At 39.9% G+C, this 220,224-nt stretch overlaps 4 protein-coding genes, 2 non-coding genes and 1 pseudogene across 8 annotated transcripts; 4 read left to right on the top strand and 3 right to left on the bottom strand.

The window, feature by feature from the left end:
* The first annotated feature begins 8,874 nt into the window (after positions 1-8,874).
* LOC125116828 (disintegrin and metalloproteinase domain-containing protein 1a-like) lies at positions 8,875-11,824 on the top strand. The gene has a single exon (XM_047762396.1). The coding sequence runs from the start codon at positions 9,243-9,245 to the stop codon at positions 11,715-11,717; it is 2,475 nt and encodes an 824-aa protein (XP_047618352.1). The 5' UTR covers positions 8,875-9,242; the 3' UTR covers positions 11,718-11,824.
* Positions 11,825-24,402: 12,578 nt separating this feature from the next.
* TMEM116 (transmembrane protein 116) lies at positions 24,403-130,223 on the bottom strand. Of its 2 annotated transcripts, XM_047761977.1 has the most exons (12): positions 130,101-130,223; positions 127,822-127,881; positions 114,354-114,400; positions 113,805-113,868; positions 97,547-97,678; positions 64,344-64,448; positions 48,108-48,157; positions 47,104-47,187; positions 44,537-44,675; positions 42,021-42,165; positions 25,670-25,743; positions 24,420-24,902 (listed from the first exon to the last, which is right to left on the bottom strand). In XM_047761977.1, exons 2-12 carry the CDS (start codon positions 127,828-127,830, stop codon positions 24,696-24,698), a joined length of 1,056 nt encoding a protein of 351 aa, XP_047617933.1. In that variant the 5' UTR covers positions 127,831-127,881; positions 130,101-130,223; the 3' UTR covers positions 24,420-24,695. The 2 variants fall into 2 exon arrangements, with proteins under 2 accessions (XP_047617932.1, XP_047617933.1); XM_047761976.1 differs by lacking the exons at positions 127,822-127,881; positions 130,101-130,223 and adding an exon at positions 114,957-115,083 and having other exon boundaries at positions 24,403-24,902.
* LOC125117190 (U6 spliceosomal RNA) lies at positions 63,175-63,280 on the top strand. The gene has a single exon (XR_007132544.1). It is a non-coding gene; the product is annotated as a U6 spliceosomal RNA (small nuclear RNA).
* Positions 78,521-78,985, top strand: LOC125116607 (ubiquitin-60S ribosomal protein L40-like; annotated as a pseudogene).
* LOC125117098 (U6 spliceosomal RNA) lies at positions 113,981-114,089 on the bottom strand. The gene has a single exon (XR_007132474.1). It is a non-coding gene; the product is annotated as a U6 spliceosomal RNA (small nuclear RNA).
* A 223-nt stretch (positions 130,224-130,446) lies between the features above and the next one.
* On the top strand, positions 130,447-139,199 carry ERP29 (endoplasmic reticulum protein 29). The gene is made up of 3 exons (XM_047761538.1): positions 130,447-130,752; positions 136,129-136,267; positions 138,387-139,199. The coding sequence occupies exons 1-3, from the start codon at positions 130,609-130,611 to the stop codon at positions 138,887-138,889; spliced, it is 786 nt and encodes a 261-aa protein (XP_047617494.1). The 5' UTR covers positions 130,447-130,608; the 3' UTR covers positions 138,890-139,199.
* Positions 139,200-142,337: 3,138 nt separating this feature from the next.
* NAA25 (N-alpha-acetyltransferase 25, NatB auxiliary subunit) lies at positions 142,338-219,066 on the bottom strand. Of its 2 annotated transcripts, XM_047760019.1 has the most exons (24): positions 218,959-219,066; positions 208,854-208,939; positions 208,061-208,199; positions 202,207-202,325; positions 197,249-197,323; positions 196,157-196,264; positions 195,603-195,681; positions 193,182-193,293; positions 192,461-192,550; positions 189,500-189,669; positions 186,583-186,695; positions 179,938-180,145; positions 179,028-179,117; positions 174,818-174,998; positions 173,631-173,730; positions 167,740-167,891; positions 167,077-167,202; positions 163,678-163,921; positions 162,947-163,070; positions 161,081-161,146; positions 158,242-158,339; positions 156,917-157,027; positions 150,297-150,443; positions 142,338-145,956 (listed from the first exon to the last, which is right to left on the bottom strand). In XM_047760019.1, exons 1-24 carry the CDS (start codon positions 219,014-219,016, stop codon positions 145,834-145,836), a joined length of 2,919 nt encoding a protein of 972 aa, XP_047615975.1. In that variant the 5' UTR covers positions 219,017-219,066; the 3' UTR covers positions 142,338-145,833. The 2 variants fall into 2 exon arrangements, 1 of the variants encoding a protein (XP_047615975.1); XR_007132157.1 differs by lacking the exons at positions 156,917-157,027; positions 158,242-158,339 and having other exon boundaries at positions 145,820-145,956; positions 218,959-219,048.
* Between the last annotated feature and the right edge of the window lie 1,158 nt (positions 219,067-220,224).

Genomic DNA, 220,224 nt, shown 5'->3' with positions numbered 1-220,224 from the left:
GGGTCAAATTGGAGCTACAGCTGGCAGCCTACACCACAGCCACGCCAATTCTGAGCCATATCTGCGACCTACCCCACAGCTCACGGCAACGCCGGATCCTTTAACACAGTGAACGAGGCCAAGGATCAAACCCAAGGCCTCATGGATACTAGTCAGGTTCATTACTGTTGAGTGACAATGGTAACTCCTGATTAGTTTTTCTAATTTGCCTTCTGAAGTGTATTTGTGAAAAGGAAAGGTTTGTATTTATGAAAAGAAAAGGTTTACACGAAAGAGTAAATATCTTTTTAAGATAAGGTGTTATATAGACTATATGTGGCTGGTTACCCGGATTTGCTTCAGTTTGGGCTCTCCTGGATGGACCTACATCAGATTCAGGGTGGGCTGATCATATTGGGTCTGGGTGCATGAGGGAAGGGGAACAACCTAGGCAAGAGGCCACTTTATCCAGTGAAGAGTTCAGTGGCAAGTATTACTTCTGTTTGTCTACTCCATCTATGATATCTGTTTCTCATTTCCTCCTTAAGTTAACATATTGTTGACTGATCATCCAAAAGAACAGAGCATGGAGGGTAGTTAACTCAGCAAAGACAGCACAAAGCACATAAAATAGGATATTACCCATTCTGTGCAAGATTCCGTACTAAATGCTTTATATTCATTGTCTTAATTTAATCCTCCCACCTGCTCTATGAGACTTCCATCCTGTACATGAGGAAACAGAGACCTAGGAGTTTTGCTCTAGAGCTAGTAAGGGGTGAAACCTGCATCCCGCCCCAGGTATGAGTGAATCTATATTCTCCACTGCGTCATGAGCCATTTCCTTTAGTTAAAAAAAAAAAAAAAGGGGGGGGGGGTGAGCAGGAAGACAAGACAACTAACATGTCTTTAATTGCCCAGAATGTGGTTTCCTTCTCTGTGACTCTGAGGAAACAAAAGCCTAACAAATAGATGTCGACCCCGGCATGAACGTACCACAGTGTATGGTCACCTATGGATGAAAGTGTCTTTTCCCCTATTACATCCTGACAGGTTTGCATCCTATTCAGCTTTGAGGGCCCAGACCTCTGTAGGTGCTCAGTAAATGCTGACCAAGTGAATGACTTATTTAACCAAGGCCAACCTTAAAACAGGAGGGTAACTTCTGCAGATGCCCTCGCTGGGATAGGCCTGGCACAACCGAAATCTTGCTCGGGGGCAGTGTTCCTACAGGCTGGGTGTCCTGAGTCTTGGGGAAGTTCCCGAGCATCAGTCCCTGACAGTACATTTGCTGAGTTCTTCCAACTTGTTTGTTTTTTAATATTCGAAAAGAAAACATCAGAGGTGGAATCATGACGGACCAAGTGTTTGCCGCCTCATGCCTGTTTCATGGTTGTAATCTATCTCCCTGGCCAATCTAATGTCCTTCCTAGGATTCCTGACTTTATCAGCAGTCTGGAGGCCAGGAACTTCGACTGCCCCCATCCCTCAGACCCCACCCCCAATATCTAGAGTAGAAAATGTAAAACTTGGTGTGGCACTGAAGGACTTTGATGGTTGGAGCCTCCCGTCCGCTTCTAACCGTTGTCTCTTAGGACTTTAGAAAACAAGCATTTCCTCATATCGGTCGGTATGTCTAACGGGAAGAACCTCTGTCCTCACTACCTACCACGGCCACTTCCCAGGCTGGGCTTTGGCTTGAGTCTTGTTTCCAATGAATGAATGACTTTACTCTTCCCTTCCCCTACTTAGTTCAACTCTCACAGCTCCAGTGAGCTTCTTGAAGTGCTCCAGCATACCTTCCCCTACTTTTTCTGAATCAAAACATGGGTTCTCTCTCACGGAAAGAACCTACAGGGGAGTCAGCCTGAAACAGACCATCGGGGGGTTGTTTTCTGTAGGACAAAGAGGATATGTGCACCCTTACCGTGTGGTGAAGTCTCCAAGGTACTTGGACAGTGGGAAACGGGTTCACTCATAGAGCATGTTCTCCGAATCTCAAATTCTGGAGGTACTCATGCGTTAGCAGAGAGATGGAAAGAGAACCGCTTAAGAGACCAAAGGAATACAACTCTGAAACCACAACACTTCTTCCAGTAATGCATTTCTGGTCACCCAGTAATCACGAGTTGGGTGTTAGTGCAGACAACTGCACGTGAAAAGTAGAAACAAAGACGGCACAGCGTCAGTGCCAGGGAACAGGAGAAAGGGCCCCCTCTCGTGCCTTCCACCGACCCCTTACCCACCCAAAGCCAGCCTTTATAGTTCCACAGATAAGTGAGGTCACTATAAAAATGCAGACATGCAAATAAATGCACCAAATAAAGCCGGTGCCACCAATCAACTCCCTGCTTATTAAAAATGAGAATGGACTCTGACTCGGAGGTAACTGACGTGTCATGCTCTAAGGAACTGCTCACAGGTAGGAATCTCTTTATAGGAAAACTAAAACTCTTGCAACAAAGCGACATCTGTATGTTAAACTTCCCAACCACTGAGAGGCTATGTGAAAGAAATCCTGTTCTATACAATGGACTACACAGTATTATTTATACAATAAAGTACCCGAAGAAGAACCTGTTAGTCTTATTCCCAAGGTTTTCCTGAACAGATACCATTTGAAATCATCTTTATTGCTCCCTTAGCTGTTTTTATAACCAATGTAAATATCTAAAAATGTTTTCCAAAATGACGCAAGCATAAGAGAGAAGAGGAGATTATCTTTCCTAAGCACTGCAAGAGCTCTTTTCTTCTCTGTAGAGTTTAGGCCATGAGTGCTGTGTCAGCTTTGAGTCCTGTGTTTTTTCTAGCCTAACAAATTCAACCAGGAAAAAACTTTTATGAGAGAAAAAAACAAAACAAAACAAAAATCAAGGCGCCTTTCTTCTGACTGGGGAGGCAGGGGTCGGGGCGGGGGGGGGGGGGGGTAGGGCGCCTTTCACATTCCATGTCCCCAAGTCCCAGGTGTTACTTCCTGGCTGACCGGTCTGAGACAGGGACCTGCACTACCTCAGGGCCCGGGTTTCCTCCTCAGCCAGATGGCCACACAAAGGTTCTCAACCACCCAGAGTGGTTGAGAGATTCGGGCAGATAACGTGTGTGCAGTGCCTGGCATACAGCAGGTGCTCAAACAAACGCTGAGAAGATCTAAAATCAAACTCGATGACGGATGAAAGATAGTATTGTTAACCGTAAGCTGTTCGGTGGATACGATTTGTCCACTGTCAAGTCATAATACTCAATTTCCCTTACACCGATGGCATTCTGACCCACCACGTGGCCATTTGCAAACATATCCTATTTCCCCAACTCCACTGTAAATCTCTGGAGCTGAGTCACAAGATCTGGTTAACGTGGCCATCACTGCCTTGGGCCCAGTTATGGCCAAGATGGTAGGGACTTTATTCTTGTCCTCAGAGCCCCACCCAAGGCCATGGTGGCATTCAAAGCAACCCTGTTTCTCGGATCCTAAGTCAAGGATTCTAGTTTTCTACCTAGAATGATTATCCTCAATCCTTAATGTGCAAATGGCTCAGGACAGCCTTGTTGTCCAAGCTTGATGTTTTCTACACAAGTCTAATTTTAACAAGAGACTGAGACACGTTGCCTCTCCCTCTATTCATGGACGCATGCATGCATCCAATCATTCATTCCCCTACCACTGGGTCTTTACCTACAGACTGTTCTAGTACCACAGAAACTAAAAGGAAAGAAGACGGAGTCTCTGGTCCCATGAACATTTTAAAAATTACAAACCCGAGGAGTTCCTGTGGTGGCGCAGTGGTTAACGAATCCGACTAGGAACCATAAGGTTGAGGTTTGGGTCCCTGCCCTTGCTCAGTGGGTTAACGATCCGGCGTTGCCGTGAGCTGTGGTGTAGGTTGCAGATGCGGCTTGGATCCCGTGTTGCTGTGGCTCTGGCGTAGGCCGGTGGCTACAGCTCCGATTGGACCCCTAGCCTGGGAATCTCCATATGCCTCGGGAGCAGCCCAAGAAATAGCAAAAAGACAAAAAGTAAATAAATAAATAAATAAATAAATAAATAAAAATAAAAATTACAAACCCGACACAAATAAACAGATAACTATCTAATGGGCCAGGCTGTCATGTGTGTGTGACAGAACGACACGAAGCAGTACATGGGGAAGGATAGTGACGCCATCAGGGCAGAGGGCTATTTTAGGCCAGTGGTCAGAGCAGTCTTATCTGACCAGGTGACATTTGAGGAGAGACATGCAGAAAGTGAGGGAAGAAGCTCTGCAGCTATGGGGGGGGGAGGGGCAAGTCAGGGAGGGGGAACTCTAAGTGAAAAGGTGCTGACATGGGAGCATGCCTCTGGCATGTCTGAAGAAGAGCAAGGTCAGCATAGCTGGACAGCGTGAGCATCATGGAGAGTAGTGTGAGGGCTGCGGAAGGAGACAGGTCATGTGAAGCCCTGGAAAGGACTTTTGGTTTTATTTTGGTGGCAATGGGAAGCACTGGAAGGGTTTTGGCAAAGGAGTGACCAGAGCTGGAAGCATGAGAGATCACCATCTGCTCTGGCAGTAAGGGACAGGGAAGTGGGCAACTGCAGAAGCAGAGGGCCCTTGGGGACTCCTGTGATTTGCCAGGTGGCCAATGGTGGAAGGTTTTAGGAGGGTGGCACAAGCGACTGATGGCTGTGAGGAGAGACTGGAATCTGGGTATACTGTAAGGCAGAGCCAAAAGGATTTGCTGAGGGAGCAGATGCAGAGTGTGAGAGAAAGGCAGCAAAGGAAGGATGACTCCAGTGGCTCTCCCTGAGCAACTGCAAGAACAGAGCTGCCATTTACTGAGATGAGGATGAGTGTGGACATGTTGAGTTTGAGATGCCCACTAAACACCCACGAGGGCATGTCGGCTAGGCAGCAAGATGACCGAGTCGTCTCCTGATTCAGGAGATAAGGCAGCCGGAAGTGTCTATTTGAGGATTGTCAGTGTTCAGATGATAGTCCAAGCCATGGGACCGGCTGACACTGCCTAAGGAGCGAGTACAGATGGAGAAGGGAAGAGAGCTGAGGACCTGGTGAGGACTGAGCTCCAGGGCATCCCTTGTGTAGATGCTGCTGACATGAGGAGAATTTAGGAAAGAAGAAGGAGAAAGAGTGGCCAGTGTGGTAGGGGTACCACCAGGAGAGAGGGTTGTCCTGGAAACCAAGAGAAGAACGAGGTTCTGGAAGACTTTTCCTCGGCAAACCCAGTCCATCCACACATTCTCTTGGCTCTACCCTCAACACATACCCAGAACGTGACCTGATGTGACTACCCTCAACTCTCCAGAGCACTGGAAGTCACCATCAACTCCCTCCTAGACAACGGCAGAAGGTTTTAACTGGTCTCTCTTTTCCCACCCTGGCTCCCACAAGAGCCTATTTTCCACCCAGCGGGCACAGTGATTTTTTTCAAAGGCCAGTCAGACATACCCATCATCTTTTAAACGTTGCTGGTAGGTCCACAGGGTGAAGGCCTGGTGCTGATCACTTGATTTGACGATGGGAGAGTTTATTTAGCTACTGACATCTGGAGTAGAGCAGTCTGGTTGGGTGGCTGGGGGTGAAAGCATACGCTAATGGAGTCAAAATACAAAGGGTGGGGGAGTTCCCGTCGAGGCTCAGTGGTTAACGAATCCGACTAGGTACTGTGCGGTTGCGGGTTCGATCCCTGGCCTTGCTCGGTGGGTTAAGGATCCGGCATTGCCATGAGCTGTGGTGTGGGTCGCAGACGCGGCTCGGGTCCCGAGTTGCTGGGGCTCTGGCGTAGGCTGGCGGGCGGCTACAGCTCCAATTAGACCCCTAGCCGGGGAACCTCCCTGTGTCGTGCGTGCAGCTCTAGAAAAAGACAAAACAAAACACAAAGGGTGGGTCCAAAGGCCTTTGTAAAGGTGTCCAACCTCTTTAGTATTCAGAGAAACGCAGATTACCTAGCCACAAAGAGCTATCGCTACACACCCACAAGACTGCCTACACAAGACAGAACATTCCAAGTATTAATGTGGAACAGTGGAAACTCTCAGAAACTGCTTTAGAAATGTAAACTGGCAGGCCACTCCGAAACAGCACATTTTAATTTTCTAGTTAAACTGCCATCTTGGGTGCCCCGTACCTTAGCCATCTCACCTGAGGGCACATACCCTAGACATTTCTGCTCATTTGCATCCCCTTACTAGCTAATAATGGTCACAGAAGCACTCGTCATAGTACTCCAAAAGAAAAGAACCCCACGTTCACAGATAACATGACGGGTGTTAAGCTGCGACAGACCCACACAGAGGAATCCAAGAGCAGAGCAATGGAAGGGAAGGAACTACAGCGGCCCACAATAACAGTTAGGTAAAACTGAAATACCATGTGGAACAAAAGAGGCTTTACACAAACATTGCACTCGTATGGCTTCATGTGAAGTTAAGAGGGAAAATGGGAAGCACTTCCAAAATGTCAAAACAAGGTCCTGCAGAAGACCCCTCCTCCATAAAAGCAGCTGTAACAGTGGCAAAAATAGTCAAAATCAACCTTTTCTGGAAGTGCATATCAGGTAAAGTCAAAGAACCACCTGAGGTCTGTTTATTCAAAACCAAAAGCCAAGACACAGCTGAATCTTGGCATGAGTGGCGAGTTTCGTGAACCCCCGCCCCCCCCCCTTTTTTTTTTGGTCTTTTTTGCCTTTTCTAGGGCCATGGCCTCGGTATATGGAGGTTCCAGGCTAGGGGTCTAATTGGAGCTGTAGCCACTGGCCTACGCGTATATGGAGGTTCCAGGCTAGGGGTCTAATTGGAGCTGTAGCCACTAGCCTACGCCAGAGCCACAGCAAGACTCTGTGGATCTGAGCCGCGTCTGCAACCTACACCACGGCTCACCGTAACGCCGGATCTTTAATCCACTGAGCGAGGCCAGGGATTGAACCCGTGACCTCATGGTTCCTAGTCGGATTCGTTAACCACTGAGCTGAGTCGGAACTCTGAGTTTTGTGAACTTTTAACTGCCCTACTCTCATATCCCTCTCCTCAGGTCCCCGCCCGTCATCGCAACTACAACTCAGTTGCATCATCTCAACCACCATGGCTGTGAAAACAGGCAGCCTGGCACCCAGTGGAATATGGGAAGAACTGTTCAGAGCTGCCTCAAGAGCCCCATTCCCATAGCACTGCTACTAATTTGCATGTCTGGCAGGTCCCTGGAAAAGCCCCATTCACAGGACTTGTCTTGCTATAAAACTCTCAGAAGAAAACATAAGGCAAAAGCTTCATGGCACTGGATTTGGCAAAGGTTTCTTGGGTACAACGCCAAAGGCACAGGCAACGGAAGAACAAAGAGACAAAATGGACTTTAACAGAGTGAAAAGGCAACCACAGAATGAGAAAAATATTGCAAATCATATATCTGATAAGGGATTAATATCCAGAATATATAAAGAACTCCTAAAACTCAACAACAACAGAAAAAACAAACAGCCTGATTCAAAAAAGAAGCGGGGCGGGGCGGGGCGGGGGGGGGGGGGGGGGCCGCAAAGATCGCAGTTCATGGTCTCAAAAAAAAAAAAAAAAAAAGGCAAAGGACTCAAACAGACATTTCTCCAAAGAAGGTACACGAATCACCAGGAAAATGCAAATCTAAACTGCAATGAGATACCACCTCGTATCCATTAGGATGGCCACCATAAAAACAAAACAAAACACAGCAGAAAAGAACAAGTGTTGGGGAGGACGTGGAGAAAACTGCAACACTTGTGCACTACTGGTGGGAAAATGTAAAATGGTACAGCTGCAGTTCCCTAGCCTGGGAACCTCCACATGCCGTGGATGCGGCCCTAGAAAAGACAAAAAAAAAAAAGATGTAAAAGAGAGAAGGGAGAAATGAAAAAGGGAAGTTCAGGAGAAGCTGAAAGGGAAGAACACCCCACGCACATGGAAAAGGATTGGTCTAGAATGGAGCATGGAGAATTTCCCCACCACAGAGGGGGAAACATTTAGATGCAGGCAGACTCATCCAGCATCTACGTGCGGAAGTATTCGTTCGGTTGCTTCTACTCTTCTCAGTGAGATATGAGGCAAGAAGAAATTAGGAGAGTGAACTGATCATGCCATCAGTCAGAGTGGTTTTCATGGTTTTTTCTGAAGACATTTTCAGATGTTCCGAGCAGGCATGAAGCAAGTACAAAGGCATGAGATTCAGCAGATGAGATATCACAGCACCCAAAACTGGGAGCTATTCATTCATTCAGCAAATATTTCTTGTTCATCTACTCTTGGACAAGCACTCATCCAGGCCTGGCGGGTGGCGGCATACAAGGATGAACAAACAGAAGTGGCCACTGAAAACACAGGCGCCATACACTCACACAGAGGAGATTTTTAGGACACCTAATCTTCAGCAGGCATAATCCGAAGATCCTCCTAGTCAGGACCAGCCCAAGAACGGTCATAGGCCTGGAAGGGAACAACCAGTGTGGCCATGATAACTGCACAAAGGGGAGAGTGCGCCGTTGGGATCTCCCATTCACACTTTTGGACAGTGTTGTAAACAGAACTTGAGAAACTGAATTCTGATGATGTTAAAACACAGGAGCATTGTCGCTTGTCCCGTGTGTCACCAGCACACTCGAGTTTAGCTTGAGGCACAGGGGAGCCGCCCCACTGGCCCTATCTAAAGTTATGAGCATGACTTTCCAGTCTGCGAGATGTGCACAGCACTATAATGCCTCGCTGTGGGGTAAAGAACACCCATGGGGTACAGGGCAAGAGTTTCAGAAGAGGGGAAGTGGGCAATGGAGTGTGCCCACCAAAGACCTCCAAGCCCCCTGGTCTGGAACATTTGGAGTCAGCCGAGGAACGAGCAACGGGCAACGGACGATATTGGGCGGGTGGGGGGTGGGGAGTTCCGTGTGGCACAGTTGAGGAAGGAAGGCATGGAGGTTTTGGTCCCTTGATCAAAGTACGGTCTTGCCTTTTAGAGTCTGCAGCCCCTCTTCATGATCACATCACTTCATAATTGTCTCAAGGACCTTAACCAAGGAGCGCTGAAGCTGATGCTGTGGAAGAAAGTCACAGAGAAAGGACACTATCTGAAGCGTAACAGATCGGAAAGACTAGAAGGGACACAGCCAGAGGCTGTACCTCTGAGAGGTAGGCACTAGCCACCCTTTATGCACCCAGCGCAGATCTGAAGTCAATACCTGTGTGCGTGTCAGGGAGAGCTGCTGTGGACGGACACAGGCCCTGCGTCATCAACCGATTCACTAGGGCCACATCGATGGCAGACTCTGTGAGAGACACTGCCTCTATACTCCCTTCTCCACAGAAAAACCAAGAGCTTAGGAACGAGGCTAGCAGAGTGCTTCAGACTTGGGCTCCCCAGATGAAGGGCTGGCTGCCACCCTTGCCAGGACCTTCATGTGCCAGGTTGGCGATCATGTTGGTCTTGGTACTGATTTTCCTGCCAAGCATGTACTGTGACCTGGGATCAGTATACCACTCTTCCTATGAAATAGTCATCCCCCAGAGTCTGGCGGTGGAGGGAAGGGAAGACCCAGAGGAAGAGGTGTCCTATATGCTACCTATGCAGGGCCAGAAGCAGCTGCTTCACCTGAAGGTGAAGAGAGACTATTTTGTGCATAACTTTCCAGTCTTCAGCTACCACAATGGCATCCTGGGGCAAGCGGTGCCTTTCATCTCCCGGGACTGTCACTATGAGGGCTACGTAGAAGGAGTGCCAGGCTCCTTTGTCTCTGTCAACATCTGTTCAGGCCTCAGGGGCTTCCTGGTTAAGGAAGAACAATCCTATGGCATTGAGCCCATGCACTCTTCAAAACGGTTTGAACATGTGCTGTACACCATGGCACATGAAGCTCGAGTCTCCTGTAGCGTCACTTCCAACGACAGCCAAGTGGCACCCACCAGCCAGCAACCAGACAGCAGCAAGCCTCGCAGTCTGCAGGCGCCATCCTACTTGTGGTCACACACCAAGTACGTGGAGATGTTTGTGGTGGTCAACAACCAGCGGTTCCAAATGTGGGGCAGTGACGCCAACGAGACCGTCCAGAGAGTGATGGACATCATTGCTCTGGCCAACAGCTTCACCAGGGGAATAAACACAGAGGTGGTGCTGGCTGGAATGGAGATCTGGACTGAGGGGGACCTCGCAGAGGTCCCAGTGGACCTGCGAGTTGCACTCAGGAATTTCAACAGCTGGAGACAAGAGAAGCTCGTCCATCGTGTGAAGCACGATGTCGCCCACATGATCGTTGGACACCATCCTAAAGAGGATATGGGACAGGCATTTCTCAACGGTGCCTGCTCGAGCGATTTTGCAGCAGCTGTTGAATCCTTCCACCATGAAGATGTCCTCCTGTTTGCAGCACTCATGGTCCATCAGCTTGGGCACAACTTGGGTATGCGGCACGACCACTCGGCCTGCGTTTGTAAAGACGCACACTTTTGCCTCATGCTTGAAAATATCACCAAAGAAAGTGGCTTCAGCAACTGCAGCTCCGACTTCTTCCACCAGTTCCTCTGGGAACACAAAGGAGCCTGCCTATTTAACAAGCCTGGGCACAAACGCCGCTTACGCAGGAATGGCCGGTGTGGCAATGGTGTTGTGGAAGACGATGAGCAGTGCGACTGTGGTTCTGACTGTGACATTCACCCGTGTTGCGACCAAACGTGTAGGCTGAAGCAGAATGCATTATGTAATCCCAGTCCCTGTTGTAATGTTTCATGCCAGTATGAACCTATTGGACGTAGTTGCCGTCCTGCTTCTGGAACGTGTGACCTCCCAGAATTTTGTCTTGGTAACTCTGGAGAATGTCCCCCAGACCACTACAAGCTAGATGGTACGCCATGTCAAGAGAACAACTTCTGTGTTGGGGGCCTCTGCAGGAGCTTTGACTATCAATGTTTTGACGTTTTTGGGTACCCTGCAAGATCTGCTTCAGAAGACTGTTATCGGTTACTTAACAAGAAAGCGAATAGGTTTGGAAACTGTGGTATGGCCTCGTCATCTAACCAATATGTTCAATGCGCAGATGAAAACATACTTTGTGGGAAAGTTGTATGTACAAATGTTCAAATGCTACCAAATATAAGAAACCTATCTACCATGCTGCAGGTCCCTCATAATGATGACTACTGCTGGACCATGGATATGTCTGGCACTTCTGATGTCCCTGATGATGGGCGGTCATATAATGGCAATGTTTGTGGTTCAGACAAAATTTGCATGAATTTCTCCTGCACTGCATCCTCTGTGCTTGGGTACTCATGCAATGAAAAGGAGTTGTGTAATGGGAAAGGGGTTTGCAATGATCTCAAGCACTGCCATTGTGAGATTGGTTTTGCCCCTCCTGACTGCAGCTCTCCAGGATCTGGTGGTAGTGTGGACAGTGGCCCCCCTGGTATAGAACCTCATCCATCGCCACCAGATCAAGGTGATGGTCAAAACACTAGCAGTGATTCCAGACATCAAGAAGCTTTCTTAGACTGGATGATGATACTACTTATTATACTTTTTATCATAATAGTAATAATTATAATTTTTTGCGTCACCACCATTTGTAGAGAGGCAGCAGAAAAGGCGCCTGCAGAGGCTGCTGCAGCAGGGGCTGCCGCACCAGAGGCTGCCGCACCAGAGGCTGCCCCAGAAGAGGCTGCCCCAGAAGAGGAAGCAGAGGAGGAAGAGGAGGAGGAGGAGGAGGAAGAGGAAGAGGAAGAGGAAGAATCTGAGCCTTAAGCCAAGTAGTGGGAGAAAGAAGCCTAATGTGTCAAACACCTCAAGCAATGAGTAGGAATGAGAGGCTCAGTGAAGCAAGAGTGAAGTGGGAATTGATAGCTTCAGTGGCTCTGACTAGGATTATAAAGTTTATAAAAATATACTAATGTGGGAGGATAGATTCTCTCACTTTATTATTCATTTTAGTAAGGAAGGTTTTATTTATATATTAAATATCTTACTACTTTTTGCTTTTTCACATTTCATTTGAACTCTTCACATATACCTACTGACATCAATGTCCTTGTCTAAGGCTAATTTTTCCAGTCACCAGGACCTTTTTCAGGACATGCCATCTTTCATCTAAGCTGTCTGACATACACTTCTATTGGTACCTGCATTTATTACTATCACTTGGATTTTTATTTCAAGTAACAGCTACCTGTTATGAGGACAGTAGTTTATGTGACTGTTCTAATTTGTCCTATAAATGCACTTTGATGAAATGAGTTTTTAAATAAAAATAAAACACCTTGTGGTGTAGTTATTGTGTCTGTTTTCTTCTGGGGCTCTGTGGGAGGGACTATATCCAGCAAGACAAAAGACCCTGATAGCCACAGGGTCAAGAAGGTAGTGTTTAAATCATTCACCTTTTCAAATCTGGCAGATGTTTAACATGATACATACTCAATTTATTCCTTCCCAGGATTTCCATGTCCTTCCTATGGCCATACTCCCTTTTTACCTAAAATATTCCTTTTTTATCTAGAGCAGTGTTCATATCCCTCCTCTTTACTAATCTTGCTGGGATGAATTTCAAACCTTCAGATATGTTTGATGAACATCACCCAGTCAGGAAAATGTATTTATTCTAATTTTATACAGTATAGAGTCCTCTACCACAGTGCTGAGTGCATGTATTAAACTAAAATTTTGTCTTTTCTATTTTTCTTTTATTTATTGAAATAAATAATTTGTTAACTGACATCAGAAGGAATCTCTCCAATTACAGGTTAACAGAGCTTTGGATGTAGCAGATATTTCTCTGTGAAGAGAGCACAAAGCAAGTATAATATTAACATTATTCATTCTGTGCCAGCAACTGTGTTAAACACTTTATATTAACTATCTTAATTTAATTCTCCTAGCCACCCTATGAAACCTACCTCTTTTTCATGAGGAAACAGACAAAAGAGAATTTTCTCTGGAGCTAATAAATGGTGGAACCTGCACCTCTTTCCAAGTGTGATTCAAGATACAATTTCCACTATCTCACGAGCCTTCCCCTTTAGTAAAATGTAACAGGGAAGACACAAAATATATATTTAATTGACCTCTATTATGAGTCCACAAATTGTGTAGTCATTATTGATGAAAATGTGTTTTCTCCTATTACATCCTAACATTATGGTCTTGTAGTACTGTGGGCCAGAATATTGCAGATGCCTAATAAGCGTTTACCAAGTGAATGATTTAACCACAGCTAACCTGAAAATACAGAGCCAAATTCACTCCTGGAGAAGGATGCCTCTTTCCACTCCCTAGCACAACCAAAATCTTGCTCAGATTCAATACTGCTAAATACTTACCAAGAAATAAGTCATAAAAAATTTACAAAACCTCAAACTCCAACAAATGAAGGACAGACTATGGTAGGGGAAGGAATAGTTTTAATGTGGGCAGGAGTGTGCTGGTAGATGTAACTTTGGGTGTGAAGTCTCCATGGTCAAGGATCAGAGTCTCCTATAAATGTTCTGGTAACAATAGTTCACTCTGCATTGTGTGTGACTGCCTCTAGGAAGTATACCATTTCCTTTGATTCCTGTCCTCATCATATTTGGGGGATTCTGAGGAATGCTTACATATTCTAGTAATTTGTGTTGGTAATCACTCATGACCCAGCCAGCTGGCCCCCTGAACTGTCATGGTGATTTACTGTCATCATTTACCTGTCTTCCCCAGGCAGCATATTGTCCTTTCTGTGTTGCCTCAGGTCAACAGAGACCCAGGTCCTTCCCTTAGTTTTCGGAAGCCAAGTCCAGGCTTTATTCTCTCTACTTATGAGTTCAATTTTTTTTGTTTCTTTTAGATTCTACATATAAATAAGATCATAAGGTATTTGTCTTTCTCTGTGTCTTATTTTACTTAATATAATGCCTTCAAGGTCCATCCATGTTGTCACAAACGTCAAAATTTCCTTCTATGGCTAAATAATATTCCTTGTGTGTAACATTTTCTTAATTCGTTCACCTAAGTTGCTTCTATGTCTTGGCAATTATAAATAATGCTGAAATGAACATGGGGATGCAGATATCTTGTTTTTGTTTGTTTTTGGTTGCCCCATAGAATATGTAAGTTGCTGGGCCAGGGATTGAATCTGAGCTGGAACTGTGAACTAAACCACAGCTATGCTGGATCCTTAACCCACTCTTCTGGGCCAGGAATCAAACCTGAATCCCTGCTACTGCAGAGACACTGTCTATCCCATGTGTCACAGCGGGAACTCCTAGATATCTTCTTTAGTTAGTATTTTCATTTCCTTTGGACAAATGCCCAGAAATAGATTGCTGGATATGATAGTTCTATTTTTAATTTTCAAGGAAATTTCATATTATTTTCCATAGTGGCTGTACCAATTTATATTCCAACTAACACTGCACAGAAGTTTCTTCTTTTCCATATCCTCTCCAAACCTCATTTCTTGTCTTTTTGATAACAGGTATGAGGTGATATTTCATTGTGGTTTTGATTTACATTTCCCAGATGATTAGTGATACTGAGTGCCTTTTCATGGACCTGTTGGCCATCTGTATGTCTTCTTTGGAAAAATGTCTATTCAGATCCTCTGCCCTCCCCTCTGCCTTTTTTTTTAGGGCTGCACCAGCAGCATATGGAAGTTCCCAGGCTAGGGGTCAAATCAGAGCTACAGCTGCTTGCCTAAGCCACAGCCACAGCAACGTGAGATCCGAGCCACATCTGCAACCTATACCACAGCTCATGGCAACACCAGAACCCCGACCCACTGAGCAAGGCCAGGGATCAAACCTGCATCCTCATGGATACTAGGTGGATTCATTTACGCTGCACGACAATGGGAACTCCCTCTGCTCATTTTTAAGTTGATTTTTTTTTTTTTTGCTATTGAGTTGTATAAATTCTTTTTATATTTTGGATATTCACGTCTTATCAAATATATGACCTGCAAATATCTTCTCCCATTTGATAGGTTGTTTTTTCATTTTGTTGATAACTTCCTTTGTTGTGCAGAAAGAAGCCTTTCAGTCTGATCTAGTTCCACTTGGTTTTGCTTTTGATTTGATTTTGCTTGATTTGGTTTTGATTTTGATTTGATTTGATTTTGCCTGATTTTTGGTGTCAAATCCAAAAAGTTATTACCAAGACCAATGTCAAGGAGTTGACTGCCTAAGTTTTTTCCTAGGAGTTTTATGGTTTCAGCTTTTACTTTCATGTCTTTAATCCATTTTGAGTTAATTTTTGTGTATGGTTTAAGATAGTTGGTACAGCTTCATTCTTTTTGCATGTGTTCAGTTTTCTCAACACCATTGAAGAGACTGTTCATTCTTCATTGTATATTCTTGGCTTTTTTTGTTGTAAATTAGTTGACTATATATGTGTGGGTTTATTTCTGAGCTTTCTGTTCTGTTCCATTGCTTTATATGTCTGTTTTTATCCAATATCATAGTGTTTTGATTATTACAGTTTGTAATATAGTTTGAAATCAGGAGTCATGATGCTTCCAGCTTTGTTGTTCATTCTCAAGACTGCTTTGGCTATTTTGGCTCTTTAATGGTTCCATGCAAATTTCAGGATTGTTTGTTCTATTTCTGCGGTAAATACCATCGGAATTTTGACAGTGATTACACCGAATCTACAAATAGATTTGGGTTGTACAGACGTTTTAACAATATTAATCCTTTGGAATTTCCATTGTGGCTCAGTGGGTTAAGAACCTGACATAGTGTTTATGAGGATGCGGGTTCAATCCCTGGTCTCACTGAGTGGGTTAAGAACCTGACATAGTGTTTATGAGGATGCGGGTTTAATCCCTGGTCTCACTCAGTGGGTTAAGGATCTGGCATTGCTACAAGCTGTGATGTAGGTTGCAGATGCAGCCTGGATCCTGCATTGCTGTGGCTGTGGCATATCCAGGCAACGGCAGCTCCAATTCAACCCTTAGCCTGGAAACTTTCATATGTTGCAGGTCAGCCCTAAAAAAGATAATTTAAAAAAAACAATATTAATTCTTCCAACTCATGAGCACAAAATATTTTTCCATTATTTGTGTCCTCTTCAATGTCTGTAGTTTTCAGTGTGCAGGTTTTTCACTTCCTTGGTTAAGTTCATTCCAAGTATTTTACTCTTTTTGATGCAATTGTAGATGGGATTGTTTTCTTAATTTCCATGACAGTTTGTTATTAGTGCATAGAAATACAATCAAAGTTTTTTCGTCTTTTTTTTTAAAGGCTGTACCCACACCATATGGAGGTTCCCAGGCTAGGGTTGAGTCAGAGCTGTAGCTGCTGGCCTGTGCCACAGCCACAGCCACACCAGATCTGAGCCCCACCTTCGACCTGCATCACAGCTCATGGCAACGGTTGATCCTTAACCTACTGAGCAACGCCAGAGATCAAACTTGTGACTTCATGGTTATTAGTCAGATTCATTTCTGCTGAGCCACGACAGGAACTCCAACCAATTTTTGTATACTGATTTTATATCCTACAAATCTTTAGGGTTTTAAAATATATAGTATGTCATCTGCAAGTTGTAGAGACAGTTTTACTTCTTCCTTTATGACTTGGGCGCCTTTTCTTTTTCTTGCTTAATGTCTCTGCCTATGACTTCTACTAGGTTGACTACAAGCAGCAAGAGTGGGCATCCTTGTGCTCTTATCACAAAGGTCATCTATACCCCTCAACAGTCACACCACCATCCCCTGCCCACCCCACTGGCCCAAATCCCTGGCAACTACTGACATGCTTTCCATCTCTATAAATTTTTTTTTTTGTCTTTTTGCCATTTCTTGGGCCACTCCCGCAGCATATGGAGGTTCCCAGGCTAGGGGTTGAATCAGAGCTGTAGCTGTTAGCCTATGCCAGAGCCACAGCAACACAGGATCTGAGCAGCGTCTGTGACCTACACCACAGCTCAGGGCAATGCCGGATCGTTAACCCACTGAGCAAGGGCAGGGATCGAACCTACAACCTCATGGTTCCTAGTCGGAGTCATTAACCACTGCGCCACGATGAGAACTCCACCATCTCTATAATTTTATCACTTCAAAAATGTTATATAAATGGAGTCATACAGTATGTACCTTCTCAGATTGCTTTTTTCACTCACCTTAATGCCCCTGAAATCTAGCTATGTTGTTTTGTCTATCAGTGGTTCATTCCTTTTTATTGCTAGTACATGATATGGTTGTATCATAGTTTAACCTTTCACTTATTGAGGAAAACTGGTTATTTCCAGTTTTTGGGTATTACAAAGAAAGCTGCCATGAATATTAATATACAGATTTTTATGTAGACATAAATTTTCATTTCTCTGGGATAAATAAATGTCTAGACGTGTAACTGCTGAAGCTTGTGTTTTTTAAAGAAACACCTATTTTCCACTTACATAATTTTATATCAGCAATCCCCAGCAGTAAGACAGATTAAGTTTCTCTGAATCCTTACCAATATCTGGCATCATCTTTTATTTTAAAATTTTTAGTTACTCTAATAGGTCTGTAGCGACCTTTCATGGAGTCTTGTTTTGCATTTCTCTAATGTTGATCTTTTTTTTTCATGTGCTTATTTGCCACCCATATATCCTATTCAGTGAAATGTCTCTTCATGTCTTTTGCCAATTTTCTAATTGAATTGGTTGCTTTGATATTGAATAGTGAAAGTTCTTTATATATTCTAGATATAAATTCTTTATCAGATATGTGGTTTGCAAATATCTTCTCCCAACCTAGGCTTGTCTTTTCATCCTTTTCACAGAGTCATTCATAAAGCAAGAGCTTTTTACTTTTGATGCGGTGTAAGTTATAGATTTTTTTCTTTTATTGATCATGTTTTGGTGTTGTGTTTGAGAATTCTTCACCAAGCTCTAGATTATGAAGATATTCTATGTTTTCTTCCAAAAACTTTTATAATTATATCCATGATCCATTTTGAGGTGATTTTTGTACAAAGTGTTAGATTGAGGTTGAGGTTCATCTCTTTGTCTATGTATATCCAATTTTTCAGTACCATTTGTTGAAAAGACTGCCCTTCCTCTACAGAACTTTTTCCCTTTTGTCAAAAATCAGGAGTTCCCGTCGAATCCGACTAGGAACCATGAGGTTGCGGGTTCGGTCCCTGCCCTTGCTCAGTGGGTTAACGATCCGGCGTTGCCTGTGAGCTGTGGTGTAGGTTGCAGACTGCGGCTCGGATCCCTCGTTGCTGTGGCTCTGGCGTAGGCCAGTGGCTACAGCTCCGATTCGACCCCTAGCCTGGGAACCTCCACATGCCGCGGAAGCGGCCCAAAGAAATAGCAAAAAGACAAAAAAAAAAAAAAATCAGATGGCCACACATGTACAGGTTCTCTATTTCTGAATTCTCTATTCTGTTCCATTAATCTATGTGTCTATTCTATTGCCAATACCACAAAGTCTTAAAACTTAGTCAAGGAGTTCCGTTGTGGATCAGCAGGTTAAGAACACGACTCTTATCCGTGTGGATATGGATTCAATCTTTGGCCTCGCTCAGTGAATCCAGCATTGCCACAAGCTGCAGCATAGGTCACAGCTGCAGCTTGGATCCTGAGTTGCTATGGCTGTGACATAGGCCTGCAGTTGCAGCTCTGATTAGACCCCTGGCCTGGGAACTTCCATGTGCCACAGGTGCAGCTGTAAAAAGAAAAGGAAAAAAAAAAATTCAGCCAAGTGGCTCTTCCCATGTTATTTATCCCCCAAATTATTTTAACTGTTTCAGTTCTTTTGTCCTTTAGAAAATTTATATTCACAATAAATATTTCCCAATGTATACATAGATCAGTTCATCATGTTGTACACTTTCAGTATATAAAATTTATTTGGGAATTATACCTCAATAAAGCTGAAGGAAGAAAGTTGAGAAAAAAGACCAAGAGCTTGATAGAAAAAAAGTGAAAAAACATAAAGAGACAATTATTGAAAGATACAAAATGGCCTTTAAACATATTACAATGTTTCAAATTCACCCAAAATTAGAAAAATACAAATTAAACAACACTGACATGCTACTTATCACCTATCAGTTTGGAGAAAATCAAAATGTACGGCATTGGAATATATTCATTGCTTCAACTATGGGGAAAAATGCACTCTAATACATTACTAGTGGGAATGAAAACTGGTAAATCCCTTCTGAAGGGGCACTTGGCAATATCAAACAAAGGTACATAAGCAGTTAGCATGAATATTAACTTCTCATTTCTAGAAATTTTCCACTACAAAGATATATATATATGCAATATTATTTGCTGATGACAGTGTGTTATTTCAAAATAATGTAAACAACCTAAAAGTCCACACATAGGAGAGTGACTGAGTAAATTATGTGACATTCACAAAATTGAATACTACACAGCTATAAAAAAAAGAGAATGATAGAGTTCCCTTCATGGTTCAGTGGTTAATGAACCAGACTAGGATCCATGAGATCGTGGGTTTGATTCCTGGCCTCTCTTAGTGGGTTGAGGATCCAGCATTGCTGTGAGCTGTGGTGTAGGTCGCAGACGCAGCTTGGATCTGGTGTTGCTGTGACTATGGTGTAGGCTGGCGGCTACATCTCTGATTGGACCCCTAGCCTGGGAACTTCCATACGCCGCAGGTGTGGCCCTAAAAAAACCAAAAACCAAAAACCAAAACAAAACAAAAAAAGAATGAGGATGATTTCTATAAACTAAAATGGAGTGATTTATAGGACACATCTTTAAGCTTAGAAAGGAGACTGTAAAATGTTATGCTATATGTATATAAGAAAAAAGGATATGAAGAAATACATATGTATCTGCTTATTCGTGCAGCAAGAAATACAGGAAAAATAAACCAAGTATTATTGAGATTGGTGAGCAAGAAATGGGTGGAAAGAATGAAGACACAGGAAAAGGTTAATGGCTCAAATAAGTGTACTTTGAATACACTTTAGTGTATAGTACTGATTTTTAAAGTAACATTTCATATACTCCCTAAATCATCATTATCCAAAATATGGTAGTAAAACAGAATGAAATACAAACAGTAATGTATGAACCTAACGGTATTAAAAATGAATAACTATGACTACACCAGATAGGTCCAGATAAAAAAGTACCAATCTAAATAATTTTGGAAAACATTTTGACCTCATACTAAGGCTAAAGATAAAAAGAACTGAATATAAACATTGCTCTCCAATTCATATATTTGCTTTTCACACAGGCATGGATTGGTGAGTCTAAAAATACTTTACATGTATTCTAGGATTAAATAAATAAATATGTAGATTGTAAATAATTAAAAAAGGAAAAGGATTAGAGGTTTGAAATAGGCTGTACAGTACAGAGTAAGGAATGGTACAAATGGCATTAAACAGCAGAGGCTTGTGACCTCCTAGAGATCCACAAGCCCATGTTCTGGAACCTTAGTTTCAATGATTCAAAAGAATACTGGATGATAGGAGTGGAAGGCTATTCCATGGGAACTGGGACTGAGGGAAGAGGTTATATATTTGTTTTTTCTTGGGCCTGATGTTGGATCATTGTACTGGCTGGGCTGAAAGTTTCCTCTCTTTGGTATACTCCTCTATTAAGACATCAGAAGCTCAGCTAAGGAGCACTAAAACTGCTGTCTTTGAGGGAAGCTGCAAAGTAAAGACACTCTGAAGAGAGAGAACTCAAGAGGAGTAGGAAGAGATAGTCAAAATGTGTCATCGTGTAATACTAAGAGGGTTGGAGCAGCTATCCTTCTGGCAGGTAGCATATTTTTTATCTTTGTCCAAAAAACTGTGTCACTGACAAAGATCTAGATCGCAGGGAAAGCAACTGACAGATAGTGGTCTGGGATCATTAGCTGTTTTAATTGGGCCATGACAATGACAATTCCAGTTGGTTACTTTTCCTGCCCCTGCCCTGTCTTCTATGAAATAATGTGGTCATGGGTAATGTTTGTAGTACTTCTTCCAGGAATCCTAGACAAGGCACTTGAGAATGGGCTCTCCTCACATTAAGCTGCATATCATCTTACTGATAATAGTAACTACTCTTCCATGGATAAATTATAAGCGAGAATCTCTTTATTATTAAATAGTCTTCCCTAGGAACCTGATGATGTTCAGAGGACTGGAAGAAAAAGCAGAAAAGTTGTCCAATGTTCTGCTCAAACAAAGAAAATGGAATATTTACTTGAATATTCAAAGAAAAGATTATTTGTCAAGAAGTTCCCTGTTCATACCATCAAAGTGGAAAACTAGTCTTGCTTTTATTCAGGATGACTGCCTATTCAGAGGATGACCTGAATTTTCTTGTCACAAGCAGCACTTACTCAGGGCAAAAGGGAATCCTGACCTTACATGGCACTGTCTTTGGCATCAAGCCCACATACACTTCAAATAATTTTGAGCATCTGGTTTATAGCATATCTTTATCTGTTTATTTTTGGCCATACCCATGGCATGTGGAAGTTCCTGGGCCAAGGATCAAACCCACACCACAGCAGCAAGCAGCAACCCAAGCCGCTGCAGTGACAACACCAGATCCTTAACCTGTTGCACCACGAGCAAACTCCTATAGCATATCTTAGAAATCAGGTGAGTCTTGTGGAATCCGTGGAGATAAACAGGAGGTGCTCTTAAGCACTTCACAATTTCATAGCATAATAGAACCTGCTTCAGTTCCTATGTCCTATATATGGCCACTTTCCAAGTACATATAAGTTGACAATAAGTGATTCCAAATGTGGAGTAATAATTTAAGACCACACAGATGTTAACAGATTTCCAAGCTCTGGTCAACAGGTACATGAAGGATTCAGTATGAAAATGGTACTTACGGGGTTAGAGATACAGGCAGAGAAAACTCTATTGCTAATCTCCCTGAATTTGCAGGAAGCTTCAAAATTTTAAGCATTGCAGAGAATGGCATCTTTTGGGAGGGGTGAAAAGTGATGATGCTCATGTGATTACTACTGGCCAAAGTTTTGGGAAGTACCAGGACCATGCATTTCCCAGTAGTATCTGTACGAAGAATGCAAACAATGCCGAATCCTTTTCTCATGAAAATACACCACATTTTACAGCTTTCACAGTTCATGAGCTTGGCCATGACTTGGGAATGAAGCATGACCATGAGGCCTGCAAGTTCCATGGCCAGAACCTCTATACTATGCATAAATTTACTAGTGTAGATATAGGCTTCAGCTACTGCAGCTTCCACTACTTCCACCAGCTGTTTCATAATTTTGAAGAAGGCTGCCTATTTAATAAACTTGAGATTCGAAGCTCCTTTTGAAAGCCTTATTGTGGGAATAAGATAATGGATAAAGGAGAAGAATGTGTCTGTGGTAGTGTCCTTGACTGTCAAAAGGATCGCTGTTGTCTGCCCCCATGCCAGCTGAAGAAGGATTCAGATTGTACATTTGGAGCTTGCTGCAAAAACTGCAAATTTCTAAAGGCAACCACACCCTGCTGCCTCAGTGTGGATGAATGTGACCTTCCAGAATACTACAATGGCACCCCAAGTAGTGCCACACAGATACTACAAGCAAGATGGCACCCCTTGAAAGGAACAAAGTTACTGTTACCAAAGCCAGGGCTGAGGCCTAGACAATCTCTGTGTTAAAATCTTTGGAAAGGGCACAAAGGTTGCTCAGGAAAGTTTCTAAAATTACATGAATACCAAGGGTTTGGAAACTGTGGCAGTGTATCTAATGGGATGTTTAAGGTTTTTTAGCAAGATGTAAAAACATCCAAAGGCTCCTATGCATTGGAAAATATCAAACACTTGTTCCCCATGCATGACACATGGTGCTGGGGCACTGAGATTTCTGAGGCCAAAGACAGGGATAATGAGGGGGAGGTAAAGGTCTGTATTAATCAAACCTGCTTAGATACAACTATACTCTACTATGACAGCAACCTGAACAGGTCATGGAGTCAAGGGAGGGGTGTTTGCAGAAATTTTAAGAATTGCCATTGTGTCTTTGTCTATGCCCCTCCTACATGTTGATTCAAGGGCTATGGGGGTAGTTTGAATAGTGGCCCTCTTACTTTCAGTATGACGAAGAGCTGATAATCCTAATCTTGCCTAGCCTTTTATTATTTTTCATTCCTACTATCTTTTTGTTTGACTACACCCATAGAATATCTAAGACCAGTGTAAATACCAAACAATTCATCAGAGAAGCAAGATGAAAAAAATCAGACAAACATTTGGTAATTACCTTTTTTATGGCAATAAAGTCAAATATGAAGCAATATTGACAGGACTTTTTAAGAATTAGACTCCTTAGTTCTAGTGTCCCTCAAAGTCTATAGAAATGACAATTCTTGCTTCCATCTGTCTTTCTATATGCTTAATTCTTATAAGTTTTTAAATTAAAAGAAGTTAAAGCAGCTCTCTAGGTGAAGCAATCTTTTTCTGTGCTACCCAGAAGTCAGGTCTCCAGAGCTCTGGGGCAATGAAAGGCCTCAAGATGTGTTCTTGACAGAATGAGGCCAGGTTACCATTCATACTATCTGGTTCTTAGTTCCAGATGTTTTAGTTGATTATCATTCCAGTCTTTGTCCATTTAGCTTTCCCCTTTGTTCTGGCATCACAGTATCTAAGATTCTGGTCTCACATTGGCCTTTATGACCTAACTGGAGAGACCCTAATATCACTTGTTACATGACTAAAGATGAAGAAACATGAAGCATTTCTACTCATGAATAAGCCTCTTCAGTATGAGGATTTTTTTCTTTCCCCAAAGGTTAAATTCTACTTCTTAGTCATTCACTCACCTCTTCATTAATTTATTCAATAAACAAACATTTAGCACTTACTGTTAGGTGGAACCATGTAAAACTGAAATTAGATCATTTTCACTACAAAATAGCAAGTTCATATGGTTCAGCCTAATTCTATGTCCAAGGCCTATGAAACATACCTTGGACTTTTGCTCATAAATGGAAGTTGAGAAGTTTTTTATTCAGTTTCTTTCGGTTGTGATTTCTCTTAAATGTTATTATCCACTGTAACTTCAAAAGGCTGGCCTTTATTTTCTAGAGCAGGACGGTTCCTACTGTCAAGACCTAGAACAGCATTGAATGTATAAAAGAGTAGGATGTGCTGTGTCTGAGATCCCACTACCACTTTTTTGACAGATTTTGTCCTTGCTTCTTCTGAGTTTCCAAAACTTTTCAAAGAACATAAACCTAGGACTTTCTTTACAACAACAGAGAAAGATCTGAGCAAGCTGGTGCATACCACACTACCTCCCCCACAACCATGGAGTAGAGAGCTTGGGAATACCTTGTATAAATAATAACCTGTAATTCATTCATTCATTCACTCATTCATTTATGCTACACCCACATCATGTGAAAATTCCCAGGCCAGGGATGGAACCCACGTATCGGTTGCAGCCTTTGTCACAGCTGCAGCAGTGCTGGATCCTTAACCCTCTGGGCCACGTGGGAACTTCCTGGAATTTACTTTTTTTCTAGAAGAGATTAAGACAAATCTAATATTTATTGAAGTAACATGAGCCTATCTCTCATGTGGAAAGTGTCTTCATATCCCTGAACAAATACTTTAACGATCACTGTGAATCTGAGAATAATGAATAGATCCCATCTACTTTACCTAGAGTAGCTACTAACCATGGCACTATATCCCCTTTCACTTAGTTTAAGGCATGGTTAGAAAAGATTTAAGATGTTCTTCAACACTCTTCCCACTCGTTAGTGTAGAATAATTCCAGTTCCTAGGTGTTCTAGTTTTACAGTTTCAAAAAATATTGGAGGTGCTAGTAGCAAAAGCAAGGGTAGACTCCAATGGACTTAGGCCCCTTCTATAGAATCTCTTCTGTGAGCATAATAATGGTGTCTGGGTGTCTGCATCACGCCGAGCCTTTTGCTTTAGTTGGTGGAACTTGTACTGTGTCCAGCCATATACTCCACAGTTGAGCAGACCCTGGGATGATCCTGTTAGAGCCTGGAGGAGATGAAGGGGTGATGGAGCCCATCCTTCAAGTTTTCAGAGATTTGGGGAATAATCCCCATTCTTCTTATTATTGTTATATTTCCTCTATCTCAAAAATCAAGATCTGGTGCCAGTTTTTAAAATATTTTTCTAGCTCTTCCTAAACTCAATCTTCACACTGTACTTTGTCATGAATGACTATGAGTTAGTCATATTTCTTAGTATATAAATATATAAGGACAATGAAATAGTTTCAACGTTTCTCCATATTGTCCCATTTCCCAGATTGGGCTTGAGAAAACTGTCCTAATAGCACAATCAGATAGCCCCCCCCAAACCTTCTTAAATCTGATAAAGGAGGAGAATAGAGAAGCATCTTTTCTTTGCTCCTCTCTCTCCATTCACTCAGAATTACTAATTTATCCTATACATTTCACTCTGGATGAGAGAAAATCATGTCTATCAGTGTTTCATAAGAATATTACCTGGTAGATCTTGTCATCTGTTACCCATCCCTTAAAAAAAAAACATCAATAAAATGTAGCTGGCCAGAGATATATATGCCCTGAAATGCATGGCTGCACTTTCACAAGGGTACTTACATTATCTGTGAGTAAAATTTCACTTCCGTATAGCTGGTTATAAATAATATATTTTATCTTTTACAATGTAGAAAGAAATACCCTAAGGGGAAAAATTGTGCCTACTGAATATTAGCAATGTAATAAAATAGGATAAGAGGGTGTAAGAATAGAGATGCTGGATATTGGAGGTGTTACCTGGAGAACATAGAGGGCCATGTGAAGTTTGGTGTCCTGTGGCTTCATCAGCTTTATGATCATCAGTATGGCAGCTGTGAAAACACAAAATATAAATTTTGTTGCCAGCCCTAGCTGCCTGAGCATAAATTTTCTCAGTATATATGCCTAAGCATTGTGAGAATTATAGGCATAGTGAAGACTAGCAGTGACATTAACCAGTTATACAAACCACTGGTTTCAGGTCTTCAACTGCTACTCCTCACTGATTAAACTTTGCAGATTATGAGAGTAGAAATGGTGGCAAGACACACTATAGAAAGATCCTAAGTTACAACTCTTTTTTTTTTTTTTTGGTCTTTTTAGGGCCACACCTGCAGCATGTAGAAGTTCATGGGCCACGTGTTGAATCAAATCTGCAACTTCTACAGCCACAGCAATGCAGGATCTGAGCCGCATCTGCAACCTACACCAGAGCTTGCAGCAACACTGGATCCTTAACCCACTGAGCAAGGCCAGGGATCCAATCCACATCGTCATGGATACCGGTCAGGTTCTTAACCTGCTGAGCCACAATGGGAACTCTGCTAAGTTATAATTCGTGACTTCCTTTGCCTACTAAGCCCTTTCATAAACATTATCTAATCTGATGCTCACTAAACCTTTATGCAGTAGGAAGGGCAGGTATTAATATCTCTGAGTTCTGTCAGGACATTTCTGTTCATATTAGGTTGCATCTCATGTCTCATGTCTTAATTTCTACAGTCTAAGAAAAAAAGAAGTTAAAAAGGTTGGGAAAAGCTGGAAATATGGATGGGACCAAGGTAAATTTTATATGCTGGACAAGAATTTGTAGTCATCCTTTTTTTTATATATTTTTTTTTATTTTCCCACTGTACAGCAAGGGGGTCAGGTTATCCTTACATGTATACATTACAATTACATTTTTCCCCCAGCCTTTCTTCTGTTGCAACATGAGTATCTAGACAAAGTTCTCAATGCTATTCAGCAGGATCTCCTGGTAAATCTATTCTAAGTTGTGTCTGATAAGCCCAAGCTCCCGATCCCTCCCACTCCCTCCCCCTCTCATCAGGTAGCCACAAGTCTCTTCTCCACGTCCATGATTTTCTTTTCTGAGGAGACGTTCATTTGTGCTGGATATTAGATTCCAGTTATGAGTGATATCATATGGTATTTGTCTTTGTCTTTCTGGCTCATTTCACTCAGTATGAGAGTCTCTAGTTCCATCCATGTTGCTGCAAATGGCATTATGTCATTCTTTTTTATGGCTGAGTAGTATTCCATTGTGTATATATACCACTTCTTCCGAATCCAATCCTCTGTCGATGGACATTTGGGTTGTTTCCATGTCTTGGCTATTGTGAACAGTGCTGCAATGAACATGCGGGTGCACGTGTCTCTTTTAAGGAGAGTTTTGTCCGGATAGATGCCCAAGAGTGGGATTGCGGGGTCATATGGAAGTTCTATGTATAGATTTCTAAGGTATCTCCAAACTGTTCTCCATAGTGGCTGTACCAGTTTACATTCCCACCAACAGTGTAGGAGGGTTCCCTTGTCTCCACAGCCCCTCCAGCACTTGTTATTTGTGGATTTATGAATGATGGCCATTCTGACTGGTGTGAGGTGATATCTCATGGTAGTTTTGATTTGCATTTCTCTTATAACCAGCGATGTTGAGCATTTTTTCATGTGTTTGTTGGCCATCTGCATATCTTCTTTGGAGAAATGTCTATTCAGGTCTTTTGCCCATTTTTCCATTGATTGATTGGCTTTTTTGCTGCTGGGTTGTATAAGTTGTTTATATATTCTAGAGATTAAGCCCTTGTCGGTTGCATCATTTGAAACTGTTTTCTCCCATTCTGTGTAAGTTGTCTTTTTGTTTTCTTTTGGGTTTCCTTTGCTGTGCAAAAGCTTTTCAGTTTGATGAGGTCCCATGGGTTTATTTTTGCTCTAATTTCTATTGCTTTGGGAGACTGACCTGAGAAAATATTCATGATGTTGATGTCAGAGAGTGTTTTGCCTATGTTTTCTTCTAGGAGTTTGATGGTGTCCTGTCGTATATTTAAGTCTTTCAGCCATTTGGAGTTTATTTTGGTGCATGGTGTGAGGGTGTGTTCTAGTTTCATTGCTTTGCATGCCGCTGTCCAGGTTTCCCAGCAATGCTTGCTGAAGAGACTTTCTTTTTCCCATTTGATGTTCTTACCTCCCTTGTCAAAGATTAATTGACCATAGGTGTCAGGGTTTATTTCTGGATACTCTATTCTGTTCCATTGGTCTGTCTGTCTGTTTTGATACCAGTCCCACACTGTTTTGATGGCTGTGGCTTTGTAGTATTTCTTGAAGTCTGGGAGAGTTATGCCTCCTGCTTGGTTTTTGTTTCTCAGGATTGCTTTGGCGATTCTGGGTCTTTTGTGGTTCGATATAAATGTTTGGATTGTTTGTTCTAGTTCTGTGAAAAATGTCCTGGGTAATTTGATAGGGATTGCATTGAATCTGTAGATTGCTTTGGGTAGGATGGCCATTTTTACAATATTGATTTTCCCAATCCAGGAACATGGAATATCTTTCCAGTTCTTTACATCTTCTTTGATTTCTTTGATTAAAGTTTTATAGTTCTCGGCATATAGGTCCTTTACCTCCTTGGTCAGGTGTATTCCGAGGTATTTGATTTTGTGAGGTGCAATTTTAAAAGGTATCGTGTTTTGGTATTCCTTTTCTAATATTTCATTGCTGGTATAGAGAAATGCAACTGACTTCTGAATGTTAATCTTATATCCTGCTACTTTGCTGAATTTATTAATCAGTTCAAGTAGTTTTGGGGTTGAGTCCTTAGGGTTTTCTATGTATATAGTATCATGTCATCTGCATACAGTGACAGTTTGATCTCTTCTCTTCCTATCTGGATGCCTTTGATTTCTTGTGTTTGTCTAATTGCTGTGGCTAGGACTTCCAAACGATGTTGAAGAGCAGTGGTGAGAGTGGGCATCCCCGTCTTGTTCCAGATTGGAGTGAGAAGGCTTTCAGTTTTTCCCCATTGAGGATTATATTTGCTGTGGGTTTCTCATAAATGGCTTTGATTATATTCAGGAATGTTCCCTCTATACCCACTTTGGCGAGGGTCTTGATCATGAATGGATGTTGGACTTTGTCAAATGCTTTTTCTGCGTCTATTGAGATGATCATATGATTTTTGACTTTTTTTTTGTTAATGTGGTGTATGATGCTGATGGATTTGCGTATGTTGAACCATCCTTGTGAACCTGGGATGAACCCAACCTGGTCATGGTGTATAATTTTTTTGATATGTTGTTGGATTCGGTTGGCTAAGATTTTGTTGAGAATTTTTGCATCTATATTCATCAATGATATTGGCCGATAGTTTTCTTTTTTGGTGGTATCTCTGTCTGGTTTTGGAATGAGGGTGATGGTGGCATCATAGAATGTCTTTGGGAGTATTCCTTCTTCTTCAACCTTTTGAAAGAGTTTAAGGAGGATGGGCACCAATTCCTCTTTATATGTTTGATAAAATTCACCTGTGAAGCCATCTGGTCCTGGACTTTTATTTGTAGGGAGTGATTTTATGACCTCTTCAATTTCATTTCTAGTGATGGGTCTGTTCAGTTGGTCTGTTTCTACTTGATTCAGTTTTGGCAGGCTGTAAGATTCTAGAAAATTGTCCATTTCTTCCAGATTGTCCAACTTGTTGCCGTATAGTTGTTCATAGTATTCTCTTATGGTTTTTTGTATTTCTGCTGTATCCGTTGTCATTTCTCCTTTTTCATTTATAATTTTGGTTATTTGGGTTCTTTCTCTCCTCTTTTTAGTGAGTCTGGCCAGGGGTTTGTCAATTTTGTTTACCTTTTCAAAGAACCAGCTCTTGGTTTTATTAATTTTCTCTATTGTTTTTTGAGTCTCTATTTTATTGATTTCTTCTTTGATCTTTATAATTTCCTTCCTTCTGCTGACTTTAGGACTTTTTTGTTCTTCTTTTTCTAATTCATTTAGGTGGAGGGTTAAGTTGTCAATTTGGGATTTTTCTTCTTTTTTGAGAAAGGCCTGTATTGCTATAAATTTCCCTCTGAGCACTGCTTTCGCAGCATCCCATAGATTTTGAGCGGTTGTGTCTTCATTATCATTTGTTTCAAGGTAGTTTTTAATTTCCTTCTTGATTTCCTCATTGACCCATTGGTTTTTTAGTAGCATGTTGTTTAGTCTCCATGCAGTAGGTTTTTTCTCTTTCCTTTTCCCATGGTTGGTTTCTAATTTCATGGCATTGTGGTCAGAGAAGATACTTGAGATAATTTCTATGCCCCTAAATTTATTGAGATTAGCTTTGTGTCTCAATATGTGGTCGATTCTTGAGAATGTTCCATGAGCATTTGAGAAGAATGTGTAGTCTGATTTTTTTGGATGTAGTGTCCTGAAGATATCAATTAAGTCTAACTTTTCTATTGTTTCCTTCAGGATCTCTGTTGCTTTATTGGTTTTCTGTCTAGAGGATCTGTCCATTGATGTGAGGGGGGTATTAAGGTCTCCTACTCTGATTGTATTCTCATCAATATCTCCCTTTATGTCTGTTAATATTTGTTGTATGTATCTGGGTGCTCCTGTATTTGGGGCATATATGTTGACGATAGTAACATCCTCTCCTTGGATGGATCCCTTAATCATTAAGTAGTGTCCTTCTTTGTCTTTATGTCTTTTGTTTTAAAGTCTATTTTGTCTGATATGAGCATTGCGACTCCTGCTTTTCTGTCATGTCTATTGGCGTGAAATATTTTCCCCCACCCTTTCACTTTCAATCTATACGTATCTTTTGTCCTAAGGTGAGTTTCTTGTAGGCAGCATATTGAAGGTTTTTGCCTTTTTATCCACTCAGCCACTCTGTGTCTTTTGATTGGGGCATTCAGTCCATTGACATTTAAGGTGATAATTGATAGATGATTATTTATTGCCATTTGAACCTCGTGTTCCAGTTGATTCTATGGTTCTCCATTCTTCCTTTCTTTTTTTCTTTTTTTTTTTTTTTGGTTGGATGGTCTCCTGTTATTATCTGCTTGAGTGTATTTTTTTTTTCATTTTTTGCAAATGCAATATTTGGTTTTGGCTTGTGGTTGCCCTGTTTTTTAAGTATGCTAACCCCTTCCCATAATTGTGTGTTTTAGCCTGATGGTCCTGTAAGTTCAAACACTTCATTACTACATTAAAATTAAGAAGAAAAACATACAAACACACAAAAAAAAAGGGTTATTTATTTCCTAACATCCCTTGCCCACATTTTATGGTTTTGATGACTCTTTTTTATTTTTTTCTTTTTAATTTTATTTTGTTTGAAGCATGTTCATGATTAAATCTGTATGCTGGCTTATTTGAGTGACTGCTTTCTGATTGCGGTTTCCTCAGTCCTAGTTCTTCTTCTTCTTCTTCTTTTTTTCTTTTCTTTTTTCTTCCCTTTCCTTTCTTTCTTTTTGGTTTAGAGAAGCCCTTTCAATATTTCCTTTAACCTGGGTTTTGTGTTGCTGTATTCTTTAAGTTTTTGTTTGTTGGAAAAAATTTTTATTTCCCCTTCTATTTTAAATGATATTCTTGCTGGATAGAGTATTCTAGGTTGCATATTTTTTCCTTTTGGCACTTTAAATATCTCTTGCCATTTCCCTCCTGGCCTGTAGTGTTTCTGTAGAGAAATCAGCTGATAATCTTATGGGGGTTCCCTTGTAGGTAACATTCTGCTTTTCTCTTGCTGCCTTTAGGATCCTCTCTTTATCACTAACTTTTGCCATTTTTATTATGATGTGTCTTGGTGTGGGTCTATTTGGGTTCAGTTTGTTTGGCGCCCTCTGTGCTTCTTGTATCTTGAACCCAGTATCCTTTAGATTTGGGAAGTTTCCAGCGATAATTTCTTCAAATATATTTTCCATCCCCTTATCTTTTTCTACTCCTTCTGGAATTCCTATTATGCATAGATTGGCCCGCTTTATATTATCCCATAGGTCTCTTATATTGCTTTCCAGTTTTTTGATTCGGTTTTCTGTCTGCTGACCGGATTGGGTGATTGCCATTATTCTATCTTCCACATCACTGATTCGTTCTTCTGCATTATTCATTCTGGTTTTTACTGCCCTTAGTTCAGTTTGCATCTCTGCAAATGAATGTTCTAGTTTTTCTTGGCTCCTCCTTATATTTTCTAGTTCCTTTCTGAGGGTATCTGCATTACTGTTCATATCTTCTCTTAATTCCTTCAGTATTTTCACTATTTCTCTTTTGAACTCCAGGTCTGTCAGACTGCAGAGATCTGTTTCATTGTTGACTGTTTTAGGTGAGTTCTCCTGTTGGTTTGACTGGGGGTGGTTTCTCAGCTTCTTCATCTTGCTTGTTGTTTTCTTTCTCCTGAGGGAGTTGTACTCTCCGTTATCGGGCAGTGTTTGCCTTGTCACTGCCGTGGAATATTTCCTGAGGGCTGGCGTTGTTGGTCAATCTTTTTTGAGGCAGTGTGGCGTTTCTGGAGTGTTGATGGAGCTAACAGTGTTTCTTTGAAGCAAAGGAGGACTTCCTGAGGGCAGACAGGACTGGGAGGTCCACACCACAATGGTAGCAGATTTCACTTGGTCATGCAGAGCTTGCTCTGGTGTTTTTAGGCTGTGGGGTTCTTGCAGGGGGTTGGCGGTGTTGGGCAGCTGTTCCTCAGGAGTGCAGCACCCCCTGGGGGCTTGAGAAGCTATCTGAGTCACTGAGAACCTAAGAGGCTCTTCCCTAGGGCAGCCCAACTCAGAAGGACAGCCTGAGAATGTAGGCAGATCTTTTCACAGTCTGGCCAAGCTTGTTGCAGCTTTTCTGGGCTGCAGGGGGTCCTGCCTGGAGCTGGCAGTCCTATGCAGCTGATCCACTAGGTCTCGGCACCCTCTGGGGGCTTGGGCAGGTAGCAGGGCCATTGGAAACCCAAGAGGCTCCTCCCCGGGGCAGCCTGACTCAGAAAAACCATCTGAGAACTTTTCCCGACTCGGCCAGGCTTGTTGCAGCTTTTCTGGGCTGTAGGGGGTCCTGCCTGGAGCTGGCAGTCCTATGGAGCTGATCCACTAGGTCTCGGCACCCCCTGGGGGCTTGGGTGGGTAGCAGGGTTGTTGGAAACCCAAGAGGCTCCTCCCCGGGGCAGCCTGACTCAGAAAAACCGTCTGAGATCTTCTCCCGACTCAGCCAGGCTTGTTGCAGCTTTTCTGGGCTGCAGGGGGTCCTGCCTGGAGCTGACAGTCCTATGCAGCTGATCCTCTAGAGCTTGGCACCCCCTGGGGGCTTGGGCGGGTAGCAGGGCCGCTGGAAATCCAAGAGGCTCCTCCCCGGGGCAGCCCGACTCAGAAAAACCATCCGAGAATTAGGCAGATCTATTCACAGCCTGGCTAGGCTTGTTCTAGCTTTTCTTGCCTGCAGGCCTTTTCTCGGGGGCTGGTGGTGTTTGGTGCTGCTCTGCAGAAGTGTAGACCCTCCAAAGAGCAAGCAGGCCTGTGCAGGGACAGCCCCTGCGGTGGTAGGCTTCAGGCAATTGTTGAGGCCAGCCCTCCTGGATGGCAGGCAGCCCCAGGTTCAGCGAGAGCGTAGGGGGTGGTGGGGGTGGGGGGAGGGGATGCACTGGGAAGCACAGCTTTCAGCTAGCTATCAGGCCTGTAAGCTTGCTGTGGCATGGGGGGGTATTCTACGGGGACCCACCCCTTCTCTCCCCTCCCCAGCTCGGGCGCAGACCAGGCTCTTCTCCCAGGTTCCCTCTGATGGGGCTTTCCACTTCCCCGCCCCTAGAGTATTTCTCCCTTTCTCTGCGACAGCTTTGTTTTCTAGTCTCCCAGGCAGTCTCTGCCCCATCAAATGTTTTCTAGACCTCCCAAGCAGTTTCCGCTCCGCCCCGCCCCCCCCAGCCCGTTCTTGGGGACTAACCTCTGGAGCCGAGGTCTTGGTGCCCAGCCCCCACCCAGGTGTCTCAATTTTTGGTGACTGTGCCCGTAGTTCAGATGGTCCGTTCGGTTCTTGATCGGCTTTTCCGTACTCCAACTTACTGCTACACTCTTCTCTGCATCTGGAGATTCCTCCGGTTTGTTTGATCTTTCCCCCAAGTAGGTGACTTTCCAGGGTGCGGGATCCCTTTCTCCTCCGCAGTTCCCTTTCGGGAGCGCCCGTCCCGCTCGGATTCACCTTCTCTCACACTCCTCTTTTCTCCCGTTCTGCCCAGTAATGTCACGAACTTCTTGCCGTCATTGGAGTTTAGGTTCCTCTGCCAGCGATTGGTTGCTGTTCTGTGCGAGTCATTTATTCTGTAGATGTGCTTTTTTTGTTGTTGTGTTTGTGGGAGAGGGCAAGCGTGTCCCCCTACTCCTCCGCCATCTTGTCCTCTCTCTAGTCATCCTTCTTGATGAGACTATTCTGCCTGATCACAACCCAATGGTTATCCTTTTCATTGCCTAGATCTTTCCATTAAGATACCCCCCTGAGCAAGAGTCAGAGGCAAGATGGCAAAGTAGAAGAACTCAAACTCAGTCTTTCAGGAAAACAACAAAATTATAACTAACTGCTAAATAATCATCAACAAAATAGACTGGAAACTATGAAAAAATATATCCTATACCCAAAGAGAAAAAAGCCGCCACATTAAGACATTAGGAGGAGTGCTTTCACTATATAAGCAATTCCATATCCATGAGGTAGGTGACCCACAGATTAGAAAATAACTATATTACAGAGGCTCTCCCACAGGAGTGAGAGTTTCAAACTGCACGTCAGGATCCCCAGCCTGGGCATCTGACACTGGGAGGAGGAGCCCCCAAAGCATTTGGCATTGAAGGCCAGCAGGCCACATGTTCAGGGGCCCCACAGGACTGGGGGAAACAGAGACTCCATTCTTGGAAGGCACACAGGGTATCACCTGCAATGGATCTCAGGGCAAAGCAGGGACTCTGTAAGAATCGGGGTCAGACCTACCTGTGGGTCTTGGAGGGTCTCCTGGAAAGCAAGGGGTGGTTGTGGCTTGCTGTGGGGGCAGGACATTGTGGAGGATGAGGTCTTGGGAATAATCATCAACATGAACTCCCCAGGAGGCTGCCATTTTGGAAAAATATGGCCTCACCTATCAGACCTGAAAAGCCCCAGGCTGAACAACACATAGCATGGGAACACAGCCCCACCTATCAGCAAACAGGCTGCCTAAAGTCCTCTTAGGCACACAGCTATCTCTAATCACAAACAGAGACAAAGCCCCACCCACCAGAAGGACAAGACTCAGCTCCTCCTACCAGTGGTTAGGCACCAGTCCCTCAAATCAAGAGGCCTGGCACAGCCACTGTATCAACTTCACCCACAAAAGGGTAGACACCAGAAGCAAGGGAGGTTACAAACCTGTAGCTTGGCAACAACCTTGTACCCTGCAGAAAAAAGATCACACAGAAAGCTATACAAAATGAAAAGACAAAGAAATATGACCCAGATGAATGAACAAGGCAAAACCCCAGAAAAACACCTAAGTGTACTGGAGATAAGCAACCTCCATGAAAAAGACTTTAGAGTAATGAGAGTGAGGATGATCCAAGATCTTGGGGAAAAAATGGAGGCAAAGATTGATAAATTATAAGAAATACTTAACAAATAAATATAAGATTTAAAAATTAAACAAGCAGAGGTGCAAAATACAATAACCCAAATAAAAAATTCACAAGAAGGAAACAAGAGCAGAATACAGGAGGTAAAAGAGCAAATAAGTGAGGTGGAAGACAGACTGGTGGAAATCACTGACATGGAACAGAATAAAGAAAAAAGAATGAAAAGAAATGAGGACAGTCTAGGAGAACCCTGGGACAACTTTAAATGCATCAACATTTGCATTATAGTGATGCCAGAAGGAGAAGAGGGAGAGAAAGGGTCAGAGATATTTGAAGAGCTAATAGCTGAAAACTTCCCTAACATGGGGAAGGAATCACCCACTCAAATCCAGGAAGCACAACAAACACCATATAGAATAAATCAAAGGAGGAACACCCCAAGACATATATTAATCAAATTGACCAAAATTAAAGACAAAGAGAAAATCTTGAAAGCAGCTAGGGAAAGAAACAAATAACATACCAGGGAACCCCGATAAGGTTATCAGCAGGTTTTTCAGCAGAAACTCTGCAGGTCAGAAGGGAGTGGCATGATATACTTAATGCAATGAAAGGAAAAAACCTCCAACCAAGATTACTTTACCCAGCAAGGCTCTCATTCAGATTTGAAGGAGAAATCAAAAGCTTCGCAGATAAGCAAAACCTAAGAGAATTCAGCACCACTAAACCAGCTTTACAACAAACATTAAAGGAACTTCTCTAGGTGGAAAAGAAAAGACCACCATTATAAAAAAGAAAATTACAAATAAGAAGGCTCACTGGTAAAGGCAGACAAATAGCAAAGGTAAGAAATCATCCATGCAAATATGATAGTAAAACCAGCCATCATGAGAAGAGGAGGGTACAAATGCAGGATACTGGAAATACATTTGCAATTAAGATACCAGCAACTTAAAACAATCTTGTATAGGAGTTCCTGTCGTGGCTCAGTGGTAACAAATCCAACTGGTATCCATAAGGATGCAAGTTTGATCCTTGGCCCTGCTCAGTGGGTTAAGGATCTGATATTTCTGTGAGCTGTGGTATAGGTCACAGATGGGGCTTGGATCTGGCATTGCTGTGGCTGTGGTGTAGGCCAGCAGTTGCAGCTCTGATTCAATCCCTAGTCTGGGAATTTCTATGTGCCGCAGGTGTGGCCCTAAAAGTCTTATGTATATACAATCTCCTATATCAAAACCTCATAGTAACTGCAAACCAAAAACCTATAATTGACACATGCACAAATAAGAAAAAGCAATCCAAACATGACACTAAAGATAGTCATCAAACCGCAAGAAAAGAGAATAAAAGAAGGGAAGAAAAAAGACCAACAAAAACAAATCCAAAACAATTAACAAAATGGCAATAAGAACAGTACAACAGAAAAAAAATAATGTATTAGGGAAATAAAAAACTAAATAAAAAATAAAAATAAAGTAAAATGAAAAAAAAGAATATGTATATCAATAATTACCTTACATATAAATGGACTAAATGCCCTGACCAAAAGACATAGACTGACTGAATGGATACAAAAACAAGACCCATATATATCTTGTCTACAAGAAACGTACTTCAGTTCCAGGGACCCACAAACTAAAGTGAGAAGATGAAAGAAGATATTCCATGCAAAGAGAAATCAAAAGAAAGCTGGAGTAGCAATACTCATATCAGACAAACAGACTTTAAATAAAATAAAGACTGTTATAAGACACAAAAGGACATTACATAAAGGATTAATCCAAGAAGAAGATATAACAATTGTAAATACATACACACGCAACATAGGAGCACCACAATATATAAGGCAACTGCTAAAATGCTTAAAAGGAGAAATCAACAATAACACAATAATAGTTGGGGGATTTTAACACCCCACTTACAGGCAGATTATCCAGACAGAAGATCAACAAGGAAACACAGGGCTTAAATAATGCATTAGACCACATGGACTTAATAGATGCTCATAGAATATTCCATCCCAAAGTAGCAGAATACAAATTTTGTTCAAGTGCACATGGAACATAGTCTAGGACAGATCACATTCTGGGCCACAAATCAAGCCTCAGTAAATTTAAGTAAACTGAAATCATATCAAGCATCTTTTCCAACCACAATGCTATGAGACTAGATGTCTTAAAAGATTCTAAAAAAAAAACTGCAAAAAAATCCAGACATGTGGAGACTAAATAATATGCTACTAAACAACCAATGGATCACTGAAGAAACCAAAGAGGAAATAAAAAAATACCTAAAGATACAATGATCTAAAACCTATGGGATGGGAGTTCCCATCCTGGCTCAGCGGAAACAAGTCTGACTAGGAACCATGAGGTTGCGGGTTCAATTCCTGACCTTGCTCAGTGGGTTAAGGATCTGGCATTGTCATGAGCTATGGTGGAGGTCATAGATGGTAGATGGGGCTCGGATCTGATGCGGCTGTGGCTGTGGCATAGGCTGGCAGCTACAGCTCCAATTCAACCCATAGCTCCAATTCGACCCCTGGGAACCTCCAAAAATAGAACCTATGAGATGCAGCAAAAGCAGTCCTAAGGGGAAAGTTTATAGCAATACAAGCCTACCTCAGGAAACAAGAAAAAACTCAAACAACCTAACATTATACCTAAAGGAACTAGAGAAAGAAGACTGAACAAAACCCAAAGTTAGTAGAAGGAAAGACATCATAAAGATCAGATCAGAAATAAATGAAATAGAAATGAAGAAAACAATAGGAAAGATCACTGAAATTAAAAGCTGATTCTTTGAAGATATCAACAAAATTGATAAACCCTTAGCGGGCTTATAGAGAAATAAAGGACAAGGACTCAAATCAATAAAATTAGAAATGAAAAAGGAGAAGTTACAATAGATATCACAGAAATACAACAAATCATATGCAACTACTACAAGCAACTATATGCCAATAAAATGGATAACCTAGAAGAAATGGACAAATTCTTAGGTACGATATTCTAAGACTAAACTAGGAAGAAATAGAAAAGATGAATGAATCAAACACAAGTACTGAAACTGAAACTATTATTAAAAAACTTCCAACAAACAAAAGTCCAGGACCAGATAGCTTCACAGGAGAATTCTATCATTTAGAGAAGAGTTAATACCTATTCTTCTGAAGCTCTTCCAAAAAAATTGCAGTGATAGGAACATTCCCAAACTCATTCTATGAGGCCATCATTACCCTGATACCAAAACTAGGCAAAGATACCACCAAAAAAGAAAATTACAGGCTTAGAGTTTCCACTGTGGCACAATGGGATCAGTGGCATCTTGGGAGTTCTGGGACACAGGTTCGATCCCCAGCCCAGCAAAGTTAAATATCTGGCATTGCCAAAGCTGTGTCTTAAGTAGCAACCACAGCTTAGATCTGATCCCTGGTCTAGGAACTCTATATGTCTCAGAGTGGCCAAAAAAGAAAAAGAAAATTATAGGCCAATATCACTGACGAACAGAGATGCAAAAATCCTCAAAAAATTTAAGCAAACAGGAGTTCCCGTCGTGGCGCAGTGGTTAACGAATCTGACTAGGAACCATGAGGTTGTGGGTTCGGTCCCTGCCCTTGCTCAGTGGGTTAACGATCTGGCATTGCCGTGAGCTGTGGTGTAGGTTGCAGACGCGGCTCGGATCCCTCATTGCTGTGGCCCTGGCATAGGCCGGTGGCTGCAGCTCCGATTCAACCCCTAGCCTGGGAACCTCCATATGCCACAGGAGTGGCCCAAGAAATAGCAAAAAAGACAAAAAAAAAATTTAAGCAAACAAAATCCAGCAATACACTGAAAAGATCATATACTATGATCAAATGGGACTTATCCCAGGGATGAAAGGATTTTTCAATAGCTGCAAATCAATCAGTGCAGTACACCACATTAACAAACTGAGGAATAAAAACCATATGATCATATCAATAGATGCAAAAAAGCTTTTGATAAAGTCCAATACCCATTTCTGATAAAAGCCCTCCAGAAAGTGTATATAGAGGGAATCTGCCTCAACATAATAAAGGCCATATACAACAAACCCACTGCTAACATCATTCTCAACAGCGAAAAGCAGAAAGAATTCTTGCTAAGATCAGAAACAAGACAAGGATGTACACTCTTGGCACTTTTAGTCAACATAGTTTTGGAAGTCCTAGCTGCAGCAATAAGAGAAGAAAAAGAAATAAAAGGAATCCAAATTGGAAAGGAAGAAGTAAAACTATTACTGTTTACAGATGACATGATATTATACGCAGAAAATCCTAAAGACACTACTAGAAAATTCTTAGAGGTCATCAATGAATTTGGTAAAGTTGTAGGATACGAAATTAATACACAGAAGTCTATTGCATCTCTATAAACTAATAGTGAAAAATCAGAGGAGAAACTATGGAAACAGTCCCATTTGCCATCATATCAAAATAATAAAATATGTAGGAATAAATTTACCTAAAGAGACAAAAGACCTGTACTCCAAAAACTCTATGACACTGATGAAAGAAATCAAAGATGATACAAACAGATGGAAAGATATAACATGCTCTTAGATTGGAAGAATCAATATTGTCAAAATGACTGTACTACACAAGGCAATCTACAGATTCAACATAATCCCTATTAAATTACCAATGGCATTTTTCACAGAACCAGAACAAAAAAAGTTTTAATTTGTATGGAACACAAAAGGCCCTGAAGAGCCAAAGCCATCCTGAGAAAGAAAAATGGAGCTGGAGGAATCGGTCCCCCTGACTTCAGACTATACTACAATGCTTCAGTCATCAAAATGGTATGATACTGGCACAAAAATAGAAATATAGATCAATGGAACAGGACAGAAAGCCCAGAAATAAACCCAAGTATCTATGGTCAACTAATCTAGGACAAAGGAGGCAAGAATACAGAACAGAAAAAAAAGTCTCTTCAATAAGTGGTGCTAGGAAAACTTGACAGCTACATGTAAAAGAATGAAATTAGAATACTTTCTAACACCATACACAAAAATAAATTCAAAATGGATTAAAGACCTAAATATAAGACCAGATACTATAAAACCCTTAGAGGAAAACAGAGGCCACTATCTGACATAAGTTGCAGCAGAGACCCACCTCCTAAAGAAATGAAAATAAAAACAAAAATAAACAAATGGAACCTAATTAAAATTTAAAAGCTTTTTCACAGCAAAGGAAACCATAAATGAAATTTAAAAACAACCCACAGAAAGGGAGAAAATATTTGTAAATGAAGCGACTGATGAGGGATTAATCTCTAAAATATACAAACACCTCCTGCAGCTCAATATCCAAAAAACAACTTAATCAAAAAATAAGCATAAGATCTAAATAGACATTTCTCCAAATAAGACATACAGATGGCCAAAAAAAAAAAAAAAACCCACATGAAAAGATTCTCAACATCACTAATTATTAGAGAAATGCAAATCAAAACTACTATGAGGAGAGTTCCTGATGGGATGCAATAGGATTGGCGGTGTCTTGGGAGAGCTGGGATTCAGGTTCAATCAGTGGGTTAAGTATCTGGTGTTGCCACGGCTGCAGCTCAGATCTGATCCCTGGCCTGGGAACTCCACATGCTGTGGAGTGGCCAACCCCCCCTCCCCCCCCAAAAAACCTAGGAGTTCCTGTTGTGGTGATAGCGGAAACAAATGACTAGGAACCATGAGGTTGCAGGTTTGATCCCTGGCCTCACTCAGTGGGTTAAGGATCTGGTGTTGCCATGAGCTGTGGTGTAGGTCACAGATGAGGCTTGGATCCTGCGTGGCTGTGGCTGTGGCGTAGGCCGGCAGCTGTAGCTCCAATTTGACCCCTGGCCTGGGAATCTCCATATGCTGTGGGTGTGGCCCTAAAAAGAAAAATAAATAAATAAATAAATAAATAAATAAATAAATAAAACTATGAGGTACCACCTTATACCAGCCAGAATGGCCATCATCAAAAAGTCTACGAACAATAAGTGCTGGAGAAGGTATGGAGAAAAAGGAACTCTGTTACACTGTTTGTGAGAATGTAAATTGGTGCAACCACTATGAAAAACATCATGGAAGTTCCTCAAAAAATTAAAATAGAACTACCATATGATCCAGCAATCCCACTCCTGGGCATCTACCCAGAGAAATCCGTAATTTGAAAAGATACATGCACACCAATGTTCACTGCAGCACTATTTACAATAGCCAAGACATGGAAGCAATCTAAATGTCCATAGACAGAGGAATGGATAAAGATTCCATATACACAATGGAATATTACTCAGCCATAGAAAAGAATAAATAATCCATTTGTAGCAACATGGATGTACCTAAAGATTATCACACTAAGCGAAATTAAGTCAGACTGGGAAAGACAAACATCATGATACCACTTATACATGGAATCTAAAAAAAAAGGACACAAATGAACTTATTTTCAGAATAGAAACAGACTTATAGACTTTGAAAAACTTATAATTACCACAGGGCACAGATGGGGAAAATGGGATGGACTGGGGGTTTGGGATTGGCATATGCACACTGAGGTATACAGAATGACTGGCCAACAGTGACTTGCTGTACAGCATAGAAAACTCTACCTAGTATTCTATGATAACTGTGGGAAAGAATCTGAAAGAGAATGGATGTGTGTACATATATAACTGAATCACTTTGTTGTACAGAAGAAATTATCACAACATTATAAAGCAACTATTCTTCAATAAAACTTTTTAAAATGGGGAAAAAAAGATACCCACCTGGGCCCCAGCAACAAAAGAAGGCCACCGGGTAGAAGAGCACCTGCTGCTCCACGATGTGAATTGCTGCCCACTGTTCACTCCCCAGAAAGCCAGTCGATTTCACAAACTTCTTAAAAAGTGTCTGGGCTTGGATGAGTAAGACCTGAACATGAGTACATCAGTGAGTAGTCTGCCTAAGGCTTACTTAAACTAGTCTATTATTATAGAGAGATCCTTCTCTCAGGACCTGACAGCAAGAAAGACCATCCTCCTGCCTACCATCTGAGACTAGGCTTTTTCTAAGAGAAAACTATTTCAGAGTGAACTTTTGCTTGCCCAGGAAAATTGACAGATATTAGCCAAACGCGATTACCATGTTCAATACATGAACATTACATCAACCCTCAGGCTTTTATGTTTCTCACTGAAATTAATCAATATTTATGGGGAACGAAAACTAAGATGTAACCAGACCTTTTTTTTTTTTTGTCTTTTTGCTATTTCTTGGGCCGCTCCCACGGCATATGGAGGTTCCCAGGGTTGGGGTCAAATCGGAGCTGCAGCCACCGGTCTACACCAGAGCCACAGCAACGCGGGATCCGAGCCGCGTCTGCAACCTACACCACAGCTCACGGCAAGGGCAGGGACCGAACCCGCAACCTCATGGTTCCTAGTTGGATTCGTTAACCACTGCGCCACAACGGGAACTCCTAACCAGGCCTTTTAAAACACCTTATCAGAGGTTGTGTTAGAAAGTGTTATATGCATTATATTCCCCCTTTTTTACGGCTGCGCCCATGGCATGTGGAAGTTCCTGGGCCAGGGATGGAACCTGTGCCACAGCAGCAGCCAAGCTGCTGTAGTGACAATGCCAGATCCTTAATGTTCTGAGCCATATGGAAACTCCTTAATACTCTCAAAATAAACAGTTTAGCACTGTGGGCTGAGCTTAAATTCTCAATTTCAAGCCAAAAAATGTTTTAGGATGTCTCTTCTTGCCGTTAGATGGAAAACAGTTTGTTTTTCCCTTCCATTTAGAAGCTATTTGAATACATTTTAGTTACTGAAATAAATATAAATCAGTTCAATGTCCTTTTGTGAGGAGTAAAATTAGGTAATAAACTTGGCAATAAAATCCGACCAAATTTGGAAATTTTCTTAATAATCTAGATCTACTCTTTAAGTTAATAACCCAGTTACTTAAGTTTAACCATGTAGTTTCCTTTCCCCCAAATATAGGAATCAAAGTCTTGAATTTAATTGAGACTATTTATGTCTATCAAAATAAGTTCACCATCTGCTGATTTTAAAAGAATCAGAATGCTAATTCTGAATGCTTACTAAAGCCTGCGTTATTATGAATCCCCAGCGTGCTGAAGTTTGGGGAGATTTGTCTCTCTTGTCAATCAGTTCTAAATGTAAACTATCAAGGCCACTTTAATATAAACTAGTTATTGCTCATTCTTTACAAAGTTGCTGATTTGAGCTAAGCTAAGCTATCCTTATAAATTATTTTTTAATTGCCAAAGAAAATTCTCCACCATTATATTTCATATATTTCATTCAAATGCAGCTATGCTAGGAAAAAAAAAAAAAAAAAAAGGAGTTCCCATCGTGGCTCAGTGGTTAACGAATCATGAGGTTGTGGGTTCGATCCCTGGCCTCACTCAGTGTTTTAAGGATGCCGTGAGCTGTGGTGTAGGTCTCAGGTGTGGCTCAGATCCCGAGTTGCTGTGGCTCTGATGTATGGCCGGCGACTAGACCCCTAGCCTGGGAACCTCTAAATGCTGCGGGTACGGCCCTGAAAAGACAAAGAAAAAAAAAACCAAAAACCTAAAAAACTATGGGATAAAGTTCCTCTGCAATCACAGTTTGTAATTCCTGAACTAGCATATGAAGAGAGGAGAAAATGATACTGAAATGTAGATACAGCAAACAAAAAGGCATATTTGCTTGATTACTGACTTTGTATTAGGCACTTATATATAAATAATGTATTGTCCCATGGATGATTATTTTAATTGTTCATCATTCTGATAATGTCAAATGAGTTTTTAATAACTGCCTGATCATTTTATTTTATTTTTTTTGTCTGAACATTTTAAACTCAGTTTGACACAGCATAAATGCAAAATTATAGTCAATAAAGAACTGAGAAAACTCTTTAATTATTTGGAAAATTAAATCACAGAACACGTCCTGTGTTCCAGGGTGTCATACTAAATGAAGAATATATTTGACATATAATGGTGTTCTGGTCTGGTCCTCCATGAGGATCCACAGGAATATATATTAGGTCTAGAGTGAACCTAACTCACATAATTAGTACAGGATCTTTTTCTCAGTTAACATTCGATCTTGGGAAGTACAAAAAACTGAGGTAGTAATTAAATTATCAGCATATACTACCCACTTTCTTAGTTCTAGGACTATAAGAAATACCTCTCTACCTCATCTTTCCCAGGCCTGGGAATACTGCCCCTTCTGACGCAATCCCTCCTCTTTCCATAAAGGCAGATGGGGTGGCATCATACCACAATGATGAAGAGGCTGAGTAGGAAGCTGGCCAGGAAAATGATGAGCCCATAAAAATAAAGTGTGCTGCAGACTGATGTGTTGGCAGAAGGCAGGAGTTCTGCCATGGCTGATGGTGGTGAGTACATCAGGATACACCTAGGAAGAGAATCAGTGGACAGGAGCGCTGCTAGAGGTATAAGACCAGAGAGACATACATTTGGTGCAACAAAAGTTAATGAAAATGTAATTTTCCTTATCATTTAGCTAATCCTTGCCCACAACACCTTGTTCCTTCTCATTAACACATTATCTTCCAGTTATTTTGTATTATATTTATACTTATATATTTTTAGCCTTGACTACACGCCCTGTCCATAGCCCATTTCATATACAAGCACCTTGGCCAGAATGTATGTATAAAGTCTTCCTCCATCTTTTTTTTTTTTCTGGTCGTGCCCATAGTATGTGCTAGTTCCTGGGCCAAGGATGGAACCTGTGCCACAGCAGCAACCCAAGCCACTTCAGTGACAATGCCGGATCCTTAACTTGCTGAGCTCCATCTTTATTTATAGAAAAGAACAGGTGTTTATTTTGTCAGGATATGTTCTAGTTTCATTGATTTGCATGCAGCTGTCCAGGTTTCCCAGCACCACCTGCTGAAAAGACTGTCTTTTTTCCATTTTATATTCTTGCCTCCTTTGTCAAAGATTAATTGATTGTAGGTGTCTGGGTTTATTTCTGGGCTCTCTATTCTGTTCCATTGGTCCATATGTCTGTTTTGGTACCAGTTACCACACTGTCTTGATTACTGTGGCTTTGTACTACTGCCTGAAGTCTGGGAGAGTTATGTCTCCTGCTTGGTTTTTGTTCCTCAGAATTGCTTTTGCAATTCTGGGTCTTTTTTGGTTCCATATAAATTTTTGGATTGTGTGTTCTAGTTCTGTGAAAAATGTCATGGGTAATTTGATAGGGATTGCATTGAATAAACTCAAAATGGCTTAAAGACTTAAATATAAGACAAGACACCATCCAAGTTCTGGAAGAGAACATAGGCAAAACATTCTCTGATATCAACGTTACAAATGTTTTCTCAGATCAGTCTCCTAAAGCAACAGAAATAAAAGTAAAAATAAACAAATGGGACCTAGTCAAACTGACAATCTTTTGCAGAGCAAAAGAAACCAAAAAGAAAACAAAAACACAACTTACAGAATGGGAGAAAATAGTTTCAAATGATGCAACTGACAAGGGCTTCATCTCTAAAATATACAAACAACTTATACAACTCAACAGCAAAAAAGCCAACAACCCTATGGAAAAATGGGCAAAAGACCTGAATAGACATTTCTCCAGGGAAGATATACAGATGGCCAACAAGCACATGAAAAAAAAATGCTCAACATCCCTGACTATTACAGAAATGCAAATCAAAACTACCATAAGATACCACCTCACACAAGTCAGAATGGCCATCATTAATAAGTCCACAAATAGCAAATGCTGGAGAGGGTGTGGAGAAAAGGGAACCCTCCTGCACTGTTGATGGGAATGTAAATTGGTACAACCACTATGGAGATACCTTAGAAAACTATACATAGAACTACCATATCACCCAGCAACCCCACTCTTGGGCATATACCTGGACAAAACTTTCCTTAAAAAAGACACATGCACCCGCATGTTCATTGCAGCACTTATTCACAATAGCCAAGACATGGGAACAATCCAAATGTCCATTAGGAAGATGTGGTATACATACACAATGGAATACTACTCGGCCATAAAAAAGAATAAAATAATGCCCATTTGCAGCAACATGGATGGAACTAGAGACTCTCACACTGAGTGAAGTAAGTCAGAAAGAGAAAGACAAATACCATATTATATCACTCACATCTGGGATCTAATATATGGCACAAATGAACCTTTCCACAGAAAAGAAAATCATGATCTTGGAGAAAAGACTTGTGGTTGCCAAGGGGGAAAGGGACAGAGTGGGATGGACTGGGAGCTGTGGGTTAACAGATGCGGACTATTGCCTTTGGAATGGATTAGCAATGAGATCCTGCTGTGTAGCACTGGGAACTATGTCTGGGTACTTATGATGGAATATGATAATGTGAGAAAAAAAGAATGTATGTGTGTATGTGTAACTGGGTCACCACACTGCACAGTAGAAAAAAAAACTGCACTGGGGAAATAACAATTAAAAAATAAAAATAAAGGAGTTCCTGTCGTGGCACAGTGGTTAATGAATCCAACTAGGAACCACGAGGTTGAGGGTTCGATCCCTGCCCTTGCTCAGTGGGTTAACGATCCAGCATTGCCGTGAGCTGTGGTGTAGGTTGCAGACGCGGCTCGGATTCAGCGTTGCTGTGGCTGTGGTGTAGGCTGGCGGCTACAACTCTGATTAGACCCCTAGCCTGGGAACCTCCATATACCGCAGGAGTGGCCCAAGAAATAGGAAAATGACAAAATAAATAAATAAATAAATAATAAAAAATTTAAGAAAAATAAATAAAATAAAAAAAGAAAAGAATAAGTGTAGTCTACCCTGAAAATGATAGGTTTGGTCCTTATTTACCTGTGGCTCTGGCTGAAGTTGCGGAAACATTCACTAGCATTGCCCAAATAGAATACAGGTATCATCAACAGTAGAGGTATGAGGCTGGGAAGAAAAAAAACTTATCACCCTAATATTCAAACTTTTTATGCCTTTTTTTCCTTTACAAAATATAATTCTTCTGTTCTTCTCCCAACTCTATCGCCCCACCTACTCTCCCAAAATATATACACATTTAATTTCTTCAAGAAAAACTACCTCAAAATCTTTTTAAAAAGTATACCTTTTTTCAAGTTTCTGAAGGAAGTGGGGAATGCATTTTATACCTATGTCAATAAAGCTTAACAGAGTCCTGAAGAGAGTCTCTAGGAGTTGTGTGATCAGATAAAAATCCAAGTGAGTCCAAGTAAAATGAAAAATCTACAAAGCTGCTCTGTGATAAATCTGTTTCACTTTTCATGATGACCAGGAATAACTTTATTCTGATCAACTCTGCCTGAGAGCTTTTCCAAAGTATACCTTTAAGTAAACAATTATTTATTCAGCTAAATATATCCATATCCATATGAGATAAATATCCAGGAGATAAGTTACAACCAACTCAATGTGACCACCACTTCAGGTGAGAGTCAGACCCTTTCTGAGCTTAATAATTTTAAGTTTCACCTATAAAGTTGGATAAGATCTTGAAAACCTTCTATTAGAACTTTTCATAATATGTAAAAAGGAATTAGAAGTCCAAAGACTCAAAGGGAAATATTTATTGATGGTCATATAAAGTTAATGGCAGAACTGGGTCTGTAACTTCAAATTGATTGCCTATTTTATCTGTGAAAATGGAATCAATAATCACACATATGTAGCTTCCTACTCCGTAAAGCTCTGTGAGGACCTAGGAGGGACAGACTCCATAAAAATAAGGGTATTACCCTCTTATTTGTTCCTACCTGGACCCCAGAATAAGGAGGGTCTACACTTTCCTAGGAAGGACTACACCTTCCTAGGAAGGAAAGCAAAAATCTTACCTTGACAAAATGATGGCTATTTGACCAACTTGATAGGTATGATCTATAACCTATGAAAAGAATAGATGTAATTAATGTCTTAAAATATTGTCAATTATATTACAATAAATATCAGGTCATCATTTACCACTTTATAGTACAAAAATTCCCAACAGCCGATTTTCTTCAATCAAGCAATATTTGCTATAAAATTCAATGAAATAAATAGTTCCTTAGCACTGAAGAGAATTTTATCTATATTCCTATATTCTAAAAAGTACAACAATAGGAGTTTCTATCATGGCTTAGCAGAAACGAACCTGACTAGTATCCATGAGGAGGCAGGTTCAATCCCTGGCACTGTTAAGTGATCCGGCATTGCCATGAGAGCTGTGGCATAGGTTGCAGAAGCAGCTGAGATATGGTGTTGCTGTGGCTGTGGCTTAGGCCAGCGGCTACAGCTCTGATGCGACACCTAGCCTGGGAACCTCCATATGCTGCAGGTGGAGCCCTAAAAAGACAAAAAACAAACAAACAAAAAAACAAACCAAAAACCAAACACACCAAAAAAACTAAAAAGTACAACAACAGCCACAAAGAAGACCTTCAGGAAGTAGCTTAATATAAGATTTGGATACCACAACAAATTCTCTTAAGAAGAAAGGCAAATATGAAATCACACAGTAATCATTTGTCGTCTTTATTTTATTTTTTTAAAATGATTTTTGCTTTTTCCATTATGGATGGTTTATAGCGTTCTGTCAATTTTCTACTATACAGCAGAGTGACCCAGCCACACATACATATATACATTCTTTTTCTCACATTATCCTCCATCATACTCTATCATAAATGACCAGATAAAGATGCCAGTGTTATACAGCAGGATCTCATTGGCTATCCATTCCAAAGGCAATAGTTAATAGTTCACTCCTCTCCTCTTTTAGATCTAAGGAGGTGTGGACTTCTCAGACCTTATAGGTGAAGTAAAAGTTTATGTATAAGATGACCAGCAGACAGCATATTAGGCCAGGGTTAGTATAATAGGGCAGAATAAAAAAAAAAAAGCCATTTGAATATAAGATCTATTGGACTCTAGAAGAAAGAACACTTCAAAAATCCCCAGTTATGTTAGAAATTGTAAAACAACTTACAAAAGAATGGTCCCTAATCACTAGGAGTTTGTGGTGAGACATTTTAAAAAGAACATCTTGGGAGTTCCCATCATGGCTCAGTGGTTAATGAATCTGACTAGTAGCCATGAGGTTGTGGGTTTGATCCCTGGCCTTGCTCAGTGGGTTACGGATCCAGCATTGCTGGGAGCTGTGGTGTAGGTCACAGATGCAGCTTGGATCCTGAGGGTAGGCCAGTGACTACAGCTCCGATTCCACCCCTAGCCTGGGAACCTCCATATGCCTCAAGTGCAGCCCTAAAAAGACCAAAGACAAAAACAAAAACAAAAAACAAAAAAACATCTTAAAATAACAGAAAACAAGCTTTTTTTTAAAGGCAGAGATCATATCATATTCTGGAATGCCACTGTTTGGGATCAATAAAGATTCAGGGAGCAATTAATAATCAGAGGAGTTCCTGTCATGGCTCAGCCGTAACAAACCCGACTAGTATCCATGAGGATGCGGGTTCAATCCCTGACCTCACTCAATAAGTTAAATGATCTGGCATTGTGGTGAGTTGTGCGTAGGGTGCAGATTGTGGCTTGGATTCCGAGCTACTATGGTTGTGGTATAGGCCAGTAGCTGCAACTCTGATTTGACCTCTAGCTTGGGAACTTCCATATGCTGTGGGTATGGCCCTAAAAAGACAACAACAACAAAAAATCAGAGATGGGTAACTTATTTGCCCTAAGAACTTTGGATCAGGAATAGCAAATGATTCAAAGTAGGAGAGTCAGTGTTGACTTCAGGTAAAATGGGAAATAAGTAAAATTAGTGTTTGGTAACCTCTCCCACTCACATTTCTTCTTCTTTTTGAGTCTACCCTCTATCCATCAGGTGGCCATCCTCTGTTTAATTTCTGTTCTTACTTGGTTGTCAATGAATTTCCGGTAAAAAGCTTACTGTTAATAGTTTAGGGCAGAATTCTTGCTGGAGTATTTAAAAGAGAACTCAAAACTGAAAAACAAATATTCAAGGCTCCTGATGTAAAGCTATAATGACATAATAATAGGCAGTGGGGATAAACTGGGGATAGAGTTTGATTTTTGGAACTAGCATCATAGCATGAGTTATAAAGAGAAGTACAACACATGCATTTGCATGCATAGAAAGTAATAGTATATTATATATGAAAGAATCTTATGTCTCTCCCCCTCTCCTTCAAAATTAATTTGCTCTATAAATAACAAGGTTATATTATACAGTACAGGGAAATATAGCCATTATTTTAAAATAACTTTAAATGGAGTATAATCTATAAAAATATTGAACCAGTTGTATATCTGAAACTGCTATAATATTGTACATCAACTGTATTTCAACTTAAAAAAACATCAATTCTCAGAGTTCTCTTGTGGTACAGCAGGTCAAGGATCTGGCATTGTCACTGCAGTGGCCCAGGTCACTGCTGTGGCACAGGTGCCATTCTTGGCCTGGGAACTTCCATATGCTGTGGGCACGGCCAAAAACGAAAAAAAATTTTTTTTCGTTTTTGGCCGCCCGGAGGCATATGGAGTTCCCAGGCCAGGGATCAGATCCAAGCCTCAGTTTTTGAGGTAAACCGCAGCTGTGGCAATGCCCCATCCTTAACTCACTTTGCCAGGCCGGGGATTGAACCTGCATTCCAGTATTCCCAAGAGGCCGCCAATCCTGTTGTGCCATAGTGGGAACTCCCAAAACATTAATCCTAACTCAAATGAATTTATATATGAAACAGAAACAGACTCAAAAATATTGAGGACAGACTTATGATTGCCAAGGGGAAGAGGAGGTGGGGAAGGGATGGATTGGGAGTTTGGGATTAGCAGATACAAACTATTATACACAGAATGGATAAATAACAAGGTCTTCCTGTATAGCACAGGACACTATATTGAATATCCTGTAATAAACCATATTGGAAAAGAATATGAAAAAATATAAATTCAGTTATATATATCTACGTATATAGTTTTATATATGTATATGTAACAATTCTATAGCAAGGAGCCCAAGAATCAGAAAATTTCCCCCCACGTTATCCCCATCCTTGGCTTCTGGTCTCATGACTATTTCTTTTTATTATTATTATTATTATTAATGATTTTTATTTTTTCCATTATGGCTAGGTTACAGTGCTCTATCAGTTTTCTACTGTATAGCAAGGTGACCCAGTCACAAAGACATGTGTACATTTTTTTTTCTCACATTATCATGTTCCATCATAAGTGACTATAGTTCCCAGTGCTACACAGCAGGATGTCATTGCTTATCCATTCTGAAGGCAACAGTTTGCATCTATTAACCCCAAATTCCTAGGCCATCCCACTCCCTCCTGCTCTCTCTTGGCAACCACAAGTCTGTTCTCCAAGTCCATGATTTTCTTTTCTGTGGAAAGGTTCATTTGTGCCATATAATGGATTCCATGTAATATCATATGGTATTTGTCTTTCTCTTTCTGACTTAATTCACTCAGTGTGAGAGTCTCTAGTTCCATCCATGTTACTGCAAATGGCATTATTTTGTTCTTTTTCATGGCCGAGTTGTATTCCATTATATATATATATATAAAATCCAATCATCTGTTGGTGGACATTTAGGTTGTTTCCATCTCTTGGCTATTGTGAATAGTGCTGCAATGAACATGTGGGTGCATGTGTCTTTTTCAAGGAAAGTTTTGTCTGGGTATATGCCCAAGAGTGAGGTTGCTGGTCATACGGTAGTTTTCTAAGGTACCTCCATACTGTTTTCCATAGTGGTTGTACCAATTTACATTCCTACCAACAGTGCAGGAGGGTTCCCTTTCTCCACACCCTCTCCAGCATTTATTATTTGTGGACTTAGTAAAAATCATAGCCATTCTGACTTGTGTGAGGTGGTATCTTATGGTAGTTTTGATTTGCATTTCTGTAATAGTCAGGGATGTTGAGCATTTTTTTTTCATGTGCTTGTTGGCCATCTGTATATCTTCCCTGGAGAAATGTCTATTCAGGTCTTTTGCCCATTTTTCCATAGGGTTGTTGGCTTTTTTGCTGTTGAGTTGTATAAGTTGTTTGTATATTTTAGAGATGAAGCCCTTGTCAGTTGCATCATTTGAAACTATTTTCTCCCATTCTGTAAGTTGTATTTTTTTAACTTTTTTTTTTAATTTCCCCAATACATTATTTTTTTTCTAGTTCCCAGTGCTACACAGCAGGATGTCATGGCTTATCCATTCTAAAGGCAATAGTCTGCATCTATTAACCCTAAGCTCCCAATCCTCCCTTTCCCTCTCCCTCCCCCTTGGCAAGCAGAAGTCTATTCTCCAAGTCCATGATTATCTTTTCTGTGGAAAGGTTCATTTCTGCCATATATTAGATTCCTTTTTTTTTTAATGGTTTCCTTTGCTGTGCAAAAGCTTGTCAGTTTAATTAGGTCCCATTTGTTTATTTTTGCTTTTATTTCTGTTGCCTTGGGGGATTAACCTGAGAAAACATTTGGAAGGTTGCTATCAGAGGATGTTTTGCCTACGTTCTCTTCTAGGAGTTTGATGGTGTCTTATCTTACGTTTAAGTCTTTAAGCCATTTTGAGTTTATTTTTGTGCATGGTGTGAAGGTGTGTTCTAGTTTCATTGATTTGCGTGCAGCTGTCCAGGTTTCCCAGCACCACCTGCTGAAAAGACTGTCTTTTTTCCATTTTATATTCTTGCCTCCTTTGTCAAAGATTAATTGATTGTAGGTGTCTGGGTTTATTTCTGGGCTCTCTATTCTGTTCCATTGGTCCATATGTCTGTTTTGATACCAGTACCACACTGTCTTGATTACTGTGGCTTTGTACTACTGCCTGAAGTCTGGAAGAGTTATGTCTCCTGCTTGGTTTTTGTTCCTCAGAATTGCTTTTGCAATTCTAGGTCTTTTTTGGTTCCATATAAATTTTTGGACTGTGTGTTCTAGTTGTGAAAAATGTCATGGGTAATTTGAAAGGGATTGCATTGAATCTGTAGATTGCTTTGGGTAATATGGCCATTTTTACAATATTAATTTTTCCCATCTAGGAGCATGGAATATCTTTCCATTTCTTTGAGTCCTCTTTTATTTCCTTGATTAATGTTTTATAGTTCTCAGCATCTAAGTCTTTTACTTCCTTGGTCAGATTTATTCCCAGGTATTTGATTTTTGGGGGTGTAATTTTAAAAGGTATTGTATTTTTGTGTTCTTTTTCTAATATTTCATTGTTAGTATACACAAATGCAACCGATTTCTGGATGTTAATCTTATATCCTGCTACTTTGCTGAATTTGTTCATCAGTTTGAGTTGTTTTGGGGTTGAGTCCTTAGGGTTTTCTATGTATAGTATCATGTCATCAGCATACAGTGACAATTTTACCTCTTCTCTTCCAATTTGAATACCTTTTATTTCTTTTGTTTGTCTGACTGCTGTGGCTAGGACTTTCAATACTATGTTGAATAAAAGTGGTGAGACTGGACATCCTTGTCTTGTTCCAGATTTTAGTGTGAAGTTTTTCAGCTTTTCTCCAGAGTATTATATTTGCTGTGGGTTTGTCATGAACAGCTTTTATTATGTTAAGGTATGTTCCCTCTATACCCACTTTGGTAAGAGTTTTTATCATGAGTGGATGTTGGACTTTGTCAAATGCTTTCTATGCCTCTATTGAGATGATCATGTGGTATATGATGTTGATTGATTTGCATATGTTGAACCATCCTTGTGAACGTGGGATGAATCCCACTTGGTCACGGTGTATGATCTTTTTTATATATTGTTGGACTTGGTTGGCTAAAATTTCGTTGAGAACGTTTGCATCCATACTTATCAAAGATACTGGCCTACAGTCTTCTATTATGGTGGTATCTTTGTCTGGTTTTGGTATTAGGGCGATAGTGGCATCATAGAATGTCTTTGGGAGTGTTCCTTCTTCAACCTTTTGGAAAAGTTAAAGGAGTGTGGGTATAAGTGCCTCTTTGGTAGAATTAGCCTGTGAAGCCATCTGGTCCTGGACTTTTATTTGTAGGGAGTGTTTTTATTGCATATTCAATATCATTTCTAGTGATTGTTCTCTTCACTTGTTCTATTTCTTCTTGATTCAATTTTGGCAGGTGTAAGTCTCTAGAAAGTTCTCCATTTCTTCTAGGTTGTCAAATTTGTTGGTATACAATTGTTCACAGTATTCTCTTATGGTTTTTTGTATTTCTGCAGTATCCATTGTGATTTCTCCTTTTTCATTTCTTGTTTTGATTATTTGGGTTTTTTCTCTCCTTTTTTTGGTGAGTCTGGCCAGAGGTTTGTCAATTTCATTTACCATTTCAAAGAACCAGCCCTTGGTTTTATTGATTTTTTTTCTTCTGTTTTTTGAATCTCTATTTTATTGATTTCCTCTCTGATCTTTATGCTCTCCTTCCTTCTGCTGACTTTAGGTTTTGTTTGTTCTTATTTTTCTAATTCATTTAGGTGTTGGGTTAAGTTGACAATTTGAGATTTTTCTTCTTTTTTGAGGATGGCCTGTATTGCTATGAATTTCCCTTTGAGCACTGCTTTTGTGGCATCCCATAGATTCTGAGTGGTTGTGTCTTCATTATCATTTGTCTTCAGGTTTTTTTTTTTGTCTTTTTGCCATTTCTTAGGCTGCTCCAGTGGCATATGGAGGTTCCCCAGGCTAGGGGTCTAATCGGAGCTATAGCCACTGGCCTACACCAGAGCCACAGCAACGTGAGATCCAAGCCACATCTACAAACTACACCACAGCTCATGGCAACGCTGGATTCTTAACCCACTGAGCAAGGCCAGAGATCAAACCCACAACCTCATGGTTCCTAGTTGGATTCATTAACCACTGAGCCACAACGGGAACTCCTGTCTTCAGGCATTTTTTGATTTCCTTCTTGATTTCCTCATTGACCCATTCGTTTTTTTAGTAGCATGTTGTTTAGTCTCCATGTAGTTAGTTTTTTTCCTCATTTCTTTTCCTGTGGTTGACTTCTAATTTCATGCCATTGTGGTCAGAGAAGATATTTGAAATAATTTCTATATCGTTAAATTTGTTGAGGTTGGTTTTGTAACCCAGTAAGTGGTCAATCCTTGAGAATGTTCCATGTGCACTTGAGAAGAATGTATATTCTGATTTTTTTTTGGATGTAATGTCCTGAAAATGTCGATTAAATCTAACTTCTCTATTGTGTCATTTAGGATCTCTGTTGCCTTACTGATTTTCTGTCTAGAGGATTTGTCCATGTGGAATGTTAAATTCTTCTACTATTATTGTATTCCCATCAATCTCTCCTTTCATGTCTGTTAGTATTTGTTGTAGGTATCTGGGTGCTCCTATATTACGGTTATATATATTGACAATTGTAATATCCTCTTCTTGAATAGATCCTTTTACCATTAAATAGTGTCCTTCTTTGTCTTTCTTTATGGCCTTCGTTTTAAAGTCTATTTTGTCCGATGTGAGTATTGCAACTCTTGCTCTCCTGCCTTGTCCATTGGCATGAAATATCTTTTCCCATCCTTTCACTTTCAATATATATGTGTCCTTTGCCCTAAGGTGAGTCTCTTGTAGACAGCAGATTGTAGGTTTTTGCTTTTTTATCCAATCTGCCACTCTGTCTCTTTTGATTGGAGCATTCAGTCCATTGACATTTAAGGTAATTATTGATAGATATGTATTTACTGCCTTTTTTTGTGTGGATTTTTTTTTTTTTGTCTTTTTGCCATTTCTTGGGCAGCTCCTGCGGCATATGGAGGTTCCCAGGCTAGGGGTCTAATCAGAGCTGTAGCTGCCAGTCTACACCAGAGCCACAGCAACTCAGGATCCGAGCCACATCTGTGACCTACACCACAGCTCATGGCAACGCCGGATCCTTAACCCACTGAGCAAGGGCAGGGATGGAACCCGAAACCTCATGGTTCCTAGTCGGATTCGTTAACCACTGCACCACGATGGGAACTCCTATTTATTGCCATTTTAAACCTTGCTCTCCAGTTGATTCTACGTTTCTCCTTTCTTCCTTTCTTTTTTTGGTTGGATGATTTCCATTTATTTTATGCTTTAGTACTTTTCTTTTTAGTTTTTGTAAGTGTACTATTTGGTTTTGATTTGTGGTTGCCCTGTTTTTTAAGTATGCTAATCCCTTCCTGCATCTGCTTGCTTTAGCCTTCTAGTCATATAGGCTCAAACACAGTATTAAAAAAAAAAAAAAAAAGAATCTGGAGTTCCCATTGTGGCACAGCAGAAATGAATCCGAATAGGAACCATGAGGTTGTGGGTTCGATCCCTGGCCTCGCTCAGTGGGTTAATGATCCAGCATTGCCATGAGCTTGGATCCCACATTGCTGTGGCTGGGGATAGGCTGGCAGCAACAGCTCCGATTAGTCCCCTAACCTGGGAACCTCCATATGCCAGAGGTGTGGCCCTATAAAGACAAAAAAAAAAAAAAAAAGACTGTATTTTCTTACTTTCCTTCCCCACATTCTATGATTCTGAAATTCTTTTGTAATACTTTCATGTTTGTCCTTTTGCTGTTCCTTGTGTTTATCATTGCTTTTATAGTAGGTTTTTTTCCCTCTTTTAGATCTGTATGCTGGCTTATTTAAGTGATAGCTTTCCAATTGTGGTTTCCTCCATCCTATTTCTTCTTTTTTTTTATTTTTTCTTTTATTTAGAGAAGCCCTTCCAGTATTTCTTTCAGAATGGGTTTGGTATTGCTGTACTCTTTTAGCTTTTGTTTGTTGGAGAAAGTCTTTATTTCCCCTTCCATTTTATTTTTTTTTTAATTTTTTCCTTCTATTTATAATGATTTTATTTTTTCCATTACAGCTGGTTTATAGTGTTCTGTCAATTTTCAACTGTACAGCAAGGTGACCCAGTTACACATACATGTATATGTTCTTTTTTCTCACATTATCATGCTCCATCATAAGTGACCAGACATAGTTCCCAGTGTATACAGCAGGATCTCATTGCTTATCCATTCCAAAGGCAATAGTTTATCAGAGAAATGCAAGTCAAAATTACCATGAGAACAGGAGCTCCCGTCTTGGTGCAGCAGAAATGAATCTGACTAGGAATCATTAGGTTGTGGGTTTGATGCCTGGCCTCACTCAGTGGGTTAAGGATCCAGCATTGCCATAAACTGTGGTGTAGGTGGCAGATGCAGCTTGGATCTGGCACTGCTGTGGCTCTGGCATAGGCTGGCAACAACAGCTCCAACTGGACCCCCTAGCCTAAGCACCTCCATAGCCCTGGGTGCAGCTATAAAAAACTACCTTGAGGTACCACCTCACACCAGTCAGAATGGCCATCATTAATAAGCTCACAAATAACAAATGCTGGAGAGGGTGTGGAGAAAGGGAACCCTCCTGCACTGTTGGTGGGAATGTAAGTTGGTAAAACCACTATGGAAAACAGTATACAGGTACCTTAGAAAACTATACATAGAACTACCATATGACCCAGCAATCCCACTCTTGGGCATATATCCAGACAAAACTTTCCTTGAAAAAGACACATGCACCTGCATGTTCATTGCAGCACTATTCCCCTTCCATTTTAAATGATATTCTTGCTGGATAGAGTATTATAGGCTGCAAATTTTTTTCTTTTCAGAATTTCAAATATGTCTTGCCACTCCCTTCTGGCCTGTAGTGTCTCTGTAAAGGAATCAGCTGATAGTCTTATGGGGGTTCCCTTATAATTAATGCTTTGTTTTTCTCTTGCTGCCTTTACAATCCTCTTTTTAAATTTTGCCATTTTTATTATAATATATCTTGGTGTGGGCCTATTTGGATTCAACTTGTTTGGGGCCCTCTGTGCTTCCTGTATCTTGATATCAGTTTCCTTTAGATTTGGAAAGTTTTCAGCCTTAATTTCTCAAATATATTCTCAATCCCCTTTTCGTCTCCTCCTGGAATTCCTATTATGCATAGAGTGGCCCACTTTGTATTATCCCATAGGTCTTTTATATTGCTTTTGTGGTTTTTCATTTGGTTTTCTGTCTGCAGTCCTGATTGTGTGATTTCCATTATTCTATCTTCCAAGTCACTAATTCGTTCCTCTGCATTATTCATTTTGCTACTTAGTGCCTTTAGCTCAGTTTGCATCTCCGCAAATGAATTTTCTAATTTTTCTATGTCCCTCTTTATATTTTCTAGTTCCTTTCTAAAGGAATCTGTATTACTGTTCATATCTGTTCTTAAGTCCTTGATATTCAGCCTTAATTCCTTCAGTATTTTCACTACCTCCCTTTTGAACTCAATGTCTGCCAGACTGCAGAGGTCTGTTTCATTCTTTTCTGCTTCAGGTGAATTCTCCTGTTCCTTTAACTGGGAATGGTTTCTGAGCTTTTTCACCTTGCTTATGTTTTTCTTTTTCTGTAAGTTTGAGAAAGCCAACCTGTAGTCTTGGAGGGCTACTTCTACGCAAGAGCACCCCTTTGTATTTTATGGTGGGGTTACTATTTATTTTTGGTGTGGGGGTTTGAATATTTGCTCTCTTTCTTCGGTGTGGGCAGGCTGTTATCCCCAGGGTACTGAGTGTGCTTCTAGGGAGAAGGAGGCAATGGGTAGGGCTAGTAGTCAGCACCTGGTTGCTGGGCTCTTAACAGCAGCAAGGACTTGCAAGAAGGTGGCGCAGGCTACTCCTAGTTGCAGGGCCCCAGGAAGTGGTAGTAATCCTTAGGCAGATTTACAAGGTGTCCAGAGCATTTGGCAGTGGCAGCAGCAGGGTGTATGAGTTCCCAGGGGAGTGAGAGCAATAACAGGTAGTGTTTGATTGCAATGCCCTCCTCTGAGGCGACTGGAGCTACAAGTGGTGCCTGTTCAGGGACCCCTAGTGGTAGAAGGCCATGGCCACCTCTGGAGTCAGTGATAACTGTGCCACCTGCAGACCACACAAGAAGTACCCCATCTCATTTAGCCCACACAGGAGGTGCTGCACAGGGTCCTCCTAGTTGCAAGATCCTGGGAAGTGACAGAGATCAAGTGTGTGGGCACTGCCCTGGGCATTAGGCAGTGGCAGCAGCAGGGCTGGTGTGCTCCCAGGAGTGCAAGAGCAAAAGCAGGTGGTATGGAGTTCCCGTCATGGCGCAGTGGTTAACGAATCCGACTAGGAACCATGAGGTTGCGGGTTCGGTCCTTGCCCTTGTTCAGTGGGTTAACGATCCGGCGTTGCCGTGAGCTGTGGTGTAGGTTGCAGACGCGGCTCGGATCCCGCGTTGCTGTGGCTCTGGCATAGGCCGGCAGCTATAGCTCCGATTCGACCCCTAGCCTGGGAACCTCCATATGCCGCGGAAGCGGCCCAAAGAAATAGCAAAAAATAAAAATAAAAAAAGCAGGTGGTATTCTGTCACAATGTCCTCCTTCATGGTGCCCTCTAAGGTGGCTGAGGCTGCAAGTGGTTCCTGTTCAGAGATTCCCAGTGGTGGTGGGCCACACCCACCTCTGGAGTCAGAGATAACTGCCAGTGGTTTGCCCTCACCATCCGCAGACCACACAAGAAGCACCCTGTCCCACTTAGCCCATGCAGGAGGTGCTGAACCAACTGCTCCTAGTTATAGGGTCTTGGGAAGGGACAGTGATCAAATATCTGGGTGCTGCCTAGAGTGTTTGGCAGTGGCAGCTGCAGGGTAGGTGTGCTCCCAGGGCAGTGAGAGCAACACGTGGTGCTTTGTTGCAGTGCCCTCTTTTTTTTTTTTTTTTTTTGGTTTGCTGACCCCTGAAGTGACTGGGGCCACAGGTGGAGCTGCTCAAAGGCCCCCAGTGGTAGCAGGCCACGCCTCCCTCTAGCCTCGAGACTACCGCCAAGGTCCATCCCTGCCACCTGTAGATAAGGCAAGAGGCACCACATCACACTTAGCCTCCCACTGCCCTTAGCCCACACAAGGGGTGCCCAGCCACCTGCAGGCCACACAAGAAGCTTGAGGTCTCCCGTAGACCAAGCAAGTGGCTTCTCGCCACCTGTAGCCTGCACCAGAGGGAGCCTGCCCTCTGAGCCCGTGTGTGTGCATGTGCAGGGAGATTGTTATGGCTGTCTGCCCCTCCTCCTCTTGCCCTCCCCAACAATGGCACCTTGCTTCTCCTGCAGGCCCAGACCTTCTCCCAGGTTCCCTCTGCTGTGGCGTTTCACTCCCCAGCCCGTGACACTGCTCCTTAGCCTCTCAAGTTGTCCCCAATCAGCCAACGCTAGTCTTCTCCCTGGGACTGACCTCTAGAGCCTAAGCCTCAGCACCCAGCCCCTGTCCAAGTGTTGCTGGCTGTGGTGTCCAGGGCAGTGGTGTAGATGATCTGCACAGCTCTCACTCTACTTTGCCCTCCTCATTCCAGCTGCTGTGCTTTTCTTGGGGACTTTGAGATCCCTCCAGCTTGGCTGATCTCCCCATCAATTAGGTGGCTTCCCAGGATGTGGCTTTTTTTTCTCTTTCACAGCTCCCTCTCAGGAATGCTAGTCCCATCTTGATTCCTTTTCTCCCTCTCTCTTTTTTACTTTTGTTTGACCCAGTTATTTCAAGAGTTTCTTGCCCCTTTTGGAGGTTTAAGTTCTTTGGCCAGCATTCAGTAGATGTTCCATGTGAGTTGTTTTACATGTAAATGTGTTGGGTTTTTTTGTTTGTTTGTTTGTTTTGTCTTTTTGTCTTTTCTGGAGCCATACCTGTGGCATATGGAGGTTCCCAGGCTAGGGGTCAAATCGGAGCTGTTGCTGCTGGCCTATGCCAGAGCCACAGCAACATGGGATCTGAGCCTCGTCTGCAACCTACACCATAGCTCATGGCAACGCCAGATCCTTAACCCACTGAGCAAGGGCAGGGATCGAACCCAAAACCTCATGGTTCCTGGTCAGATTCGTTAACCTCTGAGCCACAACGGGAACTGCTAAATGTGTTTTTTTGATGTGTTTGTGGGAAAAGGTGAGAGCGACATCTTACTCCTCTACCATCTTGATCCTTCTCATGAATACTTCTTTAGGGAATGATCTGTGGCTCAATAACTTCTCCCAAATGCCAGTTAGTCTCTTAGCTTATGAAGGAGTGAATAAATACAAACTTGAAATACTATAAGTTTCTTGAACTTTTTTGACATGGGTCTGCCTGAAGGGAGGGAACTGAACTAATTGTTTCTTCATAGTATCTTCTAGCTCCAGGATTCTAGGATTATGTAAACAAATATGTAAAATGGATATACAGCCATGGGTCATTACTAAGTTGCAGGGAGCCAAAAAACTATACAAATTTAAAATATAAAAGAATAAGTATAGGTTGAATCCTCAAAGGTAAACAAGAGAAAAGGGCACTAGAATACAGTCCTGGGCTATACAATACATGTACTAGCTTCATGTGGTTAAATTAAAATTAAGATTAAATGAAGTAAGAAATCAGTTCTTCAAACACATCAGCCACATTTCAAGTGCTCAATAGCCACCTATGTTTAGTGGCTATAGAACTGGATCAAAAATATTTTGATCATTGCAAAAAGTTCTATTGAGTAGTACTTGTATTAGACTGTAATATCTAGTCCAGGATGCTAATAAGGGGTCTCTTCGTGTTAATTTTTCAAGGATTCACTCACTGCACTTGCCCTTGAAGCAATAAAAAAAGAAAAAATTTAAAAGCATTCTGTACCCCTGACCTACTGAACCAATATATATCTACAGTAAGGCTACAAAAAAAGCAAGGAGTATCTTTTTTAAGTCAGTCAGGTGAGGATTTAAGAGTATTGTAGCATTTTAGAGCTGTAAGAGACATTAAAGACCACAGAAACCAAAGTTCCCGTCAGTGGCTCAGTGGGTTAAGAACCTGAAACAGGGTCTACCAGGATGTGGATTCAATCCCTGGCTTCACTCAGTGGGTTGGGATCTGGCATTGCTACAGGCTGTAACATAGGCCATAAATATGGCTCAAATCCCAGCATTGCTGTAGCTGTGGTGTGGACTGGTGGCTGCAGTTACAATTTAGACCCCTGGCCCAGGAACTTCCATGTGCCTCAGGCGTGGCCTTAAAAAAAAAAAATCACAAAAAACAATATTTCACTTTTATGATGAAAAGTGGAGGAGTTCCCATCATGGCTCAATGGTTAATGAATCCGACTGGGAACCATGAGGTTGCAGGTTCAATCCCTGACCTTGATCAGTGGGTTAGGATCCACCCGTTGCCGTGAGCTGTGGTGTAGGTTGCAGACGCAGTTCGGATCCTGCGTTGCTGCAGCTCTGGCGTAGGCCGGCAGCTACAGCTCTGATTTGACCCCTAGCCTGGGAACCTCATGTGCCACGGGAGCGGCCCCAGAAAAGGCAAAAGGCAAAAGGCAAAAAAAAAAGAAAGAAAGAAAGAAAAGAAAAGTGGAGGCCCAAGAAAGGGAGATAATGTGCCCCCAAGGTCATACAGGAGATAAATGACAGAATTAGGTTTAGAAGACAGATCTTCTGATTCACTTTCAAATGCTTTTTTCATTATGCCATAATACCATTTATTCATGCAACAGACATTTCATCATGTGCATAATAGTTTACTACTTTCCTTTGTTCCAGAACTGATCTGTGGGCTCTGGAAGCTTTCCAGATTCATTTACTTCATGGTGCTCTTGGAACAAAAATTCCCTTTCAAAAAGTTACAATGAATGGATACTACAGAAATAAGAGAACTGGAATATTCAGTAAGACATGTATAATAAGATTAAAATATATAGGGAGTTCCCATTGTGGTTCAGTAGGTTAAGAACCAGATGTCTCTGTGAGGATGCAGGTTTGATCCCTGGCCTCACTCAGTGGGTTAAGGATCTGGTGTTGCTACAAGCTGTGGCATATGTCACAGATGCGGCTTGGATCCAGTGTTGCCATGGCTGTAGTGTAGGCTGCAGCTGCAGCTCCGACTCAACCCCTAACCTGGGAACTTCCATATGACACAGGTGTGGCCATAAAAATAAAATATTAGAAAAAATATATATATATATAGTGCTCACTTAGTCAGCACATATACTAAAAGTGAAACAATACAGAGAAGATTTGCAAGGCCCTGTGCAAGAATGACATGCAGATTTGTGAAGCATTTCACATTTTTTCACAACATCGTAGATCAACTATACCATATTTTAAACATATATAAAGACATTTAAAAAGATAAAAATTGTTAACAACATAAAAAATACCTTCTGTTAAGATCACTTAGTAGTTTACTGAGAGAGTCAGAAATAAGAAACTAAGTGTACTACATAATGGAATACTATTCAGCAATAAAAAGGAATGAATTACTTATACACACTAAACTAAACTGCAAAAGCATTACGCTAAATGAAATAAACTAGACACAGAGACTACATATTGTATGATATATGAAATGTTTGTATGAAGTGTCTAGAAAAAGAAGATCTATAGAGATAGAAAGTATATTAGCGGTTTCCTAGTGCAGGGTATGGAAAAGGGATTAACAGTAAGTGTGCATGAAGGATTTTACTGGGGGTGAAGAAAATATTCTGAAACTGATTTATGATGATAATTTTACAACCTTGTAAGTTTATTTTTAAAACCACTGAATCATACATATGAAATAGGTGAATTACATGATATGTAAAATATGTATACATATTAAAGAATCCAGATATACTGACTTATTGTGAACCAAAGAAAGAAAGACAACTGCTCCCTGGATCCATCTTGTTTTCAGATTGCTATACATTAATTCCTCTGACTTTCTGCAAACTAATATCTGTCAATCACACACACCAAAGAAATACAGCAGAGTAGAACATTCTCTCTTTCCAGTACTTACAGCCCAAATCTTATGTTAGCTGACTGAGCACTTTCCCTACCCTTCCCCTAGATTAAAAAAAATGATGAACTGGCATAGAGCCAAGAAGGATTTCTCTTACTGAAAGGAACCAGGCAGGAATGGCAATACTGTAAATAATGTTTCTTATAATCATATTCTGTTGTTGATGATGATGATGGTGGAGGTGACAAGAGAGAAGAGAAAATCATGTCAAGAGAATGTAAACTCTGTGTTTTTTCTCTTATTAACTCCCACGAATTCACCTAGCCAGTGTTGAATGTTAAATTGTTTATCAAGGATATATGGGTTTGTTTTAGCATTCTGTTCTTAACTATTAGCTCTGAATAAAACTTACCGGTAGAAAAGTGCTCTGTCCACTCTGGTTGTGTTTCATCCTCAGCTCTTTGTATAGATACCAGATGTAATAAACAGTGTAGAGAAATGAAGAAACGTAGAATATCTAGGTAAAAATAAAAAGAAAACATCGTAACTGTCCCACTCTGACTTACTTAAATTTAATTCATTATTTTCTACTATGAGAATCCTACCTACTGGCCTGTTAGTAACTTACCATCTAGTTATCCATACCATGCAAAAACAGGCCAAGTATGGGACTTCTACAGGCCTATCTAAAATATGTTCCAGCTTCAATATTTTATCATTTTGACTGTTCAGAGGAACCATGTCATCTGCCTTCTCTTACCCAGTGTACTACTTCTATGAGAATATCATAAAATCTTTATTTTATTTTTTAAATTAAAAGGACATACAAATTTCTATTTCTAATAATGATAACCTAGGCTATCTGAACCAAACTTTACATTCGAAAGAACTAAACATGATGGATAGAATATTTTCAAAATCATTAAAAGCATCAAAGAACTGACAAGATAGCAAGGAACAAAATCCAAAAGAAAGAATTTCTATTTCTGTCTCTGATGAAATAACAGGAATAGTATTTGTCCTGTCCTTCAGCCTTAAAGCTAAAAATTGGACAAAATATACGAAAACACCCTATTTTAAAACACTGGCTAACAATTAGTACAGAGCAGTAATCACTGAAAGAAGAAAAACAAACAAGTTGAGCCCATCAAGTTCCCCAGCTCACTGGCTTGGGAAAAGTACAGTGATGGGTAATCCAAACAGAAAAAAGCTGTCTCGGTGAGTTGAGGAGAAAGATTTCAGTATTAGGGGAGGCCAATGCAGTCAAAATTTGTGAAGCAAATTATCAGAGAAGGGGCAGAGGCATAGTGCTCTAGAGATTTTCAGAGGTACCCTCAAGTCTTTGATTAAGTATCTCTCCCATCTATGCACATGGGAGAGTAAACCATGAAAAATAGAGAAAGAAGTAACAAAAAGAAGTAGGCAAAACAATCTCCAAAGGAATCTCTAAAGGAATAGTTTGTGTTTTTAGCTAGTGTGAAAAGACTTCCTAATCTGCAGGCTGGAATGGCAGTACTGTAGAATAATAAAGTAGAATCAAAAGAAAGGTATTGCTTTACTAATGGGCCCAAATTAGCTGTACATGAAAGACTGCCCTGACTAAAACTTTAAAATGAGCCTTCTAAAAATAAAGGATCAAAGAGATTCAGAGGAAACTATAAGACAAAATCTCCAAGTTTAAAGAAAAATATATGTATATAAATCTAACACCTAACAATGTAAAACCTATAATATCTGGCATCTACTAAAATATTGCTAAATCATGTAGATAAGCAGGAAAATATGCCCTATAACCAAGAGAAAAATTAATCAATAGAAATGGGCTCAGCAACAACATAGATGATAAAAATTAGGAGACAAAAAGGTTAAAGGAACTACTGTAATTACTGTAATTAGTTAATATGTTCAAGAGTATAGAAGGAAGCATGAGCACAACATTAAGAAATGGAAGAAATGAAAAAGATCCTGGAGTTCCCATTGAGGCTCAGCAGATTAAAAGGACCCAACATAGTCTCCATGAGGATGCCATTTCAATCCCTGGCCTCACTCAGTAGGTTAAGGATCCAGTGTTGCAGCAAGATGTGGTATAGGTCCAGATGTGACTCTGATCCGGTGTTGCCACAGCTGTAACATAGGCCTCAGCTGCAACTACGATTTGATCCATAGCCTAAGAACTTCCATATGCCACAGGTGCAGCCATAAAAAAAGAAAAAAAATCCAAGTTGAAATTCTGGAGATAAAAAATATATGAAATTTAAGATATGGAAAATTAGAAACTACAAAGGAAACTTGAAGATACAGAAACAGAACTAAAATAAAACACCTAGAGAAAAAAAAAGACTTTAAAAAAATGAACAGGAGTTCCCTAGTGGCTCACTGGGTTAAGGATCTGACATTTTCACTGCTGTGACATGATGTGGCATTTGATCCCTGCCCTTGGAACTTCCACATGCTAAGGGTATGGCCAATAAATAAATAAATTTTTAAAAATGAACAAACTCTCATTGAGCTTCAGGACAATATAAGCAGGCTAATATACATGGGATTAGAATTCCAGTAGAGAGATAGGGAGAAACAGAAAATATGTTTGAGGAAATAATAGCCAAAAATTTTTCCAAGTTTAACAAAAATATAAACCACCATGCACAAGAAGCTTAACAAAACTAACCATAAGAAACATGAAGAAAGTACACCAAGGTAGAAAATAATCATGAATATAGATGCAAAAATCCTCAACAAAATATTAGCAAACCAAATCCAACAATACATAAAAGGATCATACATCATGAACAAGCTGGATTTTTTTCTAGGCTCACAAAGATGGTTCAACATAGGTAAATCAAGCAATGTGATACACAACAAAAAGAAAGGCTAAAACCACATGATCATCTCAATAGATGCAGAAAAAGCATTGAAAAATTCAGTATCCATTCATAATAAAAACTCTCACCAAAGTGGGAATGGAGGGAACATATCTCAACATAATAAATGCTATTTATGACAAACCCACAGACAACATAATAATACTCAGTGGTGAAAAGCTGAAAGTCTTCTCACTAAATTCAGGAACAAGACAAGGATACCTACCCTCACCACATCTATTTAACACAGTATTAAAAGTCCTAGCCATAGAAATTAGACAAGAAAAAGAAGTAAAATGTATCAAATTGGAAGGGAAGAGGTAAAAGGTATCACCATTTGTAGATGACATAATATTCTATAGAGAAAACCCAAAAATCTCCACACAAAAACCATTAGAACTAATAAATGAATTTAGCAAGGTAGCAGGATACAAGATTAATATACAGGAATCTGTTGCATTTCTTTACACTAACAATGAAATGTCAGAAAAATAAAGAAAAAAATCCCATTTAAAATCGCAAAAAAAAAAAAAAAAAAAACCCTCAGGAATAAACTTAACCAAAGAGATGGTTTGGTGCTTCTTCAGATAGTTATACCAAATAGAATCACTGTATGATCCAACAATTACACTCCTAGGTATATATCCAAAATTACAAAAAATGATTGAAAAACAAGTATATGTACATGTATATTCATAGCAGCAATACGTACAATAGCCAAATGTGGAAACAACTAAATATTTATCAATGAATGAAAGATTAACAAACTGTGGTATATATGCAACAGAATAATATTCAACCCAAAAAAGAATTGATGATAAATGCTCCAATAAGCTTGAACCTCCAAAACATTATGATAAGTGAAAGAAGCCAGACACAAAAGGTTATATATTGTATTATTCCATTTATATTATCGAGAAAACATAATATTCAGAATAAACAAATCCATAGGGACAAAAGGCAGACTGGCTGTTGCCAGGGGCTGGAATTAGATAGGAACACAGAGCAACTGCAAATGGGTACAGGATTTCCTTTTTGGGTGATGAAAATGTTTTAGAACTAGATAGATGTGGTGGTTGTACAAAACTTTGAATTACTAAATGGCACTGTATTGTTCATTTAACAATTGCTAATTTTATATTGGATCAATTTCATATCAAAACAAAATTTTCCAGGGGGAAAAAAACAACGCTATTAAGCAAATGAAAATCCAAGTCACAGGTTGAAAGGAAATATTCGCAAAACATATACTTGGTAGAAGACTTGTATCCAGAATATACATTTTAAAAAATTGTTTTTTGGAGTTCCTGTTGTGGCTCAGTGGTTAACGAATCCAACTAGGAATCATGAGGTTGTGGGTTCGATCCCTGACCTTGTTCAGTGGGTTAAGGAAAAGAATCTGACTAGTGGTACAAGTACTATGGAGAACACTATGGGCATATATCTGGACAAAACTTTCCTTGAAAAAGACACATGCACCTGCATGTTCACTGCAGCACTATTCACAACAGCCAAGACATGAAAACAACCCAAATGTCCACTGACAGACGATTGGATTAAGAAGATGTGTATATATACACAATAGAATACTACTCGGCCATAAAAAGGAATAAAATAATGCCATTTGCAGCAACATGGATGGAACTAGAGACTCTCATACTGAGTGAAGTAAGTCAGAAAGAGAAAGACAAATACCATATGATATCATTTATATCTGGAATCTAATATACGGCACAAATGAACCTTTCCACAGAAAAGAAAATCATGGACTTGGAGAACAGACTTGTGGTTGCCAAGGGGGAGGGGGAGGGAGTAGGATGGTCTGGGAGTCTGGGGTTAATAGATGCAAACTCTTACCTTTGGAATGGATAGGCAATGAGATCCTGCTGTAAAGCACTAGGAACTATGTCTAATCACTTGTGATGAATCTATGCATGTATGTATAACTGGGTCACCACACTGTACAGAAGAAAAATTGACAGAACTCTGTAAACCAGCTATAATGGAAAAAATAAAAATCATTATAAAAAAATAAAATAAAATACTATTCTTTGAAAAAGAAAAATCTGACTACTATCCATGAAGATGCAGGTTCAATCCCTGGCCTTGCTCAGTAAGTTATGGATCTGGCATTTCTATGAGCTGTGGTATAGGTCACAGAATTGGCTTGGATCCGGCCTTGCTGTGGATGTGGTTCTGGCCAGCAGCTGCAGCTCTGATTTGATCCCTGGACTAGGAACCTCCATATGCCAGGGATACGGCCCTAAAAAGCAAAAAAAAAACTCCAAAATATTACATATGTATATTACATACTATAAATAAATGTTTTATATATTTAGGATATATAATATAAAATATATGTGACATATATGATATATATAGTAGTACATATGATACATAAAACATTTATAAATAGTAAAATATAACATACATAATATGAACTGCCTTTAGGAATGAATCTTTGAAAACACAGACTCTATACAAAGAAAATGATTAAAGCTTGTTGGAAGATATCAAACAACAGCTAGATATATGGAAAATCATGTTCATGAACTGAAGAGATGTTGGCTCTTTCCAAATTAATTTGTAGGTTAAGTGGAATCTATATCAAAATCTCAAGAAGTTTTATTATTGACTTTTATAAGCTGATTCCAAAATGTGCAACGAATAACAAAAGGCCAAGAGCCTGAAACTCCTGAAGAAAAGACAAGGTATGAAGATTTATTCCAATGTATATCTATTATTACATATAATTATAAAGCCATATAATTAACACTATATTCTGGAGAAGAGATAAAAGCAGGTTAATGAAACAGAATGACATGGAACAGATTCCATATATGGACCCTTGATATACAACAGAGTATATATACTCTGGCACTGGCAGAATCTGGTACTGCAGATTGGAAGAATAAATGAACTTTTTAATAAACAGCTCTGGGATAAATATGTATCCATGTGGGAAAAAAACAAAAGCAACTCCAATCTTATGCCATAGATAAATACCAATTTGAGACCCAAGTCAATGAAGCAAACATATAAAAATTTTTCAAAAACATAGAGGGAAAACATCTTCAAGCTATAGCCTTTCAATTCTAGCCCAATAGAAAGGAGTTTCTTTTAAAAAGTATAAAAAGCTCTAAAAGAAAAGACTGATATTTGACTACATTAAAATTGAGAACTTTTGGAGCTCCCCTGCACCCTAGTGGTTAAGGGCTCTGTGTTGTCACTGCTGCGGCTCAGGTTTGATCCCTGGCCCTGGGAACTTCCACATGCTGTGGGTGTGACCAAAAAAACCCACCCCTTTTGTTAATTAAAAGACGAGTCACATTTCTACATCCACCAATAGAAGAGCAACTAGTACTGGACTTGCCTTCCCACCACAAATAATGGAAAACTGAACAAAAATTTTAACTGTCTTTTATTTACTTACTTATTTTTTTGGCATGTGAAAGTTCCTGGACTGGGAATCCAACCCATGCTGCAGTGGTGACCTGCACCACAACTGTGGCAACACTGGAACCTTAATCTGTTGTGTCACAAGGGGATATCCTAAAACTGTCTTTATATATTAGATATCAGGCAACACAGAAGAAGTTCAACACAAATGAACTGAGTCCTAAGATTACCCTAGTTTTCTTCCTAGAAGGACATTTTTAGAAAAGGGCACAAGGAGGGAGCACCCAATAGAAAGAAACACAACGACCTCACTAGCTTGAGAGACAGAGATTGGAGTTAAGGGAGGCTAAGGAAGCTGAAATATTCGGCATAAAGTACGAGGACAGAGCTACACAGAGAGAGGCCTCTACAAACCTGCTAGGTCTCCCCTTGAGTCTTGCTAAAAACTGGGCTGTGTGTGTGTAAGTTGAGGTTTCATGAGGTAGAGCAAAGAACAACTGTCAGGGAGCTACAAGCCAGACAATTTCCAGAGCCCAAACAGAGCTGGAAAACGTTTGAGTTCTAACAATCCAAAGTGAAGAGATGTTATAGGCTGAATGTTTGTGTCCTCCCAAAATTTTTAAATCCTAACCAGTAATGTGATGGTGTTAGTAAGGCCTTTCAGAGGTGATTAGGTCATGAAGGGAGCCTTTGTAACTGAGCTTAGTGCTCTTGTAAATGAGATTCCAGCAAGCCCTCTTACGTTTTCTGCCATATGAGGTTCAACAAGAGAGCAGTCTACAACCTGGAAGAAGGCCTCACCAAAATCCAGCCATGCTGGTACCCTGATCTCAGATTCCCAGCCTCAAAACTGTAAGAAATATATTTCTGTTGTTTATAAGCCACCCAGTCTATGGTACTTTTTTTTTTGCTTTTTAGGGCCACACCCGCGGCATATGGAGGTTCCCAGGCTAGTGATCGAATCAGAGCTACAGCTGCCAGCCTGTGCCACAGCCACTCACCAACTTGGGATCACTGCCACGTCTGCGACCTACACCACTGCTCATAGCAACACCAGATCCTTAACCTACTGAGCGAGGCCAGGGATCGAACCCACAACCTCATGGTTCCTATTCAGATTAGTTTCCACTGTGCCACAAGGGGGAAATCCTGGTACTTTTTTATAACAGCCCAAACTGATTAAAACAAGAGATGTAGGTGAAAACTCAAGGCATGCAGTCTAGACTAGTTAAGGGTCATGCCTTAGTAGTAGAACACAACTAAGCCTAGAGAAAAGGCTACTTTAAGATTTGCACTAGTAAAGATTAATAAGCTTCAAAAGGATCAAGCTTATCCACAAGTAACTTAACTCTCACAACAGGGAAATAAGGATGGTATATAAAATAAGATGGAAAAGTAACATCTCTTTGAGTATACCTTTTTATATAGTTCTGACTTTTAGAACAATGTCAGTGTTTCACATATTGAAAAAATAATAATTAATTAAAATCAACTCAGATGGGGGAGAGGAGAATACTAGAATATAAACAGGGACAGATAAAACTAACAGCATTATTAATGAATGATGTAGCCAACTGAAGGCAATGGGGAAAAAAGAACTAACCTAAGTAACTCTGGAAAACAATGTTTGACTATATACTCTAAAGTTAAAGACAAAACAAACAGTAGGCAATTATTGTGTCCTAGTTAATACATTTGGTTTGTACAGGAGTATAGGTTAGCAATTTTCAAATCACTTCATGAGAATTCTAGGATTGAGTAAATGAATAAGGATGTGGGGCTAGCAAGGTTTCTCACCATAAAATAAAGGTTATAAATAAAGAGGAGAGTTCCTGTTGTGGCTCAGTGGGTTAAGAACCCGCGACTAGTATCTATGATGATGCAGGTTCAATCCCTGGCCACACTCAGTGGGTTAAGGATCTGGCATTGTTGCAAGATGCGACATAGGTCAAAGCAGCAGCTCAGATCCCATACTGCTGTGGCTGTGGTGTGGGCCGGCAGCTGAAGCTCTGATTCAACCCCTAGCCTGGGAACCTCCATATGCCGCAGGTGTGACCCTAAAAAGAAAAAAAAAATTAAGAAAGGAGGAATACTAGAATGAATTTCAGTGTTGGATCAGTATTAGAGGCATTACAATAAACTCATGGTTTTAAATATACAGCTGTCTCTTGAACAATATGAGGGTTAGGAGAGTCAAACCTCCATGCAGCTGAAAATCAGTGTATAACTTTGCAACTGGCCCTCTGTATCCAAGGGTGCAGCCAACCTGATGTACAATACTGAAATACATACTAATTGAAAATTACCTTCATATAAATGGACTTGCACAATTCACACCCATGTTCAAAAGTCAACTGTATGTAGTAAGACAGATATATATGTGCATATGTGTTTAAATATAGATTTATTTTCTTGCTCTGCTTGCTGAGCATCTGACAGCAATGACACTAGAATATGAATAAACACTCTAACATATAAGTCTTTGTTTCCAAAACACATTATGATATAAATAACTGGAGAAGCAAAAATTCTTCCCTACAGTAAAATAATTTATAAATGTATAAAGCAAATATCCCATAATAATTGTTTTAGACAAGAATCATCAAAGAATTCTAAAATTAGTGGGTGAAAGTATGGTGAGAAATAGAATATTTTCACCGTCTCAAAGTATCTCCCCAAGGAGACTTATTAGAATGGGAAAAATAGAGCAAGATGGCAGAATAGGAACCTTCTATAATGATCCTCACAAAAAAGCATTGGTTTTGACAACTGCACTGGATGAGAGTAACTTTGTGGAAGTTTTGGAATCCAGCAGAGAAGTTCCAGCATATTAATGGAGCACAAGATCCAAAAATAGACACATCAAAAATGATAACAGGGAGTTCCCGTCGTGGCGCAGTGGTTAACGAATCCGACTAGGAACCATGAGGTTGCGGGTTCGGTCCCTGCCCTTGCTCAGTGGGTTAACGATCCGGCGTTGCCATGAGCTGTGGTGTAGGTTGCAGATGCGGCTCGGATCCCGCGTTGCTGTGGCTCTGTCGTAGGCCGGTGGCTACAGCTCCGATTCGACCCCTAGCCCGGGAACCTCCATATGCCGTGGGAGCGGCCCAAAGAAATAGCAAAAAAAAAAGACAAAAAAAAAAAAAGATAACAGGAGGAGTTCCCATTGTGGCATAGCAGAAATGAATTTAACTATTAACCATGAGATTGTGGGTTTGATCTCTGGCCTCACACAGTGGGTTAAGGACCCACTGTTGCCCTGAGCTTCTTCTTCTTCTTTTCTTCTTCTTCTTCTTCTCCTTCTCCTTCTCCTTTTCTTCTTCTCCTTCTCCTCCTTCTTCTTTTTTTAATGGCTGCATCCTTGGCCAGGGACTGAATGACCAACACCGCAGCTGTGGCAACGCCAGATCCTTCAACCCACTCTACCTGTGTCAGGCAGGAGATCAAACACATACCTCCTGAGTGACTCAGGGTGCTGCAGTCAGATTCTTAACCCATTGAGCCACAGCAGGAACTCCAAGAGGCCCACTTCTTGTTTGCCTCACCCAGATTACTGAGGTGATCAGCATAGCTGAGTGTTTGGGAGAGGCTGAGAGCAGGGATAAGAGATCGTGGACCCTATTAACCACTCTTCAGACTCCATCAGGAAGCATGCTCATGAGCTGCTTGAAGTGCCTCACCTGTGTACCCTCTTTAACTGACCCAAGGGCACCCTAAACACTCTGCATGCTTCAGCTTTGTTTCCCCAAGAAAGCTCCTCAAGTGCACCCCTGCAGGTGGTAAATGCCAACATCTCACAGAAAGGTGGCTTAAATCTGCAGAATGGGGAAAAGGCACACAAACATGAACGTCTCAGGGCACTGCCCTAGGAAAAACAAATGGGAGGCTCTTAGCACTTGGCTGGGATTTGGGGGACTGAAAGAAGGCATATAATCCTAAGAATTTCCCATCCAAGAGGGAATAAGAGGTGTGGAGTTGGTACATTCATAGAAAAGGTCTGAGAGAGCTTCAGAATCCCTAGCCAGGCTGACCAGTGAGGGCCTTTTTCCCCCCAAGCCAGTCAGTAAAGACTAGATGAGGTTACTGTTTCTTCAATGCAAAAATGAAATGCAAGACTTCAAAGAACATGAAAAACCAAGGAAACATTCTAATACCAAAGGAACACAATAATACATCAGTAGCTGATCCCAAGTAACAGAGATCTAGATCTGCCAAGTAATTCAACATAACTATTTTAAGGATGCTCAATGAACTACAAGAAAACATAGTAGACAACTCAACAACAACAAAAAAACACAAACATAATAATGAACAAAAAAGAAAGTTCTATAAAGAGAATAGAAATAATTTTTTAAATTCTGGAGTTAAAGAATATGATTAATGAAATGAAAACTGCATCAACAACATCAGACTTGATCGCAGAAGACAAGAGCCTATAGATACAAAGACAAGTCATTTGAAACTATCCAGTCAGAGGAGAGAAAAAGAAAAGGAATGAAAATAATGAAGAAAACCTATGGCTTTTATGGGATACCATCAAGAGAGCTGGCATTTGCATTGAGACTCTCTAAATGAGAAGAGAGAGAAAGGGTCAGGAAGCTTATTTAAAGAAATAATGGCTGAAAACTTTCCAACTCCAGGGAGAAACATGGACATCTTTCTCAAAGTTCCCCAAACTGGTTCAACCAAAAGAAGACTTTACAGAGACACATTATAATCAAACTGTCAAAATCAAAGACAGAGAATTTTAAAAGCAACGAGAGAAAAGAGGTTCATCACAAATAAGGGAACTCTTGCCATGAGCTGTGGCATAGGTCTCAGATGTGGCTTGGATCCTGTGTTGAAGTGGCTGTAGCACAGGCCAGCAGCTATAGCTCCAATTTGACCCCTAGCCTGGGAACTTCCATGTGCCATGGGTACAGCCCTAAAAAAGAAAAAAAAATAATAATAAGGGAACTCACCATAAGGCCATCTGTGGATTTCTAAGTAGAAATCTTATAGGCAGGAGAAAGTAGGATGATATATCCCAAGTAATAAAAGAAAAAAAAAATCTATGAGCCAAGAATAAGTAAGGCTGTCTTTCAGAAATGAAGGAGATATAAAGATGTTCCTGATAAACAAAAGATCAGGAAGGTACATCCCACTGGATCTGCCTTACTTGAAATGCTAAAGGGAGTTCTTCAAGCAGGATGCTAATTCATAACATGAAAACATATGAAAGTATAAACTGGTAAAGTTAAATATAGAGTCAAGTACAGACCTCATCTAATACTGTAATAGTGGATTGTAAATCACTTATAACTCTGGTATAAAGGTTAAAAGACAAAATTACTAAAAATAACTACAGCTCCAATAATTTGTTAATGAATACACAATATAAACAAATGTAATACAACACTGTAAATCAACTATATTTCAATAAAAATTTTTTAAAGATGTAAATTATGACTTGAAAAACATAAAATATGTGTTGCAGAGTTGTTATATTTGATTGAAGTTAGATTGTTACCTGCTTAGAACAGATTATTCTATCTCTAAGATGTTTTATGTAAGCATCATGGTAACCACAAAGCTAAAACCTATAGCAGATATACAAAAGATAAAAGAATGGAATCAAAGCATACCATAAGAGAAAAGCATCAAATCAAAAAGAAGATGGCAAAAGAGGATGAAAGGAACAAAGGATCTAAAAAACAGAAAACAATGAACAAAATGGCAACAATAAATCCTTACCTATCAAGAATTACTTTAGGAGTTCCCGTCATGGCGCTGCAGAAACGAATCCAGCTAGGAACCATGAGGTTGCAGGTTAGATCCCTGGCCTCGATCAGTGAGTTAAGAATCCGGCATCACCATGAGCTGTAGTGTAGGTCACAGATGCAGCTCACATCTGGTGTTGCTGTGGCCATGGCGTAGGCAGCAGGAACAGTTCTGATTAGACCCCTAGCCTGGGAATCTTCACATGACCCAAGTGCGGCCCTCAAAGAGACAAAAAACAACAAAAAAATTACTTTAAATGTAAATAGATAAAATTATCCTATAAAAACACAGAGAGGCTTAATGGATAAAAACAAGATCCAACTAACACTTCCTAGAAGAGACCCACTTCAGCTTAAAAGACACGCAGAGACCAAAAGTAAAGAAATGGAAAAAAATATTCCATGCAAATGAAAACCAAAATGATCAGGCGTAGCTACATTTATATCAGACAAATAGACTTTAAGTCAAATACTATAATAATAAGATACAAAGAATGTCAGTATAGTTCTCGGGAACTTGCATATGCTGCAGGTGTGCCCATAAAAAGAAAAAAAAAGGAATATCATTATATATGATAAAAGAGTCAATTCATCAAGAGGGCATAACAATTGTAAATACAGATGTCCCACTTCTGTAATAACTAAATATATAAGGCAATTATTAACAGTTCTGAAGGAAGAAATAAAAGAGCAATACAATAATAATGGATTACTGAAGAAATCAAAGAGGAAATAAAAAGTATTTATTTCTTAAATTTTATGTCTATTTGAGATGATGGATGTTCACCGAATTCATTGTGATCATCATTTCATGCAAACCATGCTATTTATACAGCATTATAAATTTATACAGTGTTGCATTTCAATTGCATCTTAATACAACTGAAAAAAGAAAAGCTTAAAAACTCCATTAAAAACTTTCAGCAATAATAAAAGTACAAGATACAAATTCAACATATAAAAATCATTGCGTTTCTAAACAATAACAATGAACCATATGAAAAAGAAATTAAGAAAACAATCCCATTCACAACAGTATCACAAAGAATTTTTAAAACCTTAGGATTTTAGCCATGGAGGTAAAAAATCTATATGCTGAAATCTCTAAGCATTGATAAAAGAAATTGAAGAAAACACAAATAAACAGAAAGATAGCCTGTTTCCATGGATCGGAAGACTTAATACTATCAAAATGTCAGGGCTACCCAAAACAATATACAGATTCTCTATTAAAAGTCCAAGGGCATTTTTCACAAAAATAGAAAAAACAATCCTAAGATTCATATGGAACTACAAAAGAACTCAAATAGCTAAAGCAATCTTGAATAAAAAGAAAGCTGAAGGCATCACACATCCTGATTTCAAATTCAAGTACAAAACTATAGTAAGTGAAACAATACGGTACTGAAACAAAAACAGACACAGAAGACCAATGAAATAGAAGAGAGGGTCCAGAAATAAATCCAAGCATATATGGTCAACTAACCTGCAACAGAGACACCAAAAATACATGATTGGGAAAGGATAATGTTTTCAATAAGTAGGGAGGACAAAACTGGATATCCACATACTGAAAAAAAAAGAAAGAAAGAAATCAGATCTTTATCTTATACCATATTAAAAAAAACAACTCAAAATAGATTAAAGACTTAAACATATTACCTGAAATTGTAAATTCCCAGATGAAAACATAAGAAAAGCTCTATGGGATTGGTCTTGACAATGATTTTTCAGGTATGACATCAGAAGCACAGACAACAAAAGCAAAAATAAACCCACATTGGACCACATCAAATTAGAAAGTTTCTGCTCAGCAAAGTAAACCATCATCAAAGCAAAAAAGCAATCTAAAGACCTAAAGAAAATATTTTTACCCAGACAACTATGGTCAATTAATCTTTGACAAAGGAGGCAAGAATATAAAACAGGAAAAAGTCAGTCTTTTCAGCAGGTGGTGCTGGGAAAACTGGACAGCCGCATGTAAATCAATGAAACTGGAACACACCCTCAACACCATGCACAAAAATAAACTCAAAATGGCTTAAAGACTTAAAGGTAAAACAAGATACCGTCAAACTCTTGGAAGAGATCGCAGGCAAAAAATCCTCTGATATCAACCTTCCGAATGTTTTCTCAGGTCAATCTCCCAAGGCAACAGAAATAAAAGCAAAAATAAACGAATGGGACCTAATCAAACTGACAAGCTTTTGCATAGCAAAGGAAACCATAAAAAAAGAAAAAACCAAAAAGACAACTTACGGAATGGGAGAAAATACTTTCAAACAATGCAGCTGACAAGGGATTTATCTCTAAAATATACAAACAATTTATACAACTCAACAGCAAAAAAGCCAACAACCCAATTGAAAAATGGGCAAAAGACCTAAATAGATATTTCTCCAAAGAAGATACACAGATGGCCAAGAAGCACATGAAAAAACGCTCAATATCACTGATTATTAGAGAAATGCAAATCAAAACTACTGAGGTACCACCTCACACCAGCCAAAATGACCATCATTAATAAGTCCACAAATGCTCTTTCTCTTCAATGAGGCAGCTGAGCAGATGCAGAGATGCAGATCTTTGTGAAGACCCTAACAGGCAAGACCATCACCTTTGAGGTCAAGCCCAGTAATACCAAGAGAATGTCAAAGCTAAAATCCAGGACAAGGAGGGCATCCTGCCTGACCAGCAGTGTCTGATTTTTGTCAGCAAACAGCTGGAGGATGGCCATACACTCTCAGACTACAATATCCAGAAAGAGTCCACCCTTCACTTGGTGCTTTGCCTCCATCATTGAGCCCTCCCTCCGCCAGCTCGCTCAGAAATACAACTGCAACAAGATGATCTGCCACAAGTATTATGCTCGCCTGCACCCCCACACTGTGAACAGCCTCAAGAAGAAATGTGGCTGCACCAACAACCTGCACCCCAAGAAGAAGGTCGAATAAGACCTTTCCACTGGCTTCTCCCTTGTCTGCGGAGCAGCCTCCTGCCCAAGCCCCATGGCCCTGGGGCCTCAGTAAAGTTTCCCTTTTGTTAACTGGAAAAGGAAAAAAAGTCCATAAATAACAAATGCTGGAGAAGGTGTGGAGAAAAGGGAACCCCTTTTGCACTACTGGTGGGAATGTAAGTTGGTACAAGCACTATGGAAAATAGTATGAAGGTACCTTAGAACATAGAACTACCATATGACCCAGCAATCCCACTCTTGGGCATATATCCAGACAAAACTTTCCTTGAAAAAGACACATGCACCTGCATGTTCATTGCAGCACTATTCACAATAGCCAAGACATGGAAACAACCCAAATGTCCACTGACAGACGATTGGATTAAGAAGATGTGATGTATATATATACAATGGAATACTACTCAGCCATGAAAAAGAACAAAATAATGCCATTTGCAGCAACATGGACGGAACTAGAGACTCATACTGAGTGAAGTAAGTCAGAAAGAGAAAGACAAATACCATATGATATCACTTATATCTGGAATCTAATATATGGTACAAATGAATCCTTCCACAGAAATGAAAATCATGGACATGAAGAACAGACTTGTGATTGCCATGGCGGGGGAGGGGGTGGGATGGACTGGGAGTCTGGGGTTAATAGATGCAAACTCTTGCCTTTGGAATGGTTAAGCAATGAGATCCTACTGTATAGCACTGGGCACTATATCTAGTCATTTATGATGGAACATGATAATGTGAGAAAAAACAATGTACACTTTGCTGTACAGTAGAAAATTGATGGAACACTGTAAACCAGCTATAATGAAAAAAATAAAAATCATTATTAAAAAAGAAAATATTTTAAACTCTATATCCTTTAAGAGTTTAATATCCAATATAGTGGGAACTCATATAACTCAATAGCAAAAATAAAACAAAACAAAAAACCAAATAATATCACTTTAAAATGGGCAAGGATGTGCACAGCCACAGCAACTCAGGATCCGAGCCACATCTGTGACCTACACCACAGCTCAGGGCAACGCCGGATCCTTCGCCCTCTGACCAAGGCCAGGGATCAAGCCTGCATTCTCATGGATAGCTGCACCACAAAGAGAACTCCATCAATCAGTTTTTTAAAGTGACTTAAGGTCTGTTAGGTGGCAGAAAGTATTTTGCTTCTATTACTAAATTAATGAAAAACTAATGTAAAAAGTTACCTGCCAAAAATCATTGCTACACCAGCTGGAGGCAGATGTGAGAAGGTAACTCCTGAGCCCTAGTTTTTAACTAGACATTAAAAAAAAAAAAAACTGCCTGTTATCTAAATGATGTCCTAATAGCCTATTTAGTTCACTCTTTTACAAGATGAATATATCTAAACATGTAGTTTTCTACTTCTTTGTAAAATTGTCTTGGAAGGATGGCAACACAACTTTGTCACAAAAAAGAGAATAAAATCAAGTATAAAAATACTCTCAGGTGGGATTTTTTTTTAACAATTTCATTCCGCCTCTATGCAGTCAGAACCCAATTTCTGAGCAACAGAAACTAAAAGGGAGAGTTTCACTCTAAAGTAGACTCTAGATATCCCAAAACACTTAGAATGACAGCTAAAGCTATTTCTATTACATGGGCCTAGGGTCCAAGGGATTTTTGTTATATTACTAAGAACACTTACTCCTGGAATTCCTGTCATGGCATAGTGGAAATGAATTTGACTGGTATCCATGAGGACGCAGGTTCAATCCCTGGTCTTGCTCAGCGGGTTGAGGATCCAGCGTTGCTGTGAGCTGTGGTGTAGGCCAGCAGCTACAGCTCCAATTTAACCCCTAGCCTGGGAACCTCCATATGCTGTGGGTGCGGGCTTAAAAAGATAACAACAACAACAAAAAAAGAATGCTTACTCCTAACAAAGGGGATTGGTCATGATATAAATCTACTCTAGCACAGATCAGACATGGTGCCATGGCATTAATCAGATATTGACTAAAAGAGATAAAAGCTAGCTCAAGCCGGCTAGGATGAAAAATCTACCTAAGCCTAGGGGCACTAAGCCATTCTATATAGCTTTCTATTACAGAATAGCTTAGTGCCCCTACACATTGGATTAAATCCAGGGAGGTACACTATCAATCAGCAAAAATTTATTTGAACTCTTTTGATATTTAATCCATTAGAAGACCCTAAAAATCATAATAATAATGTTATATAAACCCCCATCTACTGTAAAACTTAGGCCTTGCAGTTAAACGGACTGAGTCCAAGAGATCAGAAAGGCAGTGAGAATATATGAACAAGCAAAGATCGTGAAACTTAATCCCAGATGAAAGAATATTTTAATAGACCCAGATTTTTATTGCCAGGCAGATTCAGAAGTAATGGATCAGTAACTATTCGGAGGAAACGAAAAGACTGATGGTCAATTCTGTTCTTAAAGAAGTAAGCAGAGATCCTATCTTACCTCCAAAAATAACGATATTAAAAACAACAATACTTTACACTAAGGACAAACACTTTGCATTTGTTATCTAATTTAATACAATAAAGAATTCTAGCATTATTCCTGTTATACATGGGAAAACTAAGAGAAGTTAACTTGTTTAAAAATTACACAGCTAATAGATGCCAGAACTGGGATTTGGAACAAAATTCTGTTTGACTCCAAATTCTCTGCCTTAACTCTAAGCTACAAACTTCAAGTCATTTGCAATCCAAACTGGTACTGGTACTCTAAAGCACCTGACTAGCACATTGTTGCAGGAAATGAAACTGGATTCATTCAGAAAAGATGACTGTTGACACCTCAACCTGTGACAAAATATATACCAGAACAGCCAAGAGTTAAATGGGAGGCTGACTAGGCCAGTGTCTAGCACTATCATTTTCCTCTTACCTTGTTTGTTTCTCCATGGAAGCTAGCTCTGATAAACAGGAATATTAGCACAGTAATATTTCCAGACCCTTTTGGAAAAAGCATGGAATTTGCTCCTGATCCCAAGATTGATCTGGGGGACAATCATATACAACTAAATTAATCCTCTCATTGGAGAGGGTAGTCATCTAATAAAATAAAACATGCTAGCATCTTAGACTATGGATTGGATTCAATCTTTCAGAGCCAGATGCTGTAGTCTAGACAGTCTTCAGATCCAAATGTTATTCTAGTAGTATAACATCTGCTTAACCAGTTGCCTGACCTTACAAAAGAAACAGCAGTTGGAAAACCCCATATCTCAACCTATTAATCAAAGACTAAAATTATTTCTGATGGCTTGGTTCTCAAGCTCACTTTGCTACTGAGGTAAGTTCTAGAACAAAAGACTGAGATATGTGGGGACCAGGGACCCTTTACCAGAGTGTTTGCACTTGCACCTGGACAAACACCTCCTCCAGCAACAGAATACAAAGAAACTATAAGGGACTAAAATAACTGCACAGTAAGATACAAAAAGGCCACAAGTCAACTGCCATTTCTGAGGTGCTGGAAACAAAAGCAGGTCCTGTTACCCACTAATCTACCTCTATCCTCACCCCATTTAACTAAACAGCTCATTCCACCCTCACCTGCACCCTGGGGAGCAAGCAAGGATACCTGCTACTTGATTTTGCTCCCTTGTGCTACAGCACAAGTCCCGATAAAGCCTTGACTGAATTTCTCATCTGGCCTCTTATCAATTTCTATTGGTTAAAGAGTCCAAGGACCCCTACTGGTAACAAGACTAGCTCTTGGTAAATGACTGATTTCTTCTGTTTCAGTTCATTGGAGTAACAAAAGAGTGCCTTAGCTATATTGAGCCAGTCCTCTCCCCAGTCAGTTCTGGATTTCTTATGAAACTTGTCTTTATCTGAATCAGGCAGGAACTCAATAACTTCAGGCACATAATAATGTTATGAGGTGAATAAGCCTCATTCTAATTTGCATCCCACATCTACCTCAGTAGAGAAAGAAAAGCTCAAAACAAAAATATTCATGTTTTGAAGCTTTAGCATCCTAAACCTATAAAGAACTTCGAAAGGACATTTAGTTCAATAACTTCCAGATGCTAGTTTAGAAATTAATGCTGATCTCTGACAAAATAGTAACTGGTATAAGAGATATTCAGGAAAGATACAGTCAATGTGGTAAATTTGGCTAAACCATCCTTTATTCTTAGATTATATTTTGCCTAGTTTTTAAGTATCAATTATTTTCCCCTTTATAAAACTAGGTAGTAATTATTAAGTATTCTTAATTTAGCAAACTATAAAGTTAGCAACATTATCACAATTCCAACTTTTAAAAAAAATTTTGCTCATTTGTAAAATCCTAAAGTCTAAGAACCATTGAACCACTTATCTAGTCCATCACCAGGTCTTCACATAAAAATAGCGAATCTATTTCATACAGATGAAAATTATGGACGCATTTGATCAAGAAACACCAAAGTGATCCTGGTAATTTATTCCTGCTGTAACAATCCTCAAGGCTTCTACTGAAACTAAATTACTTCCTATTACTGCTCAAGCCCATATTCTTTCATTCTGCTTCACTGGAAATAATTAATAACTGCTAACTATGTTCTAAAAATCTCAGCACCAGTTTTCAAAAATATTTTTTTTATAAATGAGTCTCCCTGTTCAAACAATGGATCTGGAACTTGAGACTCAGAAACTTGGATATCTTGTTTGTTTAGATCAGGTGGACTGGTTCTCTTTCTTTACTATGACTCTTGGAAAATCTAGGACCTCTTTATCTGCCTTTGCAAACAAGGAACACCCTACCTCCTCCCACTCCATCTCAGAAACCAACTAGAGAAGAATTTTGAAAGGTAGTTAATCTGAACCAATCATATTATGAAATTCAGGGGCAGAAAAAGGAGGCTAACTTTTACTTTTCACTTGTATACACCTCTTTACTATTTTAATTTTATCAGGAACATGTATAAGCTTTATAAATTATAAATATCAAATTTTTTAATATACAAAAAACTATATAATGAAAATGTCCCATTTTTAAGGGAAGTATAGATTCTGTCTTGGCCTTCAGGTTTCTAAAGGTTATTAAACTAGGTACCAGGATGTTCCAGTAATATGGAGAGAGGGAAAACAGTCAAGTTTGAGTTTGCTTTTGTGATATAATAAGAAATATATATTTAATCTCTGCCACTAGTTGCTGACACAGAGCTCCAAAAATCCTTGTGATTTCCTGGGTGATAGGAGTGTCTTTTATTCTAATGAGGTGAATCTTGGTAGGCTCCTGGATAACTTCAAGATCTTCACAAAAAAGATCAAGCCGTCATTAAAGACTTGGAACTTTCACCCATCACTCAGCAGAAACTAATCTGACTAGCATCCATGAAGACGCAGGCTCAATCCCTGGCCTCACTCAATGGGTTAAGGATCCAGTGTCGCTGTGAGCTGTGGTGTAAGTAGCAGAAACAGCTCAGATCCTGTGCTGCTGTGGCTGTGGTGTAGGCCAGAGGCTCCGGCTCTGATTTGACCCCTAGCCTGGGAACCTCCATATGCTGCAGGAATGGCCATAAAAAGACCAAAAATAAATAAAGACTTGGAATTTTCAGCCCTACCCCCAATCCTCGAGAAAGGGGAGAGGTGGAAACTGAGTTAATTGATCATGACCACATGATGAAGCCTCCATAAAAATCTCTGCACAGTGGAATTCTGAGAGCTTCCAGGTTGGTGAACACATCCATGTGCCAGAAGGGTGGCACACCCAACTCCATGTGGACAGAAACTCCTATTCTCAGGATGCTTTACACCTTGCCCTATCTATCACTACATTAGACTATTCATCTGTAGCCTTAATTATATCCTTTATAATAAACCGGTAAATGTAAGTATTTCTCTGAGTTCTATCAGCCATCATAATTATATTATTAATACCAAATTATCAAACCTTAGGAGGGGGTCATGGGAACCCTTATAGTTGGACAAAAGAGAGGGTAACCTAGGACCCTACTACTTGCAATTGGTGTCTGAAGTGGAGAGCAGTCTTGTAGGACTGAGCCTTAATCTGTGGAATCTGTGCTAACTCCAGGTAATTAGTGTCAGAAGTGAATTGCAGGATGCCTAATTGGTGTCTGGAGAACTGAGGAATTGATTGGGAACAACACATTTGGTGTCAGAAATGTTAGGAACAGAGAAACAGTTTTCCTTTAGCTTTAATGTAATTCAATTATATCACCTAACTCCCACCTCTAAAGTGGAAGAAAATAGAAAGTATTCTTAAACAATTCTTACTAAGTGGAAATAAAGGTAAAGTTTAGATCCCAAAGACCTATTTACAATATTTGCATCTAAATCTATCTAAGGAGAAATTTAGCTATGATACCAGACTTAAGATGATCTCTTAACTAACTATTTACGATCTCATAACTAATGCTAGGAAACTTCAATTCCATAAAATTGATGCCTGGGTGTGCTCTCAAGTTAAACAGGTCAATAGCAACAGATTATCAGATGATCCAGACAAGCTGTGTAAGAAAATGGCTCTGTCTATTTACCTAGTGCTGGTGGAAAACTATATTTAAGCCAAACTAGGGAAGTTTCAGGCTTTGGTGCTATTTGGTTTAAAAAAGAGACTTCAGAGACAGATTCTAAGGCTTAGAATCTTAACACTTAAAAGAGGTGTTGAACAACATAAAATGCATATCTGGATTGATATTGACCAAGATTTCCTAATTTCTAACTCAGGGCACTTTCTACTATTTCTTTCCTGATGGGTTATATAGTTGAAACATATTTTCTCTTCTCCTAGCCTCTCTTGGGGCTGGGAACTTTTCGTAAATGATTGATTTCTACTGTTCCAGTTCAGTGAAATGATATAAGGGTGCTGTACTGAGCCAATTCTCCCTGACCAGGTCTGGCCTTCCTGTATCTAGCCAATTTCTGACCAATTCTGGGAGAAGGAGGCTCTAATGCTTTGACAGATCAGCACAGTCAAACTATCTTGTCAACAGAAGTTTCTGTCTTATTAAACATATCCCTCCACGGGAAACTACCTAAAACGAGGTTCTGAAACCTCACCAAACTAAGTGATAAACTGAATCCACTTTCAGGACTGTGAAGAAGCAATCACTCTTGGTGTAAGGTACAAGAGTAAATAACCTACAGAAATGTGTGCTATTTCTTTACACTAACAATGAACTATCAGAAAGAGAAGTAAAAAAACAATCCTGTTTAAAATTGCATCCAAAAAAATACTAAGGAATAAACCTGACCAAGGAGGCAAAAGACCTATATGCTGAGAGCTATAAAACATTGATAAAGGAACCTGAAGATGATTCAAAGAAATGGAAAGATATCCATGTGCGGAGTCCCCGTCGTGGCGCAGTGGTTAACGAATCCAACTAAGAACCATGAGGTTGTGGGTTCGATTTCTGGCCTTGCTCAGTGGGTTAAGGATCCGGCATTGCTGTGAGCTGTGGTGTAGGTTGCAGATGCAGCTCAGATCCCACGTTGCTATGGCTCTGGTGTAGGCTGGTGGCTACAGCTCCAAATCGACCCCTAGCCTGGGAACCTCCATATGCCATGGGAGCGGCCCAAGAAATGGCAAAAAGAAAAAAAAAAGATATTCCATGTGCTTGGACTGGAAGAATTAACATTGTTAAAATGGCCATACTGCCCAAAGCAATGTACAGATTTAATGCAATCCCTGTCAAACTACCCGTGCTATTTTTCATAGAACTAGAAAAAATAATCCTAAAATTTATATGAAATCACAAAAGAACCAGAATTGCCAAAGCTGGAGACAGACCCCTTCTAGACTTCAAACAATACAACAAAGCTACAGTAATAAAACTCACACACCTACGAGCAATTAATCTTCGACAAAGGAGGTAAGAATATTCAATGGAGAAAAGATAGTCTTCAGCAAGTGCTGTTGAGAAAGTTGGAGAGCCACATGTAAGTCACACACTACACAAAAATAAACTCAAAATGGCTTAAAGAGTTAAATTTAAGACACGACACCATATTCCTAGAAGAGAACATAGGCAAAACGTTTTCTGACATATATCACAGCAATGTTTTCTGAGGTCTGCCTCCCCAGGTAGTAGAAATAAATTAAAAAAAACCAAATGGGTCTTAATCAAACTTATAAGCTTTGCACAGCAAAGGAAACCATCAACAAAATGAAAAGACAATCTACAGAATGGGAGAAAATATTTGTGACTGACAAGGGCTTAATCTCCAAAATATACAAACAGCTCATATAACTCACTAACAAAAACAGGAACAAAAAAAAAAACCAGAACACTGTAAACCAACCATGCTTTAATTTTAAAAACTTTTAGGGATTTCCCATTGTGGGTCAGTGGTAAGGTGCCCAACTAGTATCCATGAGGATGTGGGTTCAATCCTTGGCCTCATTCATTAGGTTAAGGATCTGGCACTGCTGTGAGCTGTGGTAGGTTGCAGAGCGGGCTCAGATCTGGCATTGCTGTGGCTGTGGCGCAGGCCAGCAGCTACAGCTCTGATTAGACCCCTGGCCTGGGAACTTCCATATGCTGTGGGTGCAGCCCTAAAAAAAAAAAAAAAAATTAAATAACAAAAAACGCCAAATAACCCAATCAAAAAATGGGCAGAAGACTTAAACAGACATTTCTCAAAAAAAAGAAAGCATACAGATAGCCAACAGGCACATGAAAAAATTCTCAATATTGCTAATCATTAGAGAAATGAAAATCACAATTATAATGAAGTACCACCTCACACCAGTCAGAATGGTCATCATTAAAAAGTCTACAAAGAATCTCAAAAAAAGTGGCTGCATGTAATTGAATCACTTTGTAGTAGAGCAGAAATTATCATAACATTATAAATCAACTATACTTCAATAAAACTTTAAAAATGAAAAAAAATGACAAAATAAAGTTTTAAAAAAGTCTACAAATGAAATTCCTGCTATGGCGCAGGGGCTTAAGGATCTCACATTGTCTCTATGGCAGCTCAGGTCGCTGCTGAGGTATGGTTTGATCCCAGTCCAGTGCAGTAGGTTAAGGATCCAACATCGCTGCAGCTGTGGTATAGGTCAAAGCTGTGGCTCATATTCAGTTCCTGGACTGGGAACTTCCAAATGCCATTGGTGTGGCCACAAAAAACTTCAAATAACAGTACTGGAGAGGGTGTGGAGAAAAAGGAACTCTCCTGCATTGTTGATGGGAGTGTAAACTGGTGTAGCCAATGTGGAAAACAGTGTGGTGTTTCCTTAAAAAACTACAAATGGAGGTGCCATGTGATCTAGCAATATCAGTCCTGGGCATATATCTAAAGAAAACCATAATCTAAAAAGACAGATGTGGAGTTCTTGTCATGGCAAGGTGGAACCATGAGGTTGTGGGTTCGATCCCTGGCCTCGCTCAGTGGGTTAAGAATCCAGTGTTGCTGTGAGCTGTGGTGTAGGTCACAGATGAAGCTCAGATCTGGCATTGCCATGGCTGTGGTGTAGGCCAGCAGCTGTGGCTCTAATCAGACCCTTAGCCTGGGAACCTCCATATGCCACAGGTGTGGCACTAGCAAAAAAAATAAAAAATAAAAAAATAAAAAGACAGATGTACACCATTGCTCATCACAGTATACTACAGAAAACAGTATGGCAGTTTCTTAAAAAACTAAAAATGGAGTTGCTACATGATCCAACAATCCATCCCACTCCTGGGCATACATCCAAAGAAAACCATAATTCAAAAAGATACATGTGTACCAGTGTTCACTGCAGCATTACATACAATAATCAAGACAAACTAAAGTCCTTTGACAGATGAATGGATAAAGAAGATGTTGTATATTTGTACAATGGAATACTACTTAGCTATAAAATAGTGAAAAATGTCATTTTCAGCAACATGGATGGACAGAGAGATTACCATACTGAGTGAATTCAGTCAGAAAGAAAAAGACAAATATCATATTTTTGTGGCCGCACCCACAGCATATGATACATGTGGAAACTAAATATGACACAAATGAACTTATTTATGAAACAGAAACAGATTCATACTCATAGAAAACAAACTTATGGTTATCAAAGGGGAAAGGGGGTGGGGGAGGGATAAATTAGGAGTTTGAGATTAGCAGATACAAAGTACTATATATAAGATAGATAACAAGGACCTACTGTATAGCACACAGAGAAATACTCAGTATACTGTAATAAACCATATGGAAAACAATATGAAAAAGTGTATACATATATATAACTATATAGTTATAGTTATATATAAAATTGAGTCACTTTGCTGTACACCAGAAACTAATGTGATACTGTAAATCCAATATACTTTGATTTTTTTTTTTTGCTTATTTATTTATTTTTGTCTTTTTGCCTTTTCTGGGGCCGATCCCGAGGCATATGGAGGTTCCCGGGCTAGAGGTCTAATCGGAGCTGTAGCCACTGGCCTACACTAGAGCCACAGCAACGAGGGATCCAAGCTGTGTCTTCGACCTACACCACAGCTCACAGCAACGCCGGAGCCTTAACCCACTGAGCAAGGGCAGGGATTGAACCCACAACCTCATGGTTCCTAGTCGGATTCGTTAACCACTGAGCCACGATGGGAACTCCAATATACTTCGATTTTAAAAAGAGAGAGAGAGGGAGTTCCCGTCGTGGCACAGTGGTTAACGAATCCGACTAGGAACCATGAGGTGGCAGGTTCAGTCCCTGCGCATGCTCAGTGGGTTAACGATCCGGCGTTGCTGTGAGCTGTGGTGTAGGTTGCAGACGTGGCTCGGATCCCGCGTTGCTGTGGCTCTGCTGTAGGCCGGTGGCTACAGCTCCGATTCAACCCCTAGCCTGGGAACCTCCATATGCCGCGGGAGCGGCCCAAGAAATAGCAACAACAACAAAAGACAAAAAAAAAAAAAAGAGAGAGAGAGAGTAGTTCCTGCTGTGGTGCACTGGAATTGGTGGCATCTCTAGAGCACTAAGATGCAGGTTCCATCCCTGGCCCAGTAGGTTAAGGATCTGGCACTGCTGCATAGGTCACAACTGCAGCTTGGATCTGATCTCTGGCCCAGGAACTCCATATGCCATGGGGCAGCCAAGAGAGAAAACAAAAAAAAAAACCCCAAAAAAGAAACAAACAAAACAATAAAAAAGAGAGAGAGAACACTGGACAAAAGAAAAAAAGAGCCAAGTTATTAAATAGCATTTTTTCCCCCTCCAAGATGGCAGAATTTATTAGAAGGAAATACAGTGGGGACTATTAAAACTATTTAATCTGGAAGAGTCTGGACATTTTTTTATTTTCTAAAGACTAATTTAGGGAGGTCCCGTCGTGGTGGAGTGGAAATGAATCTGACTAGGAACCATGAGGTTGCAGGTTTTTGTTTTTGTTTTTGGTCTTTTTGTCTTTTCTAAGGCCATACCCGAGGCATACAGAGGTTCCCAGGTTAGGGGTTTAATTGGAGCTGCAGCCATCAGCCTACACAAGAGCCACCATCCAACATCCAATGGTTCCTAGTTGGATTCGTTAACCACTGAGCCACGACAGGAACTGCAAGGTTGTGGGTTTGATCCCTGGTCTTGCTCAGTGGGTTAAGGATCCGGCGTTGCCATGAGCTGTGGTGTAGGTTGCAGATGTGGTTCAGATCTGGCATTGGTGTGGCTGTGGCATAGGCTGGCAGCTATAGCTCCGACTGGACCCCTAGCCTGGGAACCTCCATATGTAGCAGGTATGGCCCTAAAAAGACAAAAGACTAAATAAATAAATAAATAAAATTTTTTTTAGAAAAAAGAATAATTTGGGTATTTATTGAGAATTATTTATATAATATATTCCCCTAAGACCTCCAAGTTAACCCTGAATATTGAAAGGATGAAGTTTTTAGCATACTCTCCGTCTCTGAGTTTTACTTATAACATCTTGTACCAATCACACGTGATAAAAAATACTTGATATTACAATAATAATATAACAATACCTGGCCTAATGATCATCACATGGATGCTTAAAAATACATTTTACAATTTCACAAAAACAAACTGGTACTTCCACTTCTGGCCAAGATGGAGTGACAAGAACTGGATTTACCTACCTGACAAAGAAAAAAGCCTCAGACAATGACTTTCGGAGTTCCCGTCGTGGCGCAGTGGTTAATGACTCCGACTAGGAACCATGAGGTTGCGGGTTCGACCCCTGCCCTTGCTCAGTGGGTTAAGGATCCGGCGTTGCCGTGAGCTGTGGTGTAGGTTGCAGACGCGGCTTGGATCCCAAGTTGCTGTGGCTCTGGCGCAGGCCAGCGGCTGCAGCTCTGATTAGACCCCTAGCCTGGAACCTCCATATGCCGTGGGAGCGGCCCAAGAAATGGCAAAAAAAAAGGAAAGGGGACTCTATTCAATACGGGAAAAGAATTTGAAAATGGCTATATCTATACGTATAATTGAATCACTTTGCTGTACACCTGAAACTATCACAACATTATGAATCAACTACACTCCAATAAAATTTTTTAAATGAAAATGCCAAGAAAAAAAGACATTTTGCAAATTTTGTGACTGTAATTTTATCAATGTAGAATTATATACCTAGCAAATAAATATACTCCTCCAAAAAAGGCTAAATAAAGACATTTCCAAATATCCAAAAGTAGATCCACACTACAAGAATGTTAAAGAGTTATGCAGAGGGAAATGATACCAGACAGAAATCTGGATATACTCAAAAGAATGAAAAAACACCAAAAAAGTTAGTACAAAAGATTTTTTCTTATTATTTAATCTCTTAAAAAAATCAACCAAGGAGTTCCCGTCGTGGCGCAGTGGTTAACGAATCCGACTAGGAACTATGAGGTGGCGGGTTTGGTCCCTGCCCTTGCTCAGTGGGTTAACGATCCGGCGTTGCCGTGAGCTGTGGTGTAGGTCGCAGACGCGGCTCGGATCCTGCGTTGCTGTGGCTCTGGCGTAGGCCGGTGGCTACAGCTCCGATTCAACCCCTAGCCTGGGAACCTCCATATGCCGCGGGAGCGGCCCAAGAAATAGCAACAACAACAACAACAACAAAAGACAAAAAAAAAAATCAACCAAGCAAATGTATTGTGGGCTTTGAAAAATGCATGACAACAATAGTGTAAAGTCCAGGAGGAGAGGAATGGAAATAATACTCTGTTGTTAAGATTCTTATATGTGAAGAGATATGATAGCACTTGAAGTTAAGTATAATAAGTTAAAATGTATACTATGAATTCCGCAAAACAACCTCTATAATAACACAACTAAGAGTTTTAGCTGTTTAAACCAATAGAGGAGTTAAAAGGTAATAATAAAATATAGTAATATAAATCTAAATGAGGACAGAAAAAAATAAGGAAATGGACAAAGAACAGATAGAACAAAAAGAAAACAAATACCAAAATGATAGATTCAAATGCAACAATACAATCAAATCAATTGTAAGTAGTCTAAACACCACAATTAAAAGACAGCATTGTCAGACTAGATAAGAGAGTAAAACCTAACTTATGCTGCCTACAGAAACGCATTTTAGGAGTTCTCGTCGTGGCTCAGTGGTTGACAAATCCAACTAGGAACCATGAGGTTGTGGGTTCGATCCCTGGCCTTGATCAGTGGGTTGAGGATCCGGTGTTGCCATAAGCTGTGGTGTAGGTTGAAGATGCGGCTCGGATCCCGAGTTGCTGTGGTTCTGGCATAGGCCTGCGGCTACAGCTCCGACTGGATCCCTAGTCTGGGAAACTCCATATGCTGTGGGAGCGGCCCAAGAAATAGCAAAAAGACAAAAAAAATGCATTTTAAATATAAATACATAACTAAATTAAAATAAAGAAGTAAAAAGATAAAAGCAGGTTAATAACAGTCAAAAGAAAACTGAAATGGCTATATAAATATCAGGGAAAATCGATTTCAAAGCAAAAAATAGTATCATAAAACTCTTAGAAGAAAACATAGGCAGAACACTCTGATGTAGCAACATTTTTTTTTAGAACCAATCTCCTAATGCAAAGGAAACAAAAGCAAAATAAACAAATGAGACCTAATTAAACTTAAAAGCTTTTGTATAGTAGTTCCTGCTGTGGGGCAGCAGGTTAAGGATCTGTTCCCTCTATAGCAGAATGGGTTTGATCCCTGGCCTAGCACAATGGGTTAAGGATCTGGTGTTGCCAAAGCTGTGGTGTACACTGTAGCTGCAGATTCGGTCCCTGGCCTGGGAACTTCTATACACTACAGGTGCAGCTATTAAAAAAAAAAAAAGTCTACAAACAAATGCTAGAGAGAGTGTGAGGTAAAGGGAACCCTGCTACACTGCTTGTGGGAATGTAAGTTGGTGCAACCACTATGGAGGATAGTAAGATGGTAGCTTAAAAAACTAAATATACAACTACCATATGATCCAGCAATCCCACTCCTAGGCCTATATCCAGAGAAAACTCTAATTCAAAAAGCTACATGTGGCCTAGTGTTCACTGCAGCACTATTTACAATAGCCAAGACATGGAAACAACCTAAAATGTCCATCAACAGAGGGCTAGATAAAGAAGATTTGGTACAGGAGTTCCCACTGTGGCTCAGCAGTAATGAACCCAACCAGTATCCATGAGGACACAGGTTCGATCCCTGGCCTTGCTGAGTGGGTTAAGGACCTGGTGTTGCCATGAGCTGTGGTGTAGGTAAAAGACGTGGCTCAGTTCTGGTGTTGCTGTGGCTGTGGCAGTGGCAGTGGCATAGGCCAGCAGCTGCAGCTCCAATTCGACCCCTAGACTGGGAACTTCTATATGCCGAGGGTATGGCCCTAAAAAGCAAAAAGCAAAAAAAAAAAAAGTAGTACATATATGCAATACAATACTACTCGGCCATAAAAAAGAACAAAATAAGGCCATATGCACCAACATGGATGGACTTACAGATTATCATACTACTAAGTGGTATGTCACAGAAAGGCAAATATCATGTGAGATCACTAATTATGTGGAATATAATAAAAATGATACAAGAGAACTTATTCACAAAATAAAAACAGACTCAAAAATTTCAAAACCAAATTTGTAGTTACAAAGGGGAAACACTGTTGGGAGGGATGAACTGGGAGGCTGGGAATAGCATATACACACTATTATATACAAAATCGATCAGTAACAAGAACCTACTATATTGCTCAAGGAAATCTATTCAATACTCTGTGATAGGCTACATGGGGAAAGAATCTGGAAAAGAATGAATATATGTATATGTATGACATTCACTTTGCTGTGCACTTGAAACTAATGCAACATTTTAAGTCACCTGTATTCCAATAACATTTATTTTAAAAGCATTTTATAGTTAAAATAGTAAGTTTTATGTTATATGTACTTTACCACAATTTAAAAACTAAAACTTAAAAAAAAAAAAACAAAAAAAACTATGAGTTCACTTGCGGCACAAGGGTCAAGGATCCAGTGTTGTCACTGCAGCAGCTCGGGTTGCTGCTGTGGTGCATGTTCCATACCTGGCCCAGAAACTTTCAAGTGCCATGGACATGGCCAAAGAACAGCAACAACAGCAAACTAAATAAACAAATAAATAAGCTACTGTGTTTAAGCCCTCTATAGCCCACCTCTCCCACTGATTACAAAAACAAAACAAAATAAAACAAAACAAAGCAAAAAAAACTCTGGAAAAATATGTAAAAATCAACTACTTGAGGATTCTGAAAAGTAAACAAAAGCAAGTGGATTGAAGAAGGGAATCAAATGTGAAGTGAACTGCACAGAACTAAATTTCCCAAACTTTTCCTCTCTCACAGATGACTCAAGTGCATATCCCAATCATGATGCTGCTCATTGTAGGCACCTAAAACTCTAATAGAAGCCCATCTTTGGAGTTCCCGTTATGACACAGTGGAAACGAATCCCACTGGTATCCATGAAGATGCAGGTTTGATCCCTGGCCTCCCTCAGTGGGTCAGGGATCCAATGTTGCCATGAGCTGTGGTAGGTTGCAGACATGGCTCAAACCCCGCATTGCTGTGGCTGTGGTATAGAACAGCAGCTGTAGCTCCGGTTTGACCCAGGCAGCCTGGAAACTTCCATATGCCACAAGTACGCCTCTAAAAAGCAAAAAAAAAAAAAAAAAATGCCTATAGGAACCAGAGAAGGGCTTCGCTCAGGCAGGAAAGTTGGCGGGGCGGGGGGGGGGTATCCCAGAAATGACAGAGCCAGAAAAGCAGATGCCCTCATTCTGTCTGTGATTCCATACAAATCTCAGCCTAAGCCCGGCACCATGAATGCACATGACAGTCCCAAACCAACATAGCCAAAACGTAGAGAACTAGACTAAAATTGGAACCACAGCCTAAAGAAAATGAGACAAAAATTATATTCTATATACAAAGAACAATGTCACTCATTCTCATGCAAGAAGACAATCAACAAATACCAACATAGAAATGAACCAGAAATTGGAAATGTCCAACAAATATATACATACATATATATACATATATATATATACATGTATATATTTTTGTCTTTTTGCCTTTTCTGGGGCCACTCCCATGGTATATGGAGGTTCCAAGGCTAGGGATCTAATCGGAGCTGTAGCCACCAGCCTACGCCAGAGCCACAGCAACTCGAAATCAGAGCCACATCTGCGACCCACACTACAGCTCATGGCAGCGCCGGATCCTTAACCCACTGAGCAAGGCCAGGGATCGAACCCGCAACCTCATGGTTCCTAGTCGGATTTGTTAACCACTGCACCACGACGGGAACTCCATCAACACATATTTTTAAAAGCAACAGTTATAATGCATGCAGTTCATGAAGTAAAGGGAAATACACTTGAAATAATTCGGGATGGTGATGGAAACAGGAATGTTTGTTATCTTGATTGTGGTGATAATTTCATACATATATAAAATAATCAAATTGTCCACTTTAAATATATGCAATTTATTGTATTTATACCTCAATAAAATTCAAAAAAATAAAGTAACATTAATCATATCTGTACCAAGCACAAGGTAAATGTTATTAATGACCATTTTTCAGATTGAGGACACTGAAGTTCATAAAGATTAAGTACTTGCCTAAGTTTACAAAGTTAATCAGGTCCAGCCTACACCACAGCCACAGAAACATGGGATCTAAGACCTACACCACAGCTCACAGCAACACCAGATCCTTAACCCACTGAGTGAGGCCAGGGATCGAACATACATCTTCATACATCCTAGTCTGGTTCATTAATCACTGAGCCACAAAGGAACTCCAAAATATTTTCCTAATAAACTGAAACAAATTTCCCTTCTAATAACAAATCCCAGATGAAGCATCAAGCAGTGAGTACCAACTGCATATTAACCTCTTCTTTTTTTACACTGCAGGCTCAGAAACATTATATACTAATGATACTATCTGGGTTCATCTGTTGATAAAATCTATGAAAAACATATAACTCATATATGATCATCTGCAGTATTTCCAAAAGTCAATGTTTATTATATTAATGTAGTAAAAAAAAATGCAGCAACCTCAAAAGATGTAGAAATACAGTCCATTACATGGAAATATGGTCACAGCAAATTACAAAAAGTATTGACGTATTATTTTATTTGTTCTAAAATGCATACACCTGTAAATAAAAAGATTGGAAAATATATAATAATATATTAAAGAGTAATTAGGAGAGGAGTTCCCATCGTGGCTCAATGGTTAGCGAATCCGACTAGGAACCATGAGGTTGCGGGTTCAATCCCTGGCCTTGCTCAGTGGGTTAAGGATCCGGCGTTGCCGTGAGCTGTGGTGTGGGTTGCAGACATGTCTCAGATCCCGCTTTGCTGTGTCTCTGGTGTAGGCCGGCGGCTATAGCTCCAATTCGACCCCTAGCCTGGGAACCTCTACATGCCTCAGGAGCAGCCCAAGAAATGGCAAAAAGACAAAAAAAGACCAAAAAAAAAAGAGTGATTAGGAGTTCCTGTTGTGGCTCGGTGGTAACAAACCTCAGTAGTAGTCATGAGGACGCAGGTTCGATCCATGGCTCCACTCAGTGGGTTAAGGATCCCACATAGCCATGAGCTGTGGTGTAGGCTGGCAGCTGTAACTGTGATTAGCCTAGGAAATCCCACATGCCATGGAACTTTCACATGCCACAGGTACAGCCCTAGGGAAAAAAAAAAAGAGCAGATTATATCTGGGTGATTTTTTTTTTTGTCTTTTTGTTGTTGTTGTTGTTGTTATTGCTATTTCTTGGGCCGCTCCCGCGGCATATGGAGGTTCCCAGGCTAGGGGTCTAATCGGAGCTGTAGCCACCGGCCTACGCCAGAGCCACAGCAACGCGGGATCCGAGCCTCGTCTGCAACCTACACCACAGCTCACGGCAACGCCGATCGTTAACCTACTGAGCAAGGGCAGGGACCGAACCTGCCACCTCATGGTTCCTAGTCGGATTCGTTAACCACTGCGCCACGACGGGAACTCCATATCTGGGTGATTTTAATTATCTTTTTGTTTCTCTGAATTTTCCAAATTTCCTATAATAAATAAGTAGTTTTTTAATGTGGAAATACAATAAAAGCTATTGTTTCTAAGTGTAACAAGAAAGAAAAGGGTCCCACTTCCCAGAATGGATTATCTTTGCTTCTTATTTAGATGACTGTACTTTTCTTGTAAGGTACTGTGACAATCTAGTAGCACTCACCTGTCCAACTGCTTGCAGGTTATAGCAGAAAATGTCCTTACTTGCTGCTGAAGTTCCATAGAGAAGTGCCTCCATGAGCCAACATATCCCCAGGAGCAGGTCAGAAAAGCTCAGATAAAAGATTGGCCTTATCTGTCAAAGCAATAAAATGCACAATGTCAAAAATGTAGCTGGGAGAATGTAACAATGAATTATTTTACGTTTTACCTTTCTAGAGGGAAACTGGGCATAACTTTCCAGGGTCCTCTGCTGTTGGTTGACTGTGGGGAATATAAAGAAATACTCTACGTAGGAAGGAATCTGTAATCACAACTATTTCAACTGTTCTGACATCAGAATACTCATGGGTGTACCAGCATTGGAATTTCTTCCTCACAGTTACTTCTTCCTCAGATAGCGGGTCAAAGGAAAGAATGGAAAAATGAGAAATTTTATGATGGATATATATCACAAATGGGAATTTTTACATGCTCTAGTTGCAAAGCCAACATCTTCCAACAAAAGGAAATGAGATTATCACCTGTGTGTTTTGGGTTATGGTTGAAAACTCAAAGAAAATGGAAACAGGGTTTTTTATTTTCATATAGTTTAATTTACATTTTTTCTTGGAGTTCCCATTGTGGTGCAGTACAAACGAATCTGACTAGTATACATGAGGATGTGGGTTCGATCCCTGGCCTCACTCAGTGAGTCGGGGATCCAGCATTGCCGTGAGCTGTGGTGTAGGTCACAGAAGAGGCTCAAATCTGGCATTGCTGTGGCTGTGGTATAGGCCAGCAGCTTTAGCTCCAATTTGACCCCTAGCCTGGGAACCTCCATATGCCAGTGGCTGTAGTATTAAAACACAAAACAAAACATTTTTTCTTTATCAAAGTATAACTGATAAATAAAATTATAAGACACTTAAAATACATGTAATGATTTGATGTGCATATACATTGTGAAAGGATTTCCCCTAAGTTAATGAACACGTCCATCAACTCACACATTTATGCTTTTGACATCTGATAACATTTACATCCTATTCTCTGAGAAAAATTTCAATTACACAATACAGTGTTATCAATTATGGTCACTATGTTATATATTAGATCCCTAGACCTTATTCATCTTATAGGTTTTCATATCAAGGAAAGGTCCAGGTGGAGAAAAATATCAGTATGAATTGTATATGTTGTCTTTCAATTTCTGACCACACTAGTGAAGTTTGTCTCTCTCACTTTCTAGTATCCTTCTACTTTTGGCCTCCCCACTCCCACTTTTCTGAAAATTGTTTAGGTCCTCTATAGAGAATATTATAAAATGTTTATTGAAAGACACCAAAGATTTATGGTGAAGAAACATACTATGTTCATGGTTGGTAAGACCCAATATTATGAAAATGTCAGTTCTGCTTAAACTGATACACAGATTAAATGCAATTTCAATTATATCTCCACATATTTTCTTGTGGGATTTGACAAAGTTGACTTTAAATCTAATACTGAAACACAATATATCACGTTAACCACAACATTCTTGAAGAAAAAGGAGAAGGAGGACGTGTCCTACACATATCAAAACAATATAAAGCTAGACTGCAATAGCGTGGTAATAGCCCAGAGATGGACAAATAGACCAATGGAACAGGAGAGCCCAAAACAAACCTAAACATATATATAAAATTTTGATATATGACAGAGGTAGCTTTTTAGATGAATAGAGAAAGGACAGACTTTTCAAAATGTCTTACTAGGTATCTATATGAATAAAAATGATATTGGGCCCCCACTTTCTATCTCATACATTCAAAAATCAGTTCCAATTAGTTTAAAGACCTACATGGGAAAGATAAAATTTATAAAGGTTTTTTTTTAAATATATATAGGTGAATGTCTTCAACTCCTGGTTAGGGAAAGTTCTTCCTAAATAAAACACAAAAAGCTCTACAAGAAATAATTGAAAAAACTTCCCATATTAAAATGAAAAATGTGGAGTTTCCATTGTGGTGAAGCGGAAACGAATCCGACTAGGAACAATGAGGTTGCGGGTTCAATCCCTGGCCTTGCTCAGTGGGTTAAGGATCTGGCGTTGCCGTGAGCTGTGGTGTAGGTTGCAGATGTAGCTCGGATCTAGTGTTGCTGTGGCTCTGGCGTAGGCTGGTGGCTACAGCTCCAATTGGACCCCTATCCTGGGAACCTCCATGTGCCACAAGAGTGGGCCTAAAGAGACCAAAAAAAAAAGAAAAAAAGAAAAATGTCTATGTCAAAAGCACCACAGGTGATCTTGCTGTGGCACAACAGGGTCAGTGGCATCTCTGTAGTACCAGAACGTGGATTCAATCCCCAAGCACAGTGGGTTAAAGGATCCAGCATTATTGCAGCTGCAGTGCAGGTCATAACTGCAGCTTGAATCTCATGCCTGGCCCAGGAACTCCATGTGCAGAAAGGTGGCCAAAACAGGAAAAAAAAAAAAAAAAGACACCACAAAGAAAACAAAAAGACAAACCACAAGGTGGGAAAAGATATTTTTAACACATATAACTAACAAAGGACTACTGTTCAAAAAATATTAAAAACAAAACAAAAATTCTCAGCAAGCAATAAGAAAAACCAATAGAAAAAATGGGCAAAAGATTTGAACAAGTATTTAAAGAAGAAATCCAAATGGTCATCAATATATGAAAATATGCCTGACCCCATTAATAATCAAGGAAATCAAAAATTAAAACTACAAGTAGACCAAAAATAAATAAATAAATAAAACCACAATGAGGCAAAAATTACACATCCATGGCAAACATTATTAAAGTCTGACAATATCAAGTATTAATACAAACATAAAGCAATGGGACCTCTCATACATTGCTGGCACACCTATTTGGAAAATGTTTGGCATTATCTAGGGGATATGCATATCCTGTAACAATTCTGTTATTAGGTAAATACACTACAGAAATTTTTGATGTGCCCACCAGAAGATATATACATGATTGTTTATAGCAGCATAGGTAGATAAACTGTGGTACATTCATAATATAGAATCCTAAACATCAATGAAAAAGAAATGAACCAGGAGATCTCTTGCAGCACAGCAGGTTAAGGATATGGTGTTGTCACTGCAGCTGCCCAGATTGCTGCTGTGGCACAGGTTCAATCCCTAGCCTAGGAATTTCCACATGCCCTGGGTTCAGCCAAAAGTAAAGAAAAAAGAATACCAGAGCTATCTATACACAACAACATGGATAAATCTCACAAGTAATATTGAGAGAAAAGAAGGAGTTCCCATTGTGGCACAGTGGAAATGAATCCGACTAGTATCCATGAGGATGCAGGTTTGATCCCTGGCCTCGATCAGTGGGTTAAGGATCTGGCATTGCTATGAGCTGTGGTGTAGGTTGCAGACTCGGCTTGGATCCAGCATTGCTGTGGCTGTGGCGTAGGCCAGTGGCTACAGCTCTGATTCAACCCCTAGCCTGGGAACTTCCACATGCTGCGAGTGCAGCCCTAAAAAGAAAAAAAAAGAAAACAGAAAAAAAATTGAAAAAAAGCAAATCACAAAACAATAAATGCCAAAGAATACAGATAGCGTTTTTCCATTTATGTCAAGTTCAGAAACTTAAAACTAAATTGTTTGGGGGGAGTTCCCTCTGTGGCTCAGTGATAATGAACCCAACTAGTATCCATGAGGACACTGGTCTGATCCCTGGCCTTGCACAGTGGGTTAAAATATGGCATTGCTGTGAGCTTTGGGGTAAGATCACAGTTGTGGCTCGGATCCTGAGTTGCTGTGGCTGTGGCGTAGGCTGGCAGCTACAGCTCCAATTCGACCCTGGGAACTTCCTTATGCCATGGGTGCAACCCTAAAAAGACACACAAAAAATTTTGTTTAGGGATATACACAGTACTGGTAAAACTGTACATAAAAGCAAAGAAATGATTAAACAAAAATCTGAATAGTGGTTACTGCTAGAGGTGGGGGGGGGCGGTTGTTACCGGGAAGGAACACAATAGGAATGTTTAGGCAATTTCTATTCCTTGTCCCTAGTTTTCATTTATAATCATTCATTATACAGTAGTAAGGGTTTTATGAACTCTAAACCATGGCTGATATATATCTCACAATAAAAAGTAAATCAAAAAATTTTTAAGTTATCATCAGATGCTAAGAATTAATCTCCTCACCTACACAAAAGGGAATTTTTCTTCTAGCTTTTGTCCAAATGAGAGGAAAGTTAAGATGCTAATACCTTGACAGTAAACGTAAATGGTCAAGTTGTTTTGGCTAACAAAAAGAAAATAATATTTTAAACTGTATTTACTAAATATCAGATTTTTTTTAAGGGCTGCACCCATAGCATATGGAAGTTCTCAGGCTAGAGGTCAAATCAGAGCTATAGCTGCCAGTCTACACCACAGCCACAGCAATGCTGGATCCGAGCCACATCTTCGACCTACACCACAGCTTATGGCAATGCCACATCCTTAACCCACTGAGTGAGGCCAGGGATCGAACCTGCATCCTCATGGATACTACTTGGGTTTGTTACCACTGAGCCACTACAGGAACTCCCAGATATTATTATTTTAACCACAATATATCCTTTGCTCTAGGTAAGCCTTTTAAAGTTCTAGCCAGGTGGCATATTCATAGGTTTTACGGGCCCATGACCTACCACAAAGTTATAAATGTTAATGGGCAAAAATTAAAAATGAATACTAAATAAACTCTAGAGTGCAAAGGCAACCATGCAGCTTTTGTAAGCAAGAATATAATCATTGTCATTGAATCAAGAAATAGCCTTATACATAGGGGGCTGTTTGCCATTAAAACATACACAAACTCTTTGCCAGGGAAATAAAGAATAAAAAGAGGTTTATGTATTTCACTCATGGTTGGAAAATCATGAGTTCTAGTAACAAGAAATAAAATCAATTGAATAACAAAATTTAACTGAGCACCTATTACTGAAATAAAAAAAAGATTTCACCCCTTCTACGTTTAACAAGATACTATGTCAAAGATAATACCAAAAAATGTAAGATATAGGCCGTACTTTAAGGAATATGCAATCAGCACAGTGCTTGATAATCAGAAAGACATGAAAAGCTTATGACACAATCCTGAATATGAAAGCAAAAACTCTTTTTAAAAATGTTTATATAGGAGTTCCTAAAAACAACAAAATCACAACCAAATGCTGAGCAATCTTCAATCAAATGGACTGGAAACTTTCAAAAAGATATCCTAATCCAGAAGACAAAGAGGAGGCCACATCAAGAGGTAGGAGGAATGATTACACGACATAAGCAACCCCATACCTCCTGGCTGGGAAGGCCACAGACTGGAAAGTAGCTGTATCACAGAAACTCACCTACAGGAGTGAAAGTCCTGAGCCCCATGTCAAGTCCCCATGCCAAGTCCCCATGCCTGGGGATCTGGCATTGGGAGAAAGAGCCCCTGGAGCATCTGGCATTGAAGACCAGTGGGGCTTGTGTGCAGGAGCTCCATGGGACTGGGGGAAACGGAGATCCCATTCATAAAGGCACACACAGACTTTCATGTGCACTGGGTCCCAGGGCAAAGCAAAGTCTCCATAGGAATCTGGGTCAGACCTGGCTGCTGTTCTTGGAGGATCTCCTGGGAAAACAGGGGTGAATGTGGCTTGTTGTGAGGGAAGGACAGTGGAAGCAAAGCTCTTGGGAATCTTCATCAGTGTATGTTTCTCTGGAGGTGGCCATTTTGGGAAAATCTGGCCCCACCCATCAGTGCTGAGAAGCCCCAGGCCAAACAACAATCCAGGTGGGATCACAGCCCTGCCCATCAGTAAGCATGCTGTCTAAAGACCCTCCTAAGCACACAGCCACCTCTAATCTCACCCAGAGACAAAGCCCCACCCACCAGAGGGATAGGAATCAGCTCCACCTACCAGTGGGCAGGCACCAGTCCCTCCCACCAGGAAGCCTACAGCAAGCCCCATACCAACTTTAGCCACAAGGGGGGGCAGGCACCAGAAGTAAGAGAGGCTACAACTCTATTATCTGGAAAAAGCTCACCACACCAAAAACCTATGAAAATGGAAAGACGAGAACTATAACTCAGGTGAGGGAGAAAGGAAACCCCCCAGAAAATCAGCTAAGTGATCAGGAGATTCTCAGCCTCCAGGAAAAAGACTTTAGACTGTCGATGCTGAAGACGATGCAAGACATTGGAAAGAAACTGGAGGCAAGGATGGATAACTTACAGGAAACACTGAGCAAAGAGATACAAGATATAAAACTTAAGCAAGAAGAGATGTAGAATACAATAACTGAAATAAAAAATTCATTAGAAGCAGCCAACAGGAGAATATAGGAGGCAGAAGATGGAATAAGCGAGGTGGAGGACAGATTAGTGGAAATCACAGATGCAGAACAGAAAAGAGAAAAAAGATTGAAAACAAATGAAGCGAGTCTCCGAGAACTCTGGGACAACATTAAATGCATCAACATCCGTATTATAGGGGTGCCAGAAGGAGAAGAGAAAGAGAAGAGGACAGAAAAAATATTCCAAGAGATAACAGCCAAAAACTTCCCTAACATGGGAAAGGAATCACTCACTCAATTCTGGGAAGTGCAGTGAGTACCATATAAAATAAACCCAAGGAAGAACACCCCAAGACACATATTAATGAAACTGACCAAAATTAAAGACAAAGAGAAAATCTTGAAAGCAGCTAGGGAAACAAACCAAATAATATACCAGGGAACCCCGATAAGGTTATCAGCAGATTTTTCAGCAGAAACTCTGCAGGTCAGAAGGAAGTGGCATGATATACTTAATGCAATGAAAGGAAAAAACCTCCAACTAAGATTACCTTACCCAGAAAGCCTCTCATTCAGATCTGAAGGAGAAATCAAAAGCTTCACAGATAAGCAAAACCTAAGAGAATTCAGCACCACTAAACCAGCTTTACAACAAATACTAAAGGAACTTCTCTAGACAGAAAAGAAAAGGCTGCAACCAGAAACAAAATATATACAAATGACAAGGCTCACCCGTGAAGGTATATATACAGTAAAGATAAAAAATCATCCACACACAATTATGTCACCAAAATCAGAAATCGTGAGAAGAGGAGGGTACAAATGTAGGACAAAGGAGATGCACTTCCAATTAAGAAAGCAATGACTTGAAACAATTTCGTGTATATATACAGATAGAGACTCTTATATCAAAACTTCAGAGTAACTGCAAACCAAAAATCTACAATTGATACACACACAAATAAGAAAAATCAACTCAAATACAATACTAAAGATAGTCATGAAACCACAAGAGGACAGAACAAGAGAAGAAGGGAAGAAAAAAGAGCAACAAAAACAAATCCAAAGCAATTAATAAAATGGCAATAAGAACATATATGTCAATAATTACCTTAAATGTTAATGGACTAAACGCCCCAACCAAAAGACAGAGACTGGATGAATGGACACAAAAACAAGATCCATATATATGCTGTCTTCAAGAGACCAACTTTACTTCTAGGGACACATACAAATTGAAAGTGAGAGGATGGAAGGAAATAGTTCATGCGAACGGGAATCAAAAGAAAGCTGGCAAAACAATACTCGTATCAGACAAAACAGACCTTAAATTGAAGAATATTTTAAGAGGCAAGGAAGGTCACTACATAATGATCAAAGGATCAATCCATGAAGAAGATAGAACAATTTTAAATATCTATGCACCCAACATAGGTTCACCACAATACGTAAGGCAGCTGCTAACAACCTTAAAAGGACAAATTGACAATAACACAATAATAGTGGGGGACTTTAACACTCCTCTTACAGCAATGGACAGATCATTCATACAGAAAATCAATAAGGAAACACAACCCCTGAATGAAGCATTAGACCAGAAGGACTTAGTAGATATTTATAGGACATTCCATCCAAAAGCAGCAGAATACACATTCTTCTCAAGTCCACATGGAACATTCGCTAAAATTGATTACATCCTGGGCTACAAAGCAAGCCTCAGGAACTTTAAGAAAATTGAAATTATATCAAGCATTGTCTCCAACCAAACACTATATGACTGGAAATCAACAATAAGAAAAAAAACTGCAAAAAACACAAACACGTGGAGACTAAACAACATGCTATTAAACAACCAATGGATCACTGAAGAAATAAAAGAGGAAATTTAAAAATACCTAGAAGCAGGGATTTCCCATCATGGCTCAGTGGTTAACGAATCTGACTAGGAGCCATGAGGTTGTGGGTTCGATACCTGGCCTCGCTCAGTGGGTTAGGGATCGGGCATTGCCGTGAGCTGTGGTGTAGGTCACAGACACAGCTTAGATCCTGTGTTTCTGTGGCTCTGGCATAGGCCGGCAGCTACCACTCTGATTGGACGCCTAGCCTGGGAACCTCCATATGCTGTGGGTGCGCCCCTAGAAAAGACAAAAAACAAAAAAACAAAAAAAAACTAGAAATGACAACAAAGATACTACCCTCCAAAACCTATAGGATGCAGCAAAAGCCGTTCTAAGAGGAAAGTTTATAGCAATACATGCCTGCCTCAGGAAACAAGAAAAAGCTCAAATAAACAACCTAACTTTACATCTAAAGCAGCTAGAGAGAAAAGAACAGACAAGACCTAAAGTTAGTAGAAAGAAAGCAATCATAAAGATCAGAGCAGAAATCATGAAATAGAAACGAAGAAAACCATAGAAAAGATGAATGAAACGAAAAGCTGGTTCTTTGAAAAGATCAGCAAAATTGATAAACCCTTAGCCAGACTTATCAAGAAAAAAAGAGAGGACTCAATAAAATTAGAAATGAAAAGGGAGAAGTAACAACAGACATCACAGAAATACAAAGGATCATAAGAGACTACTATAAGCAACTATATGCCAATAAAATAAGACAACCCAGAAGAAATGGAAAAATTCTTAGAAAAGTACAATCTTCCAAGACTAAAACAAGATGAAATAGAAAAGATGAATAGACTAATCACAAGTACTGAAATTGAAACTGTGATTTAAAAACTTCCAACAAACAAAAGTCCAGGACCAGATGGCTTCACAGGTGAATTCTATCAAACATTCAGAGAAGAGCTAACCACCTAGCCTTATGAAACTATTTCAAAAAATTTCGAGGAAAGGACATGCCCAAACTCTTTCTATGAGGCCACCATCACCCTGATACCAAAACCAAAGGTACCACAAAAAAAGAAAATACAGGCCAATTTCACTGATGAACATCAATGCAAAAATCCTCAACAAAATACTAGCAAACCACATCCAACAATACATTAAAAGGATTGTACATAATCAAGTGGGATTTATCCCAGAGATGCAAGGGCTCTTCAATATCCACAAATCAACCAGTGTGATATACCACATTAACAAATGGAAGAATAAAAACCATATGATCCTCTCAATTGATGCAGAAAAAGCCTCTGACAAAATCCAACACACATTTCTGATTAAAAACCCTTCAGAAAGTGGGCATAACAAGAACCTACCTCAACATAATAAAGGCCATATATGACAAACCCACAGTTAACATCATTCTCAATGGTGAAAAGCTGAAAGAATTCCCACTGAGATCAGGAACAAGACTACTCTTCAACATAGTTTTGGAAGTCCTAGCCACAGCAATCAGAGAAGTAAAAGAGATAAAAAGGAATCCAAATTGGAAATGAAGAAGTAAAACTATCACTATTTGCACATGACATGATACTATACCTAGAGAATCCTAAAGACTCTACCAGAAAACTGTGAGAGCTCATCCATGAATTTGGTGAAGTCGCAGGATACAAAACTAATACACAGAAATCAATGGCATTTCCATACACTAACGATGAAAGATCAGAAAGAGAAATTAGGGAAGCAATCCCATTTACCGTCACATCCAAAAAAATAGAATACCTAGGAGTAAACCTACCTAAGGAGACAAAAGACCTGTACTCTGAAAAATATAAGACACTGATGAACAAAATCAGAGATGACACTCATAGATGGAAAGACATACCATGCTCGTGGATTGGAAGAGTCAATATTACCAAAATGACTATACTACCCAAGGCAATCTACAGATTCAGTGCAATCCCTACCAAATTACCAAGGACATTTTTCACCAAACTCAAACAAAATATGTTAAAATTTGTTTGGAAACACAGAAGACCCAGACTAGCCAAAGATATCCTGAGAAAGAAAAATGGAGCTGGAGGAATCAGGCTCCTGGACTTCAGACTATATTACAAAGCAACACTCATCAAAACCATATGGTACTGGCACAAAGATAGACATATAGATCAGTGGAACAGGATAGAAAGCCCAGAACTAAACCCACGCACCTACAGCCAACTCATCTATGGCAAAGGAGGCAAGAATATGCAATGGAGAAAGCACAGCTTGTTCAATAAGTGGTGCTGGGAAAACTGGACAGCCACATGGAAAAGAATGAAATCAGAACACTTCCTAACACCATACACAAAAATATAAATAATCAAAATGGATTAAAGACCTAGATATAAGACCAGACACTATAAAACTCTTAGAGGAAAACATAGGCCAAATACTCTCTGACATAAACAACAGCAACATCTTCTCAGATCCACCTCTTAGAGTAATGACAGTAAAAACAAACATAAATAAATGGGACTTCATTAAACTTAAAAGTTTCTGCACAGCAAAGGAAACCCTAAACAAAACAAGAAGACAACCCACAGAATGGGATAAAATCTTTGCAAGTGAATTAACTGACAAGGGATTAATCTCCAAAATTTATAAACACCTTCTGCAGTTTTATACCAAAAAAACAAACAATCCCATAAAAAAATGGGCAGAAGATCTAAACAAATAGTTCTCCAAAGAAGACATACAGATGGCCAAGAAACACATGAAAAGATGTTCAACATCACTCATTCTTAGAGAAATGCACATCAAAACCACTATGAGGTACTTCCTTACACCAGCCAGAAGGGCCATCATCAAAAAAATCTACAAACAATAAGTGCTGGAGATGGTGTGGAGGAAAAGGAACCCTATTATACTGTTGGCGGGATTGTAAATTGGTGCAACCACTGTGGAAAGCAGTATGGAGATTCCTCAGAAAACTCAAAATAGAACTACCATTTGATCCAGCAATCCCACTCCTGGGTATCTATCCAGAGAATACCATGATTCAAAAAGACACATGTACTCCAATGTTTGTTGCAGCACTCTTTTCAATAGCCAAGACATGGATACAACCTAAATGTCCATCAACAGAGGAGTGGATCGAGAAGATGTGGTACATATACACAATGGAATATTACCAGCCATTAAAAGGAACGAAATACCAGCATTTTTAGCAACATGGATGGACCTAGAAATTATCATGCTAAGTGAAGTCAGTCAGACAATGAGACATGAACATCAAAAGCTATCACTTACATGTGGAATCTGAAAAAAGGACAGAGTGAACTTCTTTGCAGAACAAATACTGACTCACAGACTGAGAAACTTATGGTTTCCAAAGGAGAGAGGTTCGGATGGAAATGCTATATCATGGTACAACGATAAGTGTAATAAATTCATTGAGTAATATAAAAAAAAGTGATTTAGGGGTTCCCATTGTGGCTCAGTGAAAACAAATCTGACTAGTATCCATGAGGACACACATTCAATCCCTGGCCTTTATCAGTGGGTTAAGGATCCGGCATTGCTGTGATCAGTGGTGTAGGTCGCAGATGCAGTTTGAATCTGATGTTGCTGTGGCTGTGGCGTAGGCCAGTGGCTATCACTCGGGTCCACCCCTCACCTGGGAACCTCCATATGCCAAAGATGAGGCCCTAATAAGACCAAAAAAAAAGTGATTTAAAATTACTGCCTGAGGGAGTTCCCGTCGTGGCGCAGTGGTTAACATATCCGACTAGGAACCATGAGGTTACGGGTTCAGTCCCTGCCCTTGCTCAGTGGGTTAAGGATCTGGTGTTGCCGTGAGCTGTGGTGTAGGTTGCAGACACGGCTCAGATCCCATGTTGCTGTGGCTCTGGCGTAGGCTGGCAGCTACAGCTCCGATTCAACCCCTAGCCTGGGAACCTCCATATGCCGCGGGAGCGGCCCAAGAAATGGCAAAAAGACAAAATAAAATAAAATAAAATAAAATAAAATAAAATAAAATAAAATAAAATAAAATAAAATAAAATAAAATAACTACCTGAAAATGGTACTTATCTGTTGTTAATGGGACAGATATCAATGTGTGTTGATATCAAATGAAAAGAAAACTCTCAGAAAATGCCAAATTGTCTTGCAGGGAAATTGTTTAGTCCTTTTATTAACCAGGAACAAGTGTAGATGCTACTATTAGGAACAAGTTTTACCACAGACCAAGTTTGGGCTTTTCCTAAACCTAATGTCTAGGTTTTTTAAAGCTGCCTTAGTTTAGTCCTGCCATCATTTTTCAGGAGGAATTTTCTAAAGAGATTCAGTTTTCAGGGAGATTCTTGTGCGTCTATTAAACAACTGTGTAGGATGTGTAACTCACCTTTTCTGAAGGCATATTTGCGAGAGCATGTTTATAAGTCGGAATGAGAGCAGGTGCTCTAAAAATGTGGGAGCACTCAGTGGGAGGTGTGTTTGAGAAACACATGCTTAAACAAAGTTAAACAGTTGTCTTTCTGAAGGGTATCATAGAGCTTTGAATATACTATTGTATAATGCAAATCTCTAAGAGGTTAGTGAGAATGTACTTTCCTTGTATTTGACCCCCAAAACCTTCTTCAAAGCAACAGTAAAGATGAGTGTTTCTAGGAGTGCTCTGTGGAAAAGAAAGGCTATTACAGGAAAAAGGTATTTGAATGGTTCCCACCTGCTTGGGTAAAAAAAAGTCATATTCCCTTTGCCAGCATAAATTCCTAATAGATATTTTTCACATAAAAAAATATCTATATAGGAGTTCCTGCTGCGGCTCAGTGGAATTGGTGGAGTCTCTGCAATGCCAATTTGATCCCCAGCCCAGCACAGTGGGTTAAAAGATCCTGCACTGCCATTGCTGTGGTGTAGGTCACAACTGCAGCTCAGATTTGATTCCTGGCCCAGGAATTCCATATGCTGCAGAGTGGCCAAAAAAGAGAAAAATAAATAAATAACCATATATATTTGCATTCATCTTATCTAAATTAAGAGCAAAAAAAAAGGTGCAGGGACACAATGCTGTGTAAAAGCCTTTCCCTAGGAAGGTTCTGGGTCCACATCTATCATGGAGAGGTGAAAGACCTAAAGCAATTCGCATTAATATTCTTCCAAAATCCTGCTCCCCAATATTTCTAATGAAATCAAGTTACAAAGAATATCAAAAGTGACCCTCATGTGGAAACAAAGTCCTACAAGTACAGTGAGTATATCTGCCTCAAGTTTGTTTTTTGAATAACACTGGCTGGCCTTGTTAACACTTGAAACACTTAAAGTCTTCTCTCTTTAGGTTGCCTCCCTCAGCCACTGTCTAATCAGCTAGTCCCTTCAAAGATTTCTCATGGATTTTTCCAATTTACCATAATTATTAATTTAATAACTTTTATCTTTTTAAAATTATGCCTTCCATGTGCTTTGTTGTTAAAAATGTTATCTGATTAAGAAATAAAACAGAGGAGTACAACTGACACTTTTAAGCCAGAAAAATTGAAATCCTCCCTAGGCCAAGAAAATAGAATGTGTAGGAACCACTAAATTAATGATTACTAAGGTACTTTAGGCTCTGGTTATGTAAAAGGTATAAAAACTGAAGCCCGAGAAATTAAAGGTCACATCCCAGGAGTTCCCGTCGTGGCGCAGTGGTTAACGAATCCGACTAGGAAACATGAGGTTGCGGGTTCGGTCCCTGCCCTTGCTCAGTGGGTTAACGATCCGGCGTTGCCGTGAGCTGTGGTGTAGGTTGCAGACGAGGCTCGGATCCCGCGTTGCTGTGGCTCTGGCGTAGGCCAGTGGCTACAGCTCCGATTCAACCCCTAGCCTGGGAACCTCCATATGCCGCGGGAGCGGCCCAAGAAATAGCAACAACAACAACAACAAAAAGACAAAAGACCAAAAAATAAAAATAAAAAATAAAAAAAAAGGTCACATCCCAGGCCAAACTAGACCCCACATCTTTATAAAGCTCTAACTGTCTACCAGAGATCACCCTAGAGCAGTGGTTCTCAACCAGAAGTAACTGCCTCTCCCAGGAGATATTTGGCAATATATGAAGATATTTTTGATTGTCACAACTCAGTGAAGAAAGTAGTTGCTGCTACATTTAATGGGTAAAGTCTGCTAAACATCCTAAGATGCAGGACAGCCACTCACAATAAACCAGCTAACCCAAAAGATTAAGACTACTGAGACTGAGAGTCTCTGCTTACCTCTCTCCACTATGTAACTCACATTTTATTAACTTAATCACAAATGAACTCAGATTTCAACAAATATTCAGCAAATAAACAGTAGGGAAATCTGAATCCACAGGAAGATGTGTGGCCTAAAATTACTTCGGCAGGCAATGATTACAAGTATCAAGACTTCTACTTTCTAGTTTTACTTACATAATCACATTCTACACCTGAAGTTCAAAATTCTTTTTATTAGGTATTATATTTCAGCGGTTTAAAATGTATCTGAGTAAAGGCTTTGGAACAAGACAAGTCTAAACTTAAATTCTAGCTCTAACACTTACTAGCTTTGAGAATTTATGAAAGTTCCTCACCTTTCTAAGATTCCATTTCTCCATATATAATATCAGACTAATAATATTTACCTCAGAGTTGTTTTAAGGCTTAAATGAAAATATGTATTTAAAACACTGGGCACCTATACCTAGAATATAATAAATACTAAAATTTGTGTTTAATTTAAAGAGGGATTGTAGTTAAGAATTGGACTTTTGAAAAATCCCTGCCCTGCTACTTACAGTGTAATTTGAACAAGTTATTTCATGGCTTTGAACCCCAATTTCTTCATCTATAAAATGGGACTAATACATCCCTCTCATAGGAGATTGATGAGGACCAACAACGTAAACTATGTAAAACATTCAGCGTAGTTGAAACACAGTTAAGTGTTCAGCCTAAGAGTAAAGTGGGCCCAATAAAACCCAGTAACATTTTCCGCATTACAAAAGCTCTCCCATACAGGTCCTAAACTATGTTTTGCTTAATGTTGTGCCACTTGGCCTAGTTAAAAAAAAAACAGTTGTTATATTTCTCTTAAAATCTTTACTGAACTGGCAAAAATATCACTCTTTCCAGCACTCTCTCAACCTTTCTGGAATTTTGTTGGGTTGATTTTGATTTTTCTTTAACACCTTAAAAATATACAATTTTAATTTGTCTATTATACCTCAATAAAAGGAAGGTTTTTGATCTTTTTGGTACATATAGTTCTACGCAGGATGAATTTTTGCTCTATCTCACTGTTAAATTGTAACCGCCTAGAAGGCCAGAACAGCAAAATAATTATCTTTTGTATAGCAGTCTTTAAACTATTTCTAGCCCCACCAACAATTTTACCAAAATATCAACATCAGAAAATTTACCTCTAGGAGTTTCCGTTGTGGCTCAGTGGTTAATGAATCCGACTAGGAACCATGAGGTTGCAGGTTTGATCCCTGCCCTTGCTCAGTGGGTTAAGGATCCGGCATTGCCGTGAGCTGTGGTGTAGGTCGCAGACTCTGCTCCGATCTCAAGTTGCTGTGGCTCTGGCATAGGCCGGCGGCTACAGCTCTGATTCGACCCCTAGCCTGGGAACCTCCATATGCCTCAGGAAAGGCCCAAGAAATCGTAAAAAGACAAAAAAAAAAGAAAGAAAGAAAAAAGAAAACTCACCTCTAGGCAAGACCCTACCATGTTTAGAGTGAATATGGACTTCAAACAATATTTATTTTTAGCCATGCCCAAGGCAAGCAGCAGTTCCTGGGCCAGGGATCAAACCCACACCTCAGCAGCTATCCAAGCCACATCAGCAACAATGTTGGATCCTTAACCCCTGCACCACCAGAGAAATCCTCCTTAACTTTAATAATTAATGCATATCCCCCAAAAAATCTATATTTATCCACTAATCCACATTTAGTCAATCCCTCAGCATTCATCATCATAGTTAAAATAACTATCTAAAAGAAAAGGGCGATCTATTTGGCAATGCCTAAAATATCTCAATGTATCAAAATGACAAATTTACAAAAAATTCACATAATTATTCCATCATTTATAGGTGACACCCCTATTTATTTCAAAGTTCAAATCCAGCACAAAAAAGAATGCTCACCTCTGGAGATTTCTGTATATTCTGGAATATAGCATAAGCAATAAGTGAACTTGAACCTATAACACTGAGATAAAAGACTATCATTAAACAGGACAATTGAGGCTCCTTCATTTTTGCTATTGATTTTTCTTACAGATTTATTGACATAAATATAAAATACACTGCACATATGTTTTAAAAATATGGACTGCTTCATGAATTTGTATGTCATCCTTGAACAGGGCCCATGCTAATCTTCTCTATTATCACGACAATTTTTAGTATATGTACTGCCAAAGTGAGCACTCTGCAAATGATTTTCCAAATCAATCCTGTTGACTAAGTTGTCCTTTGATTTTTACTCATTAGCCTTCACTCTGTTTTTATTATTGTTATTGATGTTATTACATTTTATTAATCAGAAAATATCAACATGGTAAAGAATAGCATTTCTCTCTAAATAAAGAGTAAAAGCGAATCCCCAAGAAAAAAATTAAGACACTTCAGAATTCTCCAGTTTTGCTTATACTAGTTTAAACTGTCGCATTACATGAGATTAAATAAACTTACCTCAGAGTAGCCATAACAAACTGTATCCACTGTATTGCAGAAAAAAACTAAATAAAAAGAGAAAATGAGAATAAAATTAAGCCTTTTAAATTTAATATTTAACCTTACTCTTACTCTAATTTCACTGTTCATTAACTATCTGTGGAGAGCACAAATTCTTCTTCAGTGCCTAATCAAAATATATTGCAAGTCTGAGAATGAGTAGAAAAGGTGAATAGACCCCTGGAAAGACAGAGTGTCTCTTTTTTTCTTCTCTTATTGCTACCTCTCTGGGTAGTGAGATAAAAAGAATAGAGAATACTGAAAACTACTGAAAAAAGAGAGTTGGATGAGAAAATTAATAAAGGAAAGAATAAAATGGAGACAAGGTAGTTAAATTTTGAGAGAGATTAGACAGATATGTGGAAAGAATGGGTAACAGAAAACAAAGATTAAATAAAGTTCACTGACAGAGAGCTAGAAAGACAAAGATAAAAAATAGTAAGCAACAGGGGAAAGGAAAAAAAAAGTTGAACAGTATGGAGAGAGATACTCTAAGTGAAAAATACAGAATAGGGAGGAAGAGAGAGTGAAAAAGAAGAGAGGGGCTCCTTCTAGTCTCACAGAGTCCAAGGTGTCCTCCAAAATGCTAGCCTCCAGTAGGAAGGCCATACGGACTTCAGTCTCAGCTAAATTTAAGCAGCCAGATCTTTCTCCTTGGTTAGGTTAAGACTCCCAAGCAGTGAACAGGTGGCTCCACCCCTAGCCCAGCTGGACACCTCCCTACCCAACCCTGCCCTGAATCTTAAGGGCAAGGAGAAAAAGTGGCAACAAGTGGAGGAGAAAGTCAAGCAGAAAGAACAAAAATAGAAAGAGCATGTGACAAGGAAACAAAGTGCTAAAAAGCATTAGGAATTGTAAGCAGGGGCAAGAGGTAGGAATAATAAAAGGTAGTGAGAATGACTCATCATGAAAAGATAAACAGAGCTGCAAGAGAGAAATGGAATAGAAAAAAGGGAGAGAAAAATGGAGAAGGAAAGTCTGTTTGAAACTTTTCCCTTTTAAGGGCAGAAGTCTGTATTGGGGAAGAGAGATTGCATATTCATTCACTCAATAAGTTTTTAATAATACTCAAGAAGGTATGAAGAGAAGGAGTTACTAATGTCTCATTTATCTAACATCTTAAATATTCTATATCAAAAATTTCCATCAGAAATATAATTATATTACTAAATTACACAATTCTTTTAACATGCTTATGTTTATATAGCAACTTTGTATAAAACATTATTATGAAAAGTATAAAGACAAAATAGATATATAACCAGACTTCCAAGTGCTTAATGTATTAGGAAAAAAACAGCTTGAAATAATCTGCACACAAAAACAATACACACTGATTGGCATTTGAACATTATTTGGAAGAACTGGTAAAATCTGGACAAAGATTGGGGGAAGGAGAAAGCAGAAGGAACAATATTTCATTTATGGAGTTCCTTTTGCGGCACAGCAGAAATGAATCCAACTAGGAACCATGAGGTTGCGGGTTAGGTCTCTGGCCTCACTGAGTGGGTTAAGGATCTGGTGTTGCCGTGAGCTACGGCGTAAGTCAAAGACACAGCTTGGATCCTGTGTTGCTGTGACTGTGGTGTAGGCCAGCAGCCATAACTCCAATTCAACCCCTACCCTAGGAACCTCCATATGCCATGGGTGCGGCCCTAAGCAAAAAGCAAAAAAAAAAAAAGAATATTTCATTTATACAACCATGTATGTTTCATCTAACCATACACTTAGATAACATGTTAGATTAAATATATTATTCATTTATTCATATGAAATTAAAAATATCATGTGCAGTAGAAGACAGGACATTAAATGGAGGCAATCACTTTGCTTAAAATATTAGACAAATAAATTAAAATACTAGTATATTTCTGGATCAGAAATTCCTACCACAAGATCTTAGGGAGTGTTTTGAGACCTTTAATCATACATCTTTCTAACAAGGGCAAGGAGACTAACAACAATCTCACCAAGTGATAAGAGAATGCTTTTGGACAAAGGACTCTTGTCTCAGTCAAGAACAAATCTCAAATTGTTCAGAGAATACTATGGTAAATCTGTCTGCTATCCTTGATAAAAGAACTTTTCTCTTTTGGCATCTCTTCTAAAATGTCTTCTGCTACCAATCAACATTAGGGCATTTGCTTTTCCATTTTTCTCTCTAAATTAATCCCTTGGCTTCTGTATATTTAGCACTGTTCTCCTTTGAAATGTCTTTGGAAACATAATCCCCCCATCTTCCTTTTCTATAAGCCCAAATAATGAAGTGGAGATATTTACTTTCGGTTTTCTTTTTTTTCTTTTCACACAGCTCCTTAGCAAGTTCAAACACATCCCAGTTCACAGTTAATGTAATGGGCTACTATTATATATTACATACCAATTTCAGTTAACAAATATGCAAATATTTAACAAATATTAAACTTCTGCCATGAGCAAGTTATTGTGGTGGGTACAAAGTCAAGGAAAACACCTACTTAGTAAAATAGTTTAATTTTTAAGCAAAAATAGTACTTAAAGGAAGTCCTGCTGTGGTACATTGGGTTAATGATCTGGCTCATCTCTATGGTGTTGTTGGTTTGATCCCCAACCCTGCACAGTGAGTTAAGGATCCAGCATTGCTGCAGCTGTGCCATAGGTCACAGATGTGGCTCAGATTCCATCCCTAGCCCAGTAACTTCCATTTGCTGCAGGTGCAGCTAAAAAAGGAAGAAAAAAAATATTTTAAAAAAAAACAGTACTTAAAGAAAATTTCTAGTAATAATAGCTACCAATTATCAAGTGTCTTATTTTAATCCACAACACAACCTTTGAGGTAAGAAGTACTATTTCCACTTACAGAAGAAATTGAAGCTTAAAAAAGTGAAGTCATTTTCCCTATGGTTACAGAATTATCAAGCAGTAATGCCAACATTCAAACTCAGTCAGTCTGATCATAGTTCTCACTATTAACTTCTACAGTACTCTAACAGGGAACTGGTTAATGGGAAAATAGGGAAAGGTAATTTTAAAAATTGATGTGACATTAGGAGAGTTCTTTTATTAGGCTATTGCTTCTTAGATATGACAAAAGCACAAGCAACAAAAGAAAAAAATAGATAACAGTGGTCCTCTACAAAATTAGAAACTTTAGAGTTCTACTGTGGCACAGACGGTTAAGGATCCAGCATTGTCACTGCAATGGCTTGGGTGGCTGCTGTTGCAGGGGTTTGATTCTTGGCCCAAGAATTTCCACATGCCATAGGCATGGCCAAAAAAAAAAAAAATAGAAACTTTAGTGCTTCGAAGGATACCACCAAGAAAGTGAAAAGACAACCCACAAAATGGGAGAAAGTATTTGTAAATCACATACCTAATAAGGGACTTGTAGATAGAATATAGAAAGAATACCAACAACTCGATAATACAACCCAGGGCTCCTGTTGCGGCTCAGCATTAACAAATACAACTAGTATCCATGAGATTGTGGATTTGATCCCTGGTCCTGCTCAGTGGGTTAAAGATATGGCAGTGCCATGAGGTGTGGTGTAGGTCGCAGACGAGGCTTGGGATCTGGCATGGCTGTGGCGTAGGCTGGCAGCTGTAGCTCTGATTCGACCCCTAGCCTGGGAACTTCCACATGCTGTGGGGGTAGCCCTAAAAAGCAAAATACAAATCCAATTTTAAAATAGGCCAATGAAACTCTGTGGTGTGTGGTGGGTTAAGGATCTGGCATTGTCACTCCTGTGACTAAGGTTACAGCTGTGCTCAGGTTTGATTCCTGACCCCAGAACCTCTACATGCTGTGGGTGTGGCCAAAAAATAAATAAAATGGGCACGGGTTTTAAATTAGAGATTTCTCCAAAAATTATACAAATAACTAATAAATACATGAAAAGATGATCAACATCATAAGCCACCAGGAAAATACAAATTAAAATCACAAGGAGATGATGTTTTGGAGTTCCTGTCATGGCGCAGCAGAAACAAATCTGACTAGGATCCATAAGGTTTTGGGTTTGACCCCTGGCCTCGCTCACTGGGTTTAAGGATCAGTGTTGCCATGAGCTGTTGGTATAGGTCACAGACGCGGCTTGGATCTGGCATTGCTGTGGCTGTGGCGTAGGCTGGCAGCTATAGCTCTGATTAGACCCCTAGCCTGGGAACCTCCATATGCCGTGGGTGTGGTCCTAAAAAGAAAAAAAAAAAAAAGGGGATGACATTTCACACCTACTAGGATGGCTATGGCAAGTAGATGAAAACGTGGAAATGGGAGTCCTCATACAATGCTGGGAGAAATATAAAACACTGTAGCCACTTTGTCAATTTCGCAAAAGGTTAAACATATATAAATGACTAGGCTCCTAGGTATAAATCCAGTTTAAACCCATTTATGCAAACCCACACATTAAAACATATGTCCACATAAAATCTTGGAGGCAAATGTTCATAACAGTGTTATTTATAGTAGACAACAAATAAAAACAACCCAAATATCCATGTGTTGGTGAACAGATAAATAAAATAATACTATATCAGTACAAGAGAACATTATTCAGCCACTGAAAGAAGTACTCATACATGATATAACATGAATGAACCTTGAAAACATTCTAAGTGAAAAAACTAGTTACAAAAGACAACATATTGTATGATTTCATTCATAAAAAATTTCCCCAACAAGCAAATTTATAGCAATGGAAAATAGATTAGTAGTTGTCTAGAACCACGTAGTTTGGGAGAGAATGGGGAGTGACTGCTACTGGGCACAGGCTTTCTTTTTAGGATGATGAAAATATTCTGAAATTAGTGGTCATGGTTGCACAATTCTATGAATATATTGAAAACCACTAAATTGTATACTTTAAAAGGATGAATTGTATGATAGGTGAATTATATCTGAATAAGGCTGTTGCCTAAAAAATGAAGTTTGGGACAAAAACAAGAAAGGAAATGTCCTACTGCTAAAATTCATGGTATAAGGATTACTGGATAACATGCTTCTGTATTTCCTACTGAATAGAATAATATTTATAATAAAAAGTGTAAAACAAACATTGTAAGAGGAAGCTGAAGATAAAGATTGTAGAGCACCTGATAGCTCTAAATGAATGCACCACTCCTAGCCTGAACAAATTACACTCCAGGACTTTGATAAAACTTGCAAGTTAACCCAATAAACCACTAAATGAAATTTGAGAGTTCATGTAAAACTCAAAAAATTACTAGAAACTTTATAAAACTGTAGAAATTTTTAAGTTGTAGAAATTGTATAAAGCTGGTAATAAGAAAACATTTTTATAAGGAGAAAGGATGGTAGAATCGGCAAAGATCTTAGTATTTATCCCAGACAAGATTCTAGGATGAACTATGCAAAAGAAGTGTTTTTAAAGAATTAGAAAAAAGTAACCACTAAGTCAATGTGGATTTGTAAAAAAAATTATGCCAGACCAACCCCATTCTCATTTTGGACAGAAATACTAGACACAACATATATGGTATTTTAACAAAGTGGGGAAATTTTTCATTATATAAAAATAAGAAACTATACACCAAGAAGAAGCACAATTATGGGCATTTCTTGCACAAATAACCTAGGGTAGTGCTAAATAATTGATCAGCATCAACTTAGAAATGGCTTCTAGTGAAGTGAACCAGCATTCTGACTTGACACTGTTCTAGAAAACATTTTCATAACTTGAAAGAAAATATAGTGAGCATATTTATCAAATGTGTGTTACTTATTGCAGTATAACAAATATCCACAAATTTAATAGCTTAAAACACTCATGTATTATCTAACAGCTTCTGTAGGTCAGGAGTCCAAGAATAGTTTAGTTGGGTCTTTTGCTTCAGCATCTCTCACAAGGTTATAATGAAGATGTTGACCAGGGCTGGTTCTCATCTGAAGGCTCAACTGTGGATCTGCTTCCAGTTCTTATAGTTGTTGATCTAATTCAGTTCCTTGAGTTTCATTGGACTGAGGGCCTGAGTTCCTAACTTAACTGTTAGTGGAAGGCTATGTGCAGCTCTTTGCCATGTAGACTTCTGCATATGTCCTACTAGCAACATGAAAGTCTCACTCTTACGTAAGCAAATGACTGAAGTGACATCCCATCACCTCTGATGTAGTCTATTGTTCACAGATCTTGCCAGCACTCAAGAGGAAAGGATTACACATGAATGTAAATATGAAGAGCCAGGCATCACTAGGGTCTATATTAGTGTCTTCTCATGTGTGTTTACATAACATGTCAAACATTTTTCCAATTCAGGTAATTTGCAATACCTTTTCTGGAATGCTCTTTCCCCAGATAATCATATGATTGGCTCCTTCTCATCCTTCAAGCATTATGTCAAATGTCTTAAGCTTGGAGACATAACATTTATCAAATTTCAAAATATTTTTTGTACGTTTTCTGTTTCTCCTTAGTTGACTGTAATTTCCTTGGAACCAGGCAACTTATCTGTCTCATTAACTTCAATATCTCCTGTGCCTAAAATAGGGACTCAATATTTACTGAATGAATGTACAAAAGTTGTGAGGGATAAATCCTAATTTTTGAGGGAAAAAATGAGTTTTATTTAATAATATAACAAAATGAAAGTTAATAGAAGTAACGTACATATACTGCACTTAGATCTAAAAAAATCAACTGAACAGGGATTAGTATAAAAAGGTAACACAATCCCAATTAACACTGTGTAAAAAAGAATAAATACCTAGGAATAAAGCTACCTAGGGAGGCAAAAGACCTGTACTCTAAAAACTATAAGACACTGACGAAAGAAATTGAAGATAACACAAACAGATGGAAAGTTATACCATGTTCTTGGATTGGAAGAATTTACATTGTCTTCTTTTTTATGGCCAAATCTGAGGCATATGGAAGCTCCCAGGATAGGGGCTGAACTGGAGCTACAGCTGCAGGCCTACAGCCCAGCCACAGCAACACTGAATGTGAGCCACATCTGCAACCTATGCTGCAGCTTGTGGCAACATCAGATCCTCAACCCACTGAGGAGGCCAGGGATCGAACCCTCATTCTCATAGAGACCACACTGGGTTCTTAACCCACTGAGCCCCAATATGAACTCCAGAATATACACTGCTAAGATGACTATAGGGAATCTACAGACTCAGTGCAATCTTTATCCAAATATCAGTGCCATTTTTCACAGAACTAGAACAAAAAACTTTTAAATTTGTATGGACGCACAAAAGACCCTGAATAGCCAAAACAATCTTGAGAAAGAAGAACAGAACTGGAGGAATCAGACTCCTTGACTTCAGACTATACTACAAATACTACAGTAATCAAAATAGTATGATACAGGCACAAAAACAGAAATACAGATCAATGGAACAGGACAGAAATCCCAGAAGAAAAAAAAAAAACCCAAGCACCTGCAGTCAAGTAATCTATGACAAAGGAAGCAAGAGCATACAGTGGAAGAAAGATGGTCTCTTCAATAAGTGGTGCTGGGAAAACTGGACAGCTACATGTAAAAGAATGAGATTACAACATTTTCTAACACCATACACAAAAATAAACTCAAAATTCATTAAGGACCTAAATGTTAGGCCAGATACTATAAAACTCCTAGAAGAAAACATAGGCAGAACACTCATTGACATAAATTGGAGCAATATCTTGTTTGATCCACCTCCTAGAATAATGAACATTTAAAATAATAAGCCAGTGGGACCCAAATAAACTTAAAACTTTTGCACAGCAAAGTAAACCATAAACAAAATTAAAAGACAACCCACAGAATGGGAGAAAATCCTTGCAAACAAAGCAACTGACAAGGGAGTGATCTCCAAAATATATAAACGTCTAACGGAGGTTTATATGAAAAAAAGCCAAAAAACCCAATCAAAAAATGGGCAGAAGACCTAGAAGACCTAAATAGAAATATCTCCAAAGAAGACACACAGATGGCCAAAAAAAAAAAAAGAAGAAGAAAAAATGCTCAACATCAGTATTAGATAAACACAAGTCAAAACTACAATAAGGTATCACCTCATACCAGTCAGAATGGCCATCATCAAAAATTCTACAACAATAAATGCTGGAGAGGGTATGGAGAAAAGGGAACCCTTCTACACTGTTGGTGAGAAAGTAAATTGGTACAACCACTATGGAAAAAATATGGAGGTTCCTTAAAAAACTAAATACAGAACTACCACATGATCTAGAAATCCCACTCCTAGGTATATTTTTCCAGAAAAAAAAAAAAGAAAACATACTTCAAAAAGATACATGCACCCCAATGTTCACTGCAGCACTATTCACAAAGATATGGAAGCAACCTAAATGTCTATTGACAGAGGACTGGACAAAGAAGATGTGATATATATATATATATATACATATACATACACACACACATATATATGCAATGGAATATTATTCAGCCATAAAAAGAATGAAATAATGCTGTTTGTACAACATGGATGAACCTAGAGATTAACATATTAAGTGAGGTAAGTCTGAAAGAGAAGGATATGCATTCACTGGTTAAAGATTCAGTTTTATCACTGCTGTGGCTCGAGTTCAATCCCTGGCCTAGGAATTTCTGCGTGCTTGGGCACAGCCAAAAAAAAAAGAAAGAGAAAAATAAATATCATATGATACCACTTACATGTGGAATCTAAAAAAATAATAGAAATGAACTTATTTACAAAACAGAAATAGACTGATAGACATGGAAACCAAATTTATGGTTACCAAAGGGGAAAGGAGTAGGAAGGGATAAATTAGGAGTTTGGGATTAACATATACATACTACTATATATAAAACAGGTAAACACCAAGGACTTACTATAGCATAGGGAACTATATTCAGTATTTATTCTCTCCCATTATAGGTTATTACAAAATACTGAATATAGTTATATAAATATATATATTTACCTTTGAATCATTTCAGTGTACACCTAAAACATGACACTGTAAATCAGTTATATTTCAATTTAAAAAGAGTGTAAAAAAATTTTTTTTTTTTTTTTGCTATTTCTTGGGCTGCTCCCACGGCATATGGAGGTTCCCAGGTTGGGGGTCTAATCGGAGCTGTAGCCACCGGCCTACACCAGAGCCACAGCAAGGCGGGATCCAAGCCGTTTGCAACCTACACCACAGCTCTCAGCAACACCGGATCGTTAACCCACCGAGCAAGGGCAGGGACCAAACCCACAACCTCATGGTTCCTAGTCGGATTCATTAACCACTGTGCCACGACAGGAACTCCAAAAGAGTGTAAAAATTTTAAAAAGTAGCAATGTTTCACTTTAAAAAAAACCTAGATTCATGATATCTAATAAATATGTAATGTGAATCACATATGTAACTTGAAAATTTCTAGTAGCTACATTTAAAAAGTAAAAAGAGGGAGTTTCCCAGTAGCCTAGAAGTTAAGGATCCTGCATCATCACTGCTGTGGCAAGGGTTTGATTCCTGGCCCAGGAACTTCTGCATGCTTCAGGCAGAGCCAAAAGTAAAAATAAACAGGTGAAATTAACAATATATTTTATTTAATCCAAACACTTAAATTTTGTAGTTTCAACATATAATCAATATAAAAATCATTGTGGAGTTCCCACTGTGGCACAACGGGATCCAAGGGGTCTCCACAGTGCCAGGATGCAGGTTCGATCCCATCCTGGCACAGTGGGTTAAAGGATCCAGTGTTGCCGCAGCTGCAGCGTAGGTTGCAACTCCACCTCAGATTCATCCCTGTCCTGGGAACTCCATATACTGCGGGGCAGCCAAAATAAATAAAAATAAAAATCATCAAGATATTTTACAGTCTTAATTTTGTACTTTGTAATTCAGAGTGTATTTTACATTTATAATATGTTTAATTAAGACTAGCCACATTTGGGAGTTCCTGCCATGGTGCAGCAGAAATGAATCAGACTAGGACCTGTGAGGACCCGGGTTTGATCCCTGGCCTCGCTCAGTGGGTTAAGGATCCAGCATTGCCATAAGCTGTGGTGTAGGTCAAGGAAGCAGCTTGGATCTGGCATTGCTGTTGCTGTGGTGTAGGCCAACAGCTACAGCTCTGATTCGACCCCTAGCCTGGGAACCTTCATATGCCCTGAAAAAGCAAAAAAAAAAAAAAAGAGAGAGAGAGACTAGCCACATTTAAGAGGTCAGTAGCTACACGACATTATAAGTGGCATTTTAAATAAAAATAAAACTCTTATTTACAACTAAGATTGTAGAGGCTCTTGCATTTGGATTTTATCCTGCAGAAGTGCCATTATAAATTTCTGAGCAAAGAAATGACATAATAACTGTATAAGGAGTCTTCAGTGAGTGGATACTATATGCCAGGCACTATTCTAAATGCTTCCTATACATTAATAATTTAATCTACTCACAATCCTATGAAACAAGTATTATTATTATCCTAATTTTACATGATAGTATCAGGAGTAATATGTTGGCAGTGCGAAGGATAGATTAAAAAGGTTAGAGACTGGCAAGAGTTAGATTACTTTTATTTACTTATTTATATACGACTCTGACCTAGATAATATTTCAGAGGGCTTACAACAGTACATAAAGTAAGACAATATAGGAGTTCCTGTCGTGGTTCAGTGGTAACGAATCCAACTAGTATCCACGAAGACATGGGTTCGATCCCCGGCCTTGATCAGTGGATCAAGGATCTGGCATTGCCATGAGCTGCAGTGTAAGTCACAGATGATGTGTGAATCCCACACCGTTGCTGTTGCCGTGGCATAGGCCGGCATCTGCAGCTCTGATTGGACCCCTAGCCTGGGAACTCCCATATGCCACGGGTACAGCCCTAAAAAAGCAAAAAAAAAAAAAAAACACAATTAACATGAATTGAAAGTAGGACAAAAGAAGAAAGAAAAGCATCTCTGCTGAAATGATCTTAACCTTGGATGTTAAAATCTGAGTTTTTTAATCTCATAAAAATTAAGTTTTATTTATTATTTTTACTTTGTCTTTGTCCTCATGCATAATTTTTACATGTTTATAGTAATTCTACAGCTAATATTTTACACTTTCACTCAACATATATTCCAGAATAACTTTTTTTTCCTTTTGTTAGTATCTTGTTTCTCCCCACTCCCCTGGACTGTAACCAATGCAAAAAGCCTGATATATTTCTCCACATCGTTATGCTCATTAAAACATACCCAAACATATAGGGAGGTTGTTGTTATGGTGGTAGGTTTTTAAAACTGGGATCATGTATTCTCTATACATTGCTTTTTCTATTACATGGATATCTCTCCACTTTAATAAAAATAGTTCTAACCCATTTTGACAGCTTTATAATATTCACATAATTTATGCAGTAATTCCTCTCAAGACGAACATGTAGGTTGTTTTCAGGTTTTGTTTTTCTTAATTTTTTAAAGGTATTTTTCCTTCTGCAAACAATGCTATGGTAAACATCCCTACATCCCTGATCAGATAATCTCCTGTGCTGATGATTTTAAAGACATATTTCAGAGTAGAATTCTTTTTTCTTTGGCTATGTCCACAGCATGCTGAAGTTCCCAGGCCAGGGATCAAACCCATACCACAGCAGTGACATCACTGGCTGCTTAACCTGATGAGCCACCAGGGAACTCCCAGAGTGGGGTTCTTTTTGTTCCTCAAATATTTCAAGCTCAAGTTCATTCTCATCCCAGAACCTCTGCATATACTGTTTTCTTTTCCTAAAATGCTCCCTAACATATAGTGATCTGCAATTTGAATTTACTTATATAATTATTTAATGTTTGTCACGTCATTCAAGTGTAAGTTCCTTAAGAGCTGATTCTTACTCATGCTTTAGGTCTTATATTAGCTTAAGTACACTTGCTTATAGACGTTTTTCCATGCACCTCGATGCAAATAAATGCCCTCATCATATTCTTTCACAGGCCCTCAACTTTTCTTCTTAGAAATTATCACAATTTGTGATTATATATTTATTTGTATAATTATTTTTTTAACTTTTTTTTTTTGTCTTTTTGCTATTTCTTGGGCCGCTCCCGTGGCATATGGAGGTTCCCAGGCTAGGGGTCCAATCGGAGCTGTAGCCGCCGGCCTATGCCAGAGCCACAGCAACACGGGATCCGAGCTGTGATGCAACCTACACCACAGCTCACAGCAACGCCAGATCTTTAGCCCACTGAGCAAGGCCAGGGATCCAACCCGAAACCTCATGGTTCCTAGTCAGATTCATTAACCACTGCGCCATGACGGGAACTCCTTATTTGTATAATTATTTAATGTTGGTTTCTCCACTTGGACTGCAGGAAGCACACCTATTTTGTTCATCAGTGTAACTCTTGCCCCTAGAAGAGTGTACAGGGCATGAAAGATGTTCATTAAATAGTTATTAAATATTGAAAGACTTTTTTGGTTTTGGGTTTTTTTTTTTTTTTTTTTGGTCTTTTCAGGGCCAAACCAGTGGCACATGCAGGTTCCCAGGCTAGAGGTCCAATTGGAGATGCAGCTGCTGGCCTACACCACAGCAATGCCAGATCTGAGCCACGTCTGCAACTTACACCACAGCTCACAGCAACACCGGATCCTTAAAATCACTGAGAGAGGCCAGGGATTGAACCCGCCACCTCATGGTTCCTAGTTGGATACGTTTCTGCTGTGCCAAGACAAGAACTCCTTGAAGGACTTCCTAAAGGAGGATGGGGCTTGGATAAAATCATACTGTGGAGTAAATCTTCCTTCTATAACAATTTTTTATAAGATTCCCAGGCCAAAGATTAAACCCAAGCCACAGCAGTGACAATGCTGGATCCTTAATCCACTGAGCCACCAGGAAACTCCTCTATAACAATTTTTAATGTGAAATCTGCTTTAAGTTTTAACACTTAACAAGACAACTATGTCAAAACAACTAGTGTTGACATTAACAAAATCTTGCAGGAAAAAGAAATTAGCTCTAAGGGATGGGAGAGCTCCAAAGAATAATATGTGATTTAAGAAGGGAATGCAGAAAGGACCAATGGAATTTTGAGAGACAGCCACAGAACAGTTCCTCTCTCATTGACCTGATTCATTCATTCGCTGCACAAGTATTTACTGAGCATCTTCCATGTGCTAGACAACATTCTACATGCTGGGGATATAACAGTGAAGCAAACAGACAAAACAAAAACAAGCCCATCCCTCATGGGAAACAGAAACTAAGAAAAAAAAGCAAATTACACAGTGTGTTAAGTTGAAGAGAGCTATGGAGAAAAAATAACAGAGAAGGGAGATGGAAAACAGGGAGGTATCAGGAAGGAAGTGTTTTTTTTTTTTTTAAGGATGGTCAGGGTAGATCTTAGGAAGCTGACATTTGAGGAAAGACTTGAGGGAAATAAAGGAGCCAGCCATATGAGCATCTTGAAGAAAAGTTTTCTAGAGAGAGAAAAAGACAGTATAAAGGCTCGGAAGCAGGAACATACCTTGTACATATGAGAAACAGCAAAGAGGTCAGTAAGACTGGGGACTCACTGGCTTGATGACTTTAGAAAAAAAAATAAGAGAATTTATATATTAGTTGTCTTAGCAAATCATGCCAGCCATCTTCCTGCCTCCTGACTCCAGCTGCTAGCCTGAGTCATGTGCACACTCAAGTAATACGCCTTCCTACCTCCATACAATACCCAGGGTAAGCCTTTTAATTTTCCATAACAGGGTCAATTGTGTGATTTTACAACTTCCTAAATATGGAGAGTTATACTTGGCTTATTTGTGTAGATTGTTGTTGTCGAAAGTCCTGAAACCAAGAATAGATTATATCATGAGGTAACGTGACAGGAATAGGGCACTGTTAAAAGGAAGCATTGAGGAGTTCCCATTGCGGCTCAGTGGTTAACTAATCCAACTAGGAACCATGAGGTTTCGGGTTCAATACCTGACCTTGCTCAGTGGGTTAAGGATCCGGCGTTGCCATGAGCTGTGGTGTAGGTAGCAGACGCGGCTTGGATCCCGCGTTGCTGTGGCTCTGGTGTAGGCTGGCAGCTACAGCTCCAATTCAACCCCTAGCCTGGGAACTTCCAGACGCCGCGGGAGAGGCCCAAGAAATGGCAAAAAGACAAAAAAAAAAGGGGGGGGAAGAATTGAAACAATTACTGTGTTTTTGCAATTCCTAGCAAAAGTACCAGTATTTCCCTTCCCTCTCCAACCAATCCACTTCTTTCACTTTTTCAAAACCTACTTCTAAACTAGTCATGACTAGGAGCTCCAGTCATGGCACGGCAGAAATGAATCTGACTACGAACCATTACGTTGTGGGTTTGATCCCTGGCCTTGCTCAGTGGGTTAACGATCCGGCGTTGCTGTGAGCTGTGGTGTAGGTCACAGACTAGGCTTGGATCCTGAGTTGCTGTGGTTGTGGCCATGGCCGGCAGCTGTAGGTCTGATTTGACCCCAGCTTGGGAACCTCCATAATGCTGCAGGTTCAGCCCTAAAAAGCAAAATAAATAAACTAGTCATGACTAGAAAGTCCCTCCTGATCGATCATACTAAATAGATGTACTCAAAACATTTATATACTCAAAATGGATAATAGCTCCTTATTGACTTCAAGGCAAAACATAAATTAGTTTCATTTTCAAGATTTTTTCCTACTTGGGCTTAAAACTGTCTTACTACCTACTGTTTTGAGAACTCTCTCAAGCCAAGCTGATCATTCCCCAAAGCATCTTGATGATTTCCACTTCTGCTCCTTTTTACTTGTTCTCCACCCAAAACGATCTTCTTTCCAAGGCTTAACTCCATTTCCACCTCCTTCATGAAGCCTTCTTTAACCATCTTAGCTCACAGTAATTATCCCCTCCTCTAACTTCCATCATTTGTCTATGTGTCTTCCTTTAATAATTTATTAGTGCAAACTCCAATAAATTTTTCTGAACCTCTCTAAAACACATTTACTAGACACATGTAATGGTCTACTTGGTGCTAAATTCCTTATAAAGTATTACACAATTTATTCCCTTCTTTTCACATCCATCTTCTTTATTCCCAAGTAACAGCAAATCTAAAGTCATTCTTCTGGTTAAAACCTCTGGTGGCTCCAAACCCTTTCGCTTGATAAGACCCTTCACCACGTGCCCCAGTTCATTCACAAATTCATCATGTCCCCCCCCCCTTATTAGAACCATCATCTGCTATTTGCCTTGTAAGTAAACACCTCCTCTTCTTTCTAGATCCAGCTCAAAAGTCACCTCCTGTCTATTACTTTCCCTGACACTACTGAGCGGGACTGACTGAATTACCATTTATGCTTTCATGAGCCTGTAATACAGTCTTATTTTCTACCAATTACACTGTAACGTTTCTCTTACTATTTCCATGACTCCTCCTGCCCCACCACTGAGTTCGTTCAGTACAGAGTTCGGTCTCATTCATCTCCATTCTGCATTCCTGCAAGCAAACCTGGGATCTAGTATAAACTATATGCTGAACAAACACCTGTTCAACAGAATTATTAGGACTTTAAAAATAAGGGAAGCCTATTTTCATGAGCCTGGAGCCTCCCTGGTGAAGCACGCACCACAGAGTAAGCCTCATATAGGGCTGGTCAGGGGTAGGGGAGGCCCTGACAGCCAAACTGACAAGAGCCTCGTCTCCCACACCAGCTCAGCTACCGCCTAAGGGTGGGAGCCGAATATGACTGAATGAACATAATACCGTGCCAACTAAGAGGCAGCAGCACAGTCAGACGGCCTGACAGACTAACCAAAGGTAGTAGCACATCCCAGCCAAAGGCAAGAAGAAATGCCGGCCGGCTTCGTCATCTTCGAAGAGAAGGAAAGACGCGACCCAAGGGCCATAAAAACGCCGAGCACGCGCTTCGCGCCACTCCTCTGGCGGAGGATGACGGGAAAGGGGCAGACCAGCTGAAAGCCTCGCAGAGAGCGCGTGCGCGGCAGCCCTTCCTCCTCCTCCTCCTCCTCCTCCGCCCCCTCATCCTCCGCCCCTCCCCCACACGCCCCACACTATCAACCCCCTCCCCGCCACTTGGCCCCGCCCAATCACCCTAGGCCCCAGCTGGCTTTCGCCGAGTACGCACGCGCAGCAGCTCCATTTCCCCCCCTCTCCCCTCACGAGGCCCCACCCTCTCACCCTAGGCCGCGGAGAGCCTGCCGGCTTGTACACGTACGCGCGCCGGAGTCGGCCCTCCTAGACACGTGACTCCCGACTCCGCGCTTCCTCTGCTTCAGCAGCTACTGCCAGAATACGGCGTTATGGCTTCCGCCATTCCCCACGCTGCTTGTCTCTCTTCACTGTTTCCCCTTCTCCTGTTCCTCCTGTTTCTCTCTGCTCCGCAAGGCGGCAGCGGCCTGCACACCAAGGGCGCCCTTCCCCTGGATACAATTACTTTCTACAAGGTAACGCGGCGGGGGACATCGCGCGCAGGTGCAGCCAGAGCTCCCAGGGCAGCGCCCACCCGTGGGGGACGCTGGGTACAGCTAGCTGGCGGGAGGTGGTCTGTAGCAATGATCTCGTGGGTTCCCACCGCCTTGCAGGGCTAGTGGACTTTGGGCCGAGGCCATATCTTGGCCTTGGAGCATGCATGATCCATGGTCACCACGCACCTTTGCCTTTGCAATATTTATACTTGCTTCCTCCTTTGCAAAAGAACTGCAGAGGTGCAGCTGAGGGAGCAGGGTGCCCCCTCCCATCACCTGTGGGAAGAGGGAGGTGCCAGGTGAGATCCAATCCTCGGGTCCAAAGTAGAGAAACCTGGAGGGCAGTTCGAAGCGGACGCCACTGTGTTGGGCAGGGGTGGAAGCCCTGCTTGTTAACCTGCACTTCAGCGCCCCTCTTTCCTTGGCATGGATTTCAGCCACTGTCCAGATAGTCTGCCTCTCCATAAAAAGTGCAAGCTCTGAGAATAAGCTTCGGTTCAACCACTCTGTAGTGAATGTCTTGGGCCTAGTGGCAAAATCGGGTCAAGACTTGGAAGGATTAGCTACAATCCCCACCTCCGTATTCACAGAATTGGGGTCCTGGCCTCGGTACGTGGAAGGTGGAAATATGGAAAGCTGAATGCAGTCCCAGTCCCCTGATCTTTCACCTTTCTTCACCCACTGGCACCTTAACTTCACCTGTGAGACGGGCGAGCTAAGTGTTGAGAGAGAACCAGGCGTTTTATTTTAGTCCATGCTCATTGCTGGGAAGTGAAACCAAGAAGTATCTATCTATCTCAAGTGATTGAACTCTTCCCCTTTTCGAAAGGGTTCCTGTTCCTGGAGTTGGTACCTGTGGCTCATTCAAGGCAAATTTTCAAGAATGTAAAAGTGTAGGTGTATGGAGTTGCCATTGTGGCTCAGCGATAATGAACCCAACTAGTGTCCAGAGGATGTGGGTTCGATCCCTGGCCTCGCTCAGTGGGGTAAGGATCCGGTGCTGCCAGTGAGCTCTGGTGTCGTGATATCTGGCGTTGTTGTGGCTGGGCATAGGCCGGCAGCTGCAGCTCCAGCTCCAATTCCACCCCTAGTCTGGGAACCTCCATATGCCGCATTGCGGTCCTAAAAAGAAAAAAAAAAAAAGTGTAGGTTGGCTGGCTGGTTGTCAGGCACATGCCACAGCAGAGCCCTTTGGAGGTCTTTATTGGCAAAGTGACACCCCTACCACCCAAAGGTGAAAATGAGATAACGTGACAAACCAAGTGTGACTCAGGGAGAAACTGCACTGTAATGGTAGCAGTATTTCCTAAACTGTTGCTGCGTCTCCATCTTTACAGCTACCACAATAGCCTCAGTGGCCTCCCTGCTTTTACTCTTGAGCTTAGGGTATTTACACAGTACCCTAAGTCCTACATGATCTGAGCCTTGCTTCCTTCTCTTCTAATCTCCTAACCATTCTCCTCTTTGTCCTCTCTGCTCCAGCCACAGGTATCACACATCTGTCCTTTGGCAATTCCTAGCTCATTACTGTGCTGCCTTAGGCCCTCTGCACTGGCAGATCTTTGTGACTAGAACATTCTTTGCTCAAACTTTGTTTTTTTGTTTTTGTTTTCTTTTTAAGGGCGTTTCTTTTTAACAAACCTGCAGCATATGGAAGTTCCCAGGCTAGGGGTTTAATCAGAGCTGCAGCCATTGGTGTATGCCCCAGCCACAGCAACACCAGATCTGAGCTGTGATGCAACCTACACCATAGCTCATGGCAAGGCTGGATCCTTAACCCACTGAGAGAGGCCTGGTATTGAACCTGAGTCCTTATGGATACTAGTTGGGTTCTAACCTGCTAAGCCACAACAGGAACTCACCTTTGCTCAATCTTTGAAAAGCTGATTGCTCCTCATCATTCAGGCTTGCCTTTAATGTTACTTTCTCAGATTTTCCCCTCCCCCAGTTTAAGTGCCACTCACAAAACCCTGTTTGATTTCACTGTAGAGCATTCATTACTGACCTTTTTTCCTTGTCTAGTGTATCATTCCTCTCTCACACTAGAGTATTATATACTTGTGAAGAACTACTTTATCTTTTTCACTGATGATCTGTGGAGCCTAGCAGGTTACATTTTACATAGAAGATGCTCAAAAATAATTTGTTGAATGAATGAACAAACATTTTCTCCAGCCCTTTATAAATCTCATTCTCTTCCATCACCATTGAACAAAAGGGGAGCTAACTAGTGTTAGCTCCATTTCCAGGGGTCTTGTTCTGTGTTTTGCCTTTCAGTGGTTTCCAATGTCTTTTTTGTTTCTTGCTCTTACCATCATTAAAAATAAATACCTGCTGTTTTCTTTACTGCTGTATTCACTTAGAACAGTGCCTGGCATATAAGAGATCCTTAGCACCTTTTTATTCAGTGAATGAATGAATAATGAATTCATCTGTACATTGAAGAAGTAAGTTGCCTAAATGTAGGTTACATGGAACTGATTTTTTAAGGATGAAGAAAGGAAAGAAATTTCTAAAGCAGTTAGGTACAGATTGAGTAAAAGAACAAGAGAAAATTCATTGTGTAAATGCTTGCCATTCAAAACCATTCTGTCCATAGCCAAGAATAGTGAAAAATAAGATGAAGTCCTCTCATTTCTGTTTCAGCATTATGATTATTAATATTATGATTCTTAATATTATTCCATTATATAAATGTAGGCCCCTTGAAGGTAGGTTATCCTGTGTTGTGCTTTTAAAAATTTTTCCTGCTTAGTGGGTTAAGCATCGGCATTGCTATGGCTATAGTGTAGGCTGGAAGCTATAGCTCTGATTCGACCCCTAGCCTGGAAAGTTCCACATGCTGTGGGTATCGCCCTAAAAAGCAAAAAAAAAAAAAATGATAATAATGAAAAGAAAGGAATTCCCATCATGGTGCAGCGGAAATGAATCTGGCTATGAACCATGAGGTTGAGGTTCAATCCCTGGCCTTTCCCAGTGGGTTAAGGATCCAGCGTTGCCGTGAAGCTGTGGTGTGGGTCACAGACACGGCTCGGATCCTGTGTAGCTGTGACTGTGGTGTAGGCCAGGAGCTATAGCTCCGATTTGACCCCTGGCAAGAAAACTTCCATGTGCTGTGTGTGCAGCCCTAAAAGCAAATAAATAAATTTTTCCCGCTTGACATGTAGCACCTGCTACCAAAGCCTGCTCTAGTCTCATTCATTTATCAGATATTTTTGGGCCATCTACCACATGCCAGGCACTATTGAGCACTAAGGATAACAGCAGAAAACAGGTCATACAAGTTCTTTATTCTCATAAACATATATTCTAGTGGAAGAAACCAACAACAAGTCAGTAAGGATTTCACAGAGTGACTAATGCAGTGAAGAAAGTAGCCTAAGTTTAGCATGATAGAGTACAATGGAAATGAAGCAGAATTACATGTTATAAGCTCATCTGAATTGAACTTGGTATGATAAGACAACTATGGAAAGAACTGAGGAAAGAACACTCCAGCCAGCTGAGACAGCAAATGAAAAGGCTCTAAATGGAATAATTTTGGTGTGTTAAACTGAAATAAGGCCAAATGGGCCAGAGGGATGTGATCTGATTTATATTTTAAGCCTTCCCTGCTTTTAGGCCCCAGAGCTCAGACTTTTTGGGGTCAGTGACCACTTAAAGATTACCTGTTCTGGTCCCTTATCCCTCTTCCCTGTGTCCTCAGGCACTGCTAAATATTTTTTAAAACCTAAAACAAGATGGCCATCAGCACACAGTAAGGAAGAAGGACTAACAAAAATTGGAATGATAACAACATAATTATGCAGGTGATTGCCTATGATGAAAAATTAATCAGCAGTGGTGACTCTGATTAGAAAAATAAAAGTCGTAGGAGAAAGGGAAGCAGTGCTGCTGACCAGAGGCTGCTTATTAGGTAAAATATGTGCATTGGAAGAAACCATCAAAATTAAGTCCTTGAAATTCTTCAGTAAGTTAAACATAGAATTGCTCTATCACCCTACAGTTCATCTCCTAAGTATATTCCCCAAAGAAATGAAAACAGGTGTTCAAATAAAAACTTGCACACATATGTTTATAACAGCACTATTCACAAATAACCAAAAGGTGGAAACAACCCAAATGTCCATCAGCTAATGAATGGATAAACAAAATATATCCCTACAACGGAGCATTTATTTGGCCATTGAAAGAAATGAAATACTTATACATGCTACAACATGGATGAATCTCAAAAACATGATGCTAAGAGAAAGAAGCCAGACACAAAAAAGTCACATATTATACGAGTCCATCAGAGTAGACAAATCCATGCAGACAGAAAGCAAATTACTGATTTCCAGGGGCAGGGGGAAGGAAGACTAAGGAATGACTGCTTAATGGATATGTGATTCCTTTTCGGGAGATGAAAATGCTTTGAAACTAGATGTTAGTGATGGTTGTGCAACATGCTTAAGGTAATAAGTCCCACTGAATTATACACTTTAAAATGGCAAATTTACGTGATGCAAATTTTACCACAATTAAATGTCTTGGAGTTCCCGTTGTGGCTCAGCAGTAACAAATCTGACTAGTGTCCATGAGGATGTGGGTTCAATCCCTGGCCTTGCTTAGTGGGTTAAGTATTTGGTGTTGCCATGAGCTGTGGTGTAGGTCACAGACATGGCTCGGATCCCGTGTTGATGGCTGTGGTGTAGGCTGGCAGCTACAGCTCCAATTTGACCCCTAGCCTGGGAACTTCTGTATGCAGCACGTGTGGCCCTAAAAAGCAAAAATAAATAAATAAAAGTCTTGATCCTGACAATCTTAGGTCCTAGAGCTCTAACTTACAGGGAACTGTGGTTTAGGCAGGAGACACTGTCCCAAGCCTGGCCTGTCAGCAACTTCTTCTCAGCTACTTCCTTTGAGCCCTGAAATTGCAGAGCTCAAACTCTGGGCCCCTAGTGAAAGCATCCTCTGTGATGCTGATTCCTTTATAGATGGTTGGTTGGGTGTGGTCATCCCAGAAAGTCCCCCTGGGATGATGGATGACAGGGCCAACATAGTATGGGCTAAGGATGGGTTTCCTTACCCTTATCAAAAGGGTCACTGAAGGCCTTAGAACATTTAGAGCATTGTTTATTCCAGACAGTTTGATTAGTGTGAGCAAGTACCTAATGGGGTGCCCAGAACATAGACACCACTAGATTGTTAAATGAATCAGTGGATGAATGAATGGATGATTCTTAGTGTATGAGAGCTTGTCTCCCTTGTGGGCTTGGTTTCCACTGTTTCTTAAACAGGGGTCCCTTGGGAAACGGAACTACCCCAAAGGTCCTTGAAACCCTCCACTAGCTCAGCTCTGTCTGCCCTCAGGTCATTCCCAAAAGCAAGTTTGTCTTGGTGAAGTTTGACACCCAGTATCCCTATGGTGAGAAGCAGGATGAGTTCAAGCGTCTGGCTGAAAACTCAGCTTCCAGCGATGATCTCTTGGTGGCAGAAGTGGGGATCTCAGGTATGAACAAGTCCAGGATGACTGGGGAGGGCAGAGAGGGAGGAAACTGGGAATTATTTCCCCACTTGTAAGGGGGATACCCAGCATCTTTCCGTCTGAGCCATACATGAGGCTTGTAAATTGGGTCATGTCTTCTCAAGGAATCTGGTACCCGTGGCAAGCTTGGCTTGAGCAGATTGTGTGACCACAGAACCTCAGCTCAGCCTTGCAGGTGCCTGAAGAGAGGAAATTCATGACCCTTCACCCTCCACCATACACTGACATCAAACTTACTGTGAAAACCTAAAGCTCTCACAGGGGACTGATGGTAAAGGTGGGTGGGTACATGTCTTGCCTCCCACCAAATAGTCAGTTCTTCTATCTTCATTTCAGCTCTTTTGTACCAAAACTGTTGGGTTTGGGCTTTAGTTCAAAACCTCCAGAGCTGCTAAACCAAGGACAGCTCTTAATGATAGTGACAACTTTGAAACAAAGTTGCCAACCTGGAGTTCCCATCCTGGCTCAGTGGTTAACGAATCTGACTAGGAACCATGAGGTTGTGGGTTCAATCCCTGGCCTTGCTCAGTGGGTTAAGGATCCGGCGTTGCCATGAGCTGTGGTGTAGGTCTCAGACGCAGCTCGGATCCCGCTTTGGCTGTGGCTGTGGCTGTGGCATAGGCTGATGGCTACAGCTCTGATTCAACCCCTAGCCTGGGAACCTCCATATGCTATGGAAGTGGCCCAAAAAATGGCAAAAAGACAAAAAAAAATTGCCAACATATAGTGGTTTTTTTAGTCTGTAAAGATGTGCACAGACCTTGCATTTGTAATTTTCATTTGAACCTCCCCTGAGAAGTGAGATGCCTTATCTCCATATTATACTTGAGGAAAACCGAAGCTCAAGGAACTTATTAAATGACTTGTCTCAGGCCACAGGGTAGGAAGGGGCTTATTCAGAGATCCACCTAAGTGTGTATTCCCAAAAGCAGCAGGTTCTTCCCTCTTAGCTTCCTCCCAGCGGAGATGCCTCACTTTCTTAGTAAGCTCTTAAGTCTGGTCCTGAGTAGAGAAGGCTCTCACACTTCTCCAGGGCAGTTCATCAATTCTGATTCAACCATGAGTCCACTTCTTTGGAGCTTTAATAATAATAGCAGCAAGATCTGACATTTCTCAAATGTTTACTCTATGCCAGGCCTTTGTGCTAAGTGCTTTGCAAGTATGTCATCCTAATGACAAACTCTGAAGGAAGTTCTGTGGCCTCCCAAATGAAAAAAAAAAAAAGGTTTAGAGTAACTTGCTCAAGAGTATAAAGTGGTAGAACTAGGATTAGAACTCCAAACTTCTATACTACCACCCAGTAACAGGTGGTCTTGGCCAGGTATAAGAAACCAGTTGTCTTAGTGTCAACCCTTGGGGCTGCTACTGCCTGTTGGGAAGGACATAGCAAATACTAACAACTACCACATATTAAACACTTAACTCTGCCAGATTAAGTGCATATACCGCCTCATGGAGTCATCTCAACACCCCTTATGTGGTAGGGACTATATTCGTTATCTACCACATGTTCACGAAGCTTCAGCCAGGCTACATTTTGTAATCCCTCAATACACAGCTTTTGCACTGGCAGTCCTTTCTGCCAGAGACACTCCTCCCACATCTTCACACATCCGGCTCCTTCATATTCAGGTTCCTCAGCTCATGCCATCTTCACAGGGAGGCTTTCCCTGACCACCTGAAGTAGGCCTTCTTACCCAGGCACTGTGTCCTGTCACCCTGATTAGTGTCATCATGGCACTAATCACGTACATTCATTTATTATCTCTCTTCTTACCCTTCAAAGAGTATAAGCTCCTTGAGGTTAGAGGCTTGATATGCTCAATCACAACTAAGTCTCCAGCACTTAGAACTGTCCTTGGCACATAGTGGGCATATATTAAATATGCAGAATTTCCCATTTTCAAATGAGGAAAATGAAGTTCAGAGAGGTTAAGTAATGCCACATGGCTAGGAAGTAGAAGAAGAGGAATTCAAACTGCTAAGAAGAGTCTTCTTCCCATCAGCTCAGATAGCACTCATAGCAATTTCCCACCCTGCCTTCCTCATGGTCTTGCTTCTCATTTCTGGTTTCTGTTCACAGATTACGGTGACAAGCTGAATATGGAGCTGAGTGAGAAATACAAGCTGGACAAAGAGAACTACCCAGTCTTCTACCTCTTCCGGGATGGGGACTTTGAGAACCCAATCCTATATAGTGGGGCAGTTAAAGTTGGAGCCATCCAGCGCTGGCTAAAGGGACATGGGATCTACCTAGGTATGCCTGGTTGCCTGCCTGCATATGACACCCTTGCTGGGGAGTTCATCAGGGCCTCTGGGGTGGAAGCCCGCCAGGCCCTCTTGAGGCAGGGGCAGGACAACCTCAAAAGTGTGAAGGAGACTGAGAAGAAGTGGGCAGAGCAGTACCTTAAGATCATGGGAAAGATCTTAGACCAAGGTGAGGACTTCCCAGCATCAGAGATGACCCGAATCACCAAGCTGATTGAGAAGAACAAGATGAGCAGTGGGAAGAAGGAAGAGCTCCAGAGGAGCTTAAACATCTTGACTGCCTTCCAGAAGAAGGGGGCTGAGAAGGAGGAGCTGTGATAAAGCACACTAGGGTTTGGTGGGAGTGGGAGGGCTCAGTTACCTGCTGGCTGTGAGACCCTCCTGGGATATAATGGAGTGCTAGGAAAAGTGGCACTAAACAAATCTGAATGTGCCTGGGTACCAATGCTGTTGTGATCACACTTGGGACATCTCTGTAACCAGTCAGGTATAGCTGAAGCAGTTACTCAGATGGCTTGTGAAATCCACACTCAGAGGCAATTGGTGCTATAAAGAAGAGTATACTGCCCAGGTTCTTGACAGGTATAATTCTGATCCAATTAAAGTTTCTGTGTTTTGGTTAAGTGGACCTAAAGCCATTCAGTTTTCTTTTACAGATTATACTTGGGCCTATGACCTGTTTTCTCCTTTGAATTTATTTTTTAATCTAAGGTGGTATGGACTCTGCTCTACCAGAGTAACAGACTCCTGGTAATGCTGTGAAAACTAGTCCCAGCTCAAGGTCTACCTTTATTACTTTCCTCTAGTGTTCAAATCCAAGTGGACTGATTGCAGGTGGTAAAATGTATTGCCCATTTTCTGGTCCTTGAAACTGAATGCCAGTATAATTATTTTCCATACTCCATGAGATAACATATAACAGATTCTTAGTTTTACCAATATATTCCGATAGGGCTTTTTAAGAGTTGGATTTAGATAGCTAATTAAAAATTTGGTCCAATTTGGGAGTTCCCATTGTGGCGAAGTGGTTGACGAATCCGACTGGGAACCATGAGGTTGCGGGTTCAGTCCCTGCCCTTGCTCAGTGGGTTAACGATCTGGCGTGGCCATGAGCTGTGGTGTAGGTTGCAGAAGCGGCTCGGATCCCGCGTTGCTGTGGCTCTGGCGTAGGCCGGTGGCTACAGCTCCGATTCAACCCCTAGCCTGGGAACCTCCATATGCCGAGGGAGCGGCCCAAAAAATAGCAAAAAGATGAAAAAAAAAATTTGGTCCAATTTGAAAGTTTTTTTTAGAAAAGGATTGTTTTCCATCTAAGTCACTTTGTCACTGTCAGTTACTCAGTAATTACAAATTTTTAAAAAGCAGAGTGGGAGAGCATTCTCCCGGCTTCTTCTCAGGAGTGATAAGCAATTATCTGCAGTGATAAGCTTTATGGTAACATCCACACTTTCATATTTAACTAGTTGAAAATACCAAATTGCAGCTCCTAAAATATGTCTGACTGCACCTACATAAAGAAGCTTATGTTGAACAGAGTTGGCAAATAAAATCTTAAATTGTTTATGTTCCCCCACTTCAGCCAGATTGGGTATTTAAAATCACTGGAAACAAAACTGTTGAATTGGACGGAACAACAGTTTGTGGCAGCTCAGGCTAACAATTCAAACCAATTAGATTAAAATGTTCAGACTTAAAACATCTGCCCATAACCAGCATAGATACCTAAACATTTGACAAAAGACTAAGTACATATTAGGCCCAATGATTTCAGTATTTCCCCTACTAATTATTTCAATTCTAATTGAAAATTCTGAAATATCTTTTTGGATGCTTCTCACTAGTAAACTTGTTTTAGCTGTTCTAGTTTTTTCTCATCTACCTAAAACAGGGTCACTTCCAAAGAATTAAGTATTTACTGTCGTGTAGTTTCTGTTGGGGCACAGTGGGATCAGTGGTGTCTCTGCAGCGCCACAGTGCAGGTTCAATCCCCAGCCTGGCACAGTGGGTTAAAGGATCCAGCCTTGCGACATAGGTGGTATAGGTTGCAGCCATGGCTGGGATCTGATCCCTGGACTGGGAACTCCATATGCCACAGGGTGGCCAAAAAAAAAAGTACCCCCTGTTTTATGGAAGTTAGAATAAGTCAAATGACAAGAAGAACTCACACTAAATTCGTTCAGTCCCCAAAAGTGGTCTCATCTTAATCCTCAATTGTGAGAAGAAAGAAAAGTGGCAGCACATCCATGGTTACCTTCATTGGGTATCATCATTTAAAAGCCTAGGGTCTTGAATTGAAGAAACATGGGCTATTGGGCAGAACTAGATTATCATACATCAGAGGCTCTTTGCATCAAATATTTTTCATTTAAGACACATCTTGTTTCTAATTCAGTTTGTAGTGATTTGCATATACCACATAAGAATCTTCCCTTGTGCAACAGAAATTGACATAACATTGTAATTTTCTTTTTTCTTTTCTTTTTTTTTTTTTTTTTTGTCTTTTTGCTGTTTCTTGGGCCGCTCCCGAGGCATATGGAGATTCCCAGGCTAGGGGTCAAATCGGAGCTGTAGCCTCTGGCCTATGCCAGAGCCACAGCAACTCGGGATCCAAGCTGCGTCTGCAACCTACACCACAGCTCACAGCAATGCCGGATCGTTAACCCACTGAGCAAGGGCAGGGACCGAACCCGCAACTTCATGGTTCCTAGTCAGATTCGTTAACCACTACGCCACGACAGGAACTCCAGAAATTGACATAACATTGTAAATCAGCTATAATAGAAAAAATAAAAAGCTTACCAAAAAAAAAAAAAACTTCCCTAACACATCAAGTGGATTTCTTCCCTCTATTTCTTAGCATCAAATTACTAATAATGTAGCTCAGATGCTATTAATCAGACTGTAACGAAGGCTGTGGACTAACTGGCTTCCTGGAATCAAACAAGAATATGCATTTTAAGGGAATTTCCAGATAAACTGAAGCAAAATGAACCCCTGGATCCAAAATGAAGAAAACTGTCATAAGAAACTTGCGAGTTATCACAAAAAGTACCAAGGATAATTTTAATTAGAGTCCTTGATAATTGGTGCCACACACACAAAATGGAGGCATTAGAACTACTTCAGGAGAGATTGATTATTCAATAGAGAACCGACAGAATCTGAGAATTCGCACATGGCCATCAAGATAAAGAATGTGAGATGGGGAGATGGGAAAGGGAGGGTGTCTATATATTAGCTCATTTCATCAGTACTTAGAGCATAAATATTATCCATCCCTTGCCTTACTGGGTAGTCTTAGTAGGCTTATCTATAATTAACTGCTTTCCTCATATGTAAAATGGTACATTATCTGGAACCCATTTTTACTAGGATACATGAAAGCTAAGACTGAAAAACTCTGCTCCTTAAGCATAAACTGCTGTAGTTACCCACAAATAATTTTTATAAGCATTTGGCTCATGGTTGCTTATCCTCCACTTGTTACTATTAAATACATACCTGCATTGAAGCAGTGACGGAATCTCAAAAACAGGGAATACGAACAGGTATAAACCTGAGTCCACTTTCTGGGGACTGTCAAAGATGACAGTGAGGTATATCCAAGTGCCCCCTTTTGTTAAAATGTTGGGGTAGAGTTAATTCATAACAAGAAGCAGGCAAAAACTGATTTTCAGGGCTCAAATAAAGGCATTTAGTATCATACAACAGAAAGAAAACTAGGAGGAAAAACAGCTCCTCTTCCTGCTGTGTTGTGTGTGTCTGAATAAACTTTTGATCTCAGCCTGTAGGTTCATACACCCTTAGATAAATCATGTCAGCCTGCCTGAAATCCTCCAGTAACTTCCCACTAAATTTAAAAATTTCATTCCTTCCCCTGGCTACAAAATCCTGATTGCTCTAACCCCAACTCCACTATCTTAATCTATACCTCCTTTCTGCTCCTTTCATTAAGTCTCGGGCACTTGAGCTTTTTCCTTTTTTTCCAGTCAGCACAACATGCTTAGCAGCTTCCTGCCTTGGGACCTTTGACTTGTATTCCTTTTTCCATGCCTGACTCTCATTCAGATCAGACGGCACCATTCAGAGGTCCTCCCATGACCCCGCCTATCCTACATATCCTGATATATATTTTATTAATCAGGATATAATTACAAACTATTATTTATTTTTATTGTTTCTTCCCCTACCTCAGCCACTCTAAGATACAGAGCCTCAAATGGAATCTGGCACATAGTAAATAGGTACTCAACACATATACGTTGAATTAATGAATGCTAGCACACAAGGTAAACAAAAGGACTACTGCCTTGGAATAATTTTAAGTTAACAAATATTACCATTTTTCTGAAGAATATAACAATACAAAATTGAGATGAATTATACCATTTAAAAGATTGTGGCTTCTAGGAATCTGAGCAAAGATGAATCAGGCAGAAATGCCAACTTAAAATGAAAGTGTTTATATAAATTAACCCAACCAGTTTAAAGTAGATCTGCTATGCTTCACTTAATTCTGAAGGAGGAAGAAAATATATATCTCCCATATTAATAAATCACATCATAAAAGGAGGGAGAGTTTCAATAACAAGGCTGTAGATACATTGAAACCCCTTTTTATATTAAAATGAAAGACAAATCCAGATTGAACATAGTGATTGCAAAATATAATGCAATTTTGAACAATTAAAATTATGAAAATATACAAAATTGATGGGCAATACAGCTAGGCATTTGTACATTTATGTGGAGAACACTAAAAATTTCTCTACTTTTTATCCACATCAGATAAATGATTTAAACCAAATGTTTGCTTTGGAGAGTCTTAACTTAGGATCTCAGTAGTATAAAAAGCAATAATTCTTCAGTCTGTAAACAGTAGTCGTGTTTTTTCTCCTTTCCTTTTTTTTTTTTTAAAAATATCAATTTACCACACAAAAACAAAACAAAACAAAAAACCCACACAAACCAAAAACAGCAGCAGCAGCAGCAGCAGCAATGAGTTATTTGGGAATTCTCTTCAAATACCAATGACATACAATTGCTGGAGAGGGTGCTTTTTACTCATGTAAGAATATATATATATATTTTTTTAACTGTACACAATTTATAGTGCATGACAGTTTCCAAAAGAACAGATCAATAAAAGATATTGGCCATTTCTGCATAATTTCATTCTTTTTACAATTATCTCAAAATTTAAGAGGTTGGATCTAATCAAAATGCTACATTTAGTAGGAAAATCAACAAGTAACAAAGGAAGCATAACCCGACATAATATTATTTGTCATTAAACCAGCAGAGGACCCAGATGCCCCTAGGCAAAAGACTAGTTAGGTAGACCACTGGAGTCACACACTGTCCCTGAGGACCAAGGCCAGCCTACTGAGCACACATACACTAGAATGATCATGGTCAGTCGATAGACTTGTTCCAAAGAGCATTTCTATGTACAGAATTTTTGGGTATTCAAAGAAACATCGTTTCAAGAAAACATGCCATACACACATACCCCTACCCCCATACACAAAGCTCCACCTAAATAGGCCATAGTTTTATGAAATTATGATAGGTTTGTCATTAAGTCAGATTTAGAATTAATCAGAATTTTTAGTTCATCTTGTTCAAGGAAGTTTTCTCCTTTTAGAATGGGGTATGACAATTGTGGCTACCAAATTACATCTAAACTAGTTTTCTGAAATTATGGATGGACTGGACTTCCAACAAGTCTTATTTTTGAACAGGTAATTTAGTAATTTTCAAAAAAGTTTCTTTGGAAGGTGAGAGTGTTATTAATCACCCTACCAAATTGTAAATCTAAGAAAGTCAAGATACAGGAACAAAATGCAATTGTGTTGCATACAGAGATTTTTTTCCAAGCTTTTTTTTTTTTTGGTTGCTTTTAAAAGAAAAAACTGTCACATTTCACTGGAGAAGTGAGTTGGTTGAAAAGGACCTTGTAGGTCTTTAAGACAATCCTCCATCAGATACTTGAATTTCCTCATCAAATTCATTTCTTTGCTTTTCAGAATTACTAACTTGAACAGTATTTGTGTAACAAAGACCAAAACAGAAGCACAGATTCAAACACAAAGAAGTTACCAAAGCAACTATATAATCTGTGCAACATTTTCAAGAGCAATGCTTATCTTTTCTGTCAGAACAACCTCTGAAGCTACAGTCCTGGGGAGCTCCAGTGAACAATGCAAACATCAAGGATAACAGTTCCTTTGCCAGCCTAAGGTTAAATCCATAATATACATTCCTTCCTTTCTTCTTTCCCAAAACCCCCACATAAAAAACACTAAAGTATTAAATCTTTATTTTCAAGCATATATATACATATATGCTTGAAAACATACTTATATATGTAGAAGCATATACATATATATATATATATATATATATATCTCACAAAACCAAGGACATTGGTATTACACTTGCCTGCATAAATTATGTACACCTCTTTTCTTTAAAACAGTGATTCTCAACTTTCCCAAAAAGACAGCAAGCTAGTCTTCAGCAGGCTTATAAGTGGTCTGTACTACTTTCCTCTCCAAACAGCTGTAAATTAGCAGAAGCCTATTTGTGATTTAACTCTCACAGAAGCTAGGATGGGGATGCCTTGGCCACTGGGACTAGTAGGCCAAAAAATGAGGGCCTGTGATCATCTGAGTGATGCCCTTCAGTGGCAGGTGCTTATGCCAAATTTCACCTGAAGCCCTTTGGGTACTTGCTTTGGGCTCTGTGGGAGCCACAAAGCCAAGGGAGCCTCAAACTAAACTGCTAATGTGAAAAGAGGGTCCTGCTCCAGGTCATGGTCCCCCTCTACTTTTGCTTTCTGCTTCTTAAGGCTCAAGGACCAGATCAAAACGCCCATTGCTGTAATGGTAGGACCATTCAGCTGCTCTGAGGTCAATGCTTTATGCTTATTTCTATTGCTGCTTTTATAGAACCCCATCACCACCAGATGCTCTGGTGATAGAAGGGAAGAAAAGTGGGGTTCTCTTGTGGCTGCCATATGCATATGAACATGTATAAAAAGTGGTCAAACCCAGATGAGGGTCCTGCTTCTGGTTTATATACAATAATTTAATCAGCTGTATACATTTAATACCTAAAAAATTAATTCACGATCAAAGTCCTTCATGCATTTTATGAGGAAGTTCTGGATTAAAATGATGGTCAACCAGATGTAGCTTTTGCCTGGGAAGATGTCATTTTCTGTTGTAGAGTCATCAGTGCCTGTGGTTCTTAGTAACCTAAATTTTTAGTTTCTTTGTGGTCTCAAGTCTTTTTTTCAGCAGCTCCCCAATTTCCAGAAGTGAGTGCAAGTAACTGCTCTGCACCTTCCCTTGCACAGTCTTTGAAAATTTTCTCTCTTCCTACAAAGGAAATAAGAATCAGTGATCTTGCTCAGAAAGTATACCCTCAGATTATAGTTCCTAGGCATAAATTACCACAACTTTTGGTCTCATTGCAAGCTTCACCAGAACACAGTGGGTCATTTTCAATTTCATTAAATGCAAAGATGGCTACATTCTTCACAGATGTATATTTTTTCCATGAGACTTTTCACTGAGACCCTGTTGCTTTTGCATAACTATTCTTTCAAGTAAACTTTATTATAAATGATATCAAGTCAAAAAACTTGAGATGTTTAATCACTACATTTTATCAAAAAAAAGTTAGAAAATTATTACTAGGTAGTTTGACCATAAAATCACTACTATTTTTTTTTCCCCATTTTTGGCCATACCCGCAGCATATAGAAGTTCCCAGGCCAGGGATCAAATCTGAGCTGGAGCTGCGACCCATGTCATAGCTGTGGCAATGGTGGATACTTAAGTCACTGTGCTGGGCCAGGGATCGAACTAGTGCCTCCACAGAGACAAGCTGGATAATTAACCTACTGCACCAGAGTGGAACTCCCACTATTTTATTATGAGCTGTACAAAGTGGGAAAATTGAGATTTCTCACTATAGGGAAAAAAGTAGAGATTTATTACTAATTAAGACATAACCACAAACACTTTTTAAAAGCATCAAATTTACCAGTGTCATCCTTTCTAGTTACAATAATCAAGAGGCCTCCCTCCATACTGACAAAATCCATAGGAGTTCCAGAGGTCAAAAAACAAAAAATTTTCTTACTCAAAATGTGAGTTAAATATTTGCTGCACATTTGACCTGTGGTAAGGACCACAAAAAAATACAGAGGATGGAGTGTTCAAACACAGAAAGAAGGTTGGCTAAAAACTGGTTAGCTAATAAAGTTGGCAGTATTTTAAAGCCCAAAAGAAACCAGATAAGCACACTTTGTGACCTAACAATTTCTAAGAAGGTACATACAACAAATACATTCCACTGAGTACTGTATGTAAAAGCACACATACAGAAAAAAATGTCCAAGAGCTGTGATGCATTCTTATTTTCAATAGTATACAATTGTTTAAAAGAAAAAACTGATCTGGATGCATTAGCCTGAACAGAACTCTTAAATACCTGGGAGTTCCCGTTGTGACTCAGCGGGTTACGAACCCAACTAGTATCCATGAGGATGCAGGTTCGATCCCAGGCTTTGCTCAGTGGGTTAAGGATCCGGCTCACAGCTGTGAGCTGTGGTGAGGTGGCAGACACAGATCATATCCCATGTTGCTGTGGCTATGGTGTAGGGCAGCAGCTGCAACTCCAATTCAACCCCTAGCCTAGAAACTTCCATGTGCCACAGGTGTGGCCCTAAAAAGCAAAAACCAAAAACTCCTGAATATTGGTAGAGTGGAAAAAAGGCACATTTCGGAATAAAATAGAGTATATCATTTACTTTTAGAAACGTAACAGATATTAGAGTACATTATAAAGTTACATTAAAACCAGACGGTTTTAAAAAGTGGGTGGGAAGTATGTTGGCACACGACAAGTTTCAGTGGATTCCACTGGAGAAAAGGAAAGGGGATCGGGACTAAAGGTAGTACTCCAGAGCCCTTGTTCACAGTGTTTCAAGTTTAGAAAGAAAGGAAGGAAAGAAAGAAAAAAGAAGTGAACCTAACGGAAATGGCATCCAAGAGTTTTGTTTTGCTTTAACCCCCAAAAAAGTACTCACCACTATATGGATCCTCTATTTGGTGGCCACTGCTGCTCAGTATAGTATATGTATCATGACTTTAATAAAATAAGGTAATATAAGGCCATTATTGTTTTGTTTACTCACTATAATCCTATGAAGTACATATTACGATTTCCATTTTACAAATAGAGAAACTGAGGCCCAGAGAGGTTAAATGGCTTTCTCAGGGTCAAAAGATGAAGGCAAAACCAAGGCTTGAAAAATCCAGAGTAGCTCAGAGTTAAGGATAACCTCTAGAATAATCAAAACAAGAAATCTTATTTTTCATTTCAGGAGGAAGATAGGTTTTTCAGCAGAACAACCATTCAACAGTCTCTAGGACAGAAGGGCTACTGTGTCTGCTGTTACCTTCATATCCAACAGCCATTCCCATAAACCATAAGCTCTGGCTCTGCCAAACATCTCATGTTGTGCCAAACGCACAATTCACTTTCCTGCCTCCACGATTTTGTCTGTGCCTCCTCCTGCTTGGGATTCCTTTATTCCATTCCTATCTACCTGGTGAAAACTTATTAATCCTCACATGTCCCTCTTTCAGTTGAGACTCTTTCTGACTCACTCAGATTTTTATGCCTATTATCATATCTCCAATTTAGTAAGCAATTTCTACATATCTCTCTATGGCCAGGTCTTTTTTTTTTTTTTTTTAATCTTTTTGTCTATTCTACAGCCGCACCCATGGCATATGGAGGTTCCCAGGCTAGGGGTCCAATCGGAGCTGTAGCCACCAGCCTACACCACAGCCACAGCAACTCGGGATCTGAGCCACGTCTGCAACCTACACCACAGCTCATGGCAACGCTGAATCCTTAACCCACTAAGCAAGGCCAGGGATCAAACCCGAAATCTCGTGGTTCCCAGTCGGATTCGTTAACCACTGAGCCACAGACAGGAACTACTACCGCCAGGTCTTTAATCACTGTATTTCTATAAGCAGTTACCCCAGCAATAGTGAGCTTCATAAATTCATATCTACCTATTGAAAATCTCAAAGATAACCAGCAAAACCTAACCAAATAAAGCAATGTGACATCTGTTCAAGTGTGTGATCCTTAAGATTTTTTAAAAATAGGTACTGTAATTTTGAATTTTTACTTTTCTATAGTTATTCAAAAAAGGAGATAGGAGTTTGGGGTAGAGAAGAGAATGAGTTTACATTTAGTCTCAAAAGTAAAAAGTTGGAGTTCCCTTATGGCATAGCAGATTAAGTATTTGGTGTTACCACTGCAGTGGCCCAGGTCACTAGTATGGCATGGGTTCGATCCCTGGCCTAGGAACTTCCACATGCTGCAAACTTGGCCAAACAAGAAAGTAAAAAAAAGGAGTTCCCATCAGCGCAGCGGAAACGAATCCAACTAGGAACCATTAGGTTGCAGGTTCGATCCCTGGCCTTGCTCAGTGGGTTAAGGATCTGGCATTGCTGTGAGCTGTGGTGTAAGGTGCAGACGGGGCTCAGATCCTACACTGCTATGGCTGTGGTGTAAGCCAGCAGATGTAACTCTGATTGGACTCCTAGCCTGGGAATCTCCATATGCCTCAAGTGTGGCCCTAAAAAAGCAAAAAAAACAGCTCTATATCTACTATTATTAATTATGAGATCTCTTTATACATAAAAGTGGTCCAAAAGGACCAGAAAGTGTCTCCCCTTTCGGCATGCAAGTGCGGAGCAGAAGGCAAAATCCTGCATGAGATGTACCTATTTCACATGGATTTAATTTCTTAGGCCTGGGTACCACTGAGCCACAAAGAGAACTCCCAGAATCCACATTTTTAAGGTAAGACTTTACAAGAATTTTACTAGCATAATTTTAAGAAACCAGCCTATGGAGTTCCCGTCGTGGTGCAATGGTTAAAGAATCCAACTAGAAACCACAAGGTTTCAGGTTAGGTCCCTGGCCTCCCTCAGTGGGTTAAGGATCCGGCATTGCCATGAGCTGTGGTATAGGTAGCAGACATGGCTCAGATCCGGTGTTGCTATGGCTCTGGTGTAGGCCGGCAGCAACAGCTCCGATTAGACTCCTAGCCTGGGAACCCCCATATGCTGCGGGTGCAGCTATTAAAAAAAAAAAAAAGAAATCAGCCTATGATAACCATCAGGAGAAAACTAATGACTGGCTCCTTTGATTCCATACTTGTTTCCATTCCTTTTTGGCTGACTTGCTCTGGCCTAATTATTACTACTAGCTGAACTATTTCCGATGTCCAGCATCTTTCCTTTTTCATGTGGTAACTGCTGGGCTGGCAAAGAAACCAGCCAATCAAGCAGCAGGTTAAGTTTTCAGTCAAGGAAACTGTCCCTTTCCTCTGGTGCTAAAAATAGGGACAGTACTAATTCTACTCCCCAATAAATCATCAGTAGTTTTCACAGAAAAAGAACCAACCCAAAAATGTATAAAAAGTAGGAAGAATGGGAGGCGGGGAGTGAGGTGGGAGGAAACACCACCAACAACATAACAGAAAACTACTGCCATGTACCTTCTAATCGCAAGTCCTATAAGGAGAGAATGATGAATTGAAAATTAACTTGTCCCTGTGATAAAGATAAGAACACCTGAGTACCTATATATAACTTATTGCCGATCAACTACAGCCTCTTACCAGTGAAAGAGAAGTATCTTCTAAAATAAGTTCTTCAAGTTTAAGTGCAATTAGATGTGTTTCAAGCCCTTTAATATGATCCACAACATTGGAGATTAAAGTCTGGAGTCCAGTAACATAGTCTTGAAAACTGGTAAAGACAGGCGGCTGGAAAAGAAGATTTTTTAAAAGTTGAAAGATTATTAAACATATTTGTCCCATGCTTACATCACATAAGCTGTACCAATTTCATGCTATAGCATTATTTAATTCCATTACTTGTAACAAGAATAGAGGTAGTTTTGGATACTAGGACAGTCTCTCAATCCAAGGTAAGTTCAATAGCCACTAGATAATGGCTAACTCAGTAATGGTGACTTTGTTTTCTTTTTTCTCTTTTGGTTTTGTTATCTTTTTTGGCTGCAGTGTACAGCAGCTTCATGTGGGATCCCAATTCCCAGACCAGGGATTGAACCAGAGGGCAGAGGGGAAAGCGCCAAGTTGACTTTTTTTTAATAAGGTTTTACTTCGCTCTGGGGAACTAGAGATAAAAAACCAGTAAGGAATCTTAGTTGGTCAGTATTCAACTTTACACTGGGAACTTCCTGGAACACTAAAGGAGATGATACCAAAACTTCATTTCTTCTCTTTATGTCTTTGAAATTTTATCTAATGTTAATGATAGAAATGGAAAGTCTAAGTTCTAGTGTAAAAAATAATGGGTGACAAAAACCAAGAATTTTTTTTTTTTTTTGTCTTTTTAGGGCCACACCCATGGCATCTGGATGTTCCCAGGTTGAATCGGAGCTGTAGCCACCAGCTTACGCCACAGCCACAGCAATGCCAGATACGAGCCTTGTCTGCAACCTACACGCAGCTCATGGCAACGCCAAACCTTAACCCACTAAGTGAGGACAGGGATCGAACGCGTGTCCTCATGAATACCAGGTGTGTTCATTACCATTGAGCCACAACAGGAACTCTCAAGAAAATACTAAAAAATAGTTAAGGGGAATTTGCCCTAATAGATATTAAGAGTATATTATAAAGTTACATTAAAACTAAATGGGACTGGTATATAAGTAAAAAAAGACTGAAAGGACACAAGACCCCAGAAAGAGCAAAGAATATAATTTCAAACAGTGGTCTGAATTTCAAAACAGTGATTTCAAGTGAATGAATGGTACTGAGATAGCTAGCTAGACATACTGTGAAATATAAAATAAGTGAAATAATAAATACAAAAATAAATTCCAGATAGATTTAAATACTTTTTTTTAAATGCAGGAGTTCCTGTGTGTCAGAAATGAATCTGACTACTATCCATGAGGATGCGGGTTTGATCCCTGGCCCAGCTCAGTGGGTCGGGGATCTGGTGTTGCCGTGAGCTGTGGTGTAGGCTGGCAGTTGTAGCTCCGATTTGACCCCTAGCCTGGGAACTTCCATATGCCATGGATACAGCCCTAAAAAAAAAAAAAAAATCATCAAAGCACTGGAAGACTTAGGTACTTACTTCTGAATTCCTAAATTGAAAAGATCTTTCTAAAGATTATACTAACCTAGGAACCATTTTTTAAAAATCTCAGAAAGGGAGTTCCCTTTGTGACTCGGTGGAAATGAACCCAAGTAGTATCCATGAGGAAGGAGGTTCAATCCCTGGCCTCGCTCAGTTAGTTGGGGATCCGGCGTTGCCATGAGCTGTGGTGAAGGTCACAGACGAGGCTCTCCTTCCAAGTTGCTGTGGTACAGGCCAACAGCTTTAGCTCCAATTCAACTCCTAGCCTGGGAACATCCATATGCCATGGTGCCACCCTAAAAACAAAACAAACAAAACAAAACAAAAAAAAACAAACAGCAGAAGCAAAAAAATTAGAACTAACCAAATATTCAATGATGTGAATAAGTTATGCTATACAACAGGATGGCACATATCCGTTAAAAGTAATGAGCTACATCTATATTTCCTAAAATAAGGAGAACTCCAATTGTTCTGTTTCACCCTATTAAGTGAAAACAAAACAAAACAAAACAAAACAAATAGCCAAGTTATAGAACCTTTTACAGAGCATGGTTCTGGTTTGTTTGCAGTGGTTAATCACTGCTTGGTGGGAAAATGAGTGATCTTCACTATATTCACATCTTTAGGATACTTAGACAATCATAAAAATAGGAAAGCTATTCTCATTTTTGGAAATCAGAAAAGCAATAAATACAAAAACTCTCACAAAATGCAAATAGCAAAAACTCTCGACAAATACTAGGAGTGTATGCATCCACTAGAAGAGAAAGTAACAGTGAAACTCTGATCCATACTTTCAAACTCTGCACTCATGATCTGTTAAATTATCTTGAACAAAGTGATGGAGAGAAGTGAATGAATGCTAACACCCAGGACAAGTGTCAAATCTAAAGAATTCCTGAATTGCTACCGAATTGTGTAGGAAGTTAATATCATTAATAAAACCATCTACACTTTCGAAAAATGAAGGTTACTGTATTGCTATAGTGAACAAAAATCTCTCATTAGTAAGGTAAACTCAAATACTAATAAAACAGCATGTCATATGCAGAATAAATCCTAAATATCTTTCCTTATTAAAAGGATAAAAATTAAGTTAAGTTTTACACATTTGAAAATTAAGTCAAGATAGGAGGAAACTTCAAAATTGAATACAAACAGAAAATATGAGTCTTATTTATATTACACTAATAATACAATCTGAGTTTTTAATTCCAGTGCTTTTACAGAATACCTCAACTATCCACATTGACTAGAACATAATCTAAGGACAAAAGAAACACTGCGGGAGTTTCTATCATGGCTCAGCAGAAATGAATCTGACTAGGAACCATGAGGTTGCGGGTTCGATCCCTGGCCTTGCTCAATGGGTTAAGGATCCGGGGTTGCCGTGAGCTGTGGTGTAGGTCAGAGACGTGGCTCAGATCCCGAACTGCTGTGGCTCTGGCACAGGCCAGCAGCTATAGCTCTAATTGGACCCCTAGCCTGGGAAACTCCATATGCCATGGGTGCAGCCCTGAAAAGACAAAAGGCAAAAAAAAAAATACTATGCCCCATAAAGAAACCAGGGCTCACTGAAAAAATGTCTGATTTCAGTTCAATGGGTGAGTGCAAAGCGTTTTTGTTTTTCCAGAAAGTAAGAGCTCAAAGCCAATGAGGACACATTTAAGGACAGGAACCAGCTTAAAATGGCTCCTATTAGCCAAATCTGTACATCCAAAAGAAAATGATGATAATGGATTATAAAGTAAATTTTAAAAGAAAGTCCACCATGATACTAAAATAGTGATATTAAAAAATGTATAGCTTGGAGGGAAGCAATCCTGTTTATCATTGCATCCAAAAGAATAAAATACCTAGGAATAAACCTACCTAAAGAGACAAAAGACCTGTACTCTGAAAACTACAAGCCACTGATGAAAGACATCAAAGATGACACAGATGGGAGTTCCCGTCGTGGCGCAGTGGTTAATGAATCCGACTAGGAACCATGAGGTTGCAGGTTCGGTCCCTGCCCTTGCTCAGTGGGTTAACGATCCGGCGTTGCCGTGAGCTCTGGTGTAGGTTGCAGACGCGGCTCGGATCCCGCGTTGCTGTGGCTCTGGTGTAGGCCGGTGGCTACAGCTCCGATTCAACCCCTAGCCTGGGAACCTCCATATGCCGCGGAAGCGGCCCAAGAAATAACAAATAGACCAAAAAAAAAAAAAAAAAGATGACACAGATGACAGATGGAAAGATATACCATGCTTGTGGATTGGAAGAGTCAATATTATCAAAATGACTGTACTACCCAAGGCAAACTACAGATTCAATGCAATCCCTACCAAATTACCAAGGACATTTTTCACCAAACTCAAACAAAATATGTTAAAGTTTGTTTGGAAGCACAGAAGACCCAGACTAGCCAAAGATATCCTGAGAAAGAAAAATGGAGCTGGAGGAATCAGGCTCCCAGACCTAAGACTATACTACAAAGCAACAGCCATCAAAACCATATGGTACTGGCACAAAGACAGACATGTAGATCAGTGGAACAGGACTGAAAGCCCAGAATTAAACCCACGCATCTACAGCCAACTCATCTATGGCAAAGGAGGCAAGAATATACAATGGAGAAAGGACAGCTTATTCAATAAGTGGTGCTGGGAAAACTGGACAGCCACATGGAAAAGAATGAAATTAGAACACTCCCTAACACCATACACAAAAATAAACTCCAAATGGATTAACGACCTAGATATAAGACCAGACACTATAAAACTCTTATAGAGGAAAACATAGGCCAAATACTCTCTGACATAAACGACAGCAACATCTTCTCAGATCCACCTCTTAGAGTAATGACAGTAAAAACAAACATAAACAAATGGGACTTCATTTCTGCACAGCAAAGGAAACCCTAAACAAAACAGGAAGACAACCCACAGAATGAGAGAAAATCTTTTGCAAGTGAATCAACTGACAAGGGATTAATCTCCAAAATTTATAAACACCTTCTGTAGCTCCATACCAAAAATACAAACAAGCCTATCAAAAAATGGGCAGAAGATCTAAACAAACAGTTCTCCAAAGAAGACATACAGATGGCCGAGAAACACATGAAAAGATGTTCAACATCACTCATTATTAGAGAGATGCAAATCAAAACCACTCTGAGGTACTTCCTTACACCAGCCAGAATGGCCATCATCCAAAAGTGTACAAACAATAAGTGCTGGAGAGGGTGTGGAGGAAAAGGAACACTAGTACACTGTTGGTGGGATTGTAAATTGGTGCAACCACTGTGGAAAGCAGTATGGAGATTCCTCAGAAAACTAAACATAGAACTACCATTTGATCCACCAATCCCACTCCTGGGCATCTACCCAGAGAAAACCACAGCTTGCAAAGATACATGTACTCCGATGTTCATTGCAGCACTATTTACAATAGCCAAAACATGGAAACAACCTAAATATCTATCAACAGAGGAGTGGATCAAGAAGATGTGGTACATATACACAATGGAATATTACTCAGCCATTAAAAAGAATGAAATACCAGCATCTTTTGCAACATGGATGGACCTAGAAACTATCATGCTAAGTGAAGTCAGCCATACAATGAGACACCAACATCCAATGCTTTCACTGACATGTGGAATCTGAAAAAAAGGACACAATGAACTTCTTTGCAGAACAGATGCTGACTCAGACACTGAAAAACTCATGGTCTTCAGAGGAGACAGTTTGGGGGGTGGGGGGATGTGCCTGGGCTATGGGATGGAAATCCTATGAAATCAGATTGTTATGATCATTATACAACTACAGATGTGATAAATTCATTTGAGTAATAAAAAAATTTTTTTAATTTAAAAATTTAAAAAAAGAAACACATTTGAGGTGGAAGATAGTAGTTATTTTTTTTAATTTTAAATTAAAATATGGTTGATTTAAAATAAATAAAATTAAATTAAATTAAATTAAATTAAAAAATGCATAGCTTAGGAGTTCCCGTTGTGGCGCAGCAGCAACAAATCTAGAGGAACCATGAGGTTGCAGGTTTAATCCCCGACCTTGCTCAGTGGGTTAAGGATCTGGCATTGCTGTGAGCTGTGGTGTAGGCTGGCAGCTACAGCTCCAATTCAACCCCTAGCCTGGTAACCTCCATATGCTGTGGGTGAGGCCCTAAAAAGATACACACACACATAAAAAAAGAATCAACAATAAAGACAAAACAGGGAGTTCCCATCGTTGTGCAGTGGTTAACGAATCCGACTAGGAACCATGAGGTTGCGGGTTCGGTCCCTGCCCTTGCTCAGTGGGTTAACGATCCGGCGTTGCCGCGAGCTGTGGTGTAGGTCGCAGATGCGGCTCGGATCCCGCATTGCTGTGGCTCTGGCATAGGCCAGTGGCTGCAGCTCAGATTTGACCCCTAGCCTGGGAACCTCCATATGCCTCGAGAGCGGCCCAAAGAAATAGCAAAAAGACCAAAAAAAAAAAAAAAAAGACAAAACAAAAAGCTAAGGAAGTATTTTAGATGAGAGAAGTATACAGAGAGATGACAACTAAAAGCTTGTCAGATCCTTAGTAGGATTCTAGTATTTTAAAAAAGTCTATAAATGACATAATTGGGATAACCAGGGAAATTTTAATTTGGACATTACAATATTATTGTATCAATATTAAGTATCTTGAGTGTGAAAATTTCTTGAGTATTATGGTTTTGTAGTAGACTGCCCTTGTTCTATCCTGGTGTGTTAAGTATCACAAAGTCTATAGTTTTCTTTCAAATGGTTCAATGAACAGTGGTCAGGGAGGTAGAGAGTGAGAGAAATAAAGCAAATGTAGCAAATCATTAACAAGTGGTGAATCTAGGTAAGGATATCTGGGTCTCATTATACTGTTCTTTCGGCTTTTCTGCATGTGCATAATTTTTTTCAAAAGCTGAAGAGAAAATGAATGAATATAGGATCCATGGAGTTCCCCTGTTGTACAGTGGGTTAAGAATCCAGAAGCTGAGTAGGTCACAGCTGCAGCTCAAATTCAATCCCTGGCCTGGAAATTTCCACATGCAATGAGTGTGGCCAAAAAGAAAAAGCACCACATGGCCAGATTGTTACTTGTGTTTTCTTTATTATTACCATGATGATGCTGGTTTCTTTCTTCTTCTTCTTCTTTTTCTGTAAATTTAATTTGTATGGTCTCAGGACACTCTCACAGTAACTGGAGACCCAAAGGATAATAGAAATAGTCTGAAAGAGGAAAAATTGCAAATTCATCAAAAAGGATTACACTCAAGCTATCTATCAGGAACAAAGTTTATGGAACAAATTCTATGCAAACACTTCTTTTATGCAAATCCCTTCAATTTCTCTTCTAACTCTCCATTCACTGATTTCTACAATTACCACACTAATTCAGGTCATCACCTGCTCAGAATACTGTCTTTATTCTTCCTCCCAGCTCTAAACCCATCCTCCATTCAGTCCAGTTTCCTTTCACTTTCTGGTAGGAAATAAGGATCTACTAACATCCTTTTCACTGAAGTGAAAAGTCCAAATTTCTAGGCATAGAGTCCCCACCCAACTCTCCATCCAGGTAACATACTGCCTCATCTGCAAACCTTAACTTATATGTAAAGAAATCTCCCCAGTTCATCAGCACATATTCTTATTGTATTAAGTTAGGTGTTTATGTGTCCCCTATGCTACAGTAGGTACATGTACATATACATGCAATTATATCTCATTCACTCATTAAGTATCTCCTAGACACTTACAATATGCCAATCACCAAAACAAAGAATATTGCCCTCATGAAGCTTACAGACTAATAGGGGAAGAAAAATAAACAAACATGTGACAGAAGTAACAGGAAAAAAAGATAATGGATTATGAGTGTTTGTGATCTTTCTCTTTTTCTGGCTAAAAAAAGAGTTTTAGAGTTCTTTTGTAGTGCAGCAGGTTAAGGGTCAGGCACTATCACTGCAGTGGCTTGGGTCACTACTGTGGCATAGGTTAAATCCCTGGCCAGGGAACTTGCACATGCCATGAGTGTGGCTAAAAAAGAAGAGAGTTTTGCTACATTGGTTCCCAGATCCTTCTTCATAATGCAGAATTTCAGTAATTAGTGAACAGCAGCAACAAATAAAAAAGCCTGGCAGAATTAAATTACATAGTAGTTGAGTCAAAAAGAAGAATAAAACAGAAAGATCAAGATTTGGAGTAAATATAAGGAATCTTTAGAGATTAGTAAAGTAAATTTCAAGAAGTTTTACCCTAGCATTATGAATGAATTTTCTTGATATTCTTAGAGAGTTCAGAAAATTTAAATTGCTTTTCAATTGATAAAAGCTGGGAGTAGGGGTTAAATTACAGGTAAAGTGCCTATTAAGTGGTATTTTTTTTAAAATTAATCCTGCATACAATGAAGGAAAATTGAGTATTTCAGGAAGAGGAAAACATACCTCAACCAAGAAGACTAGATTTTCTAAAAGAGCAGGATGTGTTTTCAAGTTACCATCTTTAACTTCTAAGAGATCACCTTTACATTTACTGAAGATATCTGAAAACAGAAAAATATTTTGTAGCTTTTCAGCTTTTGTTTTACTATTATTTTTAGGAACACATTTTTTTTTGTCTTTTTGCCTTTTTTTGGGCTGTTCCTGCGGCATATGGAGGTTCCCAGGCTAGGGGTCGAATCGGAGCTGTAGCCACCGGCCTATGCCACAGCCACAGCAACACGGGATCTGAGCCGCGCCTGTGACCTACACCACAACTCACGGCAACGCCAGATCATTAACCCACTGAGCAAGGCCAGGGATCGAACCCACAACCTCATGGTTCATAGTTGGATTCGTTAACCACTGAGCCATGATGGGAACTCCTGGAACACAATGTTTAATCTAATAAAGAATAAGCAGTTATAAAGGCTTAATTCAGAAAAGCTCCCCCATATCAATGAACCAAATACCAAAGACTATTTTAAGCTCTTTAAAAAGCTATGTGACTACTGCTCTATTGCCTTCAAAACATAAAATGTGGACTTATAAATTAAATATTCTAGGATCTAAACACGAGCTAAGCCTTTCCAGACAGGCGTTGGTACAAAATTAAGACCGCAAGTGGATAATTTAAAAGAACTTGCACGATTATAGAGTAAAAGACTAATGTGCATGGTAAAAATGCACCTTCATAACAAATACCACATTTTATTCTCATAATTTTGATCATCTTTTAATTCTCAGTCCTCATATGAAAAATAAAATACAATATGGTTTACGCTCCTAAAAAGAAAGACCCTTGTAGGTTTAAAATGCACAGTAACATATAATGGAAGAATCTGAAGCTGCACACTTGAAAATAACACAATATTGTAAATCAACTATAGTTAAATAAAACAATAATAATTTTTTTTTAATATTTGAGTTGAAAAAAAGCATATGTGTGTGGACACCAAAAGAGACCAATGAGCCTGTTTTCAGAGGTCTAGGAAAACTGCATCAGTGTGAATAGATACATAGAATTAACCTAAAAGTGATTGGTAGTAGTATTTTAGAATATAATAATTTTAAGAATTATTCTGGGTGTTGTAAATGTGCTCTGAAATGTTGACATGTCATCTCAGTGTTTCCATTTTAATTGCTCTTGTAATACTTTGTACAAAAAGGACTTTAGAAAGACTACTTTGGTTGAAAAAAAGGAAAAAAATGATCTGGTCTTATTTTAACATCTATGGAAACACTGGGGATGGATTTTGTTTGTATAGCTACGATTCAGGATATTTAAATATTAAATTCAGGATATTTAAAATAGTATTGAACAGTTCACAAGAAATTAAGTAAAGGTGGATATTGAAAAACTAATACTTTCTTTCCATGTGACTGTTTTGCATACTTTTATCCCCATAATTTAACACCACATTCCTTGTTTTTCTTAAATAAAACAATACTTTGCAAAAAAAAAAAAACATGTATACCCTTTACCAAACAATTTCATTCCTAGGAATTTAATCCCAGGGAAATACTCAAAGAAGTACCCAAACAACTACTTCCCAGGATATTTATTTCAGCATTACCATGCATAATATATTATGCAGTCAGAGCATATAAATAAATCTGATTAACTAATACAATACTATGCAATATTCTGTAGCCCTTAAAACAAATGACTTGGTAAGATGTCCAAGATAATAAAAAATTAAAGCCAGAAAAGCATGTATTGTAATTTTTCATATATTAAAAAAAATAACTAATATGTATATATATTATGCATTTATATGACTATTTAGGTGGTATCTAGAAATACAGACTAAATAAATAAATAAATAAAAATAAAGGAGTTCCTGTCGTGGCGCAGTGGTTAACGAATCCGACTAGGAACCATGAGGTTGCGGGTTCCGTCCCTGCCCTTGCTCAGTGGGTTAATGATCCGGCGTTGCTGTGGCTCTGGCGTAGGCCGGTGGCTACAGCTCCGATTGGACCACTAGCCTGGGAACCTCCATATGCCGCGGGAGTGGCCCAAGAAATAGCAAAAAGACAAAAAAAATAAATAAATAAATAGAAATACAGACTGCAAAGTGTGAACAACACAAACTTACTTCCGAGGGAATGGGACTGGGAAAGGGCAAAAGATCACACCCACTTGTGTACTGTTTTATAATAAATTCCTACTACTTTTGTAATCAAAACTTTTTAAAGTTGGAAACAATCTTTAAAAATACCAAAAGTTGGAGTTCCCATTGTGGCTCAGTGGTTAACGAATCCAACTAGGAACCATGAGGTTGCGGGTTCGATCCCTGGCCTTGCTCAGTGGGTTAAGGATCCGGCATTGCTGTGAGCTGTATTGTAGGTTGCAAACGTGCCTCAGATCCCGCATTGCTGTGGCTGTGGTGTAAGCCGGTGGCTACAGCTTCGATTCGACCCCTAGCCTGGGAACTCCATATGCCTCGGGAGCGGACCTAGAAAAGACAAAAAAAAAAAAAAAAAAGTTGGAGTTACCATTGTGGCCCAGTGGTTAGCGAATCTGACTAGGAACCATGAGGATGCGGGTTCCGTCCATGGCCTTGCTCAGTGGGTTAAGGATTCAGCGTTGCCATGAGCTGTGGTGTAGGTCGCAGATGCGGCTCGGATCCCGAGTTGCTGTGGCTGTGGTGTAGGCCGGCGGCTACAGTTCCGATTAGACCCCTAGCCTGGAAACCTCCATATGCTGCAGAAGCGGCCCTAGAAAAGGCAAAAAGACAAAAAAAAAAAAAGCTAATGTCAAATAATCAGATACAATATGGGAATCCACAGTGACAACACTTACCTTTTAATTGTTCTAGTAAAGACTTAAGACTATTCTCTACTCGCTCCTGGATCTCCACTGTATCCTCTAAAATTGAAAAACAATGAAAAATTTTCAATTCACTTTTTTTTTAAGTAAGAAGCAAGACCAATACCTGGAGGCAACTTATGGGCAAGGACATTTTCTTTTCTCTTAAGACCCACAAGCATCTAAATTCTATTACTGAGAGAGAGACAGAAAGATAAAGGACAAGAAAAAGAAAAGGTATTAATTACACTTCTACCAAAAGCACTACTTAAAATTTTCTAGGAGGACTAGAAAACTATGTGTTTCAAATACTCTAAAGCCTTATGATTTGAGAAAAGCAAAACATAAAACATGGCCTATAAGGTATTTGTGATGTTCACTGTGTTGGGAGTTTAGAATAAAATCTCTCTGCGAAGTTTAGGCATTCATTTTAAGAATTCTTATATAATTAGACTTAGTTACAAAACACAAACAGACACAGAGACAGAAAACAAACTCATGGTTACCAAAGGGGAAAGGAGATGGGAGGGGATTAATAGTTTGGGATTAGCAGACACAAATTACTATATATAAAAGAGAGGAGTCATCTACCATATGATATAGCAATCCTACTCCTAGGCATATATACAGACAAAACTATAATTTAAAAAGATAGGGGCTTCCCTATGTTCACTGCAGCACTATTCACAACAGCTAAGACATGGAAACAACCTAAATGTTCATCAAGAGATGAATGGATTAAGAAGTGGTACACACATATATACAAGGTACGATTGCTTAGCAATTAAAAAAAAAGAACAAAATAATGCCATTTGCAGCAACATGGACGCAACTAGAGATTCTCATACTAAGTGAAGTAGAAAGAAAAAGACAAATACCATATGATATCACTTATATGTAGAACCTAAAATATGCCACAAATGAACCTAGCTACAAAACAGAAAGACTCACAGACATAGAGAACAGGCTTGTGGTTGCCAGGGGGAAGAGGGAAGAGAGTGGGATGGACTGGGAGTTTAGGGTTAATAGATGCAAACTATTACATTTAGAATGGATAAGCAATGAGGTCCTACTGTATAGCATAAGGAACTAGATACAATCTCTTGGGATAGACCATGATGGAAGATAATCTAAGAAAAGGATGTATATATATGTACGACTGGGTCACTTTACTGTGCAGAAGAAATTGGTACAACACTGTAAATCAACTATACTTTAATTAAAAAAAAAAAAAGAAGAAGAAGAGAGTTCTCTTGTGGCACAGCAGGTTAAGGATCCAGCATTGTCACTGCAGTGGCTTGGGTCTAGGAACTTCCACATGCTGTGGGTATGGCCAAAACAACCCAAAAAACAAAAAACAAAACAAAACACTAAAAGAGATAACCAACAAGGTCCTACTGTATAGCACAGAGAACTATATTCAATACCCTATAATAAATCATAATGGAAAAGACATATGTATAAATACATACACATATATGTATAGCCGAATCACTGTACTGTACACCAGAGACTAACACATTGCAAATCAACTATACTTCAAGTTTTTAAAAAATTTAAATAAAAAAGTGAAAAGAATTCAATCTGAAATCCAAAAATATTTCAATAAATCACAGATTTCTAAAACTTTTGGCCCTAAAAAATGATTTTAAATATGGATCGGACTTAAGCTTCTAAAATAATGTTTTACAACCTGTTAATGGACTTTCTTGTATATTAAACCAGACATACCAAAACAGCCTCCAGTTCACATCTCTTCCAAATTTTTCCAAATATATGAGGTTATAGATATTTTGTTGCATTTATTAAGTTTTTAGTGACAAACGCCCCATAAATATACTCATTTAAGTATATACTTACCTAAACCATTGGTGTCCAGCTCATAAATATCACTAACAAGATAAAAAGAACTGGTCTGACACTGAGAACAGCCAGAATTAAGGAATCCAGCCATTCTGGTGGGTACAGGACCAAGAAAAGGATACTGCAAAGGGGAAAAAAGTGATATTCTTTAAATACATTAAAATTTAAAACCATAAAATACAAAATGAGACAACAAGGAACTATAACTATTGGATAAAAATCTATGATTAAGTTTCAATCCATTGATTAGTAAACTAGTAATATCTAAATAATTTTGATGAAAACAGAAACTGTATTTATTTACTGATAGCTCTTAAAAATGTATCATCACAGAAAAAGCTATTTAAAAAAAAAAAAAAGCTCTTTTGGTTTTCCTCACTATCCAGTTTGGATACTGAGGAAGGACCTGTAATTCCCCAAGTTTAAAAAGTTTTTGTCTTTTTTGGAAGTTCCCATTGTGACTCAGCTGATTATGAACCTGATGAGTACCCATGAGGATGTGGTTCAATCCCTGGTCTCACTCAATGGGGTAAGAATCTGGTGTTGCTATGAGCTGTGGTGTGGGTTTCAAACTAGGCTAGGATTCTGAATTGCTATGGCTGTGCCAGCTATAGCTCCAATTCGACCCCCAGCCTGGGAACTTCCACATGCCACAAGTGCAGCCCTAAAAAGCCAAAAAAAAAGAAAGGGGGGGGGGTCATGTGATGGTAAACACACACTGATGATACCTGAATTTCCTTCTCAATAAATCGCTTTCCAGTCTCCAAGGCCACCTCCAGCTGTTGAAGGAGCAAACGGAGAATATCAATCCGGGAGGATACTCCATTCTCAGTGGTCTTCTCTGAGTTCTTTGGCCCAACAGAGTGGTTAAGACTTGGAAGTCCACTGATCAGCCTCAAGGTTAAGGAACGGATTCTTAACCACATTGTCTCCTCCTCCAAGGAAAGTTTCTTATGTTCTTCAGAAACATCCCTTTAAAAGAAACATCCCCAAACCATCCATTTTACTCATGTTGTCTTTTTTTTTGTAGCATTTTTTTTTTTCTTTCTTTCTTGGCCACACCTATGGCATATGGAAGTTCCCAGGCCAAGGACTGAATCCAAGCCAGGAGCTGCAACTTATGTCACAGTTCCACCAATGCTGGATCCTTAACACCACAGAGACAATGCCAGGTCATTAACCCACTGCGCCACAGTGGGAACTTCTCATGCTGCCTTTAAATCTTTCAAAGTTTGGAGTTTGCCATCATGGCTCAGCAGGTTAGGAACCCAACTAGTATCCATGAGGATGCAAGTTTGACCCCTGGACTCCCTCAGTGGGTTAAGGATCCAGCGTCATCACAAGCTGCAGCACAAGTTGCAGATGTGGCTTGGATCTGGCATTGCTGAGGCTGTGGCATAGGCCACTGGCTATGGTATAGGTAGGTGAGTGCAGCTCCAATTTGACCCCTAGCCTGGGAATCTTCATATGCTTCGGGTGCAGCCCTAAAAAAACACCCCCCAAAAAAATCTTTTCAAGATAAATTTTATCAGTCAAGATGCCTTTGAATGGTTCCAGCTTTCATTTAATAGCTGAATGATCCTGAACAAAGCAAAATTATCCAAGTCTCCATTTTGGTATTCATAAAATAAGAAAGATAACCTAGCTAATAGGTCATTTTCCCCATAAATGAAACTTACTTTTCTGATGATAAAATACATAATACAAAAAATTCAAACAAAAGTTAAAAAATAGAAAATGTGCCCTGATAACTAAGAACATACAATATTAACATGGTTGATACAAATCCTTTCAGACTTTTGCAATACAGATACACAAAAATGAACTAAAAATATTTACATAATTTATTTTAAACAAATAAAATGAATTCATAGTATTTATATTATTTTGCAAATTGCATCTTTTTATGACAGTCTGTGCAGAAGAGTTAACACAGCCTGAAAGAGAATGGATGTGTTTATATGTATAACTGAATCACTGTTGTAGAGCAGAAATTATTATCACAACTTTATAAATCAACTATATTTCCTTTTTTTTTGTCTTTTGTCTTTTTAGAGCTGCACCCACGGCATATGGAGGTTCCCAGGCTAGGGGGTCTACTCAGAACTATAGCTGCCGGCCTATGCCAGAGCCACAGCAATGTGGGATCTGAGCCGCGTCTGCGACCTACACCACAGCTCACGGCAACACCAGATCCTTAACCCACTAAGCAAGGCCAGGAATAGAACCCACAACCTCATGGTTCCTAGTCAGATTCATTTCCAATGTGCCACAAAGGGAACTCCTAAATCAACTATATTTCAATAAAACTTTAAACAATGGGGAAGGAGTTCCTGCTGTGATGCAGGGAAACGAATCCAACTAGTATCCATGAAGATGTGGGTTCAATATATGGCCTTGCTCAATGGGTCAGGGATCCCATGTTGCTGTGAGCTGCGGTATAGGTCAAAGATGAGGCTTGGATCCTACAGCTCCTGTGTTGCTGTGGTGTGGTATAGGCCAGCAGCTGTAGCTCCAATTTGATCCCTAGCCTGGGAACTTCCATATGCAGCGGGTATGGCCCCAAAAAGAAAAAACAAAAATGGGGGGAAGAAAAGAGTTAACGGAGCAAGCCTGAGGCTCTAATTTTAGAACAGCCTATTTGCAAGGCTAGCCCTTGGCTGATGTCTGGGAACTTGGTGTGCCAACCATTCCCTAAATGATAAGAGTGGCTCACTGTGTCTATACTGTTTGTACATACTGTGTAGTATAGAGTGAACTGTGCTTTCCTTCAGGGACTCTGAAATGCTGGTACATGCTAGATAGAGGGTGCCTACATAACCAGCCAACCAGCCAATGAAAACTCTGGGCACCAAATTTCTAATGGGCTTTTCTGGGCAGAAATATTGCACATTTTCCACTACTAGAGAAAGGAGTGCATTCCTTCATAGGAGGGAGAAAACACTGAAAATCTGTGCATGGAGTTCCCCAAAATCTACCTGTACCTCTTCCCCTTGCTGATGCTGTCATGTATCCTTTCGTTATAAGAAACCTCAGGGAGTTCCCATCATGGCGCAGTGGTTAACGAATCCGACTAGGAACCATGAGGTTTCGGGTTCGATCCCTGGCCTTGCTCAGTGGGTTAAGGATCCGGCATTGCCGTGAGCTGTGGTATAGGTTGCAGACGCGGCTCGGATCCCAAATTGCTGTGGCTCTGGCATAGGCCGGTGGCTACAGCTCCAATTAGACCCCTAGCCTGGGAGCCTCCATATGCCATGGGAGCAGCCCAAGAAAAGGCAAAAAGACAAAAAAAAAAAGAAACCTCAGATGTGAGAACAACTATATGTTTAATCCCATGAGTACTAGCAAATTACTAATGTGGTCTTGGCAACCTCCAAATCACAGCATATTCAGAACCATGTTATATACATGTCTCTGCATGTTTGTTCACTTATTCCTTAGTTTCAACCTTTCTAGAAGTGGATCTGCTGACTTAAATGGAATACAGCATTTTCAATCTTGACACACATCACTAAATTTCCCTATAGGAATCTTATATAGTTTTATGCCATGTAAATGCACAACAGCCATTTTCCCATAACCTTGCTTAGAACAAGGGTTAATCTTGTTTTATCCAATACATAAAATCTTTGAATGATAGATTAAAAAACAAATCTTTACTGCTTTTCTTTGAACTTCCTATTAAATTCTTTGCCCCTTTTGTTTTTTAGTTTTCTTCTGTGGATTTACTGAGTTCTCTCTATATACGAAGGATATTGATATATATGATTTACCAGATACCTCTAGAATTTGTTAACAAATTTACTTCTATCTAGAAGGCTAACATTTAGAGGTCAAATCCTTTGTTTCCAGATCTGATGTAATGATAAGAGAGCTTTTCCCAACCATTTAAAACATTTTTTATATTTTCTTTTAGAATGTCTAAGTTTTGGGAGTTCCCGTTGTGATGCAGTGGAAACAAATCCAACTAGGAACCGTGAGGCTGCAGATTTGATCCCTGGCCTCGCTCAGTGGGTTAAGGATCCGGCATTGCCGTGAGCTGTGGTGTAGGTCGCAGATGTGGCACAGATCTGGCCACAGATCCTCATTTTTTAAAAATTAATTGCTCAGGGTTAAATTCCAGTTACCTGTCTTTTGGATCCCAGCTGAAGAAAACATTTAAGTCTCTGTTGTCTCTCAAGGCTTCCCATGGAATGTCATCTTCTTCTGGCCGAAGATTCATTGACTTTATACTTTCCGCTAAGCTGGTTGATCTGTGATATAGAAAATTTATTTAAGTATTATTCATAGTAAAATAGCCATGAAAACATATTACCCTGGACTTTGTTTTACTAAATAGAAAGAAAAGGAAAGAAGAGTGATAGAAGAAAGGAAGGCTTTACTATCAAGAAGTAAAAGCTCATAATAGGTGAAATAAAATCAAGTACTGATCATACTGGCCTGCTACACAGTAAGAGAAAGGCATCTGGGGGCCCAGCCAAAATAAAGTCCACCAGCATTAATTCCTTAATCCCATGTTTGTAGGGAATGGAGAAACTTGTAAACACAATATGGACCAGGGATAACGACCATGGCCTAGCTGGATTCTGGATGGTACCTGGGATGGTGCTGGCAGTACTCTATCATTTCTCTATGACAGGCACCTTCCCCTTTCTTACCTGTTCCCTCCTACTTTTCTCCCTCATTTTTCCTTAGTTTAAGCCCACTAATGGCACCCATGAGGCTCATCAATGGCTCTCAGCACCTAATCTAATCCCCTAGTTCCTTCTAAGCTCTTGTGAAATACTTACATATTTGCTTCAAGTAGAAGGTCTAACAACATCCGTTCAGTACGGACTTGTGCAAAATGAAGGGAATTATTCAGCCTGTTCCTAAAAGCGATAAACTCTGGGATCTTCTCAAATGCACCATATTTGTAAGCTTGAATAATATATTCTGAGGTCTGGGAAGGAAAGACATCACCTTGGTATAAGTATTTCACAGGTCAGGCAATGAAGACGAACCTTGCCAGACAAAACAAAACAACACTCAAACTCAAATTAAGATGCTGAATCTAATCTTTAAAGTTCTTGGACACCAAACAGAATATTAGCTTTTCTTCCCCCCTTTCTTTTTTTGGCTGCCCCATGGCATATAGAGTTCCTGGGGCAGGGATCAGATCCGGGCTGCAGTTGTGACCTATGCCACAGCTGCAACAATGCGGGATCCTTTAACCCGCTGTGCCTAAACCTGTATCCCAGCAATCCAAAGACGCCGTCGATCCCATTTCATCACAGCAGAACTCCAGAATATTCGCTTTTTAAAATGTTATTTTTCTTCTATCCTATACTAGAGTCAAGTATCTTCTTTTTTATTTTTGTTTATTTTTGTTTGTTTGTTCCTCAAGTATCTTCTTTACTAATATTACTACTAATAATACCCAGCTGCTACTACAACTACACAGACTTTCTCCTAGCAGTTATATCTTTCAATTCAACGGGACTAAAGGTTTTGCTATACCACATCAGTCAAAAATTTAGTTAGTGCCATTGTGGAAGGGATATTACTCCATGTTTTTCTGCATCTAAGATAAACTTTGTTTTATACACCAGAATACTATAACCCTCCCACCACCACCACAAATAAAAATCACTCTCCTTCAGAAAAAAGATAGGTCCTCTTGGTTTTATTTACTTCTGAATAATGTATCACTAACACAGGGCATATGTACAATACATCAAGATACAAGACACAAAACAAAAACCTATAAAAAGTCATGTCATAAACCATTCTGAGGACAAAGAGAATTAAAAAACCAGGTTACCTGTCCATCCAAATTACTATGCTAGAAAACTCCATAAACAAATAAGTAAACACTCGCATGTGCTTTAATTAGATTAATACATGTATACAGAAGAAACATGAACAGAGATAAGATAAAGAATTCTAAACAGAAATTCTAGCACAATAGAAGAAAATCTTAGGGAAGAACTTTTCATGGGTATGGGCCTATGCCATCAGGATCCAAAGTCAGAAGGGCACCCTTTTGGGCAAGGAAAACGTTAAGCTCAAAGCTGATGTCTGTCCCAAAGATCCTTTCTAGAAAAGCCAATGTTTTTGCACAGCCTCAGTCAGCTCTGCCCCCATCTCCACTATGACCAAATAATTTGCCCAGTAGGAAAATAGGCCGATAGTCAACAACATACCCTCTGATACACAGCCTCGCAGGGTTCATTTCAGGCCGCGGGATTGCGCCACGGGCGCTAATTCAACTGCATTCGATGCGGCTTTTAAACCCCCATGGGACACCTCGGCGAGCTGTTTGCCTGCAGTATCTGGAGAAATTAAAGACGGACGGACACAAGAAAATTAAAAAGATTACTTGTGATCCTGCAGGTTTAAAGAAGGACTATCCGAAAAAGCTCAAATGTATCTTTTAGCTTGATTAAAGGACAGTGATATGCCCAATTAAGAAGAGGCCAGGATACCCTTAACACGTATGCCTATCCGATGGCCTCTTGGCTTGGAAAACATAGCAAGGTTTACCATCAGCCCTTGCAATAGGAACTTACAGTCTGAAAAAACCAGCTGGTTAGGAACATGTGATCCAGCAACTAATGAGGATAAAAATTTGACTTTGGAGACCCCAATCGAATTTATTAATTACAGTTCCAAAGTACATTATTATGATTGAAGGAAAGAACCCAGCCTTACCAAGCTTAGAGAAAGTTTTAACTTCTGAGTGGTCCACGGAATACCACTTTAGAAAAAAGGCAAGCAAAAAATAAGGGGCCACAAAAAGGGAATGCAATCCTTTAACAAACTAAGAAGGTACCTATAGTTCTCTGGCTTCTCTAAGACAGTCCTCCTTTAATACTGCAGTAAAGTATCACTGCAGAGCTAGAAAAGGGTCTGTGCAGCTATCAATAGGACAAGGGCTGAGGAAGTAATACGATCTGAAGAAACAACGCCTATTGGAACTGCAGGCAAAACTGGAAGCCATGAGTACTTTAAAGACTTTGGAATATCAGAGAATGTTGTCCGTACCCATTTCTACTCATTTATGCACCAATGAGGCTACTTAGATCCCATATGAATTCCTGAAATGAACCCTGTTCACTGTAAAAATTATCAAAATACATGGACTTAAACCCTTGAATAATGATCTCCATGAATAAGTAAAACAGAGACTATTAAAGGCAATTTTTTAAAAGTATAAATATGTAAATAACGTTTGGAGTATGTACATCAAGCTCTAATTTTTGTATTGCAAAAATCTATTCCAAAGTAAGATGACAGCAGACAATGACCTTACCAGAAAGAAAATCCCTATGCAGGCCTTCCAAATATAACTTTCAATCCCACAGCACAAAGCTTCACAAAGCAGATTTTCCATTTAAAGGGTAGGTGTTCTTTCAAAGAGCTAGCTAGGAATTGAAATACATAAGCCACTCAAGGAAAAACCATCTAGGGATGCCAAAAACTACCACAAATAAAGATATAGAGCACAGATCTTTAGCTTTCCAGAGAGATATTTCTAATACCATCAGAAGGTTTAAACATACACACTACATACATACTACACTAGACATCTAACACTACAACTGTGATCTTTTTTAGCTTCAAACTCTATGGTCCACACCACAGTCTCCATTTTCCTACTCTGGGACTTGGGCTAGGCATTACAGTTTAAGGTATGTTTTCCTTGCTGTATTATGCTTTGCTTTTGACCAGGACCTCTCCTCTCATCCTCAATTATCTACTTTAATATGATTAAATAGCTCTTTTCTTAGGAGTAATAAAAATAAATTTTAAGCAGAGTCCTAGTCCCAGATTAATAAAATGATTTAATTTTATCAGCTTCGGCATTATGCACATTCAGATGAATTAGTCACTGCTGACACACACAACCATCAGCAAAACATTAAACTGGGGTACAAAAAGCCACTGAGGACAACATGCCCTCTCAAATCACTCCTGAGGATCTCCTTTCCCTATTACAATACTTTTTGTTGCTTTGTTTTGTGTGTGTGTTGTTTTCCAAACAATGTAGAAGAACAATATAGCTCTTCTAAAATGCTGAATGATTGTGAGGGGGGAGAGAGTGGAAGGGAGGGGAGAGGCAGTGGCATGGACTGGGAGTTTGGGGTTAGGAGATGCAAACTATTATATTTAGAATGAATAAGTAATGAGGTCCTGCTGTACAGCACAGGGAACTATATCCAGTCTCTTGGGATAGACCATGATGGACGATAATATAAGAAAAGGAATGTGTGTGTGTGTGTGTGTGTGTGTGTGTGTGTGTGTGTGTGTGTGTGTGTGTGACTGGGTCACTTTGCTGTCCAGCAGAAACTGGTACAACACTGTAAATCAACTAAGATACTTTAATTTAAAAAAATTATAGGGAGTTCCCGTCGTGGCGCAGTGGTTAACGAATCCGACTAGGAACCATGAGGTTGCGGGTTCGGTCCCTGCCCTTGCTCAGTGGGTTAACGATCCGGCGTTGCTGTGAGCTGTGGTGTAGGTTGCAGACGCGGCTCGGATCCCGCATTGCTGTGGCTCTGGCATAGGCTGGTGGCTACAGCTCCGATTCGACCCCTAGCCTGGGAACCTCCATATGCCGCGGGAGCGGCCCAAGAAATAGCAACAACAACAACAACAACAACAAAAGACCAAAAAAAAAAATTATAAAAATGCTGGATGACTGAAAACTGGAGTAAAACCAACCACCAGGCTTGGATTAACCCCTTACTTACTCCCCCACTACCACCTCAAAGCTATTGGAGAAACAAAACTTTGAAAAGGATTCTTCAGTATATCAAATGCTTTCAATAACCTCTTCCTTAGAAATACAGTAATGAGAGCCAGAATGATGAGATTTGAAATACACTTTTCTTTTGATTTTTGTTTTGTTAGTGAAACTTCAAGAGGTTTCAGAGATACTTGAACACACAGTGAAAACTCACGAATTTACAACTCAACTGCCCACTCACACTAGGAAAATTTTTTATTTTTATTTATTTTTACCAACGCACCCAGCCCAGGATGGAACCCCAGCCTCAGCAGCAATCAGAGCCACAACAGAGACAATACTGATCCTTAACCCACTGCGCCACAGTGCAAACTCCAACACTAGGTTTTTTCTTTCTCCTTTTTGTTTTTCCTTTTTACAGCTGTACCTGCGGCATATGGAAGTTCCCAGGCTAGGGGTAAAATTGGAGCTGCAGGTGCAGACCTACACCACAGCCATAGCAATGCCAGATCGAAGCCACATCTGCAACCCACACCACAGCCTGTGGCAAAACCAGACCCTTAACCCACTGAGTGAGGCCAGGGACTGAACCTGCATCCTCACAGACATTATGTTGGGTTCTTAACCCACTAAGCCACAAGGGAAACTCCCCAACACTAGATTTTAGACTCAAGGTACTAGAGATGCCCTTCTGATATCAAAGCAGGGCAAGCTCCTTCTGAGGTATATGTTCAAATGCTCATACCCACTTCCATCTCTCCTTGACCAGAAACTAGGGCACAAAATGAGGTTTGAACAGACATACTATCCTGTCAGGAAGTAGAGTCATGGGGGGGAGGGAAAAGAGTTCAAAAGTCAACTAATGATGCCAAGGTCAACACCATGTGCTATATCAGCCTTCTAGATCATGCCCTGGAGTATGTCAGAACATAATTATCACAAGCTGAGAAAAACAAACCTACATTCTCTTGCTCAGAAATGCTTTTGCCCAGATCTGGCTTTTTATTTAATATATCCCCCCAAAGAATTAGATGGAAGATAAGTATAGCTATCACAGTTACAAAGGTTTTGTAAAAAAAAAAAAAAAAAACCTCTTAAGTGTGTGCCAAGAAGAACCAGAAACCTTCTTTGCCAAATTTCTTAGTTACTGTTAGACCATGAAAATGGAACACAGTGGGCAGATATCTGGCATGGCCAAATTCCAGGTGATGAGTCTTAGAAGCACATGAGAACCAAGGAGGTAGTGACCATTATAGAGACAAGATTTCTTCACATATGTTCCTGGATGGTTTTGCATAGCTCATCAACTGAGTATAGATCATATATGGTTTTCCCACAAATATTTCTGCCTAAATGACAAGTAGAGACCAAGTCAGCCTGCAGTGAAAAATATGGTGCAAATCCCATCCTTTCATTATGGCACAAAAAAGCTCTATTTATTGCTACTTTAAAAAACATACTATTGACCTAAGTTTCTTAAAATGTCCTTCAACTGGTCAATTTTTATAATTCTAAGAAAATATTAGTGTACTCTCTGTTGGTAAAGAGCACTGTGATTATAAACATTACATAGATAAAAGTAACAGAGAACAGCTGCTACTGAAGAACCATATATGGCATCCTCTGCTATAAATTCTTATGGGCTATTTCTTATGCCCTTAGAAAGTCTCTCAGAGATTAAAAGACAGACCGAAGAGGCATAACACTTCCTACTCTGCTAATACCCAATTTTAAATGCACCTTTGCACAGATTCTATTAAACATACCCATTCTAACAACCATAAATAACTCTTTACCTTTACCTAACAGCCTTAGCCAGTAAGCTATGGTCTAAGGGCACTAGGCCTTGGTGCACTTCAACACATGCACTTCTGACCAGAGGGAAGATGCTCTCTGAATCATGTGCATTCAGCAGGCAAGATCATATTTCAAAAAATTTTTTTCACTTACATCTTTCTGGTTGGAGTGGAAAAACCTGAGCGCGAAGTTACAGGATTGGGATGCAGCAGCATACTGACCTAGGGATTCGGCGTATCGAGTCAAAAGATAACTAGGTTGGAAGGAAAGAAAAAAAATGTTATACCTACTCACCTCTAGCATCAAGTACTACAATTCAAATTATTACGGTAGAGAAATAGCTACGCACATGAAAAGTTAAAACATCCTGCCATAAAAATTATACAATTCACAGACTCAAATTTTTAAAAACAGCAAAGTTAATTCAGTTTTGTGGGAGACCTAAAACTCTATGCCACACTTTTTTACACTCAGATGATTAATGGAACACAAATTGTTAGAGAACAGAATGCTCTCCTCCTCAAATAGCTCTGTATATACCACTGTGGTTCAGCGGTAACAAACCTGACTAGCATCCATGAGGATGTGGGTTTTTTGATCCCTGGCCTCACTCGGTCAGTTACGGATCTGGCCTGTGAGCTGTAGTGTAGGTTGCAGACATGGCTCATATTTGGTGTTGCTGTGGCTATGGTGTAGGCGGGAAGCTCTGATTGGACCCCTAGCCTGGGAACCTCCAATATGCAGTGAATGCAGCCCTAAAAGGATAAAAATAAATAAATAAATAAAACAGCTCTGTAGCACATGGAGAAAATATTCTTGATTCATCACAAAAAATAATCAAAATACAAATTTAAAGGATCTCTGGGAGCAAAACAAATAAAGTACATGTGTCAACCTCAACTGCGAGGAGGAAGCAGAATTCAAAATAAGGCATGTTAAGAAAAAGAGCTCAAAGTATACAACTACTGTATCTGGGGAAAACCATTTCTAAATCATACCAAAAAAAAAGTTGGGGGGGCATACCCATGGCACGTGGAAGTTCCCAGGTCAGGGATGGAACCCATGCCACAGCAGTGACCTGAGCCACAGCAGTGACCTGAGCCACAGCAGTGACATCAGGTCCTTAACCCACTGGGCCAAAAGGGAACTCCTAAACCATACAAATTTAAAATTACTACAAAATGTTGAGAGATATAAAACTCTTTCTGCTTTGAAATGGATCATAACAGGTGATTATTTAATCTAAAAAGCTTAATACTTTTCTGCTAAAGTCGAAATGTTACAGTTCCACATATGAGGACCTCACACTGCTGTCATTATTCAGAGTATATACTACCAACCCAATGGTGTCATGCTGGATATGCTTAGCATCAAGGCTAGAGTACAGATCCACCACTGGTTCAAATGCCCCCAGCATACAGTAGATTCGAACAAGCAGCAATTTGAATTGAGCATTGGAAGGGCTGTGGGTTAATCCCTCTTCCAACAAAGTCAGGGCCTGCCACACAGTGGTCTCATCACCTAGAATCAAAATATAATAGCATTATCCACACATCTTGATAGCAAATGGAAGTTTCTCAAAAACGAAAGACAAAAAATTACTGACATCATCACCTCCCCTAACTTTTTCTAAGAATGAGCTTGGGTGACAGAGAACCAATTTTAGATACACACCCGTAAGCAAAATAAGGAATTTCCCTGAATTTCCCTGAATAGACAGCTTCTCAATAGTTACCTCGGTTCTTAAACCTGCATCTACAAAAGTGATGCAAACTTATAAGCTGAGATGTTTGGAATCTCATAGGATCCTAGATTCTGAGAAGAAATGGACTTTGAAGGAGAACTAGAATTCACCAATCTTCCCAGTACAGGATTTTTCTCTACAAGACCCCAGACAGATGGCTTCTCTAAACATTTTTCTTCCACATATAACGCTACTAATAGGATGTCACCTAATTTTTGGAAAAAAAAAAAAAACTTGCTGATTAATAATCAAACTAAAATGATACACCCTTTTGGCCTACCAAAAACCAAAACATTACACACATCAATATTCTTAAAGAATAAATAATTTCTCTTCTATGAAAGTGTCTAAAGAAAATTTATGAAATGCCAATAAAGCTTTATATACAAAAACATTCATTGTACAAATAATGGAGGGATGATTAAGTAAACTATAGTACACCCACACAGGGAAACATCATATAGCACTTTAACATTAACAAGGAGTTTTTATAGCAAGTGAAATAATTATGTAATCATGATCAGTAAAATGTAAACAGAATTCAAACTCGTATGAAGAGTTCATCTTAAGTATATAAAACATGCGCATAGGAAGAAAGAAGGAAATATGCAAAAATATTAGAGTGTGCTTTTTAGAAGCTGGGAAAGTGAGATAAAAATAAACCGTTTTCCAAAATTTTTACAAACTGTAAATTTCTTTTACAGTTAGAAAAAATAGCTAAAATAAGTTTCACTGAGCCTTTAAAATTATAAAGTTATTTTCTATATGCATTTTCTCGAAGAGAAAAGAAACAAGATATAACTAAAAATTGGGGCTTTAGGTAAATATCATCCACAATCCTATCCAAACTATGCAAACTACCATCATGATTAATGTATTGCTTTTGACTATAATTACTTTTACACAGTAGTAATCATGGCATACATCCAGTTTTGTGTTTTCACATGTGTCCATCTGGTCTTTAAAATCATAATTTTATTTAATTCAACACTCAATGACCTAAACTCTGCAGTTAACGCTAAAAATAAGACCCAGAGATAAGAGCCATAGGTGGTTCCTGGCCTCAAGAGGTGCAGAATTGGGTAGAAGAGAGAGTTGGACAATTACAGATAATAACTTCTAAAGTCCTAGTTATTCATGGATAACTAACATCAGAATGTTTTCTTAAAAACTTATTAAAGATCTCTTTTAAATGGAAACAAAATTTAATTTATACTTCTGAAGTTTTAAATCCAACATTATAAAGATATTCATCATCTTGGAGTTCCTGTTGTGATTCAGCAGTAACAAACTCGACTAGTACATAAGGACATGGGTTCGATCCCTGGCCTCACTCAGTGGGTTAAGGATCCAGCGTTGCAGACGCAGCTTGGATCCCATGTTGCTGTTGCCATGGCTGTGTCTGTGGCATAAGCCAGCAGCTATAGCTCCCAATAGAACTCTAGCCTGGGAACTTCCACATGCCACAGGTACAGCCAAAAAAAAAAAAAGATATTTATCATCTTACTTTATTTTGCAAAATTAAGGCGATAACTATAACTCTATACAAATTCTTTACCAAATCAAAAAGCAGCAAGGGTTGATGAGGAGCGGGGTCACAAAGTTTTTCTAACTAAATTTTATAATTTAACAAAATAATAAAACAAAAAGGTATGAGATAAATAAGTTCTGGGAATATAAGGTACAGCACAGTGACTATAGCTAACAATACTGTATTGTGTATTTGAAAGTTGCTACAAGTAGATCTTAGTTCTCATTACAAGGAAAAAAACTGAAGCCATGTGACTTGATGGACTTTAATAAACTTATTATGGTAATCATTCTGCAATATATACATATATCATTATATTATATGCCTTAAACTAATAAAATGAAATGTATCAATTATATGTCAAAAAAATTGGAGGGAAGAGTTCCTGCTGTGGTGCAGTGGGTTAAGAACCTGACTATAGCAACTCAGGTCACTGTGGAGGCAAAGGTTCAATCCCTGGCCCTGGAACTTCCATATGCCGTGTGTGTGGCCATAAAATAAAATAAAATTTAAAAACCTGGAGGGAAAAAAATGACATTCTTCACCCCCCATTTTATTTTTGCAGCATGATCATAAAGAAATGCTTTTTTGTAAAACTATTTGAGCGTATCAATTTCCTAAAGACTTCTTCTTAATCCTTTCACACTCAAAATCAGTCTCTTTCAACATCTTCACCAACATTCTATACCTTTCTAATTTCTGTAGGATCCACCTTGAACAATGACCATGCCTATGACTAGAGCATTTCAACATCACTTTCACTGACTTCAAGAAACCTTGCATCTATAATGTCTATAACTTCCAAAATTCTTGCACTATATGATGAGGACAACCTATCTAACTTCTTTCTCTCTGTGCTATATTTCCCTCATCTGCAAACTGTAATAATCCTAACTGTTTTGTTACAAGGTTTAAATTAGTTAGTTCATATAAAGCACTTCCAAGTGCCTGATGATCAATGAATGTTAACTGCTATTATTATATGATAAGATATCTTGCTCCAAAACCAAGAGATTAACAAAGCAATAGTCACTATGAGCAAAAAACAGATGCTAGGAATAAGTGGGGAAGGGTATATGAGTAGGGAGCAAATTACTAAGTAAGAAAGTTTATTAGTGATTTTTACATTAAGAAGATGTTTACAGGCCTATGCACCCTCCCGAATCTGTGGCTCCAGATAACAAGTACTCTGATGAAAAGGATTTCATCCCCAACCCCAGTACAATACAGTTTAACGAGTACTATCATATAGGTATATACAATGTCCTACAAAAGTTCAGAGGGGGCACAAAATCTGTAATGAGGAAGGGGGTGAAATCAAGACAGGCTTGTCAGAGGCACTGCTTGAGTAAAAGTTAGACAAAGGAGGTAAGAATGTTATTTCAGAGAGTGGCAACATAATGTTCAGTGATGTAAGTAGCAAAAAAAAAAAAAACAAAAACAAAAAAAAGAAAGAAAAGAAAAAAGAAAGAAATCCGGGGCTGTAAGTACTTAAGAATCTGGAGATGTAAGCAGAGGCTAGATTACAGAGAGCGCTGCAAACCATCCTAATAAGGCTGATCTTTATCCTCAGGAAAATAGGGCATCTCTGAAGGATTTTAAGCATGAGGAGGACAGTATCAAAATTGAGTGCTTAGTGAAATGACCCATGAGGGCAGAGTTGTGTCTGTCTTACACCCCCATTGTTTCCTCAGCCCTATTCCTTCCATAGTTTATTCTCATGAATAATATGCAATAAGTAACTGGTTATTTTTTCTCAAAAACTGCTTAATAAGAGAAAATGTCAGAAGGTGAGACTAAAGAAAAGGCAATCTCAGTATCACTTGCTGAATCATCTTTCTCTTACTCAATGACTCATGATGCTTCCTTTACCATATAGTATATTTTTGTCTTAAATAGGCTAACTATATTCCAAAAAGAATGTATTTTTCCTGCATATCTATTTTTTTTAAGTGAACAAAAATGACTATTTCATTCCATGGACCCATACATCTATCTTAGAATCAGTTTCTCTGTATTTTAATTATTATAACTCTGCAATAGGTTGTTTACTCACTATTCAGAAACATTTAAAAACAGAACAGATATCCACTGATTTAAGATTATCCTGATTACAGAGAGGAGGATACTTGGAGACTTGGGTAGGAGGGCTGGAGAAGGGCAAGGAAGAAAAACCTAAAAGCATCAATCAAATTCTCAGATTATATAATTAGTCTAAGGATTTATAACCAATAAAAACAAAGAGTAAAGTTAAACTGAAATCACTGCTCTTTACCTGTTTCTCTCCATATATCAATAAGCACATGGACAGCAAGGAGACAGTAATAGTCTGAAAATTGCAATTCGGTTTTCAAACAGGATTTCCCTATAGGGGAAAAAAATCATATCTGTATTTTAAGATTTGTTCAATTATTACTGTCCCAAGAGTTTTTTAAAGCAAGAAAATGACAGGAGGGAGAAGAGAAAAAGAAGAAAAGAAACTAATAAGAATGGGGTAAATACCAGAAGGAATCTATAAGCCATGAATCAAAAGAGTCAAAGGATAGTGAGACCACACTCAGCTGGAGCAGAAGGAAGGGTTCCAGTACAGAGGTGGTATTCCAAATAGTCCCAAAAGGAGAGCAGCAAGATTTGGAAGGAGGTTTTAGGTGAAGAAAAGAACAGAAGCCAAGAGCTATGTACAACTAAAGTAATATTTTGCTCGTTACTTCACCTAATTTTTCAGAATAGTTAGAGAAATACTAACACCATCTAGTCAGGTAATTTATATTTTATCACACATATCTAATAATCTGAAGATGATCCACTCCTAAACTAAATATTTATCTCACATTTTACAACATTCTTTTTGTTCACTTACATAGTCTATATAATAAGAACATTAAGGCCTATAAGTAGAAAATGTGACAATTTTCTTAAACTCTATAGCATATCTGAGCCCCAATGTTATAGAGTTGACTTGCCAGATCAGTAAGAATATGTACATCTGGAAGCCAACTAAATTTTTTTAAAACTACAAGCTTAAGAAAGGCTTTGCCCTTTATTATTTGGATGGTATATATTCCCACTTGACAAAATATTTTCCTGGCCAAAAGCAATAAGACATCGTGCTATGAGTGATAAAAAACTGACTTCTAAGACTTAGCAGATTAGGGAACTACTGCACATTTTGAAAGGTTGCTCACCAAATTCCAGTCCATGCTGGTACCTTAACATCAATTCTCTGACCACACTCAATTTCTGATTTTTATCCATCGTGTGGTACAAGCCAAGTAACCTCGTCAGCTGCACCACACACAAATGTTGCTGCAGAGCTCTGATGTCAGCAGGCAGTGCCAGCTTATCCTCTGTTGGTGTTGACAAAGGAACAACTCCAAGTAACTGATTAATAAACTGCAAAGTGGAAAAAAAAAAGTGGCTCAGCTGTGAAAATTTAGTCATAAAAATATAAACACTGAATAATTACTGAACTATATCAGGGGGAAAATACGTAAGGGAGGAAGTGGAATGTTATGAATGAAATGATTGCCTTCCACGTAGGGCGCCAATAGATGAAGACTGGAACCGTAAAAATAAACAAAAAGCTGTATAAGCTTATAATTTAGGAGGTAAATAACAGAGAAACAGTTAAGAGTTGAAAGTGATTTGCCTGTACAGAGCCAGAACCAGAGCTGGAGAAAGCAAAGAGCTGCAACTGTTTTTAAGTATAAGCTTAAGGATATCATATGACTTTTTCAATTTTATACATGTAATTTTTTGATATAAATAAAAATTAAGTAAAATAAAAATCCCACTTATCATGCAGTTTCACATCCGTGGTGATTTTGCTTCAATTTGTCTACATTTGTATGAATTTTATTGTGATCAGATAATCATATTTGCAACAAAGTTGCAGTGATTTTCATGTTTTTGATTAAATGTCTATATAATTTCTACTGCTAGCTCTTCCATTCTTGTAAGCCATCTTATTTATCTAGTTATGTTTAGTAATGAGGCTTTCTTTACTAAATGCTAAAGAACCTTCTAAACAGATTTTGTGATAAAATACATTCTTTCTCTATTCTAGTCTGTACAGTTTTTTCCTATGCAAAAGCTTCTTTAAAAACTGGAACCATTTTGTTAGCTTAAAACCACAAAGCAAAGGAAACAAAACATAAAAAGGTGATCCTGGAGGATAACTGGACTCAATGGCCCATTCTTAGGGGCAAGTCCCATTTTAGAAAGATGTGTCTCCTAATTCATTGGGACAACAGTTCTCAATTTGAATCTTACATGGACAGTTTATAATCCTCTGATGAACATACTGCTGAGTGGCAGGATTTTTAGCTATTGAAGTCATCCTACATTTAAAAAGTCGCAGCAGCAAAATTACCCCCTTAATTAAAAATGTACATAGAACTACAAAACCCATTGCAACACCTTTAAATCCTTTGTCTCACCAAAACTGACTACCTCATCACTGCCAGTATTTCAGTATTTCTAGAGGGTTCTTCACAGTAGATTATTACTATATGAGGTCACACAGATGACCTAAGACTTTCAAACATGCCAGTAAAGTAGAGCTTCTGGTACTAAATTTTTATCAACAAACCTATATAAATCTCAGCTTAAGGCAATATAAACATTCCTCTAATGCATTTCCATCATTTGATGCTTTAAGTTACAAGACAGTAAGCACTATAAAACATGATCAATCGTTCTCCTATCTTAGCACTCGGCACAAAATATGTGCAACACTTACTCAGTGAATCTCTCCCACGTGGTTGTATTTACTGCCTAAATCCCTCCATTAACATGAAACTCACACACTCTATTTTTAGAGAATTCTGACTATAATAAAGATATTTTTCTCATTGAGCCAAATTCTTAATTTCCTGCAACAACTTCTTGCTGGTTCATAGTCACGTCTTTCTTCTACAGGATCTTTTCAAACTATGAGAAAGAAAGTACTCTGTCCTCACAGACCAAATCTCTCTCTTCCACTCAACCATTTCTTTCTCATAAGCTTTCAAGTCTTCCTATAACCCAGAATCTTCTTTTCTGGGTATGTTGCAATTTATCTAGAAAACTTCTAAAGCTTAGGCCTGTGCTGTATAAGCACAGCAACCTCAAGAGCAGCTTTTTTTAAACCAAAGTGAAAGGTGTTAAGTCATTTCAGAACCCAAAAGAGATCACTGGCTACTTATCAGTTTGTGAATGTACTGCTCCATCTGCCCTAGATGTATAACCCTCAAGACTACTAAAGTATAGAGTGCTGGTGGGATAAGAATATGGTCACCCAACAAATAGTCTAGTTACCTCCACTGTGCTCCCAATGAGCTTCATTCATGTGGGGATGACAGAGGCTTTCTGGAAGAACAGGTGCTGGCAGCTCTGTGATAAGAAGACTTCCAACCCTCACTAATTAGTTTTTTATGAGTAACACTGACCAGAATCACAGACTTTCTTGATACATAACAGTATTTCTTTATATGGTGCTCTATTCTACCTTGGGCACACTGTTGTTCCAGCTGGTAGAATACTTCAATTGCCCATATCCAAGGATACTCTAGGCTAAATGCTAATATGGAACAGGGTATGAAGGTCTCATCAGTGGGTGAGCAATCTGATGCAATACATGTTCCGTGGATGAGGAGTCTAAAGGTAAGGTTCTCTACCTCAGTATATAATTGATTTACATTAACTCATTCACATCAAAACCTCCCAATACATGACAATTAACTACCACAGGGTGCCTTGGATTAGAACTCAGAACAGAAAAAGGACATTAATGGAAAAGCTACAGAAACACCAATAAAGACTAGAGGCCAGTTAATAGTAATATACCAATGTCATCTTCTTGGTTCTGACAAATATACCACTCTAATTTAAGATGATAATGTTGGGGGAAAAGCTAGGTGAAGAGCATAGTGTACCTTTCTGTACTATCATCACAACTTTTCTGTAAATGTAAAATTATTCCAAAATTACAGGTTTTTTAAAAGTGTTACTGAAGTAGAGTTGATTTACAATATTGTATCAGCTTCAGGTATACAGCAAATTGATTCTGCTACATATACAGCCAAATATATACATATATACATTCTTTTTCCATTTTCAACAATTAAAAGATAATGAATATAATTCCCTATACTATACAGTAAATCCTTTTTATCTACTTTATATATAGGAGTGTGTACCTGTTAATACCATATTCCTAATTTATCCCTTCCCTCCCTCCTCTTTCCCCTTTGGTAAATGTAATTTTGTTTTCTATTTCTGTGTCTGTTTTGTTTTGTAAATAAATTCAATTGCACTATTTTTTAGATTCCATATATAAGTGGTATCATATTTGTCTTTCTCACTCAGCTCAATTAACATGATAATCTCTAGATTCATCCATGTTGCTACAAATGGCAGCGATCTTTTTTATGGCTGAGTAGTATTCCATTTATATACCTTGTGTGTGTGTGTGTATCTAATTTATCCACTCATCTGTTAATGGGTATGTATGTTGCTCTAGCCATCATTCTTTATCCATTCATTTGCTAATGGGCATTTAATTTGCTTCTGTGTCTTGGCAATTTGTAAGCAGCACTGCTATGAACATTGGGGTGCACATTCTTTTGAAATGAGAATTGTTGTCTGTTCTGAATATATGCCCAGGAGTGGGACTGGTGGATCATATGGTAGTTCTATTTTTAATTTTTCAGAAATTTCCATACTATTTTCCATAGTGGCTGCACCAATTTACTTTCCCACCAGCAGTGTAGGAGGGTTCCCCTTTCTCCACACCCTCTCCAGCATTTGCTATCTGTACAGTTGTTTGGGGGTTTTCTGGTTTTGTTTTTGTTTTTTGGCTGCCCTGAGTCATAAGGCATTCCCAGGACAGGAATCAGATCCGAGCCACAGCTGCAACCATGCTGCAACTATGGCGACACCGGATCCTTTAACCCACTATGCTGAGCAAAGGACTGAACCTACATCCTAACACTGAAGAAATGATCCCAATCCTTGTGCCATGGCAGGAACTCCTATTTGTACAGTTTTTGATGAGGGCCTTTCTGACTGCTGTGAAGGAATACCTCACTGCAGTTTTGATTTGATTATTATTTTTCTAATAATTAGTGATGTTACGTACATTATCATGTGCCTGTTTGACAATCTGTATGTCTTCCTTGGAGAAATGTCTATTTAGGTCCTCAAGTTTATTTATTTATTTTTTAATCCCTAAGATTTAAAATTTCAGACTGCTTCATCAAGAGTAAATCACGATTTGAAAAATTAGCAATTAACCACTACAATTTTCAGCAAATCAGAGACATTAAGAGGAAAGCCCACTGGACTTTATTAAAATTTAAGACTTTACTCTGCAAAGATCCTGTTAACAGGATAAAAAGCGGAATTCCTGTCATGGTGCAGTGGAAACAAATCCGACTAGGAACCATGAGGTTGTGGGTTTAATCCCTGCCCTCGCTCAGTGGGTTAAGGATCCAGTGTTGCCGTGAGCTGTGGTGTAGGTCACAGACGTGCCTCGGATTCTGTGTTGCTGTGGCTGTGGTGTAGGCCAGCAGCTACAGCTCCAATTGGACCCCTAGCCTGGGAACCTTCATATGCCGTGGGTATAGCCCTAAAAAGACAAAAACAAAAAAACAAAAAACACAGGATAAAAAGCTTCAGGTTGGGAAAAAATATCTGAAACCACATATATGACAAAGCTTGTATCTAGAATATCTAAAGAATTCTCAAAAAATCAACAGTAAAAAAAAAAAATCAACTGGAACATGAACAAACGAAAATAACAGACAGTTCACTTAGGAAAAAAACATGGCAAATAAGCACATGAAAAAAATGTTCAACAGGAATTCCCTTGGTGGTGCAGCGCAAACGAATCCAACTAGTATCCATGAGGATGCAAGTTCGATCCCTCCTCACGCAGTGGGTCAGGGATCTGGCACTGCCGTGAGCTGTAGTATAGTCGCAGACACAGTTCAGATCCGGCATCACTGTGGCTGTGGCGTAGGCCTGCAGCTGTAGCTCCAATAATTCGATCCCTAGCCTGGGAACTTCCATATGCCACAAGTGTGGCCCTAAGAAGCCAAAAAAAAAAAAAAAAATGTTCAACAGCATTAACTATTAGGGAAATGCACATTAAAACCATAATGAAACATTACTACATGCTTTTAGAATAAATAAAATAAAAAATAGTGCAACATCTAATGCTGATGAGGATGCAGAGAAACTAGATTACTCATACACGGCTAACAGGAATTTAAAAGATACAACCACTGTGGAATTTCCACTGTGGTTCAGCAGTAACGAAACACACTACTAATCATGAGGATACAGGTTTGATCATTGGCCTTGCTCAGTGGGTTAAGTATCCAGTGTTGCCTTGAGTTGTCGTGTATGTTGCAGACATGACATGGATTCTGTGTTGCTGTGGCTGTGGCATAGGCCAGCAGCTGCAGCTCTGAATTGAACCCTGGCCTGGGAACTTCCATATGCCTCAGGTGCAGCCCTAAAAAGCAAACAAAACAAAACAAAAACAAAGATATAGCCACTGTGGAAAAGTTTGGCCATTTCTTAAAAAAAACTAAACATTCAGCTACCATAAGACCCCACAGTTGCACTACTGAGAATTTTTCTCAGAGAAATGAAGGCTTAGGGTTACATAAAAAAAACCTGTATAGAGATGTTCAGAGCAGCTCTATTTGTAATGGCCAAAAACTAGACACCCAGATATTCTTCAGCAGGTTAAAGAAATCATAGTAGAGCCATACCATGTAATGCTACTCAGCAATAAAAAGAAATAAGCAAATACATGTAATAAAACAGACGAATGGGAGTTCCCGTCGTGGCGCAGTGGTTAACGAATCTGACTAGGAACCATGAGGTTGCGGGTTCGGTCCCTGCCCTTGCTCAGTGGGTTAACGGTCTGGCATTGCCGTGAGCTGTGGTGTAGGTTGCAGACGCAGCTCGGATCCCGCGTTGCTGTGGCTCTGGCGTAGACCGGTGGCTACAGCTCCGATTCAACCCCTAGCCTGGGAACCTCCATATGCTGCGGGAGCGGCCCAAGAAATAGCAACAACAACAACAACAACAAAAAGACAAAAAGACCAAAAAAAAAAAAAAAAACAGACGAATGTCTAGGGAATTATGCTGAGTGAAGGAAGCCAATCTCAAAAGGTTACACAATCTCAAAAGGAGTTCCCACTGTGGCACAGTGGGTTAAGAATCTGCCTTCAGCTGTTCGGGTCGCTGCAGAGACATGGGCTCAATCCCTGGCCCAGGGAACTTCCATATGCTGGCTTATTCTCACTGTAGCCTAACTACATGGCTTGATAAAAGAGTTATCAAATCTTTTTTTTTTTTTGGCTGCACTTGCGGCATGGGGACATTCCCAGGTCAGAGACTAAACCCATGCCACACAGTGACACCAGATCCTTAACCTGCTGTGCTGCCAGGGAACTCTAGTTAATCTTGGTATCTCATGTTTACCACTCTCACCAATTTTAGAAAGGAAGCTCAAAGAGTTCCTCTTGTGGCTCAGTGGGTTAAGAACCTGACTAGTATCCATGAGAATGCAGGTTCAATTCCTGGCCTGTTTCAGTAGGTTAAAGATTTAGCACTACTGCAAGCTGCAGCATAGGTCACAAATGCAGCTTGCATCTGGCATTGCTATGGCCATGGACTAGGCCAGCAGCTGCAGCTCCAATTCGACCCCTAGCCTGGGAACTTCCATATGCCACAGGTGAGGCCCCAAAAATGTTTAAAAAAAAAGGAAACCCAAACACTTAACCTGGTTACAAGAAATACTGGCACCCAACAGAACTCTGATCTGCACTTACTTTTGTACACTGGGTAGCAGGCAAGAGGTCAACAAACACCTTCAGGTCTGTGAAACAGCAAGGTTTATCCCCAAACTTTTTAAAATACTGGAACATTAATTCTTCTGGGTCACCTAAGGGTAGGGGGAGGAATCACTAAATTATTCATGAACTAGAGCAACTTTTAACTTAAGTAAGAAGTCTGATTTTAAAAACATTTCTATTAAATGAAGATCTAGCTTGAATGAGAATAACAATAACAGTGACAATGAGGGCCAGAAGATGGCTTGCCAGTTTAAAAATAAACAAATACTTTAAAAAAGAATTGAATGTTACAAACGCGGTTTATCTGTTAATACACTGAGGAAATGTGAAGATTTCTATCCAATTAAAGTTTAAATAGTAAAAAGGTTTTCATTAAAGACTTAAGTTTATATTGCAAATATTAAACAAATATGCTTTTCCCCAGAACAGTTCCTGAACTATTTAACAAGTATTAAATAAATGTTAACTAAATTAAAAGTACTATTTGTCAACAGGCACACCAACAGAAGAGAAAATAAAAGGGAAAAGCCATAAGCCAACAAATCCAAACTCACTCACTATGGAAAATTTAAACATGGATATGAAGAAAGCTACCAGTTCATTTTTTTTTCATATGAAAAATAAAATGCTCTCAATTTGAACTATATTCAGGAAGCAGAGATTTTTAACAAGGTCTCTGTGAGATTTAAAGCCTCATTTCCTGCTCACACGTTTCTGGGAACAGAGAACCATGGCTTTAATCAATTAAGATTCTCACAGGCCTCTGTGATCCAAGAGACTAAGGAGTTCCCACTGTTGCTCAGTGGCTTATGGGCCCAATGTAGTCTCGATGAGGATGTAGGTTCCTAGGCTTTGGCATAGGTTGCAGATGTGGCTTAGCTCTGGCATTGCTGTGTTGGGGTGTAGGTCTGTGGCGCAGCTCTGACTGGACCCCTGGCCCAGGAACTTCCATATGCCACAGGTGTGGAGCTAAAAAGAAAAAACAGGAGTTCCCGTCGTGGCGCAGTGGTTAACGAATCTGACTAGGAACCATGAGGTTGCGGGTTCGGTCCCTGCCCTTGCTCAGTGGGTTAACGATCCGGCGTTGCCGTGAGCTGTGGTGTAGGTTGCAGACGCGGCTCGGATCCCGAGTTGCTGTGGCTCTGGCGTAGGCCGGTGGCCACAGCTCCGATTCAACCCCTAGCCTGGGAACCTCCATATGCCACGGGAGCGGCCCAAGAAATAGCAACAACAACAACAAAAAGACAAAAAGACAAAAAAAAAAGAAAAAACAGATAAGAAAAGAAAGACTAAAACTAATTAAGAATCACTCTCGCTACTGCAGTAAAAAAAAATTTTTTGTGGAGACTAGACAAAGCCACTGATTTGTAAGATTCAGGCTGGTGAGAGGAAAGAGAAAGATAGGAGGTAAATACAGCAAATGTAAAAGCAGATGCAAACAGTTTTGTATCCAGATTTGGAAAGAAAGAAATTTTTTCCAATATATTTTAACAATATTTTGCTGAAAGTTACATGAAAAAAAATTTATTTGTAATTCTAGAACTAATATAAACTAAGGTTATTGCGATAGACCCAAGGAAAGAAGTCAACATGAAATTCAAAATTGGTTGTGAATAATCTACATAGGGAATGATGCAGAGATCGTAACAGTTAACTTTAGAATGAGTTGCAAAGAACATTAATTAGATGATTAAAATGGACACACACAAAAAAAAGGGAGTTCCCATCACGGCTCAGCAGAAACTAATGTGACTAATATCAATGAGGACACAGGCTCTATCCCTGGCCTTGCTCAGTGGGTTAAGGATCCAGCATTGCCATGAGATGCAGTGTAGGCAGCAGTCACAGCTCGGATCTGGCATTGCTGTGGCTATGGTGTAGGCTGGGAGATGTAGCTCTGATTCGACCCCTAGCCTGGGAACCTCCATATACCAAAGGTGCGGCCCTAAAAAGAAGCCAAAAATAAATAAATACATAAAATAGACAGAGAGGTTCTAGGATAGATTTTAGGTATTGAGAAGTGCTCATCATCTAAGGACAACTGATCCCTAAATAAACTCTCTTAAAGCTAATCAACTTCTAATGAGAACCAAATTTCCATAATGATAAGAGGGGGGAAAATAGATATCCTTGGAGCTTTATTTTTTAAAATGAAGCCAAAAAATTTTTAAGTTTAGTATCTGAAACTTAACAAAATTTAAGGTAGTAAAATAAAGTAGGTTAAGGTACCAACACTGCTACAAGCTGTTGCATTGCATAGGCTGCACATGCGGCTTGGATCCTGGTGTTTCCAGGCTTTGGTGTAGGCCTATAGCTACAACTCTGATTCAACCTCTAGCCCAGGAACTTCCATATGTCAAAGGTATGGCTGCGAAAAAGAATAAATAAATAAAGGCTTGATCAAATTTCCTGAAGCCCTCTCTTAATGCTCTACTATCCAAATCATTCTTTTCTCTCATCTTGTCATTATACTTACAATTTTTCTCAATTGTTAATTCCTCTAATTCTGCCAGATGTTATTTCATCAATGGTTTTGTGAGTACTTAGGGCAGATTTTCAAGAAATCTTTCATTTTCACTTCTTAAAGTCCTAAAACTTTTACAAAACTGGCTATTTTACTTTGAAACTGATTTTGACATTATCGTTGGGTCAGCAAAAGAAAGTCTGACAAAGACTAATGGAATAGAAGATATTAAAGCTGAGTTGAATGTGTGATTGAGGGCTAATTTTGTAAGTAATCCAATCATCAGTGAGTATTTTCAGGTTATGAAGACATTAGCTTCCCAAACACAACTTTATCATTGCACGCCTCAGAGAATAGGTATTGTGCTTGGGTACTAAGAGCATCTCTTTATCTTCTCCAGGATTCCTAAATACCATTAGAGTTTCTTACCTAATTTGTACTCATCATTAAAACCTTGACGTCGTAAACGTCTAATCAGCTCCAATTTAGCTAGATGTGGTCCTCGGAGATGGCGAGAACTTTTAGATTCTTCTGTTATCCGATCTTCTATAAACTTCACAGCCTCTTCTGCAGAATAATGTACTTCTCCTTCTAAAGAGCTGGGTATAAACACATGAAAAAGGTATTTTATGCCTCTACTGTACATCCCAAAACTTAAAGTCAAGCCAAACTAATTTTAAAGAACAAATTAAAAATAACAAAAAGTACTTGGATAATTATAAAACAATACAAATGGGGAGTTCCCGTCGTGGTACGTGGTTAACAAATCCGACTAGGGGGGAGTTCCCGTCGTGGCGCAGTGGTTAACGAATCCGACTAGGAACCATGAGGTTGCGGGTTCGGTCCCTGCCCTTGCTCAGTGGGTTAAGGATCCGGCGTTGCTGTGAGCTGTGATGTAGGTTGCAGACACGGCTCGGATCCTGTGTTGCTGTGGCTCTGGTGTAGGCCAGTGGCTACAGCTCCGATTAGACCCCTAGCCTGGGAACCTCCATATGCCGCAAGAGCGGCCAGAGAAATGGCAAAAAGACAAAAAAAAAAAAAACAAATCCGACTAGGAACCATGAGGTTGCGGGTTTGATCCCTGGTCTTGCTCAGTGGATTAAGGATCCAGCATTGCTGTGAGCTGTGGTGTAGGTCGCAGACGCAGCTCGGATCCTGAGTTGCTGTGGCTCTGGTGTAGGCCGGTGGCTACAGCTTCAATTCTACCCCTGGCCTGGGAACTTCCATATGCCGAGGGAGCGGCCCTAGAAAAGGCAAAAAGACCAAAAAAAAAAATTTTTTTTAAATAAATAAATAAAACAATACAAATGGGAATAAAAGAGAGCTATAAACACAATCTAACAGTTATCATGGCATATGATTCCTCCCAATTTTAGCATGTGATTATCAGAGTGACTAACCATCTCTACCTCTTTCTTTAAAAAAGGATAGGGAGTTCCCATCATGGCTTAGCAGTAACAAATCCAACTAGTATCCATGAGGACATGGGTTCAATCCCTGACCTCACTCAGTGAGTTAAGAATCCAGCATTGCTGTGAGCTGTGGTGTAGGTTGCAGATGAGGCTCAGATCTTGCTTTGCTGTGTATGTGGTGTAGGCCGACAGCTACAGCTCCGATTCAACCCCTAGCCTGGGAACTTCCATATGCCTCGACTGTGGCCCTAAAAAGCCAAATAAAATAAAATAAAAAAGGATGGATACTTCTGTACATATAAAATATTATCTAATAAAAAATATAAGTAAATTTTAATGAGTGGTTTTTTTTCTTGCTACACTTGCGGCATGTGGAAGTTCCTGAGCCAGGAATCAAACCCACACTGCAATTTCAACCTGTACCACTGCTCCAGCAATGCCAAAACCTAAACCTGACGCACCACAGAGAAACTTCCAAAAATATAATTTTGTCACTCGAAAAATGATGTCATCTTACTAATTAAGATGACTTAGTAAGCATCAGTTCATAATTGCTATATTAAAATCTATTTTTGTAATCATTTTTTAAAAGATCCCATTTATGGGAGTTCCCATCGTGGTGCAGTGGAAACAAATCTGACTAGGAACCATGAGGTTGCGGGTTTGATCCCTGGCCTCGCTCAGTGGCTTAAGGATCCAGTGTTGCTGTGAGCTGTGATGTAGGTCTCAGATGCGGCTTGAATCCTGCATTGCTGCATTGCTACAGCTCTGATTAGACCCCTAACCTGGGAACCTCCATATGCTGTGGGTTTGACCCTAAAAAAGACAAAAGACAAAAAAATTAAAAGATCCCATTTATGTTTACTGTAGTATTGTCTGTAAAAACGCCCAAACAAGAATCAGCAACAATCCAAGTGTCCATCAAGAGGAAACACATGAAATGAATTTGGTACATCTCTAAAATGGAGTTCTCTCAAGTCACTAAGAAAAATCATATCTATATGTACCATATATGGACAGATTCCCAAGATACAGTTTAAGGGGCATAAATATCGTTATAAACCATTACATCTAATATAATTTTATGTTAAATAAGAATAATTATGTTAGTATATGCATAATATAAATAAAATCTGGAAGAAAAGACACCAAACTGTCTTTTCCAAATAAATCTGGAAGACAAACTGTTATCAAGAACTATTTCTAAAAAAAAAAAAAAAAAAAGCTATTTCTATGAGTTCCCATCATGGCTCAGAGGAAACAAATCCGACTAAGAACCATGAGGTTGCGGGTTTGATCCCTGGCCTCGCTCAGTGGGTTAAGGATCTGGCATTGCCGTGGGCTGTGGTGTAGGTTGCAGACGCAGCTTGGATCTGGTGCTGCTGTGGCTGTGGTGTAGGCCGGCAGCTATAGCTCTAATTTGACCCCTAGCCTGGGAATCTCCCTATGCTGAGGGTGCAGCCCTCAAAAGAAAAAAAAAAAATTATTTCTGAGATGGTAGGAAAACTAGCAACTAACACTTTCACATCATACATTTCTTTTTTTATTTTTGATTTTTAGGTCAGCACTTGCAGCATATGGCGGTTCCCAGGCTAGGGGTCTATTGGATCTACAGCTGCCGGCCTACACCACAGCCACAGTAACAGGGGATCCGAGCCACAGCTGCATGCCAGGCCTGCAACCTACACCACAGCTCATTGCAACGCTGGATCCTTAACCCACTGAGCAAGGGCAGGGATCAAACCCGCAACTCATGGTTCCTAGTCAGAGTCATTTCCACTGCACCACGAGAACTCCCACATCATACATTTCTGTATTAATTTTTTTTCTGTATTAATTTAAGATTTTTACAATGAACATTTTATAATTTAAAAACAGGGGAAAAAAAAAGGCTTACAAAGAAAAAAAAGCTTAAAAAGAAATCCTTTTGTTACAACATATTAAAAAATGTTATAATTCAGGAAAGAAAACAACTTACTGTTCACCTTCAGCAGGAGGAGTCCAGGCCTCTTCAATTAGTCGAAAGACAGAATCGAAATAAGTCAGATAGAACTGCCAGTCATCTGAGCTAAAATCAGATTGAATTGTGCACAAAGGATTAAACCCAAGTTATGACAGACCTACCTGAAGAACCATGATATTCAACTTATATTCTAAGTTATATTTTAGTCTTTACTAGGAGAAGCCCAACCTTCCCTCCGGGTTTCCTCTGCAGCCCTAAAAGGCATTTTAGGAATTTTCAAAGTCAAATATTTTTTAAAATTTTTAAAAAATATTAAAGTATACTTGATTTACAACATTGTGCTGAAGTTAAATATTTTTAAGAAACTACTCTTTCCTTCAATAAAATGACCAGGTCCAGAAAACTAATATCCTAACGGAAAAATCCTCACATTGGTGCTTTCTACCAAGGAGAAGGGGGATTGCGGGGAGGTTCTTTTAGACCAATATTGATTTTGAGAAATTAATGATTGTCAGCATTCATTCTGAATAGTCAGTACTCTGGTAGCCTAAGTACCATTACATTTCTTTATTGAAAGAGGAAGACTCATCAAAAACTTTAAAAAATATCCAGGACATAAAACTTAAAGATTTCACTTTATGTCCAGAAATTTCAAAAGGAATAGACCAAAGAAATCCATCCTCAGACCTAAAAGCCCCACTCCAATCTCACAGTCCCAAAAGGAGCCTCTACTTACTTTTTCAGTAAGAGGCGCCGGGAAAGGGCATTACACTCTGGCCACCTGCTCAGCTTCTTGTACATAGCCATGCATTTATTTTCCCGACTTTGAATCTCACTTGTCAACTTCTCTACAATTAAAAGTTATAAAAGTTGGTAAGCTGGTTTCATTTCTGCTCAGAAACCAGAACACAATCCAAATACAAGAAAGAAACTCACATTTTCTTATTCACTCTTAGAAGATGGCACCACTGTTAGATACAAACTACAATCTCACTAAAGATTATTTTCCTGAAGAAAAAAAAGTCTATTTCTGACACTAACTTTTCAATCATGTCTTTCTGTAAAATACAAGGATCCAGAATGTATGAGTTCCATACATTAAGCTTAGACTAGGAGTCATGGCTCAGTGGTTAACAAATCTGACTAGGAACCACGAGGCTCCAGGTTCAATCCCTGTCCTTGCTCAGTGGGTTAAGGATCCAGCGTTGCTGTGAGCTGTGGTGTAGGTCGCAGACTCAGCTTGGATTTGGCATTGCTGTGGCTCTGGCGTAGGCCAGCAGCTACAGCTCCGATTGGACCCCTAGCCTGGAAAACTCCATGTGCCACGGGTGCAGCCCCAGAAAAGACAAAAAGACCAAAAAAAAAAAAAAGCTTAGAAGAGATGTTAGAAGAAAATTTTTACAAAAAAGAATAGAGATGAATCAAATTCTTCCAACAGTTGGGAACAGAAAAACTAGGACGAAACTTCTGACCAATTTAGATCTGCCCTGTCCTTTCAGAACAGTTCAGCAGATTAAGGATACCAACAATTACATTATCAGTTTCCTATAGAAAATCTAAATTGTAACTTTCCATAGAACTACAACCTAGATGAATAAAAACAGAAAACTAACTTGTATCCATCTGCAAAGAGGATGAAGTTAGAGAGCAACATTTAAAAAAACAGGAGTTCCCATCGTGGCTCAGTGGTTAATGAATATGACTAGCATCCTCAAGGACGAAGGTTCGACCCCTGGCCTTTCTCAGGTTTAAGGATCCAGCGTTGCTGTGAGCTGTGGTGTAGGTTACAGATGAGGATTGCATCCTGTGTTGCTGTGGCTGTGGTGTAGGCCAGCAGCTATAGCTCCGATTTGACCCCTAGCCTGGGAACCTCCATATGCCGAGGGCATGGCCCTAAAAAGCAAAAAAAAAAAAATGTTCCTTGCAAATGTATCCATCAAAGACTGGTTATGTAGTTAACTGTCTACATTTATACTATGAAACACTGGGCAGTCATTAAAAATAAGGAAGAAGTAAGGTACATCTCTAAGACATACTGTTGAAGCAAAAAAACAATGGGTTTAAGAGTATGCAGAACAAAGGTTATAAACTCAAATGCTTTCATAGGACAGAAACGTAAACAAAGAATGTTTGTACCTAGAATACAAATCCTGACTAGAGGCATTAACATTTGAAAAATTTAGGAGTTCCTGCTGTGGCTCTGCAAAAACAAATCTGACTAGCATCCTTGGGGATGCGGGTTCGAACCCCTGGCCTCGCACAGTGGGTTAAGGATCTGGCACTGCTGTGAGCTGCAGTGTAGGTCGCAGACACGGCTCAGATCTGGTGTTGCTGTGGCTGTGGTATAGGCCAACAGCTACAGTTTCAATTCCACCCCCTAGCTTGGGAAACTGCATATGCCACCAGTACGGCCCTAAAAGAATTAAAAAAAATTTTTTTTTAATTTAAAGAAAGAGGGAGTTCCTATTGTAGCTCAGCGGTAATGAACCCAACTAGTATGCATGAGGATATGGGTTCAATCCCTGGCCTCGCTCAGTGAGTTAAAAAATCAGGTGTTGCCGTGAGCTGTGGTGTAGACAGCAAAAGCAGTTCAGATCTTGCACTGCTGTGGCTGTGGCACAGGCTGGCAGCTGCAGCTCTGATTCGACCCTTAGCCTGGGAACCTCCATATGCCACAGGTGGGGCCCTAAAAAAATTAAAAAATAAAAATAAATAAATAAAAATTAAAAGAAAGAACATTTAATAAAAATATTGTGCTGAATAAGATTACTGTTAGAGTCAAGTACAATATGTTCTCAATTGTAGTTAAAAAAAAAAAAGATGGGGGGGAAGGATACTACTTTGGAAGAACATACAGAACAAGTAACAGAAGAAGCACATCAAGGGTACAGGGCTGGAAATCTAGGGTAAAGTCTTTCATACTCTGAATTTTCTGAATCCATGAATTATTTTCAATTAAAAAATATTTTTTAAAAAATGAAAATAGGAGTTCCCTCGTACCTCAGCAGATTAAGAATGCAGTGTTGCCACTACTGTGGCTCCAGTTACATCTGTGGCACAAGTGCAATCCCAGGCCTGGGAACTTCCATATGCTGTGAGTGTGGCCAAAAAAGACCAAAAAGAAAAAAGAAAGAAAAAAGAAAATTCTAAAAGTTACCTCCTAATTTTCCTCTGATGACATCCAAGGCTTCCTGGTACTTTCCCAAACGTTCCAGGATCATATAATAAAGTTCAACCTTACAGAAAAAATAAACAAAAAATGTAACCACTGAAGCTTTTGAATAATAAAGGTAAGTCATTTGAGTGTTTTTAAAAATTTATCTAATAGAAAAGAACATTATGTCTTCTTTCATAGTAGATGAAATTAACAGTGAGAATCAAACAGTATTTCCCCTATCTATAATCTCTCAGCACAGAGTACTTGCTGGAAACATGATAGAAACAGTTTCCATTACTATATCCCATCTGGGGATTCCAAAGCCTCACATTTACAGCAAAAGCAAGAGGACCTAGTTCTCTAAATATAATAAAGCAACAGTTCATAATATTGTAACAATATAAAAAACATGCAAATACAAAAATATACAAAAGTGGGGTTCCCTTGAGGCTCAGCAGCATTGTCACTGCTGTGGCACAGATATGATCCCTGGCCCAGGAACTTGACATGCTATGAGTGAAGCCAAAAAAAGGAGGGGATCCTAAATTACTCACTTCAGCCTCTGCTTCTATCTTGTCCTCTTTCACCATTTTTTCTACCATTCTCTCAGCGAGGGGCAGAAACATCGTTTTGGAGAGGTTTTCATCTTGCGCTGATATAGACTAGAGAAGAAACGATAAATGTTTCATTCTAATTTCTCCCTTACCTGAACTATTTATATTATCATGCAGACCATTACTGTAACTTCAGCACATGCTTATCAATCCACTATGTCAAATAACAGACCTAATTTAAACTTCCCAAGAAGATAGACAGTGGTTTGCTTTACGAGAGATCTCTTTACTAAAGATTCAATACCCTACACATTCTTGAAATACATAACGGGTACCAGGCATTTGAAGAGAGATGCCTCTCAGATGTCTTATTAGCTACAGTTACCTTAAATTGACAATTAAAATCAACACGTGATATTAATCGTTTTAGCATTGCCAAAGATTCTGCTCAGAGCCCATTTACCCCCTGGAAATAAATTTTCAAGGTACTTATCATGTTTACTTTATAGGTAAACTAAGGTTAAAAGATTCCCCAGAAGCTCTCCAAGACATGTGGTAAAGCCAATATTTGAAAGCAGACCTATCTGAACTCAAAGTCTCTCTGTTCTTAACTGCTACATTTTAAGTCCTTCCTCCCTATCCTCCCATATACAGTATCTCATTTTGGTCCTTACAGTGTATCTGGGAAATGAATATATCTATTTTGCAAAAGAGCACACTGAAGCCCAGAAAGCATAAGTTATAAAACAAGGTCACCCAGTTCAATGTTCTATTCACTAACCAACAATATTGACTTAGACAAACCTCAATTCAAAATATCAAACATTTCAAGGCTCATACTTGATCAAACAACCCAGTAATGGGTCTATGATTCAGGAGAAATACACACTGTGCTACACACAAATAAACCAATGTACCAACTCAAAGTATACCAAAACTTCCCAACTCAAAAAATCAACTGACAATATGTTAAGACCCTATTTCACACATGCTGCAACACATTATGCAAGATGTTCACAGGACATGTTAAAGATAATAACTATATATAAAAGTAAAAGCAAATCTCAATCCCATTCTGAATGCCATACTCACTTGCATAATTAAGCTCATCACAGACCAAAAGTAGTAAGGATTTTTAGGGACAATCTTATATAGAGCCATGCCAGCCTGAAAGACAGAGATAAATACTTAAAACATCATACAGAAAGCAATTAATGATCTAGACATGTGGCAAGAAGTTTCCTAGAAAAACAGCAACATGTTCACATATCCTGGCTAGTGTAAGTGCCTATTACTTGATGGATATTTTCTACTGGATAACAATAGAGATAACGACAAAGGTGGATTTTTACATCAGGAATGATATTTCACCTCATGAATCAGATTATCTCAAATTGAAGCCCAATATTTCTAGAGAACATTGCAATCCAATATAGTTCTGGTAGACTACCAAGCAAACACAATATTTGGCTTATGAATGTACATCAATAAACTTTACTGAGGGTACTAACCAATTACAACAAAACAAATAAAGAAATCCAGACAGTACATTTAAACTTCAAAATTAGACCAGATTGGGAGTTCCTACTGTGGAGCAGTGGGTTAAGAATCCGATTTGTTGGAGTTCCCGTCATGGTGTAGTGGTTAACAAATTCGACTAGAAATCATGAGGTTGTGGGTTCGATCCCTGGCCTTGCTCAGTGGGTTAAGGATTCAGCGTTGCCATTAGTTGTGGTGTAGGTTGCAGACTTAGCTCGGATCCTGCGTTGCTGTGGCTCTGGTATAGGCTGGTGGCCACAGCTCCGATTCAACCCCTAGCCTGGGAACCTCCATATGCTGCAAGAGCAGCCCAAGAAATGGCAAAAAGACCAAAAAAAAAAAAAAAAAGAATCTGATTTGTCTCTGTAGCAGCTCAGGTTGCTGCTAAGGCACCAGTTCAATCTCTGGCCCAGGAACTTCAATATGCCATGGGTATAGTCAAAAACAAAACAAAACATTAGACAAGATTAACATAACTCAAGAAATAATTCTTAGGTTAGGAGAAAATTCAGGTACGTTCAAGTTACCATTAATTAGAACTGAACCCTTTCATTGTGAAATGCATAATATGCAAATACTTAAAAGTGGGAGAGCTCCCACTATGACATAGTGGGTTAGGAATTTGACTGTAGAAGCTCTGGTCATTGCAGAGCCAAGATTCAATGCCCCGCCTGGTGCAGTGGGTTAAAGGATCCAGTACTGCTACAGCTGCAGCAGAGGTGGCAGATGTAGCTCAGATCTAGTATTGCTGTGGCTGTGGTGTAGGCCTCAGCTTCAGCTCCAATTTGACTCCTGGCCCAGGAATTTCCACATGTCACAAGTGAGGGAGAAAGGAAGGAAGAAGGGGGGGGGGGGGAGGAAGGAAAAGAGAGAAAGAGAGAAAGGAGAGAAGAGAAAAGAGAAGAAAGACTGTGAAGGTAGTCAATATGACCTGGAGACAAAACAGAAACACAGGAGGAGAAGAAGGTCCAAGGAGGCTTGACAGTGCTCCCTTGTAGCCTGGCAATTAAGGATCCAGTTTTGTTACTGTTGTGGCTCAGGTCTCTACTATGGCTCGGATTCAATCCCTGGCCCAGGAACTTGCACATGCCAAAGTTCATGTGAACAAACTTGAACAAAGAATAGGATGGCTTGAGATCCCTGCTTTTTTTTTCTGTTGTTCTTTTCTTTTTCAGCTACATCCAAGGCATTTGGAAGTTCCCGGGGCCAGGGATCAAATGTGAGCCACAGCTACAACCTACATCATAGCTGTAGCTACGCTGGATCCTTAACCCTCTTAACCACAGCGGGAAATCCTTGAGGTCCCTGCTTCTAATATTAAACTAGAGAAAGGAAATGAGAAACTTGGGGAAAGAAAACATATGCGGAGTTCCCGTCGTGGCGCAGTGGTTAACGAATCCGACTAGGAACCATGAGGTTGCGGGTTCGGTCCCTGGCCTTGCTCAGTGGGTTAACGATCCGGCGTTGCCGTGAGCTGTGGTGTAGGTTGCAGACGCGGCTCGGATCCCGTGTTGCTGTGGCTCTGGTGTAGGCCAGTGGCTACAACTCTGATTAGACCCCTAGCCTGGGAACCTCCATATGCCGCGGGAGTGGCCCAAGAAATAGCAAAAAAGCCAAAACAAAAAAAGAAAGAAAGAAAACATAGGCAATAACATACAGAAATAAAATGAATAGAATATAAAATTAACATGACTTTTTAATACAAAAGAAAAATCTCATGCCCACACCCTACTATCTTGCAGGTGCTAACACTCTGCTGTAACAGAAAACTTTTCACTAGGGAGAAGTTTGAAAAACATGGCTGCAAATTGGTAACTCAGAGAATGTCACTTACAGAAAAAGGAAAGTCTAGTCACCATATGAGTGACTAGCAACTCTTTATGCAAGACGATTTTAAATACTACCTACCAGAGACATCATGTGGGACAAAAGTCCTTATTTTCTGATTCCCTGGCTTCCTTCCCTTCTACCTCCACCAATTTATGCAAATCACTCATCTGTTTAACAAATAGATTCTAATCTACTGTTTATCATGCAGATTCTATTCTACTAACTGAGGATTCAGGAGTGAACAACACAAAAGCCCTCACCCTCATGAGACATTACGTGTAATTTATAAAATACCTATTACTCCAGACTGACATATCCCTTTCAAAATAAACAGACATATAAACTAAGAACTTTAATTATCTTAAGCAGCAACAAAAGTAGAATAAAATTAGACATTCCATTCTAAAACATTTAACACTACAGTACTCCATTCTTTCAATCCTTAAAATAATGCAAGAGTTCTCCTCGTGGCTCAGTGGAAATGAATCTGACTAGCATCTATGAGGATGCAGGTTTGATCCCTGGCCTTGCTCAGTGGATTAAGGATCTGGCATTGCCATGAGCTGTAGTGTAAGGTGAAGATACAGCTCGGATCCTGTGTTGCTGTAGTATAGGCAAGCTCCTATTTGCCCCCCAGCCTGGGAACCTCCAAATGCCATGGGTGCAGCCCTAAAAAGATAAAAAAAAATAATAATGAAATAAAATAAAATAATGTAAAAGCAAGCTATGGTTAAAACATATTAAGAAACCATAACTATTAAGCTACTTCAAAGCAATGTTTTCAAAAAGCATGATGCAAAAATGTATCCATCTTTGGCAACATTAAATCATACAAAAATAAAATCTGTTCCAAGTAGCAGATTATTTTTTTCTTTTTTTCAAAATTTACCTTCATAGTTCTATTGCATGGAATTCCTGTTATGGCTCAGCAGTAACAAACCCAATTAGTATCCATAAGGATGTGGGTTTGATCCCTGGCCTTGCTCAGTGCGTTAAGAATCCGGCATTGCCATGAGCTGTGGTATACATGGCAGACGCAGCTCAGACCCTGTGTTACTGGGGCTGTGGGATAGGCTGGCAGCTGCAGCTCTAACTCAACCCCTAGCCTGGGAACCTCCATATGCCACAGATTCAACCCTAAAAAGCAAAAAAAAAATTCTATTACATGAATTTGTACTTTTTGTTAGTCTGCAAGTGTGTGTATAATATAAATTTTTCAAAAATATTATTTTGTGGGATCATATAACTAACATACTCTTTAAAAAAAAAAAAGAAAACAGAAATTAAGATGGAAAGTATCCCTAGCCTTATAGACTGGTAAAATTTTGGTACATACCCTTTACTAAGGAGGACGAATGTGAGGGGAGTGGGGGAAGGCCATTTTACACCGCTCTTCTCAATTAACACATATTGGGAAGATCTTTCTATTTCAACAAATAGAGACACACAGTACCATTTGGGGGGGATGGGATATTACTGCATTTTTCTACTCTATAGGTGAACTGTAACTTTGTCCATGTTAACACACTTTGCTTAAAACATAGTCCTAGAAGTAAAAAATACTAAGGATTTATATGTATATGTTACCAATTTTTTAAAATATACCCATTTTATAATAAAATAAAAATTATTATCTCTGAATACTTTTCTTGAAAATATACTCCAACAATAAATAATGATAAAATTTCTTCAAAGAATTATATTGGAACCATGAAAAAATTCTTCCAATATAAAAACCCGCATAAACAAATACAAAAATTAATTTTAAAGAGAACAAAACATTGGATTTCCCATCATGATTCAGCGGTAACAAACCCAACTGTATCCATGAAGATATGGGTTAGATCCCTGGCCTCACTCAGTGGGTTAAGGATCTGGCGTTGCCAAGAGCTGTGGTGTAGGTCACAGACTCAGCTCAGATCCCAAGTTGCTGTGGCTGTGGCGTAGGCTGGCACTGCAGCTCTGATTTGACCCTTGCCTGGGAATCTCCATGCCGCAGGTGCAGCCCTAAAAAGGAAAAAAGAAAAAGAAAAAAGAAAATACTTAACATAGTAAATCCCACCCTTCTAAGTTTATCTTTTGTTATAGTTGATATTTCAAGCAAACAAAATAAAAACTCAACTAGCAAAGCTCACTCCAAGCACATTTCTACCCACAACCAAAGCATTTCTTTAAAAAAATTCTACCTGGGAGTTCCTGCTATGGTACAGTGGGGTTAAGATCAAGCTTGTCTCTGTGGAGGTGCCAGCTCAATCCCCAACCCAGTGCAGTGGGTTAAGGATCCAGCATTGCTGCAGCTGTGGCAGGTTGCAGCTCTGGCTCAGATTTGATCCCTGGCCCAGGGAATTTCCATATGCTACAGGTGGGGCTGCAAAAGGAAAGGAAACACACATACGCAAAGAAGAGTTCTCTTGTGGCACAGCAGGTTAAGGATCTGGTATTGCCAGGAACTCGGGTCACTGCTCTAGCTCAGGTTTGATCCCTGGCCCAGGAGCTTACACATGTTGTACGCACTCATCCATACACACATACAAAGAAAATGGCTGGCTGATTTCCACAAACAAATACATATATTAAGTCCTAAACACATACGCAGACATACATACCACTGAAGTTAAACCACATTAAAAAGACTTTATTTAATAGATTATTCCACAGCCCAGGTTTAGGGATCAAGTTACCTGTTGCATTTTCTTGTATTCGCCCACTCTGGCATAGGCCATGAAGAGGTGAGAATGATACTCCTCACTATTGGGAACTTTCTTCACAGCTGCCTCATAAAGTTTTGTGACTAACTCCGCTAAGACAAAGAGAAATAGGATTTTCCTTAATTACTGAAGTATAACAAATCTTAACAGCATTTAATTTTTTTTCCTATGTGGAGGAAATAATTGTCTTCAATTATTAAGGAACAAAGTATTTGCTTTGCCTCATATGATCATTATACTTTTCTTGCTTAGGTGCTATTAGATGAAGCATGGAATAGATCGGACCTCTCTATCACATTTTAAATCTCTAAGACCCAGAAGTTCCCTTCATGGCTCAGTGGAAACAAATCTGACTAGTATCCATGAGGATGAGGGTTCAATCCCTGGCTTCACTCAGTGAGTTAAGGATCCAGCGTTGCCATGAGCTGTGGTGTAGGTCAAAGACACAGCTCAGATCCCGAGTTGCTGTGGCTATGGTGTAGGCTGGCAGCTACAGCTCCGATTTGATCCATAGCCTGGGAACTTCTGTATACTGCAGGTGTGGCCCTAAAAAAGCAAAATAGAAGTTCCCGTGGTGGCGCAGTGGTTAACGAATCCAACTAGGAACCTTGAGGTTGCGGATTCGGTCCCTGCCCTTGCTCAGTGGGTTAACGATCCGGCGTTGCCGTGAGCTGTGGTGTAGGTTGCAGACACGGGTCAGATCCTGCGTTGCTGTGGCTCTGGCGTAGGCCGGTGGCTACAGCTCTGATTACACCCCTAGCCTGGGAACCTCCATATGCCGCAGGAACAGCCCAAGAAATAGCAAAAAAAAAAGACAAAAAAAAGCAAAATAAATAAATAAAATAAAAAATACAAGACCCTCCAGGATCTGCATATCCTGTCTTCTTCCAAACTCTTCCCCCCCAGCACTGTATGTTCTAGCTAAATCCAGTAACTATTTGTAGTTGCACTACATTCCCTGTGCTCTATCATACCTCCATGCTTTTATATCGTTCCCTCTGCCTGGATTCCCCTTTCCTCTCTTTTCTACTCAGTGAACATCATCCAAGATCCAGTTCAAATGTAATCTTTCCTGCCTGGAATTATGCAAGTTTAAATGTAATCCTTCCTTGAACACCATCTCTGCTTCTCCACTCCAGTTTGATCTCCGCTCCCTTCTGCCATCTTTAATTTTTTTTTTTCGGTCTTTTTGTCTTTTAGGGCCGCACCCGTGGCATATGGAGTTTCCCAGGCTAGCGGTCGAATTGGAGCTACAGCTGCAATGCAGGATCCGAGCCACATCTGCAAACTACACCATAGCTCACGGCAACACCAGATGCTTAACGCAATGAGCAAGAACAAGGACTTGTATCCTCATGGATACTAGTTGGGTTTGCTAACCACTGAGCCATGATGGGAACTCCTGCCATCTTTAAATCTTTTTAAATAACTCTCTGACACAATGTGTTAATATATAATGTAATAATATGTAATGTAAAATACTATCTATTGATCTATTTTTCCTTATAGATTATGAGTAACATGAAGGTAGAATAAACATCTGTCATCTTTGATACAATACTTTCAAAGAAACACTCACCCAATACTTGTAGGAATTTCTTAAAAAAGAAAAACAACTGGGAGAGAATCCATATCCCTAAATCAACATAATCTCTAAATAATCAGATAACCCTTTATAACTTTTCTTTTATCATTTGTAAGAATGAAAAACAAAACTGGAGTTCCCACTGTAGTGCAGATTAAAGATCCAGCATTGCCTCAGTTGTGACCTGGATTTAATCCCTGGCCTGGGAACGTCCGTATCACTCACCGACAGCTGAAAAACTTAAGAAAAAATTTTTTGACCTATAGCATTTCCTACTTGCTAGGTTGGCAAAAAAAATTATTTTTCCAGTTTTATTGCAAAATAATTTATAAAAGCTGTATATTTTAAGGAGTACAATATGATGGTTTGATGGCAAAAACTTTTAAGTCTAAAAATACTGATAATAAGGATGTGGAGTAATCAGAACTCTTACATACTGTTAATGGGGGATAAATTTAGAAAACAAGTTGACATCATCTTTACCTTCAAGTTAAACTTACACATACCCTATGGATCCATCATCTCCACTCCTAGAGTCTAGTGTAGTCATCCAACAAAGTATTTTTTGGCAATAAAAATGAACTAACCACAACCACTTGGATATTATATGAAAAGTACAAGTCACAGAACACATACAGTCTGAATCCATTTATATTAAGTCCCAAAAAACTTTTAATGAGGAAAAACAAAAATAAAGAAGAAAAAATACATAAAGTCCAAAAATAAGCAAAACTAATAATTACCAAATGTGATAAAGATTTAAAGAAAAGATAATAATAAAAATATTCAGGCGTTCCCATCATGGCTCAGTAGAAATGAATCTGATTAGTATCCATGAGGATGCAGGTTTGACTTGCAGCCTAGCTCAGTGGGTTAAGGATCCTGTGTTGCTGTGAGCTGTGCCATAGGCCTGCAGCTGTAGCTCCAATTAGACCCCTAGCCTAGGAACCTCCATACACCACGGGTGCGGCCCTAAAAGAAAAAAAAAAAGAAAAAAAAATTCGGGACAGCAAGTCCCCTCTTAAGTACTTAAAGGGGAAACGAGATTGACAAAGAACACAAGAAAGCTTCTTAGTACAGGCATACTCATTTCATTGCACTTTGCAATTAGTGTGCTTTGCAGATACTGCTTTCCGCCCCCCCGAAATGAAGGTTTGTGGCACCTCTGTGTCTAAATATGGGCACCAAAATGTTTCCAACAGCATTTGTTCACTTCGTGTCTTTGTGTTACATTTTGGTAATTCCCATGATATTTCAAATTTTTCATTATTATTATATTTGTTATGGTGATCTATGACCAGTGATCTTTGATGTTACTACTGTAACATTTTGGAGGCACCACAAACCAGACCCATATAACACCCTGAACTTAATAAACAAATGTGTGTGTTGTGACTGCTCCACCAACCAGCCATTCCCCCGTCTACATCCCTCTCCTTGGGTCTCCCTATTCTTTAATATTCAACAATATTGAAACTAGGCCAATTAATAACCCTACAATGGCCTTAAGTGAAAAGAAGAATTGCATGTATAGCACTTGAAATCAAAAGCTAGAAATGATTAAGTGTAGTGAGGAAGGCCTGCCAAAAGCCAAGACAGGCTGAAAGCTAGGCCTCTTATGCCAGTTAGCCAAGTTGCAAATGCAAAGGAAGAGCTGTGGAAGAAAATTAAAAGTACTATTCCAGGGAACACGCAAATGATAAAAAAAAGTGTGGAGTTCCCTGGTGGCCTAATGGTAAAGAATTCAGCCTTGTCACTGCTGTGACTCAGATTTGATCCCTTGCCTAAGAACTTCCACTTGCTGCAGGTTCAGCCAAAAAAAAAAATGTTAAGAAAATAAAATAGCCATTGCTGATATGAACAAAGTTTTAGTGGTCTGGATAGAAGATCAAACCACCCATGACACTCCCTTAAGCCAAAGTCTAACCCAGGGCAAGACCTTAACTCTTTAATACTGTGAAGGTTGAGAGGTGAGTAAGCTGTAGAACAGAAGTTTGAAGCTAGCAGAGGTAGGTTCATGAGATTTAAGAAGTCATCTCCATGAAGTTACAGAAAGTTATCCAAAAGATCTAGCTAAGATAATTAATGAAGGTGGCTATACTAAACAATAGATTTTCAATGTAGATGAAACAGCCTTACATTGTAGGACTGTCATTGCTAGAGAAAAGAAGTCAATACCTGGCTTCAAAGCTAGCAAAAGACTTTCTAGAGGCTAGTGCAGCTAGTGACTTGAAGTTGAAGCCAATGTTCATTTACCATCCTGAAAATCCTAGGGCCCTCAATCTACTCTGCCTATGCTCTGTAAGCGGAACAACAAAGCCTAGTTGACAGCACATCTGTTTACAACACAGTTTACTGAATATTTTAAGCCCTCTGTTGAGAACTACTGCTCAGAAAAAAAGATTCCTTTCCTAATATTACTGCTCACTGACAATGCACCTGATCACCCAAGAGCCCTGATGGAGATATGCAAGATTACTGTTGTTTACATGCCATGATCCACTCTGCAGCCCTTGGATAAAAGAATAAATTGTGACTTTCAAGTCTTACATAAGAAATATTACTTCTCAAGGCTACAGCTGCCATAGTGATTCCTCTGATGGATCTGAATAAAGTAAATTGAGAACTTTTTGGAAAGAATTCACCATTCTAGATGCCATTCAGAGTATCTGTGGAGGGAATTCCTATTGTGGCTCAGTGGGTTACAAACCAGACTATGAGTAGTCATGAGGATGTGGGTTCAATCCCTGGCCTCACTCAGTGGGTTAAGGAACTGGTGTTGCCGTGAGCTATGGTGTAGGTCGCAGACAGGGCTCAGATCCAGTGTTGCTGTGGCTCTGGCATAGGCCAGCGGCTACAGCTCCAATTGGACCCCTAGCCTGGGAACCTCCATATGCCGTTGGTACAGCCCTAAATAGACAAAAAAAAAAAAAAAATATATATATATATATAAATCAAGGTATGTACCTTGAATTTTTTAGACATAATGCTATCGCACACTTAGTAGACAAATGTATAGTATAAACATAACTTCCATATGCACTGGCAAACCAAAATATTTGTGTGACTTACTTTATTGTGATATTTGCTTTATTGTGGCATTCCTAAACCAAACCCATGATACCTCCAAGACATGACTATACTGATTATGCTCGGTTTCTTAAGTTGGGTGGTAGGTTTATGAATGTTTATTTATTCCATAGCAAATATTCTAGTGTGTTACATAAAATATCTTCTTCTATAATATGCACTATTAAAAATATGTATTTTATAAAAAAAATTTAAGAGATCGACAGTGAAAAATTTTATTTACAGATGAAAGTATAGACCATCTAGGATAGGCTTAGAAATAATCTGGGAGTTCCCGCTGTGGTGCAATGGGATTGGCACAATGGTCTCTACAGCACTGGGACACAGGTTCTACTCCCAACCTGACACAGTGGGTTAAGAAACCAGTGTTGGGAGTTCCCGTCATGGCGCAGTGGTTAACGAATCCAACTGGGAACCATGAGGTTGCGGGTTCAATCCCTGCCCTTGCTCAGTGGGTTAATGATCCGGCGTTGCCGTGAGCTGTGGTGTAGGTTGCAGATGCGGCTCGGATCTTGCGTTGCTATGGCTCTGGCATAGGCCGGCGGCCACAGCTCTGATTCGACCCCTAGCCTGGGAACCTCCATATGCCGCTGGAGTGGCCCAAGAAATAGCAGAAAGACAAAAAAGAAAAGAATCCAGCGTTGCTTACAGCTGTGGCGTAGGTCACAAATGCGGCTCACATCTGATCACTGGCCTGGTAACTCCATGTGACACAGGGCATCCAAAGAAGAGAGAGGAAAAAAAAGGAAAGAAATAATCTAGTAGGCAGAAAAGTACAGATAAAATTGACCATGTGTCAGTAACTGCTGAAGGTGAGTAATGGGTATGATGGGATTTATTATACTATTCTCTGTTTTTGTCTGTTTTATTTAAATTTTCCATATTAAAAAGTGAAAAAAGGCAACTCTTTCATTTAGCAAATCAAAATATCATAAATGAAATTCAAGTATTCATTCCAATTCAAGGATCCAAATATATGTAAAATATCCATTCTATCTTATAGCCTTTGCAAGCCATGGTTAATGCATTATTTTATCTGTTGCCATCCATTAAATCATGAGTAATAAGTAAATCAGACAAATAGAGAACTCACTCAGAAATATCCAAAAAATTAAGCATAGGTTTAAAAACAGTGAGAAGGAAGAAACGTACGTCGATGCATCTCCCGGTAAAGAATGGTCAGTGCCTGAAGTGAGTTATCATCTGTGGGTTCAAGAGCCGCCACCTCCTGGGCCAAGGTGAAGGCTTCCTCTTGCTTTCCAGTCCTCTGTAAACCAATGGCCTTTAAAACCTGATAGAAAGAAAAGACAAATCAGATATAAAAGGACAGAAAAGGAAATATGAACAAAAGCCAATTTGAAAGCACAAGTTATAAGGTATGCCTAAGTTGCAACTCAACTATTTTACTAAAAACATCAGCAAATTAAAGATTCTTTCTTGGGAGTTCCCGTCATGGCTCAGCGGAAATGAATCTGACAAGCATCCTTGAGGACACAGGTATGATTCCCGGCATCCCTCAGTGGGTTAAGGATCCAGCGTTGCTGTGAGCTGTGGTATAGGTTGCAGATAAGGCTTGGATCTGGCATTGCTGTGGCTGTGGGGTAGGCCAGCAGCTACAGCTCTGATTTGACCCCTAGCCTGGCAATCTCCATATGCCATGGGTGCAGCCCTAAAAAAATGAGGGGGGAAAAAAAAAAGAATGCACAACATTGCTTAAAAGGACTCCGTGAAAATTAAAAAATTAAATTAGGTAAGTTATGTCCAAAGAAATAAGCAGCTAGCTTTTAATTAAATACTATATATAGGAGCTAAGTGATCTGGAAAATAAATGGCAAAAAAAATACTCTGAAAAATCAGTCATTAAAGAAATTAAACGTCTTTCCCCTTTAAAGATTATAACATATAACCAATCAAATATAAGTAACTCAAGAGCAAATGAACTTACCTTAGCACAATGAAGATCTTTATGTTTTTTCAACAATTTATCTGCTTGCTGAATTGCCATTTTATTATTACCATTATCAAGATAATCTATGAAAATAGAAATTATGAGTTGTTACATTTCTTCAACAACAAATATGAAAAATGCATAAGCTAATATCAGATGTTTCAGAAAGTATCCTAATTTGGTATTTAAGAAAATCACGGAGGAGCTCCCTTGTGGTGCAGTGGGTTAAGGATCTGATGTTATCACTGTAGCAGCTTGGGTAACTGCAGAGACACAGGTTCAATCCCTGGACCAGCATAGTGAGTTAAAGGATCCAGGGTTAGGTCCTGGGAATTTCCATATGCCATGCGTGTGGCAATCAAATAAATAAGATAAAAAATTCTTATATTTAAGCTTTGAATCTACCAAATGGATTATGTTTCCTTCAATAAAATGTTTAATGAGTACTTAACATGCCATAGAGTTAGAAATTATTTGTTGAAGAAAAAATAAGAGGTTGTCCTCATAAGAAAGGAATAGAGGGTGGGGGATAAAGTCAGCAATATCAAGAGTAGACAAGGATGTAAGGAAAACAGCACTTTCATATGCTCTGTCCTTGAAGAAAAACTGACTTCTAGGTTCCCTAAAAAAAATATCCATTCCAGGAGTTCCCATTGTGGCGCAGTGGTTAACGAATCCAACTAGGAACCATGAGGTTGCGGGTTCGGTCCCTGCCCTTGCTCAGTGGGTTAACGATCCGGCGTTGCCGTGAACTGTGGTGTAGGTTGCAGACATGGCTCGGATCCCGCGTTGCTGTAGCTCTGGCGTAGACCGGTGGCTACAGCTCCGATTCAACCCCTAGCCTGGGAACCTCCATATGCTGCGGGAGCGGCCCAAGAAATAGCAACAACAACAACAACAACAACAAAAGAAAAAATATATATATATATCCATTCCAAAATTCAAGAAACATGGAGACCTACTATAAAACTGTGTTAAAAAAGAAAAACAATGAATTATATTCAAAAGTCTAACAAAAGCAGAGATTAATTTCCAGATAAGAAGATCCTCCCCCCAAAAATGAGAAGTGTTTTAAATGGGAAACAGTGGTAGCTGTCATTTCTAAATATAGAAAAATGACGGAACACAGACCAATCCACAGCCCACTACCACTACCAGGTTCCTTCTTGGGGACCAAATGTTTGTGAGAACATGGAGCAAGGGCTACTCTCTACCAAAATGAGTTCAAAACTTACTTTCATACAAAAATCTGCACACAAATGTTTACAGCAGCTTTATTCATAACTGTCAAAATTTGGGAGAAACTTCAATAGGCAAATGGATAAACAAAACTATGGTATATCCATTCATACAATGGAATATTATTCAGCGATAAAAAGAAATAAGCTATCAAGCCACACACACACACACACACACACACACACACACACACACGGAGGACCCTTAAATGCATATTGCAAAGTGAAAGAAGCCAATCTGACAAAGCTACATACTATATGATTCCAAGTGTCCAGCATTTTGGAAAAGGCAAAAATTATAAGCAATAGAAAAATCGGTGGTTGCAAGGAGTTGGGGGAGGGAAGAATAGGTAGAGAACAGGGGATTTTTTAAGGCAATGAAACTATTCTATATGAAACTGTAATAATGGATACATGTCATTACATATTTGTCAAAACCTACAGAATGTGCAACACACAGAATGAACCCTAATATAAACTAGTAAACTATGGACTTTATAGTTGAAAATAACAACATATCACAGAGTTCCCACCGTGGCGCAGTGGAAACAAATCCGACTAGGAGCCGTGAGGTTGGGGGTTCGATCCCTGGCCTCGCTCAGTGGGTTAAGGATCCAGCGTTGCCATGGGCTGTGGTGTGGGTCCCGCAGATGCGGCTCAGATCTGGCATTGCTATGGCTGTGGCGTAGGCCGGCAGCTGTAACTCCAATTAGACCCCTAGCCTGGGAACCTCCATGTGCCGCAGGAGCTGCCCTAAAAAAAAAAAATAATAATAATAATAATAACAACATATCATATTGACTCAGCAACTTTAGCAGACCTTACAAAGGAAACTTGGGGGTAGCCATGGTAATAAGAAATCAGTACAATCTAAAACTGTTTTGAAAATAAAGTCTACTAATTAAAGAATATATATCTAGGAGTACCCATTGTGGCACAGCGGAAACAAATCCGACTAGGAATCATGAGGTTGCGGGTTCGATCCCTGGCCTCGCTCAGTGGGTTAAGGATCCAGCATTGCCATGAGCTGTGGTGTAGGTCGTAGACATGGCTTGGATTCCATATTGCTATGGCTGTGGCTATGGCTGTGGCTGGCCTGAGAACGTCCATATCCCAGAGGTGTAGCCCTAAAAATAAATAAATAAAAATAAGAGCAAAGATTCAGTTATAGAACAGGAAAGTAATAAGTGTTGTAAGTGGGAAATAGGGTGGTAGCTGTTGATCTGAAATATGGAAAGATGACTGAACACAGGCTAGGTTACAATCTACTATCATTACTGGTTCCTCTTTGCTCATCAAGATCCCAAGTCAGCAATAAAGACAGAGGAAGTAACTCAAAATCATTTACAGCCCTGGTAGCCCAGGACCAACCAACAGAAATACACTAAAAATGTAAAATGTAAAAATTAAGAAGACTTATTCTGGAGGGAATCACAATCTCTGGAGGGAATCACAATCTAGAAAAGATCAAAGACTTGATAACTCAGGTAGAGAGATTGGAAATAACTGAAATCTAAAAACACACAATCTTGGGAGTTCCTGCTCTGGTGCAGCAGGATCAGTGGTGTCATTGAAGTGCTGGGACGCAGGTTCCATTCCCCACCCAACACTGTGGGATAAGGATCTGGTGTCATCGTAGCTGCCCGTAGGTTGCATCTAAAGCTTGGATCTGATCCTTGGCCCAGGAACTCCATATGCCATGGGTTGGCCAAAAAAAACCCCACAAAAAACAAAACCAAAAAAAATCAGGTTCATAGAACACATCCTGTCTCAGAGATCAGATTATCTTTGATAAGATCCCAGCTCTGAGGATCTGCCCATAAATGGATCAGAGGTTGAAACTATAAGGATATTAACTTTTTCCTTTGTTGTTGACAAGGGAACTCTGATATACTTTACCCACACCTACTTCACTGGGAATGGTTTCCACGAACTCCGCTGAAAGGGCAGAACTGGATGAGCAAGTCTAGACCATGTAACTGAGGCCCAATGGAGTGGACATTTGACCTAAACTGGGTAAATTAAGTTTCTTCCTGGTAATCTGTAACTGCAATGCTGAAATCTAGAGTCAAAAAGCTATGGAGAAGAGTTCTATTCTCTTGTGGCATAGCAGGTTAAGGATATGACATTATCACTGCAGTGGACTGGGTCACTGCTGTGGCACAGGTTCGATTCCTGGCTCAGGAACTTTTGCATACTGCAGGTGCAGACAAAAAAAAAGCTAGGGAGAACCTCACTCGGAAGGCATTAAATATTTGCAATCTGAGATGATCAGTGGTAGCCCCAGTATTTCCATTTGGGAGGAGATTCAGGGAACGCAAGCTGGGGAGTGAAGAAAAGGAGTTATCTCTTGACTCTTCATTCATATACTATTTATAATATAAAGAATGTCAATTATCCCTATCAAAAATTGGGGGAGGAGCAGTGCTGATTAAGCTCTCAGGGAGAGGCTAATGACCTTTCTCTACCCTGTCCTCAGCTTGGTGTGGCCACAAAGCCAAAATGTTGGCCCTGGGTAAATTGCTGAGTAAGCAGGGGGGAAAAAAAAGTTTGAAGAACCTAAGCAGAAAAAAAGAGAAGAGAACTAAACAGATAAGAGCAGAGCTGAGCATCTAGGAAAGAAGCTTCAGATCCTGACAGCTTTCCAGTATCCATCAGGTCCTAGAACATTGCATTCCTGCCCTAAGCTCCCACAAGGGTTTATAAACAACCTCCCTTTACTTGAGCTAGTGTCAATGGGCTTGTGTTCCTTGCACCCAAGAGTTTTAACTAAGACACCCCACTACATTCAGACTGCTGTCAGGCTCCCCTTTCTTGGATGCCTAGATAACTACTGATTAATTGGTTGCTAAGTTTTTTGGGAAATTTTTATTTCCATTTACATCACTAACTCTATAATATAAATCACATAGCTCTTGGAGAAAACAGGCCAATAAAAATGTTTCCCAAAAGTTCCCCTGTGGCACAGAGAGTTAAGGATCTGGCATTGTCACTGCAGTGGCTTGGGTCGCTGCTGTGGCTTGGGTTCGATCCCTGGCCCAGAAACTTCCACGTGCCACAGGTGTGGTCAGAAAAAAAAAAAAAAAAGATATTCTAAAGTCTGGGCATCTATTCTTTAGCCTTTTATAACTTACTCAAGGGTAACTATGACTTGACCATGAGGATTGGTATTGCTTTTTTTAGTAAGAGGAGTAAGCCAAAATCAGCCACCCACAAATAAGGCATAGGAAACAATAAGATGGACTTTTCATTGTGGCTCAGCGCGTTAAGAACCCAACTAGAATCGATGCAAACTATTGCCTTTGGAATGGATAAGCAATGAGATCCTGCTGTATAGCAATGGGAACTACATCTAGGCACTTATGATGGAGCATGATAATGTAAGAAAAAAGAACGTATACATGTATGTGTGACTGAGTCACCTTGCTATATGGTAGAAGATTGACAGAATGCTGTAAACCAGCTATAATGGAAAAAATAAAAATCATTATAAAAAAATATTTTATATTTCCAAAAGATAAATCACAAAGGAAAAGTAATCCCTAAAAATTAGGAAAGAACTAAAATGGATGTTTCATTGTTTTCAACTACTTATCAAGTTGGTGATATAACTATACAGAGAAAATAATTACTTCGAGGTATTAACCCAGTATATCATCGATTGAAAATATTCTAAGCTCAGAGCTGCAAAGAAATCATAAGCTTCATGAATTAAATAGTTTTACTGTTAACAGTAGTATTATCTTGCAACTATTTTTTATATTACAGGATAAAGCAAGTAACGGTGTTAATGTTGTTAGGAATCAAGATTTTCCACAGCGATATGCTATATGTATATATATAACCCCCACAATGTTAAATTTGAATCAAAAAAAAGAGAACCCAACTAGTATCCATGAGGATGTGGGTTCAATCCCTGCCTCTGCAGTGGGTTAAGGATCCAGCATTGCCATGAGCTGTGGTGTACATCACATCACAGATGCAGCTTGGATCTGGTGGTGTTGTGGCTGCGGCTGATTTGACCCCGAGTCTGGGAACTTCCATATGCTTCGGGTGTGGCCCTAAAAAAAGACCAAAAAAAAAGAAAAGATTATGTATTGGTGAAAGCAGTGTTTTTCTTTTCTTTTTCTTTTTTTGCCATTTCTTGGGCCGCTCCAGCGGCATATGAAGGTTCCCAGGCTAGGGGTCGAATTGGAGCTGTAGCCGCCGGCCTACACCAGAGCCACAGCAACGCGGGATCCGAGTCGCATCTGCAACCTATACCTCAGCTCACGGCAACGCCGGATCCTCAACCCACTAAGCAAGGCCGGGGATCGAACCCGAAACCTCATGGTTCCTAGTTGGACTCCTTAACCACTGAGCCATGACAGGAACTCCAAAAGCAGTGTTTTTCAAAACATCACTCCAACTAAAAGTTTTCAGGAGGTTCTTACAGGCAGCACTAGATAACACTCACAGTGAAAAAGTTGAGCTCTTTTCTAATATTTGCTTTATATTAAGGATAGTCTCAGTTTGGTATTAGCCTATCATTTCTTTTTTTTTCTCCTCCGTTTTCAGCCACACCTTCGGTATATGGAAGTCCCCAGGCCGGGGACTGGGATCAAATCTGAGCTACAGCTTCAAACTATGCCACAGCTGCAGCAAGGCATAGGGATGCACCAGGTCAGAAATCAAAGCAGCATCTCCACAGAGACAAGTCAGATCATTACCCCACTGTGCCAGAGGCAAAACTTCAGCCTGTCACTTCTTTTTTTTTTTTTTTTTTGTCGTTTGTCTTTTTAGGGCCACACCTGAAGCACATGGAGGTTCCCAGGCTAGGGGTCTAATCGGAGCTGTAGCCACCAGCCTACACCAGAGCCACAGCAACACCAGATTCGAGCGGCATCTGCAACCCATACCACAGCTCACGGCAGTACCAGATCCTTAACCTACTGAGCAAGGCCAGGGATCGAACCCACAACCTCATGGTTCCTAGTCAGATTCATTAACCACTGAGCCATGACGGGAACTCCAGTCACGATGGGAACTCCCTGTCACTTCTTTAATACTTGCTAATACTTTTTTTTTTTAAAGTTGTGCTAATAGCATGTAGAAGTTCCTGGGCCAGGGATCAAACCCACACCACAGTGGTGACCCAAGCCACAGCAGTGACAATGCTGGATGCTTCAGCACTAGGCCACCAGGAAACTCCACCTATTTTTCCTTTTTAAACAAAGAAGGCATAGATCTCAGAGTTTCACAATGATCAGAAACTGGTTAAGGAGTTCCCTGGTGGCTCAGCAGGTTAAGGATCTGGTGGTGTCACTGAAGTGGCTCTGATTACTGTGGTGGCACGGGTTCAATCCCTGGCCCAGGAACTTCCACATGCCACAAAGGCAGCAAGAAAAAAGGAAAAAGACTTTAATAACATTGTTTTGTTTTCATTGTATGGTTGTTCTTTTTGTTTTGTTTTTTTTTTAATGATCACACTTGAGGCATATGAAAGTTTCCCTGCTAGGGGTTGAATTGGAGTTGCAGCTCCTGGCCTACACCACAGCAACACCGGACCCTAGCCACATCTGTGACCTGTGCTGCTGCTTGCAGCAATGCCAGATCCTTAACCCACTAAGCAAGGCCAGGGATCCACATCCTCGAGGATACTATGTCAGTTTCTTAACCTGCTGAGCCATAATGAGAGCTCTGTATGTATTTATTTTTATGGTTTTGTTTTCTCAGGCAAGTAACAGGTTTTCTACTAATGGTAATGATACAGATTATTTTAAAATAAATTTAAAAGTCACAGCTGCAGCTCAGATTCTATCCTTCGCCCAAGAACTTCCACATGCCCTAGGGTTAGCTGAAATAATAATAATAATAATAATAACAAATGCTTTCTAACTGACGGCCTTACACACTACATTTGCTCCCTTTTAAATTACTTCCCCCACAGTATTCAGAGCTATCTTTCTAAAGTGCAAGCCTAATTACACCACTCCAATTAAATCTCTTCAGCTTTTCCCACTGTCTTTAAAACAAATGTCAAAAACTTTAAAATGGCTTACAAAGCTGAGTCCGTCTACCTCTGAAGCCTCGTCTCACCCATCTCCATATTCCAACTGTTTAAGTCTCTTCTTAGGTCCTCAAGTAGAACAAGATCTTTTTACGTACTCTCTCTGTCCATCATTCCTCCCCATCTCATGGCCTAACTAACCTCTGCTCTTCTTTCATGTCCAAAGTAAAATGTCACTTCCACAGAGAACCTTTTTTTGAACTGTCCCCAACAATCAAGATGCCCATAGTGGAGTTCCCGTCGTGGTGCCGAAGAAATGAATCTGACTAGGAACCATGAGGTTTCAGGTTCAATCCCTGGCCTCATTCAGTGGGTTAAGGATCCAGCGTTGCCCTGAGCTGTGGTGTAGGTGGAAGACATGGCTCAGTTCTGGCATTGCCGGGGCTGTGGCGTAGGCCAGCACCTGTAGCTCCAATTTGACCCCTAGCCTGAGAACCTCCATATGCTGTGGGTGTGGCCCTAAAAAGACAAAAAAAAGAAAAAAATAAAAAAAAAATTTTAAAGTGAATAATGGTGGCGTTCCCATCAGGGCGCAGTGGTTAACAAATCTGACTAGGACACATGAGGTTGTGGGTTCGGTCTCTGGCCTCGCTCAGTGGGTTGAGGATCCAGCGTTGCCATGAGCTGTGGTGTAGGTCGAAGATGAGGCTCAGATCCTGAGTTGCTGTGGCTCTGGCGTAGGCTGTCGGCTACAGCTCTGATTTGACCCCTAGCCTGGAAACCTCCATATGCTGCGGAAGCGGCCCTAGAAAAGGCAAAAAGACAAAAAATAAATAAATAAAGTGAATAATGGTAAAAGAAAGCATTAGGGCTCACCAAGTCACATGAGAATACAAAATCTGTTCAGAACCCCATAGCGCAAGAGAATCATTTTAGCAAAAGGATAATGAGTAATAAAGTTCTAGGAAGGTCAGGGTGGTTTTCAAAAATCAAAAGTAAATACCTGGAGTTCCTATTGCAGCTCAGCGGAAACAAATCCAACTAGTATCCATGAGGATGCGGGTTCAATCCCTGCCCTTGCTCAGTGGGTTAAGGATCCGGCATTGCTGTGAGCTGTGGTGTAGGTCGCAGATGCAGCTCGGATCTGGCATTACTGTGGCTGTGGGGTAGGCCAGCAGCTGCAGCTCTGATTTGACCCCTAGCCTGGGAACCTCCATAGGCCACAGTGCAGCCCTAAAAGGCCAAAAAAAGAGAGAGAGAAGTCTACAGGCAGCTTTTGCAGATAGCTGTATAATGAGCCACAAATTGTAAACCCTGGATTCAGTTCCTACTCTCCGTCATCCTTGCATATGTCATCTCTGCCCTTTGAAAATATTTACTGGAGGCATGAGAATACACAGTCCTGGGAAAATGGAAATCTACCACTCACCACCTATGTGACCTTTGGTAAGCCAGTGTTTTCAGCTCAAAGCGAGGTGATTTCTAGCACAGTAGTTAAAAGAGTAAGTCTGGGACAGTCCACGAGGGTTCAGATCCTAGCTTCATGTTAGCTGAGTGACCACAGACAAATTACACATCAATAAAGCCCCAGTTTCCTCATCTGTGGAAAGAAAGGGAGGGGGTTGTAAAAACTACCTATCTCAGGAGTATGTGTGAAAATTAAATAATAAATATAAAAGGCTGAGGACAGTGACTGACATAATTAACAGTCTATACATATTAGCTATTATTATTTTTACCCACCTCACAAAGCTGTTGCTAGAATCAAATGAGATGTGAGTAAAGTATCATACAAATTACAAAAAGTAGCAATTGTACCAGAAATATAGTTACCCCCTTCCAAAAAAAAAAAGTTAAGTGATCTCAGCCCTGCAGAGAAACCTCCATTTAGTAACATCCACACTATAAACATGAGACCTAATTTTGCGAAAAACCACTGACCTTGAAGCCTTCCTTCATCAAGAAGTGACACAGACCAAGACCATACAACCATCTAACAGGAACCACTATCCAATTACAGAACACCTCGGTAATTGAAGAGATGTTTCTGTGATTCAAATATGTGATTTTTCACAATAAGTGTAGCAGAATGATATCAAGGTCTTAAAACCTGAGGATTGGGCTAAGCGTTACAAAGGGGGATCCACTCAGCACGCAAAAGGCAAGCTGCAGAAAGCCAGAAAAGCTACAGAAAGGAAAGGCCCTGCACGCCCCTCCAAACTATCACAGTCTTCCCATCGCTATTTTGGGCCCAAGACCACCCCCCCCCCCGCCCCCGCCTCCCACGTGTGCCCTGAGCAGCTGTTCCTCCACCAAAGGGCTTTCGATGGGGAGCCTCAAATCTGGGCCTGTTCCTGACTCGATTCGGGTGACCTTGCGTCAGCTCCTTCCTCTCTCAGAACCTCAGTTTCTCTCTGTTCACCAAGCATTGTTGGTCAGACAACATTTTAGGCCCAGTTTCCATAAGTAAAAAGTCTTCAGTGGGGGTTTTCCCTCAAGTAGAGTGTTTCAGCCCTGTACCGGAGCCAGCTTCCACCTGCGGGCAGATCTTGGGTGTCCCTTGGCGTGGCCCCAACAACGCGACCTGCGAGCAGAGCAGATCTCTACCAGAGGAAATGTCTCACAAAGCCTGCCTGTCGGGCCAGCTCTGCCGACCTGCCGCTGCCCTAACAGCGCAGCTGCCACCTCAGGGCTCTGGAAGGCCAGGCCGGCGCTTCCGCGAGGCCCGTGGCTGAGGCCTAGAGGCCCGCGCGGCCGACCCCCTGTGCTCGCCAGCCCTGCTCCTGGCCACTCAGCGACCCTCCTGGGCCTTTGCCCTGGCCCCGGCGGCCCTCGGCGTATCCGGCTGGCGACTAGACTGGCCCCAGGCACTCACCGTAAATGGGCCGGAGGCGCCTGTCGTTAGGGTCCTGCACATGGCCCCGCGTCGCCATGATGACAAGCGCAGAACAGCAATGCGCACGCGCAGGGCAGGCCCCCGGGAAGGGGCCGTTAAAGGGCCAGCGCCGATCTCGCTCGTCTATCGCGATGGTCGCGGGGTTGCGATTGAACGCGCCTGCGCGGAAAGGGACGACACTTCCACCGCACCCCTCCTACAGACTATTGCCACTTTGAGGGATACGTCTCCCCTTTGCTGATGGAATCAGTATAGCTGACAGAGGCGGCCGTTGCTATTAAAATCCCGTCCGAGTCACTTACGAGAGAGTGAAGAAAGGAGAGAAACTCTTGGTCAGAGTTAGGGCTCGGCTGCTGCAGCTTATTTTATTTCTCATCTGTGCTGAAGGACCAGTTAGACTTGTCTTTGATTAATTGTTGAGGAACTGGGACCTCCTCTGGGAGGGTGACCCAGGAGAGAGTAGGGGGAAGGGGTGCTGACCAACAGTAGAAATCTGCCAGAAAAGTTCGAGATCCCTTCATCTCTCTCCTGGTGCTCAGCCAACTAAGAAGCATCCTAGATTTATAGTAATCCAGTGGATTTGTCAACTATACCGCAATAAAACTGAAGGAAAAAAGTAATTCAGTTAGTATGTGCAGTTAGTGTTGCAAGCTCTAAATGAATTATTTCGTTAATACTCATAACAACCCTAGTATCTCCTTAGAAGGTAGATACTATCCTCTTTTCTACTGGTGGGTTTATTCATACCCAATATAATTATCGAGTGCCTATTATACGGCTGTTTCTGTTTCGAATTTAGGCAGAGAAGATACATTGTAAATAAATCAGACAGAGCTTTCCTGGGGCCTTCCTTGCTGGGAGGGAGATCATCAAATAAGTATGTCAGTATATTAGGTGATAATAAATGAAACTGAGAAAAGTAGAACAGGGACGGGGGGCAATTTTATATAGTGTGGTTAGAAAAAGCGACAATTGTCAGAAAAGTTAAATAAAGTGGGAGATGGGAGTTCTCTTGTGGCACAGCAGGTTAAGAATCCGGCATTGCCATGCTGTGGCGTGGGTTTGATCCCTGACCTGGGAACATTCCACATGCCTGGGTCGAGGTGAAAGAAAAAAACCAAAAAACTGTCAAGGTCATGAAAAATAAGGAAACTATGAGAAACTGCTACAGACCATAATAGTCCAATGAAACACGATAACTAAAGGTAATGTGATATCCTGGTTGGGATCCTGAGACAGAAAAAA

This window comes from Phacochoerus africanus, chromosome 15 (assembly GCF_016906955.1).
Source record: "Phacochoerus africanus isolate WHEZ1 chromosome 15, ROS_Pafr_v1, whole genome shotgun sequence".
Lineage (NCBI taxonomy): Eukaryota > Metazoa > Chordata > Mammalia > Artiodactyla > Suidae > Phacochoerus > Phacochoerus africanus.
The sequence above is the reverse complement of the archived record's forward strand: the minus strand, read 5'-3'. Positions and strand labels throughout refer to the sequence as shown.

Bases quoted from the DNA above. Each gene is read 5' to 3' on its own strand.
- TMEM116 (XM_047761976.1), bottom strand. From the start codon at position 115,004: ATGGCCTTCCTACTGGAGGCTAGCATTTTGGAGGACACCTTGGACTCT. The intron at 47,188-48,107 runs GTAAGATTTTTG...TTTTCTTCCCAG, and splicing joins ATAGCCATCATTTTGTCAAG to CCTCATACCTCTACTGTTGA. The intron at 42,166-44,536 runs GTATGATGCCAC...ACTCATGTTCAG, and splicing joins TCAGCCTCTTCATCATTGTG to GTCTTACTCATCCAAGCCCA.
- NAA25 (XM_047760019.1), bottom strand. From the start codon at position 219,016: ATGGCGACGCGGGGCCATGTGCAGGACCCTAACGACAGGCGCCTCCGG. The intron at 180,146-186,582 runs GTAAGTGCAGAT...TCCACTTTGCAG, and splicing joins CTGCTACCCAGTGTACAAAA to TTTATTAATCAGTTACTTGG. The intron at 163,071-163,677 runs GTATCATCAGTG...TCCCCTTTGCAG, and splicing joins TTATTGAGAAGGAAATTCAG to TATCCTTTTCTTGGTCCTGT.
- ERP29 (XM_047761538.1), top strand. From the start codon at position 130,609: ATGGCTTCCGCCATTCCCCACGCTGCTTGTCTCTCTTCACTGTTTCCC. The intron at 130,753-136,128 runs GTAACGCGGCGG...GTCTGCCCTCAG, and splicing joins ATACAATTACTTTCTACAAG to GTCATTCCCAAAAGCAAGTT. The intron at 136,268-138,386 runs GTATGAACAAGT...TTCTGTTCACAG, and splicing joins GGCAGAAGTGGGGATCTCAG to ATTACGGTGACAAGCTGAAT.
- LOC125116828 (XM_047762396.1), top strand. From the start codon at position 9,243: ATGGCAGACTCTGTGAGAGACACTGCCTCTATACTCCCTTCTCCACAG.